The 288,358-nt window shown below is 38.9% G+C and overlaps 5 protein-coding genes across 18 annotated transcripts; 2 read left to right on the top strand and 3 right to left on the bottom strand.

Annotated features, from left to right (window-relative positions):
* The first annotated feature begins 26,345 nt into the window (after positions 1 to 26,345).
* Positions 26,346 to 86,899, top strand: ESRP2 (epithelial splicing regulatory protein 2). Of its 7 annotated transcripts, none has more exons than XM_067302626.1 (17): positions 26,346 to 26,369; positions 40,116 to 40,268; positions 41,178 to 41,306; positions 59,747 to 59,860; positions 61,187 to 61,301; positions 62,022 to 62,120; positions 62,250 to 62,304; positions 63,670 to 63,780; positions 65,292 to 65,424; positions 65,817 to 65,859; positions 66,368 to 66,669; positions 68,708 to 68,929; positions 70,235 to 70,421; positions 71,635 to 71,830; positions 72,862 to 73,039; positions 82,067 to 82,178; positions 85,544 to 85,625. In XM_067302626.1, exons 1-16 carry the CDS (start codon positions 26,367 to 26,369, stop codon positions 82,154 to 82,156), a joined length of 2,130 nt encoding a protein of 709 aa, XP_067158727.1. In that variant the 5' UTR covers positions 26,346 to 26,366; the 3' UTR covers positions 82,157 to 82,178; positions 85,544 to 85,625. The 7 variants fall into 7 exon arrangements, with proteins under 7 accessions (XP_067158727.1, XP_067158725.1, XP_013796499.1 ...); XM_013941045.2 differs by having other exon boundaries at positions 26,347 to 26,369; positions 70,235 to 70,433; XM_067302624.1 differs by lacking the exon at positions 82,067 to 82,178 and having other exon boundaries at positions 85,544 to 86,899.
* A 21,038-nt stretch (positions 86,900 to 107,937) lies between these two features.
* Positions 107,938 to 187,035, bottom strand: NFATC3 (nuclear factor of activated T cells 3). Of its 3 annotated transcripts, XM_067302620.1 has the most exons (11): positions 186,794 to 187,035; positions 168,540 to 169,671; positions 157,048 to 157,210; positions 140,559 to 140,758; positions 139,122 to 139,294; positions 138,279 to 138,419; positions 134,660 to 134,715; positions 133,921 to 134,047; positions 131,041 to 132,093; positions 121,350 to 121,451; positions 107,938 to 111,499 (listed from the first exon to the last, which is right to left on the bottom strand). In XM_067302620.1, exons 1-11 carry the CDS (start codon positions 186,891 to 186,893, stop codon positions 111,375 to 111,377), a joined length of 3,372 nt encoding a protein of 1,123 aa, XP_067158721.1. In that variant the 5' UTR covers positions 186,894 to 187,035; the 3' UTR covers positions 107,938 to 111,374. The 3 variants fall into 3 exon arrangements, with proteins under 3 accessions (XP_067158721.1, XP_067158723.1, XP_067158724.1); XM_067302622.1 differs by lacking the exon at positions 121,350 to 121,451; XM_067302623.1 differs by lacking the exons at positions 107,938 to 111,499; positions 121,350 to 121,451 and adding an exon at positions 125,516 to 125,835.
* Positions 187,036 to 188,351: 1,316 nt separating this feature from the next.
* On the bottom strand, positions 188,352 to 252,690 carry DUS2 (dihydrouridine synthase 2). Of its 6 annotated transcripts, none has more exons than XM_067302617.1 (16): positions 251,973 to 252,003; positions 251,312 to 251,451; positions 248,375 to 248,420; positions 243,202 to 243,293; positions 242,216 to 242,259; positions 241,301 to 241,361; positions 237,966 to 238,013; positions 234,274 to 234,339; positions 231,882 to 231,952; positions 231,264 to 231,350; positions 228,772 to 228,940; positions 227,706 to 227,827; positions 224,862 to 225,005; positions 223,535 to 223,622; positions 222,819 to 222,892; positions 188,352 to 188,599 (listed from the first exon to the last, which is right to left on the bottom strand). In XM_067302617.1, the coding sequence occupies exons 2-16, from the start codon at positions 251,432 to 251,434 to the stop codon at positions 188,575 to 188,577; spliced, it is 1,260 nt and encodes a 419-aa protein (XP_067158718.1). In that variant the 5' UTR covers positions 251,435 to 251,451; positions 251,973 to 252,003; the 3' UTR covers positions 188,352 to 188,574. The 6 variants fall into 6 exon arrangements, with proteins under 6 accessions (XP_067158718.1, XP_067158719.1, XP_067158716.1 ...); XM_067302618.1 differs by having other exon boundaries at positions 188,352 to 188,594; XM_067302615.1 differs by lacking the exons at positions 188,352 to 188,599; positions 251,973 to 252,003 and adding exons at positions 220,820 to 221,593; positions 252,634 to 252,690.
* On the top strand, positions 252,085 to 255,005 carry DDX28 (DEAD-box helicase 28). Its single transcript, XM_013941192.2, has one exon. It carries the CDS (start codon positions 252,085 to 252,087, stop codon positions 253,732 to 253,734), a length of 1,650 nt encoding a protein of 549 aa, XP_013796646.2. The 3' UTR covers positions 253,735 to 255,005.
* Positions 255,006 to 257,269: 2,264 nt separating this feature from the next.
* LOC106483360 (galanin receptor type 1-like) lies at positions 257,270 to 273,706 on the bottom strand. The gene is made up of 3 exons (XM_013941266.2): positions 272,981 to 273,706; positions 271,762 to 271,827; positions 257,270 to 257,587 (listed from the first exon to the last, which is right to left on the bottom strand). Exons 1-3 carry the CDS (start codon positions 273,686 to 273,688, stop codon positions 257,270 to 257,272), a joined length of 1,092 nt encoding a protein of 363 aa, XP_013796720.2. The 5' UTR covers positions 273,689 to 273,706.
* Positions 273,707 to 288,358: the final 14,652 nt, after the last annotated feature.

The raw sequence follows: 288,358 nt of genomic DNA, 5'->3' as shown, positions 1-288,358 counted from the left end.
GACAACTTCTAGGCTATGCTCTATCTCCATCATTCCCTCAAATAACTAGGCAAGCCCATAACTGCACCACTGGAGAGTGCGCAAGCTGCGCTTCCTATGTTTGTATCTGCCCCCTTTCACATTCTAACACAGGTCTGACCCATTCTGGTCCATAAGAAGTACTTTAGAAGGTGCATAATCAGAGACCATTACCAATGATTAATTTTTCTCTGGATTTATATGCTACAACTGTTGGATTACTCCCTCTCCATGTATAGGGAGAAGAAAAAAGGAAGAGTTAGGGACATTTATATTTGATTAGAGAAAGAGCAAGAGAGAAGTCAACTCTGATTATAAAGAAAAATATGGTCTCAGAATGAAAGTAGGAAGTTGAACTATGGAAGCTGAGTTCAAAGAACAGACAGGGAAGTGGATTCTATAGTCTGTTGCAGGACAAGCAGTTTCAGATTTTTATAAATGCATTTATGTCAGATCAGTTAATCACTGGAACTGCTCTTTATCTGAAGACTGCTCAGTTTGATCTTTACTATTCATTAGATCTATTACTATTCACTGTTAGGTTAAAGAAAAGAATCCCAATGAAATACATTGGGAGTCAACACTACCCCTGAGGGCCTGAGCAGCTTATGCTGCTCCTGTTAGCAGGAAGAGCTGGACATGATTAGGACTACGATGGGACAGTCCCTAAACTGTCAGAAACTTCACTGTTTACTGTACTAAGAATTTAATAAAAACAGCTACCTGAGTTGCATCTTGATTGCAAAAGTAATTGATTGCACTTGAACTTGGGCTGTGATCATGTAACTATTAACACCACATGCAACATAAGTACATCAGTATTTCCATTAGAGACTGACTGGAGAACTGTTTGATTGTATTGCAACATCTAGAAGTTAGTTGTTGTAGATACAGATGTCTGAAGTACATGCACAAATGGTCTTAGATCAGAGGATTAGTACTTTGGACTATTCTTAGATCTTAAAGTGAGAATTCTTTTTTTTGAATACCAGACCTGTTCATGATTGAACATATTAAAGAAAAATGAAGGGCTAAATATTTCATGTAACAGAATTATGATTTTGAAACACCATTTCTAACAACCTGGCAGGGTCACCATAGAAGTGACAAAATGGGAGAAAAACTTTCGGAAGAGCACTTAGTCTGTACTGCTGCACCTTACCATAATATCAGGTGTCAATGACTATCTATAGACATACTGCAGATTCCACATCCTAACTACACTACATAAACTTAAGCCATTATTGTACTATTAACATTCATTGCAGAGTTCCCTATTTGATTTAGCTGAGTGGCATTAGAAGCCTTAGCCATTTTTAAAACATTGTAATTAAGCAATTAAGCTTGCTTGCATACAATTCTAAGATCTAGCCATGAACCTTCAGCTACACTGTAGAAGGGAAAAGAATTATGTAGTTAAAACTGAAAAGAAGCCATTTAGCACAGTAATCTTTTTACATGCCTTGTCCTCTTCTGCCCCCATGTGGCTCTTTCATTTCAAGAATTAGGTCTAATTTTAATACTACTGAAGTCACTTAAAAAAAAATTGAGGTACTTTGACTATGGATTCAGTTATGATCCACATTTTAAGGCTTGGGTCATTGAGATAGAAAGCTTCACAAAAAACCCTAAAGGGTATTAAGCATCCAAGTACTATTCAGTTTAGAGTGATCTTGTTGTTTATTTTCTTAATTAACTTAAGCCTACATTATTTCAAACATTACACAAGTTAATCTGGCTGAGAGTTTAAGCAGAGTATACTTTCCTCAAAAAAAGTCAATTTTTCAAAAATTGATGTTGAAAACTACTCACTTTGACATAACCAGGAGATACGGACACTGATTTTTGAACCTAGGGAGCTCAGATCTCATCCCAGAGGATGGTATTGACTTCTAGGCTCTTGGTTGTTCTGAGGTGCTCTCAAACTATCAAAAGGTCTGATTTTATTGTGATAATAGGATATATATTGTGGTAATAGTCAACCTTGAAGATGCTCATAAGAAAATCATGAAAACTTCACCTGTAGCAAAAAAGAAGTGTTACAAGTAAAGCAGAAAATAGAATCAAAGATCTGATTTCAAATTCTTTCTTCTATTTTAGTGTTTAATTTCTGTAGGTAATGCTTTCAGATCTTGTGTCTATGAAGAAGGCTTAGGTTAATACTCTTACATTTGTCATGGTGAATACAATTACACTAATTGATTAATCCTTTAAAAGAAAAGGAAGTCAGAAGAAACAAATCCAGTTGAAGAAATTCTTCCAAGCACTTCTGGTAAGAATTTGGCCTTCACCCATGTCTTTCCCTAAATACCTCTTCTATCCCAAGAGTTGCATGGTATTGCATTGAAGAAAGAATAGCATTACTATTGTCTTGCATTACATGCCTTATTTTGCTCTTTAGAAAAATCACCATCGTAACATGAAAATCCAAGATTTCTGTCTCTTTGTGGGTTATCAATACTCCTCTTATTCACTGTTAGTGTGTAGATCCCATTAGGGCACAGGAAGGGCTGCCCACTCCCCATGGGGGGCTAGGAGCAGAGCATGGTAACAAGGCCAGGGCCTCACCAGGCAGTACCTCATCCCAGAGTCCCCAAGTGAAGCAAGGGGGACAGGCCAGCCACAGTCAACTGAGAGTCCAGATCATCAGCAAGCCCACGGTGACAAGGCAGGTCCAATGCAAAGCCAGGAAGTCAATCCGCAGATCAGGATCAGATCTAGCAAGGGTAAGCAGGCTCAGACATAGTCTAGCAATGGTCAGGCAGCTCCCTAGTGACAAGGCAGGACTGAGGCCAAACCAGGAGGCACAGGCATGCTGAAGACCAGCACTCCTATAGCACAGCTCAAGGAGGGCTTAGAGGCCCAGGCCTGAGCTTAAATAGAGCTCCTGGACCTATGGGCAGGGATGTAGCCCAGGTGAGGCTGCTCAGGGCTGTTAAAGCTTATTAGTGCCCCCAGGGCCCTGACAGATTCTCAGCATCAATGGAAACGCCAAAGCGCAAACACAGGAAATGCCAGCTAGTCATTCAGTAATGCCTATGCACCTCGGTTGCCATTTTATGCAGACATAGGCCTTTTACTGGGCAGCTTTGTATAAAGGGAGGATCCTCAAAGAAAAGCTATGTTATTTTTGCTTTTTCAAGATTTCAACATTACTGCTTTTTGACTGAAATTTGTGTTCCATATAAATTTAGTATTACATCTGAAAAAGAATAAAACAGCTTTCAAATGGGCATAAACATATGCAGGAAGAGAATAGCAGCACCTGTCATTACACATTTTATACAGAGTTCTTGCCTATACACAGTGAAACTCAGCTCAAAGTACTTGTTGGATCTTAGGTGAATAATCCTGCTGGCTAATATGGGATTACTGACGTGGCCAAGAGATTTCAGCTTTGAGCCCCCACTGCTTTGGAGCCTGCATTTTACACTTGTAAAGTATCATCTATAGCATGTGAATTGTATTTCTTTAAAAAATATATTAGAATTAGAAAATATTGCAAGTGTATTCATTTTTTTGATTCAAGAAAAAATGGCTCTCAGGAGTAAACTCCATGTTTGCAAAAAATTGAGCTAGTTTTCTCTGGCTGTGTTCAAACTGTATTTGTTAAAGGCAGTTGTGTAAATACATCTGATGCTCCACTGTTGTCAGAATGACAGCAAACCACACATTCAATGTTTGAAACTGCTTTTTATGTCAGGAATGGAATTATATCATACTTGATTTTCAGCACATGAAGAAGCAACTTGTTGTGCCTAATGATGTCAATACAGTGTACATAGCAGCAAATTCTCCTTACGGTTTTTACATCTATGCACAGTATGAACCAAACTTACAAATGCTTGGATGCTATTCACAGAAGTAAAGGCAAAATTGCTAAGAAAGCTCAACACTCAGCTGCCAGACATATCCAGATCAACATTTGTTCTATTTAGAATAACATCTGTAGTTACTTCTAAACATATAATTATCCACATGTGAATTTTCATAGGAACTTTGGAGTCTTTCTCCTACATCTGCCCTTTTTCTTTCCTTAAGTCTTTAATTTTTTGTCACAGTTTCTCTGTGTTTGAAACACAGAAAGATACTTTGCTTCCTCTGACATAAACATATAGAAAATTAAGTTTTACCTGTTTGGTATTGAAAATACGTGGAAATTCTAGAAGAGAAGGAGCTAGGAAAGTACCCTGTTCCGATCAGAATGAGGTTATCACAGGCCGCATTGTGAATTTCATGTGCTTTGGCTCACTGAACTTTCACTGGAGCTAACCAGAAGATTAAATAATGCAGCGTAGCTATCAGAAACGGGACAGGTGATATGATCTTTCGTTTCATTTAGTGGAATGCCGTTATCTGAATAAGGTTAAATATTTATTGTCCCGAGCGCAACAACAACAACAACAACAAAAATTCATGGTATGTGTTTGAAAGCATAATGATGCATTTCCCAAGCATCAAATTCACATTACATTGGTTAAAAAGTATGAGTTTTCTTGTTCCTGTATACTTCTTACATATACAAATAATTTTAGGCACACCGCCAGTTTCATAGGGAGATAATGGTGTTTTAATGCTTTAAGCAACTGGTATTATCCATATGTATTAAGCTATATCAAAGAGAATGAAACTGTTTAAGATCTCACAGAGCATTTTCCCACCTTTTTTACCAACAGGTGAGGGAGCTGCCTGGGGTGACCTGGTAGTGTGGTCTGTTTTACAGTTTCCTCTCACACACATTCCTCCTTACATTAGGGGAAATAACACAAAGGGTCTCCCTGTCTATGCTGTTATTGTCGCTTACTTCCTAAATATTTACGACATAGCGTGGAAACACCATTTCTGAAAGAGCTGGAACTCTGCCACCCCAGGCCAGGGAGCTGCCAGGGTGCCTTTGTCCTGGCCTGGACCTCCCTGCTCCGATGAGGTGCCTCATCTGGTAGGTCTGGTTTCAGGCCCCTTCATTTCTAGCTCTTTTTCAATATGACCGAGGATAGTGAGACAGTGGTGAATAGGTACACACCTGAATGTCTCAGATTGTCATTACTTTGTGCATGCCAGGGAAATCCCTTCTTTTCTACATTTACAGGCAAAATTAAACACACACAAATTGTGGATGAGCTTCAGAAGCGAAGTTTTCTACTTTCAGGCAAAGTATAAACATAGCCTTACTTTTCACCTTTGCTGCCTTAGCCAAAGCCACTTCCTCTTCTCGCTGTTTCTCCCATTTTCCACGTTCAGAATAGCTCACTCCTGTTGGAATAGTCATTCCTGTTTAAGGAGAAGTATGATGGTATCTCTGATCCCTGGTTATGGATTGTAATTGTGATAAGGAAACTCAAACATCATTATATTTTTGTAAAGTAGGCCACAAAGGAAAGGAAAACCCAATTTGGTTTGTCTTTGAATCAGAGGATAAATATTAGCCTCCTAAGCCAGCAACTTTCCATATTTTGATTAATATTGTAGTTTATTCATTCTTCAAAGAGCACTATTAAATGCATAGTAATTACAAAAAAAAAATACAGTGACAGGAAAACCTAAGGGTTTATTTCTTTTTCTTTAACACTCAAGAGCTGCTTTGAACAGTTAATTATCTGTCTCTGTCTAAAATCTGTTGTTTAAACACTAACTCAGGTTGTGTAATTAATGCTTACATGATAGCAAATAAATCAATACAACATAAATATACATCTTTTTTCTATAAGAAAGAAGGATTTTGACCTGTATAAAAAGAAGTTCAGGAAATGAAAAATGGCCTTTTTACAGTGGTAGCAGTTAGAGCTAAGAAGAATCCATTCTATCAACAAGAAAATAGGGGGAGAAAAAAAAATCAGTGAAAGTAAAGAAATATTTCTCTACTCGATTTATTATTGGCCTATGGAAACCAGGACTGCAGGTGTTCATGGAAACAAGAAGTGTGGCAGGAATTTTAAGAGGCTATATACAAGCTAAGGCAATGATATGAAGTAACCCAATCTACTGCCTCAGGGTATAAGCTGTGGGTCAGGAGGGCATTTCTTTTACCACTCCCAACATCACATGTATCTCAGAAGGAGATTTTTGTTTGTGTTTTTGTGGAGCAGAGGTCATGTTCCTAGAAACTTTAGATGGTTGATGGTTCTGGACAGAGTTCAATTTTGTATTTAATATAAAACATTTCTGTAGTAATTCCATCATTTCTCAAAATGCAAGCCAAAGTTAAGAATGGATTACAGATGCTGCCTTAGTGAGCTAAAAGCAGGCAGAAAACCATCCACCCAACCCACAAAGGCTCTGCTATCTGTGGTATTAGTCGGTGTTATTTTTCTCAGTTTACAGATAGGAAAGTGGAAGGTGAAGGGAGGTACCCAAGGCCACGCAGAAAGTGTCAGGGTAAGAGTTTAAAAAGAATAATAATGCATTACCAGTTCTAGGTCCCGGTTCTGTTAAGAAGATTGAAGCATATGTTAAGTATAACTCTAACACAAAATACCAACATACAGCACAGGTAGGCAAAATATTTGAAATTTTAATATTAAAAGACTTTGCTGTTTTTTTATGAAATTGGCATTTCAGGAAGGTAAACTTCTTAAACTAGTATGGAGGTAAACTTATTAGGTGTTGCATGTGGGCTCCTGGATTGAGTCCCTTATGTTAATAATGGAGAAAGAATAACAGAGAAAGTTACATTAAAATAATAAATTAAAATTTACAAATTAAAACTTTGTCAAGGTATAGTTAGAGTGAACAAAGAATTAAGTATATAAATAATTGACTTTACAGACAGTTTCCCACGTCTAAAACTAGAACTCCTAATGCAAAAATTTTAGTTTTTGTTTGCAAAATGTCTTAATAAGTTTTTAGCAATATCAAAGAATATATTATCACAAAACAATCCCAAACAAACAGCAATGAAACCTTAGTTAGCTTTGTAATGGGAAATATACTGCTGAGTGATAAATTGCATACATGCTGTAAGAATATATTTTATTTTTGTTTAGGTGGAGAAATCATCTTGAAAACTAAAAAATAACAGTCTTCAGAGTGAACAACTACTTTTTCTTCTCTTTCGGCATTTGATTTTAACATCTCTTGGAGCTCAGATTTGAATTCCATGCTATTACTTGTGACATTTACAGAGAAGATTATAAATAAATGGTTGTTTGTGTCCATCACTTATAATCCTCACTTTCAGAAATGAGCCCAGAGGCTCTTGTGATGCCTTAGAATCCCCCAGAACAAAAGGACTGGTTTGTGTTCTAGTTTCTCCCAATATTGTAGACTCAGACTTGTAACAAATTAGAAATGCACTTTGAAGTCTAACATTTTTTCATCTGTCATGAAAGCTTTAATTTTTAAAATTATTGATATCTTAAATACCTCTATTTTTTCATCCCTGATAGTTTGTTACTTTCTGAAAGAATATTATCTGGTCTGCTGTATCATGATTTGTTGTGTTAGCATCAGCACTCTAAATATATGTCAGGTTAGTTATGTATTTACCATTTAGAGGTAATGAGCAAGGTAGTGCAGGTCAGATTTTTGTAGATGAGTTTAATTTGGGGCAACTTCAGAGAAGCCAAAGAAGGTGAAGGCTAGCTACATCTCTTAAACATTCCACTGTAAATGGACTCCTTCTGAACTTAGTCTACAATGTCAGGTATTTATCGTGGACAGCTTTCTTCAGGAGTTTAAACATTGCCTCTGAGCTGGACTTTCCAATACGAATCATTACATTTAGAGAAAAAAAATCCATGGGAAACTAGTTTTGCTGACCTGTTCATGCTTTCACAGCTCTCCATCTTTCACCCTATTGCTCTGTGTGCTGAACTGGGCAGGTAATGCAGATGACACACAGCTTTCTCCCTTTGCTTTCAGTTTTATGTAACACACCTATCTCATTGCCTCTGGCATTTCTCTCTCGTATAAACTACATTATTCATTTATTCACTAGAATAATGTGAAGATCATACAAGTTTAGCAAAGATTTAATGAGCTAATGCATCGTCATTTCACCTTTTGCTCAATAAGTACAAGGAACCAGTCACTGTATGTTAACAGTTTATGTGCGTGTGTATATACACACATATACATGTATGCACATACACTGTCATATAGAGAGAGCACATATATTGTCATGTTTTACTTTCACAGGATAAATAAATTGCTTTTCATAGTCATTTGTCTATCAAATATGTATGTTACAAAACAAGGAAAATCCCTAACTGTGCAAGGACTTTGTTCCTACATAACTGCTGTGTACATTATTTACTCTCATTGACTTTAATGTGACCACTCCCAAGCTGAAAGCTAGGTATGTGCTGAATGTTTAGATTTTCAGAGGAACCAGAATGCAACAATCTGAGATTGTCCAGAAGAATGGATCCCTTCTGTTCCGAAACAGAAAACAGGTTCCAAGGATTTTTTTTTTTTGGAAGAATGTTCCAAAATGGATTTACTCTGCCGGATGTTATTTTTGCTGTTCACAAGATTTTTTTCACATGTGTAGTCTATTGCCATGTGCGTATGTATTTGAAATATGAGATGCTGTGTCAAGGACCAGTTTTGACTACCTTATCACTACAAAGATATTGACAATCAAGAGAAATGTAGAAGATAACTCCTTTCCCTAGGAAAAAAAATGGTTTTGAGACTAAGAGAGGGCAATTTTTTGAAGGAAAGATTAAAAAACAGAAATTTTCATAGGTTTACCACATGAAGGTTTTTTTTTAAAAAAAAGGTGCATCTACTATCTAAGAATATTTAAAAGTAGTAAATCCCGGAAAGAGAGTCTGAATGTGCAAGGGACATCTGAGTTCTGAATTCAGTCTGAATTTCTGTATATTTTACACAAGCTACTTTTGGCTAACGGTGTCATAAAATCAGTTTTCTGTAATAATGGCACGTAATAAACTTTAGAGAGAGAGCAAGTTGCAGACGGTTTCTGCAGAGCATGTGATGTGCTGCGTGTTCACACCCGAGCTCACCCTGTAGTAGCTTGTTTGTACATCTCTGCCTATTGGCAGTAGAATCCTTGTTTCACCTTTTGCTCAGACTTCATTTAATAGGCACAAGCAACCAGGATAGTAGAAATAGAAATAATTAAGAGTTAAATTAGGCTATGTTTAGTCTGAATACCATAAAAAGACTTCCCTGATGAAGATGTATCAAGAAGTGAAGTAGTCTACATGAGAAGCAGTGAAGTCTTTTATGTGTAAACAAAGTCTCTATAAACAAGAAAATGATGAATACCATTGAGAAATTTAGATTTGAAATTGAGATTCTAATCTATTTGTGTAATTTAAGGGTTTAGGGCTAAAAATAAAAGCCAAAAGCATAATGAAATTTGCAATAAAAATCATAAGTGTGCAAATCTAATGCTGGCTTCCTCTTGAAAAAGTATAGTGCTTAGGATGCTATAATATAAAAGGAGTGCTGTGGAACAAAGTAGAAAAGGTGAGCTGGGAGTTGAGGACATTATGAATTTACTTCAGTCAAACTTTTGGGGGGATGATTTGGATAACATGAATACAAAAGGCATGAAAATCTGAAGATAACAGTTTGCAAAGTGCAGAAGAAATCTAGTAGCCCCTCTTCTATATATATAAATTATGGCAGTGACACAGTTCTTACCATCTAACTTGAGGTATTTGTCTTAGATGGTTAGGTTAGAAGATGGGCTCTCCATCGCTTCAGGAGGTGTCATAAGCTAAATTAACGGCTTGATGCTGCCAAAAGGGGTTTCTCTCTTCTCGCCCATCCCCTTCTTTAACCGTCTCTCTGCTGTTGGCCATGTGATCCCACTGCTCACCTTGAGCCACCTCTGGAACTCATCTGACTACATGGCAAGTCTATTCGACCTCACAAAACAGCAGATAATTCCCCCTGCCCACCTCCCAGAGGTGAATATTTTTGCCAGGTTAGTGAGTTTAATTGCCTGACCTTGAGATCAGATAAGCACCAGAGGCAACACAAGAAAGGTGTGGGAGAAAGAAGTAAAAGAGGCTGGAAAGGTGGAACAGGACTGGATGTCCTCCCTCCAAGAGCCGTTAATTTGACTTGAGCCACCTGTCAGCCTCTGGACATCGTTAATCTTTTTTTGTTCCATTGTTAATCTTTTCTATGTGACATCTCTCTCGTCTTTCAGGTGACATGTTCTCCTCTCGGTACTCTCTTTGTTTACATTTCCAGGTTTTGGTGTGTTTTTTTTTTTTTTGTTTGGTATTGAATTTGTTCACTCTGTACTTATTTTGATGTTTTTCCAGTGTGTGACTTTGTTTATAATTCTTCCTACTCCATCATTTGTATTATCAATATCTCTTTTGTTCTCATTATTACTCCTCTGCTAACTGTATAATTGCTCAGTGTTTGCATTCTTCTGCAGTTGTTTTGGCTACATCCGTTTATGTTTTCCATTAGGAATACTGTTTGCTGTTTAACAACATTGTCCACTACATTTGCTTACTTTCTGTATAAAATGTTTAATTTGCATTTTCCTTTCAATAATTTTTTTTATTTCTCTTTCAGTCTTGTTTTTCCAGAAAAAAATGCAGGAAGTTGTAACAGAGCAAGACATTACTAGCAAATTGGAAGAAGCCTCAGGAAAAGTAAGAAACAACACTTTTTAACAAGCCAAACTTGTTCACTCATTTGTTTAGCCCCAGTCAGAAAGGATGAATCAGCAATTTGAGTTTTTCCTGGTGTTACCAGTCTAGCCAAATAGTTGATTCAGAAGATGCTTCCATCTGCCTAGGGTTTTTTCAAGCTCTTAGGCATCTGATCTTCCAGCTCAGACCTCTCAGCTCTTTTCTGTCAACATGAGACCCCCTCAAATGAGCATGTGGCATGTCCTCATGCCCCAGATCATGTAGCACAGGTGCTGTATCTCAGATGTTATAGGAAAGGTTTCAGGCCAGGAATGTAACGGAGGAGTCTACCTTCCAGTGAGACGAGGGAAGAAAAGGGAAGCTGCAGCATTGCATAGCAAATGTACACAGGCCTGGCTGTATGAGAATGTGTGTTTGCGAGCAGTTGTATGAATCTCATTTTCAGTGCATAGAACTTAATAGGTCTAAACTCCTTATAGATTTTTATATTCCCAACTCGCCTATCGCATAAGTATTCTTTCTGATTTTACAGGCAGAGAACGTAGTAGATTAAGTAACCTCTTCAGAATTTCTTACGGCAACAATAAATAATTTGGAAACAGGATCAAGACTTTCTCATTCTATGTCAGCTCCTTTCCCATTAGATTATCTTTCTCATGTACATCATGCTACTCTACAGATACTTTCAGTGTACTTTTTCTTTGTATCTACATGTTCTCTTTGCACATCTGTCCTGTCAGCTGTAACATATGTATTACTTTTAAACTTTTTTTCTCCCACATCTATCATCTTGTTTCCTCTCTCCCTTGTTTCCTTGCCACATCCTTTAAGTCATTCAAATTCCCACTATCAACTGTTTTACACCATCTTTACCATATCAGTGATAAAAGAAGGAAGCTCACAATATAAAATATTGGAAGAGAGATAAAAAAGATCAGTTTGAGCTATTGTATGGTTTTCTGTCTGTGATGGCATGACTTGCACTTGCAAATGAAAGCAGGTTCACATAATATTTGAAAACAGAGGCTACACTGTGACACAGAGCTGATTAATTCTGCTGCTTAGTATTTTACATGTTTATTTTCTTGCCTCTTGTCCTCATAAAAACATGACATCATGCAGAAATTGAAAAGAATTCTTTACTAAAATTGAATCTGCTTTGTGACGGGCTGTGAATCACCCCTTGACACTGTGTTGAAATCCAGAGTTACTACTGCAATAATAGTTTCTTAGCTGAAAACTATGGCTCTCCCTGGGTAGCTGACTAGACCATAACATAAGTGCTTTTCGGAAAAGGTTTTCGTGTGGATGTTTTCAAATCTATCGACTCTTAAGTATATGCCTTGTACATCTCTGACACAGTGAGGCAGGGATTCCAAAGAATCTCCCAATGACCTATTTATCAAGGGATTATTGACATAACAAACCATAAAGAACTATCCTGTTTTCTGGGCCAACATTTTCTGGGCCAATGCGTATGCAGGTAATGCTTGTTTGCATTGTCTTTACAATGCAATGTTGTTAATCATTAACATGATAATGCTAAAAGAACTATTTTGATCTACTGATGTTTAAAGAGTATTAATTTGTTAACATGTTTCACTGTGCAGGTCAATAGACTCCTCTGAAAATATGCAAAAATGGCATGTGTTCACAGGATGAGGTGCAGCCCTTTTCTGGGGTGTGGGTGTATATGTACGCACAAGAAAAGATATTAGAAGCTGAATTCCTACTTCTAAAACTCACAGACTGGTGATTACTTTATCTTCTTTTTTCTTTCCTGAACAGGCTAATATGGAATTAGATTAGTTTATTGTGGTGAAGCTTAGCTGATCTGATAGAATTTGCTCTATTACATTTCCTTTCCTGTTTAACAGATGACTGACATTTTCCCTTGGGATATGCAGTGAGGACTGATGCAAGAGAACTGGCTTGGGTCCCTCAGCTCCATTTCCAAAGTAAGATAGTGAGATAAAAGTAAAATTTATTATATCTCACTAACAGCTTTAAAGAGAGAACAAGTTTACTTCCAAATTTAATTAAAAATCAGTGTGGATTTAAAAAAAACAACAATGGTAAATTGTGCACAGAGCTACCATGAGTAGAAATGTAGATTAGGCAACTTTGCTCCTGACATAAGGACATTACTTAATACAACCACAGTATCAAACAAAAGAGGTACAGTAATAGACAGCTTTCTGTCTCATGTTACTAATATAGTGTACAGAGATCTCATTTAGTGTATTGCAGTAACGCAGGAAACTAATTTGATGGAGGAAATATGAAGGAACACAGAGCAACGAGTCTAGTTATTTGCCTAGTTAGTAGACATCCTGAGCCTGGAAATAAAGTGTTTATAGTATCAAAATACCCTGCCTGCAATCTTCATATGCACTATTAGCTGAAACTGAAAGCATATTGTAAGCATCAAAGTAAAAATGTATCTCGAGGGAGGATTTTAATTTGAATGCTAATTAATTTGGGCAGGGTTTTCTAGGTTTAAGGGATAGTGTGAAAGGCAGTTACTGGCACAAATAAACAAGCAGTGAAAGCTGGCATCTGACTGGAAATATTGGAATGACAGGTGAAAACCATTGTGGAGGACCAACCTGATTAAGGCCTTTAAATGCAAAGACAATGTAGGAGCAAAAAAGGAAGTTGTTAGCAGAACCACTGACCGATCTTTACCGCATTTTTGAAAGACTTAATTTAAAATGTAATATATAAATGGCTAGTGTACATACTTGTTTTGCACATGGTCTGTTTAGTGCTGGTAGTGGTCTAATTATTGCCAAAAGAAGAGCTGACTGTGCACAGTCAGTCCACAGAAATGTTTCATAAATCAGGAATTTGGGCTATGGATGCACAGCTTTTTCTCTCAGTAGCAAAGATAGTTTACGGCTTCCTGACTTTGCACCTCTATCCTTGTGCCTGGTCCTTGGTGGCAATAGCACAACTGTTTGTGGGCCCATACTGTTAAGCAGATCAGGGAAATGATCTGTATTAAAAATAACCCTTTTTTTAGGGTTGTTTTTAACTCTGATCAGTTCCTTGATGTGTTTCATTCTGCAGCCCCACAAATAGTTGTACGAACCATTATACCAAACCCCGGAACAACAGCAGGGAACCCCTTAGAGTATGCTATAGAGGAGAATGTTGGAATCAGAGTCTCAAGCAAATGTGCTCTCCAAAACCTCCATAAGGAGCTACTACTATCTTTTCTGCCTCAGAGAAGACTCACTGAGTTTACTGTTGCTTATGGCAGATGACTGTGAATCACACTCTTTATGGGCCGACAGGAATAATTGGTAAGCTGTTTTAATAAGTTGAGTTCTTAGATGACTGAATATTTTCATTTTTTTCCATTAATTGAGTGGAGAACAGGATGAGCTGTAAGGCATTGTACAAAAACAAAGTATGAAGACAGTCCCTTTCTTCAAGCCATTGAAAAATAAGTTTTCATTTTCAGGTTTTTTCAAAGTAGAAATGTGCCTTATTGTTTCTATGGATATATGGAAACCACTAGAGAGCAGCAAATACTTCAAGAGTGGTCAGTCATAAATGTGGCCGGAGAATTGACGTCAAGATGATCAGTCAGGTAATTCTAGTAAAAGAAGCAGAACTGTGATACTACTTGCCTGATATTCTTCCAGATATATTCTGTCTGTTTCTTTGGTATAATTGCAAATAGTACACATTTTCGGGAATAGTTCTACAGGTTTTTTCCTTTCAGTGACCTTCAAATTATATCTGCTCTACTAACAAGTTTAAGCAAGTGTTTAATTGTCATCACAAATAACAGTTCACCAGTCTGAAAGGTAAGAGGCATAAAACAAATCATCACTAGTGAGAAAGTTTCTCTAATTGGAAATTTGCCAGTTGGTCCTAAAATAGGAAGCAGATTACAATCTGGTTCATGTCTCCAAAGATTTTTGGTAGATATTCCTGCCATTAAGTGTTCTCACTACAAAAAATCTCTGTCTGAACTGGTCCCTTGATTTCAGCATCAGCAGAGAGATGGAGCTTAAAGGATGTGGAAGTTAAATCTAACTTGGACTATTATAGGCTATGTTTTATTTCCACATAGACAGATTCAGCCTTTAACACTGCAATTTTACATCTTTTAGACTAACTCTCTTATTTAGGTCTCCAGGGTAGGATCACATACATGTATATGAAAAAGCTAAGATGCCTGGTGTTCTTCCAGGGGTGAAGGTTACATGTATACATTGACAAAGCTTTTCCACAGCTGGGAGGGAGTAGTGTTATACTATAACACGAAAAACAGTAATAGTTGCAGGCACAGCATACATTGTCTTACCCCGTTGTTGTACCCCATCATCTTAGTGGAGAAAAAAGGGAGAAGAATGGAGACCACATGCAGTATTACTGGGGGGGGGGTAAAAGGCAAATTTAAAAAATGGCAAATTTAACATTACTAAATAAAAAAAGACACAAGCTCATCTGTTGGTGTTCCAGACCATGCATTTTAAGTGGATTAACTTTTGTATTGCCCACAGTAGGGCAAAACCTTCATTACACCCCTCTGTAGAAAGGTTCGTTGAACAGTTTTCCTCCATGATGCCATTTGCATTCCACATTTTCGTATGAGCCCAGATATTTAATCCTTTGGTTTCCCGGATGTTGTATGGCAGACTCTCCTAGCACTTCCTGCCTTGTGAGAGTTTTGCAGACTACCAGCCTGGGTTATCAAGAACTATGAAGAACACAGCAATAATGACAACAGAAATGTTCTTTAACTTAGCACAATAATGCATTTCAAATGACTTAATGGTTCTGGATTCATGAGGAATTATCTCAGAACATTATGAAATGATCTAAAAATATCAGGCTTGTGTTAATAGAATGCATTTTGCTTTTGGATGAGGATAAGGTTTTTTAATTGCAGCCTTAGGCTGCAATTGGGTTTCAGAAGGTCACAAAAGATAGTTTTCCTAGGGATTCCTTGTATCTTTCATAGAAGTGTAATATCTTACAAATTTAGTTTCCCAGTTTCAGAGTGTCTATTTGGCCCGCTGTTTTGATCTCTTGAACGTGTTAGTGTCTCAATGTAATGAGAAGCCTTCATCTGTTTGTTAGTGGGATCTCACTCACTCCTTCCAGTGAATGTGACTGAACATACCAAACATATTTGCATACTGACAGGTGGGGTAGCTATTCTGCCCTTGGGGCAGGGTTGGTGGATCTTCAGTTGAAAGTAAAAACATGTCTGTTGCAGTGAGTAATTGCTGCTGGGTAGAGCTTGCTTCAACAGTAGTTTTAGCCAGGCTAGCAGTGGAACTGGTTCTTCCTTTTATGTCTGTTTAGGATGAAAATTAAGAGAATCAACTGAAAAAAAATTTAGTCAGAATCCTAAAAAGAATGAACAAAGTGGTTAGAGCTTTTGAAAGTTTAAAGTTTCAGGTTGCCAGAGGAATTATTAAGTAGATACTTTAATGCAGCTTTCCTTTTTCACTGTCATGAACCTTAATCTTTACATGTGAACTAGTGTATATGGACATAAAATGAGAAGAAAACAACTAGATTGTATTCTTAGCTTTGCCTCAGGAGTTGGTTTGATGATCTGATCCAGCTTAGCTTGGGCTGGCTGGTGAGATCACCAGCCCTGTGTATCTGCTAGTACCTCTACTGTGAGAATGTCTGAGGGCTCTGACTCATGAGCAAGGACACTTTGCTTAGGGTGGCTGCAGTGGTTCACACCCATACTGTCCACCTTTCTGCTCTTCAGGGATGCTGCAGCCATTCATGCAGCAATTGCTAAATTTCTGCATATTTTACAGCCTAGCATGTTAAAGAACACCAAAATCTGTGATATTTATCTTCAGTATGTTGGCTTCTAGTTCAGCTACTGCTTCACAAGCAACTGTGCTGAAGCTCTAGAAAAAGCTGTAGGAGCAGGATGCTTGTCAAGCTTAGCTTCTTTGTTAGTCAGAACTGTAAAGCCGCTCTCAGATCAGTTCCTTCATTGCAGTTTATATATAGCAAGGTGTTTTAAGGCAATCTGAAGCTGATGACTCAGCATAAACTGTAGTAGTTCAGGGGCTGATCCATAGGCCCGTGAACCTCTGTGCAGCAGAAGCCAGGTAAATAGCTGGGGACAGTATTTTCATCAGCTTCCCAAGCTCACACATCCCTCTGACTAGTCAGCTGCCTTCTGGTAATTTAACATCAGTTCTGCATACATACATTAATTGGTATGCGGGTCCCAATATATTTAATAGTGGGTTTAAAGATACTAACATAAAGATTTTGAATAGTCATTTCTTCCAAAACCACAAAAGAAACAGATAAAGGATAAAGGATCCCTTTTTACATCAGTTGTTGTATTGCACAGATATAGAATACTACTTGACAGCAGCTTGTTAAGACCATGTCTCAGGCAGCTGGTCCATAGCCTCACAGCTGCCAGAGATTAGGTTCTTCCTCATCCCTACCTACAGAAAACTCCTGTTGGATTATCCAGGCTAACTGCCAGCAGACACCTGATTTCCAAGACTCTGTGTATGTAAATTCATATGAGAAGGCTATCACTGGTAGTTTGACAAAACTGAGTATCTTAACACTCGACACTGAGCTGCAGAAAATTTAGTGGCCTTGGTTGGCTGAATATGGCCTCATATGAACCTGTTACGCTGGCTGAAAGACGTTCATTTTATTGTTACGTAGTACAGAACCCATCTTTAGCCTAGTTTCCAAAGTGAGGCTTTACGTGGACATGGTCTGTGCGTATCTGTTGGTCTCTCTGTACCTCTTAACAATATTTGAACCCACTGGCAAATTTGAACCGTATTTGCCAGACAAATACAGCTCTCAAATTTAAATTCCTCAAAATTTAATTAAAACAGTCAGATAATTTGCAAATGGAGGGAATCTTACTGAGGAAAAGTATGAGTTTTAGTAGATCCTAGAGAGCTTATGTAGGAGAGGGATACAAATACTCCAACCACAGGAGAAGCTTCAATTTGAGCCTGCTGTCTTTCATATAACATGGTCAGCAACAGTGCTGGCCCGTTGGGAGGGGCAGGAATGAATGGCTAGGACTGCAGGGAAGAACAGGACGATGGCAGTCTTGGCTGGCCTTGGCTTTGACTGTCATTGACCTGTCCCTTGATGCTTTTTCTTCCTTAAAGCCTAAAGTTTATATTATTCCATTCATTTTCTCCTATCTGGAAAGCCTCATACAAAACAGACGTGGAAGTTGATCCTGATATGCTTTGCACTAGCTTTACAATGTTAACTATTATTTTCCCAGATAAGTATCTGCCCAAGGTAGCACAAGGCAATGGAGCCGAAGATGTATAAAAATGCATTTTCCTACATTTTTATCATTGATTTAGCTGTTCTTACTGTAAATACCCACATCATCTTTTTATACACTAATAGTTTTCTGGACAATGAAAAGTTTCAGTGGTTGATGTTGAAGCAGTTTTCAATCATGAAGCAATCTGATAATGAAGGGGAACTGTCAGGAGCTGTCCAGATGTTGTAGGGAGGGAGAATCCTGTAGGCGATCAGTCAGTGGCTCCTTTCTCTGTGAACCAACTTTAAATGTTGACCTGTGTTAAAGCCAATCAAAAACTCTTATAAGCTTGTTAAAAAAAAAATTAATGAAAATTAATGAAAATTAATTTTTTTACTCAAACATTTTTGTAGAACTTTTCTAAACTACTCTTTAGAAAATCTAAAGACTAGCACTTTAAAACTACACTTTGGCTTTACATAAAAGCAAAATAAAACTAAACAATAGAAGACTTCTGGATTTTTGACCAACAGCTTTGATAAAATTACCTATGCTTATTTTTCCAACTTGTATTTTAATGTAAAAAAATGAAATTGTTTTATTTTTCCATTTGCATGTAAATTTTATTTTGCAGAAAAAAACCCCTTTCTTACAATACTGGATTAGTCTGCTGCTGAAAGTGCCAGCTTTTTGAAAAAAAGGCAAAACAAAGATGCTTCTTGCCTGCAGTCATCAAAAATCCCTGATTCGCTTTGAAAGAAGAATGGCAATCCAGATGTTGTGGCCAAATTCCAGTATGATAATTACATTTTCTACCTAAATTCTCCCCTCTAATTTCAATTAGACAAGGTGTTCTCTGCTTTCTATCCTAAGATGTCTGTGCTACTGGTTCCCTCCCTTCAGGCACCTGACTTGCGCTTCAGGGGTGACTGCATTTCAGTGAGGCATAGGCAGATCCTGTAAACAGTGTCTGCCTTGTAATTGCTCTCTAAAACTTCCTCTGCATCTGGACTATATAAATGAAAAGCAACGGAAAGGTGAGGGTATGCTGTTGTGAACAGACAGCAGCATGTGAGTAGAGGCTAATACGACATCATTTCACATGATGAGTGCAGGATTCCCAATATGACAAAGTAACAGAACTACTCTCACTGGAAGCCAATACTCACATTATAAAACCTAATAAGGAGCAGCTAATAGGCAGACACCTCAACTTGCATTAGACTGACCGTCCAAAACTAAAAGTGAGTACAAACAAGTTTTGACTTGTGAACTATCTGGCTACAGTGGGGAGGAGATAATAAATAAATCAAATCCAGACAGCTTAGTCTTTTCTGCCTCTACCCAAGGGCTTGTCTGCTAATTGGAAGTGTCAGTAGTTGTGTTACAAAGCTGTTGCAATTCACAGTCCTCAGACGGAAAAAAGCTCATGAAATATACTCTGGAAAATTCAGGAAGTTTTACCACAGATCACTGATCTGTTTTGTCTGATAATCAGCTTTGGCTCTCGCATGAGGGTAGAACCAGTCTGAGCTCAGGCTTTGCCTCTGGATTTGTGTGCAGCTTTTCTCTCACTGCCCCAAAACCAAACCATTTAGCGGTGAAACCCTGTGATATAATGTTGATGAGGAAGGCTGCAGTCCTAGGTGGAGGAATAAAATAGAAATATTTTCAGTGTCCCTGAATTTTGATGTTGGGTGCCGTGAATAGCACAGCAGTTTCAAGGTGTTCTATGTCCTTTCCTCCTTATCTTCATTCCTTTGATATTCTTGCAGCCACTAGGAAAAGCTCTTAATGGCCAAGGGTGTTGGATCTGAGCATTTTCTGATTAGTACACTCCCGACAAGCTTGACATAGTTGACCTGTGTCAGTAACTTCTATGACACTGTCAGCATAGCCCATTAGTCAGTCATCTTGCACAGCAGAGTTGCAGTGGCCATCAGTTAGCTGTGCACAGAAACAGAATATTCTGCTTGCCTTTACAAGCTGAACCAAATCAGTGGAGAGCTGGAGGGCAGCTCGTATTGCTGCTGCCCAGAGAGTATTGTTTTTTTATGAATAAAAAAGATTTTATTATCCTAAGCAGGAATCTTTCACTAATAGGAAGTTTTATTTTGATTATTGTTTTTAGTGAAGACTTTTCAATGCCGAAAGAAATTCTGTGTTGAACTGGAGACGGCTGAAAAGGGCTCTCCAGTTTTTTCAGTATTCTAGACTAGATGCCAGTTTCAGCGCATTTCTCTGGGCTGCTGTTCTCTCTAGCCACGTGATGGCAAACTCTTCCTCTAGCATGAGTCCCTCAGTCTGGGTAGCACAGCATGCACTGCGCTCTGCGAGATGTTCAGCACAAATGTACGCCTCCCTGTGCAACTAAAAGTTGTCTGAGTCTTTATGGAATCATTTCACAGGATAGATTTGGCCTTCGGTCCACCAGCTCTTTTGACATAAGGGGTCCCAGTTCTCAGGCTTTTCCCCCTGCTTGCTGACTAACTCGCTGTTCTTTTTCCTGCAGAGAGACTCTTCCCTCTTACGGACTATCTTCCCTGCAGTTCCAATATCACTTGCTAGCACAAAGTGAGTCTGTTTATACAAAATATTGGTAGTGCCGTAGCTATTAACCATATTACTTCTTGCACTCCCAATGCCCATACTACTTCTTTGCCATTCCCTAATTACAATCCCACTATATATACTCACAAACCTGCCTTTCTGGCAACTGCTTTTCTGTGACACTTTTTTATCAGCTAAAAGGACTTCCATAGTGCTCTAATTTTCCTGTGAGCAATTGTTATATTTGCTAGAGTGATGTTATAGGATCACAAATTGTAGATTTTGCAGTTGTGAATGAAGGGGCAACTCCTAGAAGATTTCTGCATTAAAATGTGAGAAATTTTGGAAATCTTGCATCTATTCAGTATGCAAAATTTGTAGTGTCTTTGAAGAATGAATACATAAGGCCCACGATAAATCTTACTGGCAGAAGTTATCTTTTCTTCCTCTCACATTATGCACTTGGGATAAATCAAACAACCTGTGACTATTGATGCTTCTGCTGTGCATGTTTTTGTTTGCTTTGATATTGTGCATTTCCCGTAGTCATTGCCAGCATGTAAACTTTTCAGGAGTAAAGATCAACCCTTGTGACACTGAGCTCAATGTTGTTTACTATCTTTCTGCTGTCTTTCTTCAGCCTTGTTCATAGGTTCAGAGCATCCTGGGCAGCGCTGCGCACGGTGTGAAGGGGCAGCTGCAGCTGCGGCACATGCAGACGTAGCCTCGGGTTGCTCCTGTGCTGATCCGCTAGAGGCTGCTCAATAAACACGGCCCGCAGCCTCGCCACCCCCGGGAGGGTGGCTGAGATCCTGCGCACAGCTGAAGAAAACATTGCTAGGGCAGTTGCTTGAAAGCCAATACATTCTTCCTGGTTGACACAGTCTGGATTCCCAGTGCCGAGTTACAAGAGCAGATGCAAAAAAGGGGGCAATTTCCTTTTCTGATTTCTAGGTCATTTATATTGCTGGTTATAAGCATTAACAGTTGAAGACAAGATCGTGCTGACTAATGCTATTTCTGTTACATATAGGCCATTCTCTTGATTAAAAGAAAACAAACAAACAAAAAAAAAGGTACGCACAGGAAGAAGTTAAACTCCAGAAAAGCAAAGAATGAGAGATTTCATCTGCAGTCATGCCTTTTGAATAGCTGTTTGGAAAAATAAAACTGTTGAGGAAAGGGTTCCTAGCGAATCCCTTGATCTTTTTGTCCTCTTCCTGTTTCTGTCATCCACTGGAGTTTCCTGTTAAGCTCATATGAGAAAGAGAAGCTGTTCTCCATTCACTGGAACTGCTGTCTCTTCAGTGCTTCCACCAACAGAACACCTTATCACTCTAGTATTTTGATGCTTAGCAGAAGTCACACAGGGAAACATTGTAGGTGCTGTGCTAAAGCCTGAATCCCTGAATTTCAGAAATATTATCTAGGACCCTTCCAGCTAAGACAAATGAAATTTATTTAGAAGTCATCAGTTCTGATAACCAGAATGAACTACATCATAGAAATTAATTGCGTTTACCAGAATCTAGAGACAAATTTAAAGGATGAGACAAGAAATTACACCTCCCAAGACAGAGGGCATCTAAATCCTAAAATTTAGATGAAGTTTTAGTACTGTGGAGCTGAAAGAGCACCGGGGTCAGAAGCTTACTAGCAGCACAGTGCTGATTCATGTGGAGTGTTAAATGTTGCATTAGTTAAGCAACAACAATTGGGAAAGAAGCTGTTTCCTGGAGATTAGCGGGTGATGGGGAAGGGTTGATGGCCTGAGGCTGCTTTTGTTATTAAAAGGTAGGATGGTGAGGAAAAAAGCTGGCTGCATGGTATTTATTCATGAGCAAAACTGGTTAACAAATAAGGACAGGATGTTTCGTCACATTGTTGGGAGTCCCTTCTTGAAAACCTGAGTCACTTTGTAGCAGACTAAAATTATACTTAAAGCAATTGTTTGAAAAGGTTTGTCTGTGCACATTGCTATAAATATATCTGTTCAGAAGTACCTAAAGAGGACACTCAAATACATACAGCCATGCATCTGATCTGTTGAAAAGATCTGTCCATGCCATCAGGTTTTTGTGATATTCTGGGAAACAGACATTGGCATTCTCATCCAAGATCAGTTTATCTCCAATATTTTGCTGGTATAAAAAACTTAAGAATAGTGCTGTTCTGTTCTTCTTTCCCAGCTCTTACATCTGCCTTAGTTCTCACTTTAAAAAGATTTGAAAATGTAAAATTCCAAAAGTAATTTGAAAGACTACGCTGAGGCTAAAATAGTTGCTCTAAATATTTTAAAATAAAAATAAAGTAATGCTAAGTAGCAATGAGTGCGTAGCCCATTAGCTAATGAAGAGCTGGCTGCCTCCTGCTTAATCTCACCTTATTGCTTCGTCTCCTGGACATGCATACATGAAGCAAATAACTGATATATCTTTAGATCAGTATGGGGGCGTGGTCTGTATTGGACTGATTAGAACATGTGCCATATTTTAGTTATGAAATCTTACGGAAGTCTGCTCCTTCTGTCACCTCTTATGTTGATGTTATATTCACTGAGGGACCATACAGGGAATAACTTTGTGATCATTCTTTTTGGCAGCAGTACTGGTTAACACAGCTCATATGTAAAACAGCATTTCCAACCCCCATCTCCCTCCAAAAGAGAAAAAGGTTGTGAAACTGCAACTTTCAAAACTGCAACTAGCAGTTTTTCAACTGCAACTAGCAAAGGGATAGACTGGGGGCCCTGAGGCTTCTGAAAATTCCCAGAAAAAAATATTTACCAAAACTATTTTATACTCATGGTTACAAACACAAAATCAGCTTTTTGTGCTGGGGAAGTAATGAGACAGTTGATGCATCATGGCTTAAGCCAGTCTTATGGTTTGCTGAAAGGGAGAGATTCTTTACTCCCACTCCTGACTGTATGCCACTCTCTCTATGCAGGCTCTGGCAGTATCAGCTCTGCGTAGAACAAAGCCAACCTGGTAACTCAAAAAAAAAAAGGTATTTTTTTGGTGAATTAACAAATTTCATTGGCCCAGCTAGGGTCCGACCAGAAACAGAGGAGGTACAAAGAGAGATGGTATACATGAGGCTGGGAAAGAGAAAAGTGGGGAAAGGAGAAGGACCTCCCACTTTCAGCAGTGGCAAGCTGTCAAACTGGCTTAGCCATAGTATTTAATTTCAAAAATTCTGTTCAGAAGAGTTTTGCTTGAAAAGGCATATCTCAGATTAAAGGCTTTCTGAGCAGATTTTCAGATTTTTCTAACTTCAGAATTCAATAATTCAAATTCACAGATGTTCATATGGGCCTCTTCTTCGATACCTATTCAAACTATTGAAGTTTCAGGTTTAGATATGTTCTCAACCTTAAAAAGAAGTTAACATCCCTTTGTAATATCATGAAATGAAACAAAATATACAGAGACACAAATACCCTAAGCCACATTGCCAGTACTCTTACCATGCTGAGTAAGCAATGTATCAGTTTACTATGATCATAACAGTTTTTCTTAAGCTCTAGGCCATCATTCTCTCTGCAGTGCTGCTGAGACTATTGAATATGCCATCTGCCATAACCTGTTTTTTTACTTCTGATCATCTGGAGATTACTACTGAGCAGTTCTGCCAACAGAAAGGATCCTGTGAATGCTCCCTAGCCCTCCTCAGGCAAAATCATCCCAGTTGTCATAAAACACTTGTCATTGGCTGTTTAAAGTAAAACCAGATGACTTTGAAGGAAATTAGATAGCATGTACCTGCCCTGTGCTGGCAGCAGACCCAAGAAGGCTGTACTTTCTGCCATAAAAACTCTGAAAAGCAAATAGGATGTAGTAATGTTTTCAGCTAGCAAAAGTGTTTGCAAAGTAAACTTTATCCCTAACAGGTTTGGAAACCTGTTCCTTACTCTGAGGCTGCATAGATCTTTTAAATGCTTTTGGCAGCCAATATTTTTTGGTACATACTTCTGTGTTAACTGGTAACAATTCACACAAAATATGAAAAACCATGTGGCTGTGCGCCACAGGAGAATTGAATGAATTTGTGGATTGTATTCAACTTCTGGATCATAGCTTGACTACCCTGGTCTACATTATTAGAACATGTTCATGCAGAAGATGCTGTATTAGTCAGCTGGAAAGGTTATTAATATATTAATGATGAAAGTTAAACTGAGCAAATAAACATCCATATGAGATATATTGTTTCTGTTAGCAAACATTCCTACTGCTGAATGTTTCTATGGACTCTAATTTTTTCTCTTAGCTTCCCAGAGACACAACTCAAAACATAAAAGACATTCAGGTTTTCTCTAACAAGTTGAAATATCCCTTTTCTTCTCCCACCTCATGCCTCATTGAGACAAACTATACAACAATGCAGCTGCAACAGCAGTACATCTGTTCTCTTGCCTTAGGTGTATTGAGCATTTACTGCCTAAAAACACTTTTAAAGGTGGCCTAATTTTGGATAGGCTATAAACATAAATACCCATTGAAAAAGCAAAGGAAAGAAAAGGGAAAAAATTGCCTTGAATACCTCTGTGGACTCTTCAGGGTTTCTGTCTATCACCTTTGTATTATGAAAGTCTTGTATCTGATTCCCACATGTCATTATTTTATGTATATAAACATACATATTTTATATACTTAAAATTGCACGTCTATTATTCTGTGGCTTTCTTTGTAGTGCATATGAAGTGTAAGACTTACTACTGTTTGAACATGCCTCCTATATTTTTTAGATACATGTACTTGTTTTGATATACTTCTTCAGGGTAAAAAATTCAAATCAATTCAGAGAACACACAGACCTGGAGGAAAAAGTCTAATCATTGGGTGGAATTTGACCATCATCTTCCCAAGACATTAAGGAAAATTATTAGAATTAAGTTGACGGAAGCAAAGAGAAACAGAAAGCAAGAGACATTGTGCAACTGTTGAGTAGAGATTTATTCTGTAATGCTTTATAAAGCAAACAAGCAAAAAGCAACTACCTCCTCACTGTCAAATTAGTCATTTGAGGCTGGCATTGCAAATCTGAGTGATCTCTGATCAGCACAATGGATCAACTATAGAAGCAGTCTAGGTGCGGCTTCATGTTACATCCTTCTACTATTTCATGTAGGGTTCTTATTCACTGACAGTACACAGATTAATATGGATTGCTGTTTGAATGTGAAACCATAGAGGAAAATCCATGATGAGGTAGTTCAGCTGATAGCACCTACTATTTGATTTGAAGACACTAACTGTACCACTACCATCTTCCAATGCATTTCTTATAACAGGATCATAGCTTCATGGCCAAACACAAATACATGTTATTATGTCTACTTAAAGGCCTCCCACATTAATTTCAGCTTTTTATAGCATACTTCACATACTTCACTTGCAGTGATTAAATGACAGCTATGTTTCCCTTAATATAATTTTGCCCTATAGTAATGGGCACAGAACACAAAGTTTTGGAAGTTTCAAAATGAAAATGAAGGTAATCATTGAGAATAACCCTAAAACATGCATTCATTGCATATCTTATCATGGCAGAATAAAATACATCCAAATAGTGAAAAGGAAGAGTAAGCAGCAAGCATGACACTGTCAATATAATCTCTGTCCAGAGTGATAGAGAGGATCTAGCGCTAGAGTCCAGGAACTGTAATACAGCTAATGTATATATAAAGAATGGAAATAAAACTCTTCCTTTCCTGCTTTAAATTTCAACAGGAATTCACCCATGTACTATTCAGGACTATTAAATAATTTATTTCACAAGGCCCAATGGAGTCTTTTATCTTGGTCTGTCAACTTCTATTGAGTCTGCTCAGCAGGAAGCAATCGCTGGACTCCAGTGCTAACAAGCCAGCTCTGTGCAGAGTGCTGCCTTCACAGCTGACATCTACCATGTCACTCTGAACTTCTCCCTGAGAAACTGGGCAAATGGTAAGAAATATGAGATCTTTTGCAGGAATGTGGGTTACATCACATATCTGGGATCTTTGCGTGGCCTGGGAAAAATTCAGTCACAATCCAGCATTGGACTAGATCCTGCCATTGCATTTGACTTGATATACAGGGAGTTATTTTATACTTTCCTATTTAAGGGAAGCATATCCTCATCCCCTTCTAAAGGCTGTGTAAGCAGATGCCTTTTGAATCATGCATAAAATATAATTTTAGGCTATTTTAAAGTAGAAGCAGAAATCCTGAGCTTCTGAATCCTCACAGAGAAAATTCTGCCAGTCTCCCCTTTTGTTGTATCAAGGATACCAAACTCAGGCACACTGTTGACTGTGACTGTGGCAATATGGTGGGCATGTGTACACACAGATGAAGGAGAAATGAGAGAGAGAGAGAGAGAGATGATGAGAGATGTTATATCCATTCTACATAGTACTTTTTAGGTCATAACAAACATGTAAAAAATTCACTTTGAGACTTATGCAGTTCTGGAATGCTCCTTGCTGTACTGACACCAGCTTCATTTTATTAGCTATTAAGGTGCAGATGTGTAAATATGTATAGTACTTGACAAAAGCCTAATCTTGAAGGAGAACAATTATTAAGGGCTGGACAAGGAGCAGCTGTTGCATGGGTATAGTAACTTAAGAGTGAAGCTGCTTAAATATGGGGACATTGGTGGGAGGAGGGGAGGAGAGGTATCATAAAGAAGCACTTTAAATGGAAGAAGTGTTTCTCTTCTAGGCACTTGTTCTGAAAGAGGGTCCTAGCTACTGCTGGTAAAAGAGTCAAACTCAAATCAAATGTAAATATGTTAAATGTATAATGGCATAGCAGCAGGTGTTGAAGCATCATTTCCCTTCGTTAGGGGGGCCAGGGTGGACAGTAATGACTATCTGTCCTGAACTCCATTAAATAAAAAGTATTCAGTTTATACTAGTAATCTGATTTGCTCTGCTGTTGTGGGAAACTTGTGGTCTTTACATTTATTCTATACACTTAGCTTATATCCTGCATTTTCAGATACTTGAGAGGAAGTGAAGAAAAATACAAACTAAATGAATATTGTAGGAAGCCAGAAATGCTAACAACAAGACAGAAAAGTATCTATTTCAGGCCCAAACTGGAAAACTCTGAGAAAGCACAAAGGTGAGGAATGAAAATGGATATATAATAAAGACTCAATGTTCATGTAGATATACGTATCTATTTTATATAATATACGGTCATAGATTTTGGTGAGCTTGGTATCCAAATATGTTAACATTATTTTGGTTGAAGTAAGATATATTTTGATCTAAATGATAGCAGCAGTTAAGTTTTCTAACATATTTTGAGTCTTTGAATTTGATGTTGAAGCCATTGAAGTGGTTCAGACATGATTTAACTTAGTTTTGTATATATGTCTTTATCTTTTAAAGAGATAAAGAAATGAAAAAATTTAGATCCCTGTGCTCCAATTTTCCTCCATGCATAAATCACTCTTAAAATTACTGTTTGTTCTCTCTCCCTCGAGGACACTGGGTCAAATAAACTCTGCAATATTCACCCCCATGCTACACTTTCATGACACCTGCTCAAGTTTGGCATCACTTTAAAAATGAAGGCACCAAGTGAGGCTTTCTAAGTTTGAAAGTGTTCCATTACACATCCTTTGCCTCAGTACTCCTCATCCATTACACAAACCATCAAGCCCAATGTCAAGCAAAGTTCACTGTTGAAAGGTGACAAACTTTTTTCCTCTTGCCTCAAGTGTATTGTGGAAAGACAAATGAAAACTGAAAGGCAAATGTTATATTAAATAGCAGTTCTTGACAATGAATGTTTGTTGCCCAAGAATTAGAAACTATGGGTCTGTGGGGCTTACTTGCAGAACTGTTGGCATATCATTCCTTTTTCTGAAAGAGGTTGAATCTTTTTTGTTACTGATTGTATGAATTTCTTTCAGCTGAGACTCTATAATCCTGCCATTTTATGGTAATATGTGGATATTAACATTCCCATGGGATTCTTCTAAGAATGGGATTTTTTCTCTTCTACCACACAGTGAAAAACCTTTTCTCCTAGTCTTGTGCAGCATATTGTCCATACAACAATGAAGAATTTGCTTGATGACTCTGAGTGTGTGTATATAGTGGTTTTATAAGTCCCTTTCAGCCTGATCTTGGGAAAGGCAGCTAATCCCAGTAAAAGGTTATTGCTTCATTTGAAAACTTGCAGAGCTGTGGAATACATTCCTCCACCCCAACTGCCCAGGCTGTTTGCATACTGGGGCTTTGGTTGCTACTGCAGATAGACTGTGTAAATGAATGATACTAGCTGCTATTTTACACACACTAGTTTTGTTCCGGTATGTATATGCTCACAACACTTGTCCTTAATAGTATATTGTGACTATCTGTTATGGAGATTGCTGTTGCTGCTGTGAAGCATTGAAGATCCATCCGAAGAATCTGCCTCTACAGCTTTTATGCCTGTGCAACCAGGTTGTAACTCTTAAAAAGTATGAATCCTTCCCCATTACACTTGAGCCTCCATCATCATAATGTATCCCACACAATTCATTCTCAGTGTTGCAGGAGTAAAAATAATTACTTAACAAACTGATTCTCAGTTTTTAAATAATTTTCCATAGTAGTCAGCTTGTAAACATTTTGCTGTTTAAAGAAAACCTGAAGAAATCTTGCATAAAAATGCTGATGATTTTCTGTTTTTTTTTTCTTTTAACTTGTGATTACAAAATACTTTCGTGCCCATGAGCTGGAGGACGCTGATTAAGTTCCCACAGAACACAATTACTCACACCTACTCCACCTTACTGCTGTGCTAGTAAGTGTGTCTTATTAATCATCTTTACTATCCACCCAAGCCTTAAAAGCTACTGTAATTTGTAACATGTCACAAACCCCCTAAGAAATACTTATAGGTAACCTGAAGTCCAAGTCATTTATACAACAAGAATTTTTTCTTTGCTTTCACACATACTCTGCTCCTAGCCCATTTGCAGTATGTGGTGGCAATCAAGCAAAACATGATTTTATATCCTGATTCAGAGGGAAGGGTAAAGTGGGAATCTGTGAAACTACTGAAGTGATTCACCAGTAAGAGTAGCTTTCTGACATGAAAATTTAGTGTGCTTTAGGCATTTTTATACAGCTTAAGTCTCAGTCGTGAGTCCTGTGCTTCGACTTTTATAGTACTGAACATGTGTGTTTAGAAGTTATGTTTCTTTTTTAAGTGTACTGTGCAAAAAGCCCAGCAGTTCCTGAAATTCGTATAAATACCAAGCATCAGACAGGACTGACAAATAATTTGAGTTAATACTTTAAATTACAGATGAACCAGAAAGAAGAGGAGGCAAGCGATCTAGCAATTGTACCATGCTGCCCCACAAATAGAGCACTGAGAGAAGGAGGGTTGCTTACATGTAATGAACCCTCATCCTGTCTGCTGGAACTGGCAGTCAGCCTACCATTCCTGTAATGCAGAGCATGTGTCAGCCCAGAGGGGTTTCAGAGGAGCCCACCAATTCATTTTCTTCTAGTCACAAAGCAGCTACCAGTAGAAGAGCTGGATTCACACTGATGAAAGGGTAGGAAACATATTATCATTCTCCCAAGCATCAATTACTTTTGAAAGATACACCTCACAACAAACACTGACCAAAAACTCTGTGTGAACTACTTAACAAGAGCATCACAAGTGACAAGATGGGTGACACACATGGCCTTTGTCAGACAGCCAAGATCTTAAAATTTAGCTGTTTATGCCCCTTTACGTCCAGTTACCCCTTCTGAGTATAGGGCTTTTAAGGCTGCACTGTGCAGGAAATGCTAAGTGTGTTCAGAAAGGTGTGGCTTAGCTCCCTAGCAATTCCATGGTAACAGGGGCGTAGTAAACTAGCCTTAAGTAAAACAAACAGGCTTTGTGGAAATCAAAAGCAGAGAATGCAAGCTGTTCACATCTCTTTGATTAAAGCAGCTAATCTTTGATTGAAGGTGGTAGGCTCCACCTTGTTCCCCTACACCCAGGAGATTCACAAGGGTGGGATACATTAAGTCTTGTGCTTTCAATAGCAATGCAAGGGAATGTTTCTTTTTTTTTTAAGTGATTTTTTTTTTACAAGATGTGTTCTGAGGAAAGTGAGGTTAAAAAAAAGTAATGGTAAATAAGAGGAAAAGCGCTGTATCATTTCTTAAAAATCTCATCACCCTATACACAATGGCTCATCTTCCACTGAGAGGTACAGAGCAGAACCTTTAATATTAAGCAAAATCTCCACCCTTTTTTATGGAGTCCTCTGGCCTTGTCTTCCACTGGAGGAAGGATGTGTTCTTACCAGGAGCTGACCAGCACAAGGTTACATCTTACATAAGGCAAGGTGGACTGCTGGCACTTCCATCTGCTAGCAAGAGTTAAATTTACAGACAGCATTCCCTCTCTAGGAATTAACATGGCGAGAGCATGCTTTTTTCCTACTCTGGATACATCCTCAGACATGGATTCCTGCATAGATAGAAAGTACTCCAGAGATGTGAAGAGACGAGAGGACCTGATATTCACAGTCTTGCAACCTGAGTTACCATTTGTGTCTATGCAAAGTAGGTGTAAAATGCTGCCCGACATGACTCATCTGCACTAGTGATGGCCAGCCGGCTGCCCTCGGTGACAGCTGCAGGTGTTCGGCAGTAGGTGGCCACACAAAGGTTTGGGGTGCCCCCCGGCCATGCCTTCAGGATACTGTCAGGCCCCAGTACCCGTCCTGTTTTCCCACTCCCACGAGTCACTGTCTCAGTTTTGCCGGTATAATTGTAGGACGAACCAGCCAGGGAATGGATCCACCTTAAGGAATACCCTGCCAAAAAGAGTTTGTGAGCTATTCTGTTTGTTTTCAACTGAATCAGATCCAGCTTTCTAAGACTGGATCAGTATTTCTAAGCTGGTTCACAGTGTAGCCCTGCAAAAGGTAATGTTGAAGAATCAGAGGGGACAGTGAGCCAAGGGAGGGGTGAGAATGCGTAGCTGAGGCTGGATGAGTAAGGTGTACCTGAAGTTGGTATTTATGCCAAACATTTCTTATTACGAAACCCACAGTTTAAGGACACAGTTTGTCCTATATTTCTTATGGCAAACCCAACTAACTCCTGACTATCCCCACTTCCTCACTGGTGGTTTGTTTATAGTGTGTACTAGGATTTAAGCTATCTGAAAAATAATGAGGGGGTGGATCCGGCTCCTCTACCACCCTGTTCACACGGAGCAGGGCACTAGAGAAAGGAAAGCAGCAGTCACAGCATGGTACGATAATGTGCTGTCCCAGACCTCTACCTCTCCCAGCACGCTATCAGTGCATTCACTCTGCTCGCTACGTAGCCGCTGCCAGGATGTACCTGGCAATTTTCTCTTGTGGATGTCCCAAGGCTTTTTCCTTTTCCTTATCACCAGATATTTCTGTGTAGAAAAGGCAAAATCTTCTAATGTATGTTAACTGTTTCACACTGAGATTGAAATAGCTACTTGGGAAAACCGAGGAATGACTGACCACAAGGTGATAGTTCCTGTCAAACAAGGGTGCGCCGCACTAAGAGTGCTGTGCAAAGGAGGTGTGGTCATCCTGGCACTTATAAAACAGCTCTGTCATGGTACCTTATCACAGCTCCAACTTACTGCGAAAGGAAAGGGCAGTACTCATTCCACCTGCCTGCCATGTGTCAGCTATTATCTATGTTTATAAAGCAATTCTGTGGTTATTAAGTGATAAAATGCACTGAATTGCATCATATAGTGTCCTAAATTTAAAATTTCTGCAGTATACCAGAGGAAAGGATCTACGTAGAGCTGTCCTGTTTTGTTTGTTTTATTGTTGTTGTTTTAATGTGGATACATTTGCATACATTTACTGACTGTGCAATATGTTTCTTTGAAAATGTTTCCTCTCAGTAATTCACATCACTTGCTAATATCAGAGGTATCACTAAGGCACTACTTCTTTCTTACTTCCACTGTATATTCCACAGCATATAAAATCCATTATCAGGCCAAAGGAACAAGGGTGTTTGCTCAGCCATGCTCAGAGTTTAACCTGGAGAGAGGGCCTGCTGAAGAGAAGTAATGAAGTCTATCCGAGTGAGAATCAGATGGCTGAACTGACATGGCTATATGGTACTACGCAATACATAGCAATCACAGTACCCCCAGTTCAGTGTAAACTAGAGTCTTCATGCAAGCAAATTGCATACAGAGAAACTGTAGAAGAAGACCAGATATCTTTGCAAAAACTGCCTTATCAAGCTGCAAGTGGTAGAGTAGAAAATAGTCTTCTCTGTTCTTCCTAGAAGTTGACATATTATTTCTGCCAGACAAGTCAGACAAGACTAACTTTTTAAAGACCATATACTTTTAACACAAAGATAGTAGAAAAAAATGCAAATGTCAGAAGTCCAATCTTTGGGGAAAAATGTTCCTTATTTGCAGTTGTGTAGAATAGGACATGGAGCATGTTTGAAATCCAAGTGTCAGATCCTAAATATGTAATAATTGGTGGTGGAAGTGGAAGAGAGCAAGATAAACAGAATGAAGATGAAAGGCCAAAAAAACATTGAATGATAGGTCTCCTATCATGTTTGTTTGGGATGCACATAATCACGTTCATCAGTTTGTTATACAAAATACTTTGATTAAATGTTTCTAAGGCCTAAGCATTTTGACAGCTGGTTAAGTTTTGCTTAAGTTTTGCATTTATATTTTGCTTCTGTTTATACTATGGTGAGAAAGAGACATATATTAGCATATCTGTCTGTAGAATAAGTTTCATTAGATTATAAGGAAGAAAGAGGTTAAAGATTAGAGCAGCTAAATCAAATGGGAATGAAAGATTATAGGAATGCACCCCTCATTATTTATCATGTCTTAAGTCACCTGAGGGTTTGTGGTACAATCTGAATAAAAAGCCAAAACTATACACGTTGCTAATCTCTGCCAAGATACTCTCATGATGCCAGTATCAGCCACTTGTCAGTAAAGCCTGAGAAAATGTAGCTCACATAAAGTCGTTGTTAACTGCATAATTCAGACAGTTATTGTTCCTTGAGCAAACTGGACTTCCAGTATACAAACTTTTGTATTCACTTAATGATCAGTTCTTTCATCACTGTCATCTTGCAGAATTGATTATCAGCTCTCAGTAAGTGAGAGTAGTGTATAGCATGCAGATCTTTTGATGCAGATAGTAACATACAATTTTCTTATGTTGTCTGATTATTTTTTATGTTTGCATGTAAGGTATTTGGAATTGGATGCAAAGTTCCGGATAGCTTTGAATAGATCATTCTGAAACTTCAGTGATTTTGTGTTTCAGTGATCTCCTGAGACTTTTGCAAATCCCTTGCAAATCTGAATGTAGTTATGCAGGGCATATGATGGGCAGAACATCATCAATTCATAAAAGGGGTGAATATGGAAAATCTCTTGCAAAAAGTTAAAGGACTACTGAGCAAAATTCACATGTCCCCTCTTGCTGTTCCTGTGACTGGAAGTCTCTGAGCTGGCCCATCAAAAATGCCATATGAAATGGCCTGAACTAAATGCTTCACGGAGATATCAGGTCATTCTCATTTTCTGTTGAGAGGAGCTAGCCACTTGATCTTTTTACAGCAGGATATAGAAAGTTTATCCTGATGAAGTTTGAACATGTGAAGTCATTTTAAATGTTATTTTTTAAAGATAATGGGATGATTCTGTTTTGTTGCATTTGAATATTAGTGAACCAAAGCAAGTATTTTGGCCTTAAGCTATTGAAATGAATTTACGTTTCTCCAAAATGTTTGAAGAGGTGGAGTTTTGTTATCAATTTATGTAATTACTCTTTTCATTAAAGTGCGATGGTGATGGTAGCAGGGAAGGTGGCAGTGGAGTTCTTACCATTATGACTGATGTGACAAACAACTCATTATATTAAATCTAATCAATATACAGCAGATTCATTGCTGTTGAGTATGCTGCCACACTGACAGACCTGTAAGCTGATATATCCTTTCTGTGGACAAAGAGAGGACAGATTGGCAATATAAGTGTTTTACTCTAAGACTGAACTTCAGTTTGCTTAAAAACTGCTACAGAAATAGTATTTTCCAGTGAATTTTCCATTTTCATATTATTCCTGATACTATCAAAAAAGTTACCAATTGCATTGAAAATTTACTTAGGCAGATTTTAAGGTCGATAAAGCTTCACAGAAAGTGAATTTTCAATCACAGGCAAGGCAGACATTCAGGAAGTACTTGCATATTCATCTCATCAGGTAACAGAAATCATATCACATGCCTTGTCTGACTTACCACAGCTTAAAGATCCTGTCTCAACTAGTTTCAGTGAATTATTTGAAAGCATAGTAGAGTGTTCAGATTGGCCATGAGGAAAAACTTTTTCACTGACAGTGCAGTGCAGCACTGGAACAGGTCACCCACCAAAGTTTGGGATCTCCATCCATAGAGGTTTTCAAAACTCAGCTAGACAAAGCAGTGGCTGATTCAGTCTGGTGTTGGCAGTAGTCCAGCTCTCACCACAGTGCTGGGCAGGATGGCTTCCAGAGGTCCCTTCCAACTAACATTTCAAATGATTCTACAAGAATAAAATTACAGCAGAATATGCTTAATGAATTACTTGAAGTAAATCATGGCTTCTCACAAGAGAAGAGTTTAAATTCACTGGATATTTGCCATAAACTGTTAACTTTAATTCCAATCTGTAAGAATATTAATGAAAGACATTAATGTGATGCATGTTTGATCTGTCCATAAATTTGGTAGGAAGGACTTTGATCTTCAAAAGCTTGATACCTATAACCTGGACAAATTCAGATAAATGACATACTTCTGTACTCCAGTGGAAGTTAAGCATATGTAAAACTTCTGTAGGATTAAGGCACTGGATTGATTGTGATCCCATAAAGGAGAGGAGCTATGTAAAATAATAGGGGAAGTAATATCATCTTTATTTATCTAACCTAGTCACCAACTTTATATTTTAATTTATTTTTTGAGTCAATAGACAATGAATTCCAACTGATACAGGATAGTAAGTGAATACTTTCAGTACTGATTGATGGGGCTAGTATCTGCAATGTAACAATCCATTGGAAACCACCTTTCTGAAACACTTTTGCATATTGCCAGGCTTTTGCGAATATCACAGTGGAAATCATTTTGAGGTCTCTACACTGCATTATAATCATGACAGACCTACCTGGCAGACCAAATAATCTGATCTCTCAAAACATCTGGACAGCAATCAAAGAACACTGCTACAAGGTATTCCCATGCCCTTTCCCACTCATTCTCTGTTAAAGAAAGGATGCCAGAGAATTCTTTACATATGGGTTTATCTTTTAGGAGTTACAGTAAACTCCTCCTTCAGAAAACATTACCACAGTTGCTTTTAATCCCATTCAGGAACCAAGGACTGAATGGACATGAAACTTAAATGTCTTTTCACATTTACTTATAGAGCACATTTTATTTTTTCTATTAATTCAGTCTGAAGATGCTGAGGTGCACAGAAAATTTGCTACTATCCCTATTATGCAGATAAATAACAAGGTTCTGTACTTATGTAATTTGGAATCTCTGTTTCTCAGAACCATAGAATAATTTAGGCTAGAAGACACCTCTGGTGGTCATTTGGTCCAACTGCCCCCTCCAAAACCTGGCCAATTTTGAAGTTAGATCCAACTTCACATTGCTGAGAGCCTTTCAAAGCATTTTACAAGATTAATCATCATCATCGTCTTCCTTTTAACAGATGGTTAAAGTAGTCTTAAGAAAGACTAATAACTTCTCAATGTCATGCAAGTTTGGGACAGAGACTTTCAGTTTCACTGAGAGATGATTGAAGTTTTGCAGAAGATGTGAATGTGGCAAGGATTTCACTCCAGATCCCATGTCTCCCAGTTTCATACTCCTTTTACCAGACTGTAACTAAGGGACTTTGGTGATATGGACTTTCAGTCCACAGTGTTTTTTAATAATACTGTGGTTTTAAGTAAAAGAGGCTTTTGTTCTGACTTTTGTCTTTTTGTTTGCCTTGATTCATGGGACTGCAGAGTGTGTACAGTAAGAATGAAATTGTCACTTCGGATTTGTCTATTGCAATGCATTGGCCAATGCATTTAATGAGCTTCGTCAGCGTTCTCACATGCTCTAACTGTAAAACAGTTTTATTTCCCTGTTTTGCTTAATTTTGTTTGATAAAAAAATGAACAAATTAATCACAATACTAAACTTGAATAATATTGACTGTCCATATTTAAGCTTCTTTTTCTCCAGCCAGTTAAATTTATGAGACGTTATCCTTGTATGGAGCCTACAAAAAAGAACTTTTATAGATATGACTGCCAGGATTAAAGCTAAAGGTGAGCCATAACTCTTTATTTCGGCAAGATCTTGGTTACAAATTAACTTTGCTAATGCTTAGTGCACAAGGGCTTATCCCACATGTTGTTTCAGGAAATGGATCCTGTTGCTGTTCTCTGAAGACACGTTATATCATTCCTGTGCATTTTTTAAGTCAATAACATTGCAGAGACTGGTATAATTAAGAGTTGCATGCAGAAAGGTGGAGGTTGTGGGTGAAAGGGGAAGGAGAAGACAATTGCATAATCTGATACTTTAAAATGTCTGAAATCCCAGGAAGATCTGTGTTTTTTTAAATGCTTTTTTAAAACATTTTAAAATATGTTTGAGGTCAATTTATCTGGAATAATTTAGATAAGTTGGTAATAGTAGAAATATACCAGCCAAGGTAGTCTAAGGTATAAACCAGATGAGTTTAGTAGGAAGAGATACTATATTTTATTAGATGAGCTAATATATTTGGGGAAAGCATACAAGCTTTTAGGCTTACTAGCCGTTGATACCAGGCATAAGTTTCAAATAAGTTTTCAAGGATCTTTAGCACTGATATGAATAGGACTTCTTTAACTTGCCATGTTGCCGTAACTGAACCTTTTAACTTCTTCCTTTAACATTAGATCCCAAAAGACGGTTGCACAGGTATTGGCATTTTCTGTGCCAGTCCACTGAGGCCTGTCAGCATATGTGTGAAACTGGCCAAGGGTGTATTTTGTGTATGATCTGCTATACAAATCTGCTAATTATCCCATTTTGTAGGAAGTAGTTAAGTATTAGGGCTATGAAATGGCACAATCATGTAGGTAGCTAACATGTAACAGCCTGGTACTTGTAGTAACAGGTAGAATTCCTGTTTATGTTCATGTGTACAGACACCTCCCAATTACCCCTGTGATACATGAACATTTGAGAGGGGAGGAATAGTTTGGGATAGGAGGAACGGTTGTCCTCACATTTACAGTCAATGTATTTTTTATTGTGGACTTAAGGGATAAGAATCACTCTATACACAATCAACAGGCTATTTTTCACTAATGCCACATTCAACTAGCAGGAACATGAATGGGGTTTTATTGTACCAAGGAATTCTAGCCACGTATGGACGGAGGAAAATACAGCTATTGTGTAAATTCAGCAATGCTAAAAAATATGCTCTTGGTAACATTTTTAATATGTGAATATACATATATTGTAGATTCAAATTTTCATCTCTGAATGTTTGGGAACTTTCTGTTGCTACAACAGTGATGTATCTTAAGGACTGATACTCAAGCAGCAGCACATGTGGGCAGCAGAGCCAACAGCTGAGAGGCATTTAACTATTATCTTGTAACGTTCAGAGAGGTTCACCTGTGTATTGTGAAGTTCCTCTATATGGTTTCTGGCAGGTAAATACTTGCAATATATGAATTCTAAGATACGTCACATGAAATACCATCCTTGAAATGTAGTTTATTTTCATTGAAATAAACAGAAATAGTCTTGGCAGTGGTGTTAAATATGTGAATAAGTGTTTGCAGAACCAGGTCCATAATAACAGCTGCTTCATAAGACTTTCAAAACAGCATAAAAATTAACCAATTATAAAGTTAGCATGTTAAAAGAAGAAGAGAAAATGTGATGTTAATGTTTAAACCCATCAGATATTCATAGTTAAATGTCCAGCTCTGCATTTTCCCATGACAGAGATCAGTAGCTAAATAGCTGCACTATTTTTCATTCAGTGAAAACTATGTTTCAATCCAACACTAATATTGAAGTACAAATTGAAGGTCTAATTAAGCAAAGAAATTATCACTGTGACTGGACTAAACTGCAGTGTTTGCCAGTTACAAATCATTAGTAATTCATCAGTGGTGGCAACAGGAAAATTAATAACATGGTCAAAAGTTTGGGGTTTTTTTGTTTGTTTGTTATTTCTGCTTTGAAATACATTTGGGGTTGACGTTTGCAAAAATTTCCTGAGCCCCTAATGTTATGAATTTCGCAACTGCTGCCGTCCAGCAGAAATGCTAATGTAATAGCTAATGTAATAGCTAAAGCAGGTGGTGTTTTCCCATTGGTGAGTCTCACAGATACAGATATGTTGGGAAACACAAAAGGAAGGAGGTGTAGATACACCTACAGAAATGAAGAAAACTGCCAATCTTGGACTGCAGGTAATACCCCGGAAATAGTCCTTTTTGGAACAGAAAATTAAGGACTTTAGATCCCTGTTTTGCAAAGCAACCTAGGTGCACTCTTTCTCCAAAACAAAAATGACTGCGCTAGGATTTACCTTTGCCAAACCCTGTGCAGATTAGGGCCTAAAGTACAAAGTAGTTTCTGTCTGTTATGTCAATCCCTTAAAAAAACTTTCTGTATAATAGTACACCTTTTATTAGACATATATACCAGCAGTGATAGCACAACACATAAACAGTAACGTACACAAAGGCAGTTGACCAGAAGCAGGTAAGGACTTTTGTGGATTTCAAAGCTAAGTCATATATCGTGTTTTAGTAGCTGTACGTATATACCCTACAGATTTCCCCAAAGCGAGACTCAGTGAGTGGGCAGAGGCGCAGGTGAACCCTAAAATCCGCCGTGCGCGGCGCCGAGCGGAGCGGAGCCACGGCGCGGCGGGAGCGCATTGCCCGCGCCCTGCGCCGGCCCTCGATCCCGCAAAACTGAAAGCAGGTAGAGACACTTCCTGCAAGGCAGAATTAAAGAGAGAGAAAGGGAGTTTTCCTCTGATCCCTCTCAAAAACCAATCAGGCCAGATCAGCCAGGCGTTGATTCTCCCTCTGTCCCTCCTACACCTTTTGCGGAGGCCCAATGGCCTTGTCCCTTTGGGAGATTGACTAGAGTCACATGAGCTGCACCAAGGGCAGGTAACTCAGGAGAGGGGAAGGGGAAGGGAGGAAGAAAAAAAAAGAGAGAGAGAGAGGAAAAAAAAAAAAAGCCCAAGCCCAAGCCCAAGCCCAGGCTGGGCTTCTGCCATGATGTCAGAGGGAAAGAAACCCACAGCTTGCTAATTTCGCTCCCAATCAGCCCCGGGAAGGAGGAGATCACCGGGAACAGGTAGCGATGCGAGTTTTCTCCTTGTTTTGTTTTTTTGGTTGTTTTGTTGTTTTTTTGTTCTCAAACACCCTACCTCCGAAGTAGCTCTTTCTCTCCTCTTGATATCGTGAACTCCTCGTTCTCACCCTTTCCCCTTTGATCACTTGGAGGTAGGGGGCGAAGCTTTGTGGGATTTTTTTGTTCTTTTTTTTGTTCGTTTGTGTGTCTTTCTTTTTTCTTTTTTTTTCTCTCTTTTTTTGACCTCTGCTTTTGATTGTAGTTGTTTCCCCCTGTGGTCATGACGGCTTCGCACAGTGACTCTTTGGTGGTGTTGTTTGGGGCAACAGCTGGTGCATATGGGGCTAAACTGGGTTCGGATGAGAGGGAACTAATTCTCTTGGTGTGGCAAGTTGTGGATCTACCCAGCAAGAAGGTATGATGGCTTCGAGACCCGCGCCCAGGGCGGCCGGGGGCGCGGGGCAGCTCGCCGCCGCCGCCGCCCCTTCGTGCCCCGAGCGCCCCGCGGGGAGGCGGGCAGCGAGCGGGGCCCCGCGCCCGGGGCACTCGCGCATCGCGGTGGTCCCTTACGGGCGTTTTTTGTTCCCTTTCAAAGGAAGAAGGAACTTTGTAAAGAAAGTTAGGCCGCTTCCTTGCACCTCCCCCCCCACCCCCCCCCGCTTAAAACATCTGTAGCTTCAAATTCTAAGATGTCTCCGGACTTCTGAAGCTTTCAAACAAAAACCTGCCCGCAGTAGGCTCCAAACGTGCATGCTTTCGTGGGAGCCATCTCAGGGTAAATACCGCACCCTTTGCGGCCTGCTGCTGGAGTTGGGTTTACTTTTTCTTTAACCAATGTTTGGATTTCCTTTAAAAAAGTCTTAAAATTTTTTTGGTTTTAGGCTAATCTGAGAACATGCTTTAAAACAGTTTTTCAAAAAGGCCTATCATGACCAAGAACCCCCTAGAGATGGAAGACTTTGAAACAAACACTACTATCAAATTTGTGACTTAGCTTCACAAAATGGTTTTAACGTTATGCTGTCTTCCCTCCACAATTATCAACTCCAGCAAAAAAAAGCAGTGCTAACTGCAAAAAGCATTATATAAGAGCCAGCTCCGGTTGCTCTGAGCGGAGACCTTGGCCCTCCTGGGTGGGAGGGATGGAAAGTGGGTGCAACGTTTCGATTTGTGAAATCCACAACTGCGCTTTCTCCTCGTGAGCCTTGTCGCGGGGGTGATACTGCGCTTTTCGGGTTCTCCTGCCGGCTGAACTTAAACTGCTTAAAAAAGAGCCAGTTCGATTGTTCCTCACTTTTGTCCATCACTTCTTAAATGTTTTCAGGTAGGGACACTACACAAATCCCTGGTGAAAGCAGACAATTTGGAGTTAAGTGACCAATGTCGAGAAGTGAGTGGTTTAACACCAGAGGGACTGGGCAAAGCTGAGCCTCTGGACCGGGTTCTTCAACAGGTGAGGTGCTGCTCTTCAGAGCAGGGGCTATCCAGGGTGAAGTCTGGGAGCAGGAATTGGTAAAAGAAATAGACTTAATTTTGCCTTTGAATCACTAGCAAATTTTTGAATTCGGATGTATTTATGCTAAAATCGTTCCAAAAGAGAGACCTGAGCCGTTTGAAACGGGAACCCTGGAATTCTGAAACAACCGCATACAATGCAAAAGTATTTGAGCTGATGCTCTAGTTCTTGAAAGCTCTGCCTTCTGATTATTTTGATAGGTCTACTTTTATTCCAAATTTCTCTTTCTTGAGCCTTAAAAAATATACTTCTGTAATAGCACAACTGAATTTAGCAGTGCTAATCAAACTTTAAAAATTAAAGCAGTATTTTTAATCTACAGGTTCACTCCTGTAACGTGTGTTTAAAAAAATAAACTCTGTTTTCCAGATGAGCTTAATTTGTTTATTTTAGTGGATAGTAAAATGGTTGATTGTTATACTATCTGGTATTAGTGTGTTATTAAATGAGTGAAAGAGAGTAAAATACGGAAATTGTAGAAACAATCTGTAAACTTGTATGATTCTGGCAGTTCAAGAGGTATAAGTTACTGAAAAATTTTTAATAAGGGTACAATATACGTATGCAGCTCCTGAAGCTCTTGCTTTCTTTCATTGTCTTTTATATATACAAAATGTGCTTGAATGGAAAAATACAATAGCGCATTTTTGTGGAACATATAAAACTGGCTTTCCACACCTTGTCTGAATCATTCGTAGGTGTGTTTCAGCAAGAAACTTGCTTAGGCAGTAGAACAGGTTCATGTTGCTGTAACTTCTGGTGACACAGAGATAACTTGGCAGACTAGGTACTAACCCTCTTCGATACTGAATGGTTAACATTTCAATCTGGAGTGCATATCTTTAAAAATACAAATGTATTACTTTGACGTGTCTTAAGTTTTGTCAACATTAGCCGCAAATGTCATTTGTTCTACTTGCACGAGCTTTGCTAGAGTCTAAGACTAAGAGGTGATTTGTATAGCTTCAAAATAACCCCTGAGAAAATGTGCAGCTGCAGGTTTGATCTTGTCCCAGATCTTGCACTAAAGACATCTGGAACAGCTTAGCCTAGTACACTCTGTTTACAACAGACACACTTTAATTATACTCAATACTTTATGAGAGATTGTATCTTATTGCCGTAAATTGCACTGTAGGTGGGTCTGCTTCAGCAAATAAAGGGACATACTACCTTTGTGTGTAGGTGTGGTAAAGACTCTTGAAAAACAACATTTATTTTTATTTTTTTTGCTTTCTGTTTGGTATATCCATGCAACTAAAGAATGATTTTGCTGTTAATTGTCGGATGCTAGTTGTGATATGGCCAGTTCTGTCTAGGTCTTCTGGAGCACTGTTTGCCTAAGCTGGGCTTTCTTCCCCTCCATACTCCCTGGCTCCTTCCATGGGAGTTTGGGGAGAATTCATTCGTCCTCCCACTTGCAATGATGGCAAGAAATAGAATTCCATATACTTTAACAGTACATCCTTTTCTGAATTTTTCAAGATAAGTCCACTGAATGTTTTAATTGCATTGTGTATTTTAAGAATGAGTCAGGTATCAGTCAACGCATACAGATGTCCCCCCCCCCCCCCCCCCAGTTTAGATTGTTTTATATGTTTTGGTTAGCAAAAGCACAGGTGGGTAAAATAGTTATTTGAAAAGGAGGAGGAAAAGGAAGTAGACTTGTACCTTGATTTGAGATAATATTGCAGAGTATGTGAAATTAGCTTTCCACACCCTGCTTGGATTGTGGTAGAGAATCTGATGATGCAGCTGAAAATTGCTCGCTTTAGCACACATCTCAATCATGTAAATGAAAGTTTCGGTGCCTAGTTCTGGCTTTTGCCTTGGGTTCCCAGTCTCTACATGCAGAAGGAAGTGAGACTTTCCAAGCGTAAATCCATTATTATATTGTGCAACTCTTATTTTTGCTTCATAACTGGAAAATAATAGTTCAACTACTGCAGGCCTGGAGTTATTCCACTGACCACAGAAGATCTCCTTGTATTATTTAGTTCACTTTCCAACAATGATAGAGTCCGCCAAAAGCATCAGTGATTAAGTCTTTCACTCTGCTTCTAACAAAGCACTTCAGTAGATGATACATAATTTCAATTGTATGTCATGATCTCACAGTGTTACATCTTATACACGCTTGCTACTTAACTTTGTCTTAGGAAATATTCTAAAAAATTTTTTCCAGGATATCTTTGATGTATAATGTTGCAAAGTAAGCTTCTGATGCACAGTGCCCCCAAATAACCAAACTGTTTGTTGCAGGGTATGTTCTATACATTTGCTGTGGAATTTTAAATACTTTACTTGTCCAGAGTGACAAGGATTTGATTCTACAGATGCTAGTACAGCTATATTTTCTGCGATGATGTGCGGTGTCTTGATAGCTGTGTTTTGGGGGGAGGAGATCCTGTCTATATGCAGATATTGGGGAAATAGTCACCTGAAGTGGTAACTCTTGTGTCCTTGGAAGCAGTCTGCTTCATGTATTTAGTTCAGAATGGCAGAGATAACAAAACTTGTCTGTGGTGTTGGAACATTAATGGTGAACTGAAAAGTGAGATTTGTTGTAGCTGCAAAGTGATATTGAGGAGAAAAATGTGAGGCTTAACTTTTTTTATTATTATTATTTAACAAAGTAAGTAGGAGATCTTTACTTCAAGTGTGTGCTTAGAGCCGTCCTGACCCTGTGACGTAAGCCTCTGAACACGGCTGCCTGCCGTACTTCACCGAGGGAATAGTGTCCTCTGTGCCGTCCTGCATTGCTAGGAAATTCTGACTAGGTTTCGTTGGTCGGACCCCCAAATCATGGGACTGGCTTAGTTAGTATGTTGTTTAGATTTTCCTAAGTAACTGTTGGAGCCTTATAGTTTCCCAGTTTCCAAGATTTTTAAGGGGGAAAAAAGGTTTTCAAATTGTTCTCTGGAACCTGTCAGGAACGGAAACTTGCTTTAAAAGAGCAAAACCAAATGTACTTTGCCATTCTGTCATCCCCATTACTCTGTCATCAAAAGCTGACATCTTCATCTGCTGCTCTGATTCTAGCCAAAGGGGTTCTCGGTTAAAAACTGAATACTGAGTTGAAAGCGTTGTGGATTTATTAATCTTTCCCACACCATACCTAAAACGTGGCTGAATCAGCATGGTTTGCCTTAAAACATATGACTTCCCTTATGCAAGGCAATATTTGCATGTCTCCCTGACAAAGGATACAGTCTAAGAAGAGCTAATAATTTTGGAGAGCTGTCTGTAGTATTTAGCTGTAATTAGCATCTTTCTTTGAACAATAAACATAGAGAGAGGTTCTCATGGGAGCTGGGCATCTTTCTGACCTGTTCAAAACATCCAAATTTCAGCTATGGAGTGACATCTATTTAAGTCTTAACTTGCTCAGTAGACTCTCCTACTCTTGCTGATCTTTCATCACATTGTACCTTGAATCCAGTGCATCAGGGATAAATTTGATTCATATTTTTAACATATAAAGACCAAGCTGGGCTTTTTTTTTTTCCACTCAGCTAAATTATGTGCAAATGGGAGTAATACGGGGGGTCGCCGGGTGGCCCTTTCATCAGGTGATCATGATAGCAAATTGCCATTTTTCTAAAACATGTTTGAATGCTTATTGATCATCCTGTTGAGTCACGGGAGCAATTTATTTTCTCGCATATCAACAAATTCAGCAGGAAACAAGCTGGTTAGTTGAGCATTTGGATAAAAGGGGGGCAGGAGGGAGAGAGAAGGAAGAACCAGTGAATTCCTCTAACCTGATAAACCGGTTACAATTTTTTTTTTTTTTTTTTTTTTTTTTTTTTTTTTTTAAGAGAAACTCGTTCTGCAGCCTCCTCTTCAAAGTGCTAGCAGAAGATTTTCTTGGCTTGCTTGCCAACTGTCACACCTTCATTTTTGGATTTGGGCTAACTCTTTTCAATGCATCTCTGAACCTTCAGACTGCAGAAAAAAATCTGAAATTGCAGACTGATTTTTGTCTTGTAGAGCTGCTAATCAGAAGGCAAATAAATATAAATCCCAAAATGTATGATAACAAAAAAGATATTTAAATTCTTATTTAGTGATAATGCTGGGCTGTTTTCTAACAGTTTTTTCTACTTTTTTTTTTTTTTTTTAAACGCTGTAAGTAGAGGCTTAATACTGTTATTTTACTATGTGGCCACCTTGCCTGAAGTTTAGCTAACTCAAGAGAATAAGAAGCATGTAGATATCTTGAGTGGCTTCTGTGCTTGAAGCCATTTCTTGAGACTGATTACAACCTGGAAAATCTGTTTGTTTGTTTTAATTTTATTTATTTATTTGCTTGCTTGCTTGTTCGTTTTAAGTGAGACTTATGGTTGGTCTCCCAATTTCAGATTATTTGGTGGCAGCATCGCCCCAGTGTAACTGCCAACAGAGCCTGTGTGTTGGAATACTTGCTGAATCTGTAGCCTGAAGTTTTGGAGCGGTTGTTTGGCAAGCTGTTGGCAAGTGTTACTGGGCAGGCTGTTCTCTCCACAGCAAGTCATTAGGGTGCAGTTTCACAAGATTTGGCTTCAGCAGTGAAGCTAGCTTCTTTCTCACCCCTGCACCATGCTTTGCCACCCTTTTTGTTGTGTCAGTAAAACTCTTTGTGAAGCTATGCAGGGAACAGCATCACTGAGATGAGCAGGTGGGGTGGGAACTTCTAAGCTGCTTTGCTGTCCAAACCCACGTCCCATGAAACTACACCCTTTGGTTGTATTTTCATGATCCAACATGTTTGATGACAATACCAGCTTAAGGCATTTCTGCCCCCACATCATGCTCTCAAGCTGCAATTGCACAAAAACCGTAGTGCTGCTGCTCCACAGGCCACCCCCACCTGCGTTTTGCGAATGCAAAGGTTTCTGGGGCTGCACGTTGACCTAGAGCAGGGCACTGATTTGCGTTAAAGTAGCTCTGGTTTGGAGCACTTCTGTCTGATGTACAGTGTGGCAGATAGATTGGTCTGCAGAGGGCTGTCATAGCGCAGAGGTGTGAACAAGCAACGGGGGTGAAAGGACAGAAATGTTTTAAGGCAGGTTGGCGGCCAGTTTGTACTGTGAAACTGTGGCCTTAGTTTGGCGTCAGCAGTAACTGATGAGGATCCCCGGCAGCCACAAGGTGGCCTTCAGGGTGTCAGTGTCGGTGAGTGATATTTTCCTAGACAGCTGAACTATTCTTACAGGAGGGTTGAAATTGCTGTGTGTAGTCTTATGCAGAGCTCTTGCTCTCTGTTAGCCTCTAATAGCTTCCTATTCCCATTGATAAACTTAGATGAGCCTTGGTTAAATTACGTCCGGTACCTAATATTGGAATACCAGCGGTCTTCACTGTGGGGAAGTAAGGATGCGGTAATGCTTCCTGTAGCTGCAGGTTGTTGTGTTCTGGAGTTCTCTGTGTTTGGTAATGAAAATGGATGGTTAATGTTTCTGTTTCAGAACTCTAGGCCTAATTCTGTTATTGATGTTGTAGGTAAAGGTTGTTTTCCATTACAGATTCTCTGTACTACCCAGCTCCCCCTGGGTTATGATTAAAAAAACCACAAATATTTGCCATTCTCTAGAAAACAGAGAAGAGTTAATACCTGAAACAATTCCTTAAAAAAAAAAAAACAAAAAAAAAAACAAAAAACAGATGAATGCATTTGTTACTGACAGCATTTATGTTCTGTTAGGTTTTTGTGGAAAAGCAATAACCTTCATTTGTCAAAAAGCTGCAACACTTTCATCTGAATTCTTTCAGTGTTTTCCTTAGAACTTGCTTTGTTCCTGTATTTAGGTGCATTTCACCTGAATGAGCAGGGAATTAGATAAAGGGATTTGTCTAAAGCTGCATGTTGCTTTCTTTGCAAACATAAGAATGCAGTTGTCTTGGCTAGCTGGGCTTCATCCCCTCTTAAAACTGGGGAAATACCAATATTCATTAGAAGTGAATAACTGGGCCTGGTGGTTTGAGGATGAACATGAGTAGGCTTTATGATATTGGATGATATTGTCTGTTCCAGTGAAGCTGAACAGTAATGTTAAGTCTTTTACCAAGTCGGAGGGGATTAGCATATATGGAAAAATAAACTTTACTCTGACCTGTTGAGAATCACTTGAAGTAGCTGTCTTCACACAGGGTGATGTTGTCCAGGTTTTGGAAACTGTGTCACTAACACATCTCAGTGTTCTCACAGCGGTAATATTACATTTGAATATTTGAGTTTCTCTTCAATCTGTACTTCCAGCTTTTTTTTTTTTTTTTTTTCCTTTTTTAATATCACTGGAAAATGTTGTAAAGCACAGGGTTGATGTCTTTTAATACAGAGACTGCTGGTGGTGAATATGTGACCCTGAAAGACTTTGACTTCTTTCCATTAACTTGCTGTAGGTAGCTACTGGAAAATGCCCTGGAAATGAGTTAGTGTACTGTTGTTAGGGTTTTTACAAGTGACTGAGGGATAATAAACCAGGAATAAAGGTTCTGGATTCTACCATTGTAATAATAAAAATACATACAGTTTTCCCAGTTTTTACATGTGAACAGGGAAACAGCTTGGAAAACTTACTGTGGATATTCTGTGTTGTCTGTAAACCTCCGCTGTTTCCCTTTTTCACTCTTCCTCTGTTAGTGCTTGGTCTGATTCATGTCACAGCTTTTTAAAGGGCTGCAGTTCTTGCATCAGTGTATTGCTTTGCTTAGAACTTTTATTAATAAATAAAAAAATTATATGGAGAAGGTCTTGGTTGGTCAAGGAATGCCAGACAAAGGCAACACATTATCTTTGTCAACACATTGTAGCACTTTGCCGAACAGTTAGGTTTGAGGATAGATTCTGACGGGAGTTGATGTTATTAGCAAAACAGTGTTGTAGCCCAAACTATAAAAACACTGACTGGAGTATTTTTATTTTATTTTATTTTTTGAGTAACTACTTTCATAATGTCAGCCCTGTTTCATTTTATGCTTCTTAAAATGGGAGCTTGTATGCCTCTCAATTAGGAATGTAAATACTAATTCTCTCTCTTCCCCACATGTAACCACTTTCATATCTTTGGCATCTCCTTGGCAAACTCTTACCATCCAGAGTTTATAAACTTGAGTGTTTCCTCTATCTGTTTTTCAGTCATTCTGGAGATGAAAAGCAGGAAGCTGATATGGAAATACTGTATATAAATGAAATTGTCACAACATACAGGCAAGCAGATCATAACTATGAAAATGGAATTTAAAAGATCTTGAGATTTATTAGTAAAGTGTCATGGAATCTAAATGGTTGAGGATCTCTGAAGCTAACATGCTATCTTAAATTGCATCTTGAAATGCTGATTATAATGAGCAAGTCTAGAGCCATTTTGGCAACCCCAAAGGAGAAGAAAAAAGTTAACACCATGTACTTTTGTTCTCTGGAAGTAGTATGTGAAGGACCTATTTGCATGAATTTTTAATTCAACAGAATAATGAAAGCTTTCTGTCGGTATTACAGATCACTGGAAGAATTTGGGAATGATCACTTGAAGGCCTGCAGATACATTAGTTGTGTTGTTCTCAACTAGACTGCTTTCCTCTCTTTAAAGTTCCCTATCACATTACAACATTGATACAGAAAAATCCCAATATAAACCTTGGCAATTGTCCCCCTGCCCCCTGCCCCGTTGTAAATAATATTTCTTTTCCCTCTATCTGCTCTGGAAAAGTTTTCCCTTCATAATGGCTGTTGCTTTGCATAAAAACTGCAGAGCCATCCTGTTGTTAACTTCCTTCATCACTGATTTCTCTTAGCTACAACCTCACTTCAAGAAAGGGGGAAAATATCAGTACTTTGAAAGGCAAGTTCAGGTATCTATCCTCAGAAGATACTGGTTCAGAAATCGTGCTTCCTTTAGAAACCCTCTTCTGGCTCTTTGCTGCAACAAATCTGTGTTGATGTTTGCAGCTTGCTCCAGTATGCTTTTACAGGATAGCCTCTGTTCTTGCTTTATTTATAAACAGCTGCTTTACTAATCTGTCCCTCAACCATTGAAAACACATGCTGTGAAGGGAGATGAGGATTATAAAATAAATATTACACAAAATATTTGGAACTGAAATTTGAATGCTCTGTATTTGAGCACTTAATAACTTCTGAAAAGAAAAAAAAACAACCCACAACTTCTCCTAAACTTCATGGTTTAAAAAGTGAGAAAGGGATGTTGTGTTAGCACTGAAGAATTTGAAAGAAACTTAATATAAGATTAAGAAATGGTCTTATTCTCTTTAGTATTAACTTGGCTCCTGTGATGATTCTGGACACCTGCTAGCTTAAAGAAAAAGGTTCCATCACTGGAGCTCTAGGGTAGTCTCTGAGCTGTCTGTGTTACTGTTCTTCCTGAGCTGGGCCCAAAGCTAATCCATGGTGTTTCCATTCTCTGGTTCTAATTCTAGAGGAATTTGAGCATGTGCTTTAACATTGTAATCAGTTGTGGAGATGTTTGCAACGTGTGAAATTAAATAGGCTTACACAAGTGAAGGCAGAATCAGGATCCTGATAAGCAATTCTGTTGCAGTGAATTGTGCTAAAAGTAAAGTGGAGCTGTAATATGCAACTGGGGGAAAAAAAAGGTGTGTGACTTGCTTCATATTCTAGGCAATTCATAACAAGACTTCTCAATCATAATAAACTCACTTTGGCCACTTTGGAAACAAACCAGCTGGGGGAGAGGAGCTCTGTAACAGTAAGCAACGTCTAAATAATGTCACCATTAATGTCTTGTATTAAGCAGGTCTGGATCCTTTGGAAGGCCAAATGTAAATTCTGATCTCACTCAGTTAATGGACTGCTAAAGTCTTACAGGAGAACATTTTGCTCATCCTCATTTTTCCTTTTCTCAAACTTAATCTCTGATGTGTGGGGTTGCTGCCTTAATCTGTGACTTGAGAACTTCAGACTAAAGGCAAGGCCACTACCAGCTCTTCTTTTTGTTTTTTTTAAAAGCATGTTGAACAAGAAAGGGTAAGCTCCCCTGAATGGGAACCAGTTTATAAAAGTTTGATTTTTTGGTGATACTTGTAAGGGTTTAAGCAAGGAACACATGAATTTTTATAGAAGTAAAGATGCTTCATGGATCCCAAGGCTGTTATTCAAGACGGTCTGTGCTCTCAATATTCTTACTGTATAAGGTTAAAGCAGAGGAAGGACTATGAGAGAGTCTTGAAGGAAAGTGAAGTGTGGCTGATAGGTATGCCTTCTTTTTATGTCTCCTTTTTTTCTTTTCTTGGAAATTACTATAAAAACTGAAAAACAACCAAACAAAAAAAGCTTAAATTTTGCAGGTATTAGCTATTCTCCTCCAACTGGTTACGCTTGCACTACAAACAATGAGGTAGCATTGAGTAAACAGTGCGGTACCGTGCATTGCAGTCAATAGAGCCAGGGCTAAAGATCACATTGCTAATGAAAGTTTGTCCTTGAAAGAGAGGTAAGAGGGAGTGGGGGAGGTATAGAGCACTGTGAGAGAGCTTGTACTTATATCAAGACTTTAGGAAATATTGCAGTCGCTACATATTAATTAAAACCTTGAATTTGGAAAGTACGTTCAACCTTGTCTTTCAGTCTGCACTGACTTGCTCTGTGAGTCAAGCTGACAGTGAGCAGCCGATGAGGAGTGTGAGGCACCATTGTAATCCTGCTTGAAATGTGGGTAAAAGGTTGGCAAGAGGACGGATTTTCGCATTACTAATATTTAAAGTTTCCTGAAAGAGTTATCTGTTGTTTAAAGACAGACTTGTGAATAATCTGCACTAACAAATTTTAAGCTATTCTGCAAGATCTGCATCTTTTTTGCTTTTTTTTTTTTTTTTTTGGATATCCAGTGACCTCTTTCATATGGGTTAATTTAAAGGTGGAAACTAATGTTTTCTCAGTAAATGTCCTTATTTAGCAGTTTCCTGTCACATAATGTAGTAGTAAAGATAGTCCAGAAACTCTGAAATTCTTATGCTGCTGGAATGGGGTGTTTTATCTTATACAAGACTAACTTCAGCTAGCTTATTTGTGGAGTCCTCAATATTTCAACACTCTCTTATTAAAACAGATTGTGCTTTTGAAGATAAAAGCTGTGACCTGATTGCCATGACATTTAGATGGCCTGAACCATGGTCTTGCCTTTTGCGCTTAAGGCATTACCTGAATTAGATGCTGTAGATACCATAGGTGGAAGCATGCAAATAATCTGGTGTTGCAAACTTCCATCTAAGAAATAATTAATCAAAAATGATCATAAAATGCTCAGGTGGCCTGGCTTAGACAGATCTTTGTCTTGGTAGACAGTTGATTTTTACATTTCTTCTCTAGGAAGAATTAAAACTTACATAGTTTAACTACTGTTTGCTTTGTAGCACAAAGGCCCAGACCCAAATAAAATGAACCAAAGAAATAATGTAGAAGCTTCATGTTTAAGACAGGAGTTTATCACAGTCTTGAGTCACACAGTCTGTCTTCTACCTTCTATAAATTGTCACTGGACAGACAGACAACGCATGACAACTCTTGCATTTTTGTATCTTATTTTCTACCTTTTGCTGAACCACGCTGAACAAACCTATTTTTATGCAGAAAGTTAACTGTAGGTTAGCTTCATCTAAGCTCAGTTTCCAGCCCCACAACATAACTGTGAAGGAATATGGATTTTAAAGAACTCTTTTTTTTTTTTTTTTGTTGAAGGGAAGGATCTGACAAACTTGAATCTGGGCAAATACCTTCCTTTTTTTCCCCTTGAACTCTTACACAGCTTGCATGTGCCTCTTACAATGACAGTGCCTCCCTGACTTGAGTACTGCATGGTGACCTGTGTGATGACAATGAGGAGAAAAACAGGGTTCTTCCGAAAACTTCAACTTTCCAACACCAAAGAGACAGACAGAAGTGGATATCTTCAAAAACTTTTTAAAACTATATTCAGGAGTGAATACAAAAAGACAAGAAGATTCATAAGTAGTAAGAAGTGATTATAATATTCCTAAGGAGGGAAGAGTTCACAGTGTGTTCAAACTCAGTGCTGCATTTTGCAGCTCCTTGAGACTGATGAGACCAAACCTGCTCTTAAACTTGCAAATTCCAAAGTTGGACTGAAACTGTGACTAGATTTGGATAGTAGGAAAACCCATCTGGCTGGCTACCTTAGGTACATTTATGGTAGCCTTTGCAATTGATTACTCATTCAGGTATTTAATACAGCTTATAGTACCCTGAGAGGCATAAGGTGTTTAGGTGACTTGACTAGTCGTATTGAACACAGTTGTATTATCTGTAGCATGCTGGAAGTAAAATCTATGTCTTTGTGTCCAGGTTAGTCTTCAATACCTAAATAATCTCAGGCATTCGTACTCAGTAGAGCAATAAATTGCTTTTATCTTAATAGGAGAAATCAAACTGCTAATATTATTTTCTAAATGTTTTTAGTGAGGGGACCTGGGCTGTGCCTGTCATCTTCAGTGTTCCAAAACTATAGGAAAGTTTTTCCCTGCAAAGAAGTAAAACCAAGCAGTAATTTCTTTTTCATGTTTGTGTCTGAATAGTATCTAAATACAGCAGTTTTCCCTATGTTGTTAGGAAAAAAAAAAAAAAATAGCTGAAGCTTGTTGGCTTACACTTTTTTCCATATAACAATTTCAGTACAAGGTCACCGTGTATCCATTATCAGCCATGTGGAATAACAGTTAACAGATGAACAAAGGCAAGGGCTTACTATAGGATTCTCTGTTTAAAAAGTTACCTAGCACAATAAAGGGTTATCATACTTGTAAATACTGCTGAAATGCAGTCTGTGCACCTCCCAGTGGTATTGACATGCTTTAAATTCCTCCATTGCATGGATAAGGCTGACGTTATCGCCAGAGTCTGAAGAGTGAAGGAGGAGAAAGCTGCCCATTGGAGAGATTGTAAATAAGTGTGAAACCCTCATAGATGTAGGGTCTGAGGCACAAAGTCCAGGTGGAAATATTTTCCAAAGTTGACATGTCATGGTATGTTATGTGTGTTCAGGCCTTGTGTATCAAACCAATGATTTGTTACTCTTAAGATTTTTCATGCGTATAATGTATAAGGTCAAGGTATAAGAGCCTTTAAATCTTAAGGAAGACTTCAAGATTGCTGGATGTTTGTTTTTCAGTAGTGTTTCAGTCCTGTTTATGTTTTGGTGGCAGAAAAGTTCTGTCAGCCATTCTCAGCCACATCTCACCTGTTGATCTTTCCCTAAAAGAATGACACATCCTTCCCCAAACACATCCCACCCCACCCCACATGTATACATTATAGTGGCATCTACGTAATGATCTTTAGTGTAGCTATAGAGTAGGCAAAGCACAGACTGTCTAAGGAAATCACAGAATCGCAGAACAGGTGAGGCTGGATCTCTGGAGATGGTCTAGTCCAACCCCCCTGCTCAAAGCAGAATCAGCTGGAGCAGGTTGTCAAGGTCCGTGTCCAGTCAGGTTTTGAATATCTCTAAGGATGGAGACTCCACAACCTCTCTGGGCAACCTGTTCAGTGTTCAACCACTGGAGATCTCTTTTCAGGCACTGCACCTGCAACTATGCGATTGGTTTTGGATATTCTCTGACAATAAACTGTAGAGGACTGGAAAAATCAAGCTTTGAGGGAAGACCTGCAATATCATTGCCTGTTGAAACAGAACTTGTAGTAGAGCATCTTCAGAGGGGCTTTTCTGGGAAATCATTTGTCTCTTATGCTTCTCTTACTTGGAGAAAAAGATAGATCATTGTTATATTGTCCCTGCTACAAGCAAAGAATGACCAAAGGCCAGAAAGATGGTCTAAAAGTCTAATGTAGTGACTTACAATAATGTGTAATAAATAGTTGTGATTGTTTTGGGTTTTTTTTTTGTTGTTTGTTTTTTTGTTTACACAAATAAGACTGGAGATCATAGGTGGTTATATATATATATATGGCTTTAGTCAAGGTGTTTGTGGTGTTCATTGCAAAATGGTGGTATACATAGTGTTCGTGTGCAAAGTATGTGGTCTTATTGTTAGGGGACCTGCAATTAAGAGAAAAGTTAACATATGTTCTAGTTGATAATTCACATATGGGAAGGTGGGAGAGTATATATGAATGATATTTCTGGATTGAAAAAGAAATGCTTTGTGTGCTTGCTACTTAAGTTATTTCTACAACATTACTGTACGCTATACATATATGTGCAAGTCTATTTATCCCAGATCAAATATCGTCTGTCTGTCTGACAGCTGTAGTTTTAAGCTGGGCCAAGTGTGATTTGTCCTCCCGTAGTTAGTACAAAGATGGCATAGAAGTCAAAATGAGCACTCTTTAACATGCTGGTCTGGCAGAATCATGTATCCGTGTGTGATCAGCATCAGTTGATTATCTCTGGGTAACTGAGTGGCATGTTTATTGATATCACACATTCAAAAACACATTCTCACAATGTGAGGGCCATCTCTGTACAATAAATATTGATACATCTTCTTGTACCTTATCTTTCTACTGGGGGATAGATGCACATCCAGCTGAAGCATGAACTACAAGTTAAGTTTCTGGGTTTTTACGTTCTACTTCAGCTTATAGGTATTCCAAACTCAGTTCTATCCTGAGTTAAATTGCACGGATGCCTTTAACTTTGAGGCTTTGCAAATAATTTTGTGTCTAGTCTGATGGTGTTAGCTGTTATCAGTCAGGTGGGCTGACAGAGGCAAAACAGAGAAATTTTGTGCGTCACTAAAGGAAATTGCTCCAGCTTTGAAGGAGCACTAGGAGCAGGTCTGATGAGTAAGAAGCAGCCCGGTTTTATTATTATTATTTTATTTTATTTTTTTCCTCAGAGGTGAATGAAATAGAGAGACTTCCCCAGAGAGTATCTTGGCTTTAGATACGGTTCACCTGATAGCATGGATGGGTTCTGCAATCGAATTATGTCTCTTTCATTACCATGCCAGCCACAGACACAGTGCAGAAGCAGTGACCTTTCTCGAGGATGAAAGCTATTTTTAGTTAGGGGAATGAGAACATCCAAATAGCCAGAGCTTTATTTTAGTGCTTTGTGCATGGTAACTATAGAAAGAGCTTACCGAGGAATCTTCCTGCTTCTCTAAGATCCACAGCTTTGTTCAGTTATAGTTAAGGCAACGCAAAGGGGGCTATGTCATTTCAGCCACTTGGGATTCATTTGCAGAAAACACAGCAGCTTGTGCTGGCTTTCATCCAGCTTTGCTGCTGGCTAAACATGGCTCTTCCCTCTCTTTGTACTCTCAGCTCCATGACCAGAATCCTGTTTAGCCAGTTTTTCAATCTGGTGTTCAGACTCTCTCCCTCCCTCTTAACCATTTTTTTTCCTCCAAGAACTGTTTTAGGTTTTGCAGAGGTAAATGTCCAGAGCCACTTGTTTGCTTCTGAACTTTATCTTCTCTCTGTTCAGTGTTTAATCTCAGTATTGAATTATTGAAAATGTTCCTTTATGAAATGATTCATTAGACCTCTGGTAGAGAGACTGATCTTGTGGAACAGCAATAAAGGGTGCAGGGTGATGCCCATGCACCGTGGCTCTCACAGTCTAAACGGAGGCTGCTTGCAGGATACAAACAGTGGTAATTACCATGCTCTAATAAGCCGGCTAGATGAAATACCTGGCCTAACAGGGGAGGCCGAGAGTGGGTGAGCTCAGTGGAAGAAGTCTGAAGGTGGGGCAGCTTTGCATGCTAAGCAGGGGAGTGCTATGGAGGGCAGCATGAAGATGAATGACAGGAGGTAAATAGCTGAGATGGTTTTTATTAGTGGAGTGAAGGAGACATGGATGGAATTTACAAAATGACAGAGCTGCGGACAGGCCATTGAACACGCAAGCCAGAAAAATGTAATGTAAAGCTGGCACCAGTCTTAACTTGTCCTGAACATGCTACATTTGGGTGTGTGCTGTGTGCTAGGTTGTTTTTGAGATGCTGCCTGAAATTCTAAGTGTGAAAAAGAAGGCTGAAGATGGCTTTTTCAGCAGGAACTCTGAATTGCTTAACTTGTATTTCAACGCGACTTTATAACCGTATCTGCACTGGTTGATTTAATTCCTTCTGAGTATGTGTAATAGGCTCTTTCTACTGAAGGCTTTCAGCCTTAGGGCTCTGTGTAACCTATAGTAACAAGAGCTGGTCCCTAACTATGCTTTTCATACTTAACCTCTCCAGAGTTTGGAGACATCTCTTCTAGATGAAGGAAGCCAGTTCAGACCAATCTCCAGTATCTGTCATTCCTGTGTGGTGGCGTTATGCTCGCTGTTTTGTCCTGTGCTCTTCTCCTAGGTGAATTCTCCCACTCGTGCACCTCTCCCCTGTCCCATTCCTCTCTTCAGTTACCCCATGGGAGACAGCTAGGCTGTTTTGGAGAGGAAGGATTGCTTGTATCTCCTGTCCGTTTTCCCCACACTCCTTTTGCCCTCTGTTCTGGAGGGTTAAAGGCTGAATTTTGGAAAAGGCTATTTTAAAATAGAAGGTGTTGAATATGCATTTAGTAAAGCCTGGCAATACACCCCAAAGTTTGGGAAAGGCTGTTTTAAAAGAGAAGGTGCTAAATATGCATTTAGTAAAGCCTGCCAATCTGATGACCTTTTATCTAAGGCACTGTAAATTGTCAGCTTCTATTAATTAGGGTAGATGATTGTTTTGGCTAGTCGATTGTCCCATATGTCAAGTAATGGAAAGGAGTTTGCCATGTTAAGTATTATCACTAACATTTAATAAATACGAGCAAATACTTAGGCTCAGTCAAAAACAAAAATGTAAATACTGCCTCTTTTGCCTTCTTTAAACGTTAGTACACCTAGGATGTTGAGCTTATCTCTCACCTTATGTAATATTTCACTGTTCTTAGTGTCTTCTCGCCAGGAACTTCTGCCATCTGAAAACAGTTGTGCTCTGTACCTGCCTGTATTTTCAGCTGTATGTTGTGCAGGAAACGCAATCTGAAAACTAATGTGAATATTTCACTGCAGCATTCTTGATTTCACCAGCTTGGTTTACACCACTTAAGTCTGAGCATTTCGTCCCTTGTCCAAATATTTTTCTTCTTTTGTTTTCTAATTTGATGAAGACTTTGAGCTATGGTTCTTATGCTTTACAAATAAAAAAGGAGATTAGATACATTTGCTGCTTTCATCAAATTGTTTGGGGTTTTTCTTGTTATCAAAATAGCTCCGTCCTTGCACTCTTTCTGTATGAGCTCTGGTGCATCTGCAGAAACCCAGGGTGCAAAGTTGAAGGTTTGGGGAGTGTTTTATTACTGCTCATCAGTAAGGCTCTGCTTCCTTTTGGCAAGAATCACTGTACACCTTCTGGAGGCTAATTTTTATCACTGTTTCCAATCCCTTTTTGCAAATATTTGCTCTTTACTGTGCCCAGAAGTTAAAACAAAGTAATAAGATGCAGCATCTAGTAAGAGGGCAGTTCTCAAGTCTGTATTATGGTGAGAATCTTTGTTGCTGGCCTGTGACTCTGGCAGTCCCCAGACCTGCATTTCTCAAGTGGTTCCTTTGAATTCTCTGGAATTTTCTTCTCTTTTTCTGGTGTTTACACATCAGTTGAGGTATTTTGAGCACTCTTAGATCTCAATTTTCTGACTTTTAAATCATTCTTAAACAATGACTCACTTTTATATCCTCAGGTTCTTCAGACCTTCAGCTTGCAGTGCAAACGCAAAATCTGGACTAACAGTTGAGAGGAAACTGGCTTTCTGAATCTGCAAGGGCTGGGGTGTTTAGTAGTGTGCAGAGAATTGCATTTTAAAAAGGTTTTTTTTGGGGGGGAATATTTCACTGTTTTTAACCTTTCAAGTCTCTTCTGTTTGATTTTAAATAACTTCATTTTATATAGCTGTATCTGCAATTTAAGCAATTTGCACAAGGGGCTGATGTGCCTCTCCTTGCTCAGCTCTGCCCATCAGTTCTCCGTGTCTTGATATATGTAGTAGCCACTGCTAAAGCCTGTCTCTGCACTCAGAATGGTAGTGGAACTCAGGTTAGCTGCCCAAGCCTAGGAAAGGGCCGGAATTGAATTTGAGCTGTTACTTTGACTTAAAGCCTGGCTAATCTGTCTCCGCTGCTACTCTAATCCGTGTTCAATACATGATTTCTCCCTTGTGGAGCACTACCTTTGGGACACAACGCTGCAACATGTGTTCACAGAGTTAATTTTGGATAGCTCTGGGATCAGATCACTAGCATGTCATCTTTCCTAAGCAGAGACTCTAAGTGTGTAGTGTCACGTGGGCTGATGGTAACGCAAACCAACCCTCTTTCCCCCATAAACAGGTTAAAAGGCAGTATAAAGCTATTCTGAGAGTTACAAAGTCAACTTGTAATTTGCTTTTGGGGATGGTTGTTTTTTATTTGTAAGCTATTGCTGAGAGCAGTGGGTGGCTACTGCATCATGATGTTAATTATTGCTTTGTTTGTGATGTGATGCTTTCCTGGGAGGGAGCAGCATCAAGAGGGAAGCCTAGAATAATTACACTGGTCCCCTTGAAAGTTAACTAACAAGCTTCTATTTACTAATTTGATACATGTACTTTAATGCTTTAGTTAACTATTACGAGCAGGGAAGTTAATATTGGTATGGGCTAATATAAAGACTGGAAACTGTTGTATAAGGGTGGAAAATAAAATTGAACCAGACAGATGGAGCCTGCTGCCCTTTTCCCCTTGAGAATTAACTTATTGGGGGTTATCCATCCTTCAGGTAGGGAATAATTTTGTTTTAGCATGTGTTCATAATACCGTGTCTCTGCCAAGAACTTTCATTGACTTGACTTAAACTTGATTATAATATCACTTTTGAAGGTGTCAGACCACAATTTCTTTGGCTTTTCTTAGCACAGCTTTTTTAAACATTAATAAATCCTCATGGGTAGCTTTTTTTACGTTTTTGAAGTTCAAAATGAAAAGAAAAAAAGGGTGTAACTGAAGTCAAAGGTAGGATAGCTGAAGAAAGGCTATTGCAAAAATAGTATTGTAATTGATCTTGAAAGGCTTTTTACTCTTTAAGATGTTGCACAGCATTTTTTATAATTAGGAGGAGTTCAGATTTTGAACCTTATCGTTATAATAACACCAGCTTTCAAAGAACTCCAAATTCTGCCATATTGTCCTAATTGTGCTTTTCACCAGATTGTTGGTGTTCTTATTTCCTATTCTGCAAATGCATATTGTTTCTTTGCCTGTGTTTATCAGGAGCTCACATCTGTTCTCCATTGTGATTTTTCAAAAGCTAATACAAAGTGTTGACTTTTTTATCTTCTAATTTTTTTTTTTAATAAATAATAACCACTCATTTAATGGCATTACCTGTATCAGTGAGTAAAATGAAATTTATGATTTTATTTTCAGTTTAGTCAGCTGGTATCCAGTGATTTGAAAGTACTTGGAAGGAGCTCTTACACACTCTGCAGCGATGGCCAGTTACTCATTCGACAAGTCCTCCACCCAGAAACATCTAAGAAGGTATGAGATCAGACCTGATGCAGAAGGACAGTACTGTTTTTAAGGCCATCAAAGGAAATAGTTTACGTGAGTTTGAGGTGAATAACGCAACCCAACCTTGGGAGGTATGGTGTTCCAAGAATACTTATGGTGACCCGCTCCCTGTCGCATGGTGAGTAGCAGAGAAGTAGAGCTAGACGTTACTCTTGGAAGTCAGCTACAGTCTTTAAGACCTCACAGATGAGCATAAAGAAGAGGAAAATAAAGAAAGACGAGATAGAGAAAGGAACAATTCAAGTTGTTTCAATCCTATGTCATAGGAAGAGGGAAGAAAGGCAAGGGTACAGTTCCAGCCTCACAGGCAGGTACTGTTTTGTTTAGGCTTGAGTTAAACCATTGGTTCTGTGCAGAGCCATGGATTCCAACCAAGATCAGAAATTAATGGGAGTCAATATCCTATAGAGAGTACACGCAGGCAGTGACTTGCCCTGGAGAATGGCAAGGTTCCCCATCTGCATTTACTCAGCACGAGGCTGAATAGCTGTAACCCTACAGCTTATTTGCTACTCCAACACGAAGCAGCAGTTTCTGCTCCAAACTCCTGTGGGGGTGCAGAGCAGGCTGTCTTGCACAGGGATGAGAATCTTGCCGGTGTGCAGGGTGATGGTTCTTGAGCAAGCCTGTCTGCAGCAACCCCACAGGAATGGGAGATGCTGACATACAAAGAGTTGCCTGATCAGTAATATTTTTTCTCTATATAAGGGCATTGGTCCATGCTGAGTTTCTACAAATATTCATTTGGCATTTGTGTTATATTATTATTTATTCCTTGAAAAGAATAAGCCAATGACTGTGTGAAGGGCTGTCAAAAACATTTGTTTAATAATGTTGTATAAATGAAGTTCTTATCCAATATGGAACAGTAATGAATGAATATGTCTTTAAGTTGCTGAAAGATGTTTGTACACTGAAACAATATTTATTTTAAACTTTGTTGTGATGTTTTGGTACAGTACTGCTTTTTAGTGTAGACACAAAAGAGAAAATAGAGTGTCCTAAATAGGAATATTTATACAACAGCAAAACCTAGGGGTTTTTTTTCCTTTTTAAGCTGTCTCTAGCTGTTTTGCACAGGTCTGCCTTTCAAAAGATGCTTAGCTTTGCTCTTCTAATTCTGAAAAACTATGGGATTTGAACTGTGTTACAAAGGAACTGAACTGCTTGATCGTAGACAAACTGATGACATGCAACTACGTGATTCTTGAGACTGCCTTGTTCAGTGCAAAGATCCTAAACAGAGTTTAGAGGAATGGTGTGTACAAAACAAACTTTTTGCCTTCCTTGTAGAACTTCCTGCTGTCAGACTGCTTTTATTCCTTTTATGATCTTCGCAAAGAATTTCACACATGCTATCCTAGTTCAGCCGCCGTGAAAGACCAGACTATCAAGACTATGGCAGAATGTATCCTTTTGCTGCACTTTTTACACTAGAATCAATTATGCTTATTTAGGATTTATCTTTATGATCACTATAGGTTTTATACTCCTAAGCTAAGATGTGAGTTTTAAAATCTTGCTCATAAAATTGAAGGAACTTTCACTTAAGGATATAAGTGTGTTGTTATGGGTTCTGCTTGTAATATTTTTTCAATTTTCGGTCCAATAATGAGATCTAAACCATATTTGGTAATTCCATTGAAAAAAAGGCTTAGCTCTCAGTGGGCCTTTTCAGGACCAGATGGGCTTCTACTGTTAGCAGATAGTAATAGTTCTCTGTCTGATCCTGGCTGAAATGAGCTGAAAACAAAAACTAGCACCCCCCCCCCCCCCCAATCTAAATCTTAGGAGGAGTGCTGTGGCCCCACTGAATGTGGTTAAAGTTCAGCTATGTTTGAAGTGATGGAATCTTATTCCACCTTATTCCTCTTCCCCCTCCCCCCCCCTTTTTTTTTTTGAACTGTTAACACTGAAATGATGTAAGCTGTCAATAGTTTTCAGACTGTTGACTGTTAAAGTGAATATTAACCAGTTTATGAGCAGAGTAACAAATGCCTAATGGTCACGTGTCCCAGCTAGGACCAATACAGTTTGGTTACCAATTCTGTGTCAGTAACAGGAAAGCCTTACGACTTGTTTACAAGAGATTGTGCAAGTCTGTTATTTTCTATAATCACCTGTTTAGATCTAGGCTTAGGGACAGATGAAACAGAGGAGGACTTTGGCGTGTGGCAAGTGAAAACCATGGTGGCTATCATTTTCAGCATGCTGTCTGAAAGCTGCAGTAAGTGACCTGTTTATACAGAATGCTGAAATCTCCCTCCCCACCTCATACAAATTGGCAGTGGTACTGTCATTCCTACTTAAGTAATCTCTGACCCTGATTATATTTAAACTTCCTGTCTTGTTGCAGATCACATATTTACTGAGCCTGAAACTGTGAAATACAAGTATGAAACAGGTCCTTGGTAAGTGCCGTTGTCACAGCTGTTTACAACCAAAGATGAGCCTTGTCCGCAGCAAGGAAAGCGTATTGATATTTCCCCATTGTCATTGTGAAAGTAGGTTGTTTCCTGAAAGCAATAACAGTGTACTCAGTAATACAGTAAAGACAGACTGCAGCTGGTATTTTGAATGCTGTACTTTAGTCCTTCTCTTTAAAGGCACTGTGCGTAAAATGCTCTTTGTTCACTGGCTTCTGTTTTGAATGGCAGCAAAGCTGACTTATCTTACCCAATGGTGAAGAAATATTTGTGAACTTTCCCTAAGTTGATAGGGGTAATGGCTAGTGCACCCTATGTGGAACTGAACTTTTGAAGAGATGTCTAATATGTTGTATTGCAGACTGTCTTACAAGACTAGCTAGGCCAAAGAGGAAAAAAGAAATTGTTTCAAGAGACTGCTTGAGGGATAGACTGCTTGTCTAACAAAAGTGGATCCCTCGTGCTTTCGTGAAAGCACTGAGGACTGCCCAGCATTGATGTAAAGTGTTCATTGTCTAGTCAAAATGCACTTGGACATCCTTTTATACCAATTTCTGGGTTTCTGCTTTAGTCAAATGATAAACTGGAAGCTATTGATTATCAAACAAGTTCTTTATCCCATTGTAGGAGTTCTTTCTGTCCTGTTTCTTCAGAATGCTCATTAAAATGAGGATGCCTCTGTGTCATAAGAGCTTGAGAAGTTCTGATTTTTACAGATCTCCTTGCTGAGAACTTGAGCTTTCTATGCAGACAGAAACTACTCCTCCAGGAAAATAGGTCCTTTATCCATTGCAAAGATGAGCGCAGCTTTTCTGTTTTTTGTGCTAATCTGAAGTTGACTTTGGGTTAGGGGAGAGGAGAAACAGAGTATTTCTCTGTTTTCAAAGAAATTTCAGTAACTGGTTGAATTCTTCATCTTAAACACAAGTGATCTATACTTCTATTTAGGATTGCAATGTAACCATCTATGTGGATTGTTAAATCTACATTTTTTCCAAATAAAATTAATCTAATCCATTACTACTTTGCCATGAGAGAAAGTTCTTTAAACAAAGAACTGCAAAGTGGTGACAACATAGTGCATCTTGCGCATTGTGTATATAAGGGTATTACCCCAGTCATTTTCTCTTTCTGTACTGAAATGAGTAGCAGAATTTGCTTTGTTAATCTACTCAAATGGGTTCTGTAGTATAATTGTGTTTCATCAAAATAAAGTTAAACTGCGGATAGTAGCAACAGCAGATATACTCCTGATTTACATATTTAATAAGTGGTAAAGTGAAATTTATTAAGATAATGGAAAACCTGGATTAAAGGTTACTTTAGCTTCTTTTTTTCCTCTCTGTGCAGTAGTAAATCTGAAACAGTGGACAGTGAGACAGTAATACGTGCCAGAGGTTTGCCATGGCAGTCTTCAGACCAAGATATTGCCCGTTTTTTCAAAGGACTCAACATTGCCAAGTAAGAGAATCAGAATTTTTCTCACTGTATAACTTTGTCTTTAACATCAAGTATTTTAGAAATCTGTTTGAAAAAACACCCACCGCAAACCATTACACTCCTCCCTTCTACTCTTTTCTCCCTCTTCTCCCCCTGCCACCGCGTGGTCATGATAACTGAGCAGGTTTGCCAGCCTTAGCTGTGCAACAATGAATTTAGAACCAAGACTCTTAGGCTTTTAGCTGTGCAAGTTTTAACTCCTGTGTAATTTATAGAGATGCAATGGCCTTGTTTTATAGAAAGGTCATGCTGACGATAACAGTTAGACAGGGATGTGCTGTGGAAAGACAATTAAAACTTTCAGACTATTGTCTGTCACATATTACCTTTCTAAAGCTGTGCATGCAAAATATTTTACTATTTAGACTTTGCTCTATTGTATGTATAGTCATGATTTACAACAGCATCAAAACTTATCAAAATGCTTTTGTTTTATAAAGCCTGAACTATTACATGTGTTTCAGATTTAGCTTATTTTCCTTCAAATGTCTAACCTGCCCGTGCAAGAAAAAGATTTTTGCCCTATTTCTTTTGCATGTTATTTCTAGGATGCTAATGTTGCATTTCAGGACAACAACACAACTGTCAGTTCTTAGAACCCTGAATGGAAAGTTCCACAGAAAAGTCCATTTTTTATCTTGGAGGTAGTAGATGATGATTTACAGATGAAAAAAATGGGGAGGGGGGGTGGTTCAGAAGCCTATTCTAGATCCTTTTTTTAATGTGTGTTTCTTTTGGGTTATCCTTTCTGTAGTAATGCTGTTCCCCATCTCTAAGACTTAAAAGACAATTAAATGTTTCTTGAAACGTATGAAGAAGCAAGGAGATTTTTCTTTTGAAGACCAACATATATTCATTTCTTGCTAATACAGGGAGAAACTCCTAGTGCATTAGTCAAGACAGCATCCAAGACATAATAGAAGCTTTAATCTTGCACTGACACTTTAGTATTCTGCTATAGCTCCTACACAGGCTAGACTCAGAATCCTCCAAGTGTTGTTGTTCTTGTGGAAGAAACTTTCATATGAATCGTGTGTGTGTGTGTGTGTGTGGTCTGAAGTAGCATACCTGTCGCTTGAGATATAATCGAGATACTCAATGCTGAGTAGGTATGGTTCTTTATTTAGGGCTATGAGGAAATTCAAATCTGACTCCCTGAGATGAAAGGAGGGGTTACAAACTTGCATCTGAGATCCAAAAGTTAGCTCCTTGCCACCCAAAAAAGGAAATTGGAATCAATGTGCATTAATTATGGTACATAACAGTAAAAGATTTTACTTTGTTAATCTACTCAAAAGGATTCTGTAGTATAATTGTGTTGCATCAAAATAAAGTTAAACTGCAGGTAGTAGTAATTTTTTTTCAATTAGAAACTCCTTGTTTTCTCTGTTGTGCTAATGGGAAATTATTGGATTGGTCCATTAGACGCATTAAAGATTCAAACTCGCATTTTTCTTTGGCTTACCTTCCAGAGGTGGTGTGGCCCTTTGTCTGAATGCTCAAGGAAGAAGAAATGGGGAGGCATTAGTTCGGTTTGTAAATTCTGAACAGAGAGACCTGGCTTTGGAAAGACATAAGCACCACATGGGTAGCAGATACATTGAGGTAAAAAAGCAGTTACTTGAAACAAATCTTTGGAGAGCAACTTGACTATATTAGTGTACAGTTTTAAATGAGAACAAACTGTACTCCTATGTTGCTTAAAATAAGCAAAGTATAATTCTGCCATGTGCAGAAGTGTTTTATGAAGCCTGGGCATCTGACACTCATTGGAAACAGTGAGAACTGAATCTCTCCCCTTACTGGATGCATGGGGATTTTTTGTTTGGTTGGTTTTTGTTTTTGAAAATCCCATCCTAATTTAAGCCTTATGTCTTAGCTTCATTACGCAGTAAATCTGAGTATCTGCGAAACAACTAATATATTTAAAGTTATCTGGAAAATGTTACTTTATAGTTGAACGTTGTGATTTTCATGTGTGCATTTTTGTCTTCAAGGTTTACAAAGCAACTGGGGAAGAATTCTTAAAAATTGCAGGAGGTAAGTGATGCTGGTGTTCAGTGTAGTTACTCAAGTTCATAGGAGTGTGTTCCAGTTCTGCTTTCTCTTGGCTGAGGACACAAATGGATAATGAAGTGGCTTTTCCTGTTTTGCCCTCAAAGATGATACTTGACTCTGTCATGTTCTGGTCCCAGGCAGTTGATTGGAGCTGTGAGCCTTTGGGCTGTGATGCTCACAGGCTGGGCTTGCTGTTTGAGAGGAAGATGAGCTTTTGCAGTGAAAGCATCTGTGTACCTTGTATAAGCTCACACTAACTATGCTTCTCCCAATTTCATTAAAGTAGGAAAAACTTTAAGGGTGAGGAGGCTTATTTTTATAAGACGCTTTAGAATAGATTACTGCGGGTTAGTAGTGTCTCAGGTTTTCTGTAGGTTTGTTGGTTACTGCTTTTACCTCCTGTATCGTTCCTTAATGCATCATTGCTTCTGAGTCCTGCGGAACTGGCTGCCCAGCACCAAATGACCATCTGTTGTTATCTTTTTGCCAGGCACCTCCAATGAAGTGGCCCAGTTCTTATCTAAGGAGAATCAAGTTATCATCCGGATGAGAGGTCTTCCTTTCACTGCTACGCAGGAGGACGTCTTGGGGTTCCTGGGGCCGGAGTGCCCAGTCACAGGAGGAAAAGAGGGACTTCTCTTTGTCAAGTACCCAGATGGGAGGCCCACAGGAGATGCATTTGTGTTGTTTTCCTGTGAAGAATATGCACAGAATGCACTTAAAAAGCACAAAGAAATACTTGGAAAACGTTACATTGAACTCTTCAGAAGCACAGCAGCAGAAGTCCAACAGGTTGTAACTATTGGCTGTGAGACTCAAAACTTAGCAGTTACAGATTTCTTCCAATACTTGCATACGCATATATCTTGTAGACAGCCATGGAAGTCTTTTATATTAAAGATGTCAGGTACTAGAAAGGGCAATATGGGCTTGTTGATTGGCATGGAAAATTATGCAGCGTTGTTTTTTTACTGGCAGTTTTTTTATAACATCCCCCAGATCATGAAGTAAAAATCATTGCATAATTTTTTTCCACATCTTAAAGGTTGACTGAAATCTCAAAAATAATTCTAAACGTGTGCTAGATTGCTAGTATTGTAGTAAGGCTTCTTGAAAATCTGAAGTATTGTCTTAAAACTCTGTTGCCCATGCATAGAATTTCTAACATGAAATCCAAATCTGAATGCATTGAAAGGGCTTTTCTTATAACTGTTTTGTTGGGCACTGAGGATTATAAGAAAGTGTCTGATTTTTGATGAAAGGAAGTGAAATCTTTGTTTTCCTAAGAAAATATATTTCACTTTTTTTCTTCCTATCCTTCACCAGTTTCTATTATCACGTTCTCAAACTATTAAAACACCATTTTATTTTGGCACCAGCAACTCAAGCTTTGGAAAACATCACAGATTAAGTTTTTCTGCCTGACATGGAATATTTCTAGACTGATAATGCCAAAGGGAACCATTATGAGATTTGATCCGGCTTTAACACAAGCAGTGGCTGTAAAACCTAATACAATTACTGTTTCAACCTATGTGAAATGAGAAGTCTTTTCCAATGAAGTGATGGGGCAAGGGGAAGAATACCTACACTTGCAGATCTGTCATTTACCTGTAATACTGTGATATGGAGATTAGAACAGTCAAGAATCTGATACATATATTATGAAGCCTAAGTAAATGGCACTGGTGAGTTGTTTTTTTTTTGTTGTTGTCTTTTTTTTTTTTCCTCCCACTCAGAGGATGAGGCTAAGTCCTCTAAGGACCAAGCACTCATGTCACAGTGACCAAGTTTTTACTCTTGTTTTTGTTAAGGAGCTCTGGATAAGACTTGATTCGTATTTCATAAATATGTCATTACTTCTTTCTCTGGGACAAGTGTCTAAGGTGACACCTGAATATTTTGCTGCTTGAGCAAGAGCTGATTTGGGGGGAATTACAGGCTGCTTGTTTGAGTAATTATGAGAGGTCAAGCCAGCTCTCAGCTACTTAGTTGTTAATATAAAGGAATTGCAATATTTCATACAATAACCAACTGAAGAAAACTTCTGGCTTGAAACGTGCAACATATAAATTCTTGAAAAAAGGCTTCTACTGAGACAACCTCTCTAGGTTGAATCGTTGACAAAATTAAAACTTTGTAATCTCTTTTTTTTGGTACCTCTTTCAATGGAGAGTGTTTCTTTATTTCTGACAATCACTGTAAAATATATTTTTCAGCAGTAGGCCCCAATAGTAAGTTGTGCTCCTTTAGTCACTTGGGAGTGAGTGAAGAGGAAATAAAATGTGGAAATCAAGGTCTCCTGTAGTTCTTACCCTTGTACTCAGGAACCCAGTACTTGGAGATGACAGCCCTGGTAAAATGAGTGGGTTTTTTCTATTTCTTTTTTCTTTCTTTTTAAATTTATCAATCTTAAAAGGGCTTTATGAAGGAATTAGAGTTAGGGTTTTTTCCTTATTTGTTACTTAAAGCATCTTTTTTAGTTGACTGTTTTTAATTTGCCCCAATTTAAGTAAGAACTGTAAGTTACAACACTGGTTTATCAGCACAACTGTTGTTTTCAGCAGTTCCATTTCGGGATGTGCTAAAATGAACTATAATTAATTAATTAAATTAAATTTTTCAGACTGAGTCTGAAACTGTAAAATGCCCAACAAACAATCCCCAATTATTCTGTTTAAGAAAGTTATTCTTATCTTATATTTGAAATGGATTTATTTAAATGCATGAAATAGTATTGTGAAGATTTGATTTCTGTGCTCAGCCAGATGATTTGTAAGCCTTTATCAGTGTGGGTCTTTTTTTTTTTCTTTTTTTCTTTTGCCAACAGGTGCTTAATCGATACATGTCAACACCTCTTATTCCCACCCTCCCAACTCCCATCATTCCTGTCATACCCCCACCGTATACCATTGCCACGGGTAGCGCACGTGACTGTGTCCGGCTCAGAGGTCTTCCTTACACTGCTGGTATTGATGACATCCTGGAATTTATGGGAGATGCCACGGGTGATATCAAGCCCCATGGAGTTCACATGGTCCTTAATCAACAGGTAACAGCACTTTGCAAGGGAGAGCTAACAGAGGATGAGAGGTCAGGCTGGCTTCCCTGTTCTTGGCTGTGCTTTGGACCTTCTGTAACCCTGAGAAAATGTTATCTTCATCCGTCTTTTCCTTCCCTTCCTCCCTTTCTCCCTCCCTTTCACATATACATTTGCTTTTCTCTTTGTGTCTGCATGTGAGGTATTGGGGAGGATGAAGCTTGTGGCCTGTTCTTTTACAGATGCCTGTCCTAGCGGCTGCATTAAACGGTTCGTCATGTTTCAGTCCAGTGCTGGAAATGCACAGGATGGAAGCGTCTTCCATTATATAGGTTGCCATATCTGCTCAGTCAGCTTCAGGATTTGTGCTCGATGGTAGCCATGCTGTTTGAGTGGCATTTGTGAAACATAGCTTTTCTTTTTTGATTGGAGACTTCTCAGGATTTAAAGGGAGTTGATAATTAAAAAGTATGCTTTGGATATATTTTAATGTTATAATTATGGGGATATTTTTTCCTTGTTGTCTTCCATTAAAAACAAAGTCTACTGGACACACAAATATTGAGGTATTATCCTTAAAGAAAATGGATGAGAAAGATCTTCTGTTCTGCTTTTGTTGTTAAGAAGGAAGCTTTTTGATATTTTATAGCTAAAGTGATTCCTGTCAGGCTGCAGAAAATGAGACCTCAGAAATCAATTTCTGTTGTAGCTATGGCCTGTCTGAAGCTTTATACTGTTGTTTTTCTATCTAAAGAGTAAAGAAAAGACAAAGCCAGACTTTTCCCAGAACTTCACAGCAAAAGGATAAGGGGCAATGTTCATAGTTGCAGCAGAGGAAATTCAATCAGATATAAAAGGAAAAAAAAAATCACAATGATAAATGAGTTAAGCACCAGAACAGGTTGCCCAGAGGGGCTGTGAAATCTTCATCCTTGGAGATGCTCAAAAATTCAGATGGATAAGGCCATAAGTGGCCTGATCTGACTTTGAAATTAGCCCTGCTTTGAACAGGGGGTGGATTAGAGACCTTCAAAGTTTGTTTTTATACTAAATTATTCTGTGTTTCCCTCTGCAGAAGAGCAAGTAGTTTTGTGTTAACCAGGTGCTGTCTGCTTGAGTCTTGTGTCTCTGCTTCTGAGATATATATATATATATAAAAATCATTGAATAATTATGATTCATTGGTTGAATTATTAGTCATTCATACCAGATGGGAAAGAACAATACAGACTTTCACTAGACATTTCATTTTGACACCTATGCTTCTCACGTTTTGGATGTTTTAATAACAGATTGACTTATGACTGATTTTTCTAGGGACGACCATCAGGTGATGCTTTTATCCAAATGAAATCTGCTGACAAAGCCTTTATGGTGGCTCAAAAATGTCACAAAAAAATGATGAAGGACCGTTATGTGGAAGTATTCCAGTGTTCAGGAGAGGAGATGAACTTTGTTTTAATGGGTGGCACTTTAAATCGTAGTGGCTTATCCCCACCGCCATGTAAGTTACCATGTAAGTCTGCAATTGTTCTGCTCTCTGCTGCTAAAGGCTGATATGTGGTAGGTGCTGAAGCTTTGTGGCCTTTCACCTTTTGACTTGGGTTTTGCCATGATCAGTAATCATCCGTCTGTATACATGCTGAGATTGGAATTGTTCCCTTGGGGCAATAATGGGACTGATTTGAGGCGTTTTTATTATATTTTCGGTGGTGAGTAGAGGGCAGCAAGGCCTTGCCAGTGAAATTGTTGCACACTTTGCTTTTGATGGGTGTACTGTTCTTCTGAGCTCTGCAGTAGACTTGCCTGTAGTGAAACCTACTTGGAATTAGAGGGTTTTTTAAAAGGGGGAAAAATTCTGTACTCCAGCTGTCGATGAGTGCTCTTGCTATCTTGCCTTTGAGCATTGAGAAGGTACTCTTTGGGCTTATTTTTGAAGGAAAACACCCACTGAGGTGATGTGCTAATGGACCATAGAACGGTGAAGTTGGATGGCTTTTTTTTATTAAGAATGTGAAAAAAACTATTATGGAACTAGAATGGAACTTTATTGTACCATTCTAATCAATGCAACTACCAAATTACAAAGCAGATACCAATGTGTATTTGCAAAATAGTAAAAAGCTGCCAAATATAGTACTTAAAAACCGTTTGACTGCACACCAAGCTTAATGTTCATATGGAAATCAGGTATTTGTGCATGAAAATGCATCAGACTAGTGTTTCCCCCCCACCTCATTTGTAATATCCTAAGAATACCTTTTGCAGCTGCAGGAGACTTGTATATGAAGACTCATGGCCAGCAGTTGCAGATGCCCGTGTGTAGCTAACACTACGGTACTTTTGTCCCACAGAGTACAACTTCTGTTAGAAAGAACAATGGGTGTGTTGGTGTGCACGCCTGCTTTCTCTATGCACATGGCTTAATGCTTTCTTCAAATAACTCTGCAGTTCCCTACTTTCCATTTACATATGGACAAGGCTGCTCACCTCTAGGGCTTGCGAACTCCTAGGAATTGCTCACTTCAAATGCTCAGTAGTCATTCATGGTGATGCAGCAGGGGTCTCCAGGAGAGAGGCTAGAGAGCAGTCTTTGCACAAGTGTTCAGTAATCATGCCCACATGGTATTAATCACATTGGAATGAATAATTCCTTTCTTATAGCAGAGATCTCCATTCTGATTTTAGTTGTTGTTGTTTTCCGGTTTGTTTTTTAGGTCTTTCTCCACCAGCTTATGCTGCTTTCCAAACAGCAGCAGCTGTGATCCCAGCAGAAGCAGCGCTTTACCAGCCCCAAGCCCTCTTGCCAGCCACCAGGACTCCCCAGGCCACAGCTGCTGCTCCTCCAGCTGTTACCTACTACCCAGCTCAGGCTGCTCAGCTTTATATGAATTACACGGCTTACTATCCCAGGTATCCCCTGGACTTAGCTGCCTCTCTTGCCATCACAAGTGTGGTCACTTGTGATTACTTCTTAAATTTGTACTTCTGATCCAAGTAATCCAGAGAATTTGTTGACATTAATCAGCAAAGACAGTAGCTATTTTAACCGCGTCTTTGTGGCCTTGTAAGAAAGTTCAGCTTTCTTGTAGCTTTTTTTTTTTTTTTTTTTTTTTTTGCTTTTTTAGCTTTGTCTCATGACAAAGGTGGTCTAATGTTTAACAGTGTTTTTGACATTTGGCAAATGTCATTGATAAGGTTACATTTCTTGGCCTGTGTCAATACATCCCTCTACCCTGATCCCGTAGTTATTGAAAGACTCTTCATAGGTGTGCACCAAGTTAGATTTCCCATATCAGGGCAGTCAAAAAAACCACTTTAACACATGTAAGCAAAGCAGAGGATCTCCACTTCTCCCCTTTTCACTGATGGTGTCAACATGACTCACCAAAGTCTGATGGTTGGATCCACAGGGAAAATTGGTTGTTCATTTTGTAATTCCTAGGCTTGCAACACTTACTAGCCTGAGCATCTGGTAAATTGCTAGGCCGGCCTTGACCTGAGATGCTACTTTGCTCGCTGTCTTGTGGTTAAGAAGCCTGCAATTTGGGCCCTTGCCTGCCTTTCATACTATGATTGTTTTTTTTCCTTCTTTGTGGTTTTATTAAATATCTTAGGAGCTGCAGATGACCTATTCTAGCTTTCTCCTCTTCCAGTGGAAACAAGTACCAATTTTTACCTCTTCAGCTACAATTGTTACCTATTTTCCTCTCTATCCCCCCTCTAAAATCAAATTATCAAGTGGTGAAGGGAGAAATGAAGAAAGTTCCCAAAGCAGTCCACACCAGGGCTGCTCGTTTTCTTGGTTTCTGTGGACTTTTTTTCTGTGGGTTTTTTTTTTTTTTGGGGGGGGGGTGTTAAATTTTTTGTTTCATCTTTGCATGCTCTAAGTACTAAACCATGTATTGGCTTTCCTAACAATTTTGCCCCTCTTTTTCTTTCAGCCCTCCGGTATCCCCTACCACAGTGGGGTATATTGCAGCTCCTCCAGGAGCTGTAGCGGCTGCTGCCACTGCCACCCACACTCCAATTCTGCCCCAGCCTGGAGCTTTAGTCCGTATGCAGGGCTTGCCATATAACACAGGAATGAAGGAGATTCTCAGTTTCTTCCAGGGATACCAGGTTAGTGTGCAGTCTCTCTCCTTATAATGTATTTGGACCTCTGAGTAGTGATCATTGGGTTTCAGGCTGAGCAAGTATGTGCTTTTGGAGAATGCTGAACAAGAATGCAAGCTGCGTGTTCTTTATTTAATTGGCAGACAGCCAATGTGTAGTATAAAATTTGCTTTATTTATTGTATAATAAACATATTCTAATTTAAAAGCAATAATCTAGGGTTCAGATGCAAGACTTAAGTGTTGAAGACTGCTGAGAGCAAATTTCTAGTACAAAAGGCTCTTTCTGTGACCTGGCTGTGGTGACTTGCATTGCAAAAGGAGATGGAGAGAGACACCTATGTCAGACACTCATGCAAGACCTAATTATTTTGATTACAGGCAGGAACATTTTACATTAAAACTGCATTATATGGCAATCTAAAGGAAAACTATTCTCCAGCCCAGGTTGTACTGATAGCAAATGTAACTTCAGCTGGTATCTAATGACCCAGTACTCTATCAATGGGCAAATGCATACAAATTTATCTTGAGGAAAATATGAAAAAGGTGTCATGTACAAACTTTTTTTTTCAGCAGCATATATTTGAATATGTGAAATGGGGATCTTTCCATGTATTTTGCCTTTTCTCTCAAAGGATATGATATCCATATTTTGTCATCAGATATTTGCTAAAAAGGGAAAATAATTGAATATGTGGTGAGTATTTAGCATCTGTGGATAACAGCACTCATACAAATATGAAATATGTCCTTTTGGTCGTACTCAAGCCCTGACCTAGAATTCTTTTGGTGGATCTCAAACCACTGTTCAAGTGATACGTGTGAAAAGAAGATAATTTCTACATGAGTTTGTCCTTCAAAATTCTGTAAGTTGAGTAGCAGTCATATTGCAGGCTTTTATTCTTAAAGGCTGAGATGCAAATGATGTGTTTTAATGGGTAGCAGCAGTTAACACACAACTTTTTGGCATAATATATTTTCCTTTTTTATTATTTATTTTTTTATTTAAAGGACAGTGGGTTTTATTTTGTAAAGCCAGATGTCTGCTACGTAAATGAGTGCAGACCAAGAACAGATGCTTAACTATATATATTCAGCATTTTGAATATTCGGCAGATATTGTGCTGTACCTGTTGTGACTTCTCTTAAAATGCTAAATCTGTGTTGGAAAATAATTTCACATGTTTGTTTTTTCAGTGTAAAAAATTTGAAAATCAGCTTATAAAAAGTGTGATGAATTTTACAATCAGATTAAAAACATACTAAACTTAATGAGTTTTTATTTTATTTTATTTTTTTCCCCTTCAGCAGAATATTTTCAGAGTTCAAACCAAATTCAGTTGTGTGTGGACTTTTTCTGTTTTTTTTTCCCTGCAGACATACAATAGCAATCATTCATCTGTTGCTTAGCCATTGATATCTTACCTTTTTTTTTCAACTTACTGGGGGTTTTGGTGGATGGATGGTGGTTGTATTAGAGCATTGGTGGGGAAAGCCTATTTTCTAGATTGAAATTCAGATAGAAGTGCAAGTATGCCATTGAAAAATGCAACCTGTCCCTGTCTGTGCATGGAAAGGGTCAGTGACTTTTAACTTGTAGGAGCTCTGTCATCTACTAAATCTTCAATTTAGTGAAACTGGACTTTGGTCTTGGTGCTGAATTTGCCCTTTTCCTCGTTTCTGCATTTGGAAAGTAACTTACAGTGTTTGTATTGCATAATCCAATGTTTCCAATTAATAAAAATTTTGCTGTAAGGTGAAAACTATATTCTTCTGCTGCAACCTCCTGTCATCATCAATTACTGTTATTAAATTGGTCACCTCTTTGATTTCTTTAGAAGATGTTGTCCAAATGAGATCGGGTTCAATATCTTATAAAGGAGCCAAGGAATTATTTTGAATTGTTCTTGGATCCCGCATGTGGTAATGCTAGTTTTATACTCACTCATTCCTTTAGGGGAAAAAGAGGTGGTGACTTACTGTTCTGGGACAATATTGTGTCTCTAGAAGAATAACTAATCTTTTTTTTTTCCTTTTTCCCCCTCCCCCTTCCTCTCTCCTCACATCACTTTTTTCACTTTCTGCTGCTACCCAAGGATGTATTGCACGATGCTTCTGGTTGTTTATAAAGTGAGCCCTTATTAATCATTAGTGGTTTGGGCATGGTTTTGATCTCTGTATAACTAATTGATGTTGGTATTCAATGGGCTTGGGAACCAGATCTGAGATGCTGAGATTGAAGGGTGATTTTTGTCTTCATGTGTCCTCATCTGAAAGGAATAAGTTTTAAGTTTTAGTTCTTGCTTTATTCTCTTCTGTTTCCTTCCTTCAGTCTTCGTGGGCTCCATATATTGCATGTAAGCACATGTTGCTACTTAAGTGAAAGCATCTTTCATACCAGACCTGCCTCTTAAGAGACAGACTTTGCTTATCATCAGCTTCAGCAAGCTGGTCTCAACATCAGTACATGCTTCTAATAGTAAATAATGTAAAATTCTGCAGATCAGCATTTTAACTTATTTTATCAGCACTAGCCTCTTGTTTAGTGGTCCAGCAGCTTGATTTCTTCTTCTAGCTCTGCTTTCTTGAATTTATTACTGCAAATTCCCTCAAGTTTGCATGTGTTTAATGAATCTTACGATTCAAACAGGACAACAGGGTGACGGTGGTTGCTCTGACAGGGCTTAAAATACCAGCTGCTCAGCATGGGCTGGTCTTTGGGTGGTGGTTTTAGGTGAAGTCGTTTGTGCATATCAGAACAAAACTTTCTGAAAAGAAAGTATCTTTGCTTAAAATACTGGCTAAATCCTCTATGTATTTTTCTCTTAGCCACTAACTGAATCAATGAGGAATACTTTTGGTCTCCAAAAGATGACTTAACTTTTTTATGCTTCTCATAAGCATACAGATGTATTGCTACCATTGATGGAGCTGGTATTCCGACAAGGACTGTTAGGTTTATTTACAAATAAATGCGAGTTCACTGTGCCTGTGGTCTTAGCTGACCAAAAGCTAATTCACAACTGTTTTATTAGCTAGGATTTGGCATGCATTTAGTAGTAGTTGCCCAGTTTCTGGGAGGCTGGCACGAATGGAAAGCAAACTCATGTCCGCCTGTAAAAGACCATGCGGACTAGTTCTTAGAAAGCAGACTTGCCATTTCATTAGCTTGCGTATTAGTCTAGTAGTATGTTTCATTCAGAAGTAGTCATACATTAAACTAGAAGAAGTCTAAGGTTTAAGGGATCATGGTCACCATCTGAGATTTACTTAAAGCCCACTGAATTTGCTGAAAAAGGCTAGGATGGAAACTTAGTGACTCTTTTGTATATGTGTTTTTATGTAGGGCAAGCGTAAAATGAATTAATAACCTTTAAACCTGTTCTGGGCTTAGGTGCCTTTTATCTGCAGCTAAAAAGAGCTTTTGCAGTATATTAATCCTCCGAGTCTTCAGAGGCGCAGAATTCAAGGCTTATTGTTTGGGTTGTTGTGTTTAAAACAGTAATGAGGAGGTGGAGGGAAATGGATGGCTAAATTCCAAGGGCATTAACAGCCTCTCTCTCTTTCTATTTTATATCAGGACAGCAGGCTTCATTGTTGCTGACTTTTTAGGGATTAGGTTTTTTTTCTCCAAAATGCATGCTTGAACAAAGAAGTATTCTCTGCTTCCTTTGGGTTCCTTTTGAAATCTGATGCTTCATAGTCTGAGAGGGATACCCCATCGTCTGCCTGCCAGTTCTAGGCACAGCGCCTCTGACTGGGGAAGGGGACGGAGAGAAGATACGGCAGAGGGAGAATACCCAGTTACTGTGGTATTCAAAGTCAGTAGGCAATATGGATAGAATATGCCCACCCCCATGCCCCGGGATACAGCATGCTGTTTGTTTTGCTGTGTTCCTAAATCTAGCTCCATCTGGAAGTGCTGCATGTATGGGCAGAGCATCTACAGTAATGGGATTAGTAAATGAGTGATTATTGTTTCTGTCAGACGCCGCCATGCTTGAAGTAACACACTTAAGCGGCAACACCTCTGAGCTGTGGTTTTGTGAATGACGAGGCAATGCAAGCTTCATTTTCTGTTCCACAAAACACTAGCGTGGTTGCCATTGCTTGTATCAGCATTCAAAAAGTATAATTGATATACTTTAGTGGCAAAGCTTTTTAAAGATATTTCTGCCTACCCTTGTGCTAAGGGTTACAATCACCTGAGTTTAGCTTATGCAATTGTTTGTGGGCCTGGATGACCAAAGCCCTGAGAACAAAAGTGAGGAATAGTGTACTGTACTTCAAGCCAGAAGGAAATAGGTGCAAGCAGAAATGTTTCATGTTTTCTGCAACAGCAAAGCTAGTCATCATCAAATTGGACTTTATATTCCAGGCTTATTTTATCTGGATTTCTTCCAAAGTCCCGGAGAGCTGGCTTTCTTCCCTTGGGAGCTGTTCTGTGATAAGAGTTTAGCATCTTAGGGGAGCCTGATGACAGATTATCAATAGCTAGGCTAGAATTGCAGCTGCAGTCCTGCAGTGGCCATTTTGCCCTTGCAGTTTGCTTTCTCTTTTCAGGTGAGAACTATTTTTGCATTTCGCTTTCTCTTGTTTTTTCCGCACTTCAATTGGGGCTTGTCTAAATAGACTTCATATACTAATTAAATTATATTGTTTCTGAGAGATGGACTTTTTCCCTTGAATCCCTTTGCATGTGCCGTTTTCGGCTGCAGCATTTTTGTGTACACAGTAGGAGTTGCAAAAATGAAATAAACATCAGTGTCTGGCTGGTTAGTGACCTGGTGAAATCTGTGCACAGCCTGTGAGGGTACAAGGACAGGCCTGTGTTCCTCTTAAGGTAGCAGGTATTTCTGAAAGCAATAAAACAATCTGAAGAAAAAGCACTCATGCAATGGCAGTCGTAAGGAGTGAGAGAGATATACCACCTCTTTATTACCCAGTGTGTCTCTGGTTTCCTATCACCTTAAAAAGCTTTGCACTGCAGTCAGCAGAGCAGATAGCCTTTCTGGGAGGTGCTACCATACTGGAGGTAACCGTTGGTCAGAAATGATTGCTTCTTTTAGGAGAGAGGAGTCAGTGTTGTTATTCTTTAATATACACGAGTTGATATATAACATTTCAAATGTTAAACTAATACCTTAGAAAGGTAGCTAAGCTTGTAAGGTAAACAGCTGGCGCTGTGAAGAAGCAGCGAGTCCTTCAGAAAACATAGTTTTTCTTTAGTCTTGTCACTGACAAGTCTGACTGTCTGTCAATGATAGTCTTGTCGCTGACTGTTTTAAGCTATAAAAGTTCCCACTTCCACTGCAAGAGAAAGAGTGTGGGGAACAGGAAAGTGTAAAAAATGTATTTGAATTTGGATTATATGATTCTGTAATGTATAGCAGGAAAAATAAATACAGACATCTTTGTTTTATGAGACTTGAGAGAGAATTTGCCATCTTTTCTGACTGAAAGAGAATTGCTGGATTTAAGATTGGTTGTGTGCATGTGTGTGTACATGTGTACATGAATATAGGTATAAAAGTTTAGAGCTTTGCAGGTTAAAGTTAGAAGGCTGGAAAATATGCCACAGAAGAATGCTTCCTAGAATCTGTAAATTCTCTTCATTCGGTTAAATGAAACTATTATGAAGTTTACTGCTTTTACAAACCATGTCCCTGAAGGGATTTTACCACACAGATGTTCTCATGGTTTTCCAGTAAATCCTGAAAGCAGTGATCTATTCTGATGTTACTACCAGAGTGACAAAAAACTTTGTTGCCAGTGAATCTGAATGACAATAATAGCCATTTTTTAAACAAAAATTAAAAAGCCTGTCAGTACTTGCAGAAATGCTTGTGTAGCTTTCCAGTCCAAACGGATTTTGTTCTTCAGGATCATCTTCAGCATTCAGTATCATCTCTTTCTTCCCATCAGCTGCATTTTTTTTTTTTCTGTGTATATGCATCTTCTTTGTTTGCCATCTTGCAGCCTACAGTAGAACTAATTATTGCCCCAGATTTAGTCACCACTTGCAAAAGATCTATTTTGCTTCCTTCTCCTACGTTAGGTTCTAAATGCAGACCTTATCCCATACCTAGTTCCTGTCTTTCTTGGTCCTTGATCACTGGAAAAGGTCAGTATATAGCACAAGAGGGTGCGCTCACAGTGGTACCTTGATGACCTTAACACCTGAGGTTGAATTTTCCAATGGAGCTCTTAAATTAACAGTGGTATTCTGTGTGCTCTTCCTTACAAGATTAAGCTAGACTTCTTGGTGGCTGCTTCAAGGGGCAAAGAGAAATTGCTTTATTGTCTGAACTTGTTCTTGCATTTTCCTTCGGTCATTCTAGGAAATAGGTCTCTCCTCTTCATCTTCTATGAGCATGTCAGAGTATCCAATCTAATAGGATGAGATGATGGAAAATTTCAGCAGAAATGTATTTCATAGATAACTAATGGCAGGGCAAGTAACCAGCAAGACCTGCTGCAGCATTGTTCCAGTAGACCTCTATATTTTAATGCCCTAGTTGACATACTGAGAGTAAGTGGGAGCCACTGTGTGAGAAAGAGTTGTGAGCTCAGAGCTCTCAGACGAGAGAAGGCAGCAGGTCTGAGGAAAGAGGCTGAGTCTCAATTCAGAAATGCAAGGAAAGTGGGAATGAGATGATAAGGAGATAAGAAGGTAGTGGAGGCAGTAACACTGAGGTCTCTCTTTAATTTTATTTATTTAAAATTAAATGGGAATTACTGCAGTACATAGTAACTTCTTACCAGCCACCTGAGTGTGTTAGAATGGATATTGAAGGGCCGAACTTTATGTGGTATTTTCAAATAATTTATACAAGGAAATAAGTAACAAAAATCTAGCTAGGTGAACTTGCAACTGGTCATATGGGGGAGTTAAATCAGTAGGTGGTGTTTTTTCAAATCTAAACGGAAGCAGAATTAGGCCCACTGCGTTGCAGGCAAAGATAGCAGAGCTGTATTCCATTTTGAGCAATGGGAGTACAGTTTCATCCTTGGTTTTACACTGTCTGTTCTGTGGTAGATTAGCCTGGGTGGCTTGGTGTTTTTGTTTTGTTCTTAGGGGTTTTTGAAATGCACACAGAATCTGAAATATTTGTGATGATGAATTTCCTCAGGCAAGTTAGAATAGTTTCCATTTCCTTCACAGGGAGTAATGTTTCCCCTATTTTATTATTTCCTAGCTTGGTTTGCAATACTACTTTTTGAAATCTGTAAATTTGAAGAATTTGTTATTCTACAACTTCTGTTTTAATTTTATGAAGTCTTTCACCTATCTTTCTTGTGATTAGAAGTTGCTTCTATCAGTAGGTATTCTGAGGGTTTTTTTTTTTTTTTTTTTTCATAGGCCTAAGCTTCAACCACTTTGACAATTCTGTGCTGGATAACTTTCCCACTTTCACATTTTCCTTGTGGCTTATGTGTTTCAGGTGTAACATTTTTAAACATTGTCCCTCACTAAAGGCTATATGGCTTTACCTACTGTACATCTACTGATAATCTAAAGTATGTACTATCTTGAGACATTCCTTCCAAAGAGTAAACTTACATTTTGTAGATTTGTTTCAAGGGCAGGTCTGGGAACTGATAATTCTACTATTTGCACGGTCTGGTTGCCCTGGCAGAGACTATCTAGAAAACACTTCTTGTATTTGTCTTTTACTTAATGGCATGGGTCTAGATGTGAAGGTGGCTAGAATTCAGTAGTAAAAATTCTAGGGGGTTCTTTTCTTTTATGTTTTCTGGGCTCTTGGTTTTTGTTTTTTGTGGAAGGTGTATAATGTGATGGTTTGGGGTTTTTTTTTTTTTTTTTAACTTTACTTTGGATAGATACAATGTCCTGTGTTCCCAAATATAATGTCTTTCTCTCCCTAAGCTGGCAGGAGACTTTTTTTTGTATCATAGGAATATCAAAAGAAGGCAGCATAGTATGTGTATCTTGTGTGCATTTGGCAATCCTCTAAAATGTTAGTGCAAGAAAGCCATTGTGGGGAAGACAGAAAACTCTTCCTCTTGCCACTGAAAGGATGTAGTATAACTTGAGTTATGCTAAACATTTTGCTTTCTGGATTACAGAAACCACTTCAGCAGTCTCTATAGTATGTGCAAGAAGGCTCATGCAATTTTGGAGAGATTGTGAGATACAGAATGTTTCATTCTCCCCAAGATCTACTTTCTGACTATAGATTTCATGTTTGTACCAGGCATTCCAGGAGTAGGCCCTCTGGATTGCGTGATTACTGTTCAGATTCAGAATCGCAAATATTTCTTAGATCTGATCCACATGTGGTTTTTTTTTTTAATTGGTGTGACTATACTGTATAGTCACTATACATTTATTTGAAATATTCTGCTACTACTAATCTAGGAGAATGCAGTTATACTGTGTAGTTTATTCTTTTTTTCCCTATATGGAAATAAGCTATACTAGTCTAAATGCTTTCACCCCAGGACATTGTATTTCTTTAACTGCACTGGTATAGTGTATGTAATGCAAGTATTATATGCAGCTGAAGTGTTTATCACTCTGCCTCTGCGAAGCTGCAGTTTATTTCCATGACCGCATGCAAGATCTGAGTGAGATCTGTATGCTTCTGCTAATCCCCCACTTCAGTATGCACATGCTGGAAGATGCTCAGCTGTCCCAGTGAGAGTCATTACTGGAAGCCTGGTTAGGCAGACTTCAGAGTTTTGTTACCTGACGCTGCTGCCTCATGAGTATAAGGAAAAAAGGAGTACTTGGTGGTCTAAATTGTTTCCCTGCCTTATTAAGGAGTAATTCAAATATACAGTTCAGAATATTCCCCATGCGCTTTACTTTAAATCCATTTCTACAAATGGTAATTCAGTTGATGTATTTCATATCTTGCATAAAAGTAGTGTCTGTCAAATTCACTGTCTCCTGCCAGTTATTATGGCTGATGCTCTTAATTATGGTTGCAAATGATCTGTGTGGCTTGCTGTACCAGAACTGTTCCTCTCTTGCTGATTATCATGTATCGCACTTGTACTGTAGTATGCACCTGATGACTACAATGGCCTTATTCAGCTGAGCGATCAAGCAAGGAGTGTGTTACAAGCACCGAAAGAGTGGGTCTGTTTGTAACTCTTTGTAACTTCTGAAGAAGGTAAGATGCGTCTGGCAGAACCTGGTTCTCCAGTGGTGAATGGGAAGGGAAAGAAGGGCTTGGTGATATGGAGATTTTATTTCCCCCCCTTTCTTAGCTTGTGTTGGGATCCTTGCTTTAATCTTTCTGCTTTTGTCCTATTAAAAAATCAACTAACCTAAGGAAACAGGCTGCTTGTGATCTGTAGTTGATGTGATAGCAATGGTGGAAGTAGTGTGATTGCCTGGTTTTGTGCAGAGTGTATACAACTTCCATAAGGATTTATTAGTATCTGTTTTTGTGTGAAGTTCCCAGTCCAGTAACTTTTAATGTAGCGTAGAAGATGGATTTGTCTTGATATGGCTACAGTACATGCACACAAATGCATGTGCAAAAACTCCCAAACCCTTGGCTTTCTCACTCCTGTATTATACAGCTACCTAGAGATTAATTTCTCTGTTTCTTGATCTCACTCAGTGTGAACTATTAAATTCTTCTTTAGGAGGTTTCTTTGGCATGGTGGCTTTTTAATGCAACTGGCTAAACTTGCTAATGGTAAATTTGCTTGCTTTCCAAGCATTTTTTAGCACTAATGAATGATTCTTAAAGAAATTTCATTGTAACCCAGATGGAGTTTACGACTTCCAAATACTATTGTATTCCCTTCAAAATGCTACTGATTAGTTACTCAGTTCCTCATGATTATCATTATTTATTTATTTATTAGAGAAAATATAGTAACTTGAAAATGACTGAGTTAATGGCAATTACATTAGAATAGCTTTTCTTCTATCAAGTCTTCTTCTATCAAGTCTTCTTCTATCAAGTCTTCTTCTATCAAGTCTTCTTCTATCAAGTCTTCTTCTATCAAGTCTTCTTCTATCAAGTCTTCTTCTATCAAGTCTTCTTCTATCAAGTCTTCTTCTATCAAGTCTTCTTCTATCAAGTCTTCTTCTATCAAGTCTTCTTCTATCAAGTCTTCTTCTATCAAGTCTTCTTCTATCAAGTCTTCTTCTATCAAGTCTTCTTCTATCAAGTCTTCTTCTATCAAGTCTTCTTCTATCAAGTCTTCTTCTATCAAGTCTTCTTCTATCAAGTCTTCTTCTATCAAGTCTTCTTCTATCAAGTCTTCTTCTATCAAGTCTTCTTCTATCAAGTCTTCTTCTATCAAGTCTTCTTCTATCAAGTCTTCTTCTATCAAGTCTTCTTCTATCAAGTCTTCTTCTATCAAGGCACAGTATTTGATTGCCATTTTTTGTACTAAAACTAATAGATCTGCTAGGGAGCAAATCGAGTCTGCTCTGGTGCAGAAAAGAATACCCTTTATTACTCTGAGCATGTCCACACACTTAGGCAAACTTGGACAATATGTTTGGCTCCCTTGTTTCACCCAGATCATCTGGAAAACCAGGTCAGCAATAGGCTCCTACTACATATGAGATGGAAGCAGTCTTTGACTAGAAAATGATACATGGAGTAGCTCACCCTAAACTCTAAGCAGTCCAAAATACTATCATACAAATGCCACTCTCTCAAGAACAAACTATCCAGAAAGATCTGTACTGATTTGAATCTAATCCTATTAAAAATATATATACAAATACATAAAATCTATTTCTATCTATAAATCTATATAAATAAAACTATAACAATAGTGTGCATAGTGTGTCTTAAAATGAAACTGAAAAGTTTTATTTAACCCTTTTAATTCTGTTGCCTGCAGAATGGGTAGACTTGTCTACTAACTTTCTATACAACTCTCTCTTACAGAATGGAATTCCAGATCCTGACTTTGGAGTTCCTTAAACTACTCTTTAAAGCTCTCTCTTGTGCTCAGTGGTCTAACTGTACACCATGTGTATTTTCAACTGACTGTGTTCTGCAATATTAAACTTGTGTTCAGGACTGACACTAAATAACTTGATCTCATTATTAACAGAAAGAGCTATTTCAGAGCAGATCATCTCTTAGCTCAGGCCAGTGGCCTAACCCAAATTGTGTACAACTCTCTTTGAGCACAGTATTGTTCTGAAGTAAACCAAGATTATTTCCAAACCTGAACTGGGCTTCTGACATGATGTTTTATTTATATCTTTGAATTTTTTTCTGCATGCTGTTTCCTGACTAATTTTACTTCTGTAAGAAATACTGTATTGCTTAATGGATATGAAGTTGTCTGTGCTAACTGTCTGTATATGCACTTTTAGTTACTAATAGGTACTGTTGCTTACAGCTTAAGAATACTTTTACTGCCTGCTAAGTGTTTGGGTGAGTGAAGTTCTGGCATATACTTGCTTTATGTTCAAATATAAAGTTGATCAGAAACTGGTACTGGTAATAACTGAGAAGTCTAATATTTCTCACAGTATACCAGGCATGCATAAGATTCATTAAAAAATTAAACTCTTAAGTATTTTACCCTTTTGTAAACTCACGAGGACATATGCCACACAAAGTTAACTTGCATCAATTCAGTACTCATAAAACTGGTTGGTCTTCCAGCATAGCTCATTTGTGTTTTGTCTGGCACTGATTTCTCCAGCAAACTAATCTGGTGTGCTGATCTTTTGGTCCTTCAGCCTTTCGTTTCTAAACTTCACTCGGATCCATTTCTATCCAACATACAAACAGACTTCCAAGCTTAGCCTGGAAGGACTACCAGCATGTCATAAGAAATGGCTGGGGTGCCACAGGGGAGACAGATGTGTCTGACTGATAGACAACTCAGCACTTTGAAACTGTCTTTAAAGACTTCATCAGGGCAAACCCTCTCCAAAGGGAATTAACTGCAAGGACAGAAGGGTCTCTTTTGTTATCCTGCCTTTTTCTTAGCTTTATTTAAATTACAATAAAATTTGATTCAGTTGAAGTACTGTACAAAATGTTACTTTGTTTCACAGAACAATCTTTCTTGGGCTGTGTATGTGTGAGAGTTCAGCTAATCCTCCCAACATCACTCTCTTATTGCTCTATCCATCTCTGTCACTTGGTCAGTATTCCACATAATACAAGAATTTATTCACTGAATGCCTGGACTTTCTTCCTCAGTTTACCTTTTATTGACATTTAAGTCTTTCTTTCCTTGTCAACCTTTAATCTGAATTACTTCTGTAGCAAACTCTTTGCATGGAATTATTTCTCCATCGTTCTGTCCAGCACACCAACAGAATAAAAGCTGCTGCTATTCTCCAAGCAAAACTAAAAGCTGAATTCTGTTCCATCTTCAGTCCCTTCTCCTGTTTCCCATTCTTGCATCCGAAATCTTTTGCTGGAAACACAGGAATGGAATAAACCGGCAAGAACGCACAGCATTGAAAACTTAAGGTTCCAGGTGTGGTCTCTGGTCTTAACAGTTTGTTTCCTTTTGTGTTCTTGTACCCTTGCAGCTCCACACAGATTCCATCCTCGTGCTTTACAACTTTAGTGGCCAGCCCAGTGGAGAGGCATTGGTGACTTTTCCAAGCCTGGATCTAGCTAAGAAAGCAGTGGCTGAGAAAAACGGACAGCTCTTGGGAAGCCGCTATGTAGAACTGTACCTGGTCTAACTAAACACTCTTTGGGGGGGTGGGGAAAGAAAGTTGCGCTGAACACCATGCCTTTTACAAAATACCGAGTCTTCCCCTGCCACCCAGGCAGCAGCACATGTGCCTTTTCAGCATGATATGTTGGAATATAGAGTGGTGTCCTGTATTTAATTTCCAAAATGGTATATCCTATGCCAAAGATAAAGAAAAAAAATCATACAATTAATTTACTTAATTTCTACTGTACTTATTTAAAAACAAACAAAAAACCCTCCTGCTGTCTGGTTACTTCTGAAGACAATCTAATAGCACTTCAGCTATCACAGCCATGGGAGAAACCTATTGCCTGTTCAGTAGCATTTGAAGTGGAAAGCAAAGCTCGAGTCATTCGGATTCTGTGTTTAATTCTTAAGAGTTTACACTTGGCAAAGTGTCTGTTTTTTGTAGAGTTTAAATGCCTTTAGAAAGGGCTTTTGGAATGTGCAGCTTTCCCAATTCAAAGCATGAATGCTATTGATTTTGTTGTTGTTGTTCTTGACTGAAAGATACCAGGATGCTGGACTCAGATGCAATAGCGCTTTCTCATGTTGTCGTTCTGTTGTTTTGCAAAAGCCATATTTGTCTTTCCTACCAGTGTACTGCTGCCAATGTGTAAAGCAAAAAAAACAAAAAACAAAAACCCAGAAAAAAATCCTTCCCCAAACTTTTAATCTCTACAGGACAAAAATGGCACATAAACCTGAGTACTAATAAGTTATATTTTTTTATTTAAGCATAATAGCTTTCAGATACTGTATTAAAGATTTTTGCTCTAGTTTATGTGCATGCAATTTGTTTACATCTTTAAACTACTTTATTTGTATATTATGAAGCAACAAGATATGTTGAAATCTAAATTCTCTAGTGCATGCTTTTTTCCTTTTCCCTGTGTGTGTATATACATAAGCTAGAAGAAGTACTTTTACGTCATGTAGCATGTGTTTAAAAAAAGACATCTGCTGTAGAAGCACTAAGTGACTTTGTTTTTACTGTGCCTTACTTCAAATCTATTCCAAGTGCAATACCAGCAGAGCAAAATGTAATGAATCCTTTTGTGACAGGTTCATGGATGTCTGGATTGATCCTTTTTGTTAGTGTACAATTTGAGTTGTACTTAAAAGAACTGAATGATGTATGCTTCTTTATATTACAACAAATAAAAGAAATGCTTACAATGCGTATTGGCTTTTTAAAGTAAATTATACCTTGTTTAAATGTACTTTCATGGGTCATCATTCTCTGATAAATAACTTTTTATCCATTTCTTATTCCCTAGATCCTGGATTAGGTAAGCCTACATACCGTGAGTTAGGGTGGCGCTTTCTTGCACATGCTCTCTTGTGCGCTTGCTCTCTTTTTTTTTTTTTTTCTTTCCTTTTTGTGTAAGCTGGTAAGCAAGATATATACATGATAAATATTTTTCTTGTAGTGGAATGCTTTTTAGGCATGTGATATAACTGCTGATGTGCTTAGCTCTCTTGTTCCGGTGCCAGGGGAATCTAACAATTGAACTTGAAATTGTTTTCATGTTTGGATTTAATCGGCTAATGGGTCATCACCCTGTTCTGCACAACCCAAAATGTTAGATTTTCGGTCATGACTGAGCCAGACAACCTTTGTGTAGTAAAAATGGGGTGTGTGGGGGGGAAAAAACCAAAGGTCAAGATTATCAGCTTCATTTCTCTCTAATCCAACTGTCACATGCCAGATGCCATTTCATCATTAAAACCTCTCAACTGAAGTTTTAGCACCATCAGGTGTGCCTGGGGATGAAGCCTGCCCCGTAATACTGAAGTGGCACTGTTCTTATGAATCTGTTCCCAAGAGTTTGTCTTGAAGTCTATCAAAAATACACTCTCAAGGAATTTGAATGCTAGATAGGACTGCACAACTATGATTCTCCTTTTGACTTTGAGAATGTTTCTCCCTTTCAAAATTTTCAGCAATATAGAGCCTGAGCAATACAGAGGCTATGGGATGTAGCTACTGGCCCATCTGTTATACTATTGCACGCTCCAGTTGGTCAGGTCTTGGTTAGGGCTTTGCAACTTGTGGAAGCATCTTCTCTTAACAGCCTGATGGAAGTTGTGGCTGTGCGGTAGCTAAACTGATCTACCTAACAGCACCCAGCCTTTCCACAGCTCCTTCCACTGTTGTTTATATGCTCTCAGCTCCTTGCCAGGCTGGGATATCCAAGCCAGGGCTGAAATACAAAACCTGAAGGTAACTCACCAACCTTGTTTTAGATGTATGCGTTCTCCTTACTGTTTAACTCCTTTGTGACTTTCAAATTACTCAGTAGTGGTTATAGTTTAAAATTTACAGTGCATATTAGTGTGGAACATGCTCCACCATGTGTGAAGGCTGGGCCAGCTACATCTCTTTTAAGTCTTAACTATCATCAAATGTTGTTTTAATCCCTCTTTAGAATCTGAGACACTGGAAACTGGTTGCAGAAATTGAACTCAGATGTTTCAAGCTCTGTTTTGTGCGTGTATAAACCTTAACATGTGGGATTTGCAAGCCATGTAAATTTTTAGGAGACACCTTTACAAAACAAATGCAATAATAGTATTAACATTTTTGGTACAACTGCAGAACCCCACATCAGGGGCCTCAGACCAGACCTGGAGTACTCGGTCTTAGCTTTCTTGGTTGTAGAGAAAACTGCCTGGTCTTGCCTAAAAGGAAATAATGGTAAAAGAATAAACAACTAACTAGTGTTTTGAATATGTATTTTAAAAAAAAGTGTGGAAAAATAAGTTCATTAAACTTCTTCATAGAGATCAGGGAGCTCTGGGTTAAGTTTCAGGGCGTCTCTAGGTGTAGGATAGGCAGAGCTGTGGCAGGGAAGGCTGCAGCAGGTAGGGAGCCTTGCTGGGGGCTGTAAGGGTTGCTGCTAATGCTCGCTCCGCTTTTGAGCGATTTCTGCCTCAATCTGTCTTCCCAGATAATTACAGCGTATTTCCTAGGGCTTAAGAGAATTTTATTTCTTTGAATACGTGCCTCCTACCCTTACCTCTCTCTTCCCCTTGGTTCCTGCACGTCTATGTTTGACCCAGCTCCCCTGCAGCGCTGCTCTGCCGGTGCCAGGGTGGGGCAAGGTGGTAACGGGAGGTGGGGGAAGGACCCTTTAGTACCGCGCAGTCCCCAGCGCGGTTTCCCGGTTTGTTTCATTGCACTGCTGCGGGCCCTCTCCTCTCTCGAGCCTCGCGCACCGCCCGCCCTTGGCGTCCCCTGTCCGGCTCCTGCGGGCGCAGCCACGGCCCGCCGCGTGCGGCGCCTCGCGCGGCCGTTACCGCCCTGCGCCGCGGCCGTTACCCCGCGCGGCCGTTACTGCCCTGCGCCTCGCCGGTGGTCGGTGCGCAGCACACCCCTGGTGGCTGCGGCTGGTGTCACGGGGAGCGGCCCCTGCCCGCGCTGGGCCAGGCTACCGAGCCGGTACCAAAATGAGATTAAAAGGGAAGAAATCCATTACGTGCTGGCCCTTTTCCACGATAAAAAGGGAGAGGGGCCACGCCAGAGCATTTTCCGTGGGGGGTCTGCTCCACGGCTGGAGGAGCCAGACAAGCGGCAAGCGAGTGCGGGCGGCCGTGGCCCTGGAGAGCCCCTTCCCCACTGCAGCCTCCCTCTGGCCACGTCGAAGGGCGTGTTGGCCTCCCTCTGCCGCGCTGGTCCTCCCCCGTCACATCTGTCTCCCTCCACCACGTCCCTAACACCTGACGTGTGCTTGCAAGTGAGTTTTTCTCCTGCCTTTTGCCTGACAGAGGCACATTTGCATTTGGTATTTGAAGATTTCTTGCGATACTCCAAGGAATAAATGCCACGCGACTAAGCACACCCCTTCTGGCGTGGTGGATGTGACACCGAGCAGGCCGGCCCAGGAGGGCTTATGTGGCTCAGCTGTGTAGGCTGCCGTGAAGGGGGGAGTCTGCTCTGGGGCAAGGAGGAGGGGTTTAGCTGAGGCAGGTGTAGTTTGAATGTGGAGACCTCGGGCAAAGCAGATCACTTCTGGAAGTTCAGGTGTGCTTACATTTATCCTTTAGCTAAACTTCTGGCAGCAGTGTATGCTGGAAGTAATGCCAGGACTGTATGAAAAATGCCTGTATCTTCTCAGTTCAGACTTGCTTACCAAGTACGGTACCTGACCTGCTGCTTAACTGCAATTTAGCATGGGGGCTTTATAGGTGATGATCCAACAGTTCTGCTTTACAAAGGGAACATGGACGCTCTCACCATGCATCCTTGAATGATAGTTTACATCGCTGGAGAGGCCTGGGAGCTTGAGGTAAGGCCTAAATACTTTTTTCTTCTCTTTGAAGTATGCATTTATTCTTTGCAATTGAATTTCTAGACTTGCTGTTTTGCAGAAGCCTTTATAAGGGGATAGCTGTCTTTTACATGTATGTAATTTGATAGAATAAGACTATTACATGAAAAATGAATATAGAAAATGTCCGGGTTTAAGTGTTTCACCAGAAAGAAAGATGAAATGTACGGGAAGAAACTGTGATTTGATGGTTGTTATTTAAGACATAGTCCTCACCCTCTGTCATCACCCACAAAGCTTGTTTCTCAAAAATAAGCTTATTCTGGCCTCACAATGTGTAAAATGGCTTAAGTGCACTTGTGTTGCTATATTATGTAATTGGAGAACAATTAAAGTTGTTTGTATTTCTTTGTTTCTTAGTTTTATGGGTCTGATAGTTTTGGTTTTGAGATGGTATCTTTGCTTGTGTATTCCTGCTCCTGTTCTCTTGACACTGTGGTAATTTTACCTAGAAATTGTTTTTATGTTGATCATCCTATGGGCTGCATTACAGTTTAGAGGGAGGATAGCATGTTCTTACTCCTTTAGGTGAGATGAGACTGAGAAGTGTGAAATGCTCATTCCCTATTTGAATAGTTGTGGCTGTGCTTCCAGATCAGGTGTTTTGCGTTGGAAGTGCTTAATCCGCAGAGCAGAGTATCACACTAGACTGGCTTCCAAGTTTTGCTTTTTACATGAACTAACATATTTTCAACAAACTTTTGTCAGTGAAACTCAGTTCTTGGAGAGAGATATAAATATTATGTGTGTGTGTGTGTATATATATATATGTATTTTTTTAAACAAAAATCTTCAACACCTTCATTTTTGAAATAGTGTTTGTTTCATTTCAGTCTCTCTATTCAGTTAAAAGTGAATCACAAAACCTGCTGTTTATCCAGTTGCATTGTATTTTGTATAAACCTATATTTTACAAAGTCCATGATAGCAGACTCAAAACTTGTTATGTATGGTATCTTCTAAAAGTTGATTGCACGTAAAGATAGCTTGGAACATTCAAAGCAGAAAACTGCTGAGGTCTGCCTGAGGTCATATTAATACTGTTTAGATCCACTTATTATATTGATTTTTAAAAAACAAAAAATAAAACTATAGGCCTGAATTTCTTATAGGATCAGGTAAGGGGCGCTATATTACTTTGATACCTAAGTAGACAATATAAATATTCAAGTACAAATGGTAAGTTATTCTTGACTTGCTTTGAATAAACCAGACAATTGCTCTTTTCTTATATTTGTATATTAGTATGTACCTCTTTTTCATGTTACTTTATTTACTTGTTTTTTTAAAAAGTATCTAGTTACTTGAAGCTGCTTTCTGTGTGCTTGCTAAGCATAAAAAGCTTAATTCTGTAAACATTACTACAGTATTATTACAATCCTGTGTCTTTAATGTTAGCTGTGGCTTTGAGAGAATATCTTTTATCTTTTTAGTAACCTTTCCTTTGTGGCATGAGTAGGAGTTTTTAGATTTCTCAGGAGAATCAGTAGATCTTTATTTTGGTAATATAATTTTAATGAACTATGCTAATTTAGTGTTTTACTGATTACACTAATCTTTGCTGCCAGTAGATGTCCCCCTTAGACCAGGATTTACAAGTAGTGTAGTTGAAATAAAAATGAAACTCAGAATCCTGAAGTATCTGTAACAACTGCAGCAAAAGGAATGACTTCTCTAAGCTTATTTCAGTAAATAATCTTGAATCTATTAGTCTTAAAAGCAGAGGTCATTACGCTTCCCATAAAACTGTTGACTTATTTTTTATTTTGTCCTTGTTTTTCTATTTTAAATGCAACAGATATCTTTGCTTTCTGCTCACAGTGGTGCATTCACTGATATTTGACAGGGCTGCTTTGAAACGTGCCAGTTTATTTCAAACTGTGAAAAATCCCCAAGGGGAATACTCTCTGATTCTGTTCTGTTGGAGGCAGGCAGAGGGGACTTTAAGGATTTATTTTTATAGAGCAATTTTTAAAAATGTTTTAATAGATATCCAGTGGGAATGGTGGGACAAAAGAAATGCTCTAAGTATGACCCACATGTAGCCATATTGTGCTAGTACATTTTAAAAAAAAGTTAAGGGACAGAAATGAAAGCAAAATGGCTCTTTGGTTTTCTGCTTTAAGAAATAAATCTATACAAATAGCATAAAGTTAAAGGTTTATTACAAATTAAATTTGTTACCAGCAACACATGGTTACAGCCTACGCTGGACATGGGTTTGATTGTGATGGCTCTCTGCTCCCAACTGGTAGACTTCAGTGTGTTGGTTAATCTTGGCTGCTTTCCTGGCTCTTGGCCTTCTGGTTCTTGGTTTCCTTATGCAGTGTGATGGCATTGATATTGGCAGGGTTTTTCTTTGAGAGGTGGTGACTTTCTCCAGCTGCTTGTTCAGCTTCTCATTGCTGAGGTTTGTGAGCTACCGTTGGCAGAGAGCAAATCTGTTTTTGTTGTTCCGAGTCCTGTTTCCAGCATACTTCAGACTTGCTGGGTATCTTGGCATGGTGGCCAGATCCACAGGGATGCTGGTACTCGCCTGCTTCCTGAAGCTGCTTTCACAGAGCAGGCCATACATACAGCTTATAGAGAACTGGAGCTCAGCATGAGAAGAACCACACTTGTCCTCAGCTTTGTCCCTCCATCCTTATGTCCTTGCCTGATGTTCGGAGTCACCTTGTATGTGTTAATCTCCCCTTGTAAAGAAAAAGCCAAGGTGATGTTTTGGGCATGTTTCCATTTTCAGTCCCCCCTGCTCCCACTGGTTGTTTCCTTTGGTTGTGTTGAGCACCATGAACTAACAGTCTTCCAAAACTCTCTTCACAGAGAATCTCTTGCATGTTAATCACTCAGACTGTAGTGTGCACATAGTATAGAAGAGGTATCCTAATAAAAATGGGGAGGGAGTTTTACGTGTTTAAGGCTGGATCTTCTGTTGCACTAGCACTATGCTTTATTTGAGGACTGCCTCATTTCTTCCAAAGAGAATCCTGTGAAATTAGAAATGTTTGGGGAGGGGGAGAAAGGGAAGTTGCAGTAGTTCTGCTAATCAGTAGTTCTGCTATTTTAAAAATTAAAAAAACAAACCCCAAAAAAACCTCTCTCCCAAGCCCTTAACCTTCAAACCACATGGGTCATTTTTGTAGACTTTTGTTGCTTTGACGCATTCCCTGTATTGAGTGTCATGATGGAAGCATTGTTCCCAGCTGCACAGTTCAGGAATAAGCAAAGTATTTCTAACTCATTTAAATTGTGACTTTAGTAATAGAAATATAAGGAGAAAAAACATTAGATCTTGAAGTTCAGGGATTATAAAAGAATCTCATGTTTCATTTAAAAAAAAAATTACAATAAGCTTCTAGCTTGTTTGCAAGGCATGTTATAAGTGATAGCATATAAACCCCTGTTTTTTGACATTAGACATTCTAGTTTTAAAATGCTGATTTCCTTTTCTTTTTTTTTCTCTTTTTTTCTTCTTTTCTGTAAGTGTAATGAGTGTTTATTTTACTCAAATTTCTCACCCTGGGCTAAGAATGGTGAGGTAGCAGAAAATACAAAGGAATGGTTAATAACAGGGATAATCGAGAGGAGAACTAGCAAGGTTGAGTGTAAACCAATAGAATAAAAAATTTAGAGTTGTGAGAATGTTACTCATCTTGTGTCAAAAACCCAGGACCATTCAGTAGCTGTTTTTGCCACTTGTACACATTCAAGGAAATTCTTCCCTTGTTGAGTAATAAACAAAAATGTGAACAATAACATGTTGTATTGCTTCTATTTTTGGAGAGCACCTCTTAAAATAGACCCAACGGATTTTGAATTTGCAGTTATTGTTTATATCAGTTTGTTGTACTGGCCCCTGACTTCTGGCTTGGCTGTTAGAGCACTCTAATTTTTGAGAGAGAGAGCGCGTTTGTGTGTGTGTTAATCTCCACCTGTTATTAGAGCTTAATTTTCTGTTTCTAGGGGGAAGGAAAAGCTGCTGTGGGTCAGTTGTACAGGTATATTCTGTTTGAAAATAACTTAGGATGTTTGAAATTCACATAACTGTAGCTTTTGTTTGAGGCTGTGGACTACTGAGATGAAGACTGGTTTTAAAAAGAAAGAAGTGTGTCTGTGCAAAAAGCTTCAAAATCTTCACTGTGAATGTTTTTAAAAGAATAATATTAAAAAATATGCAAGAGCAAAATGGAGAAAATATTATTGAACTTCTTACCACTACCCACAACAACAGGACTGAAGGTGATACAGCATCATGTTAGCATGAGGAGGGGAAAGAGTGAAATATATCATGGCATTTCGGGGAGGGGGAAAACCACAGGATTTTTCTTTCAGAAAAATCTGTCGATCAGTTTGTTGGAAAATCTCTCTGATGTGTGCAATGGAGAAGCAGTAGACTTTACGGTGTTCTTTGCTGAATTAAAACCTAGCATAATGGGCTTGTTAGGAAGGTAAGATCTTTTCCTAATGTTTTCTGTGCTATTTTGTCATTAGGTATCTGTCTTCCTAAGTCTGGGTATGTGCTACCTTCATCATGGATGGCAGATACACAGTGACCTCGTGTGGGAGAAAAGACGGGTGTAGTGTGATGGAACAGAAGGAAGAGGCTTGCCACAGGTGCCTCCTCCGCTCCAGCCAGGGAATGAGAGGTGAAATGATGACAGTTGGAGGCTCACCTTGAGTGTAACATTCGTTTGTTGTTAAAACTTAATTCAGTAAATTCTTGTTGAAAAATCCTCTGAAAACTTGAATCTGGTCTCTGTTGGATTTGGTGCATCTTTCTTCTGTTTGATAGGGTGCAGTTCCTACGTAATCATGAATTTTACTGTGAAAATCCATATGAACTACAGTTAATATTAATTGTAGCAATAGCATTATTTAAAAATGCACTTGAAAAGGTCACAAGCTTTTGAGAAGCAATGCAGAAACGTTAAGCAAAATTAATTGTATTCTTGTGGATACTGATGTAGTCTGTGCCAGATACGTATAAAGTCACACGTTCACTTCCAGTGCCGTATGTTTTGTATGTGATATTTACCTCTTAAATCCCTCTAACGTGACTCATCAAAAGTGAAGTACGTCATACTGCTGATGGGATCTGGAGGGTAAGTTAGGTGATGACCTGCAGTCTATAAATAAACGTGTCCTAAATGAGCAGTGAAAAATTGTGATTATACCTTTTTATGCTCATGCGAATAATAGACCGTTTCTCTTGCTGGTAAGGAGGAAAGATGAAGAGTAGGCTTGCAGTGATGGCAGCATTGAAATGTGACTTCTGCTTATCTCTGAATTTAATCTCTCCTTTTGTTCAGTTAAAAAGTATTGGTGACTGAGAGATTACAGCATGTCAAGGTTTTCATTAGAGTAAACTGGTCTTCCCTGCAATAAGTAAGCTCCGGGAAAATAAAGGAATCTGAATTTGCAGATTATGAGGACAGTTTCAGAGCTGGTTTGGAAAAGAACATGGTCTCATTATGTAGGCCTAGACACTGACAACAGTATCACACAAAGTCAGTAAGCTGACAGGGGAAATTCAGAATGCAGCGAAGGTGATACCGAGTGGATTTTTCCTAAGTGGTGTGGTGGATTTTTTTTTTTTCTTCCCCTCCCCTTCCTGTTCCTTTCATTGGAGCCAGGAGATCACCCAGCTGTGTTGGGGTGTATGTGTTTATACATACATATATACATACCTTTTATAAATAAACCTCAAGTATGGGGGACTGGTGTGGTGATGTTGTAGTGTAGTTAACTCATAACTGAAGACCCCAAAACCTTCCGTCTATAGGGAAAGTTCAGTTCCGGATGTTGTAGCTTTCAAAGGGTTTCTAAAGACTAGACTGGTTTGGCTAGCAGTGTGGAGATTAACATCACTCTTCTAAGGCTTTAGAAAGTGGTAAGCTTTTCTGACCTGTTTTGGACAGGAAAAGTAGGTTGGAAATATGCTGAGGAGGCAGTCCGCAGTATTAGCCAATACCTGGATAGTAGGGGGTGAGATGGAGGAAAATGACCATACTGCTGAGAGGCTATTCTTGGGATAATTCTGGATGGGCCAGCAATGAGGCAGTGAAGGTGAGGAGAGAAATCAGTTAAAGGACTTTGTAGAATTAACTAGACTAGATTTGAGCTAGCGCGCTCTGGAACAGCTAGCAGTGAAGCTAGCACACAGCACTGCGTGTAGTTATGCCGAAAAGCTGGACAAGTGGGGATGCAGTTAATGGCACAAAAGTCGTGCTCGTGTCAGTCTCATTAGTTGCAGTCACAACTGACTAAATGATTCACTCTGCATGTTTTGAGGCCACTAAGATAAACCAAAGTGCGGGATGGTTGCTGGGTATGATGATGGTTTGTTAGCTGCACCTCTGTCAATGAGCATAGATGAAGGGTAGCCTCTAGAGACAGCATACGGAATTGTATGGAATCAGAAGGACAAAGGCACAGGAACAGCTTTTCTTATGCCTGCGCCTCAGTTTTCTTCCCTGTAAAACGGGGCTTATTTAGCAAGAAGAAATGTGTAATATTTGCATTGATGTCACTGTAAAAGCGTATTGCTTTGCTTCAGGTATAATTATGGCACTGGTAACGAACCAAGCACCCTTGAATTTAAGCACCCTCGAATTTGTAACTATGGCATTTGAGTCAGAAACTCCTTAGAAAAGCAATTACTGAATTAATGAATAACTTTTGAATTCTATTTAGCAAGCACGGCATGTCTCTTCAGAAATTCTTCTCATTCCTATGTATTGTTACTAATACTGATTTCAGAAATATTCAGCCTCATATTAGCTACAGATAGAAAATTTGTGAAGCTTACAGAAGAAATATGGTTGCTATTTAACAGACTATGCCACTAAAGATTGAGCACTACAAACTCTTTGTGTAAGAGGACTTGCATTTTTTCCTGAGTGTTAAAACCACTGCATTCCCCCCCACCCCCCAACACTTGAATGTTTTTCTCTATTGTTCAGTGTACACAGGAAGAATAAGACTCTGTGGTTTGTCATTCATTTTTCTTTTTTACCCACATAAACCATAGGGTGTTTTTGAATTTTCTTATTAAAAACACTCTATCCTTAGCCCCCCAAATTTGGAGGCATTGATATCTAGGGGATTAGTTTTTCAGTAACTTTCTTGATGTAAGTAAGAAACAGTGCTGCACAGATCCATACTGTTTAGATGCTGATAGCGTTGTGAGTGCATAGCCATGCTGCCTTGAGCAGTAACTAGTGTGGGAACCTGCTTCAGTGGAATATATTAGAATACCAGTTATCCCCTCTTCTCTCTTAAATGTTTTCTGCTGATGCGCTTTAGAAATTGTCGAAAGCTTCATGCTTGCTGTCCTTGAGTCACTCCAAATTTCATACATATGCAACAAGATTTATTTTTCATGAATGACAAAAAAATCCTACAATCTGAAAGTCAACCTCTCTTCTTCCTGTTTAATTCTTCCTCACCAATGATAAGGTTGGCAAATAGAAGTTGATGATGAATGACATGCAAAATAATCCAAACTGCTTCCTGTCTCTGTGGTGGTTTTGCAGTGCTAAAAGGAGTAAAGCATGGTATTTATTTATTTATTTTAATATGAAAATGGGCATGGCAGTTTATACCAAGGGTAGTACAATAAAATTAGTGTGAAAGGAAAGCTTTTGTCCTGTGATGCTCATGAGTAGCTCCTCAAACTGTGTTTGCAGAACTTCTCTGTGGCACAGCTTAGACTGCATTTCAGATCTGTGTCTCGCGCTTCTCTGGCCTGTTCTTTGGATATTCCCTTTTCAGAATAGATCCTGCTTCTGTGTGTTAGACATTTGTAATCTCTGAATAGCAAGCAGTTTTATATCAAGCTGTCTACAGCCTGATTTTCTTGAAACTTTCTCCGAATGTATTGCACACATAGGCTAGGCCAGCAACCTGTCCAAACCAAGTCATCACTGCCTAGGTTTCCTATGATAATCCCTGAATCTAAGCTTCATTGTGAAAATAGAGTAGCTCATTTTGGCTTTAGAAGTCAAGTACATTTGAGGCATGATATTAACATTTACTTCAAGATTACCAGTGTTCACACGCTCTGTTTTCACACAGTATCTCAGCACGGAATAGGATCAGTAACTTGTGATTTTTTTTTTTTTCTCTCTCTCTTTTTTTTTCTTCCTGGTCTCCCCCCTCCGCTGCCCCCCAATTGTTCAGACTTTCATTTACAAGCATAAGAAAATTGCTTTTTTAAAAAAATTGTTGTTTTCTAGGTGAGTACAGTAAATGGAGTCCATTTCAGAACACCCAAACCGCACATATAGCCCTTTGACTCAAATGTATTGAAGATAATGTTCTGTTGATAATGCTTCATGATGGGAAAACATTACTCTCTCTCTCTCTCTCTCTCTCTCAAAAAAAAAAAAAAAGCCTTTGCATTTATCATGCTGTAGTGTTCACTAAAATATTGCTAATGTGGAGCTTTATAAATAATCCTTTCTGCATTGCTGTAAGAGTAATTTAATGGACATTTCTGGGAGGCCATGCTGATGGGAAGATATTTATAGGGAGTATCAAGGGATGCCTTGGACAGACTGAGGTGCGTGGTTTGGCTTTTAAGTATTTTCTTCCCAACTCGCAGCAGAGAGTAGGGTGTTGATGTCGGAGAATGTACAGTTTGCTGCTGTGCAGCGTGAGCACGCTTTGTGCCTACTGTTCCCAGCCCACCCACCATGTTCTGAGAAGTGCTCTGCTCTTCAGCTGCTGTAAACATTGCTCCAGCTGCGTGAAACCAGTGGAGTGACTACAGTAGTTGCTGGAAGGCCAACCAAGGCCAGCCTTAATTATGCAGACTTCTTAGAGAAAATAATTTAAACGTTCCCAACACTGAGCAAACAAAGATTTTCTCTTAACTCTACTATAGCAGGAAGCCCACTTCCTGAAGGGTAAGAGTTTTTTCCTTTCCGAATGGCTTCTTTTCCTGAAAGTCCTCACTGAAGCATGAGCCTTACCTGAGTCTGCCTCTGAATCAGCCCCTTTCGCTGAAAATCTTGTTTCTTACAAAGGGAGATTTCTCCATGCAAAATTCTGCACTACTTTTTAGACAAATAAGGCTGTAGTGGTTCTGTTGGCTCATCTTATTTTTGACACATGCACTGTGGTAAATTTTGCGATACCGGGAACCTGTTCTGAAAGGTTTAACACTGCCATTCATGCACCTTCATGTGTTCTTTTCTCTAATTACGTGTTTGTTTTGCGGAAACAAGAAATTGTGTGATATTATCTTTCAGGGAGTGCCGTTTCTGGCTGGGGGAAACTGAAGACTTTCTGAGCAGTTATTTAGCATGCCCAATGTTTGAGGCAGTTGTTTCATGTGCATGGATGGTTCTGTACTGTTGTAGGAACAAAAGGAGGGACATTGAATTAATTGCTTACATATAAATTATTGATTAGTTTTAGATTAATGAAGCTGACTAGAGAAGCATGTATTACAAATTTCTAGGGTTCCACCATCTGTTACTTAAGTGAATCTGATGGGGCACAAGGCGTTAGATCAACCTGAATATTCTCCAGTAATAGCAAAATTCTTGGGCTGAAAAGGAAGACTGCATATAGGAAATAATAGCAACAGAGTGGAATGAGATTATACATATACAATGGCAATAATGCCTCTGCCTACTGTTAAAGCTGTTTGCATGTTGCATGTAATATAATGATCCTTCTATCAGCACCTTAAATTTCCAGTGGTTTGGGATTGACTTTAAATGGTAAATACATGTCTGAGGGTAGGAAGGGAAATCATTGCTAATGCTGTGAATGGTTAAAAGTTTGAGTGAGGGGAAAAACTAGTGGACTGTGACTTGAAAGGTCAACTGAAAAGTATTGAGTTCTTGGAACTGGGGATCACTGTACTGAACAGAGATTTCATGTTATCTCTGTGGGACATAGTGGAAAATAACTTGATGGAATTCAAGTGATGATTGCCTGATACTACTTCAGAAAAACATATTTACCTTAGTGGCCTGCACAAACTTTAGATCATTATGTAATAACTACTTGAAAGTCATCTGTATTTCAGCTAGCTATGATATTTCTTCATTTCTTGACCTCCTAAGGTTAATATTAAACAATTTCTGCATGCCAGCTGAGTGGTGGCTGTCTCCTTGGTGGCTAACATGAAATTTTTGCATTTATTTGAGATATTTCATCATGGAAAGTGGTTAAAAATCAGAATCCTAGCATAAATTGTCTAAGATAACTGTGATATTAAAGATGAGCACACCCTCAGACATCTCTGCCCATTTTACCAAAGCTTATTCAATATTGTGATGTTCTGCCCCCTGTGATCCTTGGGGTTTAAGTGTATACCCGATAACCCAACAGAGAGCCTCCAATATTGGCAATAATTACTATAAATTATTTTTGGCTTTCTGGCCCATGTGTCAGACTTCCACTGAACAGTGTTTGTTGAATAGGAACCCACTCTCTTACTGTTTTAATTGAGTGACTGAAGTATGGAGGAGCTGGGTCACTTGTTAAGGTGTCCTGAGGCCCCAGTTTATGGATTTACCACCTATTTGGAAGAGGAATACCTTGCTGTTACCTAGATTATTTAAGGTAGTTTGAGCTAAATTGGGTTGCAAATACAGCATTTAATCATAATGCTCAAAGCAAACAGTTTATTTTTCTATAAAAAACATAGGTGTAGAAGTAAACAGACCCCTGTGTTTAGTCTCATTAATCTAGTTAAATTTATAGTATGTCAGCAAGCTCTCCTTTTGTGCATTCAGCAGCTTTGCTCTTTCCCCTTTGGACAAGAGGTACCTAAGGTTTCAGCTTTAGTGTTTTCTGCCTTTTTGGTGGGGTATCTTTAGCTTTTACAGCCAGTATTCCCGTTCAAGGCTTCTAAAGGGTTTATACCATTTTAATCTCTCCTGTGGTCTCCCTGCTTCCAGACCCTATTCTTTTCTTGAATAGGAGATTGTTCGCCTGTGTTCTTGTAATTAGAAAAAAGTCTGTTTCCCTTACATGTGTATGTAAATGTCTCCACATATTAAGCATCAGCTCTTGTACTAAACTGCTTGCTTTTTGCCTCAATGAGGCGTGAAAATCTCTCCTCTCCCTGTGACAGATACCCACCTCTCTGGGGCAGCAAATTTCCAACCTTCTCCTCTTGGTAGGCTTCCTAGTATTTTCTCTTTTTGAAAGCAAGTCTACTGACTGAACTATTCCACTTTGTTCTGCTCAGCCCGACAGTGAAGCATAGGTGACTGCCGTTCAAGTAGCGGCACCAGAAATTCAGACTTTGCTTTGAGTTGGAGACATTGTAACTTGGTTAGCTATCACTCCATTAGGGTATTATGGGAAAGGTGATTTTTCTCTTACTCTTTTTATCCAGGAAAAGGTATGAGATGGTCCAGTCTTTATTTTACTGGAAGTAGAGAACTGAAAAGGAACAGAATAAGCAGCAGTGACTTTACTGCAGCTTGGTATAGAGGAGCACTGAAGAAGTTGTGGATCTCCTGATTACCTCTGGTTCGGTGCAGGCAGGTCAAAGCTGTTTTCCTCAGTGACCTTTCTGCATGTGACATTTCATCATCTGTTCCTGCTGTTCATGTTTTGTGGGGGTCATACTGAGAATAAAGTGACTCAGAATATACAAACTGGGAGAAATCATTCGAACTGTAAGTGACCCTAAGCATCCCTCATGGTTGCACATAGAAAGCTAAAGTTGGTATACCATTCAGTTATCGCTTCATGTCTGATGTCTGTGCCTTTAGAAAGATCACAAAGTAGAAGTGGGATTCAGGCATGTGTTTCATGAGCACTCCTCATTTGCTAGACAAAAGGCGCTCCACAGAAGCATCCTGAAAATTCCATGAAAAGAGGAGTTGTCTAATGTTTGTAAGCTTTTTTTCATGACCTTGACTTTTCTTGGAGGTAATTGGAACAGCAACAGTAAAGATGGGATCTCTAAGTTGATTAAATGTTGTAGTTTTTTTCCCAAAGCTGTAATTGCCTTTATTTGAAAAACAAGCTAATCCTAAAAAGGTCAGTATGCTGTTGAGAGTAGAAATCTGTTGTACTTGATTGTATCCATCTTACTCGGCAGAATACCTGCAGTACCGTAAGAAAATGTGAAGGTGTTTGCTCATTCTAAACAAACGTGGGAGTTTGAGAAACACTTTCAGAACAGCTCAACAAGCTGAGCTCCACACCTCCAACAAGGTGACACTCTCTTTCTCTCTTTTCTGAAGGGAAAAAAAAAAAAAGCAACAACAACAAAACCTGAATATTTTTCATGATGCATATGATATCAAGTTCTGATTCTGGTTGTTTGGGCACACCTGCAGTAGATCTGTACTGTTTGCGTAAGGGCCTTCTATGGTGCATAAGCTACCCAAGTGTGTTTTAAGATGAAAGAAAAGAGACAATGTAGTTTAAAAACCTTATCTCATAAGCTGAATGGAAAGACAGAGCGTATTTGCCATTTTAATTTAATTCTTAGCACTTTGTTTATGAAAGACTTAGTCACTACTTAAATATTCAGTGTCACTCAGCGTTGTACTGTATTGACTGTCCTTCCAACTGAAAGGGATTTTGTTGCACTGACAGAACCCTGCTTTTTCCAGCTAGTCCTAATGTTGTTTGAACTGTTAAAAGTTCATGTGCTGTGGGAAAAAAATCTTGAGCATAGTATAATACATGTGCAAGTGATGCATAGTGATAAAGGAAGAGTCCTTCTGTAGGGAACCAGAATGTAGGGCAAAAATGGCAAAGAAAATTGAACAATAAACATTAGAACATGTCCAGCTTGGCCAGTGACATGTTTAGCTCTTACTTATCTAAGGGTTGTTTTACACAGCTTAACTGCTATCTTGAAAAAGTATTGCTAAAGTCTTTGTGAGAGATTTTTCTGCTTTCTTCTATAATTTAGGAGTTGAGGTTACCCTTTTGTAGTAATAGAAGACTGCAATTGCACACAGACCTGTTCAGTAACCAAAATCTCCGCTCTTGTGCGTTGTATGCCTCTTCCTAGCCAAGGAAACCTCACTGGATTCAGTGTCATTTTAGCACCTGGATTAGTTCCAAAGAGTTTAAGCTCAGTCAATCAGCATTTTAGATTCTCAGTGAAACTCTGCTGACAGCCACAAAATGCATGTCTCTCACTCTGTCTCTCCAAACCACGATGTCATTCAGCCCAGTATTTGGCCAGTGTTGGATCGCTTGTTTCCTTCATTGTTCACGCAGCTCTTCCATTATAACTTCTGTCAGTGGTGAGATCAGATGGCAATGATGACATTCTTGGCATAGCTCCTTTTTTCATATCCTTAAAAAAATAATCCCATAGTAGCACTTAATTCAGTTTCAGCATTGCCTTATTTGTCCTATTGGCCTGATGACTTGTACTCCTCATCCAGCTACTGTGACTTCAGCCAGGCAAATGCCACAAGGCAGTATTTGCAGTTACTTGAACAAATGTTATCCTCAACCTCTCATATTTGCAGTCTCTTGAAGACTTTATAAGCAAATTTTTCTTCCTGGGAAGGGAAGAAGTGGTGGGAATAGGGAGTTGCACAAATGCATACATCTGACAGCAAAACAGTCAAGTGCACCAATTAGTGCAACAAGAGACAGAAACAATTACTACAAGAACTTAAAGATGATCACACAGCACAGATCTGAATAGCAACTGTTTTAAGTAACAGGCAATTTAAGAATGGCTTGTGAGCAACTAGTGCACTCATACAATGTGCCTTATGTCAGAGCATTTATGTGCTGAATTAATGTCAGTTATACTGGAAGTCTGCGCATCTTCTATGAACTGAAACTACATCTCAGATTCATAAATGGTTGCACCCTTATTATGATGTATTTCTTATAATGCCAGACCTTAAAACTAAAACATAACTCATGAAATCATAGGAAACTAGTGCTCTGGAGCAGACTGGTGCAGCAGGTTTTAAGACATTTATTCAAATGACAGAAGACTGGAGAAGTCTATTCTTACATCATACTCACAGAATTTCTTACTTGAAAAGAGTGACATACTGACTTTTGGAAGTGTCTTGTCCTTGTCCAATGCATTGTAAGAAAGACTTGGCTGGTGGATAAACCCGGGAGTTCACGGAGTATTTACAAACACTCCCTTTATTGGAGTGAGGACAAATTTATGATGCATGTAAGAGAACTGGGAAAACACTCAGCTATTGTGTTGTGAGTATTTCTTACAGTGTTGTTGCCAGCTTGGCAGAGAGAATCCCTCATGGCTTTTGTACTAAGCTATATTAATTTAGAAAGGCGACCCTGAGCTTTCATGCCATGTCTTAAAGGATGCTCAATACCAGATTAAATCCTGAAATCTGTTAAAGCCAGCACTATGCTAGCTTTACTCTTGCTAGTGTCAGCCATGGCTGCAGAAGCACCGGTATGTTAAGAAGTTTGGCTTAGGAACTTGTATGTTTGGTACTAGCTGCTGCAGTTAAGGTGTAGTGTGCTTATTGTTCATTTAAAACTACTTGCTTTCTTAGAAATGATGGCTTTTCCAACTGACAGGATTTCCCACAGGGTGTTTCCTTGTCTTCTCTAGTTTGTATTGAAAGGACCTTCCCAAGTAATCAGTATTGCTCCTTTTCCCCTCCTGCTTATTTGAGGTGATACCACTGATTATCCACCACTGCATTCCCAAACTATTTTTTTGGAATTGCTGAGTACTCTTCAGGTGCTGAGTACTCTTGAGGTGCATACACTCCATCACTTTTCAAAGAAAAGTATGGTCAAAAGTTACGGAAAAGAAAAAGCTGACAGCTTTTCTTGTATGCTAGAGGTGATAGGAAGAAGTAGGAGTGAGTGGGAGGATGGAACTGCATTTATACAACTCTAAACAAAACTGGAGTCTGGTTACTGAGATTGAAAAAAAACAGTACCAGGGTACAAATACTCTGTCAATTAGTTGTAATTTGAACTACTGTCAGAGAAGAGAGTTATTTGTTGGCCTTGAACTTCTTGATGCAAGGGCAGGACCTTGCTGATCAGAACTACTTTGTATTGTTATCAGTAAGAGTTGTTTAAATCATTTCAGATAGTCTCTGTCTTCTTTGCATCTAGAGAATCAGTCTACCCACCCTTCAGCAATTTTTCATACTGTACATCTTTTTGATTTCTTCCAGACTGTGCTTTATATCCCTTTCATTGATTCCATCTTTATGGATAACATAGCTCCTGCATTCAGAAGTGTTTATCGTCAATATATTTGCCTTTTTGATTTGCTTTGTCATGCTGAATCTTTTTATAAGAAGAAAACCTTAATGGCAAGAGTCTCTTGAAATGAATCTGCAAGTACTGAGGCCCTCAGGGCTCAAATCACTGCTTTGAGAAGGATCTAGACATTTACTAACTGTAGTGAAAACTATTTTTAACAAGATTGGGTTGGTTAACTATTCTAATGATCTTCCATCAAAACATGGTCTTGCTGAACAAATGATGACTCTTAAGATTGTTGCTCTTATTTGCCCACCAGGGCTTTATCATTCTCCCCTTAAAGGCTTGAGTTTTATAATTGCAGTTTTATATATATATAAAAAAATAAATGCAATTGTATTTCTGAGAGATGTTCAAACTGTTTGTGTATGGAAGGCTTAACTGTCTCTGAAGTGTATTAAGAGGTGAGGACTAAATTAACTGAAGTCAGCAAGAAAAAATGGTGGATTAGGTCCACTTAAGTGGGATTTTTGTTTTTCAGTATTTGTTCTTCATTCAATTTTACTGTCTCCTCAGGAGATACTTGACTGAAAGCTGAAAAGGCAAGAAAGCAAACATAGCTTGCCAATAAGTCAAGGTATGCACAGGAAGCTTGATACGACTTCTCTGACTTTTGGAAGTGTGAGCTATTAAGGTTTTCTTGTATATCTGACTGTATGCATGTCCTTGTGAGTGGAAGAATTTTGGATAGGCGTACATCAAATGCACCAACACTTAACTAGGTATCTTTTATGAATAAAGGTGTCTAACAAGAAATGTCATAACATGACTTTTCAAGAGGGAAGTCTTTGTAACAGGAGCAAGCACAGATTACAGTCAGTCTTCCAGCTGTTATCAGCAGATGCCACAACTATGACAGCAGGGAAGAGATGAGCACTTCTATTTTAAGTTCCCAGATAGTATTTAAAGATAGTAAACTGACATAAAAAAAATCCCTACTCAAAATCTGCTGAAGCAGCTGGGAGAACTTTGCTTTAGTCACAAGACAATTGTGTAAAGCTAGACTCTTCTAGCAGAGCAGTCTTTTGTAAAACAAAATTCATGGTGCATACAAGTGTTTGTAAAGCAAGTATCCTATTTTTCTTACTCCTGTGTCACTTAGGATCCTATCTTATAGGCTGGTTAATTTTTCCTTCTATTCTCTTTTATATATAGCAGATACTATTGGTAACAAAGGTAACAGTAGGTTATTATAAAATAATTCCTTATTTTTTTTAGAGAATCTTGACAAATGACAATGCTTTTTGTGTGATGAGAATGACTGATAAACCTCTTTTTTTAGTAGGCAGAATAAGGTTCAGAGCTACCAGACAAGCCTATACACAAAACTATCCAAGAATTTAAATATAGAAGAAATTCTTTTTCTTTTCCATGTTGATGTATTTGATTGGACTCTTCCATGGTCTTTCAGATAGATAGCTTAATACTTTAATTACTACAAGAGTGGCTAGTTTCTCAGTATTATTCCTGTTACTGAATTAAAGCTAAGGAAGGGAAAGGGGGGGGGAAGTATGTGGAGAAGAATTCCATTGTAATGAATTAGGTGAGGCTTGAGAAAGATATCCTATCTGTCCTATCCTTTCAACCTTACTCAATCAGACTTCAGCCTATTTGCATTTGAAAGAAGACTTGAATTGACCGTAAAGTATATGCAGTCAATCCATGGATTATTACTAGTGTTGTTATATGCTAATTACATAGCTGCTAATTATACTAGAAAACATGTGGAATAGCTTTCAGACTCCTAGTGCTATATTTAGTAAACCTCAGATATAATTACTTTGCATTCAGTTATTGGCACTGTAGCTGCCCCTTTCTGTTATAGTTACAGCTGGAAACCATCAGTGAAGGTAATCTTGTCAGGACATATGTTCTGTGTAAGGCACTAATCCTAAACTGGCCCATGGTCTCCCTGTGCAGGGTGAGTAGGAGATCGCTGTGATCTGTGCCTCTTCCCTCTGGGCAGTTGCAGCATTGCCAGAGCTTTCACCTAAACTTAGAATTTGGAGCACTTGTAGCTCTTAATACACCTAGAGATTTCACAGATAGTTTGATTACAGAGTCATCTACCTACAAGGGAGATAAAAATCTTTTCAGTATCCCCAGTATCACCCAGATGGGATTTAGATTTAAAGGCCTGAATCCACAATGCTGTTCCTGAAGGCATTTCCCTCAGTACTGCTTGATTAGCCAAGCTTTGGTAAATAATTTGGATTTTGGCTATAGGAATTCTACATCTATTTCTGAAACAGTTTAATTGCGTTATGTCTGTGATTATACCCTTTCAAGAATGATGATTACTGTTTATAAGGCTGCCCTGTGTAATAATAATAATTCCTGAAATAATTTTGTGACAGTTCAATTGAAACAATATCATTTGCAAATGAAAAATCACCAGTAATTATGCAGACTGATACTCTGTCAGCACTGCTGATCACTCATTAAATATGTATGTATCGGCTCACAGTTGTTGGCTCACAGTTGTGCCCCAATCTCTTCTAATATTGCTTCAAAAGCACCACTCTTCTAGGGAGAATCTTAAGCGTCCTACATTTCATAACGTTATGTCATACCTCAGCATAGCTCTTTACCACTGCATCACAAATACAGAATTTCTTCCCACTCTACATTTGAGGCTGTATGTTGAATAAATGACAACAAATTTGCATTCTTTTTATTTATTTCAACACTATGATTTTAAGAGCCTAAAAATGCAAGTTCTTCCCTTTATTTCTGCAAGTAGCACTGCAATCATAACTTACAAAAAAAGTTTAAAATACAAAATGTACATGAAATTACAATACAAGGCTCTGTAAACATCTAGAACTTAATCTTTATTGTCCCATATTTTTAAATATAAAACTTCAATTTGAATGATTTCCAAACCTCAAGGAATGACATCCATTGTGAGTATCAAAAATAGACTTTCAAAGCTTTGTTTGCATCAGAACAAAACGGTCATGTTCTTTTCATTCTTTGGTTTAAAAAAGATGGCAGTTCCACTGATAACATATGAAAGCTTTACTATGGAAATTCAGATTGCTAGTTTATGGTAATTTCAGAAATTAAAACTTTTTTTGCTCCATGGATTACTATACTACCCCTTAATTTTTGTTTTAATGTTGATCTTCGACCCCGCCTTATAGAGAAGCTACCTCATCATTAAGGCTTTCCTTCAGGTTTATAATCTAAGTTAGCAGTAAGTTTTGGAAGAGGGCTCAGGGAGGAGAAGGGACTTAAGGGCAAGAAAGTGGATGCCAACAAAATATCAACAGTTGCAGGGTTCTGTTGTTTAATTAAATTTGCATAGTCCAATAGAGATTGTGTGCTTTTTATACCACTAAAATTATACAAGATTAACAGTCTTTCACCTACATTACCACACAAGCTAAAATAAAATTAAGACCCTTGTACTGAAGCTTTTACAAGGCAAATACAAAACTGCTTTAGTATCCAAAGCTATATTTTTTTTTAATTTCATTTTTAAATAGGAAAGCATCTCTATGTCTACAGGCATCAAGGTATTTAAAGGCATCAGAAAATTTAGTGCATAGCAACTCTGGATTGTTTGGGCTCCTATATTTTAGGTACAGTATGAATTCCAGCTACTTACTTGGAGAACTTGCAAGGAGAAGTCTGTACCAGTAGGATAAAGGAGCATAAATCCCATACAGTATGAAAAGCTTTGAAGTTAGAATTCTCCTACAAACAATGGTTAATGCAAAAGACCTGGTACATGAATGAAAACTGGGACATACCTTGCCACCAGCACACAGTCTGAAAACAATTACATATCTTACAGTGTTTTTTGCTTTTTTTTTGTTTTGCTTTTTTTAAAAAGTGTTTTAAAAACATAAGTAGATGTATTTCTGAACATGTCAACCCTTTTCTAGGATCATTAACGTAAATGAGTAGAGGACAGAGTAAAGCACCATCACTGAGGGACAGTTACAATATCACACTTTTCAGGTTACAGCCCTGCCAATTTTTTTTTTTTCCTTTCAAATTTAAAGATTTGCACCATCGAACAATACATTCACAAAAAGGATGCTTAGATTCCCAGCACATACATAGTGGCCTAGCATTAAGTTGTTTGAAATAACTATGAATTGCCTATATAGTAGGCTTAGGTTGCACTCTTAAAAGGAAGTAATTTATGAAAAGTTCTAATTTCACCTGCTTAATGTATGGCCTTTTTAAAAGTCAATGATTCAACTATTACAGAAGTGTGGTTATAGCTACTTTAATGGTATTGCTTGGACTCTGACTTAAGTTTAGGTGTAATGTTTTGTCTGCGAGAGGCTCAATGTAAAGCTTCCCCCTGATTGTCTGCCAAAATGCATCATTAGAAATCCATATTTACTCTTACAGGTTTTTTCATTAATGGAGTCCACTTTAAGATGTTCTACTGTAATTTTAAGAGTCTATAACATTTTTCTACAGAACAGGCACGTCCTCCATATGTGTTCAGCCATTAAAATGTCCACAATGGTCTGAGCTAGTTTTAATGCAACTACCCTTTCTATATTTTGATAATTTTGAATGTTGGCTCTATATTTTCATTGGAACATCATGACTTGCCCAAATGAGGAGCTAAAAAAAAAAAAACCTTAAATATTTGAGGTTCAGTGTATTTCTGATCTTACTTTGCTGTGATTGTTATTGTACCCTGTATGAACCACATCAGAAAGCTTCGTAAACTACAGTTACTTTGGGGGGACAAGGGGGCATTGGGGTGGTGGGTGTTTCTGGCCTAAACAGGCAGTTTCAGATCCTCTCCTAGGTTTCTGATCATAGAGGCCTGAGATTTTTTGATAACTATGTAAACATTATCAGATTATATGGGTAAGGGAAATGCATCCTTTGAACACAGCACAAAGTATACTGCTGCCATGAATCTTGTGCATTTCTTTGGTAACTTCTGCTTCACGCATTTACAATTCAACATGGGCAAATTATACTACTTAATCACTAATTCACAGTAAATTATGTTTTATCAGACTAAAGCTTATAAACAGTTTAAATTTAAGGAACTGTAATTGTCATCTCCTTAGGACTTCAAAGTGGCATGGTTCAGGCATACAGCACATAAAAGATACAGATGTGACCAAATGATTTATTGCATGGAAAATTTGAATGCCACTGAGCTGGTAATTTCAAAACAGTATTCTGTAGTGATAACAGGAACACTCAGATCCTCAGCAAATATTAAGTTTCTTCTGTATCTAACATGGCTTTGAAGTTGCAGTTCTTTACTCTAAAATCCTAGTTCTCAAATTGGATTACAAATGTAACTTTCTAAGAAAAGCTATTTCAAGAAGGAGCCTGTGCTAATAAAGTACAGGAAGATTATCCACAAAGTTATAAAAGTTAAATTTTGGAATGTCATTTCTATCCCAACACTTCCATGATGGAATGGTCTTTTTGCAGCCTATCAAGTAACATTTTCAGTTTATAAACAAGTGCAGATCTACATTTGGCTTTGCTTCCTATGAATCTAAGAGAGAAAACACTAAAGTATTTGTATACACAATGACTTCCATGGCATTGGCTTCAGATGACAGGTATGATTTGCCTCTGGAAGATCTTATTAAAAAAATTTTAAACAATATAAGCTTAAAGGCTTTCCAAAATGACCAAAAGGTGTTACAAATCATCAGTTACAACTATACTATCTCTAAGGGAAAGCAGCACACTGAAGATGTGTATTAAATCTTTCTCCACGTTCAGTACTGTGACTATTATAAGAGCAAACTAACATCTTCACACATTTGAAGCACTTACAATATAAAAGTATTCTATTTAAATGCAAAAAAGCAAAGCTTGTTTGTAACTTTTGAACAGTTAAAATATCTGGTGTAGATTCTGTGTGTCCATTTTTAAGAAGTCACTTTACAGCATCTGAGGAACTATCATTATAAATGCTCTGTCTCTACATCAAAAATGTAACCCACTAAAAGGGCTATGCAAGGATCCACTGTTCCAGTTCATAAAGGCCACAGAGTTGGAAGCACAGTAAGAGTCTAAAGAGGAAGAGGATGAAGTAATATTCAGAGAAACTGTGAAGCTTTCATGGATGCTTAGCTGTAAGCTTATCTGTTACTGGATTTCATCGGATATTCCTGTCTCCAGCGATCCAGGGCATGTACGTGGAGACTGGCTGGCCACTGTTGTTCCATGTGACACTGAGATCTGTGACATATCTCTTCCTATGATCTCATTCACTACAAAAAAAAAAAGTGGCTGTGTTTATGCATTCCAAAATGCAGCACTCATCAATAAGCCCCCTTTAAAAAAGTATTTTGGTGCTAAGCCTTAATGCAGTTAAGGAACAAAGGATGAAAAAAACCTAATTTCAGTAAGAGTTATTCAAGAAAAAAAAAAATGTTCTAGCTTTTCTTAGTATTGCACTATGTACTTACCGTAATCCATGTTGGAGGATCCCCAAAACACTTAAAGCAAGTAAATGTATATTCATGAAAAACGGGTAACTGAAAGGCACAGCATAGGCAGGTTCAATACAGATTTCCCCACAGACCCCCTTCTGCTTGAGAATGTAACAGGGACAAGCAGCTCTGCTCTGGGAATCTTGGCCATATCAAGCTACTTACAGAACTTCCTCAGAACTTGGATTTGGGTTAATACAGTATCTTTAGTACTACATATCTATTTAATTAGCCAGTCTTCTGAAAACTTGCATTTCTGAAACTGCAGGAACTTTCTTAGCTTTATGAGTCAACTTCTTCTATCACAAAGAATTGAGACTGACTAATATGCAGGTCAAATCACGTGTGTGTGTGTGATGAATTCAGCAGACAATAGTCAATTATTACTATTTACAAGTGAGGGACACCACTATAAATACAAGAAATTAGTGTAGAAGTTATCAACAAATGAAAGTTTCAGTGTTACTCTAAAGCCTAGACAAAAGTGCAAGTATCATTTAATTTGAGAGATGACAGGAATAATTTTAATGGTTGAGCTTAAATGCACTGATGTGAATGCCCATTTTATAAAGGGGGCAATGGTAAGTTTAACTGAGAAAAGGGAATCTGTAATATTCTAAGCAGAAAAGAAAAATACCACATTTAATATAGAAAAATTTTAGATAAATATAAGACATGAACAAAAATATACAGTATCACATAATACTTAGAGGAGGCAATTATGGTAACTCTTTTCCACAGAGTGGCAGTAGATGTTGAACCTTTTAATTGTAAGACATTTGAATATGCCCAATTATAATAATAAAAGAAACCCTCTAACACAGATTTGTTGGACCTTTTATAAATTGACTTATTATAGGATCCTTTTGTTGAATGGGGCCTTTCCTAGTAAGAGAAGTTTGTTTTCCTAGTAAGCTGCTTCTACTGAAAGGCTTAACAGATTTTGAAACCAGGCTTTTGCTCCTTTATACTCCACTGGGTAACTTTGCCTTTCACTTTACAGAATAGTGGTCATATCCTTCACCACCCTTGTTAATGCTTCCTTAATTTTCCCATAGGAGGATTTAGCTTCTTTCCAGTCTTTAAGATTAGGACAAAATTGGAATGTGCCGTGTCCTAACAGAATCAATGTACAGGGAGGGTAAATTGTGCTTTATGTTTATAAAGTACTCAACAGTCTGAACATTGCCGTTTGTGGCAGCAGTAGCATCATAAGGGGACCTGAAAGAAAATGCACTAATGTCGTGAATGTTTTCTAGTATCTGTAACAGTAGCCAATGCATCACCTTCTATATTTGAATAGAAAACCACCAAAGAATTTTGTATCGGGTTTCTACATAAAGTAACTGCTTAACGATTTTGCTAATTATTAGCCACATTTTACAATACAAATTCATTGTGATTAAACTGTAAGAATAACATATATTATTGCCTTTACTTTCTCTCTCTCTCTCTCTCACTCTCCATATATATATATGTATATATATATGCATGCATACATATACGTTATATAGCCTACTCTGAAAACAGGTTCTGTCTGTATTTTAGTAGTTTATTTAGGAAAGCTTTAAAATCACCTTATGTCACATAACCATATTCAGTTGTGGAGGAGGTATTTGTTATCTAAAAGTCAGTCAATGGTAATGGTATTCTCTTGCGTGAACGTTAGGACAGATCTGTTTGTTAGAAATGCACATTATGGCAGCCCAAAGGTTAAAACAGTTCAGGTGAGCTATATGTACAAAGCAATTCCCTTGAACATTACAAGACTGCACATTATTAGGCTTCAAAAAACCTGTTTCATTCAATGAATTTAACTGGTACTATACCAGTGAAAATTGTGACTGTAGGTAGGATCCTTACAAAATATTTTTATTTATCAACATAGTACCTAAGTAAGCAGCTGTTACAAAACAAGGTGCTTTTTACTGAATTTAGAAGTTCACGTATAAGTAGCACACTCCAGTTCCTCTCAGGACACTCAGAACTTGCTCTAACTACAGGACCCTAGTAACTAACACCTATTGTATACCGCTGAACAGCTGTTTTGTGAAAACCAAATATTGCAGCTGTTCAGCACTACACATGACTAAATCCCTTTTATACATTAAAATTATTTAATTGTCACTTTCTTTAAGTTTTGATAGATTTTATATATATTATATACATGTATATATAGACACACACACATATGGCATGTGGGGGTTTTGGGGGGCAACATCAAAACAAACTGATCTATACTGTTACACCATTCTGTAGTCCCACAGGCAAAGGCGTTTGCTTACTGAACAGCACTGTAGCCATGTGGCATTAAATTTACCTAAATAATTCATAATTCATTTCATGGAGTATTACATTCAAGTTACAGGTTAGTGTGTGTGGCTTGTGTGTGTTCTTTTAATAATTATCTACTTGTTTACAAAGAAGTTGTATACCTCAGTGTAATAGCACTGTCATGCTTTGCATTTTGCTGTAAGAGAATTGGTTGGGGGTGGGGTGGGGGGTGGGGTAACACTTTTAGTCTGTGGCCAATACAGATTTATGTGGTTTATATGGATTTACATTAGAAACATCTACAGTTTCTAATTGGAATGCAGTACCAGTAGTTCATCCTCTTCTCTCCTTCTTTGTAACAGAAAATTCTAGTGGAATAGTTGTACTTGCGCTAGTGGTTTTGCTAGGACTGCTAAATTTTAAACCGAACCAGTATTCAGGTGCGCCCCTTTTTTATTTATTTATTTTTTATTATAAACAGTGTCTAAATTGGAGTTCTGTCCGACAGCCATGCAAGCCTGAATCCTTCTGCCATTTGTCTCTGGCAAAGGTGGTTTTTCACTTTTCCATAGCCCATAGCGTCCTGCCTAGCACATCTTATTTTATGCTTTCCAAGAGTGCCCATTTTGCACTGCAGCTGTCTAAATCTGTAAGCAACAAATGTACAAGGGGAAGCCTGCAGACTCTGGAAGACTGTACGCACTGACTTAATTTGTTTAAAAAAAAAAACCCCAAACAACTGCAGATGATAGTAAACTGCTTCAAAGGAAGCACAAAATCTAGTAGCTGAGATCAAAGAAGTGCCCTCACCTTCTGTACTGCAGCAGGCTGGCTGCCAGGCTTGAGACAGCTGAGCGGGGCTGTGTCGGGAGCCATGTGGTCATGGGCTAAGCAAGATTACCAGCTTGCTCCTGTCTGGCCATGCCCAACGCTTGCAGGCAGTGGAACGGCTGAGCGGCACAGAGGGGTGTACAGATCCAACATGCAGGCTACCAGCTGCAGCAGTGGCCTCTTAAACCAAGAAAGCAGCTTTTCTAGTGAAACCTGGTCTTTTAAAGCCTGAAGAACATTGTTAAGAAGCCATATTGAATATTTACCAAAATTAGGTAGCCTGGAAATCCTTTGAAATAGTTCACTGAAGAGATGCACAACTCAGCTTTAAGGCAGCAAATGATGAGATGCCTGGATATGTCTAAATTGGGAAGCATTTGGCTTTATATGAAGGACATCCTGTGTTTACCAGCAGTATAATTAACTTGTCTGACAGTGGGATGGTACAAATTGATGAAGGATTAATTTTAAAATATAAATAATAGTAAATAAGAAAAGTAAAATCTTACATTGAAATGTACAGGATTGAAGGTAAAATCATATGGTGGTTTCCCTTTTTGTATTCCTTTCTGATGGAGTAAATACTATTAGCTTAAAGACTGAATTAGAAATCTAAAGGGTAGTATTTGAATGTATGACACATTACCTTCCTCCACACAGGGTCATTATTACCGTAGAACGTGCAGTGGTCTGTGATTAAAACTCAAGGCCTAACTCATGAACATAAACACAGATTTTTCATGAATGTTGCTCAGCAAAATCTAAGTTCTTAGATGAGCAGATTGGGAGAGGAAGTCTACTTCAACAGGCCTGAGAAAGGACAGAGCTCGGGCAACACTGATGATATTTTATATAACAAAAGAAAACTTGTTTGCTATACATGCAGAAGAAAGCTTTATCCCTACTTTCCTATTTTCAACTATGGTGGGGGCAGGGGGAACACTGTTCTTGAAATATAGCTAGATAAAATTTCATATGCCCTTTCACTTAACCTTAAATGACATCCAGTTAGCAATTAGATGCCAGGAAACCAAGATGTGACTTAGCCAATTTAATACATGCACTTGTATTTTATAAAATTTCCTTTTGCCCTTCAGCCCATGTTTTTTGGTGTTACAGTGGTCTAGCTAATATTTAGTACTGATTTTTTACCTACTGATCACCTGAAAACTGTTTTGAGCAATCAGTGTCAATTGAGCTGATAACATCAAAAGTGCTAGCAAATGTTTTATGTGCTAATAATCAAGGCTGCTAATCTTGAAATAATGACTGGATCAGAAGCAGGATTTATGACGTGATCAGTACTGGACAAGAATAAGATCAAAATAAGAGAAGGCTGGCATATGCTACAATCTCTACAGAAATATGGTGCATCCCTCCACTACAAAGATGATCATAGCATTTTGAAAACTTGATTGTCAGGTATGGCATGGATCAAAATGCAATACAAGTTTGTTTCCCCCTCTCCCCCCCCTCACTGTGAAATGAAAATAACTTTTAATAACTATCCTGTGTCTATTTAATTGACCTCTTTGGCAGTTATCCCAGATTTCAGAATTTCAACTGTTACTTTATTTGCAATAGTTTCACCTTTTTCTTCCCCAGTATTTATACAAAACGTAAGCTGGCTGGTAGATTTATACTATTAGTTAAAAATAGATTGTGCAGAACAGAATTTAGATCAGTGGGAAAAAACATTCTGCTGCAGACTTAGATGGACCTCTCAATACTGACAGTAGTACAGTGTACTGCAAATTTTTTTTTTTCTCTGTGCTGCATCTAACAAAACATGAAAGTGATCTGGAGGCTCAAACCCCTTGTTTGTTTGTTTGCTTTTTGTTTTTGTTTTTTAAAGGCATACTAACACCAATACCAGTAAGACAGAGATGAAGTTAACCAGCTCTTTTGCTGTCAAGCTTGTAAAATGAGCAACCACATATTTGCTCTATTCATGGTCTGTTCCCACTGTTTTGACTTCACATAGTGTTCTGTTTGCTTTTGTAAGTCCCTACTGACTGCACACATGAAAGACAGTGAGCCGCTGAGATTGATACAAAAACTGGGCCACAACTCCTTGGAGGCCTGTTTTTTTTTTTTTTTTTTCCTCCTTTTTTCCTTTTAACTTTTAGGCTAAGGGCTTTGCCTCCTGATCACTGAAGACTTGCACTGGGACAGCTGATAAAGCTATTGCTCCAGCTGTTTGCTGCATGAACAACCAGACTGTTCATGAAAATCTTCTAAACTGCTGTAATTTGCAATCCAGCGTTTTAAGATGAACTAAAATTAGGTTGAACAGCTCAGCCATCTGTGCAGTGAGAGAGACATACAGCTAGGCGTAATAATCTCATCAGCTGTTCCAATAAATGCATCACTGCTTTGGAGTCAGAACCTCAAACCATGGCCCTGTTAGCAGTACTGACCAACCCCTCAGGAGATATCCTCACTTAAACAAAGTTATCCACATCAGCTGATTCCAATAGAACCAAGCTCTTGCATTATGAAACATGCCAATGTCACAAAAGCTGGTGCTTTTAATAACAGGTTGTTTGGTGGGGGGGGTGTTAGATAAATAAAAAGCTTTAAAAATTTACAGTAACAAGTTCTTAAAAATAGAGAGGAATTGGTGCTTTGACACATTTGTAAGGTCTATTTTTTCCTCCCATTGCTTTGTTTCATCAGGTCTACAATGCCACCTTAAGCTATTCTCTCAGTGAGACCAATCCATATGATTTGTCTGTCAACTTGTATACTTGTAGCATCTTAACAAATATTAGACTAAAAAAGCATTCAGATATAGTGTGAGATAGGTGTCTGAAGTTACAACAAGAAAGGTAAGTACGTTATCTTTTTCAATCAAATGCCAGCCAAATACTACCATGTTCCTATACTAGTCTGTACTTCAATTCCCATGAATCTCTGTGACTGCTGAGAGAGAAATACTACGTACTGGAGCATGAAGAAAAATAAAAGCCATTCCTGAACCCTAAAGACCTTTCTGGAAATAGCGTAAATGACATTTTCCCCACACAGGAAGCTGGTAATCTGTAATCGGCACCTATACTTTCTACAGGATAAGACAATCTCTCTAATAAGCAGTTACTGAGCATTTTAGGGTTTCATAGGTAAAAAACACTACTTCCATGGAGGACTACAAGCAAACCAGTTTGTATTACATTCCATTTGGTATATAATGGTCAGCAGAGACACAGGCAAGCACACAATGATCCTTCCCCAGCATGTTCTGTCAGTCTCCAAAATGTCTTTGGCATAGGGAATTCCTGAGCCAGAGACAGTATCTTTTGTGCTGAACAGTCCTATATGGATTATTTTTTCCCATCAGTCTTTTTGATCTGTGTAAAATTCTGGCATCCACAACACTCTGCCAGTAAGTTCCAAAGCTTAACTACATAAAGTTGTAACAGCCCTTTTCATTTGTGTTGAGCTTGCTACATAATTATTTCATTTGTCAGACACTGGTTGTTGTCTCTCCTAAGAAGTACTTTCCATCACCTCTTCCCTGCTACCCATTAGTTTTATTGATCTTTAGTATATTCCTCTCATGCATTTTCTTTTCTAGATGGAAGAGTCCTATCTCATTCAACATAATTTCCTTTCCAAATCTTTGGTCATGCTAGTTACCCTAAAAAAAAAAAAAAAAAAAAAAAGGCAAGCAAACAAACAAAACCTTGACAGCAATAACTTGTATGCATCTAATTCTAGTTTGACATCAGTGAAGAGAGAAGGAAACCATCATCAAGATGTGGGCGTATTTGTTTTGTTCTGTACTGCTTTCCTAATTGATCCTAACATTTTATTTGCCCCTTTTTTGAACACTACTGAGCTCAAGCTTTCAAAAAATTGTCCATTCAAATTCAAGATTGCTTCAAATGGTAACAGTCCAGACAGCTTGTTCACTGTATGTATGGAATCAGGGTAGGTTTTTTTCCTTGCTTTACCCTCATTTCCACTCCTTTACTGACTCTTTTTTTTAATCATGAGGTCTTTCCTCTAGATGTTTGCAGGCAATTTTTGTTATTTATTACTCTGAATAGCTGAGCAGCAGCAGTATCATATTTACCAACTTAGAGTCCTCTGGCTCCAAATCAGATTTAAGCAAGAGGTTATACTTTGCAGTTAATAGTTCAACTGTTTCTTATTCTTTTGGAATTGTTGTCTGGCATGTCATCCAGTTGTGAATTGTCACTGTTTCATCTATTTGTTCTAAAAACTTTTTACTGACGCTTAAACTTGCAACATGTCCCTTTTAAAAAGGACTTTGGCATGGGAATCTCAAGTTCCTTGACTGTGAACATCAATGCAAAAAATTTTCTAGGGTCACTTGGTCTTTTGCGTTTCTTTTAGTAGTTACTTGAATTCCTGTTTTGTTATCTACTGGTCCTAGTGGTATTCTGACAGGTCTCAAGCCTCTTGCTTTTTTAGGACTAAGAACTCATTCTTAGGAACTTCTTGATCTAGAACTTCTTGCTCTGTCTCACCAGATTTCACATTTAACCTAATTATTTTCATGTTCTTTTCAGTTTTCTGCATTTGGAAGCAAATTCTAGTCTCTCACTGTGAAATTTAATTATATGTTTAGTCTGAACCTTCATTGAGAGTCTGCAGACTGCTTGCAATCATTTTACCCTTTTTTTGACTTTTGGGGGGGAGTAAATTACATTATTTTCATGTAGTTCCCCTTCTGAAGTATTACTGAAATTTGTCACAACCTGCAATACTGAAACCGATACAGAAGAACTCTTTAAAAGTAAGATTTCTGAACCAGTTCCTGTGCGTTTCTTGGGACCAAATAAAGTGATGTTTCCCCTTGTGGGTTCTTCTCATGACTTAGTGCTCCATGAAGCAGTCATGACACTTACCCATTCTACAAAGGATGACTCAAATATTCCATCCTTGTGCTTCCTGCCTTTGCAGCTTGTCTGATCTCCCCCAGCACACCACAGTTACAGTTGCTGTCCTGTTCAGTATTATAATCCAGACATTCTACTTTTCCTATTTTAAGCCTGGAAGTTAAATCTATAACCATTCTGTACTACTGGTTGATAAAGTTAACTTGTCTGATTTGACACTAAGCATTCTTTAAGGTATAGAATTCTCTGCCTTTCCTGTGTAAACATGTGCCTTGCATTAGTATCTCACTGATTATCCTTCTTACACCAAATACCTGAAACACTTTTATTTTAAATATTTTTTTCCATGTTTCCCAATCCTATTTCTTAGATATTAGCATCTGTGCATAAGCATGTTTCTATCTGGATATGGTGTTCTTTGTGTGCCCTTGTTATATAGGTTCTGTCTGTTGGCTTGCATTTCATAATTTAAAATTTAGGTTTTGCAAAAATCTGTCCAACCTTCTACCTGAGGATACTGGTGTTTGGGAGGGAGGGTTTATTATTAAAATGACTCCATCATTCAAGGACCCATGCTCTTCAACAATGATCTAAGCCATAGCCGGTATTTTACTAATCCATTTGCAGTTTCAACATACAAAAATGTCATGTTAGTGTAAAAAGTCCTTTTCCTAGTTCTGCCATTCTGAATTGTAGCTACTTACCTTACTGACAATATTTTGTTATGTAAGCAAAGCAGAACTAACTCAATTTTTTTGAAAGATGGTAAAAGACCAACTTTGCAATTTCTTTTTAAATAGTTTTGTGAGCAAACTTTAATATTGGTCTACACACTAATTGTGTAAACGTTTTATTAAGGCTTTAACAAAGCCAGGTCACTTTACTTTGAACAATCCCAAATTCATTGTACACTTACAGGAATTCCTGTTTAAAAATCTACATGGAAAGTAATTGTGCTGTATAAAAAAAGGGACAGGATAGTTCTTTCGCATTTTAGGGATGTTTGTAAAAGTGAAAAAACACTTAAGAAGAACGAGTATAAACACAACCAATACACCGTTTGTCAACTTCTAATATAGTTACTACTTAAGAGAGAGTTGTAGTGCATAATTATCTTTATATGTGAAATAAAGAAGCCAAAAGCATCTTAAAGCAAATCCAGATGATTTTTCCCCAATTGTAGAGCACATTCAACTAGAAATCTATTTATGAAATCCATATTCCTGATACTTAAGATTGGTATTGCATGCCACTGTGTTCCACCTAGTTAAATTAACATTGCCTCATCATTTTAAAAGAAGGAGAACCATCCTAAATTTCTCACAGTTAACTCCTCTGGCCACTCCACAACCTTGGCTGTACTTGGCTCAAGATTTTCATAGCCTCTTCTATTATTTTACTAGATCCTGCAGCACTCGGGAAGTTCTGTGGCAGCTATATATACTTTAAGTGGAGGTTTTTACTGAATGAGCTTACACCTGGCTCACAACTTCTGAATTTTCCAACTATTACAGAGTAGGCAGGTGTCCAATTATAGCAATACGTGAGTATTATATACCACTTTTCACTTGTAGATGTTATGACTGTTAAAACACTTTCCCCTTTTCTTTGTGCTCCAATTTCAAACATTGAAGCATTTCAGTAAGCAGACTCACCCTCTAGATTTTCCACATAGGAGTTGGACATGAGTGCTGAATGTTGAGTCCATTTCTCTGTTGAACCTGATGGCTGGTATTCCAGGTCAGAGATAAAACTGTCTGTGTCAGAGAAGAAGACAGACATAACTACTGACTGGACTAAACCAAGAAGTTACAGTTCACTCAACCAGGAAGTGACTTTCAGTTTTCTTTTAATAGCACTGACTTCAAGTACCCGGTTTCATTCATGATTACTACATATTTTGATATAAGTAACTATTTATAGATTGTCAGAGTGTTTCTAAAAAACAGTATTACTTAGTTTGTTATATTTAATTACTTTTCAGTTAGCATCCAGAGCCATAAAAGGGTTAAAATTTTCAGATGTGTATCTAGTCATCTTATCATGAATTTTATGCTACATAAATTTCACTTTAGTAGTTGTGTTAGTTTAGAACATTCATTCTTACAATTTTCTCAAATCTGCTTTACTTAATAAGGTCAAATTATAAGTGCTCATGCCACTTGATACCACCTCCACAGAACAAGGTAGGCAAGAGTGCTAGTAAATAAAACTTCTATTTTTAGTCTTCTGTCCTTTAAACAAAGCAAACTGTTGCTGTAAACAGCTGTTAACTTCCCCTTTACTTGTCAAACTATCTAAATATTTCCCCAACTGCTGATCTGCAGCAAGTCAGGCCACAGTTTAAAGCATCAGAAAACTGAGTATTATCATGGTATAGGCAGCTCTATCAGACAAAGACAATGTGAGACTACCAAGGAGGAATTGGAAAAACGGTACTCCATTGAACTGTTTCCTGGAAGGAAAAATGAATGTGGAATATTGTATTTATTACATTAACTAACAAAAGTATGTTTATTCAGTTGTGATTAGCGAGTATGCAGAAGTTATACAAATCTACTTTTTTTTTTTTCCCTCCTCCTTTTCTTTTTGCCCAGGAGAAAGCTGCAAGTTTAGTAAACTGGGCTTTAATACAGTTAGCAGAATTACTCTGGAAACTGGCTTTGTTCCTTCTGGATAGAGCCGCACATCTGCTTTGCCAGCATGATTTGCAAGCCCAGGTTAGGGATGACTCCTGGGAGCATGAAGAAATCTATTCTGACTTCCTCCTGAAATTCAGATAGTTCATATTACTTCTTTGGATGACCTCTTAAGATTGCTTAAAGTGTAAAATTAAATGTATTTATTTAAACTGGATGTGGAAGGCAGTATCTTGGTTTTGATAAAACATCCACTGCCATTTTGAAGGAACAGAGTAGACAAAGGGCAAATCTGGTCAAATAATAGGAGATTAAGAAAAGAACACTTCTCCAACCACCACAATAGGCAGGAATGACCAGCAGGAAAGTCATATTTGAAGAAAGATCTAAGGAATCCAGAGAGATACACAGGAAACTACCTTGAGATTAAATGAATTAACCTTTGTGGACAATCCTCTTTCAAGCTCAGACTTTCAAAGGAGTAGACAACATACTGACAAAAGTCAGTGGAGTTAATTCACCCTTTTAAGCAGGAGTCTCTGCACCATGAAGTCTACATAGCTTATACAATAAGGATTATTTGTCACTCTAGCAGAGAAATATGATTCTGAATAACTTTTTAAAATTAATTTCATACATGGAGGGATTCTGAGTTACTTGCAATATCCTAACAAAGCTGATGACAGTAGTATGCTTTTACTTTTATAAACTTATGACAAAGTATGTTGTATTTAACACATGTAACACGTCTCCTGTCACCAGCCTCTGGAATAAAGTGTGCAGTTGGTTAGGACACACAGTGTTTGTCATTTGAAAAACATAGTAAATAAAGCAACAGCCTATTAAAGCGTGTAGTATAGCATAAGGATTTTGTACAATACATACTGAGGTTAAATAGAACTTCCAATACCAGATAAAAAAAAAAATTCCTTTATGTGATCATTTCAAATATATCTGAGAAATGCTTTTTTTTTTAACTTCCCTAAGCAATACTAAAATGTGGTTTGTATCCAAAGAATAAAACACTAAAATTAAAAACTACTCTATTTAATTAGAAATCAAGAAAACTGACATCCTGTAGATCTACCTATTTAAATGTTCAAAAATTCATACTCTTAAGAAGTCTACCTCTTTGGCCTCCTCCCTTTAAAAAAAAATTTTTTTTTTTTAACTTCAATTTTCTGCACCAAATTTGGGTCAAATGAGTCAGTCAGCTGAAAATTAGAGTGCTATTAAGAATATAGACAGAACAAAGAGCTACTGGAGTTCTACCACTTGGTTTTCAGGATCTCGTCTTACATGAGTCAAGCAACTTACTCTTTTGTAGCATAAGCTGCCTAAAAATTTAGTGTGCATATCCTCTAGTACTTAGACACAGAAGATACTAACTAAAAAAGATGTGTGGGCAACTTGCCTTATACCAGAAAGTGTGCTGTTTCATGAACAGTGGTTCCTATACTGGAATGCATAATTGTTTGCAAGTACCCCTACAGTAAGTAGTATGGAGGAGGTTTTGTGGGGTGGGGTTGTTTGTTTTAGTTCTTTACAATAGGCTGCCAAACAACTGCGTGAACTTTCCTGTTTGTGCTGTCTAGGTTTGGTAGTATTGCTGTACCCATCTAGGCAGTGTTGTTTTTTAGAGGACAGCTGACTGAATTGCTGTATTTTGCAGATGCAATTAAGATTGGTAAACCTCAAAGAACCTTGTGAGTAGACTGCAGCACAGGCTTCCTTGGATATATGCCTTCTTTTGTCAATAACAAATAGAGCTTTATCAGCTGTATTTATATTAAGAATCCCTGTGCAGCTACATCACATTTGTTACTGCAGTATATTTAGCTTGGTTTTTGACTCCACACAACCAGCAAGTGATGTAGTATCAACTTTCACTACAAAAAGGAGGCCAGGCTATAATTAACCCTTAGGCTTCTCTGCTGTGGAGCAGCTGGCTGTAATTCTGTTGGTTTGTGATCAACAGGCATATGGCAGCGCATGTTTGCAATGGCAAACTATCAAGGACATGGCTGGTTGCCTTGCAAGTTACCTTAGACCGCTGCTGAAGCCATAAGACAGGCTTACTTTTAGCAATTTCAGGTTTAATGCCAACTAAAGTACCTTTAAAAAAAAAAAAAAATTAAAATAAGAATGTATGAGACTTGTTAGGAGTATAGTTTAACTTGCACGTAATGTCTATAGGTATATAAACATGAGTGACTGTGCCTTGGGCCTGACAAATCACAGCACAAGTTCTGCAGTTATTCGGTACAGTAACAAAAGTCCCTGTTCATGTCATGGCTACAGTGTATATCCTGTACTTATATATCATAGTGGAACCAATTCATTGCAAGTCATATGCCTGTCTCTTTCTCTCATACAAGGAGAGCCTAACATAGTAAGTAATAAGCCTGAACCCTGAAGATACAGGACACATGCCGTGCAGTGGGAAGCAGCGCAAAAGTGTCTAAGCGTATTTTGGCCAAAGTGTTGCAATGACATGCCTAACTCCTTCCAGTTCTGCTACTACTGCAAGCATCTTCACCATGGCTTAAGCATGCCACCTGCATTCCAAGAGTACATTTCTAACCTCTTCTCATTTTTAAATTTGAATCTTTTGGGGGTGATGCAACTAGGTGTGCTTATTTTGAATTAGTTAAGAGGTGTTCTGAGATGAAATCCTCAGAGAGGCAAATAGTAGGATTCATACATTAGCTGGCCATAGATACCTGCAGATTTATCCAAAGTTCTTAACACATCAAAAATCTGTAACTGGTCTTCTCAACAGTTGTTTTCCCAGCATAGGTTTTATGAACACGATGAATGAACCCACTAGAAGATATGGTCATAAGATCCATTAACTGCTGACAACCCAGGATAGATAACAGCCTTTTCACCCCTCACTGTTCCAGCCTTTTCCCATTAACCTACTGTGCAGTGTCTGGACCTTTCTTTATCTTGCTCATAACTAATATCAATCCATTTCTAAAAGCAGACTCCCATTATCTTTCAATACATTTTAGGTTCTGCCTCATCACTTTACTCAACCTTAAGCTCTCACTGCAGGAACCCACAAGCTTATGAGAAGAATTAGAATTGTATACTGCTTTTTTATTGCAGTGTTGTACTGCTTGATATATATATTTCAAAACACTGAATACGATGAAAGAAGGAGTTTGAACACAGTCTTATTAAACAATTTAGTATTATTTTCTGAATACTTTTAGCAGTAGGAATATTCTGAGAGTTCAGCGTACAATGTTGGCTCAAGTTCTTGCCACAAAATCTAGGTCCAGTGTGCTGCAAGGTATGACATTTTGTCCTATGCTTAGGAGCAAAGTCAGAAAACAGTTTGAGATGTCCTGGCAAGAAGACAGGTTTTTGAGCCACTCCCCTCCGTACTAAGCTAGATTCTAGCATTCAGTATAGTTTGTGTTCCTGTAGACCTTCAATGCTTCATTTGGCAGGAGGCTGCGTTTCTTAAGAATGATTTGGTAATGCAGAAATTCTATATATGTAGAGAGAATACAAGGTATAGTCACTCACAATACATTCTCATTATTTACTACTATGATTCTGCAGAAGTTAAGCTGAAGCTTAAAAAATAAAAATAAAAAAATCCACAAGTCTTCTAGTAAAGATCAGAATCATCTCTAAGCTTTCAAGCAAGAGAATTTGTCCCCTAAAGAGAGCTGATCACAGAACTATTAAAAATGACTGAATACAAATGGCTCCGAATTCTACACAGAATGTGTCTGACAAAGCAGACTTATTGCTTTATGTATACAAAACAGTTAAAGGATTTCTAGTTGTGATTTATAATAAATCCACATACTGGATTTTCTAATCTCCAGCTTTATGTAATGGAGATGCAATGAGTAACAAAATAAAAGAGGATTAGCAGGTCATCCTGATTTGCTGAATACAACCCAAGGTTCATATAATGCCTTAAAAATGGTTAAATACAGTTGTATTGTTAGAAGTCTCACCACTGTAGAAAGCCATGAGTGCCAAGGTAAACTCACTCCTAAATGGCAAAATTCATGAGCTTAAGTTTTAGAACAGATTTAAATCTAAAACTTGACAGTGGAACAGGCAAACCACCATACTAGGATCACTTTTTAAAAACAGAATGGAGGAAAAAAAAATAAACAGATCCTCATCTCTCAAACAACTAGATCTAGTCTAACTGACTAGCTCTTTTTCAAGTGGGGAAAAATGGAACCCCTTTTTGGATGAGTATACAAGAAAGCATGGTATGGGTGATGAATATGGGAAAGGACACAAATGACCAGCTGCCTGTTTCTGGCCATTTCAGGCTTCTTGTTTGCTCCTGCTCACAGCCCTAAATGTTCCATTGTCTATACAGGGAAATGTTGGCCTGGGGAGCTGGAGAGAGGACAGACTTGCTGGAAGGCTGTGAAGGAAAAAGAAGGTCCAACATATGAGACACCGGGGAGGATGATGAAGGGAGGGGACAAATGAAAAATAAGAGCCTGCTTTTATGCAGTTGCAATCCAAATGTTCACCAGCTTGTGCAGATTACCAAGAAGTCCTAAGCGGAAAAAGTACTGGTTTTTTTTCAGAACACCTTTTAAGGGCTATTTATTATACAACTTGCTTTGAAATTGTGTCACATTTCAGTAGTTTTCTGTAATATTATTCTAATTTCATATCTATGTGCTCTCATGCATTTTGATTCCTTGTTTCTTCAAGTGAATTAGAAAATGTTTTTGTAGGAAGCAAGGATCATGGCGAGTAGGGAAGAGCCAAAGAAAAGGGCACATCCAAGGCAGAGCTTAGAGAAGCCTAAAGAAAACTGTATCAGATCCTGTTAAACAAGAAAACAAAAAGCCACACAAACTTCAGCAGAAAAAAAAAAGACGCTAAGTGTGCTTTATAGGCTCTGCAGATACCTAGATAGAGGGTCTGCCTTTAAATTATGTAATCGTTTTTCACTCATAGTCTGCTCATAGTCTGAACAGAGCCTAAATTGCTCTACCTGGTAAAGGGCAAACATAAAAATTAGGAAAAAATAATGATATTCTGGTCAGTGGCAAGCATATTTGATTTTGTAGAGAAGAGGTAGCTGTAAATGGTGAATCTAGGTGTGTTGCACCTTCCAGGAAATGCTGGAACAAGGGCTAGTCCAGATGGTCTTGGCTTGAGCCAAGATGAAGCAGCTTTGTATTTCTGTATTAAATGGTGGGTTTGGGAATTGGGGGTTTTTTGGTATGTTTTGAAGAAAGTCTGAATGTTGGCTGAAGAGACACTGAAATTAGCTTTTAAGGGCCTTGCTTAAAGGAATGTATGCCATTTAAAAACATTTCCTTCGCAGAAACAGCAGTAAGCACTCTGCAAACTACATTCAGAAAGTAGTAAGGTTCCATGCTTTAACAAAATAACTATTTATATATACACGTTATCTTTACTATTTGCACTTTTTGTTCTACCCAAAACTATTAATGAATTCTACAGATGGCACCCATGCCAGTGAGGAACTGTCCTTGTGATTTTACAGCTTAGGAGTAGCTTTCAGTACTGGGGGCTTGTCTTAAATGCATGGCTGAGACAGTATGTATTGAAAAATGAGACTTATCACAGCTAAGGGCAATTAAGATAGCTGCTGAATACTACTTAATAAAAATAGATCACTACTCAGTGCAAGAAATATCACCTAAATTTACACAGATTTAGAAAATACAAACCTAAAAAACCCAAACGCCCTCCCCCAACAATTCAGTTACTTTATATGGACTAGATAGCATCAGGCAACACTGTAACCCAAAGCTAACCATCTGGTTAGCAAATAATAATTCTGATTAATTTACAGTGCTTTTCTTTGGGAGTGTGTAAATATATTGGAGGGGGGGAGGGGGCAAAAAGTTATTCTAGTCCCTTGCTTATATTGTTTTATAACACCTTACAGGCTTACTGAACACAAATGTTAAGTCACAATTTGCAAATTTTCCCACCCTTTTAAAAACATCATTTATATAATTATTTTTGGCAGTTTCAGTTTCTAGAAAGTACTGATTTGAGTACTAGACTGACACTTTCTTAATTTTTAGAAAAGGTTAAATCACACTCTGGCAGGCTAAACAACTTAATCATTCCAGGACTTAAATTTTGTCATGAGGTAGCACTTCAGTATTATGGTCAAATTTTGCTCAAAGATTTTATTTTCTTGGGAAAGAGAATGTCTATTAAGCTGATTTTGAAACAGTGCACTTTAAAGTTTTGATACTGTCAGAGTTTCTTGTTTTTTAACTACTGACTTAAATATTTAAAGTCAGTAATTGGGATATGATTTATAAAATTTTTAATTGGCTTTGCCTTTGTATTATTTTGAGAGGACTGTTTTCCTTAATTGGTAACCTTTAAACTACTTTGCAACTAAATATAGCTTTCACGCTTTGATATATTAGCTGGGAGAATATACTGTATCAATATGCATTTAGGCATGCAATTATATTTGGATGTTTTGATGATTTTTTTTTATTTTAATGTAGAGTAATAGATTCACAATTTGTGTCTAGTTCTGTTTATATGGAAACTGAAATTCAATTATATACAAAAGCTATTTTTCAAATTATTTTTTAAACCACAATAATATGCTAGATACCTAAGAGAAAAGTATTGCTGTCTAACCATGTTTGTATTAAGCAGAGGAAGTATTTATTCACAGTGAGAGGATTGAACAGTTTGTTTCTGGTCACTATGCCCTTCAAGATTTTTGGAACAGTAGATTTCAGCCTAGACACCTAATTTGGATTTGCAGATTGGAAAAGCAGAAACAAGGTTTCCTGTTCTCAGATTCCAAGTTTTGAATGAATCAATCATTGAATGATGGTAATATTAAACTGTAATTGAGATGATCTCTGTGCTCGCAAACGTACAGCTGCTTGCCAAGTGCTTGTTTATTGTTATCAGACTTTCTTTAAACTACTTTAGCAAGCATTATTTAAAAGAATTCATTATTAATAAAGCCTTGAGCAAGTGCTCTGAATATTGATTATACTTCACTAAATTATTAGCAAGTGGCCACCCTTTAAGTTTTCCAGTGTGGCTGTTGCAGCTTTTCCTGTGATTTGAGGCATAATGTATGTTTTTGTCAGCACAGAAGCAGCTCAGTAATTTCATTACGTTAAAAAATGAAAAGAGTTTCTAAAAACAACTAATATTTGTGATATAGAAGAAAAAGTTGGCTTTCCTTACATTGCGCATTCATCTTAACTTCTGAACAAGCACAAGCAAACTGCTGAACATTGCAAAAGTTCTGCTACAGTGCTTAGTTGTATTTCCTTATTTCTATGGCTTGTTTGTAGGTGTGGAGGAAAACAGAATGAAAAAAGCTAGGGTCTAACACAACTCTTTCTTGAAAGATTAGATTTCTTTCTCACTCACTTAGATGGAAGTGGAAAATTTTGTTGCCGTTGCACTGTTTCATAAAGCCTTCTCTTCTCCCCTCATCCCCAGTCCCTTGATGGAATCAGTTTCTTTCCCCCTTTCTAGATTAAGTTATTTGGGTTATACACAATGTTTCCAAAACAGAATATTATTCAGCTAGGCTGGCCATTTTATTGAAAAACCAACCATAATATCATTTTCTCTCATTTTCATCCTAGTATTCTGTGTATCTAAAGGCATTTCTTTCCCTAAGTTTTCTTACTACTGACAGGAGGTAATAACAGCACAGCTTCATTTATATAAGGAACTGGGACTGATGTGGATATCTAACAGATGGGCTACACTTAAGTCTTTACAATACCACTATTGCTGATGCAATTAAATAACTACTAGGGATGATTAAAAAAAAAAAAAAAGACGACAGTTAAGGTTATTGTAGAAAATAAATGCTAGTAAGCTCCCCGTCATCACTACCACCCACCTTTGACAGACCTTTTATGGCTAGACCCTCTGTTCTTTCAGTCTTATTAACTTGACATGTTCCTTGAATTGCTTCTCATCTATGCCTCCAATACACTGACCTTTAAATTCTGGTATCTCTTGCTTTTCACTTAGTTAGAAGAAGCTTTATAAACTAACACTTTCCTAGTATTTAAAGTAGAGAATGTTACAGCCTGGCCCTTAGCACTAGAATTTCATCCACCATTATCCTTGTTTTGTTTTTGTTAAACAAGTGGATTTCTCAAAAAGCTAGCCAGAGTGGTAAGAGGAAAGCGAGCAATTGCTGTGAGCAGAGGTGTTGAATGATGGCAGCATTTCTACAGAATGTCTGAGAGAAGAGACATAGACCATGCCAAATACAGGTGATTGGGGGAGGGAGTGTTGTTTTTGAAAACAAGACTAGCTTGCCCTTCGAAAGTGGGACAGCTCCAGGAAAAAGACTCCAAACTACATTTATACAACTCAGCTATATTCTTATGACTTTCATTGAAACATACCAAGACAATTGGAAGAGGCTTCAAACTAATTCCTTGTATAGAAATAAGGTGTCAAGATGAAGGAGTTAATCCTCAAGCCCTGTTCTATGACTAAAAACAAAGTGTATAAACAAATCAGATTGAAGTAACTGTGTAACTATTGATTTACACCTGATATTATTCATTTTTAAGTAATTCCCTTTGGACACAAATATGACTTCTGTAAAGAGGAGGGTGTTTTAAAAATAAATAAATAAATAAATAAAATCAACCTTGTGGCTAACTGTAGCTTTTATCCCAGTACTAAAAATGTTATATGCACTTACCATCATCTAGTGTGATGTCTTGTAGTCCTATCGTTTGAAAATTCAATTCTCGATCTTCAGGTTCTGGTTTAATGTTAATAGCTGCCCCATCTGGTGAAAATGGAGATGAATCGCATATGCTGTGGTGTACTAAGGATGAAGCTGCGTTACGACCTCCCAATGCTGGACTATGTGCTTGAGGGGAGTGCTGTCCCGAGTGACTTACAGCGGTCGGTGGGGGAGATGAAGCAGGTCCTGAGCTAGGAGACTGATAAGGCATAGGTTGTAGCTGGGGTGAAGATGGTCCAGACAGTGGTGAATGGACCAAAGGATGGGAAGCTGTTGGGGATGGGGAAGAAGTAGATGCTGGGTTTGAAGAATGGTATGGGACTTGCTGCAGCTGGGGAGAAGACTGCCCAAGGGATCGACTCATTGCAGAAGAGATGGAGCCCTGCCCAGAGCTTGGGCAGTGGTATCCAATCGACGGTAGGTGAGACGACGACTGTCCTGAATGAGCTGGGTGTGCTAGCGGGTGCCCTGCTGTACTCGATGTTGACACAGAACCTGGATTTGAAGAATGGAACTGCATCGGTGGGAGAGCTTGGCAGCTAAGATTTATCAAATGAGGTACAGGCGCATCTTGCTGAAATGAAATAGCATCAAATCCTTGGCTGGAGGCAGAGTTCATAGGAAGACCAGACTGTCCATTGTATACATCATTAGACTGCATAGACTGGTAGGAAGGCCTCACAGGAGGTGCTGATGTTACCTGAAAAGACTGAACCACAGCAGGAGGCAAAACATGACACTCTTCACTTGGACTAAGGTTTCTACCTTGCATATGTGACAGGTGGGATACTGCTGAGGTCACCATTGCTGTGTAAGGTGGTTGAACTGGACAAACAAGGCTCCTAGGTGATGTAGACAGTAAACCATCATGTGGATGCCCTTGATCTGGTGAAGGTAATGGAGTTCGGATAGAATGTAGGCCCTGAACATTGCCTGTGTGAGGCAGGGTCAAAGATGGAACAGCAGATAAATCCACCTCATCTCTGTGCTCTTGCTTCATTATAACTAGAAAAAAGAAAATAATGTATTACAATTCCAGCTTATTTGGATCCTGTGATAAATACACACAAATTGCTGTTGAACAGCCACAACAGTATTGTTAACATACTTGCTCTAATTTCCCTTTCCTTTTCACTCTGCCTTCATTTTCTTTGCCTTTATGCCTGCCATGATAACCCTTAAAATCCAGAAGAATCTTCCTTCAAAGACAGTTATTTTCCCTTCTAAATTACCCTCCTAATGCACTCTTGTTTTTAAAAGACATTAGCCACCCAGCCCGACAAAGTCCAGTACACCTCTAAAGGATATAGCTTATTAAATGTAAGGGGGATGTTCACTGCTGCTGGGCTCCACTGAAAATAGTCAGGTAAGAGTTCAGCACCCCACACTAGCAGAAGGTAAATGAAATTCTTAGTAGACTTTAAACTTTCATGCCCCTGATCAAGATGACAACCAACGGCACCACAGTTATGCTGGTTTGAGGAGTGCATGATGTTTTAATTACAGCAGCTCTTTGTTACCATCATTTCAGTGATAGTAACAACTGTTCTTGTAATGTGAAGAATTATGAATTGGCACATTTGGCAGTTACAGAAATTTTAGCAACAGTTAATCTTATGAAAAGGTGCTGATTTTTAAGCACAAATATTAGAAAAATACTAACATTTTTAACTGAATGCTAACATCTTTACTACTTTAACATCCTTACACTATACATGTTAAAATGTTGTAAATATGCTATAAATAAAATGGATGTTAAAGGTTTGTTTAATACAGCTGCAGTTGCAATTAAACTTGCTTCTTATTTAAGCACTGTGCTTCTTTACTACATTTCACCATTTAAATAATTTAAAAATGTTACCCATACAAAAGTATCAAGTTTAAAATATGTCCTTTAACCATCTTAGGAGCTGATATTCTAAAGAACTGTTAAAAAACTCAGGGAAATCTGACAAAATTAATTCACACTTAGTTTACAACAGATAACTAGATACCTCTGTGTGTCATTTAAGCAATGTTATACAGTGTGTTATTTTAGAGTACAATAAGCAAGCAAAACTTATTTTTAAATATTGCAGACTAATGGAAGTTGGTTTTGTCAGTATACAAACTAGCTTTAAGAGGTATGTATTAATATTCATATCTGGCTTTAAATGTCAAGTTCTCCGAACGGTACCAAAGGGTCTAGCTCCATCATTAATGCTTCATGAAGTGTGACTACTCTAAATGGGTATGCATTTCTTAATAGGAAGTAGGTGGCAGGCAAAGTAGTGGGCACTGGATATCTCATAGTATCAGTTTCCTCATACCAAATGGAAGGAATTCAAACTTTTTAATTTAAAATATGTACAGTATGCCTTTCTGGCTAAATTCCAAGATATACTCTCTCAACATGCTGCAGTGTGTCCAGAGAAAGATACTTTTTTGTTGTCCTCAACAAAAACCCTACAGTTTTAGATATTTGGTTTTTTGGTTTTTTTGGGTGGTGGGGGAAAAAATCCATAATAACGATTCTATGATCTCGCTATCCTCCATATCCTCACTTGAGTTGTTTAGAAGAACAACAACTGCGATTCACCATCATTCTCAAAGGAAGGCAAATTATTTTGTAAAACATGTAGCCAAAGAATACCTGGCTTTATTCATAACACTGCATCTTATTACTGTAAATTTTAGGGTTTTTTTAATTTAAAGACGTTTCACTAAGTGATTTACAGAATATTCAAAGTTAGTCTTATCTGCCTGTCAAAGGTACCAGACTGTCTGAATTACTTTCAAATGTCTATTTTAAAAAACAAAATAAAATGCAGGAATGTCATATTAATTTAATACCTGGTGTATAAGTAAAACGTTGAGACTGGCTTTTTTTCCTCTTGCCATTGCAGAGATAAAACTGCACCTGAACTGCAGCTGTAATAGTTTTGTTATGGTACGGAGGAACTTCAAGAACGATGTTTGCCTATATGAAGGTTGAAACAAAAAAGCTTTACATATTAAATATAAATGAAACTACTATTAATTACAGGAGAACTAAAACACTTCCTGCAAGACTAAGGCAAACTGATATTTTGAAAAGGATAAGCTTCAAGTTTATGCATATATTACATAGTAAAATAGTACTACAACAAACATCTATTTGGAGACTTTTTTTTTTTTTTTTTAAACACAAGTGTTCTAAGAGTAATATTTTAATTAAATAGATGCATCTAAAAGATTTGTTTATCTCCCACAGCATACATAAACTCTAGGAGTCAAAGAATTGCATTTCAAGTCATTAATCTTGTAAGAACAATTCTAATGCACTGGAAATTATTTCTCATCTTAGCAAAATTATCTTCAGTTTTCTGTTTTCAGTTTTTCAAACAAGCATACTATTTGCAGTTCCTTCAAAGCATCATTTTAATGGCTGCTTTATAGTATTAAGTAAGTCCATTTAGAAGTCTCCAGTTGTCTGTCTGTATTTGCCAATGATCTGCTTTACTAAATGCAGTCTAAGCTTCAGAACAAAGATGACAAGTTTCTCACTTTAAAATATAAAGCTTTCTAAAGAAAGAAAAATTAAGTTTCTCACCCCTTGACACTTTTCCCTAATTATTTTCCCTTCTACCTCCCACTGAGGTCGTCCATCTGTTGAGAGAAATTTACAAATAATTCAAGCAAAAAATATCTTCTAAAATATTTAAATATCTAAAACTGCATTTATTTTCAGTCATAAAGAGACAGTTTGGGGAAGGGGATACTACTGAGAAAGAGTTATACTGTAAACAGATTCTGAAGTTTAAGGATGCTCTAAGAGTTTCAATACTGTTGTCCGAAGTTGACTGTTTTGCAGAATTCTGCATTTTAACAGAACCTACCAATTACATACGGTTAGATTTAATTCCAAAGGAGACACTATGTACTACAAAATATTTGGGTGGATTTTTTTTCCTTTTCTCTAATACATTTTTTAAAAGGAAGTTAAATGACTACTAATACTTGTTTATTGAAACAAACATGCTGAAGATTTACAAGTCACCATGCAAAAGAGAACACATACCATATCTTCATGTACATAAGCATACGTTATAGATTTAAACAAACAACACCCTCCCCCTTGAATCCTGAGCCAAAACTACAGTGCAAGTTGTCTATGTTGTGAGGGGAGCAAGCTCCCCGTGGTGAACCTCTCCAGCTCTGACCTAGCACGACCTGTAATCCTGAATCCAGCACTGCAGGCTCTCACTGCTGTCGGGTTTGGTGCAAGTCACCAGGGAACATATTGTCTAGCCACAGCACTTCTTTAAAAGATGGTCACGTTGTGTATCAAAATACATTATATAAAAACAAATAAGCATTTGTTAGGAATAATGTTCCAGTACATCTGCTCTACTTCAGCCACACCATGTACAGCACAGCACACTTCATTATAACATGGGAAAGGCTTGTCAACATACAGACAGCCAAGTTGCCTCTACTATCTAAGTAGCACCTATAATGATGCTATTTATATCAATTCACTTATTCATGTATGCAGAGAAGAGCCTCAATTTCTCACATCATCCTTTTTTTTTTTAAAAACATATCCTGCATTAGGGTCTGTCTCATCTATGAAGCTTTTTGTTAAACATTTTAAAATCTGTTTTGTTTCATTTTAAAAAAGAAAAAAAGTTATTCAGTTCTCTTCACAGGCAGTAAATGTTTTGGAAAATGTTGCAAAGGTTCTTCAGAACTATTTTCATAGTTGCTACTGTTTTTCATATATAGGTTTGACTTCCTGTTACTTAGATACAGATGTTACTTTTCAAATATAAGATTTTCACTCTTAAGAGATGTAGTTGATATATGTTGAAATATCAGCTAATTCAAGCTAATTCAAAATTTTCAAGCTGAATTTCATGAAAAATAGTTACGGTAGAAATAAGTGTTAAGTATTAATCAAGATACTTTTCCAAAAGAGCTACAGAACCAGGAAGGAGTGCTGAATAACTGGATAGCTTTAAATAACAGATAAAGGGGTGTCGGGGGGGGGGGGGTGCGCGCGTGTATTACAAAACCATGACAAAAACATATGTGCAAAACACTTGATTATATCCAGTTATAATACACAAAAAAGGAAAAACATTTTTTGGCTATTAAATTCTCCAGGGTATGTAGTTGCATTATAATGCAGAAGTAAGTTGTTACGCAAATGGCGGTTGTCGGTTCTAGAACACTCAGCTGTTTATAGCTCATCTACTTAACCAGCCCTTTCCTCTCCCCAGTATTCTTTTGGGGGGGAAGCACTACCAAGTAAGTTTTAAATTCATGATTCAAAGGTTATTATTAGCTGCTGCTGTGGTTGACCCCTTCTCTGCGCACCCCACTTTCTGTGTCGACGGCAGCAAGCAGCCAGATCAGCTCAGGGGTGCGTAGGAGCCTCACTCTCCCTCCCTGCCCCTTCCTTGCCCCAGCCCTGGCACTGTGGCTCTTCTGAGAGCCTGTTCAACCCTTGAAGCAAGAAAAAACCCTATCCCTTAGCTACGGGTTGTGGGCAGACAGTGAGGGGGGAAAAGGAGATGATGTTTCTTCTCATTTGGACCCTCTCCTTTGACATTCCACCCTCTGCTTCTCTCTCCCCCAAGTCTAGCTCTGCTCTTTCCTCAAGACTTGCCAAGCTATGCCCTAAAAGCCTTATTACTGACAGCTTTCAAAAGAAATTTTTAGCTAGGAAAGAGTATCACATAACAGACAACCCACCAGAACAAAATTAAGCATTGTGTTGTGATAAAGTTTATGGGTGAACTACTAAAAACATATTCACAATCTTCCTATGCTACCTATTCAAGTTTTAGCCTATCTGTTGGAGCTTTCTGTAATGTGAAGTCTAAATTTATGGCCAGGCAGATCCATACCTGCCTGGTCAATACTTTGCACCTGAAGAACACGCAATTTTAGTATTTTAAGCAAAAAAAAAATTCTCCAGGGACAAATGCAAGCTGTGTTCTCCCCTGGAGTCCACTGATAACAAATTAATCCACAACCATTTCAAAAATGACAGAAGAGAACAAAAACACAGGGTAGGAAAAACAAACAAAAAACTAAGAAAACCAAACCCTTCAAACTGCACTTACATTTAAAGAAAGATGTTTTAAAAATATTCAGCCAAAATCTGCAAAGTGCTTGAGTACTTGGAGATTCTACTTCCTACATTAGGCTGAAAATTTCATCTACTACCCTCCCAGAAAGTAATGTTTTTCACTTCATGAGATCAGTAGGAAGCAGTCAGATTTTTCTGAAAATATGAATGCATGAAGGAAACAAAATGTCTTCTGTATACCTTAAGTGAAATGCATGTCTGCAATATAATTTTTTTTTAAAAAAACTTTGCTGATATAAAAGTGTGAGCCTGCTGCAATTCTCACCTGTCACTGAATGTCATCTAAAATACTGAAGCTGGATTCTTGAAAATGAGAATCAGTACAACTGACTACAACATTTCTGATTTCTTAGCATTTAAATACGTAATTGGCTCATAAAGCACATGTTTAATACACAGGCAAAAGGTCGCTTTTGTGCATACCACCACTTATTGCCAACACTTCACCTACATGCAAACTTGCCTTTTTACAGGTGCAAATGAGGCATAGACACATCTGAAGCATATACTGCACAACAAGATTGAGGCTTTTTTTAAACAAAACAAAACATATTCTTTAAAGAACAGTATCTGCTACAGAAAATCTTATGCCAATATCCTGAAAAAAAACTAATCAGTAAGATTTTCTAACTAAAATGTATTTCATTAGCTTAGGAATAAGTCAGTTCTTTTGCAATGATTAAGCCATAAGTAACATGACTTAAATGACAATAGTACATTTCCATTAGTTCACATGTTAATTTTCCACACTTGTTTTTTAGTAAGGAGAAAATACATGGTATGATCTGTCAATAGCATTTTTTTAATATACACAATTCAAAGTTTTCCACAAGATACTGGTTAGTCTCTAGCTGTCTTCCTAATTCAGGAGTACTAATCTCATTAATAACCACCAACTAGTACATATTCTCATTAATAACAAACAACCAGTACACAGATCAATGCTCAAACTGAATTTTCAGATCACTACTTGTGATATTTTTATTTTTTTAAACATCCTCAAGCTCATGTAGGGCTTTAAAAAAAGAAAAGAAAAGAAAGAAAAAAAGAACGAAAAAAGTAAAGTATTTACCTTGCCCTTTTTCAAAGAATATAATTTTTGATTCTGGAAGAAAGTTGGATCCTGTCACCACCATTTCATGGCCTCCATTTACTGAGCAACCGTTGATGCTGTACTTCTCAATCTGAGGAAGTTCTTGAGCAGATCGCTGAGCTTTAAGAAAAAAGTTTGAAGGAAAATTAATTATGCACAATTTTAACCCATAGTAACATTTCTTTTATGATTTTAACTAGAAAAATCAGGTGTAAAACTAAAAAATTCATCTATTTATATATATAAACCATATTTGTACATTAGTCATCTTTATTTTTGGAGTTACATTGAAATTACTGAATTTTAGAAAAGAATACCAAGAAGCCATGAAACCCAACATCCTGTTGTTTCAGGGGGAGGGGGGAAAAAAAAAAGAAGAGAAAAGAAAGGAATCTTGATTTAAAAGTCACTGTATTATTTCAAAGACAAAACAAGTTCTAGGAGAAATTATTTAAGACTGCTTAAGACCATGTTTTTATTCTTTACTGCCAGCATTTAATGAATCTTTTAAATGAAATAGTATTAAGCCTTCCTAAAATGAAGATTTATTTTCACTAGAATATATCAGCTTCCTCTCTTCATATACAGAAAAATACAGAAGTGTTAGGTATTAGGCTTTTTAGTATTAGGTTTACAGTCTAAAGCATTACATGGTTCCTCCAAACTTGCAGGTTGTCACTTGGCAAGTACAATCTTTAATTTTTTGGTAATTTAACTCTTAGCTTTTTACATACAAAAATACTTTTACTGAAACACAGAGAAAACGTTAAAATACTGCAAGTATAGATTAATTATGTATAGTATTAGTTAAAGCAATCTTACAGCATTCAACAGGTATGGAAGCAGTCTGAAGAGATAAGACTTTTCCACTAGGCTGTGGGATGTGAACACGAAACACAAGTCGCACTCGAGTATTCTTTCTTCCAATATCTGTCTCTCCTTTACGGAGCTCTATATCCGAATTGCGAAGTTTCAAAATACCTGCACAATCGATACTGGAGATAGGTGAGGAAGGATGGATTAGAAGAGGGATGGAAAAAAACAAGTTAAATTATTGCCAAAGGATGTTCTATAAGCCTCTCCTTTGTTAAACGATGAAGAGCATTCCATTCCCCCCCCATATATTGCTATTTTAAATGTCTGAGGCCAGAAGAGCTGTTAACATCAAAAATGGCAGCAAGTTTTCTGCTGAAACATCGTCTTGTAAACTTCTAGGTACTGTGTTTTTGAACCTTGAAAAGATTATGTATTACTGCACTTATTCCAGATGTTTAACATCAGGTAATTAAGTTAGTTAATGTAGTAAATATAATGTACAAGGAGCAAGAGACCTATGTTCTGTTCTGCTTAGGATGGACTACAGAATGAAAAAGCTGTAGCTGTCAAATCCTGCCCATCATTCTGGTATGCCAGAACCATGTGTTTATTGATGATTTGTATGATCCACGCATACTTTAATGAATTAACACATGTAAGCTTCTGAGGAGTGTTACCCTGCACACCACTGTCAGTTCATACATTCAATGGAACTAGCACGAAGTCCGTAACTTTTGGAAAGTCTAAACTGGCTTCATCAGAAGATTGCATTAGAAATAAGTAAGCTCAGTCAACTTCATAGTTATGCTTTACATGGTTCACCAATCCCCCAAGTAGAACAGAGCAGTTTAATTGTTTCTGTAGGGTCCATTATATTATTTTTTAGAGTATTCTATCTGGCAAGACCTCCAAAGTCAGAATAATCCAACTACTAAAAATAAAAAAAATTCAAACAAAACAAGAAAAAGGCTTCCTGTCAGGATACAAGAAGCTAAGACGACCACATTCAATTAACAATTAAGCAACAAGCAATTAAATTACATGACTATATTTCTATACATTCAAGTCATATGTCATTGTTAAAAAGACCCAAACCCTACCCTCAACCAGCCTGTAATAACCCCCATGCAGTTCCACAACTGTGGTGTCATATGCGTGTACAGACAGTGTAGGAAAGTTTAATTCCAGCAGCACTCATCCATCTCCCCCTCAATCATACGAGCTCCCCTATGTCTCTACCCAAGCACTCCTTCACTTCTGACTGCCCGAGGACTTACTTTGGGACACCGGCACATTTAAAGAGATGAGTCTAACCTCATCATGAGTTATACTTGTGGAAAATCTGAAAGAAAAGTCTTATAAAATTATCATCTTAGTACAAATGGGGAAAAGAAAGACATAGGGCAACTAAATAGCTAATTTAAGTCTTATGTTGCAATGTACCTGGCCGACATATTATTTTCAGGAAGAAGTGGAATTTCCAAAACTTTTGTGCTGGCAATTATTATCTCTTGACTAGCTGTAGCAACTGTTTTTCCAGTGATTCGGTGCACCTGGTAGAATGCATGAGGTCTTAAGTAGCGATCATCTGCTGTTCCGATGAACATTTGTAGGTTTACTGGTTTTTCATTGTAGCCTAGGAGCTGATGAAAAAGTAGATAAAACATTAAAATATTAGCTGATTTTTACTGCATTTATGTGGGCATAATGTAAATACACAACTAGTGCAAACACTGAAGAGTGAAAGAGTAATATTTAATTACATCAGACTTCTCTAATTTCTTATGTTTTCTTCAATGCTGAAGAAAACCGAGCACAGACATCTATCGTCCAAGACAGATTATCAGCAACAGCATTTATCCGAACAAATGAGTGTCAAGGCATCTTTACTCCTTTTGAATTTTTCGTAGAGAAAAGAATCATTCTCTCCACAGAATTTCTAGGTTAAGGCTATGCTGTGCTTTGGCTGCATTTTTATTTTGTTTTGATTCAAAGCAGAGTTACCGATTTTAGTAAGAAGTACCTAGTTTTCAGAAATATTTTAAAGTTTAGCTTTTCTATTATAGAATGCATAAGTAAGCTTGTTAAACTTGAGGGGTTTTATGAATGCAAAAGTATTTTGTTAGGACAAGAAAAATGTAATCTGTATCTAGAAAATCAAGTACAGTTTATTTCTGACAAAGAAAACATTTTAAGAAACAAAATGTGATGGCTGTAAAGTTAATGTGCAGGTCTTTCCTTTTCTCAAGTATATGACTAACCAATCCAATATACTCAGTTTGTCTCAAAACCACCCCAAACCCTGTTGTTATGCTTGAGCTAACACTGAGTAATTCTAGGCATGAAATAAATTGATACATCGGAAAAAGATAAGTTTAAATAAACTCTAAAGGAACTGGCAAGTTTTATTATTTTGTGTTACATTGGTAACATAATTATCAAAAAGATTTAAGGAAACAAATTTAACCAATACTAACATACACATTTCCCTTATCCACTGTTATTTTAAATCTGAGACCTATAAAACATGAAGTATTACTTCCCCTTCCTGACATTTATAGACTGATGCACATCACAAGGTATATAATTTCTAAAAAGCGATGCAGCAAATCTACAGGTCACCTGCTTCAGCATCAACTTATGTTAAAACTGTAGGAAGGGCCAGAAAGTCATTCCTTAAACACATTTTTGTCTTGTCTTGTTTTCAATATTTCTCTCTCTCTTGAGTTATTTGGTCACACAGCAATATTATCCAAGCTCTTCACAGAACTAACACTTAAGAAAAAAATAAACAAAAAACACATCAAGTTTAACGATGTTACAAGAACAACATAACTGGTCAAAAAGTCAACAGTCAGCTGTACAAAAAACTCCAAAGCACACCCACACACAGAAATCAGAAGCACCACTCTAGATTCCTTTTATCCTGATGCACCACAATTGGCAGTAAGTTTTATATCCACCAAAAGAATACCTCTTCCCTATTTCCAAGTTATGGCCCCAACAGCAGCTACCAGTCCCGTCAGTTTTGTTAGAACTTTCTCAACCAAGAACAGAAGTTTGGGTTCTGCCTGAAGTCTGGAACTTTAAAGAGCCGGGGCACTCCCTAAGCTTTCAGCCTTAGCTCTACAATAATGTTTTTGCCGAAGATGCAATACTCATGAATTAATCCATCTAGCTACAACAGGGTGGTTGTGTTTGTTTCCTTTCCGTTCTTTTCAGTTAGACTATTCTTCCTGTTTACCCACTGCTGTTAAATGTGATTGAGAAGCAGAAGAGCAAAATCAAAATCACCCAAGACAATCAAAATTGAACTTGCTCCAAAGAAAAAAAAATTATTCCTTTCATTCCTCCATATCCAATGCATGCACAACCTAAAACAATTCCTCAAAGGGATGTATTGCAGATAAAACCTCCAGAGGAGCGACAGGTGCACACATATAACTGTTATTGAGCAACAACATACATATCTTGAACAGCTGAGACAAAACCATGCTAGATCTAATATATTATTTGTTACAATTACAGCATTGGAATCCACCCTGAAATAAAATCTTAAAGATTAAAATTAATCTTAGATTAAAATCTTAGATAAAATTCTTAGAGTAGGACGCTCCTCAAAGCCGCCCAAACAGGACCATCATCTTCTTGAAGTTCTTTACAGTAGTGGACTGAAGGGCAAGAAAGGAAATTGGTTCTAAATTCCTGCTGCTATTGCTTTGCTGGGCTGGGCAGTCTCTAGGCCACTGCTGCAGTGAAGAGATTCTGTTGCTTTTCATGCTGAAGACAAAGAATCCTGAATTCTGCTGTCCTCAAAACTGGGAATTCCTTGTACCTCTCCCTTCTTGTGCCTTTAAGATGTCAGTCCAGTTCAACCTTTACCATAGAAGGTAGGCTACAAATGCGGGTAGGCTGAAGTAGACTAGCATCTGTCCTTATATTCAATGAATTCTCTGTCTCTGTATACCTTGGTGCCCCCCCCCCCACTGTTTCCAGCTACCATCAGGAATTCACTCTTGCAAAGGCAAGCAGAACTGACTTAATGTTAATCAAAAAGTCACATCTCCCCAGGACTTAAACAATCCTCACCCCTTCAAACAATAGTTATAATGAAGGAAAAATACATACCACAAAAAGCCATGCATTCTTTAAAAGTTGCAGCAGCTTTTATCGAATACAATATCCTGTCCTATAATTGATGATTTTCCAATCTAGTTCCTTACCTGATCTCACTTATTTCCGTTTATTATATATATATGTTTCTATTATTTGCCAGCTTATGTTCTGTCATATATATACAATCTTTTTGTATTTGGAGTTCTCAGTACAGACGAAGAACTAAATCGGGGGAGGTGTGGGAATTAATCAGCCATTGAGTGGAGACAGTCTAAATTACCAGAGTTGTCTCCAGTGTAAATAAATGTATTATTCAAGCATTTATGAATGCTGCTGTGGAGACAAAGATTCTTCTATGACCATCTGCATTCTGACAGATTTCCCTCACTTCATCTCTCAGAAGCCACCTGTAAACTACAGTAACTTAACTGGATCATAACAACAAAGTTTGGTCTTAATTATTGTCCTATTGATAGTGGAGCACAGGGATGCAAAAGTCTTAGCTCTTACGACAATTAAGGCTAAATTCCTTTTTATACTTGATGAAGGAATCCAATATCTTGCCAGAAGATTTTTTTTTTAAATTAATTTTAATGAACCTTCTGAGAATTTCTACGAGTCTGAATTATTTTAGGAGTTTAAAGAAAACTTAAGGACATATATTAATTTATCATTTACAAGTCTTCTTATCCCAAGTTCTCATACTATGATTCCATTTTCCTCAGAGTTAAAATTAAATCTTAACAAAATGGAATACAGCCTGAATGTGAAGTTTATTAAGTATGTTCAACCTAGTACTGAGAATAATATAAGTTACAAGCATGTTTTATTCAAAAAGTTGAATGACTTTCAAATGAGGTCACTGTGACAAAGCTGGTTTCCAGTTAAACCTTGCTCCCCCTTCCTTTGCACTGGGTATGTACACAACAATTGTAGCGATAATAATGGTGTGGAAGAGAAGGATATTTATAAAACTAAGCTAGTTTGTCTATCGGTAGTGGAGAAGCTGTCCTCTACAGAGGCCTCTGCAGAGCAGGCGCTTAGTTCAGTGACGCCGTCCCCCCGTCAGGGGTGCGGACTGCATTGCCGGTCGGGATCTGTGCCCATACGCAGCACTTGCATTGCTCAAAGCGTTCCAACACCGCTATTTTGCTTCTGTTATTCTTGATGAAAGATTCACCCCCTACGCTTGCGCAGATATACTATGGAAGAGACCCAGGGCCTGGTTTCCCAACATTACTCTACAAAGTGTGTTGGGGGGAGAGGGAGGGGGCAGCAGAAAGACAGCCCCCTGCCCCCATCAAAGAGATTAGTTATTTATCAACAGATTATACAGTGCATTTTCTGCTTCTGTATGATGCTCTTGTGATACAAATTTAAGTGTGTCCTTGCTTGTTGACCATTTCACATCACTCTATCGTTAACTTTACCTAAGTACAGAATTGAAGATACTTTATCTTCAAAAAAATCAAGATGCCGCATAGTAGCAATTTGCAATGTCCCAAGGAATCTCCAGTGAAAAAAGTTGTAATGAAACAGAATACACCCATATCTTCCATAATTAAGAATAAACCTAAGCATGTTACAATACTAAAACAAATACATAAAGAACCTCGCACTAAAAAATGTTCTGTAGTAATATTAAAACAACAAAACCCTGAAAATTTAACGTGTACTTAAAAGCCATGCTAGTTTAAAACCATCATCAAAACAAAAACCAAACAAGCCAACCCCTCCCTCCTCCCAGGCCATACATTCAAGCATGTTAATCTGATGCTTATAATAAGTCTTTGTCACAAATGAATCGCTGTAAAGGAACTGTGATGAAGCTCTGTTAAAGGTGCTAAAATATATATATGGTTAGGCAGAGTAATAACTTATTAGCAAACTAGAAGAGACTGCATGAAGTCATACATTTCATTACAAGTGATTTATTGTGTTTATTCAGGGTTTAAAAGAAAGAGAGAACAGTGTAAAAGAAAAAGAGAACAGTGTAAAAGAAAAAACAATGTAAAGCCATAAATGTAACTGATGTGTGGCAATTAAATAAGCTGGGGGGCGGGGGGGAAGGGGGAAATCATTATACAGGATAATTCAGTGCCTGATCACAGGAACAGGGGCCATATAAAAAGGAAACACATCACAATCTTAAGCAATGAGCAGGTTGTTCGGAGTGTCCTGGTGTTTCCAACAGCCATATTTGTAACAAAAATGACATCAGCCCTAAGAGGCTGTAGAAGCTAATGACACAGCCTTATGAGCTAGCAAAAACTTTTGGGCGGCTAGAGAGATTGTAGTCAAAAACAGTGTTGAACCTTAAAAAAAAAAAACTTTACTACACAAATATGTATTTAGAGTTAACATTTCCCCATTAAATCTTGCCCAGTAAGTGAGCTGACAGCTCTAGGCATGGCACATTCTGCAAGGATAAACTAGCAAATTTACATAGTGTCAGTTACCCGGGAACAAGGGTCTGGGGGGACCAGTGAGCCTAGGAGTAAATAGGAAACAAGACAGTGGCTTGGGGAGAGGCTGCCTGTGCTTCTTTAGCAAGTAAGAGGCTAGTTAGCCCCAAATTCAGGGGCTAAGATAAACTGTCCCTTATGGGGACCGTAATCTTCAGAACTTGCTATTCCTCCCATTCTGCTCAGCAATACTCATTTGCCCTGCCGTGGCGCCCTGCTGAGCAAGCTTTCCCAGAGTGCCTTGGAGCATTCTTGATCTTTTCAAAAAGTCACAGTGTAATGTAGGAGAGGGATGGCATAGTCACAAAGAGCATAGTTAGGTTTTAATTACATGTCTAGATTATTGGTGACCGTGGTTTAACATTCAGATTATGAAGATCAGCTACAGATCTACAATTATGGCTGAGATCTGTTTTGCATTTAAAGCATAAGTTTCCTTTTATTATGCACTAAAAATATGATTTATCTTTCTTATTTTTAGGCTTACAGTATGGTTCCGGAAAACGTACCGACAATCTGCATGCACACTGAAGGGCAGGGTTCCTCACCCTGTTACCCTTTTCACACAGCTTTGGTTTTACGAAAGACAGCCTTCTGAATCAAGAGTCAGATGCAAGTAAGGACCAGATTCACGCACATGAGCTGCTTTTCCTCACCCAAGAGCTGTTATAGACTAAGTTTGAAGATTCTTGGTTTAACACCACCAGCCTTTCAAAGGAGTTTTCTGATTTGAAGCCACAAACAATAGACAGTCTTAATGATAAACTCCATTGTTACTGCTTCTCATAAACGAAAGGATGGAGTTAAGGTCATTGAGAAGTCCAAACAGGGTAGGATTAGAAGTGCATGGCTTAAGAAATAAAACATCCCACTAATTATTCAAACCAAAACCAAAAACATCATTTGAACTCCACTTGAAATTAATTTTGGATTGAGGGTATTCAACAACACTCCAAGGCTTTGTCTCTAAATTAAAGGTTGAGCTGCAAATTGAAGCACTGGAATATCAGGTAGTGGTACAGTTAAGGCCTCTCTTCAATGGTTGGGACTGCAACAGTAGTTTTCAGTGAGAATATACATTAGAGTTGTTTCTATTACATAATCCTTCAAGGTCCTCCTTCAGTGAAACTAGCATACTGTGCCCAGCACCATATGATCAGATAATTAAAGAGAGCCCATCACATATTATTCCTAAAAACAGAAGACAGTGGTGGATTGGCTTGTTAATTGACCCTGACGTACTCCTACCTTATTTAACTGCAGTTGCATTCAACAGTTTGCTGCAGAGCATGAAAGCAGTGTAGTCCATAATATGTATAATCCTGGTGACATTAAACCTTGTACGTCTCTCCCTACACAAAACCTGTAAACGGTGAGCAAGGCAGAACCCTTCGCTACCCACCACACTCAGCCCCTACTGGAGACTGAACTAGCAAGGAATCTGAACTACCTTCCGTCTCCTAGGGATGGTGTCATCTCTCTCCCAAAAGATGATATTTGGAGCCTGAACTGCCCTTATTCATGCAATACCTGTCTTGTGGATAACGAAGGAGACTAGCTATTCAGAATCAAATTCAAATAAGCAAAAATGGCATAGTCAGGAATTTAAAATAAATTCATTTTAAAAATACTTTTTGTTCTCATTAGAAAAATGCCAATTCTTCTCAGTTTCACTGACGGCTGAGTGACATTTTCTTACTACTTCATCTGTTTTATGTACAGTATTGTATGTTGAACAGCCCAAACATTTTAAGTCAGTTTAACTGAAAAATTTGCTAGCTGTTCTATAAGGGAAATATCTACATAATTAACTAGAACAACAGATACTGTGTTTAGTTCAAATACCTGCTGAAGCCATGGTATCTGTACTTTTAGTTCATCTTAGTAAAGAACCCACACATATACAAATAAAAGCATATTGTCTCTCTGCAGACCATAGTTATTTAATTTAACAAACCCTTATACAATCTACTAGTGAGTGCAGCAAAATCACCATGATAAAGTCTCATTGCAATAAACTGCTACAGTATCAGCCTGCCCAAGATCCAGGCATTGGCCGCTTACAGAAAACACTAACTTAAACTACTGCTTGAGTACAAGGTCTGTTTTCACATATACCTGTCAACATTATTCTATTAATATGCATCTTAGAGCTGCACACAACAAAAAAAATTTTTTTTAAATTTTTTTCCTTCGGAGACATACCACTTTCCCAAGGGGGGCAAGCAGCATGCTGTAGACAACTAATAAGTTACTGCACACTGTCACTACTGACCTCTAGAAACCCTCCTCTGTAACAGAATACTGATACACCACCCACTGCTTTGCAGAGGAAACTCAGCCAAGTTGCTTTTGTGTTTCTATATCGTTTCCATAGCAAAGGTCAGTGCATGCGTAAGTTAAACTAAAGCTGGAAGGCTAAAGACTGAAGGTCACTACAGGATAAGCTAGAAGAGCTTCGCTCCAAAGCGGTTCCAGCATTATTACTGTACTGCACACAGTAAACTCATGAACTCATGCATGGCAATACTGAGTTTACAATTTTTACCAAGTAACTAACAAAGACAGTAAGTTAATATGAGAGAATCTTGTATCAGCAAGAAGGTAATTTATATTACAGAAACTTCATTCCTAATGACCATATGGAAAATCCTTAAACAACGTTTAACACTAGAGACTATATGGATTAATTCGACTACTGAAGAGAGCAGCATTTGAACTTGGAAGTCAGTGGTAGCAGTGAGAAACTTCTCCTTTCTGAGAAAAGGAAGTAGGTCACATTAAATAAGAGACTTCAACCTGGAAAAAAAAAAGTTACCATTTTTCCACAGATTGCATGCAGATTTTACTGGGGCTGTATCTTGCTCACATGTCATCATTTCCACACTCTGATCTCTGATAAAGGAAAGCTTGCAACACTCGACAAGCCTGTCAGAAGACTTTTTTTAGTCACTCGTATTTAGAAGTTTTACTTCCTATTTCTTTTTTTAAACTGAGAAGGTTCATCTATGTTGCTGTATGCTAAATATTACCAATTTCTTTTCAAATTTAGATATGTTATTTATCCACAAGATGTGATTTCATAAGAGCTATGACTTCAGATAAATATACAAGAGAAAAAATACATTTCACAGAAAATATGTGAAATACTTAGCAGAGAATAAATAGTATACTTTGAAGTAGCCTATTTTTCTGAAAATACAAACAAAACTCCTTTGTTTATTTACCATAAACCAATCCCCAATCATTAAATCCCGAAGTGATGTCAAGCTTTAACATGCCTATTCTTTCAGATTAAAAATTCAACCAAGAAAAAAAAGGGGATAGAACACCTTAAATTCCATGTACTTCTGAACTAAAGCTCATCAAAAAAAAAAAAAAAGTTATAATCATTCTTTAACTACATGTTATGCTTAGCAATCAAGCAATACTAGATACCAATGACAATTCTGACAGCGCCAAAAAACATGTGATTGCTTTTGAAAAGCAATTTTCCTGAAAGCTTTCCAGCAATCATTAAGAAATTGCCATTTTTTAAACCAAACTTTCACTTGTTTTAACATTTGTGTTTTATCTTCCATACGCATTTCCTTTGCTGCTAATTGAAGACAAAGATTCTATTGACACTGAAGTGCTCCTTCTCCTTTTCCCCAATTAATTCACTGCTTATAGCATTACTGGATTGGTAAAGCAGGCTGATTGGAAAGCAAGCTTTTTACGTACAAATAGACTCCCTAAAAAAAGGGCTCTGCTTTGAAATAAAAGACATGTCAGGGGAAAAATCTGTGATAACTTAAATGAACAAAAGACCAAATTAACAACTTGTAGATTCACCAAATGCATCAGTATCCCTGTTAAAAAAATCCACCTCAGTTCAGGCACAGAAAGGGAGGAAAGAAATACACAACTGTGTAGAGAAGTATAAGCACTTAGTATAACCACTTCAAATGGAGTTTTCCTAGGTTTTTCAACACCTTGATCGGAAAAGCATGTTGTAACCAATTCTCTCCATGACGGTCTCACGGCAGCTGGCCGCAGCTAAGTGGCTTCTCTGTTCCTCAGAGCACCCCCAAAGTTACACAACAAGGAAGGCAAAAGCGGAGAATGAAGGCCCAGTTATATGAAGGTGAAAAGAAAGATATAGCTGTTCTTTTGAATTAGAAATTTTTACTTTGGAAGATTATGAGTAAGGATATGATATAATTCACCACAAAATCTAAACTTTCCTACAGGAAAAGAATTTTCACTGCTTAGTTTTCAGTCCACTTTTAAACAGGCCTTTACCAAACCCAATCTGTTAGACCTCACTAAAGTAATATGATAAAGGGAAGAAAAAATTAAAGAAAAAAACCATTTGAGATGTTTTGCCCACTGAAACAACGCAGATTCAGCCCACAAACTTGGAATCTTTTGGCCAACGATACCCAAGAGGAGCCTGTGCCTGGTTTTGAAGAACCAGAATTCTTTCTTCAGACATTTCTCCAGAAATATTTCATTTTTGAGTGGTTTGCAGCTACTTTCCTAACATGCTGCAAACAGTGTTATTTAAAAAACTGAAGGATTACTCTGCCAAACTGAACCGCATGCCTAGTGGCAGTGCCTTGGGAATAAAAGCAAGCAATAAGCAAGATGTAAAGGCCTGAAGATGAACATAAGCTGAAACAAGGGAAGACACACAGTGACTAATGCTAGTGGTGCAATTTACCATAAATTTATCAGCAGTGGCAGTTTGGAAAGTCAAGCTTGAACTAAACCAAGAAATTAGAATTCAGGGAAGTTATAGAAAGGCAGATTGACCACAGTCATCCCGTGTGGCTTTACGGAAGTGCAACAAGTGCTGGCCTATGATCCCCTATGAATTGTTCCAAAAGAGACCGAAGAAATTAATGGAAGAAAACTCCATTCAGGCCTACTGGGCAATCCCCCAGCACCCCTGCGTCAGAAAGTCTTAACAGTGCATGGGATTTATTTTATTTTATTCTGATTCCACAAAAGTTTTAACATTACAAAAAGTTTAAAAAGTCTAATTTTAAAGTGAAGATGTTAAACAAAACATCTATTGCCCCATCCTGAAGTGTGGTACTGTTTTCAGTCTCTCTTGATTATCTGATGTAGCTTTTCATCTTGAACTGAGAAGAGAAAGCATCTACATTAAAAAAGTATCCTTTCTCTTTTGCTGTTAAGCTTATTGAGTAAACTATCTTGAAGACTATAAAATAATATAGGCCTTTGTAAATCTGAAATAGAAATAAAAGTAGTGAAACATAAGAGGAACAAATGTTAATGAACTATCAGGCACAGTGGCACAAGTCCAATTTTAAAATCCTTTTAAAGGTCATCATGAAGACAAACAGATCCTGAAAAGGACCAAAGCAAACAAAAAATTGCTAATATCAGTGCATCACTGGTCACGATTCCATATGATTATGCAACTTACTGAATATCATTCAAGGTTTAAAAACTTGGATTTCTATTTCTGAAATCTCTCTTACACACACACTCACTTCTTGCAGACAAGGTTGAAAGTTAATGCTAATTTCAGGCATATTTTGAAGAGTGCTTTAGCTTAGAGTCCATCCCATTCTATCCTACCCAAAAACATCAACACGTACCTAAAATAGTGTTATACTAGTATTGTAACTTCGCACTAGTGCAGTATTGCTGGTTACATATCTAACTAACCATCAACATACAGTATCCATTGGCAGCTTGCTCCACACTATCCAAAAAAAGTGTTACTCTTGAAATCCCAACTCCTGATGCCAAATTATGCTGTGGACAATTTTCAGGTGACTGCTTCTGAGATAACCTGTATAAATTACAGAAAATCTATAAACTAATTTTACTTTGGAAGAAAATCCCAGTTTTCTGCAATCTGGTAACCACATGATGATACAAAAAGCAACTCGCTGTGTCACTACAGACCCAGTGTGCTGTTTTTCATTTTTTTCACATTAGTTACTGCATTTTTTAGATTCCATATTTTACATGATTACATTTAATATGAGCTTTGCCATCCATTTTTGGCATTCTAGAACAGATGTCCATATAATCAAATTGTTTTTAAAAAGATGTATTTTTAGAATCTCGTTCAAAAGTCAACATTTTGTCCCATACAGCCCACCACCTAGCTCACATAGGCCAAGACTTACTTTCTGCCTTCTACATTTATTTATGAATTGCTATCACCAAGCAACAGTAGGCAATTGGAGGTGACTCTGCCTGCTTTCTGCTGATGTGTGAGAAGATGGACAAATTCAATAAAAAGATAAAACTTGAAAAGTAGAAGGCAGAAAGAGGAAGAATGGAAAGAGTCACGAAACACAACAGACATGCTGGTCACTGGATTTAGAGAAGAACAGGGAGAACCCAGATGTTTTATGCCTGTTAAGTAGTTACATGAATTGGTCACAGATTCCTTGGAAAAAGGTGACAGCCACGGTATTACAGGCCAGGAAACAGACACCCATTTAAATAAAAACTTTCATTCATTCATTTTTCTTGGACCATCTCTGACATTGCTCGGTTAGATCCTCTCTTGTAGGTTATAGCTTCTTGTGCCAGAACTCAAGCAGAATTTGTCAGGTTGTTTGAAGACATGTTCCCTTTTCAGAATTTGCTAAGTAGCTCAAAATTAGTTTACTTTAAGCTCAAAATTAATTTTCTTTTTCATCCATTGCCATCATCTTCAGTCATGGCTTCAAGCTCCGTGACCAATTTCAACAGAGCTGCCATTCAATCCCTCTTTCACAGGCCTCCAGAAAACCTTCCCACGCAGGTGGTTACTGCTTGCTTGTAAGTGACTAGAAGTGCATAAGCTCTCAAAGAAAGTAGCTTTTCTTTATTTTTATTTTTCAACTGTACACCTTTCCTCATGTGCAGTGCTTACAAGTTGTCCATATGATTCCATGATGCTTCCTCTTCTCTGTTATTCCAAAATCAACTACTGTAATAATTTTGCATATGGCAAAGGCACTGATGAATGAATCTATCCTTAAACCCTTCACAGTATGACAAAAAGACACTTAGGGTACAGGCGAATTCTTAATACACACCACTGTCCAAAATGTGTCTTACATGCATGGGACATGTCTTTCACAAGTGGAATCTATACAGTGTCCTTTGTAGACACAATTTCAAAATAAATTACCCTTATTGTAGTTCATATCTAGAACTGATTCCCATTGTGGTAGGTGGCCACAGGACAGATGCTCCTTCGCACATACGAGAACACACATACAGAACAGTGCTAACAAGTAGCTGTTAGTTTAACAGTCCCTCAGTGCATCTAATAGCAAGGTTATCACAAGAATATTAGCATATAGATCAACTTCCTCACAACAGTAAGAGAGCAAGAGATAAAAAAGGAAATATATGTGTTGTGCATCACACAATTAGCTTGTAGAATTAACTACTGAAAGATATCATTAAATTTAGAATATTTAAGAAAATTCAGAAAATTGATAAGGTTAACATGAACAGCAGGAACATCACAGTATACAAAACAATGTTTTTTAAGGCAAAGTCCACCTTCCTGCATCATAAAGTGAAAATATGAGAGTAAAAAAAACTTTTCCTGAGAAAACTTTACAGTGTGGTGTGCCTGCCTGCTCTAAAATGCTTATGTTTTTGGTCATAAATATTATCCAGTGAAAGTCTCATGAAAAAACCTTAACCACTTTAGATAACAGTAAAATCTCATTCTAACAAATTATAAATGTAAACATTACTTTACTTATGATGTATGATTTTACCTGGGGGGAAGGGAGGAAATTCAAGTAATTATGATCATTCATTTAGAGTCAGATGCAATGTTGCAGCCATTTGTTAAGAAGGTTTCTCAGATGGGTAAAATAAGTACTTTAACCTACTGAAATAGAAAGGTAATGGCAGACAAATTTCAGAGGCTTTCTATGTCTCCTGACTACTAAATACAGAATATCCATAGGGTTCGGATGGCAAAAATTCAAAATGCTTCCTCCCCACATGCTAACCATGCTGTCAAGTTATTTATTCCTTCCCTGTGAAAACACCATCAGTGTTATCTTGTAGATTTTCTACCAAGGTAAAATAAAATCATTTTAGATAATGCAAATTAGCTGGAACATACCTCAAAGCCAGCAGAGATTAAAAAGGCCGATATCTGCTATTTAAAACATTTTGCCATTAAAACAGCTGAAGAAGATAATTTCATTAAATAATTTGCTTCCTTAGAGTCTGTGGACTTATAAAACAAAGCATGATGATCAACTCATTTCATTTCCTCACATTGGGAAATAAGCTGATTAAACATACTCACAACAGATCATGCCAAATTTGTCAGAAGCTTAGTTTCCTAGCAACAGGTACAGTACAGTATTAGTAATAGATTAATGATTTGCACTAATAGATTAATGGCTTGAAGCTATATACTATCTTACAATCTTTAAAGATGACATCAATTGCATACTGAAACTACAGAGGTTTCATAGTTCAGAAATTTATTATAAATATTCTAACTTTCTATAAAATACTGTTCAAGAGCAACACACATTTTATAGCAGGAAAAAGCGCACAGGCTCTCAGGCACCCACATCCTTTCTTCTCTCTGACACTTGTTGCCATACAGTTATTTTACACAAGAAAACGTTAAGCATGCTTTATTGCAATGATCACACACATGGAAGCGACTGGCATAAAGCTAAGAATACCAAAAAGAAAAGCTTAGGACATGTACAAATAATAATGCATATCCTCAACTGGATTTGTGTAATAAGCCTCAGGAAGTGCTGGGAAAGAGTGCACCTTTGTGTTTAAATTAAGTGATTTACATCTGCTTGCAGCTATTTAGTATTTACTTTTCACCAAATTTGACTTATAGCATTCTATTTCCCCTTGCAGCAAGTAAAAAGTTAATACAAATCAATGTTTTGTTTCATAACAACTTCCTCTCTCCCATCAAGCACAACAATTAAATTCTAATCCAGCTGGAAGAGACCAAATTACAAAATAGAATATTGATTTGCATTTCTATTCATTTTAATTTAGTGAGGCAGAGTTTAAACATGAGACTGGGAAACAGACATAAATTCTATCCCCCATTTTACAAAAAGAGCAATTTTTGTCATAGCAAAATATTTCACAATTCTAATGTAAATATTCAGCTCTTAAAATCATCAGTATAATTCAGATAGAGATCTGTTGTTTCTAACCTGCAACTAGTACTACACTTCAGAAGCATCTTGTTCTTTAAGTAGAAGAAGCCCTAAATTTATTTGCAAATCTTATAAACATCAGCAAAACAAGCTCCCTTAACGCAAGTATTAGTGCAATACACAAGGGCCCAGGGCAAAAAACCCCCACATAAACAAATGCAATTAACAAATGTTCAGCAGAGACTTATTTTTGTCAGCTAAAATCTCCCAGTATTCTACCTCATTAATGATGTGTTAAATTCCAATGCCAGCACCTAGGCACGTGCAAGTTGCGTCTACTTGTTCACCCCCTGGCCCAAGCAACACAGTATTCCACATGAAGAAATCTGCTCCGCTGACTACTTTCAGTTTCCAGCCTAGCTCAGGCATCCTCACTTTTCTCTCGTATGCAGCACAGGCTTCCCTGACAAGCATCAAGTCCTGTCCCTGTTATGCTAAGAAATCCAGTAGATCTGACAGTAGGAGAAAGCTGGAGCTGGTCAGGCCATGGAATTGTGACAATGAAGAGAACACTAAGGAACTCTGTAAAGAAAACCAAGGCTGGATAAAGAGCTCAGGTTAAGAACAGAAATGGAAAAAGGAGGAAAGACATTCAAGGAAGAGAAGATGGGATGCAGAGAACCAGCACTTCTTTGGAGGGAGAGAAAGGAAAAAAACAGACAAAGAGTCATAAAAGGAAAAGAGAAGAAACGTTTTGATAAATAGCCCAAAGAATGCAACTAGGAGACCGTAGGTTGGGAGAAGAAATGGCTCAGATGAAGAGCTTGGAGGGAGGAGTCTGCTTAGACAAGGCAAAAGGAACAGACAGGCCAAGACATTTTATTCTCCTGGTGCATCTTTTTTTGTATTTGTAGTCCAAAGATGATATTTGCATATCTTGGTAACCAGAACAGCCATTATATCTGTTAAGAAAGTGGACTGGGCTGTCTCCTGGATATGGAAGGAATATAATAAGTTTTCAGGTGCAAGATTCTGTATCTGAACCCCTAGAAAGTTCTGCAGGGGAAAGTAGCCGTAAGAGCCACCACTTCACCAAAAGGCTGATCCTTGAACTCTGACAGTCACAGGGGAGCACATCACAGCTTCTGTACATTAAATTTTACCCACAATAGCTACTTACCAAACCTAAGCTGCTTCTCCTTCAAAAAGAATATCATGACAAAGCTTTCAAATGAAAGCCAAGCCTAATTTACTAGGACATTACATCTAACTCTGAGTGCAACAATAATTGGATAGCATTTGCAAAGTATTTAAATAATACACTTTAGAGGTATTTGCCTTAATAAAAGAATGCAGCAAGAGCAGGTGTTAATGGCAGTTACCAGAAATCAAAACAGGTAGTACTACCACCCACAGTTAGTCAGATGAGATGCACTGCGGCATTTTCTTCAGTCCCGAAACTGATCTAAATGTTCTGAGAGACAAAATAAAGCTTGACTGATCTTGTTAATGCAACTGAAATGATGACAAAAAAAGAGAGCAAGGAATGAGTCTTACTTTCCCTTACAGATTACCAGCCCACATCTAAAGAAACTAGGTGATGCCTTACTTTTTAAGGAGACAGCTACAAATAAACTGTCAGTAATGACCTTTGGTTCTTGCTGAAGAAAGAGACAAGTCAAGTTTAATCTACTCCAAATATTTTAGTGAAGTTTAACAGAGTCTATGGGGAACATTTTGCAGAAATAACCAAATAAAAAAAATGAACAAGAGCTAACAAACTGTTTCAGCTGAGCTCCTATAGTGTTCAGCAGCTTACTCTTCGTTCCAAAAGAAAGATGATACTTGATTCAAGTGAATCTATATCATATTCAAGTACACCTACAAGTAATCTGTTATTGTTAATTTTCTCCCCTCCACCACCACTCTTTCCTGTCTAAAGTTCATTTTGAGTACATAATTAACATATTATTGAACAGTGAATCCCTTGGTAAGCATAAAATGAATTGTTACATGTTCTGTAATTGTAGCAAACGGTAAATTCTTAAACATACAAAACTAAACTGCTGTACTGAACAAGATGTATTTAAGAGAGAAATTTTACAGACGGAGGAACGCAAGCTACACAGAATGTAACAATTTACAGTACTGTAAATACCAGTGAGCATAGTTAATAGTAAAAAATTATCTTCTATTCAAGAAAACCAGACTTCCTACCTTCACTACAGGGTGTCCTCCAGTAGATGCTTTTACTGCTCCTCTGCTTCCTTCGGTTTCATAGTGAGCTCTATGATGAGTTTTAGGCTGGACTTCTATTTTCAGTTCACACTGCCCATAATGGCTTGGTAAAGGCCAGTCAAGAGGTGGCAATGAAGATGTGCTGCAATCAGGATATGCACACTATGGTTAAATGAACTATGCCATTCAGCCAGAGAACAATGAAAATAACTTCACTGTAAAATATGCACAAATTATATCGCTTGCCTAACAAATGATTATCGAATAAGAATAGCTATTAGCTTAACACAGTTACTTGAAAAATCCAAAATTTTGCTGATGCATTAAAATCTTTAATTGAAACATTTCTTCTGGAGTTGTTAGTGCTGTATTTCTTCCTTACATTACCTGATTAAAAGAAAGGCATGACTCCATGCCCCACATTACCAGTGCTATTCCATAACTGCTTTTACATTAATTTAACCTCAAGTAGACTAGCAAGCAAGTTTAAATTGCATTAAAGGGAACAGTCTAACTTCAGTATGACTCTAAAGCAAGCTTGACTGGTCTGTAAGTCATTAAGTTTTAACAGTCTGCATTACTATCTTAAAGTTTTTTTTTTTGTTTTTTTTTGTTTTTTTTTTCTTTTAAGATTGGTAAGTGCTACACTTTTCTAAATATCATTGAATTAAACACTATATGATGATCCAAGTTTTTAAAAGACTAGTAGCCCAATCTGAGCATAAAGACTTTGTGCAACAGACAACAAGCAAAGATGAAGATATCTGAAGTACACACTTAGCTTAACCATAGATTATACCCTAACACACAGCTGTAAAGCCTCTCCACAGAAGGAGGAAAAAAAAACGTAGTAATAATAGTAACATGGAAGCACCTCAGAGGGAAATAAGCCACATTATCACCATTTTTTTTATACCTACCCTTTTACCTGCATAGATTCACAGACTTATGATTCTAGTAAGATGAACAGTCAGATTCAAGTCAGTAATTACCTGGTAGAGCAAATTAATGCAATTTAAAAATGAAGCATTTATCCTGAATGTTTATAGCACTGTGTACAGCACAAGAACATTTGCATTAAAAATAAGCTTCTAGTAAAATAGCTTCATAACACCATACTCTGACCAATTGGAAAAACAGTCAGACCTTAAAGAGACAGCCAAGTAGTGGTTTGTATCATCTTTGGCAAATGCTCAATTCCATTTCTTTCCTCTTTACAGGAAGTGGGGAAAAAACCCACCACCTATCCAAAACCATGCAAATTTCCATAAACATTAACAGCTATAGACCCATGAAAGATAAATTATACCTGCCGGAGAATTCAACCAAGGCCTATAAAACATACGCACCATTGGGAAAGAATGTTTGAACTGAACAGAAAAGAAAAGTTCTGTCTTTAGTAAGTATCTGGACGGACTTGGGCTCAGCCTGCAGCACCATACATCTGCCTTTTACCACAAACATCACTGTCACTAAGCATGGAAAAGAGAGAGAAGAGGCACCACTCGCTAGCCTTCTCCTGCAGGAGCACAACCTACGAACCTGCTGACCTACTGCTTCAGGGAGCACCTCCACTGCACATTGCTTCAGGAGAGGGTAAACGTCGTACGATAAACCTTTATCTCCTGAAGCCCCTTGCTGGGAGTGAAGGGGAACAAGAGTGCTTCCCTTTCTTCTTACTGAAAGGGAGAAACGTGAGCAATAAATCATCTCTACAAGCGTTCAACATAGCAAAGACTCTTCTTCCCCCATAAGGAGGTCTGATGACTGGTCCTTCTTCCACAACCATAGAATTTACTGGGTAGGAGAGGACTGGATGTCAGGAATCAAAGAGGAAACTCATAGGAACGCAGCATAAGCCCAATCCTTCCAGATACTTACCACAGGCCAAGATGTACTGCCTAAATGCTACTATTTGGCTATCAACTAGACTTTGCCATTCACTTTTATAGCTATTGAAGGAGAAGAGGACTCAAGTCTTCAGTCTGAAAAAGGAAAGAAAAGGTCAGGATTAGAAGATACTAAAAAGAGTTTAAAAAGAAATGTATCAAACAAGAAATTTGTCTTTACTATGTCTGAAAACTTTTTTTTCAAATATGTCAAAATAGTTTGTGTGGTATAACATGTGGACCACAGACTATGTATCAGGTACTAAGAGGTATTACTGAATATTATATATTAAAATCATTCAAGAAAAAAAATATATTTGTTGATTATGATCACTCTCCATCCAGCCTCACAGAGAGGTTTCCTCGTTCTGCAATCAACCATTAAAAACATGGCATAAGCTGTATCAGACAGCTCTATCAATTCCCATTATCTCCTAAAATAATATTTGCAATACTAGAACAAACATGGAGACAGGAAAGAAACCAAGTCTCAAGATTTTGTTATTCTTTGAAAACAAATAGAAAATATCAGCATGAGAGCAAGCACACACGCATATGCAGATGCCTAAAATATCAAAAATTTGGAAAGATTTCAAAATGCAGTTTTCCAAGCAAATTCTGCAGTATTAAGATTTTCAGGCTGTGCTGCATTAAACTGTTATTTTCTAGATGCAGCAGGCTAGAAGTTTTCAGCTGCTTCCATTTAGAGAACAAAAAAATCGCTGGATACCCAAGCTGTAATTGTTTCTCTTTTAATGTTTTTCTTGCTATCTCTATCACCCTCAACTTTTCTTTTGGGCAGCAGTGCAATCTTAAAACATTTTAGGGTACAGTTCCATGTACCTTTTTGTTCTATGAGGATATCAATTTAATGTATTTAATGTGTCAGGTTTAATACAGAGTATTCAGAAAAATGTAATATATGATGCTTCCACATCACCCTTCCACTTGTTTTGTGCCAAATGTTTTGGGACTACACATTAAACTGAATCAGTGATCTGTGGGGTTTCATTTGGTTTTGAAAGGTAAATTTTTGACTCCGATTAATTTACCAGAGCCCCAATTGCCTATACAGCTTCTTCCAACAGAACCGAGGAGGACAGCTATGGAGTGGCTTCCTCAGCCAGCACTGTCATGTTCCAAAAGTCACAATGAACCCACACCCCAGACACTAAATAAATACAATCTACAAACTATTTTTCTACTTCATGCAGAAACCAACATCGAAAACAGAAGAATCATGTCAGTGTTTTGGGGGCAAGAGGGAACAAGTTTGCACACATTTTGAACACTTTTCAATGTGAAGCCACACAATACCTGACGTTGAAATGGGAAAAATAGATCTGAAGCCTTTATAGCCTTATTGCATTTATGTACAAGCTTTGTTCCGACTGCACTATTAGGTGAGGATCGGCATTAAATTGAAGTCTTTCCCCTAGACTTTTGACTCATCACAGGTTTATCAGTTGTAAAGTGTGTATTAAACTAAGGTAAGTTTTAGACTACACATACATCATTAGAGTTTAAGTTTTAGTGCTGTATTGCTCTTAGAATACCTAGAATATGTTTAAGATTAGGAAAATCAGCTGCTTCAGAAACATGCCAGTGTTGTAGAAAGATTTCAGCCTCTTCACTTTACACGGCAAGATGACACTTACATTATTTTGATAAAGCCATTTTACTTTCCATTCAGAACACAGAATCTAGATCAGCTGCTGGCTGTGGGTTTTTTCAAGTCATTTCAGATGAAAATAATAAAAGAAATAAGGGCTTATGTTGTTAAAAATCACTCACTTCTGGACTTTGATGAGAGGAGGAACACATTTGTAGCCACTTCCACATGTTTCATTAAGAAAACTCTACCTGGTTCATTACCAAATTACAGTTACAATAGCCTGTGGCTTACTCTTCTACAGAACTTTCTCTAAGTTTTGGTTCTCTTTAAATGAAAAAAAAAAAGCCTTATTAATAGTACAGTAGCCTACCAGTAAAGCCCCAAATGCTAGAGCAGGAAACAGAAACAATGAGTGACAGTCATCCTAAAAGATTCATTAAATCAAGTTTTAGCATGTTGGTGAGACAGCACCAATCTATAAACCTACAAATGTTCTTCCAGTAATACCAAGAGAGTTTTATAATCTGATTAATGCAAGCCTCCAAAAGTTCCTATCACATCAAGATTAAAGGCTTTGGAGAACAGCTGCTATTAAAGGAAACTCAGAAGTAAGGCAGGAAGCTCTCAGTAGCGCTCTCAACAGAAGACACCATATTTAAAATTATCACTTTAGTGTTCACAAAATTCATCTAACCCATATTGTCTTCACCTGCAACTGTCATCTCTAAACCAGAACTGATTCAGGTTGCACAAAACTGATGAGGAGATATCTGACGTTCAGCGTAAGGGTAGTCAAATGAGTCCATATGGATTTCATTTTTCAGACCTGTGGATACTGGGACTGACTCCGCCCCTCTTGCACAGCAAGAAACAAACCCTAGAAACAAGATTGCTTTGGAGCATCCTACAGGTCAGCATCTGATACTAGACTGCAGCTGTCGTTCTGCATTGGACTTAGGCTTTACTCTTTCTTCTGCCCCACACGCACTGTTGTGGGGCCAATGACAGCCACTAAAAATAATCAGTTAAAACCTCCAAATGGTTATTTTCCATTTGGAGCACTCTTGCTGTGTAGTTCATTGGACAAACAGCTGTGGCCTAAGAGAGGGGCTTTGTGCAGGCAGAAACTGCTTATGCTGGTGCCTCAACTGTAGTGCGTGTGTGATTAGCTCAGTTTTAGTTCAACGCTCTCCTGGATTCTTTGCTTAGAAAGTTTTTGAATGCAAGTGAAACTGATACGAGAACTCATTTTAGCCACTCTGCATGAACATGCTTCTACCTCCTTGTAGTCACTAGTTCTAATAATGACTTTTGAAGATACCCACTAGGATTTCAAAATGCTAGTGAAAGTTATTCTCAATTTCCTTTGCCGGTTAAGATTCACAGGTCTTCTAGAATGACCTGTTGATTATTTCTCAGTTGCAGCAGAAATAACACTTTCCACCTACACCTCTCCCAGTACATCAAAATCTGTGACTGCAGGAAAGGCCTTGTTGACCATACAATGGATATTTCACATCTTTTTCTCATCCTGAGTTTTAGCAGGGAATAACCAACAGCCACAGTTATCCTGTGACAAGTGAACGTCATGACACAGCAAACCCTTGAGAGTCTCACATCATAACTATGTGCCAATACTACGGTCCTTTTCAAGAATGCTTGTAGAGCCAGAATACTGCTGTGATCATTTTTCACTACATAGAGTAAGATTTTCTCAGGTGGAGTAATTTTGGAGTTAATAATTTTGGGGACATTCCACCTGCCACAGTGGCTTATCAATTGATTTTTTTTATACTATTTACATCCAAAATATCACTGTTCTACTAGCAAACCCACAGTTAAATACGCTTTCAGAGTACTGATAAAGCATACTGCCAAGTCAAATCTGTATTCTATCATGTCAGAACAAAGTAGAGAGCCTAATCACACCTATAGCACTGAGATCCTGTATTAAAACACTATCTGAATTTCTTTAGATTCATTAACAGTGCATCAACATTACAGTAATAGCCTAGCTTATTAAAAACCCTAAGAGGTTCAAAGTTCTCGTGCTTGTCTCACTTAAGTGGGTACTTACCTTCAAAGCCAGTGATTTGCAAATATTTTCACTTGAAAGCTTTGCTAACATTGCATAACTGCTGTTACTTCTATTTAACAGAAAACAGATGGATAATTGCTTAGCAGAATAAGCTTGTCTATAGTCCACTCACATTGAATGGTTTGCTCTTCTTAAAATTAAGACCAAAGTTCCAAAAGTTATGTTAAAAAACAGAACATAATTCTGTTCTCCTCTCTGCTCCCCAAACTTCTAAAATAAGGATTCAGACAAGAAAGAACTAGCTATTCCAAGTATTTGCCTATCTAACACTATTTTCTCCTGAAAGGTTAAGCAACATTGTCAGCAATCCTAGTTTTCAGGAGCAACTGCCAGACAATAGCAAGGAAGATGCTCTCAGATTGCCATGAATCATCCATCATTAAAGAGATTCCTGAACTGTAAATACAACAACCAAAGCCCGTTTGTTCTTCACCACCATGGCACAAAAATTCCTTGATATCCTGTCACTTCCCAGTGTTTTAGAATTAAATTTGCAACACAGCACTCTTAAGGCAAACATCGGTTTATATAGTAGTTTTAGTAGTAACTCTTTCCAAAATTGAGAATACTATTATGTAAAGTCAACTTACAACGAAGAATTCCATGAAAGAAGAAGCAGTAAAAGAAACCAATTTTTATTTCAAGATTTTTGCCCATTAATGAATACTGTCACAGTTATCTAGTGGACAGGAAAGCACAATTTGCTCCTGTCAAAGACTTGCTCCAAGGGTTAAAGAAACCAAACACACCAAACCCCTGAATCACTCCTTAAGTGTACTAACCTACAAAATGCCTATTTGATGCATTAATTAGACTGTCAAGATCTAATATGCAAAACTTAAAGGCTGCTGTCCCCCTACCCATTCATATTATAAGCCATAAACTAAAAATAAAACCAACAAACCCCCCCAAAGCACCAATAACAGAACCCCCACCATTTTCAATTTCACCATCACCGTCCACCCATCTAATACAACTGCACAATGTCGCCTGTATCAGCGCTGTCCATATGTCTGTGATAGGTGTTAACTCTCCCACAAATGGTGCTGATCTCATACGAATTTTACTTCTGGTGATATGTCTCCACCATAAGTATTATTATATTTTTTCTTCAGAGGTTTCAGGGTCATCCCCATACTGTTCCCCCCCCCCGCCACTGAAGCTCAAAAAAAGTATTGTAAAGCAGACTTTTTTTTTTGCACTTCCTAGAAATTTTGCAACTGTAAACCTGTATCAGAGAGGCAGATCAGACAGAGAAGAGCCATAAGCACTGTAACTAAGAGCATCAATTTCTGTAAAGCAAGTGTATATATATCACTTCAAAATACCATTAACTACTCATCTTTCTAATACAGCAGCTTTGTACTCATGAGAGGCTGACTGGAGCCTAAGCAAGAAAATTTTAATAAAAGGGATCATCAGTCTTGATTCTTAGTAGTACATGGTTTCTTAAGTATTTGCTGAATTGCTATTCCCATAATAATGGGTATATCCACTAAACAGGGATTCCACAAAGTTCCAAAGACAAGGATAGAATTAAGAGAATTCACATGAGCATACTGACCTCTTTTAGATGGCGCCTCAACATGAGCAGGAGGATCAAATTTAGCTCTTTGAATATGAATAGCCTCTAGAAGAAATACTTTTCTCTGGTATTCTTCTGGACTATTCATAGCCTATACTGATACAGGCTATCTAAATAAGAAAGTGAACTTGAATCATCTTTTTTTCTTTTCAAATAGATTATACAAAATTTGGGAAAGGAATGAAAGAAAAAATCCAATTAATGAAAGAGTCTGAAATCACTTTATGCAAAAGCCTAGAAACATGGCTTTTAAAGAGACTGAGTGAAAAAATTTTGAGTTTTTTCAAGTGGGGGTAAAATTCAAGCTCTGATAGGTCAGATTAATAAACAGTCCTAAAATCAGCATCCTTCATGAAACAATGGGGTAATGAGCAAACGGGGAAGTCAGATATACTCCCACTACTTTAGGAGGGAAACATGAGACACGAATAAACCCAATTCTTATCCCTCACCTTGATGGGGTGGGGGGAGGGGAAGCATCGTAAACAAGAGTAACAAGAATAAAAATGTAATAAACAAAAGGATCAGATAACTTCATTGCTGAGTATTCTGCAAATGACCAAGTCAATCTGCAATCGAAAGAATTACCTGCAAATGATTTGGTTAATGACAGCACTGGCAGATACCCTGTGGCTAATATACTACTCAGGCCTTCACTATTCCTAGATGTAGAAGGAACTATCTAGTTCCTCAATGCTTATTTTATAGGAATTGTTGCATTGGTTCTGTCCCTCACCACTCATCTACACTCATCTTTGACTAGGAAGCAGGAATGTGACTCAGGGCAGATAATACACATATATTTTTCATATACTACAGACTGGCAAATTATGTATTTCTGTCTTAGATGACAACTTGTTATTTGTTCAAAATTATGTGCAAGGAATCAGATATGACTAAAATGCACAAAAGTGTGTTATACATTATTATATTTAGTTACATAAAAGCATCCTATGCTTACTGAACACAGAAGAAAGGAAGTGTGGTCAGGACTTCATAGATAAACTAGAGTATTGATTCCAAGTGAACGAAACTACTCTGACCTGTGTTCACACTTCACCACAGTAAACCGCCCCTCGGCATAAATGGGAGGAATTTACCTTACATCTGACATGGTATGAGGTGTGCAGATAGCACCTTCTTCTCTGATGACTATTTAATGTTCTGTAAATCTGTAATCTGGTTTACTTCATGCACTAAATCGTACTCGATAACACAATCGAGACATTTAAAAAGATGAGTAATTGTATTTATATATATTTACATATATAAATAAATACACACACACACATATATATATGAGAGAAAAAGAAGAGAGAGAAATATTTTAAAAATCAAGAGTTCCTATCTTTTATGTTTATTAAATCTAACTCTAAAACATGATAACTGCAGTGCTTGTTTTTGGTCACTGTCACAAAGTGTTTAAGAAATAGTGGACCTTCTTGCAATTCATTATTAAAGCATAAGAGTGAGCTTAGCTTCTCTGCTTCATAAACATTAAAATCAAAATATTAGATGAGAATGAAACGTCTGAACATAATGAATAGGCAGGCTCTCACTGAATCTATAGGACAGGCTACAAGTGCTGAGTAGTTCAATGTTATGCTAAGAATACAGTTGCTAATGCAGCCATTTCCACCAACTCAATTAGTCAGACTTTTTGTCAGCAAATGTATATTGCTTAATAATTTAGTTTACTTGTGAATAGGTATAGTCTTAATTGCCTTCTGCTTTCTTCTCACTTTTGCAATTAGAGAAACACATCTACTAACTACAATCAGTACCTTTCTGAGAAGAAATTAAAATCTGTGATTTTACAATTATGCAAAACTGACAAAATGATTGAAGGAGTGCTGTTTAAATAATATTTAGAGACAAATAACCTAATCTTTTAAAGAACAACTTCTAAAGAATTTCTAAAAAACCCTTAGTTTTAAAATTAAAAGAGCAGATTTGGTATTAAGAAAAAATGAGCCTTCTGTGCAACACTGATCTAATCAACACAAATGTCAAGCAGTGAAACTCAAAAATTCAGTGTTAGAACTCAGATGAATGATGAAGCCTGTTTGACAGTACCGTTAAAAGTTAACCCTTCCGGAAGCTCTTAAAGCTACAATTCACTTCTCTCTCATTTGTTTCAGGAATGTTTCACTGTATCCTGGAAGTATTGGTTAGTATTTCATTCATCTTTCTTTGTAAGCATACTTCTCCATAGTAAGAGTCACAGATGAGCTCTCTCCATTAGTTCCCCAACTAAATAAATCACACGCAGAAAGTGTCAGTTACAGCAGTTTTCAAAAGATGAGCGAGTGCTTTTATATTCCACAAGACCCACACCCCTGAGAACTGTCATGTGCTCAACCGAGAAGCAGAAAAGGTATTCTAAAACATTTCTTCAACAGGTTTGTTCATCTGACAAGTCATCAGGAAATGATGCATCAAGATGTTAAAACGATGCAAGACTGATATCTAAATTTGGAAAAAGCCACTAGAAAGGGGAATTACTGATGATAAACTAGCATGTTCTCAGAAAAGCCCACTTCCACTTTTCAACAAGTTGTGCTTTTGAGGGAGGTCCCTGGGAAGAATACCCCTTCAGAAACCTTGGGTTAGTAGGCAGTTCTAAAATTTTTGCTAAGAAGTTCAAAATCCCTGAGAACAGAAAAGGTGCCATATAGGTGTCCTGCAGAACACCTCTGAAGATTTGACAGAAATATTTCCTTTTTTATTTTGCTTCAGTTACTTCAAGGAAGGAAAAAAAAAAAGAAAAAAAAAGTTAAAACCATGAAGAATTTCCAAGTCATTCTTTTTAAATAAAAAATACAGAATGTGCTTTATAAAAAAAACAAGTTCTTTGCAAAGATGACTTCACCATGGCAGTAATATTATATTTTGCCACTAACTTTTAGGATTTATGATTTGCCTTTTTCAAAGTAAAGCATGTATCTGGAGAATCCTACCCTTCTTACCACTCAGTATCAAGACAGTCATTTGCTCATGCCTGTAGAGGTGTTTTTTTGTTTTTTTTAAAGAAATACTCTAAGAAAGTAAATGTTGAGACACTCATTTGCTTTGACCACTACATCCTTGATGAGCAAATCTTAAGCATTGCCTGTGGACAGAATGATACTATTTTAAATATAAACCCACAATACAGCTTATCACATGGATAATTGTTTTACAGATATTAACCTAATACACCCTTCCTTTTACAAAATGTCTACACAAAACTCTTCAAGTGACGGCCATTTACTTCTTCCTGCTACCAACATGCCTCGTAGGTTCAGAAGCAAGCATACTTAACCAGCTCAAAGCATTTCTTCTCATCTGTAGAGAGAAAGGACACTCAAGTCCCTCCCTGCTCTTCTCCTATCCTGAAGCTTTCTTCTCCCCCCCTGCCCTTTACCTACTAGAAAAAGGTTAAGGAACCAAATGGATAGTCTGAGCTGAGTAATTGCAGTAGTTGTCCATTCAGCAGCAATGCTACCTAAAGCATTTCTACTCCACCAATTGCACTGTCCTGGCAAAGTGGTCCTTGTAGCTATACGGTCAGCCAGATCAAAGACCTGCTCCAACTAAAAGGTAACAGAATGGGAAGGAGGGTGAATTCCCCCCCACACACACACACACCTGAATCAGGTCCCTATTCTGGGTCTCCTCAAATCATCCTAGCACACGACAGGACTACAAAAGGGCAAGAGCCATTTAAATCGCCACCACAATGGTAGAGATACCCTTGGAACCACAGCCCACAAATCACTTTGTTCTACATGGATTTCAGTATGACATGCAAATTTATTTTCTCTCTAGATTTAGAATCTGGAATCAGACCAAAGATGCAAGTGAAAACAAAAACATATAAATCCACCTCTTTTGAGTTTTCTCAGTTTTATAAAATCACATAAGTCAAGTTTCTTTAGCTGTATTAAAATTTTTTACTACTTAGATTAAATGCAACAGCTTAAAATGCAAACATGCATAAAGCTGCACACATTTGATTCAGTACGACTCTGTGCATTAATAGAAGCAAACTTTATTAGTAAGTCAATTGCCTGTGTTACAATGTGGCTACTGTAGTTTAAAAAGAAGAAACAGATGGGCATTTGCTGTATCAACTTGTTTTCCTCTAATTATATCATTTAGTTGGCTACAATAACTTTTCTTTTTAAAGTCTTACTGCATCACTGAAATATAAGCACCTTAATACATCTATGTAAGATGCACAGAACGGGAAAAAAGGGAGGGAAACCTTCTGAACAACTTACAAATTTTCTAACAACTTACCGAAATATAGGGGTATGGCCAGGCTTTGGTTTGTTCCAAGTAAAGTGCGAAGGAACAGAAAGGAATTGGTCTCCAGGCAAATCTTTTTTCAAGCTGTGTTGAGATCCAGAGCAATCATCTACCGCAGTTTCAAGGGATGATGATAAGTTTCCCTGTTCTTCAGGGCAGAGATCAATTTTTCCAGATAAAGTGGCAGTTTGATCCTCTGAGGTCTTTCTTGTTTTTAGAGGGATGTCAGTCTCTGTACAACACTGAAATGGTGAAAGGCCAGAATTAAGACCTTGTACGTTATGAATAGAAGCGTTTAACCATGTGTCTTCTGTTATGCTTCCTCTGGGGGAATGGCCAGGTGACGGAGTTGGAGAATGGTGAGGAGAGAGAGAACCAGCGTAGCAAATCTCAGCACTGGAGTGTCGTCGTTTCCCACAGGGGGATGTAGGTCTTGATGAGGGCCTTGATGTTGGTCTAGGGCTTAGCCAATTTTCATCTGTAATACTAGTTCTAGGAGAATGACAGGGAGACTGTCTAGGTGACAAGGCATGCCCAAATCCATAAGGTTGTTGCCAGGATTCATCACTGGGACCTCTTGGAGAACCACCAGGAGATGCCAAAGGAGAGCCAAGGGTAAATCGAGCAGCTGCTTCATTTAGCTCCGAGTCTACATCATCATAAACGTGGGAAATGGATTCACAGGAGGAAGCATCTGAAAACCAGCTTCTGGAGGAAATGCTGCTGGCAGGACTTGGACTAAGGGATGATTCCCTATATGATGGCTCAAGAGGAAGATAGAGATGGTCCCGCGACGGCCTTTCCATATACTCATTTTCTGTGCCATTTGTGTGCAATTCATCTTCATTGGCTTCAATCCCTTGATGACAGTTAGGTGAAATAGATGTAATTTGAATACTAGGGCACTCAAAGGGTTTGGGTCCACCTAGTGGACTATATTTGGATTCCGGTACCTCACAAGTCCCTTCATAGTTCTTATGACTCTGAAGTCTTGTAGGTGGTGACAGGGGAGAGGAGTGAGACTGCAGTCCATGGCGAGGAATACAAATTGGCTGATTTACAGATGATGATGGTTGGTCTACATTAAAGATGTATATGGATGCACAGTCATCTGACTCAAGATCTGAAAAAGGAATAAGAATAAAAATAAATAAACAAAGGAGAAACAGGGAGTCAGAGTGCAATGCTAAAAATGCCCCAAACAAATCTTTTGTTTCCTAGGTGTGTCTCATTTTCAACATCCCAGACTTCTTACATGGCTCTTTGGACTAGAAACACAACATAAAACTCACCTCTATTTTAGATTTTTTGAAAAGATCTACATATTTACAGCTGCCCAAGATTATGGCTTAGTTTTCTATCGTAAACCTTGTTTTCAACCAGATTCAGCAGTTTACACACATCTTTAGTGGATGAAAACATAACATACATAGAAAATGGGTTTAAAATCTTGAAAGGATCTAAATTGGAGCACTCAAATCAAAATATACCTTTCATAACTACAGTCCATTCTAGGTAGTTCATAAATTAAACTTTATTTATCATAATTCATTAAAAATGTAATTTCCTAGATAGACACATGAACAAATACAATACTTTCTGCAATCCCACTAGTCAATACGTTTAAGCACTAGGATATCATATGCATAATAATTACATCCTTTAAAAACAGAAAGCATCTTATGGTGACCCAGCCTTTGATGAAGATTATAAACAACTAAAAACATTCAATCACAAGAGGCCTAACAAGAAACATTATTAAAGACATCATGAAGAATCTTATACCAAAGAGTGCTTTTTAGTTGCTTATAAAACTCTCAAGCACCCATCCCACAGAACTGCATTTTTCAAGGCTAGTCTCACCACATTTGAGTGCAGGTTGTTTATCCAGCATAAGAAAAGGCAAAACAAAACATTCTCACATCTCTCAAACTTACGCAAAATACAGCAAGTATTTCAAAGAAAAACAAACAATCAAGAGAGCACAACAAAGTCAGCAGCTTCATCTTGTAGAACTGAAGCAAATTTTCTTGCCTTGCTTCTCAATATTGAATTAACTGCCATTAAGAGACATTTGTCTCTTAAACAAGATTAAAAAACACAGCCTTTTCCTTATTTTGTAACCACTACGCTTCCACTCTTATTTCTTTTCCCTTGTAGAACAGATCCTTCCCTCTGTCATCATAGAAGGTAAGTTTGACGGAGACCTCAGGTGGTTCACTAGTCCATCCTCTTCTAGTAGCTGAAATCAAATATATTTGGAGCATCCCCACCAGACCCTGAATCTAGCCTGTTAATGATAACATGCCATGTAATGATAACAAGGACTGTTAATGATATTGTTTCAATAATCTGAGTAATACATTTTAATGCTAAATTGCTTTGAGAGCTTTCAGCCTGTCACTAACATTCAACACAATCTTTGTTAAAATTATTCTATTTCTAAAATTTATGTGTGTTTTTTGTTTAAACAGGCTTTTTTCCAGTAGTAGGGGAACATTGTGCAGAAGCATATGTAATGTTATGAGAACTGAACTGTTCCTGTATCAAAGATAATGATGAAACATCATGTTCATATGATTATTTTCCAGAAATTCAGACTGAATAAGATTAATTGCATCTCATGTATTAGCTGATTTTGATGGTTTTTGTCCCCAAGAACATGAAACTGTCTAGGCAATTACTGCCCACACCATACTGCTTACCTTGTCTTGAGTATCAGTGGGATATTGATATTTTTCCAGTCTTTTCAGATTTCAAGATTCATTAAAAGTTATCATTAGCCTGAAGACTTTTTAACCAACTCTTTTTGCACTGCTAGCTAGAAGTTACTTTACCTTGATCATTTAAAAAAAATATACGTATTTACTCTAGTAGATGTTTTAATACTGTCCTCTAATTGCTGCCTTGCTATTGAAATATTGTTTAAAATATTGTATTGAAATAAAGTCGGCTTTTAAAATAAATCTATTCTCTCTCACAATCAGATGAAATATCCACACAGGAAAACATATATTTTAGGCCTTTCCATGATCAAAAAAATTAGGATGTCAATCAAACTGACTTTTCTATTAGCAATCACCTTAAATCCATTATTCTTAAAAATCTCCTCAGAGACAACAAAAAAGCATTTTCAAATACAGAGAAAGTGTACTATTATCAAGGAACAGGTTATGTTCCTCAGACCCTTAAAAAAAAAAAAAAAAAAAAAAGGCTGAAGTTTCATGGGCAGAGCGCCGTGTGTATGTCATTCATTAAAGGAGACAAAAATGCATTTCAGACTAGTATTAAGTAGTTTTGTAAGTATTATATAACTTCATATATTATATGTATTTATCTGTATTACCTAATTACATCATTAACTAGTATTACATGCATTAAGAGCACAGGACACTGTCACAGATTGATTTCTAAATATGCATACACTAATAGGATCAGGTTACTCAGGAAGGACTGTTCTACGTATCATACAAATAATTAACACAAGCTCGCTATATTAAACACTGTGTCAAAACTGTACTCCCCCATCTTTTTCTTTTTGCTGTTTGCAGACAGTAGCTAGTTACAGATTTTCTATATCTACTGGTATATTCATAAGATCTCAGATATTTTTGCTTTCTAATTTATTACCAGTATTAGGACTGCAGGTCAAGAAAGAAAAAAGGCAATCCTAACACAAGGATGATGTAAAAAACAGCAACTAAACAATTACCCAGCTACTCAAATACTTAGAAATAAAAAGTAATAGGTAAAGAAAATTTGAAATAATAATAAAAATGTTATAGGAAAACCAAAGTCAGAAAACTTTGAGTCCTTTGTAAAACCCATTTACTGTCATGAAAGGCTTTAGGAACAGTGGCAGCACATTCCTTGGGTTAAAACTCTCACCATAGCAGAGTCTTATTTTCTTGCAGCAATAACCAAGAAATCTTTAAATACTTAAGACAGTTTGTCAACTTTCAGTGTCACTGGGGTTTACAAAAAAGCAGATGTGCATTCAAACTTTTAAGTTTTGCGGAGCTGAGATGGAGAGATCAGACTAGCGCAAAACCATAACAACTGGGAGGAGAGAGGGAGAAGACGGGCGGAGGCGGAAGAACGTCCTTCCAGCTCGGGCTCCTTTGGCCTCTCTCCACGACAAACACGTTCTAATGAGCCTGGCACCACTTTCTCCCCTTACCCCTTCCCAGCAGCATCCACCCACGCACTCAAAACCAGGAAGTTACAAACCCAGAGTAAGGACTATGCATCTAATGAACCTCAAATCCCAAAAGCATCCTCAAGACTGCAGAAACAATGTATTTTGAAATCTAATTCACCAAAACATTGGGTACAATTACACTGATCACAATCTGTTAGTTGCTGATATAAAGAGCAACACTAACTAGTAAGATCTTTACTGTCTCATTAATTCTACTATATACAGACTGCCTAACAAGTTACAAAATATTCACCAATAATCATTTTTGTCATAACAAAGAATGTAGAGATAATCCAACGTGGAATATATCCCTCTAATTTGAAGTAACTAGTAAAGCATATAAAGTTGGAATACAATTTCGGTAAAAGCAGCCATGAAACAATATGGCTGACAATCCCTAAAATGATAAGGAGTGAGAACAGCTCTAAAAGAATCCAGCACAGGACTTCAAGATAGCAGACACTGAACAAATTCAAGAAAGTCTCACAGAAGGCAACTGCAAGGCAAAAAAGAGATATGGAGAAGCCCAAGGCAAAAAAAAAAAAACCCAAAACAACAAAAAAAAAAACCCAACAAAATAACAGTTATGGAAATCTGATAACTTAAAAGGAGAGCTATTGTATCCAAGTAATCCTATTGTGAGAAGGAAAGGAGTATTGTAAGAAGTCTAGTTGACCAAATCATGAGGCCTTCATTGACCTCAAAGTATAAAGAGACAACATTCAAGAAACAGAAACTAGGTCAGATTACTAAGGTAGGGCATAAAAACCACCATAAGCACATGGAGGCAAGATCTGAAAAGCAAAATGTTAGGTAGAACACACATAGCAAAAGACAAAGACCAAGAAAATCACCGCCATTCACATCAAAAGCCTGACATGACCCTGAAAAGACAGATGTGTTAAATGCTTGTTCTTCAGTAAAGTCAACTGAGTATACTGGTAACAAAATTAATAGCAATGCAGAATGAAAAAAAAAATAGACTGAATAAAAAGTTAATAAGTACTGAAGAATTATGGATCAATCAGTTTAAGTTCAGTTTTAGGAGTAATATTAATAGTTTATTTGGCCCAGTAAGTATTTAAAAAGAATACAGAGAAACAAAACAAGCCAATATTAAAGAACAAAACCGTATCAAACACATTTTGTTTTATGACTGATTAAGAACGTCTTGTGTATAGCACAGAAAGAAACCCAGCTTTGTTTCAACTTACTAAGGCATCTAACACTACCTTGCATGGAGAGGACGCTGAGTCTTTAGAAATTTGGTGAGGTCCTCTCTGCTTCCTGCTGCAATCAGGTCTACTACTGAGCGGTCACAAAAGTTAGAAAATGCCCTATACTCACACAGTGTACGTTAGCTATTTAAAGCTGCAGACTTCTATTTAAATTCTGCATCAGCTGTCGGCATCATCCTTTACCAATGAGGGCCAAAAGGTCAGTCATTTTGAATGTACATTTGCCACCATTTGGAAAACAGACTAGTTTATAGGAGCTCCTGTGCAGCACTAAAACAATGCTGTCTCATCTCTCACTAAGCTGCTAACTACCCTTCAACACAAGTTGTCTAACTGGGGAATATAGTTAAATAATAGCCAGAACAACTGTTCCCAGTGTACATTTTGCTTGCTATTTGCTGCATCAGGCTGCACATTCAGGACTAGTAATGCTTGCACCAGTTGTTCACTCCCCAGCAATGCACTGGCACACGCGTATGTGCAGCTGTGCAGTGAGCCAGATTTCTCCACAGAAGGAAGGTCAATTACTATCAAATGTCTGAACACAAAACCTGTGCCAAAATTATCCAAATCTCTTTATTCTTCTAGGTTTGTAATCTCATAAACAAACAGGTTCTGACAATAGGAGTTGTTATAAGGTACTAAGAAAGCGCAACATGACCTAGGTCTCATAAAAATACTACTGTGAAAACAGTATCAGTAATCAAGTCCTTTAAATAACATGAGGAAAGACTTCAGCATTGCCACAGACATCATGTGTGTTCTCAGACAAGTCATATAATCTGTCTCCATTCCCAAACTGTAAAAAGAGAATGACAACCTCTTCTATTTTTCAGGTCTCTTGTGACAGTTACTATTAGCTCTTTCCAATCACGATGCTACTATAAAGACAGCCAAAGAAATTCCTGTAAATAAGAACAAAAAGCAAAACCAGCTCCATTTTTAATTGGTTATTCTACTGATTTGCTACAAACCATATTCATACTTCTTGAGATGGAAGAGGAGTCTTAAGCCTCACAAAGAACCAAAATATCCAATAGGGGTAGTTTTCTTTTTGTGCAGTTAAAAAGCCAATTAATTGATCAGCCTTCTTTTTAGCACTCTGTCAAGCTAAAGCTCTATAATGAGATATTTACCTCAAATTTCCAATGCAATCTGAGTTTTCCAGAGAAGCTTCCTACTTTCCAGAGCAGTGGGCAACTTAAAAACAATCAACCCCCCAAAACAGAAAAGCACAGCGATGCATTAGTTCATATGGACTATATCCAACTAGCATAACCCACCAAACACAGTATTAAAAATATAAACTGTGAAAACAATTAGGGTAGGAATTTGGAAGGATTTTAGGGGGGAAAACACATCCTTATAGTCCAAGCTTAGCAGCACACAAAACAGCACTACAAGTTCAGGTTCCAGGAAAGGATGATTTACAACAAACATCATTTTATGAAGGAGTTCTCCTTGCTCAATGGTTTTGTGCTCTGTTTCATGCTCATATCAGATTACTTAAAAGGATAAAAATAAGTTGCACTCCTGTCAGTCATGCATGCTAGAGGCAGCTCTGCTGTGCCCATGAGAATTTCACTCATTTTCTTGTGTTCGGCAAGGATTCCGGAAACGTACAAGAAAAACAATCTTCTCTACAGTGAAAAGTGAATCTTTTCCAAATTCTAGTCTGGATGAGAATTAATTATCCTCAGTACAAACTGCAGAGAAGTAACGAAGCTGCACTAGTTTAAGCAGTTTAAGCAAGAGAATAATACAGCATGCCAAATGTTTACAACTGACAGTGTATAAAATAAGAACAGACTGGCACCCAGGGTGTAACTACATATTATGTTTTTTTCAGCAGCAACTACCCTCCCACACACACTGACACACAGAGGGGGAGGGGGAAAACCCAAGATCCTCACAAGCTACCCAGCCCATTTTGGCAGTATGATTTACAGTGCAGTAGCGTAAACACCTGCCTGTATACACAAGTGACAGGATGACAAACTTTAGGACACGGAGAGAAACAAGCAACCAGGAACTCCAGGTGGTTTCACTACCAAATAAAAAAAAAGTAACATGCGACTAAACCCTTAGGCCATAGCCTGGTATGCATTTAAACTAGAATGGCTGTCTTAGTGTGCATCAAGTTTCAGCTCGAAGTAGCAGAATTAAGTTTCAAACAGGGAAATTACAGTTATAAAATTTTATTTGACATATAAGAAAAATAGACTAAACAAATATGAAAAGCAAATGCATCTGCTTAAGCCATAAGCACATTTTAGAATATGATATACTTCAGTTGTTGCAAATGGAGTTGATCTCGGTTGAGAAGTTTTTCTCCTATTTAATATACATTTTCATGAACTTTTGTAGCAGTGTGCTTTGAGATGTGCTGATAAACAGTAATATACAAAGCAGGTAAAGAATTGAGCTTGTAACAGTAAGTTTCAACAAGAATTAGTCATTCCAAGTTCAGTTACAAGAACAGAAAATAGCAACCGGAAGTGCTAGGCAATGTTTATACCTATGTCTTCTCAAACTCTCTCAGTACTTCTGGTTGATTACGGAGGGTGACTTGAAATAAAAACTTCTCAGAGCTTGTGGTTCAGTATTTAAGAATTATTCATTAACATTCACAATGGGTTAAAAAAAGAAAAATAAGACTTTTACCTGTTGCTTTAAAAATCTGTATATTCTACAGGCTCTTCTAGATTCTTTTTTGGTTTGTGGGTACCTCATTCAAGAAGGTATACTACTTTACTGTATGATACCCTCGCAGCAAAAATGGAAGCCGTTGCCCTCCAGTTTGATGAAGCCCCATTAGATATTCAGTGTGAGAAAGAGAGGCAGCTTAACACCACCCAACAGTTCAGAGGTATTCAAAGCTACATTAAGGCCTTTGGGGATATTCTTACCAAATCTGACAGGGCAGTACCTCCACGCAACAGTTAATACATAGTTTTAACAGTCTTATTTGCTACTGTATATCCTGAAGGTAAAGTACATTATAGTACATGATCAGTTAGTAGTATTTGTGAAAGGACTGCAGCCCCGCAATCCCAGAGTAAATCTGGTATGTGTAGACACGCTAACTGAGAAAAGATTGAGTACTCTGAAACTGGTCTGTTATGCCTCAAGCATAGGAAGAAGACTGATTGTAAAGATGAGTGAGGATGTCAGGCAGCAACTGATTGAAGTGAATAAGGGAATTAATTATGTGCTGTAATTGCCAGCCTAAGGTTTGTATAGTTTTCTTGGTACTGCAGGCCAATTTCTCCTCCACAACCCAACTCCTCCCTTTGTGGAAGGAAAACTAATGGACTCCATAAAGGGTTCTCTAGCTACTCAAAGTTCTGGTTTATGCTGTATCTATGAACTGAAATCCTCACCTACCTGCCCACACAGATGCCCTTACCACTGATCAGCTTCTAAAGCCAATGAGCTTACCGATAGCCACTGCCTGCTCCGTACAGAGACACTTCCAGGTCTTCAGTCTGCTCCAGTCTTCCTGAACCAAGCACTGAGCAGAAACCGAGCTTCCAAGATAAGAGTGCTGATGTAGGGCCACAGCAGACAAAACAAGATAGGAACATGCAAGAAAATGGATAACCTATTTACAGGAGAGCATGGTGGCATGGGCTGGGGTCTTTGTGGATATTGGTAGAAAAAGAGTGCAAAGGCAAAAAGGGTGAGTGGGGAGAGGTTAAGCTGTACAGTGAGAGGAAGAGAGACTGAAATGGGGGCATGCCTCTTACTGTTTATCAAACACAGCACGACATAGAGGCTGAGAACTAGTAATGGTAGTATCTGAGCAAACTAGTCTGGGAACCCTTCACCTTGACAAAATGACACTGTATTTCTGCAGCTGCCATACAACAGGACAGAGGGCGTACCTCTCCATCCCACAGCAGGCAATTCTACTCTACTCAGTTGAGCTGGAAATCAAGTAAATGATTTGACAAGGTAATAAAGGTACCATATAGTTAACTCAGTATCTCATACAAGTACTATTACAGACTTTGGTCAATATATTTTATAATACAGATTTAATTTAGACTTCATGTGAACAAAATTCAAAGGCTGCCTAAGTTAAGGGACTGACATGAGCCAGAATGATATTCTGAAACTTTCCTGTTTCCTCAGCTGCTCACGTCAATATAGAATTAGCAACACTTTGAATTCACTTTGCTAACTGATTGACATAGTAAGCATAACAGACAGAAAGAGGAATCAAACAGCCAAGCAAAAAAGGGGAGGCTGAAGTAGACAAGAAACTCTACAATGTTTCACACATTAAGAGTCAAACAGAGCAAGAATGCAGGTCTTTCAGCTACTTTCAGAACATTCCTCAAAAATACTACAAATGAGACCTTATTAGCATGCCTCATGGCTGCACCACAGGCTAACATTGAAACTTTGCTTCCCTTTATAGAGTCCTAAATAACTTGTATTTATCCCAATGGGAGTGGAGGCTCCACGAGATACTGCACTAAATCAGCTTAGAACAAACAAAACCTGCTCCAAGAAACAAAAAAGCTAAGCAATTTGAAAAATAGTTGTATTTGCTGCTCTAAAGCCTAAACCTGACAAGTTACACTGATGAAATATAGAAACTCTGACCTAATTTAAAGTAGCTATGCAAAATACAAAAAAAGTTGACAGATTTTCTTAGTGCTTCTTTGCATTAAACTGTACACGCTCTCTTGTGGCCTTGTCACTGGAGAAGTTATCCCAAATGACACCGCTGAAACCTTTTGTAATCATACTGTTACTTCATCTCCTCAGCTTGTTTTTGTCTTAGGTTAAGGAACTACTAATAGAAAGCATTTCATTTAAGATACATCTAAGTAGCTACAAATTATTGTAGATTGTTATTATAGTCCATTTTCCAGTCACCAAAAGCAGTGAATCATTGTCACTAACAGCTAATAAATGCAACCTGGATTTGTTATCAACTTGTAATTCTGGTTTGGGATTTTGTGTTCTTTTCCAGTATAAAGACACAAAAGGTTACCTTGCAAAACAAGTTTTGTTGGCAGTTAACACTTTTGGTTGACATCCCAGCTAGGACCACTCACAATGAGCATTTCCTCTCCAGCACAGTACAAATGCTGGTTATCACTGATTCACATTTAAGCGGTCTCCCCATTTTTCCATTAACCCAAACAACATAAAACAGTTAAAAATCAGGGATTAGAAAACCATTACTCACAGCATTGGTTCCAGAAAAAAGGAAAATTTACAGCTCCTAAAACATGAAGATTCTTGCTAAATTAGTGAATTCAAAGTTACCTGCCTCCTGCAATCCTGAAGAAGTTCATATTAAAAAAATACAAAGATCTAAGTCTGAACGCAAAAGTGATTCCAAAGAGGAATACTTACAAGCTTTCATATATAACCCCCACAACCTGTTAAAAACAAAAAAAACCCCAGCTCCATCCATCAATTATTTTGCTATATTAAAAATATCTCATTTTTAGAAGTGTTGACTAATCTTCAAAGTGCAGTCCAAAACACCATTCTTTCAACAAATATTTGCTATTAATCTACATGTTAATATGAACAATATGATTATACATTTTGGGGGTGATAAATTTGTACTGGCTCACCTTTCCACCTACAAAATGTTTTGTATGCAGCCTCATATGAAATTTTTTTTTCCTCCTCATTTAAAAAAAATAAAATAAAACCCAAAAATCAGACTTCACTTTTATGAACATATTGTTGACAGATCATTAGTCTGTAGCCAGATTCCCAGAAAGCTTATTCTTCTTCCCTTCCCCCAAATACATAAAAAAGGAGACTGGACCTTCCAAATAAAACCGACAAAAATATCTTCTCTTCTATCACACCTATCCTTCCTTGTCTGAAAAGTAACCAGAAACATTCAATGCCACGGAGACATTTAATCAGAACAGCCACGTAAATGATTAAGTTCAGCTGTTCTGTTAACTCATGAGATGTGTAGTTCACAACACAGACCAAAAGCCCACTTACTGATCACTTCTGCAGGTCTTCACACTTAAACTGACCTTACCTGAATGACTTTAACAATTCTATAGAATTTTGTATGTCCTATTTTGCCAGTACTTCACAAAAATACTTATACAGATTGATGTTCTGAAGGCAGAATAGCACGTTGACTTGTCCATAAGCTTGCTCCTGCTTTGCAATTTTACTTAGCCTTACTGATCATTTCACTCATCTTAAATTCCACTGTCATTTGAACCCCACATGGCATGCCTGGACAAATGCAAGGACTTGGATGTTGTTTTACAGGCTGGGCTTACTGCCAAGTCTGCTCCATGTACTTCCCTGGCCCACTAGGGCAGCTTTAGGCAACAGCTCCCTTATTTACGTTATTGCTGTGTGTGAACAGCCAAACTGCTGCTTACTATTGAACGAGGCACAATCTACTCTCATTTCTCACTTGTTCAACAACAACATTATTTATTTGGCTAATCCTTTGGTGGGATACAAACACCCATTTGCACCTGTAGAACACAAACAAAATGAAAATGACCATGTTTTAAGCAGAGAATTTCTTTTTCTTCTAAAGAAAGACACACTTTATTTCTAATTTTCAGAAATCCATAGGAGAGAAGCATTTGCATAAATATCTTGTACCCTTCCCATCTCCCTCATCCCAACACTCAGCATGTGCTTTCATGCTACAGTGTGCCCATCATTCAGATTGGGGGAGGGGGGCAGAGGGTGAGATGTGTGTATGAATGGACAAAATAAGTGATATTCTGTCAAACAAGTGCTCTTTTTCAAATCTCTGTATTAGTACAAGTCTCAATGTGCTATGTGATGACCCAGGAACCATATGCCAAACCACAGAATTTATGAAATTAGATAAGGTGCAACCACAACTGCCTTGCAACAGCATATAAGACAGTTTGAATTCTGCCAAACGATTTCATCCTGGTCAAGCTTTATCCAAACAGGGAAAACTTCATTTAGCCAGCATAATGTGAAAGAACTTAACACATTTGAACATGTCATCTTTCCAGGATTATCAACTTCAGCTTCAGTCATAGCCATGTTACCTTCTAGGAGCCAGGCAACTCCAACTTCATTGATAACAGATTTACTTTAGCACACATTTTCCTTTGGTTCTTCCTCAGCAGCTCTGTAAGTTTTCTTGAAGTCACAAGGTTCTTGTCACAGACCCTCTATTTTTGGCCAGATGCAGCTGCTTGGTTTTCCCCCCTCCCCTCCATCAGCAGATAATATAACCACAGCTTATGACTGATTTGCATTGTCTCCCTGTGTGTCATTCTTTAATGTGCAATGATACCAGCATCCTTCTACTAGGCCGTAAAATAAAATAACGATGGCAACTAAGTTTGCTCAGGTGGTGGTTCCTATTATATTTAGTGCTTAATACAAAAAAAAAAAAAGAAAAAGAAAAAGAAAAAACTGTTTAAGTATCATTTATTTCTAGAGTAAGAAACAGATTCAAGCAACTTGTTCATTCATTACTTATAACGGTACCAGTTGATTCTAGTCTTAATGTGCATGAGCTCTCATTTGTATAGCAAATGTTTACAGACCAGCAAGGACAGCTATATTTATATGGATGGCTCAAATATAGATATTAACCACAAAGTTATCATCTTGCGCAAGTGCCTCTCCCCTATGCATTTATATAGACAATCAAATCCAGACAGAATAAGACGACCTTAAAAAGGAAAAAATTCAGGCAAACTGTACAGGTGTGCAGATTGGTCTCTTAAAAAGACATCAAAAGATCATGTGTCAGAGTTGCTCTTACTTGGCTAAGAAAAGCAAACTCTGCAGCAGTTATGGATCAGAAGTACACGATAACAATGATTTTCAGTGAGAGCAACCCTCAGTCAGCTCACGCCTTGTGTACACCAGTTATTGTCAGTATCCAGCCCTAAATTTCCAGTCAGTCTAAATATGAGACTGCTTTCTTCCCTACCATAACTTGACTTACTTATTATTGCCTACCTCATTCACCATCTTAGAAAAGAACAGAAAGTTCAAGCATTCACTGCAGACTTCTGTGAATAGTTTGGCCCATTTTCTACTCTCTACCCACAAACCTGACAGCAAAGATCTTATGAATACAAATTTAAGAAGTGAAGAGGAATACTTCAGATATTAATGATCAAGGCAAGGCTATGAACACTAATATTATGGTGGCATTTCAGTACAAGCCATCAACTTTAAAGACTCTTAGTATACATCTAAATTAAATGACACACATACAGTGCAAATTTTTGCTACCGAGAACTCTGCCTAGTCACCGAGGAAAAATTCAGTGCTAGTCATCTCTTCAAAGCACTTAACACATGGGCAGGAGGTAACTGCTGAGCAGTCCGAGTATCTTATAGATACTAATAGAGAAAGAAGGCCAGATACTTAAACCTTCAAAAGAAAAGCTCAGATATTACTTTGATGGTCACAAGTAAAATGCATATTTTAATCTAGAAATTGAGCAATGACCTTGTAACAGTAAGCTAACGAATTGAAGCAAGAGGAAAAAAACCTCAAAAGAGAAAAAAATTTTTTCCAAATAAACTGTAATTCCAAATCCAGACATATAGTCCTTATTCAGAATGAGGCTCTAGCTCACAAAGATGTTTTGAATCATCACTAAATTCATCACAAAACCTGGATATAAAGACCTGTTTTCTTTTCGTGAGGTAAGAAAGATTGTGAGAAATAATTCTCCAGCAACAAAGTTGCTAAATAGTATTACTTAACCAGATATTAAGTTGCAGGAAATATCAAAAACCTCTTTTCACTTTAAGTTTCATAGTTTCTAAGTAAATAAAACAGACATTATGAACAAGAACTCCATGGAGGATAATTTTACACTTTCCAAAGTAAAAATTTTTCCTGTACTTTTAAAGCACTAATATTTTGGGAAAACAACCCCCCCCCCCCCCAAACTCAACTAAGATGATTACTTAAGTTGAAAGCACATATGTAATAAGATCTTTTCCTTCCCTAGTTCATAATCAAAGAATAAAGATTGATGGGGGGGGGGGGGAATTCCAGATATTGTGCTATTCTACTGGTTTACAAGACATCATCCTGTGTCTCTCTTTTAGAAGACTTTGTCAGAAACAACAGAAAAGCTTTAGACAAGACTCTGAACCGCACCATCAACAACTTGTCCATCAAACTTTCCTAAGTAATTAAAGAATTCATTTGCTGGATACCAAACCGCTTGCAGCCTCTGATTTTAAGTCAGTCCCCGTTCCACACACCAACAACCAATAATTTGGGATGTTAGGAGCTCTGCAAGACCCTGATTTCCCAGCTCTGCACTGCATACCCTGAATTCTTTAAAGGCCCTTACTTTGTAGAAGTGCATCCCTAATAACAGAAGGTAAACCCTTAAAAAAAAAATTCAGCTAAAGGAACACTCACAGCACTTTATATTTGCTCCATTTTTGCAGAGCTTGGCATGTAAACAGTATGCCTCATCCTCAGCAGGGTTTTTAACAGTTGTGAAGACCATATGACAATTTCCTTGCTTAATTTTCCCAAAATTACACTGAAGAGTACTGCAAAATGGTGGGGGGGGGGAAAGGGGGAAGTACAGTAAGGGGGGGTGGCAGAGGAAAGAATAGTATTCAATTATTCGAGTGTCACATATTGTATCTCAAAAATTCCTTCATTAAAATATCCAAACATGGTAGAACCTCAAATGCATTAATTTCTGAAGTTAGTTACATGACAGTCTATTTTACTACAGTGTACTGGAACTCAACAATACTGTGATCACAATACTGTGATTCAAATGCCTATTTTGGCATTTCAGATGCAACCGGTATAATGCGCCAAGATGCAATCAGATGCTACTTTCATGCTAAACAAAACAGTTTAGCAAGAAAGAATGCATCAGACATTTGTTTGACTTCAGAGTGCTCTATAACTTTACCTTAGAGCACTGAAGGCCTGGATCATTTTGTCAGAGAAAGATGAAGCTCAGCAGTATGTAGAACTGAACCACCAGTTTTGAGCAGTGAAGGACAAGGACAAGAACACAAAATTATCAGAGCACAAGAGATCTTTGGCCCATTTCTTCACAGATATTTTAAATGCTAAGCCAGATATTTTCAAAAGGTGCTTAGTGCCTAACTTCCTTTTAAAAGTATCCGAAGAGCTTTGGACAATTTCATATTTAGAGACCAACCGAGCAAATTCTGATTTCATTTGACAAGCTATATTAAATGGTCAAGCCCTTTGATTTTAAGTGAAGTATGCTGCAAAGACTGTAGTATTAGACTATGGACTTCTAACCATCTTTCACATGTACCCCTCCTCAGCAGAAACTACATTGTTTGGATCAAGCACACAAGCACTGCTGTAGAACATTAGTCTCAATCCCTGCCACTTAGACAAAACTAATGAGTGCATTAGTTCTAGTATCTTATAAACAACAGAGAAAGTGTTCTGTGTAATAAAAGTTGGTTTAATTTCTCTGATCCCCTTTTTTATGTCACAAAAAAGAGGATCTACTGACTTGGATTAGCATTTTCTTAGTACTTCAGAAAACAAAAGTATGCTAGACTAAATGAAGAAACAGCTCACTTTTGGTTTTGATTAAAAATACATTTAAAAATAAAAATACATATATTTATATAGGTATATTCATAATAGAATAAAATCCTCACAACATTACAGTAGTCTTGGCCAGGTAAAATAAAATGTTAATGTAGATTTCCATGTTATTTCCATGATAAATTAGTATTGGACACTTCTTTCACACAGACTGTGATCTTCATCCCAAACATCTATAGAGATATAGCACAAAGCATATGAGCTTGTCTTCAATGATCATGGAAAACTTGGTAATTTAAATATTATTTACTTCAAATTAAGTAACTTCCCCTATTACCTATATGTTTTACTATCAGAGTACATAAGAAAAACAAAAACAAAACAACCCCCCCCCCAAACTCCTGCATTTATTTTGCTGCACAACTGACAACAGCAACAAGTTATATGGGATTATGAAATTTGCTTTAGGGAGATGTAATAACTTTTGCTCATCTAACTAATACATTTGAATGAGGGGAAAATGCAACATTTCCAGCATGAGTCCTCTCTTATATAGAGTCTAGGTCTAAACAGGTAAAATACACAGGCAGAATTAACAGCTAAACTGTGGCACACCTTTTAAGAGAATACTTGGAAGCAGAGACCTGTTCTAACCTTTCCACCTCAAGACCACACCTTTGCACAGCAGGCCAGATCATCTCAAGTACGTTACAAAATAGTGAAATTACTGAGTTATGCACGTGAATGCAGGATTTAGTTCTTATTCAAAGCTACGGCAAATGGATCAGTTCATGATCCGAATATCACATTTACAAATGTACATGTAAAAAAATTTTAACTTATCAAGCATGAAAATTTCTCTCTAGTCAGAGTAATATCTGAACTATTTAAGGAATGCTACCAAAATACAAATGTTACGAATGTGAGTTGAGTAGTATTTCTAGTTTTCTGAGCAACTTGTTTTCTCATTCTTATCTATCGCTGACTCAGTAGCCTGGTTTAAATTATTAGCTTTATGTTAAAAGAATCACAAATAGAAGTTGAGTGACTGCCATTATTTTTGTTGTAATTTGTTAACATTCCCCAGTGTTTCTCCTTTGACTTGTATGCATCCTGTTCATATGGCACCACAATACATTTATTTTGGCTAGCAGAAGTCAGGTCCCCTTCCGAAAAGCATGATCTGTTTTTTTAATTCTCCTGTCTATTCCACTAAGTTGGAAAAATCAGAAAGGAAAATCTCCCTTTCTTCAAAGGAATCTGCAAGCTAAATCTTAGGATCACAAAAGTTAAAGGTGTTTTTAGAAATTAATCAGAGTGTCCACACTGGATTATATACTGACTGCATCAATGTTTTTTTCTAATCCACTTACGCACACAACCAAGTAAGAGAACAAAACAACATGGCTGCATCTTTTAGCCTAGATACAGTCATGTTTCAGACCTATCTTGTCACCTAGCCAGTTAACCTTAAGACAGTGTGCATATCCAATTAAAACTTGTTTCAAGTAGGTCAGAACAGCAGCATGCTGCCATCAAACTCCGGTATAGCCACACACCAAACAGCTGGATCTTATTCATTCCGCACACGATAATTTGCAGGGAATAGTTTTATTTTCTGCTGTTTGAAGGAATACAATTTTTTCCCCAACACGACAAAACAGAATAAAACCGAAACGCTAAAGAGCGTTAGCATATATACCACGGGAACCAAACCGTCGTCGCGTCCCGCCGGGCAAGACTGCGCACAGACACATACACGCGTATACGTGCGCGCAAGAGTTCAGAAAAACACGCCGGCGTAACCACGACGCCTCACAGAGGGACAGAGCTGGGTCAACTCTTCTGCTCTCGGCCGCCCCAAATAAGTCTCTGCTCCAGGTCCCGCGTTAGTGACCTTGTTATGTCAAGCGCCTAATTTAACAGCGGCGCCGTTCCGCGGGCGGGGCGGGCCCCCCCCCCGGGCCCCCGGCGCGGCGGGACCCCCCACCCCCCCGGTCACGGAGCCCCGCGGCGGCTCCGCCCGCGCCCTCGGGCCGGGGGCAGCGGCGCCGCGCGGCGGCCGCGGCCTCGCGGGGGGGGAGGGAGGGAGGGGGGAAGGGGGGAAGGGACGGCGCCTCCCCCCCCCCCCCCCCGCGGCTCCGCGGGCGGCGGCAGCGCCCCCCCCCCCCGCGCGCCTTACTCGGAGGAAAACAGGAAGCCGAGCCCCCCCGCGGCGGCCCGGCGGCGGGAGGGGAAGCGCCGCGACCGGCGGGGAAACGCACCTGCAGGCCCCAGCGGCGGCCCGGGGCCCGGCTGCCCGTCCTCCCCGAAGATCAGCCTGAAGTCGAACTCGTCGGTGGCGCCGCAGTTTGCCGTAGTCATGGGTTTGGCCGGCGAAGCCCAGCGAGACCCCGCGTCGCGTCGCGGCGCCGCCGCCCCTCAGGGCCGCCTCATAACACCGGGGGCGCCGCGGCGGGAGGGGGAGGGGGCGCGAGCGGCGCGCGGGGGAGGCGGCGCGAGCGGCGGCGGCCCCGGCGCGAGCTCCCCTGCCCAGGCGCCTTCTGTCAGTCAGGGGGGAGGGCGCCTACTACGGGCCCCGCCGCGCGCCGCCCCGCGCGCCCCGCCCCGCCCCGCCCCGCCGCCGCGCCCCCGCGCGGCCTCCCCCCGCCGCCGAGGCCCCGCCCCCGCGCCGCCCCGCCCCCGCCGCCGTTTCCCACACTTGGTCTCTCTCACGCGGCGTTCGGTGGGTGACGTCGGCGGCACCAACGGCTCCTCGTGACCCGCGCCCATGCCGCTGCGGGAGGAGCGACGCCTCGCGGCCGATCACGTGGCGCGGCGTGCCCGTCTCGCGCGCTCTCCCACCTCCCATCGCCGCAAGGGCTGCCGGGAGTTGTAGTTGGCCGCTCGGCTCGGCTCGGCGGGCCCGGCGCGAGCGCCCAATAGGACGGAGCCAGCTGGGCACAAAAGGGCGGGGCAGCGGCGCCGCGCCGCGCGGGTGCCACGTGTCGCCCGCCCGCGGCCGGGCGGGGGGTGCGCGCGCGCGCGGGGCTCGGCCGTTGCGCTCCGCGGCCCTGCGCGGCTCGGCCGTTGCGCTCCGCGGCCCTGCGCTCCGCTCCGCGAGGGCGCGCGGGGAAATGGCTGTTGCAGGCGTCTGCAGCAGTCCGCGTGTGGAACCGCGCTGTCAGGCGCAAATAAGAATCGCAGATTTCCACCTGTGAGGAGATAAAGGAGTAAAATCCTTTGGGGCAGGGGGGTGAGGGTTTTGTATTAGAGTCTTAAAAAATTGCGTGCAAGCAAATGGTATTTTGTTATAGGTTGTTATTTGGTATAGGTTAAGTTGGTATAGTACCAGTTAATGACTAAAGTAATTAGGTAGGCTGGTATCAGCTGAGGAATATAACTTGGATAACAAATGCTGGCCACAGTGTTTTAAACTGTTAGCTGTTTACCTTCCAGACTCCTTGGAAACAGCAGAGATGAAGCAACTGTAATGAGACTAATTAAAATATTTTTTGCAATGTGCACCCATCAGTAAGGGGACCCACGCAGTCATTAAGAGCAGCGTAGGAATTTCAGAATGCTCTGCCCAATAATGCACTTTCTTGTGTAATTTTACCTCATGCTGAGGTTAAAAGGAAAATAAAAGGGCAAAAGAAAATTCCCAGCTTAACTTGCTCTCATAGCAGGAACACCCATTCCCAGCATGGGCAGCATTATAGAAACTAATTGCAGAGACCTACTGTGTTTGGAACTTGCAGTGTAAGAAGTCCCACAGCAACCTCATGAATCCCTCACCACGTGCTGTGCAGCTAGGAAAAGCAAGCTGTTTCTTTGCACAGAGTCTTTTATTGCCATTATTTATTTGCCATGTTTATTGCTATTGAGGCAGATCCAGACGGGCATGGGACAATCCCTCGCATGTTTTTGTAGCTAGATGTTCTCTTTACAGCCCTGGGAATGAAAGTGAGGAAAGAAGGCCAGCAAGAAGATCAGTTGGCTACAGTGTGAAATTCTCAGTCCAGGGGGCTCTTCAGAGTCCAGTTAATTCCATCAGTCCCTGTGCTCAGAAGGAAGATCGGTAATCTATACTGAAGAAAGCAAGCGTAAGTGAAAGCTACTTTATGCCCTCACAATTCTGATGGAAACAAAGCATAATATTAAAAAAGCATTACTCTAGCACTCAGGGCAGGAGGAGTTTGTCCAAGTGAAAACAGGAAGCTGCTTCTAGGGCACTGAACAGAGAGCAGCCGTGCTTTTACAGTTTGCTTAATATCATAACACACCATCCTCTTTATTGTCATTTCCCACACATGACTAGCTATTTCTTTACATAAACATACATGAGCAACTACACGTACTGTTTCTGCAGTACTTAAATCAGAAGGTTGATGCTCTTGCTAGGGTAGCCAATTCCCTCCTTTTCTGAAAGAAGCCCAAATCTTTAAAATAAGCTCACACCCAGCTGGCCTGTAACCTCTTTTTGCCTTTAAATCCAAGGTCATGTAGCCAGACAAGCTGGAAAAGAGTGTGTAATTGGATTAACCAAGGTTAAAGAAAAACCCTCATGTATTCTTGAATGAAAACAAGTCTATGATGAACATTTCATTATAATATGCTATATAGAGTGTGGTTCTTAACAGCTAATTTTTGTCTGAAATCTTTCAGGCAATCTTTTAAGTTTTCAAAGTAGAAATATTAGATTGGTCTTATTGTTAGATAATTGTGTCAAATTACAGCACGTGGAGTAACCATAGCAGTTTCCCGTTCTGCTATACCAGTAGATTATTCATTATGTATGTCTCTGGAGAAAAATACAGGCTCGTTCTGTTTATAAGTGGACAATGAAACAGAAACAAGCGTTTCATCCAGGTCCTTTGGTAAGGTGCTCAGAGTATATTTCTAATCAGTGTGCTGAATTAAAAATTTGTACCTCGTTGTCTCATTCCTTCCCCTTGTAAGACAAATCTTTTCTCCCCTGCTTGAGCCAGGTATTCATTCACAAATCTATGATACATACAGGCCATTAGGCAGTGCTTTAAGTCCTACCTAAATTTCAACAGCTGTCAGTTAAAAGGGAAAAAGACTGTATAGCCTAACACAGAGCAATTGGTTATGTCATGGCCTTCTAGCTAACAATATAAGAATTTACAGAATATGTAGAAGTTAAGGCAGAATTGTAAGCAATTTATGGTTGTTTACAGTAAACTTTAGGATTTTTTTCTTTATTTCAAAATCAGTATATCCAACAGTCTTTGAGTCCAGAACTCCTGTTTCTTGTCAGTGATATCCTTTGCCTTCACTATATTTTCATTTTATTGTCTCTGTCCTACTGCACCAAAATGTACATGCTTTCTGCATTTAAATTTTGTAAGAGGAAAAACACCTTCAAAGCCTTTCCAGAAAGCTAAAGAGTAATTGGGGCGTGACTGGGAGCGAGTTGGCAGAAGCCCTGAAAAGACTGACGTGGGCTTACATCAATTTCCAGGGGCTTAGGTCAACCTCTGCGCTTGAAGTCCACCGCATGGATGGCTGATTTGGCTTTCACTTGCTGCTGAATGATGAAATAGTGGCAGCAACAGAGGCAACTTTATTTCACTGGCGTTTTTGTCAGGAGAGGTGCTTTTATTTATTTATTTTATATGCATAGATGGTTGCTGTCCTTGCTGCTTTTAGGCAGTGTTATTACATCCAGATGGGGATACACCTTGATCCGGTCAGAAGCTGGAGTTACTGCTGTGCCTTGAGAAGGAAAGAACACTCTTCCTGTGGTATTTGAATCCTTTCCAAACTGGGGCTATTTTCTAGGCGTGTTGTGACGTTTGGTTCCAAAAACCTGAGGGCTACGTTGTGCTGTGTTTTATTTTCCACACATCATCCTATGCTGGATAGCTAGGAATTCTGGATCTGCAGCCACATCCCAGATCTGTATTTGTCTTGGAGTAATAGGGATTCCTCCCCCCTTCCTAGGGGCAGCAAATCAAACCCAGCTGTGCAAGTGGAGCCAGAATAGGCTTTGGAAGAAGCATGGTCAGGCATTCGTTCTGCATGATTCAATAAACCAAACAGCCCCAAATTAAGAATATAATGCACAAGGTTGTATTTCACATGCTTGATCTCGTTCCCTTTTGTGGTTGAGTCTGGACCTGTTTAGAAGCCACACACCAGCATGCCACAGAAAGGGCAGATGAGAAAGCACAGAGAAAGACTCCTGGAATCAGCAGATAGTATTCTTTGGCTGCATCCATGGTTACGCTTTTTACAGCTACTATTGAAAAAAGCATGAGTACAACAAGTTTGTTTGTTTGTTTGTTTGTTTTTTTAAGTAAGGAAACACAGCAAGCTGCATACCTAAAGCATGTTTATTTTCCAATCTGAATATATGCAATGTCCTCAAACACATTTTAAGATGGCATACAAACCAAGTATCACAGCAGTTATTTCTCACAGCTACCAAGGCAAATCCACTTTTTAAGTATGCAGAATGATGTTAAGTAGGAGAAAGATACTATTTCAGTATAGAGTGTAATATGCTATGTTCAAGAAAGTTAAATTCAGCAGTCATATAGGAAAGGAGCTTGCATTCTGCACACAAGGTCATAGGTTATTTATATTTAATATGTGACATCTGGCATTTTAAATAATTTCCTTGGCTAATTACCAGTGCCTGAGTGAAATGTGAAACTTTTGTCATTGGGGAATTAAAAAGAAAACAAAAACAAAAGTAGATTGCATAGGAAAGTTTTATAGGAAACTTAGGAGTTGTCCTCTTTCAGACATTAGAATACATGGTAACAAGATAAAGTAAAAAGGAGTGATTTGAGTGGACTTAGATAAATGTTAAGTTTTCAGGGAAAATTTGCAGTCATCCTTTTAAGGCTCCCTATATCATGACTGATAATTACAACGCTCCTACCTAGATAGCGCATTCAGCATTTCATCAATGGGGCATTTGTAATAACAAGATTACAAAATAAAAAAGAAAAGCTTGCCTACAAGGTGTGTGTTGACAAACACATACTCTACATAAAAACTTAATGAGGTCACAGAGTGTCATTTAACCATTTTACAGTTTTCCCCAGGAAGTTTCCTTGTTCCCCTAAACATACTGAAGTTGTATTAGTACACATTACTATATTTTTCTTCAATTTTTTTTTGCATTAAACAATTACTGCTTTACTTTATTGTTTGTTTAACATTCTTCCATGTAAAGCAGACATTACTTCATAAAGTTTTCTGCTACTTTATATTTCTATAGTTTTAAGGAGCAGATTGGAATTGTCCCATTTGAAGGTTACCATCACAAATACATTAGAAAGACTAAAGGGTCTAGATATCTGTCACTTCTTAACTGTGTGTCCGTCTCCACAGCATTTCTATTCATAATATTTTGCTCTCAAATCATCAAGTGAAAGCAAAGTAGAATTATCAGCTGCATTATTATTGATGCAAATATAAAGACACTCTAGGCACAGGTATTTGCTTCTGAAGTGATTACTTTTACAGATACCTTGGAATCTTGGTTATTACAAAACCTAAAGTGGTTTATGAGTGAAATCAGATGACAATGGAGATTGCAACCTGAAAAAGAACAAATTCCTTTAATACACAGTGATGTCTGTATAAGGTATATATTTGCCGGAACTTGAATGAAGTTTCATAAAAACTCTTAGGCTTGATACAAAGACTAAGGTGGCAATTTAAGACTTATTTTTCCACAGTTGAATTTTTCACTTAAGCCAGGAGACAGTCCTCCTCTTAAGGTACAGGACTGGGACATAGAAAATATGGGTTCTGCTCCAAGCCCAAATTTCTTGTAGTCTGTTTTTCAGACTTTCTTAAAGTGGCATAGGTAAAGTCATGTAAAACACTGCCTTAGTTTCCCTCGCACCGGAGGATAGTACAATGTCTGTTGTCCCTCTTTTTACTTAGATTGCAAATGCCTCTGAGAAAGAACTCTGAAGTCTGGAACACTTATTATGCACTCTGTTCCAAAAGTTGAGCAGCCTGGCTAGGTGATTTGGGCTAATGTTTCTCTTTGTACTGGAAAAGGAAGAGCATCACACAAATATTATAGCAAAATGGAACTGCAATGTCTGATCATCTAGCTATTACTATAGGATCTACACATGCAACAGTTACTCGTCTGATCTGGTTCTGTTTTGTTCAAGTGTAATTATGTGCAGTTTAAGATGTGCCAGTTCTTCTGTATTACAGATATACATTTGATTTCCTTTGCTTAGCTCAGACATAACCAATTTCATGTGCTTACAGCATTCTTTACATTATTGTATACTGTAACTTAATAAACGATAAACAGCATTCACTTATCGGTAAATTAAGATTTCTTTAGGTTTCTTTATCAGTAAATTAATTGTCTTAAAAGGTAGTAGGAGAACATTTTTTCCTCCATTACAACTTTTCACCATAATTCATAATAAGCAACAGGAGTAAGGGTATTACTAAGGCTTTTTTGATATGTATGTTCCCTTGTGAAGCCTGATGGGCTCACTCTTTAGGCTGTTAGCCTTGTGCAAATCACTCCTTTGTCCTTGTCTCAGGTTAGACTAAGCCAACATGAAACAAAAGGCTCTGTGGTGGCACAACCCTTTAAAGGCTCCCTGCTAGTTTGGAGTTTGGACTCTACCTTTTCTCTTCATGGAACTGGATCCCTTTTGCAGTCATTAGATCATGTACACTGACACCAAATGCTTACTCTGCACCTAAAGAGCTTTCTGACCCATCTTAATTTGGGCACAAGAGGTTTCAGCTGAGAGGCAACAGGTGTTGGACACGACTGCCATGTCCCAGCTGTGGCAGGTGCTTGTGTGTCTTTTTTGCTGTGCTCCATTTTGGTACAAAGTCAAACAGGCTGCCCAGGTGGTTTACATTTTTTTTTTTCCCCTTGCAGTGGAAGAGAAGCAGCACTGACATAGTCAGCAGTAGTTTTCATTAACAGCTCTGCCCCTCAGCTTTCAGTTGATTGCGTTTCTGCCTCGCTTGCTCTCCAGATTGCATGCAAGAGAGTTGATTCTTCTTTGACAGAGCAAGGGCCGGGAGGTTTAACTATTTGATTTGGTCACAGAATCAATCCTCGCTACAGGCAGTTATCTGGTACTATGCTGCTAGCCCTGGTACCTTTCTGCCCCAGCCTGTTACCAGGAATAGGGTTCGTGGGCCCTCTGGCTCCTTACACATCAGACTGGATTGTGTGATAAAGGTACTGCTATATATTAAAGATTTATGGAAAGCAGAAAAGACCAAACACAGAAAGAAACAACTGATAAAATACCGACTATCTTAGTACTGTTCCAAGCTGGAGAATGAGCTATTCATTTAACAAAGAGATCCCAGGAAGTGCTGGCAGAATACTACTCAGTAAAGGTTCATTCTTCTAAAATTAATTTACTTCTGCAGTATTTGCAGATCCAATGTATTCATTTCTCAGATATGTATAAAGATTGGTTTAGCTGTTAGTTTATATTGACCAAAGCAGGTGAGTTTCAGTGAATGCTCACATAAAACTAATTTTTAACACATATTCAGACTAGAAATCTTATCCTGAGGATTCTTGTCATTTAGTTAGTGAGCAAAAACAAATCATATGATCAGTATTTGTGCCTTCATTATCAAAAAGGCCGTAAGTGTCTATTCGTGCAGTGTGATCTCACCGTGCATGTCACAAATGATCTGTCTGCAAATGCAAAATAAATCTAATGTCTCTTGTATTTGATGTAATGCATACTCCTCTGGTGGCCGTGGCCCAGTGATCCCATATGTTAAGAAAGATTAGTATCAATAAGCCACAAAGAGGTAACTAATGATAAGCTACAGAATAAATATTTTCAGATTAAGAAAACTGGCAAGAAAAATGGTTGAATTTGTTAAACTCAACATTATTACATTATTTGAGCAGTCTTATCTCCAATAATTCTACAAGGTTCTTACCAAACTTAAATAAGTTACCTGCCCATTAAGAAATTAAATGTGTCTGATGCAATTTTATAAACAATGGCATTCACAATGAATCATGTTAAAATAAAGGATGCTTCCATTCTAAAGCACGATACGGACTTTTCAGTGGCCTAAATCTTTTCCTCATGTACATCACTGAATAACGCTCTTAAAATTGCTTGGGTTTGACAGACTGCAGATCTGATTAGGAACAGAATATACGGCTTTATCACTTAAAATGTTATCTAGTTTACATTTTAAAGGAATCAAGACTGCATGAGTTACTGGTGCAAAACTGAATTCTATTAATTTTTCTTCTTATTTAATTTGTTCTTTTATAAAGCACTTGCTGATACCAAGGTTCACAATCTGTTGATTGATCAGAAAGTAGCCAACAATTGCAAAAATGAATCATTAGAAAATTGCTCAGCATGCAGGCTACTCTCTGTAATGTTGAAAATAACATCTAGTTACTGTCATAATAGTTCAAGTCCAGAATGGTAGTAACAATTGGGAGACAGAGAATATAAGTCAGTGGAAACTGGTCGTCTCTATTAAAAGACCAAGTGATTGGTAATAAGGAGTTTAAGATCAGTAATTGAAAGGCACTATACCAAAGTTAAAAGCTATTATGGGATAATGAAGAGTGGAAGATTAAAAAAAGGTATTAAAAAAACCCTACATACTGTAGCTATAACATCCAGGAGAAAAGAGACCAAGTATATTTGACCAGTAAGGTCTAGAGCCCGAAAGCTGAAGACAAACAAATGGAATTTTAAAACATTTTAATATGAGGGAGCAAAAACACAGCAAAATTATGTTTTGTCCTTGAAAAATGAAGTTTCTTATTACAAAACCAATAGGAAGAAAGGTTTGTGAAAGACGCTGGGTTGAAAACAGTGAAGAAAAGTACTTAGCACAAAAGCACAGTTTAGGCAGCAACCTACAAAAGATTGTGTGCCCTACATTTTGAACTCCACTGAGCACACTCCAGTGATCTTCGCTCTATAGTAGGAAAGCTGACATTTGCAATAACGATACCAGATATGGAAATGTTTTGGTTATATTGATGCCTGCTGACTAACGCTGCCAAACTCTTGGTTGGGAACAGGTTCTGGTCAGAACTGATCTGGTATGGCTTCAACCAATACCCTGAAGATGAACAGATGCCATACGCTTCTGCAAACCATCTTCAAGGCCTTATCACGGATGGAAGGCTAAAAGAAACCTGAGTTTTAGCAATGACTGCTATGAAACAAACATATCTGGAGGAAAAAAATTTAACCCTCTACCCAAACCCCCCAAGATGTAAAGAAGCTCAGAACTATTGCATGGCATAGAGTAATGTGTTCTTTGATAGGGACATAATGAAGTTTTAAAGATACAGTTCTTCATAAACATAATACAATGGGGGAAAAGTCAGGAAAAGAGAGAGAGTTTAAAATGACCATTTGAGAAGAAAATCAAGAAAACAGGAAGAAAGATATTCCAACTGGGAATTCATCTAATTACAAGGGAAAAAAAGCTTGAAGATTATTGTTTTGCCTATTTTGTCTCCCTTTACTCTATTTTTATAGACTAAAAGCCAAGCAAAACATTATTAAAAAGACGGATCATTTTTCCAGCTCAAATATCTACTGCTGATGTGGGATCTAACTTTTATCCTATTGTAAACAAAGAAAATGGGCAAACAGTAGAAATAAGGGTTTTAATGTAAAGTCAGAAAGTTATGAATAAAGAGTCTAGAAGAGGAAGATGTTACAAGAGAAGAATAAGGCAGAGAGATGAGTGAACACGCTTGTGTTTAGGTGCCACAGACAGTGTCCTGCACACAACTAGGACAAATAAACTAATGAAAAATAGGAGCCATATAGACAGACTCCATTTTGTCAGCCATTGATACAGCAGGAATAGAGAGTACCAAAATGAAATCCAAGCTAGGACAACAAAGGACATGTTTTCAAAAGATTACAGTAGTATGGCTGCAATCCTGTTACCGTAAATATAGATGTTCATGGCACACCAGCTGGTGATAACAGATATCAAGATGATATCAGCCTATTTCCTATTTAAATAAAAACAGACATGTCTTTTTTCCAGTCTTGCTCAGTCTGCACCCAAATAGTCCAAAACGTTTTCTGAATCATGTAAAAAGAATAATATTTTAATCAAGGGGAGAATCCTGAGGAATAATTTGTATTTTAGCAACAGTGTGTGTAGTAGCAGTATGCATTTGGTTAAGTTCCTCTCAGAACAGGAGCTTATGGGTTGAAGCAGTTAAAGGGAAAATATTCTATAAATACAGTTGAAAAAAGGAATTAATTAACCCATAAAGTCACCAGAATGACAGGTTTCTAAACAAAAGGATGGGAATAAGTTATTTTGGGAAAAGTTATTTTAATATTTATAAACTAATATATAAAATTATGAAATACAGGGAGGTGCCAGTACTTTCATGAGCATTTCTTCATTAACTTAAAATAAATCCTTCTGCTGAACTAAATGTACTCACAGACAAGAAAAGGCAAAGTCTCTGGAATCTGCTAGTTAGTTTTCTATTTGAATTAAAACATATACATCTTCTCCAGTTTTGCTCAATTAAAAGACAAGAAACAATCAATCAGCTATGAAGTGGTTTCTGCTGGGCAAGGATTCAGCAGGAAGTAGTCAGCAGGACTGTATGTACCCACAATCACTCTAATGCATGACTTTTTTAGCATGTAGTAGCATTAAGCTGTCCTGATGGTTTTGACATGCTTTTGCTCAGCAAAAAATGCTGAAGAGAGCAACAGCTGCCCTTCTTGGTGCTCTCCTGCAGGCAGACTCTAATCCTCTGGGTTTATACAGTTGCTCAAGAAACAGATTAAAAGGAAAAGTCTTCTGAAACACCAGAGGCACCAAATGGGAAACTGCCTGAGCAATATCTTACCTATATTAAGAAATTTTACAGTAGCACCCTCCAAAAATGGTCTATAGATCTAAAGATCCTTATCACAGAACACTGCTTCATATTTATTATCACAAAGGGAGGGGTGTGTCTGCTATAGTATGACCATAAACTGTAAATGAGTCTTTTCCAGTCAAGACGGTACATGAAAGTTATCCGCCTAGCAGCTTCCAAAGTTGTAAACCCAGTTCAACTGGCTGCCAGGCTCTGACTGTGCTTGGTGCAAAACAATTGGTATGTAGCAGTGAATCAGACAAAAGATCAAACTAAAAATAGTTTCAAAGTTGATATTTATATACCTTCAGAGTATTAAAAACAGTCTTACTGGATTTCTTGGGTTTCTTGTGATTAGAAATTCCCTAACAAATTAAACTGAGGTTGTTGTAAAATTGACAGTAAAAGTTTCAAATTAAGCTTCAATATGATTTAGAGTAGAAAACAATTCTAAACCAAAAAATGATACTGTTATAGTAAAACTTGAAGGAAATCCAAATTTGTTACAGCAGAGAACCTCATATAGTGTATCTAAGGAATGTTAACTCTTTCCTGTAGCAATCCTTTAGTAGGAAAATAAGTTTGATGAATCTTTCAATATGAATTTAACATGGGATTACAAACTCTATTACAGTAAATCACCTCAAACATTTAATATTAATGTACAGTGTTTCCAGTGTCAGTAACTTTGTGAGATATCTAAAACTCTTCTGTTAATTAAATGTCAATATCATTTTACCATTTGACACTTCAAATTAGGAAATAAAAGCTATACATGGTTTATATTTCTAGGAGAATCACAAATAGGAAGGACCCTAAAAGGAAAGGAATGGTTGCCAGTAAACTGTACAAGATCAAAGGTTAAGTAACTCTCAGAACATGAGGTTATGGGTCGAACTAGTTAAAGGGAAAATATCCCATAAATATAGTTGAGAAAATGAACTAATTAACCCATAAAATCATCAGAGTGACAGGTCTTTAAACAAAAGGGTGGGAATAATTTCTTTTTGGGAAATCAACTTCAATATTTATAAAATAACTTGCCCAAATATGGCTTGATATTAAAAACTAAATTAAGATTTTATAGGATTTAAACTTCGTTGTACTTAATATTTCTCCATTTCCCAGTAGTGGTTGTACTGAGAAATGCAAGGCTTGAATACTCAAACAGTGTTCTTAAATAGAAACTATTATATTTTTTCTGCTTCAGTTTAGGATGTGGTTCTACAGTACCTTAAACCGACCTAATTCACAGTTGCCATGGTCTGGCCCTCCACCCTACCCTCAGCTGCCCAGTGTTGATGTGAGCACTGTGCAGTAAGTCAGGCCAGGGATTAGAGCCAGTTAAAAAACAGCTCTCCAAAAAAAGCAATTTTTTTTGTGTCAGTTCCCTGATTTGGCTCATTATATGGTAGTATATGGCACAATGGAGGGACCTCAGCTACCTCAGTTTAGTGCAAGTTCGATATAAGGTACTACCGAACCATCCTTAGGACCATCAGCTGTCCAACCGTCAGTGGCTAACCATCTTTATACGAGCACCATAGTTCATGGCCTAAATAGTGACTATAATTTACTTTAAAACTGTAATTCAGGCTACACTAATATGGCAGCTAGTAAATTAAACAAGTGAAACTTCACTAAATCTGATACCTCTGACAAGGGAATGGTAACATTTTTCAGCTGGTAAGTCGCAAATCACCCAGCTTGGCTTGTTAAAGATCGTTAGAACCAACAGAGTAAAGGTGTAGTGAGATAGGTGCACCAATCTAACACTTCCCTGCCACGCAAAGGCGGGTTTCTGCATGTTCCTTCCCTCATATAGCCCTTGGAGAGCTGACCTAACTCACTAAACCAGAAGAAAATGACAAATGTTTCACTTATTTTTGCTGTGTTAATTTTCAGCCAGAGGCAGCATAAGGGAAGTGGTGGGAATGGATTCACTCTCCTCTGGAAGCAGAGGTTTGTTGTCCTGCTTTCTCTGCCTCTGAGGCTATGGGTATGTGTCCGATTGCTAAAGAGATTACCTCTCACAGCCACCTGCACAGCTTGCAGGAGCGAAACAGTGATCACTCCCTTGTCAGTTACAGTTAAAATAAGCCATGTTAGCCCAAACAGCTTAAATAGCAAGTCTTTCTTAACTCACTTTGAATGCGTATCTACACGGAAAATCAGGAAGGAACCTGTATCTTGCTTAGTGACTTCATCACCTTAGTCGTCTTCACCAGCAACGCACGTGCCCACATCGCAGAGCCAGTCCCCTGAGGTAGCCTTTGTGTATGTACCGGAGCTCTCTCACTATGCGCCTAATTTGCAATGAAGCCATGGCAGACTTGTGAAGGACGGGGCTTTGACTATAGCCCCTCTGTTCCTCTGTTGTTGCACCTTCTGCACACCTTCTCCATAAAAACTGTGATTTGTACCAACTGAGCTTACCCAGCTTAAAAAAGAAACAGAGATAAGGCTGAATCTGCCGCTGCAACTGGAATTTTCAATTGCTTATCTTGCTTCGAAGTGTAGAGAGATTAAAAAAAAACGCTTTTAAAACATGTGGTATCTGCAGGTTGGATCAAAGAACAATCTATGGAGAATGAATGCAAGGCAGCAAATGCACAATCACAGGTTTCTGACCTACACACCTTGCAGGAAAAGCCAGCACAAGTCAGACAGTACAGAAATCACTGGAACTGGTTCAGTTTGAATGAATGCCAGAACATACACTAATCTAGGGAACAGAGCCAGACCTGACCCCATTTGCAGGACCTTTGATACTGTTTTAAACATGTATCTTTACTGAGCCAGATAACAAGCCAAAGATTATATTAATTTAGCAATTAAAGAATAATTAACAAAAGAGGCAACCCTTTGATCAGCACCAGCTAGTCAGATGGCCGTTAATGCCAGCTGAATACTTTAAGTATAGAGCTTTCTCCAACACCATTTTAATCAATTTGAATAAATAAAGGCATTTAGACTACATGATAAATTATAACATCCACCATCTGAAAACAACTTTCTTTATTCTTTTATACCTAATATCAGCAATTTAGTTATTGAGGTTATTAGGAGGAACAACAAGTACTAGGAAATAAATTTAATATGTACATCTGTTTGTACTTTGAGACTAATAAGAATATGGTGTTAGGCAATACCAGCTTAATGGTTTCTTCCTTCCCTCTGTACCATAGGAGCATGCCATCTGCTGAGCTGTTTTGGCACAACCGTTTGTGAGACCACCCTGAGAGCCAGATCAGGGAACTGACCCAGCTTAATTCCTTATTTTTGCAGGGTTTTTTTGTTGTTGTTTTTAAGGTCAGATAAGTTCCCTGATCTGATTCACAGCATGGCCCCGCAAAGAGCTATGTCAGCGCAACTGTTGGGGGGTGGCGTAGTGATGGGAATAAGCAATGCAGACCAAGGATATCTTAAGTTAGTACTGCTGCCAAATGCTTTGTGTCATGAAACAAAAGCTCAAGAGCAGGACTAGTAACAGTGCATGCCCACAAGGGGCAATAGCTCAAGAGAAACACTTTAGTGCGGTTGTATCAATGTTCTTTACAAATGCTAGTAAAAGGAACAGTGAACAAGTTTTTAAATGAACTGATGGTATCTCAAGGATAAATGCTGTGATTACATTGTTGTAGAGTAACTTTAGAAGAAAACCTTTGATAAGCCTGATCAATAGTGAAACTAGGAGAAAGCAAGTCTGAAAAGTAAATAATGAGGTTTCTTGCAAGTGATAAAGATAGGGCAACTGAATTATTTGCTATAGGATTTTCTCTTGTTAAGCTTACTTAGTTTTAGAGTGACATTCTGCATTCAGCAAACAGAAAGATAATCTCTTCAAAGGATCATTGTCAGAAATAAGCGATATGCAATAGTAAATCATCAGGAAAAATGTACTGAAGCTTAGGTGATCTTTCATGAACAAAATTTTTATTCCCTTTGAGAGAATCTTTAAAGCACTTAGCCAGCAATACATCGATTTATCCCCCTCCCCACAATTCACACCAGTAACTCTGAAAACAAACAGCCTATCCTCAAGGGATGATTGTTGTTCCAAGTCGTAGCCCTGATGAGTATTTTCTGGTCTCACATATAAATAAGAGCCACAAAAGGTTAAAAAATATGGGTACAGTTCAGATAAACATCTAAAAGTTTGGATATTCATCTGAACGCTTTCTGTCAGAAAAAAATATGCTGCAAGTCTCGTGAGAAAAAGGTTTATTTGTGATGTTGCTGAAACTTTTCTTTCTGTTCTCAGCTGGAATATGAATAGAGTAGTCAACTGCTCACATAGTGTTTTGTCTTTTAAAGTTGGGGGGAAAAGTTCAGTTCTAAAAATACAAGATTATGGTGAGATTATTATCCTATGTAAACTGACTTTGCCTCTTGTTACTGAAAGAGACAATGGAATGGTAAAGTAAAATTTGGTGAAAACTGAGAAGCTATATGAAGTTCAGAACGCTTACCAGGAGCTGTCATTATTTAAAAAGGCAAAGGGAATTTATTTTAAAATAATATGACTTAATTTACAGCTGAGTCAATGATTTTATAATCTTTCCTCAGACATGGCAAAACTGGCAGGCAGCAGCTAAAGAAAAATTGTTTTCATTTTACAAGTTAAAAAAAAAGTTCCACATCAAAGACAACTTCTGAGTTTTAGTTACAAAGCTGTAACTCCAAAATGCTCTTCCTAATTAACCCAAATGATAACCCTGACAACCACACACATTGCCTTGAAATTAAGCTTGACTATTTACAGCTCATTGTAGGATTAGGGCCTTAGCTACAGACAAAGTAAAATTGTCTAAAGTATATAAATTACTTCAAAAATAAATTTCCATTCCAAAATGCCTTATATATTTATCAGTCTTTCATTATAAGTCAGTGGGATTTAGTCTGCAATATTACTATTGAAAATGGAACTTGAATTCTCAAATTGTTTAGGCTTGTTGAAATTTTTTTACCAACAGCTTTGCCTTACAAATATACGTATTCACATGGACAGGCCATGGTGTCTGTGCACACATAAGTTTTCATGATGCAGCTCCAACAGACCGCTCCTATCTCACCAAGGCCGGCTACAGAAACACCACATCACTTCCATAATGGCACATCTCCCCTTTGACAGATGAGGTATTTATTGCTGGAACAAGTGGGCATGGTTTACACTTCCTTGGTCTAGCTGTACTGGCAAGTCTTTACTAGAGTTCTACTAGCAAAGACATCCAAGTCAACCAGGTAGTAAATATCTACAGGATGTAGTCTGGTGAATACTTCTTTTGTCAGCAAAGCTGATTAACCCCCCTGCCCCTGGCTGCTTGTTCCCTTCCTGTTCTTTCTCTTCCTCCCTCATCCCTCCAAAACAACTGTTTGTATGGTTAGGGGTGGGATGTGTGACAGCAAGGTTGTTTTTAACCTATATCAATTCTGTAATCTGTTTTACCGCAAAATCCCAGGAACAATTGTACTGCCACAACTGAGCTAGTGACACAGATGTGGGGAATGAATGGTTGGGGATTAAGGAGCACTGACACCAAAAGATGTGTTCATCAAACTACAGCAGCCATCACTGTCTGAGCATAGTGATGTGTCTGCTACTTTTCTAGGAAGGCAGTTAAAGGATAATTCTTGGAAAGTGGTTAAAGAAGCAGTTAACGATGGCAACAAAACTTGTCTTTAAATAAAACTCTATTAAACTGAAACCATGGGGATTCCATTTAAATAGTCTGAGTAGAACTCAGTGACTTGCTTGCAAATATATACTTCTGGCTTCTTGTTTGCAAATTCATATATATTAAATGTGCAAAACTGGGCTTCTTTACACAGGGCTTGTGTGGTACAGACAGTTCTTATTAAAATTCCAATTTTTTTAAAAGGTCAAAATTCTCTGTGATAGGTATTCAGAACTCCTAGTGAAATCAGTTAGAATTCTGCCTGTGCACACACGACATGATGTTGTCCTTTTTTTCCAAAAAGAACATCCACCTATAATTCAGACGTGTGTTATGAAGGTTATGGGGACCAAGGAGTCATCCACTTAAAAAGGTTCATGCATAGTCGAGATCGCATTACAATAAACTCATTCTGCTTAGTCTGCAAGGGGGGTCTCTCCTCCTCCCTCCCACCCCAGATGCTGCTGCAGTTGCATACTGGTTTTGTATGAACAAACTTGTTGTTACTGACTCTTACAGTTTATTGGAAAATTAAAAATTAAAATATGCAGACTATTTTATAAGCACACATAAATTTACAAACTTCCAAGATCCAGTATGCTTGCCTATTCCCAAACCAGATTACACAATACAAGCATTTGAAGGAAAAAATTCATAGACAGATTTTTAAAGGCTCTATAACACTCAGAAAAGAACTGTTAAGCAGCTGCTCATTCTCCACTTTTATGAATGCTGAGCTAAGTTATTACTCCATATAATATAGTACTTGTATTGGCATAAGGTAGGAGGTAATCCCTAACTCCCAGTCTGTTTACAGGTCACATTTGCCTCCCCAGTGATACTGCCAGAGCCTGGTAAATTTTCTGAAGGGCAGCAGGACTCTGGAGTGAATACCTTTCACATACTAAACAACTATATGCAGTTAAAGAGATTCCAAAGAATATGCTTTTGTTTTAGGAAACAGAGAGGCATTTTTGTTTTATTCCTCCCTCCCACATCTTTCCCTTTAGAAATGACTCTTGGCAATCCTTTGTGTTTGGGTTTTTTTATTCTATAGACAGAAGTATGGAGCCAGGAGTCAAATAAAGACTAAAACGCATAAATTAGAAGTTATTTAAAATAACTTCTATCTTATCAAGACTTATTTAGATGTGGTAGGAACACAGAGACTGCAGCCGACTGTAGTTTTTTTGCCAAACTGCCTTAGAGGTTAGAGTGAATAATGTCAAAAAGTTAATATGCTTTCCCAGATATGTTATAGGCTCCACAGATAGCAATGTCTAATTTGTCTACCACCTATCCCTGCAGCTCTAAGAAGGGCTTAGATTCATTAGAAAGACATGCTGGAGAAGTTATCATCACCTGCTTTAGTCTGGGAAATAACAGATCCTCAGGAGGATGATCGAAGAGGATTGAAAAGAGGCTAGTGCAGATTCTGGAATAAGTTTTCTTTCAAATCTTTCCCCTGAACCTTTGCCTTCTCTCTACATTTTGGCGTCCATCATGCTCTTTGGGACCAGTCCAGGGTGGAGGATCTCTCTGCAAGCCTTGGCTTCACTCACAGCCAAGTAAATCAAAGGATCAACTCATTTTCCTGTTTAGAGCAATCAGAACTTCAAGCTTATTGTTCAGAAATCATATCGGCCATCAATTCAATATTTCTTTGGCCTCTTCTTTTTGGAAAGGAGAACTGGTATCGCAAGTCATCTTCAGAACGGAACTTCTGTTTTCCTTGCTTTGAAGTGAGAGGGAACAGAGAAGGAGCATGACTGAACTTCAGGACATGGTCAGATGTTTGCAGCTGATCCATATTAAGAGGTGAACTCCTTCACATGGCCTAGAGCTGCCAGGTCCCCTCAGATGGGCCAGTCTGACTGTACATGGAGCCACTCCCTAACCTGGTTCTGTCAAAATAATCTGATTTCTGTGGCAAGTGATCAGACAACCATAGGAAAGGAATGAAAGAAAAGTATTTCTTTTTGTTGGCTCCTGTTGCTTTAGAGACTGGACAAGGTTTTCACTGACAGTTGGTTACCATGGCAATTAATACCCTGAAACAAAATGAATGAATACCATGATTTAGCTAAAGAAGAAAGGAGTAAAATTTCACTAGGAGCCCCTAAGAATAGGGGATAGGCATCTATATGACAGATTCTTTAAAGAGAGAAACTGATGACCATTTGGAAAAAGTCTTCATGTTTTAATGATCTGTAAAGTTTAGCCTCTGGCAGATATATTGTAAAATAATATTTTACAATTAAAAACAGTTAACTCAGAAACTGCTGCATGATTAAATATATTTGATCTTTGTCCATGTTTTGAGTTGCCATAACTTTAGTTTGTTGCAGACTAACCCCCTCCAAAAATAGTAAATCTGGTTATCTTATGTGTTTACAGAATAGGCAAAGCATCTGAGTTATATAGTCAAGAAACAACTCTGACTGCCATACTGCCAGGAAAGACAACTCACTTTGTACAAGAATGGTATTTGTCTGTTAGCCACGCAAGTATCTACTTAGCTTCCATTTCAGCTCATTTGTAGTTGCCAATATCTACTCTTTAAATACTTACAGCTGCCACTTCTGTACTGAAAAGAATGTCTATTTTCGTTTCATTTAAGAGTAAGATACTGTCCAAAGCATCTGGTAATGTGAGCCGTGGGGCCTTGGATAGCCCAGGAACTGTTCATTCTGCGCACAGCCTGGTTCAGTCATCCAAGATGAGAATAAGAGCACAGTTTCATGACCATTTCTTCTGGTGGCAGTGGCCCTTAATCATCAGAAAAATCCCCCCAACAAAAACACCATATTTTGCTGTGTTAATTTTAACCTGCATCAGTTCCTCAGTCTAGTTAGCCAAATAGTTGTACACACAGTTGCACATGAAGAACTGAGAAGGCGATGCAGGGTCAGGAAGAGATGTCAGGGTTACCTGTCTAGAATTGACTCCATAAAACACACTTGTAAAACAATGGCTGCATTGTATCTGAATCATAAGCAGAGGACTTCAGCCTACAGAGATACTAATCCGAACCTTTTCCACAGGACTAAATTCCCTAAACAAACATTTACAAATGTGCTGTGGATTCAATAATTATTTCAAAATATTCTTCCTTTTCAGGATGCAATAGGTGGAGGACAAAAGAGAAAAAACATGGTATTTATTTTGGATTCTACACTTAACTGAACTGTTTATCAGTTCCCATGATCCCTATTGTGGACTAGCAAGAGGCAATAAAATGTCTAACTTTTAAATGATAGTATTTCCTAAAATCACAATCTACCCTCAGGAACAGAGATTTCCATCATAAACTCGGATTGCTGTTATATGTATCAAAATGGATGGGTACTCTGTCAGCATTACAGCTATTTTACAGTCAAATAATGCAGATACCTTCCCAACAATTTTTCCCACCATGATTGAGAGTGTATGTACACTATAGGCATTTTCAGAGGTTCAGCTCATGCAGGAATAGCCAGCATGGTTTTAAAGCAGCTACATTAGTTATTGCTAGCAGAACCCTTGCAGCACAGATTTCCTTGCAGGGGTGCATGACGTCCTATAAAACTGAATAAATACTTGAGCAGTTTAGCCAGCTCTGAGATCTGTTTTGGCCTGGCTGTTCTACCAGTAGCCAGTCATTTTAACTGGTATTTTAACAATACAACTTCAATTACATGGAAACAACATTTGTCCTAGTTGCTTTCAGAAATCACAGTACTTGCAGAGCAAACTGTTTCCCAATGAACCGTGGTCTTTATTCTAGAGGGCTCTGTTTCCAAGATTCTCAACATTTGTAGAGATAATTTGATGCAGAATCACAACTCTGATTTTACTAATATGAACCCTGCATATAAACAAGATCTACAAATGCAAAGGTTAGGTGTGAAGAGAGATTTTTGCAGGCTTGAAGCTAGTGAGGCTGTGGCTGTATTGACCTTTCCTAGGTGACGAATGTTGACTTTAGCAGTCCATGTTTCCCTTCCATAGGCACTCTCCATTCCTACGTACCCATTCTTGCCTAGGTTCCATGCTTGCTGTTGTGCCACCACTGTTACTTGTGTAGCCCAGAGTGAATCAGATCAGGGAAAGGATTCTTCCGAAAAATAAGAACAACCACAACCAAGCAGCTGCGCTGGCACAGTGGAGGAGATAATGAGCAATGGAGATTGCACTGAGAAGCAGGAGGCAAGGACAGCGTAAGCCAAACTGATTTGAACCACAGTCTATTAGTGAGCCTTGATAACATACCACATGTCTATGCTACTGATGTGGGAACAAGAGAGAATTCAGGGAGAAAGATAAGGGGGCACACGGGAAAAACAGTACGTGGCAGCCAAAGCACACCACCCTTTTGCAACATGAGTAACGAACTAGCTGGTGAAGGCCAGACAGTTTGTTCCAGCTGCACGGCGGAGGAGGGAGCGATACGGAGGTATCACGGTCCTCCCCTGACCACAAAGGGTTGCATCCCAAAAAATAATTGCTGCTCACAGACTAACTGTTGACCTATAGTACCCCCAGCCTCATTTTCCCTGCTTACCATATTAAAAATCACGCCCTTTGCTGCATAACGATATGTAAATAAGGGGGGGCATACCCCCAACAACCGCGCAAATGGCAATCTAGCCAATGAAGTATGTCTGCCGCACTTCCACATCCCACCTTCAGCAACTATAAAACAGAGGATAGCTCACTAAAGTTTTTGGAAGGGAAGAAAATTGAACCGCCGACCTGTTCACTGGAGATTGCTGACGAGCGAGCCTCCTTCTCCCCTCCCCCAAACAGGGACGCCTCTTTGGTAAGACTTGCGCCTCCGACAAACGTCGGACGTTACCCGGGAAAATATATTATTATTGAAAGCGCTTAATTGTTAGTTTGAGCTCATAGAAAGAACATTTGTAGCAGCAAGTGCATTTATCAACGGCAATTCCGAACCTGTTGTATCTGTCGCTTTAATAAAATCTTATTCTTTTTTACTTTGCGAAACTGTCTCAGGGAAAGTCCTCAAACAGGGGGGCTCTGGCAGGCAAACGTAAATTATAAAGATAAGGAAGGGCCTTCCGTCCCTCCCTTTCACGCGACAGCTACCAAAGGAACTGGAACTGTAAAGAGATGAAATTACTGGTGAGTTTCAGGAAGTTAATGAAAGTGCTCAGAATAGATGCTATACCGCCATCCTTTTCTTTTTTAGAAAGAAATTGTTGACATGTTTATTTGAATTAAATGCTACAGTGGTTTAGTTGGCAGCTTTGAGAATGTCTGAGAAGTGTGTGTTATTTGTTTCATGAATAATTAGTCCCAAGTATATACTGGCAGCATAGGTAATGTCATTCTAGTACACCTATGAGAATCAAGGACAGATCGCATCTTCCTTAGTTGATGGTCATTCAATACCTCTTTTTGGAATCCTTTGGTTCATCTCCATCTCAGCAGAAGTATAATATGTTTCATGAACAATCCCATGCAGTCCCCGTGGAGTACTGAATACCAGTTCCTTCCTTTTAAGTACACAATTTTAAAATTTCAAGCAGAAAAAGGCTTGAGCCAAAATTCCAAGCCTAAATGACTTCTAAGTTTGTGAGAACTTAGATCCAAAATACGTTACTTTAATCCATCTGATTTATCCAGCATTTCATACTGTATATGTAATTCACTCTGAAGCTTTACAATCAGCTAGCAAAAACTTAAAACAATGCTTATCTCCATTTTAAATAATCTGTTGTTAGGAATCAAATATAAGAAACTGCGTCACTGTTTCCCATATGTGAAGTGGGTGATCCTAACTAGAAGACTATTGTACATCGAGGAGTTAGTGATCCACATAACAGTCAACTTGAGTAGGCACAGGCCTTTGCTGTGCTGTGCTGCATGTATAGCTCAGTCTTCAAGCCTGTGCTGTGCTGCACCTATCCCTTGGCTGCAGGATAAGCTTAACCAGATAACTATAATGGAGGAGCCTGTAGACAGTTCCCACTTGGTACTAATGATTTTACCATCTGCGTGTCCTTATCTTAAAGTGAAGCAGCAAGTTCTCATATGGACATCCTCTTGTTTGACAGTAGAAATGATAAATAGAATTGTTTTCTTCTAAGAAAATCCTGAAAGAGCTCTAAAGACCAAAATGCTGGCGAACCTCTCCACAGACAGGATGTACACTGATCATCAGTGTAAGCACTTAGGGAGATGGTAAATAATCCTTCTTACCTCCTGACATTGGCTTTATGTAACCCCATTTCCAGATCCCTGACTATTTTAACTTCTCTCCAGTTCACCCAACAACACATTCTTTAAGCTGCTATATGTAAAATTTGTCTTTCTCCCATGTCATGATTATGACCTGAGTCCACTCTTTGAATCTATCCTCCTCCTTTGCCACACCCATCTTGTTGTGTCACAGGGAGCACAAAAAGCCTACTAGATGCCCTCCAGCTTCTCCTCCACTCTTGTGAAAAATGGGTCAGTCAGCTTTGTGCTCCTCCCCACCTTCCCACACTTTGTATATTGTATATCCTGTTGCCCTAGCTTTCACGTTTGTTCTCTTAGACAACAAATTCTTCATAGCAGTTGCTCCATATACCCTTACCACTTCGCTTATTTTGGGTGTTGCTATAATACAGATAATAAAACTGTATTTCACACAGACCTGAACTTCATCTCACAACAAAAACAAACCCTGTGCATAATTGCTAATGCTTTTAAGCCATAAAAATAATGCTAGAGTCTATTTTTAGACACTGGTATTAAGTTTCACTCACTTTTGATAATCTATATTTTCCTTTTGTGGACTTTTGTTTTGTTTATAGTTTAGAAACTGTGTGTTAGATCTCATATGATGACCTTTAAAATAAACCAAGCTTAACATCTTGATATCCACAATGGCGTGGGAGTCTAAAGATGTGGTTGAAGATACTTGTTTCTCGTTAGGAGGAAACTAATGACAGATCATGCCACTTCCTCACTCATCAAGGAAGATCCTCTTGGTACTAGTTTTTTGTAAAACTACAAGAGTTGACGATAACAGAATAAATTTGATAGCTTTTACCTACTATGCAAGGGTTATGAATTTGACCACAAAATACTGAGCAGTCATTAGATAGGATGTATATTAGATAGAAGTATGCTAGACATTTCCCAGTTCCATTTCTAGAATCACAGGGAAGCATATCAGACAACTACACATCCAGTTAGTTTGTACCTTCTCTTCTCACTAATGATTGTGCTAAGTTGCATAAAAGAGTCAAAGAATGAAAATGCTTAAATTCTTTGGGGAGATCAACTACATAATAGACAGCAATAGCATAAACTCCACAGAAGCACATATCGCTAACCCTGAGTCCTGAACTGAAGATACTACACTTGAAAGGACTAAAAAATACTCTAATTGTTCTTTTCATTTTCTACCACTGATGTTTCTGCTGAGGTTGTCAACAGGATGTTTCACGCTAAGAACTGGACTGTAACCAGCAGTTCATTCCGCTTTAGTTAAAACATCCTTAACTCTGCAATGTATTATCATGAGTGCAGGTGTTAGAGCAAAAGGCTCCCTATCCAGTTGTGGTTTTCCATTTTCATAATTCATCTGATGTATTCTTGCTACATTGCTGTTATAGCCAATCTTTACAAATCAGTCAAGGCACTTTAGACCTTGACTAACATTTTGTGGCAGATTTTGTTGGGACCAACAAGGGCGGTGGCCGCTCTCAGCTCTGTCCTTCCGCTAGATGCCTCTGTTGAAGGGAGATGCGCTTGCTCTTGAGCACCCCAATTATAGCATGATGCAGTAATATAACAAAAAACAGCACTGACACCACTGGAATGCTACAGACTGTACACTACAGAAGTTGAGGAGGAGATATTTGTGCTGTTTATTGATCCCTATTATGGAAGCAGTCATTACCAAGAAAAGATAGGAAAACAACAGATAGCTGTACTTACTTACTCTTTCATTATCCCCTTCTTGAATGGAAGTCAACACGTGCACAATACTGTTCTGGTAACTCAGGCATGAGAGTTCAATACAACATATATGACCTAGGGATGCAAGAAAGTCTTGTAACAGAAGTTTGGGGAATAACAAGAAGACTGTTAATTTATGTTCAGATATAAGGATTGTTCAGCTCGAGATGCCTGCTCTGAATACTGAGGTAGAACAAAAGGATGGTATTTGCAAAAGCTAACTTTATCTTAGTGAGGCTACTTCTCTAAGAATCCCTCAAGAAAGCAACTCAGAGCAGAAGCTATTCTGACATACCCTTTGAAGACCCTCTTTTCCCACCCCCAGACTGACCTGAGGGAAAAGTAGCCTCAATAAGCTAAGATTAGCCTTTTTCAATATCCCAAAGTCTGTTAAAAAGGTACAGAAGATTTCTTCTCTAAATACTGAGCTGTATTCAATCAAAATCAATTAAGTCACAGTTGTAAAAAAGCAAACTAAACTTCTTAATGTAAGATGGAATACAGTTAGCAACTGTCTGTGAGTCTGGAAGAGGATCTCATAACTGTGAAAAATGGAGTATGATTGCATACTAAACTGAGGGATATTCCTCCTGTTTTCTTAAAGGTATTTTTATCATGGGCTTGCCTGGGAATACATATCACAGAGAGGAGAGTAAGAGTAGACCACATACGTGTTACAGAAAAAAAATTGCAACTAGCAGTAATAAACTACAGACCTAGGTGCAAGTTCTGGCCTTGGAACAGAAGCATTTTCCACTGGCCCCAGGTATCTAGTTTGCAAGAATATAATTAGGGGATTAGAATGTCCTAAAACAAGAAAGCTACTATGTTACCTCTCTCATTTCGCCAGAGGGGAAGATTTCATGGCTTGAGGATCAGGTTTGGCTCTCATAAAACCTGTGAAATTTATTAAGGAGAGTGTTCACTTTTTGTACATACATTCATACAGAAAAATCATTATTGTCTGTCTTGTTGGGCCAAATAGGATGTCAGCATGTGGGGTTTTAAAGCACAGGGGAAGTGAGAAGAGTGTGAACTGTGTGGGCGAAACGTTCTCTCCAACCAGATGATCTGCTGAATTTACAGGCTGGGCTGAGAGGGAAATGGTAAGCCTAATGGTAGTCTAGCAGTAATAGGTGAAGATGCAAGATGTTTTTTAACAGGATGAGGTTAGCTCTTCCTTTCATGGAAATACATCAACCCTTTCTGGAAAACCTCCTTTTCATCTATATCACCTTCTTTTTTATTAAGATATATGAAAAAAATGAACAAGGTGGGTGTGGAGTATATCTGTTTGTCTTCAGCATATCTATCTCCACAAGAAGAAATGAAATGGAAACTCTGTCCATCAAACTTTGAGCTGCCTTTGCTTCTGTTGTACAATGGCATAGGGCATCATTTGAAATAAATGGTGTTTTACACAGCATGTCTCTAACAAAGAACGGAGAATCCTTGCACTATCCTCACAACAGTTTAAATACTGAGTATGAACATTAGGAAAAAGGCTTACCATGACTTTGAAGTCAGAATCTACAGGTAAATGCTGACCAGTACTACTGTGTGATAAGAAGTAAGTCAGTGGTTAGTTCTCACTTTTCTTGCTCTACTCAACCCTTGACCCCAGCCTCACTGCCATTATAGGATACACACACATCTCAGGTCACACTGCATAGTCTTCACTCGTAAATCTTCACCTGTACTGTTAGCAAACTACCACTGATTTTACAATTTACATTGTAGCATTTTGCCTGATGAGAAAATAAATGATTAAATCTCTATTAACTTAGTATTCATAATGCACTATTTATACAGCCTACGGGCTATAATCACTGCAAGTACTACAACTGTTTTCCATGCTCAGCCAGTGCTAAATAAGAAAGCTGGTATTAGTAGTAATAAGAGAATGTCACAGGGCAGTAAGACAGTAAAGTAGAATTACCATGCCATTGATCTGGCAGGTAGGCATCACGGTCTAACTGTACAGTGATTTACTTGCTTAATCCCACGGTCTCAATATTTCAGCTCTCCAAAATCCTGTCGTTCTGATGGCCCAATGGAACATTCCATCTGCCACTCCCTCTCACCCAAAGATCATAACATTTAACGTTCAACTAATTTTCAAAAAAAACAAACAACCCCCAAAAAATAAGCATTGTATGACATACAGGGGAAATAAATGTATGCTTTTGCTGAAGTGAAACTGTCCCACATTGTTTTTAACACTCTCAAGATCTCATGGGTTTTGCGGTTCATATAGGTACCTCTACCCAGACATGTTTACTTGTGTTCTGTCTGGTGTCCAGTATTTGGCTCTATTTCAGCACAGCGAGAAGAAAACAATGACAATGGTTTCAACTTTTTAATTTGTTTGTTGCCTGGAATGTGTACGAATAAGTAATTAGAGAAGATACACAGATGGCCAAGAAATTTGCTTTAAATCTTGTAATGATTCAGAGAGCTAGTGAAACAGTAAAGTACTAAATGGCATTCATTTCTTTGCTACCTGAGAAACTTTAAGAAAATTGCAGTGGTTCATTTCCTAAGTATATAAGCATGCACTGAATCAAACCACAAAGTCACTGAGAAGCTTCCCAATGAAGTTTGATCAGATACTACTTTTTTTTTCTAACTCAAAAGGAGAAAGTTTTCCAACACTTAAAAAAAAAAAAAGGTAATAAATTATTGGCTTTTATTTCAGTACTTTCATAACTCTCTCTTTTCTTAGGCCCCAATGTGGGAAAACATTTTATCAGTTTCCCTTTAAGAAGTTTCACATACTGACCAAATGCTAACAATCCTTGCTGACACATGTACAAAGAATACATGGTGGCAAGTATTCAGGCATGCACAGGCAGCATCCTAACATTGCATAGGTAATTTTACACATTGACAAAATCCCTTTAAAGGAAAGGTAAAATGTTTATATGGTTCTAAAACGGGACTTAAAAGCACAGATTGAAGATCTGTACTCAAATCCAGTTCTGTCAGCTCTACCCATCAGAATACCAATCAAATATCCATGCTCAAAATTATAGAAAGATATAGAAACTTTTACTTACAATGACCAAGCAAGCAAGAATTTTTACAGGCAGTTAAACAAGAAGCTCATTTTTCATATCAAACACAATGTCAAGCTGAAGTATTAAAAAATGCATGGAGACTAACAAGGAAAATTAAGTCAAAACGAGTAAAATGTCAAATTTGCACTACAGTGCTTTATAAACTGTCACAAGAGGATATCTGTCAGACAAGAACATTCTAAAAAAGGAAAACAGAGACTCTCCCACCAAGCCAGGGCAAGAGAGAAGTATTTATTTATTTATCTAATAGATATTTAACATGGCAGATTCACATTAACTCCTACGACTCAGACATTTTCATTTTGGAGCTAAGTGAACACCACAAATGCCATATATTTTTTCAGCCTCCTCTCATAAAGACAGTGAGGTTAATATTCGTTTGAGTAAGGATGACTGGACTAGGCTCCCTCTGGAGCTCATCAATTCTTCTCCTTACCTGACCTAGGCAACTGCTGTTTAACAATACACAAGGCGCTCCCTCCTCACCAAAGGCTTTGCATGTTGCTTTTAATGTTTTTCATCAGCTTTGTCATCAGAGACTCTGAATAAAAGCCTCAAACATGAGCCTCCTGCACTGTGGTACAGATGGAAACTTAAGCCTTACAGGCCATCTCATCAACATTGCTTCTGTTTCTGAGTCCCAATATAAGCAGACCCCAGTTTAATAAGGTAACGGCTCTCTCAAGTATGTTGAGCTTGTAGGTTTGATTAAAGAAGTGGTGATAAAATGCTTTTGTGAATGAAGGCTTCTTTCAAGCTAGCACCTGTTTGGGGCCTCTTGCAATCTTGCTAGTTAAAGTCTTTGAAAAGTATGCCCTTCTGCAGGTCATAACGGGTAAGTAAAAACCCAACCAAAACAAAAAACATCCTCCCTCCGCCCCCAGCAACCCAAGGCATGCTTACTCTTTGAATTGGAGAGCAGCTGAGCTGACATGTGGTTCACTTGCCAGCTTTCTAAAATTGCAGTACTAGGGAACTCTTATGATTTTGATATTCAAACTCTGTATTTGTACCGCCAACATTTAACCTCGCGTTCCAGGGCGGGGTTGGGCTTGGAGCCTGGGACATTCCAAAAAGCATTCCAACCAGCAAGGCCCCAGAGGTAGTCCCCACAGTGAGCGCATCCCTGCTAAAAGGCTAGTAAAAATATCTTTGCATTCCCATTCACATTTCTAATAAGCAGAGTATATGAAGGCTGCATGGAGGAGGAGTTACAGTGCTCCCTATAAACAGAGATCGCACTTTGGCAGGTATTGTTATGAACGGTTTCTGTGGCATCAATATCAAGAATCAAACACAACTGCTTTGTTGTTTGTTCATTTTAGCCTTGTGACAGAAAAGAACAGTTGCTCCACTGAATTCCATAGGATTAATACTGAAACACTTTCACCAAACAAATACTTAAAATAGAGCATGGCTTTGGTTAGTATTGACCAAGTATCATATTCACACCACATTAAAATAAAATTAAAAAAAGATTTCTGAAGAGTGAGGCTAAATTTCCTCCAGACCAACTGTGGTCTCAGTTGCCACCCTATGCAAGAATGCAGAAGTGCAATGGCTGTACTGTTAAATACAGCAGAAGTCAGCATATTTGTATGCAAATAAATCTGCCACCTTCTGTTTATGAAAGGTACAGCAGAAAACAGAAGCAGAGGAGAAACTGTAACACACATGAGTCACCAGTATAGTCTGCTGTTTTTAAACCAATGTGCATAAAACAATTTCTAGAAGGAAAGTGCTGTGTTCACCAAATAATTGCTTTAGAACAAGTGGTGGTGAGGGAACATACATAGTAAATACAAATTCTCCTAACTGTAGAACTAGTTAGGATGAACTGAATGGCGGAAGCAGTATAAATCACATACGAGTTGTAATAGGGTTAAGAGGAATGAAGGCATGTTACAGAAAATGCCACTAAGCCAAAACATTGACACATGCACACAGAAACACGATTGCGACTTTTCCTTAGTTCTTTTAGACACCAGTCAAGGGTGTCAAACGTATGCTATGCTTTCTGGCCATTTACCAGCATTTACAGCACTTCTATATTTAACAGCAAATGCTCATTCCAACAGAGTGACTCTCCACTCTCATTTTCAGATGCTGTAACTATTTGGACTAGCTATACCCATCCGTAATTACAGCACGGACAACCTCATTAAGGTATACAACTATTATAATAAGTTAAGAGGAATAAATTGGTGACCAGGTAACAATTTAAATAATGATTTGAAAACATGCACTTATTAGAAAACAGAAACAACCCCCCAAAACTTTAAGCACACATTTGATTTAACATAAATACAATACATACACTTTTCAGTCATGCATTAATATAGTACTGTTTCAGCTCATAGAGGAATATATATTCAGTATTACCCAATACTCTCCATCAACCAAACTGAGGCACACACATTGTTACAGAAGATGATTAATAAAACATCTATATGCTAGAGTATTCACACAACCTATATTTAGACATCTATCTTCAACTGCAGTTCCAAGTGATTTTTTTGACAGCAGTGCTACAGAAGTCTGCTCATTTTTTCAATGTAAAACCAAACCTTACACATTCTGAACTGCCACTGGAGGCACATATCTCTGTCTATAAACTACAGAGGGGACAAAGATGCTCTGAACTGCATTTTAAGATAAATGTTGAAAAGAGACAGCATGAAAGGTCTACACAGAATTTTCTTCCAAATCCTAAGCTTCATTAAGGAGGCAAGAAGGATGCATACTCATGTCACACCGGTCAAAGTGTGAGGAGGGAAAAAAAGGAATAAATACTGTTATGTAGGCCTTGGCTCCTAAACTGAATGATTCTATACTTTTTTCTGAAAGAGGTCCATTTCTGCAGTGGCAAAACTTCTCCTGAGTGGTTTTTCTTCGGGCTTTTCTACGAGCCAAGGCAGAAATTCCATGCACCCCAGGGTTGGCTTATCTAGAATTTGGCCCCAATATTCCACCAATCCATAGTAATTATTGCCATACAAGCGTGCACTGTATTTGAGCACCACCACCTTTAATTATTGGGATATGTCCAAAGATTCAATTTTAATTTTAGATAGACTTTCAGACAAAATGAGGTCACTTGAAATTTAAAACTAACCTTCACAAGAACAAAAGAGATTTTTAAGGGTAATTTATGAAGCAGCACATACTATAAAGGTCAGGAAACAAAATGAAAAATAGCAAAAAACAACAACTATTCTAGGACTGCTCCTTTCTTTGAAAGGATGTTCTTTGGATTTCCATCTCCACAGCTACAGTAAGAGGAATACCACATGGTAAAAATATCATCAGCTGGCTGTGAATAGGGGATACAGATTTGTGGCTGGTTGAAAGCTACTGGTCAGTACAGGCAAATCACACTACAACTACAATTAACATCAATCCATTTCCCATCAGAAAAGTTAATGGCTTGTATGGTAAAAGTTAATGGTAAAGTATGGTTTAATAATATGGCACCTGACTTCTTGTCAGGAAACTGATGTTATACCCAGGAAAGCAAAGTGGTAGAAGGTGTCCAAAGGATGCACTCAATCAACGATCTAACTAGTCGTCCAAGTTACACTTCTCCCTCAGCTAAGCTCCTCAGTACAGCCCTATTCAGGGATGAATTGCATACTGCAGTGCTTCATACTGATGCACTGATGATAATTTCCTAACACAAACGATCAAGGAACCAACAAGGGGAGATGCTCTGCTGAACCTCATATTCACAAGCAAGGAAGAACAGGTTGGGGATATGAAGGGCAGGGGCAGCCTTGGCTGCAGCAACCATGAGATGATGGAACTCAGAATCTTGAGATGAGGGAGCAAGGCAGAAAGCAGAATCGCAAGCCTGGATTTCAGGATAGCAGACTGGCCTGTTCAGGGATCTGCTTGGAAGAATCCCATGCAATATGGTCCTGGAGAGAATAAAGGTCAAGGAGAGCTGGTTGATTTTCAAGGATCACTTCCTCCAAGCTCAATAATGATCCATCCCAATGAACAGAAAATCAAGCAAAGGCTGCAGGAGCCCTGTATAGATGAACAAGGAGGTCCTGACAAAACTCAAATACAAAAAAATCATACAACAGGTGGCAGCAGGGTCAGGTAACCCAGGAGGAATGTAGAGACACTGTCCAAGCATGCAGGGAAGGGGTTAGAAAAGGCAAAGCCTACCTGGAGTTGAATCTGGCAAGGGACATGACAGGCAACAAGAAAGGTTTCTACAGGTGTATCAGGAGCAAAAGAATGAAGAGGGAAAGTATGACCCCACTGCTGAATGGGGCAGGGAAACTGGTGACAAAGTATATGGAAAAGGCTGAGATCCTCATTGCCTTCTTCACCTCAGTCTTTATCAGTAAGATTTGCCTTCAAGAATCCCAGGCCCCAGAGACCAGTGGGAAAGTCCAGAGCAAAGAAGACTTATCCATGATTGAGAAGGATCAGATTAGGGAATATTTAAACAAACTGGGACCTGATGGGATACACCCAGAAGTGCTGAGGGAGCTGGCCAGTGTCATTGCAAGGCCATTCTCAATTGCCTGTGAAAGGCTGTGGCAATCAGGAGAGGTTCATGAGGACTGGAAGAAAGTAAACATCACTCCTATCTTCAAGAAGAGCAAGGAGGAGGATCCAGAGAACTGCAGGCAAGTCAGCCTCACCTCAATCCCTGGGAAGGTGATGGAGCAAATCATGCTGGAAACCATTTCAGCAAGTTTGCAGATGATATAAGACTGGAAGGAGTGGTTGATACACCAGACTGTTGTGCTGCCATTCAGAGGGACCTCAGCAGGCTGGAGAAATGAGCCAACAGGAATCTTATGAAGTTCAGCGAAGGGAAATGCCAAGTTCTCCACCTGGGAAGGAATAACCCCATGCACCAGTACAGCTGGAAAGCAGCCCTGCAGCAAAGGACCTGGCAGTAGGGTCCTGGTGGACAACACATTGACCATGAGCCAGCAATGTGCCCTTGTGACAAAGAAGACCAGCAGCCTCCTGGGTTGCATAAGGAAGAGCATTGCCAGCAGGTTGAGGGAGGTGATCCTTCCCCTCTACTTAGTACTGGTGAGATCACACCTGGAGTGCTGCATCCAGCTCTGGGCTTCCCAGTACAAGAAAAACATGGACATTCTGCAGCAAGTCCAGCAAAGGGCCACAAAGATGATTACGGGATTGGAGCATATGACATAGGAGGAGAGGCTGAGAGAGCTGGGACTGTTTAGTCTTGAGAAGAGAATGCTCAGGGGGCCTTATCAATGTCTATAAATACCTGGTGGAGGAAAGTAAAGAAGATGGAGCCAGACTCTTCTCAGTGACAGGAGGCAATGAGCACAAATTGAAACACAATAAATTCTGTTTAAACATAAGAAGAAACTTTTTTACTGCAAGGGTAATTGAACACTTAAACAGGTTGCCCAGAGAGGTTGTGGAGTCTCCACCCTTGGAGATGTTCAAAACCCAACACGACATGGTCCTGGACAACTTGCTCTAGGCGACACTGCTTTGAGCAGGCGGCATGGACTAGACAATGTCCAGAGCTCCCTTCCAATCTCAACCCTTCTATGATTCTATGATATTATTAGACCTTCCAATCCTCTGCTAACAGGAACTAAAGAATGACTTTTTCTTGATTATTCCATGGTGGTCCCAAATGGTCCTGACAAAAACAACATACCCAGATAGTATTCTCAATAGGGAAATGGCTACTTAATTCTTTTGCTGCTTAGGAGGAAAAATTCTAACAGTACAGTTATATCAAACTTAAGTATATTTAACTGTATTTACTACAGCCTGCAGAATAAGCAAGAAATAAAGTTTTTTCTTCTTAGACTACATAGATTTATTATGAATTACTTGGTGATCTAAATAGCTATCATTTTAAATATGCATACATATCTATTTAGTTTTAAAAGTCTGAACATCATCTGGTGGGATACTGCTCTTCCATTACAAAAAAATGGTTTAATGCTGAAACTGTCATTTGAAATAAAGATTCAAAGTTTTAAGTAGGAAGACTATTGATGAACTATATCCAAATGAATTATACTTTGTATGTTCTTTATACAAAATACTTCAGAGATCACGGCTTGATATCCCTGTCATTTTATTTTCAGACCAGAGCTAATAATATGAAGATCCATCATCCTGTTGAGGTAAACTATGCCATCACTTCAATAAATTGTAAATAATTTAAATCTCTGAATTTTCTCTTAATAGATGAAGATTCTCTTTTGGGGATTCAAAACTCTAATTTAAATCAGACAAGCTCAGCTGGATTGCCATGAAATCTGACTGGATTTGTATCCTCTCTTGGTAGATAGCCTGTAGGAAGCTATAATGGCAAATTAAGAAGAGAACATGTGTCTTTGATTAAGACCACCAATATCACTAACAGCTAAATACTGAGGCAAACTAGATCACATTTCAAGAACAAATACATAGGGCCACACTTGGATGCCTACTATTGCAAGTAATAGATGTAGACATTTACTAGAACTTTCAAGTTCAAAAGAACAAAACTTAACTCAAAATGCCTTCATTCAAAATATTCAGGGCTGCCAGGCCTGGCTCCAATTTGTTATTAGAAAGAGATAAATGTAATACCTAAGACCAGGGAAAGATGGTTAATTCTGTTCTTGTCATATTTTTGGAAGGTAACATGTAATAAATATTATGAAAGAAGAAATTTTATTTTCATGCTTACTATTATATTTTCCAACTCCTTCTCTCTTCAAAACCCTTTTTCGTTGATGTATGCTTGGTGTAAATAAAGCCTGCAAGTCATACATGAAACTCACTTGACAAAACCGTGTCCACTTAGCTGCTTATATTTTCTTATGTGAATTTTTCTGATTAAGTTAAATACATAATTCCAAAGTGAATCCAGCTGCTTATGGATGATATATTCAGGCATCTGTTACCAGGATACCATAGACTTCTTAAAATAAGTAAGTAATAAAACCGATGATGAAATTGCTTTGAAAATACTTGATATTAAAAAAAACTTTATTATTTGGGATAATCTTCTCAATGTTCTTTAAAATCAAGTTGCTAATTTATCCTGTCCGAAAGGCACCATGGGGATAGTGAGCGGTGAATAGTAAACATTTCTCATTGGCAGTTTGCACAGCTGGGGAATTTGTCTGTCTCTGAGAGAATCCAAATGAAATATGAACAGCAAAATATACAAATAAGAGCTAATTTGTAGCTGCATAGTTGTGAAACCTCTAACTTTCATGCTATCGTGGCATCTCAGGCACATTCATGTCAGAAGCTCCTTCAATAAAATTAGCCTTTTTATGGGAAGGCTCAGCAAGATCATCTCCGTGGTCTCTGTTATTCGAGCACTCCCGGTCTTCCCTCTTGCGTTTGGCAATCAGGGGGTTTTCTCCCTCACACAACTTCCCCTCTGGGACACCCAGTGTTCTCAGACAGACAATAGCTGCAGCCTGTTCTGCTAGTTTCTTTGACTTGTCCCTGAAGAGCAAGCAGACAGAGCACAGGTAAAAGTAGAAACTGAAGTCTCTGCACTGCCAACAAAATACAATCTATTTCCTGTCTCTGATGCAACATCATGAAATAAATAGCATTTGTAGTCAGATGACAGCAGAAGAACAAAAGAGGCCAATTCCAGAGGTGATTTGAATCTTGCTAGGTGTCAATGTTGATATGTCACTGCTGACAGAAAAAGGGTTTCTGGGAATATTAGGTCAAGTCTTGTGTTTCAGTCTTCATTTCAAAGGTATGAAGTCAATATGTGTTTGGGCCAAATGGCTGCAATCCTCAGGTAAGTTAACATTTACAAATATGATTACTAAACAAAGCTAACTAAGCTTTGAAGGACCATTTTCTGGAAGGACACTCAGGCCCAAATATCTCTGGTAGGAATACAAATTCACTGAAGCTGACATAAGCAGGAATAGTTCCACAATAACTAAAACTTCATCAATTCTGAGAAGGACTGCAGATTACAAATTTGTGAAATTCAATGTTTGAAAATGTTTTCTTCTCAAAATTTCTTATCAGCTGAGCTTGAGATTAACTTCCTAATGTCTCTAAATAGGAGTGCTGGAAACACCAGTACTTGTTGCCTTTATTTATCCTCTTTAAAATGTCCAATGCTGAGCTTTAGCTTTGCAATTTAATCAAGTTCAGCTTGGGTGCAAATGCCTGAAGTCAACTCCAGTATTAATAGATGATTGTATAGAACACTGCCATAAAACTTTAGAGCTGCACTACATGTAGCTATTGATTAACTCTGTGATCTCTGAGAAGCCACTGAACTGTCCTCTGTTTCTCTGCTTCACTGTATATAGACACCTAATCTCTGACTTGTTCTTGAGAAAGGATCTGCTGTGGTGGTTGAAGAGACGACCTCCTCCAACTCTCCATTCTGCCTCTGGTTAGTTACTGCACTCTTCAGAGGCACAAACGAGCAAGGCCACATATCTGCTCCCCTTCCACTGCAATTTGCAGACTAATGTACTAAATGAATTAAAATCTGTAACTGTTTACTTGATTATGCTAGAACTTAGTCCCTCTTGTCACATTCAGTTTCTCAGAAATTTTTAACACTTTCTTCCTCCCAGAGGTAGCTTTATTAAAGTCAACTGGAGTAGACTGGAGCACCCTGTCATTGTGAGTTTTAAGCAACATTTCAGAAAATTTAGTATAGCTGCAAAAGACATTAAGAATGACTTACCACAGAGTTGATTTGTACTTTTGCTCAGCTACTGTCACTACCGAACAGAATAATCTATCTAGTGGTCTTTGAACCTAGAGATAAGAAAGAGTTAAAGGGAAGGGGGAAGAAATAAAGAACAAACAACCACATAATTTATAGAACAAACAACACTTGTGAAGGTGCCTTGTTACTCGTCTTTATACTGCTGTCAGAGAGCACCTATAAATTACTGTAATTCAGACTGCAAATTTCATTTTGCACATTTAAGATTAAAAACCAATAAGAAATTGTCCAAACTGCAAAGATTTTTGCTTTGAAAAAAACAACCAACCAATGTCCCCACCCAACCAAGCAGTTTCTCCTGTCCAGTCCAGTTCCTTCCTATAACAGTACCCAGCAACACAGAAAATATTCTGGCTCCAAATTCTTTACTTCATAGAAGGAAAAAAAAGAGAAACTCAGTCATGGACTACTACCGTATGTAGTGACCTGTGATTAAGGCAACTTCTTTCACACCTAAATCAAAACCAGACTGAAAGTCTAACTTCCATGTTTTTATCTTGTAATAAAATAAGCTGCTATTTTCATACATATGTGTATTACCATTTCTGAAGCAGCTTACTCAATAGCTATGCCAGACTGGGAAGCTGAATTTCTCACTACCCTGAGTCCTAAAATAACTTAATTTTACAGATGGGAAAGAGAGGTTTGAGAAGGTTTCTTGCTTGACTCACAGTTTCATAGATGGGCTGGGGGTGCTTCTCTTTCCTACACCACTCCAAGAGATACATTTTTGGAGTAATCTGTGGTGGATATTCTCGCCTAGAAAGAAAAATTTGTGATCAGCAACTCTGCATAGAGTTTACCTACTAAAGGGATCTATATTAAAACAGGCAGGTCAGTGTCTCAACAAAAGAAGTGCTGCTCATTATGTTACTTCTACTACTTACTCTTTATAGTCTAATTTAACAGCTCAAATCACGAGACAAATACCACTTTCTTATTAGATGGTTCAAATAATGCATGTCTGAACTGACATCTAAAATAAAGTCTAAATATAAACTTTTCTATTAACCATTCTTTCCCAAACATACGATAGTAATACAGCTAGAGAAAAGACACTAGAAAGGAGATTCTAACTAAATATATGGTACAGAATAAAGATACACTTTGGCACTGTGTATGATAACAACAGCACAAGATTAAACATTAAAAGAAAAAACAGAAGCTGCTTTGTTATGAGACAGTAGAGTTACCTAATACACAAGGGTAGGAAAAGTGGGCATTAATTCAACTACTGAAGTGGAAGTATAACTCCTTATACTTGGCAGAAAATAGAAATACTGAAGAGACACTGCATTCAATCATCAGGAAGCCAGGTAATATGCCCTGTAAGTATTAAAGCATTATCACTGGATTTAAGAAGCATTTTATATAATGATCTTTTTGAGCTGTTTGATAGAGGTATCAGCAAGGTGGGTACAACATGGAATGTAAAAGCAATTCTATAGGCTTCAGAGACTATAACCAAAGGTGACTTAAAATAATATTGTGCATAATTCCACAAATTAGTTTTTAAGGAATATCTGATGATGGAGATGTATTTAGAGGACTGCAGATAAGCAGGTATGTTATCTGCATGGAACTGTGTATTATGAAATGTGTTCGGGGACATTTTTAATAGAAAAATATGGTGTGGTTTAATTAAATGTCACCAAAAGAACTGAACTCCATAGCTGTGTTTATACACTCGCATTCTTTTATGTACAGATGCTTGAAATGTTTTAAAAATCACACAGCAGATTTAGTAAAATAACTGAGAGAACTGAGCAATCTCAGGATGCCTGGTACTAAAGAACTTCTTATAATATCCAAATAGCACAGGAAGAATAATGATGCTAACAATTATGGAATGATGTACACAAATAGCTTCATAAAAATTCACTCAGTAAGTACTGTTACTATGTGAACTGGTATTATCCAAAAAGTGTAAGGCATTGTCATAGTCTCAGCTTTTATTTACAGTTGCAAGATAGTGAGAAACTAAATTTGTATGCTTACTTGTCAAATCTAACAGCCATTTTTATTACATCTGGATCTTCCATCTGGTCATCTTCATCTTGTATCTTAGTTTCTAAAGATGTTTTCTTAGCTGTGAAAATCGTTGTTGTTTCTTCATAGAAGTCAGCCATTTCAAAGACCTCACTATTCAAACAGAATTTCTTTGTATTAGAGATCAGCTTATAAATTTTTGTATTCTATTATGACAGAGAAAAGTAAGCACAGAAATCAATTTTGTTTAAATAGAGTATATATCTACAGAGAACCACATGGAAGCATGGCTATATTCTGTACAGTGACATTGCATTGTTTCTCCTTCACTGCTTATCTGACATACTTGAGTTACAAGTTGAGAAAGAACATACTCATTTCCAGCACTATATATTCTATTTGCAATCTGAAAGTCCAGTCAGAATCCATCAGAGATACAGGTCCTGCAACGTTCATTTAAGTTATTAACTCAGTTAACAACTTGCAGGTGGATGAATCGGCAGAGAACTTCTCTGAGTGACCTACTGCTGCATCAACTCCACAAGGGCAATATGAGCAAAAACTGGGAAATAATTACTAAAAAAGAGTAAGCCAAAAGGATTGTGAATACAAACACGGAACAGATTTATAGAGCAATTGGTTCTCTTTCTGATTTTAGTATTTAAAATACTGTAAGCAGTAAACACTATCATTACTAGATCATCCAAATACTTCAAAATCTGTGACCTTTTGATTTCAGAGTATTATTCTCAAAGCCCAACATGAGGGACAAAGCAACTAGGATTTGGGTCAGAGGCAAATGCCCCAAAATATTTCAAACTTTGGATCCATGGCAGGCTGCATCTACCTTGAAAAACTGAGACTATTCATTTTCCATGGGTGAGAACAACAATAAAACCTACAGCATAGGAAAAATGTTCACTTGCTGAATGTTATGGGAGTGCTCACTGGTATGAGGCCATTCAATAACAAAATGAATTCTGGGCACAACATCATCTCCAGTGCTCTAAGTGGAAAAGCATTGAATCTGAATAATGCTTTAAGTGATGCTTACAAAGGAAGACAAAACCACTAACTATGTACTGCATTATGTAAATTCTTTCATCTGAAATGCAGCAGCCTATTCTCTTGCATTCTGTACTGAGGTTAAAACCTCAAATGGCTGTAACATGCCATCACCACCACGAGGCAGCAGTATTAAGTAACATTTTTGTCTGAGGATGTGTTGGCTTGCTTTAAATAACTGAATGTTATTCAGTTATTTGGAGATTAAACAGACTATTTCCAACAGTGGTTAGAAGGCTTTGAGTTTGCAGATTCAAATTTACAAAACTGCTTCCTAAGTTGCTCTTTCTCCCACTCTCATGCACACACTCTGCTTAGGCCAAATTTCAAAGTGGTATTGCATCACACTTACAAAAACTGAATGTGTTCAATTTTGGAAGCCCCTAAAGAATTGCCAGGCATAGTACATAAAACCAAAAAATTTACACCAGACCTCCATCCACTGTTTACGTGCATAAACTGGGTCTCTTCTAATTTAATGTTTAAAGGCTTGACTCTAACTTTAGAATTTTTTCTTTACTTTACATAATACACAATACATTCAGTATAGAACACCAGGACTCTTTTGGCTAAGATTTATTTTAAGGTGTAAAAAATGTTTTCGCTTCAATCAATACTACATCTCTTCTAATCAAATTAGAAAAATATGAGCAAAAAATGTAGTAAGTTACTACACTAAAAATCATTCAGCTACTTACATTCCAAATTGAAAAGTAACTTGCAAAATGTAAATGTTGTTTATATGCTTGCTTATTGTAATGTAATAATTGTGGGCAGCAACATTTAGAGAGCCAAGACTGGTAAATCACAATAAACTGACAGAAGGATTGCAGGCATTTGCATTCATTTTGAACATGAACAGAATGTTGATTAGGGCTTGCTAGAATACAGTAATTCCATCTGCAAAATATTTCAAGCTTTCGACATTTCTTTCCATTCCCATACATGTAAGATAACAAATGGCTTCAGACTGCATATTTTATAAAAACAGAGAGGGTCTTTCTCTTCCCCTCCATCCCAGAGAAATAAACACAGCACTCAACATGAATATGAAACATGCAAGCTTAGACCTCTATTTTGATCAGTTTGGGGTGGGTTCAAACCTGAATTCCCCTCCATTCTGAGTGAATTCCTTAATCATATGTATATTTTATGGTTTCTCTAAACTTTTCCTTCTTCCTTTTCTCTCTCCCCATTCCAGAAATTTCATTTTAGATTGTTTTTGAGGTCCAGGATGAAGTCATTCATTAAAGCTAATATATCTCCCCCAAAAGGTTGTTATATTTAGTTAGGATATTTCAGGTATGAAAAACAGCACCAAAAAAACCCCATCTAAGTATCATACAGGCTACCTTCATACTTCGAGTTCATCTCTAAGTGCTCATTTAAAACAAGCATCTTGTCATAAAAATCCACGTAACAACCCCCCCCCCAAAAGTTAAAAAAACTCAGAAAACAAATTCTATGCTGTTAACCGCCAGAGTACCGCTAGAGAATGCTGAAACTTTTCTTAGAACAACTCAGATCATACAAACATTGGATCAGTGCCTGTCACTCAGTGAGGTAAGCACCACTCAAATTAGTATGCTGAATATACAGACATTTTCAGGGTTAAAGCTTTAACTCCTGAGCTTGGAGGAAACTTGGAAAGGTTACTATAATATTCCACACCTAAACGGATATTTTTTGCAACTTCTTCTGAAGGTCTGAAATGCCAGACAGTGCCACGGAGTACTGGTTTACAGTTTGATACAGGGTATAATTCTCATTTCTGAAACAGATGCTTACCAGATTTCCTGTGTAGACTGCGCAGCGTGCAGCTTCTTACCCTGAGTAGTTTCCAACTGTTCTCTTAACATCTGACACAAACAGTATTTCGTATTGGTATAGTGATTATCGTATCTCACTGCCTGAAGGAGAGAGACAAAATACATAAAAATATACCAAAGGAATGCATATGTAATCATCACATGTTTCTTGATGAATTTCAGAACTATTTTGGAAGTGCAAAGCACAACCTATGGATTTCTCAAAAACATATTCAAGACCACTCAGGAACGGGAGCATAATCTGACTGTTTGGGCACATTTTCAGGAGAAGAAGTTTAACTTATTTATATACTTATAAAGAAAGAGTTGGCCAATTCACAGAATTGACTAGTGATGAAGTGCTGTTTCAGAAAGTAACTAGTTTATGTCTGTCCAAACTTTCAAAAACAAATCTGAATTGATGCCATGATCAAAGTCACAAAAGACCAATTCATTTCCTATTATTTCATTTAACATATTATATTCTGAATAATCCAGCAATAATAGATGACTCAATCAATGGAGCTATTACCACAATACAACATTATGTGACTGACAAATCCTTCCCTTTGTTTCCCTGCTGTTTAAAATTCTTGATAATTTTTGTGATAAGCAATTAGTTGCTAAAAATGAATCTAGCAAGATATCAAATATGTAATATTCCTTCACTTTTCTGTTACTTTCACTGACACAGCATCAATAGGATGGCCTATGGATCATTAGCTTTGAAAATTCTTACACATTTTTAGATAACCCTGTAAGCCTCCTAAATGTTTCCAAAAAGCTAGCTTTAAAAGGTAGGGTACATAAGAAAGAACGATCAGGAAAAACTGTTTTCCAAATATGGATTTCTGAAAACTGTTTGGTGAACAAAATAAAATAAGGAAAGTGGAGACAATCTGCAAGACTTGCATCTTATGCAGTATGTTAAAACATCACCAGAGTCTATGCCTTTGAAATTAGGAGGATTTAAGATACTGTAGTAAGATTTGGATTAACATTTCTAAACAGTGTTAACTTTGAGTAAAATCTTCCAATAAACATACGTATTTGATGTAATCTTGCATGACTTTCCTCAAGGGGAAAAGACCCTCTTTTCTGAAGATAGATGGGTTCCACATGGCAGCACGAGCTATCATTACCGATGAGGCAGCTGTTGCTTTCTGGAAGGTCTCAATGTCCATATATTCCCTGATGAAGTCATGAGATCCTCCACTGCAAATGAACATCACCGTTATGATCAAGGAAGTCTTATTTGATATGACTTGTACTTTAACAGAGCCTTGTATTTTCAAATGTGATGTTACATTATTAATGGTGGTCCAATTTATTTAGGAGATTATCTCCCATCTAACCAAATGAATAAGGCTGAGCGTTATTAGCAACGGCTGATTAAAATATTGATTATGTATAAATTTTTTCATTATCTGCATACTTCTCTTAAAAATAGCCCTCTATTTTTAAGAGGAAAGAATATAGCTTGTGTAAAATGAGCCTTTATACCATTTTTAGTGGATTGGTCCCAGAATGAATCACTTCCATGCTGTTTGAAAATGACGCTTTGTAGTTATTTCCAGTGCTGTAACCTTCAATTGCATGCTAATGCTATTGGCACAAGTGATACTGAAAACAGGTTTAATCTGGATAGCATCATTCCATTTTTGCTCTGGCACTAACATATGGAGAGTAACTACAGATCAGTCATAAAGCACTTCAAAGTTAAAATAAGTTTGTACTGCCTCTGCTTTCAAGTCAGCAAATCAGGTGCTTTTGTGAGCAAAAAGAACATTTAAAACACATTTTCTTTCTCCCAAAGTTTCCCTTTATAATTCTTTTTAAAAGTAAAATAAAACTAGGACTGCAAGCTTTGACTGTATCCCTTTAAAAGTAAAATCACTGCTAAATTCAAAACAAAAGAAAGCTACATAATTTAGAAATAGTAAATTACTTTAAAACTGGACATTTAGATTGTGAAGACAGCACAAGAAAGCTTCCTGCAGTTCTGAGAGATGATTCCAGGAGCACAGTACCATTTTAGAAATCACAGCATGAAAGTATGAATTCAAATTTTGTTTCCCCCACTTTTTTTTTTTTTTGGCACATCTACTTTTTATTCTTCATTCTTGTGTATTTGCTGACCAAGCTTGAGGTACGGTGGTTAAAATTCTAAGGAACAACTCAAGATTTAGGCAAAAAAGTTACACTGTGGATCAACTACATTTAATAAGCACAACTCTAAGCTGCACCTCTAAATTTCTATAGGGAGGCAAAAGTCCCACAAAGTGGTTTTAAACAATCAATCATATCCTTTCTTTAGAGAGGAACTGGGATTTAGGATTGAAAAAATAGTACCGAAGAGGTTATTTCAGCACATGGGGAGACTTGCAAAGAAGTAAACTGATATACTGATTAATTACAAGCAATTTATCAAAAATAAATTTCTCATATTTTTGTATTTTAATTGCATACTTCTCCTACATCATGGAAAATAGTTAGCTTCATCTTTTATCCAGGAAAACACAGGATTCATTGCAATGTATAAACACTAAATCTTGCTTGATTTTTGAATTTCATGTTGTTTAAAAATTTATTTTGAAAAGTGGATAAACCACTGAAAAGTGGGTGAGCAAAGGTTATCAGCATGAAATACACCTTTTGTCCAGTAGAAAAACAGGTTTTCTAAGATCAAAACTTCGACTTTCAATGTATTTTCTGCACAGAAGTGTGAGGAGGAAGGTGGCTCTTAAATTCTTGATTCAAGCATATGGTTTGCTGAGATTCAGCTTTTCCATTGAAATTCAAGATCAGTGAGGAGAAAACTTTATTTAAGGACACTGCTTCTCTGGACAAGAGGCGATTCTCCACCAATAAACAGTTTAAGCATCTAAAGGTGCTGATCAGAAAGATACAGAAAATATATATTTCAGGACAGTTTCTTGTTTTCATTACATCTACTTCTGAAATTGTTCTTTAAAATAAATTGTTTGTGGTTACATTCTTCTGAGTTCTTTGTTCTACTATCACAGTTATTGAAGGATACAAGCTGACAGACTCAGTGGAAGCATGTCCGTATGCCTGGAGGCTAAGGAAGTCTTAGTGAAAAGCTCCGGCAACAGTACATGACACTGTTTTTGAGCAGTGGCACAGGTGATCTCTAATGTGCAAGTGACCAAGATACACAGTGGTAGGGTCACCTGTCACTGCACATGGCTTAAAAACACAGAGAATTCTGCTGTTAGATGAGGTCTGAAACAACTTGCCTAGGATAGATTGTGACACACAAAAAGCAACAGTTTTTGAACATTTATGGAATTTTTAAATTAAAATTGAGACACAGTGATATTTCATAAGACCAACTTCTATCACTACTACCTCCATTTAGATTTGATCTTCAGTAATAGGTAACATTGCATTTGCCCTACACGAAGGACCTTCTTTTTCCTGCACTTGCATATTTTTGCTCTAGTTGGATTTCATAGGCCTGTCTGCTGTAAGGTATACGCATCTTGCAATAAACAGCTTAACCAGTCCAACTTACTTTGCTATTACTGGAATGGAGACTGCTTCAGATATGGCTTTGATCACATCACAGTGGACAGGGTGCTGAGGCCTCTCCTCCTTCTTCCTTTCCAACAAAGATAAAGACAAGATCAAAGATTTCCTATGGAATTTGTACACATCTAGGTCACAGCAGCCATCATTCAAGGATTATTTTGACATATGTATTTTCCCTCAATTACGTTATATGCTTGATATAAATTTTTTTTTACAATAGAATTATTTCATATCAAATACATTTAAAAAAAACATTGTTACTGTAATTCCATATCCAGATAAAGCAGTGTTTTTTAGATATGGAAGGTGAAGTTTTACACATCACACAATTCAGATTGAACTTTGTCACTATACTATCTAGTGCAAGGTAGATTTAGTTTTATTTCATCTTTACTGAGACTACAGTTTTGGAAAAATAGCAGCACAAAAGTTTAATTCCCTAATTACTGGCCTGATTTTCTAAAACACTGTTTTAGCCAGCAGTTGAAATCAGAACCACATGTTAACAGTAGAGCATACCCTAGTCATATCTTACTGTGCTTCGTTTGTCAGAAAACTATAATAAAAATGCAACAGTCTTTCTTTCCTGAAATACATTTACCTTCCATGGACTGCAATGGCAGCGATACCAGTTTTCTCTATTCTCTTTACCAGATTCACAGTGTCCTCAACCTAAGGGATAAAAGAGAATGACCTGATTTTAGTTCAAAGGAAAAAAAAAAAAATACCACATGATCACTGCACAAACAAATGAAAGAAGCCTTTTCCTTCATCAAGAGGCATACAATTCCTGTATTTCAACAGTAATTTCCAACATACATACCTCTTCAATATATACTTCAATGAAAGAACTACATATTGTGGCAAAAATAGCATATAAAATTCCAAACAATCCATTTTCAATACTTTCCCCTAAGAAATCATAGATTAAGAACTTTCTTGAGCCAGGGAATATAATACTTTCTAGTAGGAGAATATTTTCCAACAAGTTTTTAGATTGCCTTTTGAAAGTGATAGATAACACTTGTTTTGCATGTCCTCTCTAATGCCTACTCCATAAACTGTAATTAAAATGCATCTTGGATAGATGATTAAGAGGATGCCTTCTGAAGTCAACCTCACATGTAATCATGCATCCATAAATACTCCTCTCAGATATGTCTTTAAAAAGTTCACTAGTGTCTAAAGAATTTGAATGGTATTCATACATGACCAATTGATCAAAAGATACAGTGGGAAAGGAAAAGCTCCCAATATTTCTTCAGGAAGTAAAACGCTGTTAACAAAAGGCAGAAAGAAATTTTGTACTCTGCAGGATTAGCCTGCTATATGTAGCTCTGCAGCTTTTGGCAGGGGAATAAAAAAATGAAAAAAGAAAAAAAAAAAAAAGAGGCCAATTTTCAAAGCTGGAGAGTGATCTGTGGCTCATCAGAAAATAGCACATTCAGTCTTTGAAAAAATGTAACATCTACCAGCTTGCCTGGACAGAGAGATAAAGCTCACCTGCTGTTCTGATGGAAGACATGCTATGCAAAAGCAGCTTGAAACAAAAAGGAAGAGACTCTAGGATAGTTGTAGAAAATAGAAAGGAGAGGTGCCAGTTCTTTGATTTAATGGTATTAGGCACCACTTTGAAAACAAAATGATCTTTTCACACAGACTTCATTTGTTCATACAATAGTTTTAAGTGGATGGATAAGTGATTTTTGAACAATAGCTAGTTACAGTTCATCCACCTACAGAAGCAGTTCATTCACAATCACAGTAACTATGCAGGTAATTAAATACACATTCGCAAAATAATCAGTGATTAAAAGAGAAGACAAAACAACTTCTGGAGCTTTAAAAGATATGTAGAGAATTCAACTGAAAAGAAAATCTGATAAGAAACTACAGCAGCTATAACAAATGAATTCATATATTTTTATTATATTCTTAATAGTTACATTTTAGAAAAATATTGACAATACAAAATACAACCACTTGGGCAAAACAACAGTCCTACCACAATTTTGTTTAAACGCTATTTTTCCAAAACAAACTTTTAAATTAAGAAAAAAAAGGTTTGTTTTTACTATTCCCAAGTTTTCTCCCTATTCATAGAAATATTTTCTTTGCATATAAAGAATATGTCAAAAAAGTCACTCTGTTGCACATTTCAGAGAAGTAGAGATGAAATGAAGGACTATAACAAACTATCCAGAAGAGTCATTCTAAAATTGTGATGAAGAGGTTGCTCTTGAGAATGAAAATGATGAATCTCATTGCATAAGCTAGCAACTGTACTGCTGCAATCTATCAAAAGCTTTCCAAAAAGGCTGCAAAAGTTGTTTTACATGTGTAATATTATTGCTGTCTTTGCACATACAGTAAATAAGGAGTCAAGTAAAGCAAAATCTGCTAGATCTGTAGAATACAAGTAGTTTATACAGCACAGGTAGTTTCTTTCATAAACACAATTTCATCTGTGAAATCTTTATTGTTACCATGAACCTCGGAAGTTGGAGAAGTAATTTTAGGGCTTGGTCTTCTCCTCTTGGTTAAACTTCCAGAGGACTGTCCAAAAATTCAAAGTTCATCACATTGTGCTTATCTACACATGATATTACTCACAATCAATTCTACATGTAGCAGTCTTATTCTAGAATAAGAGTGCCTTTTTTCCTTTTTATTTTCATTTAGTGCTTGTCCACTTTGGGATTAGCTCAGCAGGTTAGGATAAACAGAACTAGGATACTTTTACTACAGAACTCCACATTTGGAGTTCATCAGACACGTGCAGACATTTAATGTTTTGTTTTTTCTTAAGCTTTTAAATTAGAGCGAAGAATCTAAGTTTGGCATACCAAACAGAAATTATAATTCCAAATACTATTCCAAAATAACAGGTCTAAAATGTCGCTAAATTAGGATGCCATATATACTAACTGATTTTAAATTACAAAAGTAAACTTAAAAATAAAATACTTTAGCATAATGATTTATGTTCTTACTGAGGGCAAAATGCGGATTTTGCAGGTTACTGGTTTACAAATTCCTTTAACAAGAGTAGTCAGTATCTGAAAAAAACAAAAGAAAATTGTCATCACAAAAGTGACATGAATAAAGCTGTCCTTCCTTCTCTCTTGAATACACAAAGAAATTAGAATAATATAATGCTAATTATTGTACCTCTATAAAGTATCTTACATGCTAGAGGAACACACACAGTCTATAATTGAGTACATAATTCATTTTATCTGAGAGATATGAACCTGTTTCTAGTCTAAGCTATTTTTATTTCCACTCCTTTTTTGATTTTAACTGGATTTTTGTAGAGCAATTAACTGCTGAAGTTTTAACACTGCTTTTACAATTTGCTGAGGTGACTAGTAAATTTTGTCCTTTCCAAAAAGAAGGGCAAAAATTTTTCATTTTCATACAACTGTCTTCCTAGTTTTCTCGTATTTGAGTTCCAAGTTGCTTACGAAAACTAAATGTAATTACTCATTAAAAAGAGCTTTTTTTAAAGAGAAGAAAGCCTTCAAAATGGAAAAAACGACAGAGGAAAAAATCAAGCATCAATGCCAGTGAATCTTCTAAAAGAAAGCAAAAACTGTAAACTGAATTCCATGCTTAACACAAAGCACATTTTATTCATTAAAACAAACTCCGAATAAGCAGAGAAAGAGGCAGTTGTCAGTTTAACCATTTAAAAACTGAACTAGGGAAAGAATCTCCTTTTCACAGGATGAATTTAAACCCAAGAGACCATATTTAAACCAAAGAGGCATGTAATGGATCTAAATCAATATAGGACTACAAACTGACTAACCATAGCTTATTGGAAAATGATACCAGAAATCCAATAGCTCTCTAAACAAGAGAGTGGAAACCAGCTGATCCTGACTATTATTAGAAAAATACTGTGTTTTTCAACTGTTTCTTTGAGATATTATCATGCATGTGTTTTCATTCTAAGTCCACTTCCTTTGTATAATATAGCTGGAACTGCAAGTAAATTGTTTCATTCAGACTTGTGTATACTAAGAAACTTAAATTTTGTTTAACATTACTGTACTTATTAGGTTACCAATACAGAAATGAGCTTTTATAGACAGCATTCTCAAGTGCTTATACTTAGGACAATCGACAAGTAAATGAGTGTTGCCTTGCACTGCCAGACTACTCAAATCATTTCTCAGTGGTGTTTTTTTTTAAATAAAATAGTAACATCCAAGAAAATTATCTCAAAAACTAATACTTCTCTTCAGTATTTTTAATTTTAATTAATTCATTTTTGCATATAAAACAGATTGAAATGACTTCATTTTCCACCAAACACCTCCACTGTAATATTTTTCTGGTAATACCATCATAAACAAACCTTATTATAGGTTCTAAGTATCAGCCTCATTAAGGATTCCAATGTGAGAACCAAGTCTTACACTTTACCATGTGAAAAGCTTGTAGCTATAATTTTGGGTGTTTTCTCAGGCTCTAAGTTAGTTACCTCCCTTGCAGTGGCTAAAAGTAATTTTTGTGCCTATGATTTCCTGCCTATTAACACTTGGAGTTGAAAAGAGTGATTGTAAGTTTTTGAACCATCAAGTTCCCTGCTCTTCTGAAGAACATCAAAGCAAAATGCAATGGTGGTAGGGGAGAAGAGAAATTATTAACAATCATCTTTCCAACTGCCTCTCATTCCTACAAGAGGTATTTTTGCTGGATTTACTTCCAGCCTGCTAAATATTTTCCTCTCAATTTGCATTCCTAAAATTTTTCTTTCAGCCTTCATCACCTCATGCATCATCCATTACAATTCAATTCCTGCTAGTATCCTTCACCTCACCTACTGGATGTACCACCATATAGGCCTCAAAAGATTGGGTTCTGGTTCCAGTTCTGTTGCCTGTATTGCTAACTGACTTTATGCAGATAACACTTATCTGATCCTGCTTTCTCTTTTGGAAAATAGAGATAATGATACAGACCTTCTCTAAAAATGTTTTAAGATAGAGACTTTCCCTTTGGCTGATGAGAGTAATAAATAGGTCTGGTCTATTCCATTTAAACTCTTGCCTGGCATGAGTGGATACTATCCACTTGCTTGACAGATGTTCCTTCCAGCCTGTTTCTTGACTTTTGAAGATTGTCTTCAAAAGGGAGATGAAATGGAGAACTTAATTTTCAGAAAGAATCCCAGCAACTCTTTCTTTACCCCATCATCACATTTTGTTCAGCATTACTCTGGAGATCTACATGCAACATACTTCTCCTGACATTAAGGAAAAGAGAAGCCCACCATCCAGACATCAACCAAGTAAGAATTACATACATATGCTTTGAAGACCTACATGGCATTCAAAAGTCATTGAATGACACTGGTTTTCACATGGAACACTAATGTAAAACACATCAGCCAGGACTGGTAAGCTGTCACATAATTAAGGGAGAACTGTGGTTGAGATTGACAGCAGTTACACTAAGGCTACACAGCAGCTCTCTCAGAGCTCTAACATGTATGCCATTAAAAACCGCAAAACTACTTGAAGGCTGTACCATGTTTATCACAAATTATCCTTTGGTATGATTAATAACGCTTCAAGTTGAAGAATGGTCAGTTCATACAGTTGGTTGACACTGCGGCTCTTGGTGTCAGGAGATTCTTACATTTGGCAAAAGGTTAACACAGGGTGATGGCTTTAACTGTGATGACATGCCGTTCTAATGGCATATCCCCAGAGAATGATGAATGACACAGAACAATCTGTTTTCCTGTTTGAGCTTACGATGAAGGGTAACTAAGCAATGGATCAGCTTGTGGGAACTAGAGAAGTCTGATTATCCTGCAAAGCTGAATGGCATTATCACAGTAAGAAGAAGGTTTTACAGAAGAAAGGCTGTCTCATCATCTTAGAAGGGAAAGGTGTGAACTGCAGAGGTCAAAAGTGACAAGCTGTCATTCAGAAAAAGTGTCATGTAGAGGAGTGCAGAAATTCTAGTCTCTTCAAAAGACTGACCTATACCAAAGAACCCTTAATACAAAGCACACTCAAAAGTGATCTAGAAATAGGGAGAGAAATGCATATGGTATGTAGTGTTTAGTCCAGATCTGCATACATTGGATAGTGCATGAAATAAAGAATGACTGCCTTGAAACATTTGCCATTGTGCACCACGATTCAGTTACTACTGAGAGGTGAACTCTTAACTAGAATTGCCCTCAAGAACTCTGAAAAAGGATACAGCAAGTGACTAAAAGCTGAGAGGAAGCAAGACTAAGTTCACAATCTACTATCTGAACTATGAAGTCTCACCTCTTAAAAAAGAGAGAAAATAAAAGAATTATATGCTGAGAATGTGCCTGGATACCCAGAGCAATGTCTGGATTCTGTTTAATCTCTGGAGGCTTATAAGCCTTTAGGAATATATATATAACTCCTCCCTCTGCAAATATAGCACCACATTGTGAAAGTTTTAAAACTGAAAAGGACGACAGTAGCAATTTCATAGTCCAGGCAATGACAAGAACTACTAAATCAGGAATATAATTTGTGCTTAATTTTAACATTCAAAACTGATTATTCCACTCTTTTACAAATCTGTCCTCTATGCATTCATTCCTGCTTCTAATAGAGCCACTACTTGAGCCCTGTACATTATATTTTCCAAGGCACTTTAAGACCCACAAGGTGATACTTACAGACTCTATTTTGTCAGGATCAGATAGCAGTGCTGCTCCCATACCTCCCTGGGAAAATATAAAGAAACTGTTACACTCTAGAAACATGAAAAATGCAAACACATTCGGCAACTAATAGCAGACCACAGCAAAAGTACAGTCTTAAGAAAAAAAAAATTAATGTAGGAAAAAGGCAGAATCTGAAATGCAGGAATGTAAGTCAACACTTTGGTGAAATAACACTTTTCCTAGAATTATATCAGAATAATTAAGCAGTAACTCAGGACATCAACTTGCTACTGCTATTTTCAGGATCAGACAGAATTTCAAAAAGCTGTTTTTAGCAACTATAATCATCTGTTTTCTACTCATTAAGTGACAGCAGAACGGATGTGTTGTTTTAGCATTACACACTGTGTTTGAGAGGTCTTGATGTCAGTAGTTTCTGTCATTACACTATAAACCTAGAAAAACAGTCTAATGCAAATTAAGTGGCTATATAAAACAGGAATTCTGAATACTGTAATAATTTTATTTAATAATCTGGCTGTTCTTTCTGTGCTATCTCATCTACACGCGTAGATCTTGAGGCCAACAGGCAACCATAAGAAATAAGTTCAGATAAGTATGAACTTGTTTGACCCAATATTACTGTCAGAAATTAACTATACACCAGCATTTGAATTTTTGATATTTCATCCCAGTACAGAATGAATCTTTTGGTGTTCTGTTCTTAATTATGATTTCTGTGGAAAGATAAAATCATTTTTCATGTAATTAGCTACAGTACAAAATAAAATAGTAAAGGCTAAAGAAAACATCACTGGAAATATCACTAAACCATTATGAATTTAATGACATGTCCTCTGCATGACTACAGTTTCTAGTTAATACCACTTTATCTCAAAAGTTATCTGGAAAAAAAAGAGAGCAAGTCCAGAAACAGCTGAACTTAACTATGTAGAAACATTTATATGACACAAAAAGGCTTCGGAACAAGGGGAAATTAAAATTTGAGTTTAAAAAGAACACCAACGATCTGTTTTCACCATATGCCATTTACTTTGTCATTTTCAGAAGTTATCATTGAAACAAAAAAGTTAATGGATTAAAACAGAAAAACCCTAGAAATGTATGTGGTAATACTATTCACAAGTCACATCAGATAAAATACATTAGAAGAAATTTAAGTCATTGTTTTCCAGAGTGCAAGCCAACCTACAAAACTAAAAGTGGTGAAATAAGAAATGTCCCCTATAAATTGATCCAGGCTATGCCTTTCTTGCGCCATCTCCTGGAACATTCTGTATTGCCAGATCCAGGCTGATCCTAGACCATTAAAGTGAAAATACTAGATATCTAAAAGGTGTCCAACATTCTTATTCTCATCACATGCTCCAAAGAAAACGCAATCTTTGTGATGGGAAAACAACAGTTATTAGGACCCTTTGGTTCTTCTGTTCCAAAACTCCAAGATGCAAATCTGTCCTCCTTCTATCTCATTACAGCATCATGGCCTAAAATAAACCCTTTTCCTTTTCAAGTAGTTTTATCATGAGAAATGTTCCATTACTGGAAGATACAATCCATTTAGACACAAGCATTCTTCTCCCTTGGCTGAAAAAGGAGGATGAGATGCTCTGTGGAGTAGGGTCTGGACAGTGTCGTGGTATCGTGCAAGGTACGGGCTTGTTCAGCAGTGTCAGCTTCGGCCTTTACTATTCCCTGTTTCAACAACATTGCTTTCAAACACCAAATATCTCATTTCAATTGGCTATGTCTATTCATGCACCAGTTACAATAAACTGCCACAAAAATTCTGTGTTTTTTCTACTGCCAAAGGGGAAGGAAGAAAAAGATTCACTTAGTCCACAGGCCATCTGGATTGATGCTTGGAAGCAGGGCAGATCTCAAGCTACCATTTACATTTGCCCCTGTGCTTTAGTAAGAGGACAGTAAAAAGCTTCCAAATATAACAGAAGGCCTAAGACACAACTAGGAAGTTGAAAGTATTGCCTATATGGATATATTAGTTTTTCTGTTTAAAGGGTGAAGTTATATCACAGTTATTTATGACAGAACTTGTTCCAAAGCTAGAAATGCCAATACTACAAAGAGATGAGGACAGAAAGTTTACAGGCAACAACCAGGCTTCTCCACTGGAATGAAGTTTTGAGTCTTCTGAGCTGAACGATGAGACACAATGGGCACAAACTGAAACACGGGAAATTCCGCTTGAATATAAGAAAACACTTCTTTACTGTAAGAGTGGTTGAACACTGGAACAGGCTGCCCAGAGAGACTGGGGAGTCTCCACCCTTGCAGATCTTCAAAACCAGCTGAACATGCTCCTGGGCAACTAGGCTCTAGCTGACCCTGCTTGAGGAGGGGGGTTGGACCAGACATCTCCAGATATCCCTTCCAACCTCAACTACTCCCTTATTCTTTGAAGTTCTTTTCCTTTGACAATAACCACAAATTTTCTCTAGCTATTTCTGCACAAACATCTGATATAAAGATGAAGCAACATGGCCTAATTTATTTATTTATACTTTATTTATACACTAATTGGCTTAACAGGGCTAACAGTCAGTTGGACTAATCTGTTTTAGCCATAAATGATACAGGACTAGCTTAGTTTGCATATGCTTGCCTAAAGATAGAGTTTTAACTGATCCACTCTCCTCCTAGTTAAAACTGATCCATACTTGAACTCAGCATTGTAAAGTTGTTGTGAATATTTACTTGCTCAGACACTGAACTGAAATACCTATTTTTTCTAAGACTAAGCAGAACGTATTTCACTCATCCAACAAATTAGCAACCTCAAGAAAAACATAAAACTAAATTCTGTAAGGCAGGATAAAATGAAGTTTTGAGTGCAGCATACAACACAGCCTGTCAGAATTTTCAGAATTCTAAATAAGTTTAGTTTTAACTTTGTACAATAATACAATTTAACAACCTTACTAAGGTGCATTCTTACTAAGGTGTCTTCTCAGTATTCAGCAATTGTCTTGAAAGAAAATCCAATCACCGCTTGCTCAGTGCTAAATGTCCACACTAACCTTTGCTTACAAACATCATAGATGCCTACCCACTGAAGGATATGATAGGTTTAATTACATGATCGGCCCTATTCTTAAGTGAGATTTCTATCATACTAGGTTATTTTACTGGACTAGGGCCATGACACCTTCAAGACACTGCTGTTTATCACAAAGACGAACAGAAGTATAGCCACATAAAGTTTCACTACTTCAGTTTGTTCAACCCAGAAAAGCAGAACATGTATTTTGCACTCCATGCCTCTAAGGAAGAAAAAGTTTATATAAGAGTAATTGAAATCCACTTACCTTAGTAGAATATTCTTTTGGGCAGCCCATGTTAATATCAATACCAGCTACATCACTCTCCCTGAAAGAAACAAAATGAACAACAAAAATGTATTTCATCATGTTAGAACAAGAAGCATGAAATACTCGTCTTGCCAGGAAGCCTGTTTCATTGTCATGGGGCTTAAATGACAATTTAAGGTTAAATTTCTATCTGAACTTCCAAATTTTTAGCTTCTCACTTATTTAAGTTAGGTACCTGTTTTAATGGTGGTCTGAACACCTGTCTGTCCACAAGTTTCAACTGCCAGTGCTGTGTGAAGGCTGCCATCACTGATCTAAAATATATTTGTACGGGATTAAGTCATATTCACCATATGTGAATATATCCACCACAGTAAATTCACCACTGTCACTAAAGCTAGTCATCTTAGTTTTCATCTATTTAAAATGGCAACTTTTTAAATTAAAAAAACACCTTTCAAAAGGTTTGAGAAGCACTTTTCATTTTTGCACAATACTTTATTGAGGGCTTCAAATCACAAAGAATAAAAGAGATTTTTAGGCATATTGGTCTTATTTCCAGGTATTGCAATACCCAGAGAAATTACAGATTGGAGAGATCAAGGACACACTGACTGCTCTAGTGAACAGCCAGCAATCCCAGCAAAGAAATTGTGCAGCAGCTGCTTTGAGAAAAAATTACTTTAAATAGAAGTTGCAGTACAGACAGTTTACATCATTATACCATTGGCTTTCTGCTGTGCAGCTCCTGCAACACTTTGACATACAGAATTTTTCTTGACTCTGTTAAAGGTCCTATCAAGACCTGTCTTGACCCTCTCCTAATCATTATATTTTGTCTTCCAGGATAATTCCTTTGTACAAAAAACTCAAACGCAGGGTAGAAAAGGGTGGGGGGAGGAGACGACTTACACAAGCTTAGCTACTGCCAACGCTCTTTCAGCATCTGCTGAACCCTGTTAGTGAAAGAAGAGTATATAGTTACAAAATAGTATCAAGTGAATAAAAACTGTGTTCACTTGCAGGTGTGTGTAACTGTATTTGCTCTAAACACTTAGTACACATAATTACAAAGTGACAGAGACCCATTCACAGCACAACAGATAGCAAAAACATTTAGCTAAAGCATGTATTAAGTTAACCACTGAATGACAATATGTGAGGCAGAAATGGACCTTGAGAGGTCAGTCCACCTTCTTACCCTAGAGCAGTATCAAATGTTCTTAGCCCCTTAGATATTTATTTATCCTGTTCTTAAGAAGCTCCACTGACAAGGACTCTACAGCCTCTACAAGAAACCTCTTCTGGTATTGTTATTACTATTGAAAAGGGTCCTTTCCAGTGTCTAATGCAGTCTGCACCGCTTTTCCCCTCATTATCTCATCCTACAGCCAGTGGACTGAAAGAACATATTATCACCCCTTTCTCTCTAGCAGCCTTTAATTATTTGTGCAATGTTAATACGCACACAGATCCTCTCTTATCTAGACTAAAGAATGCCATTGCTTTTAGTCTTTCGAGTGAGACTGTTCACAGTGCAAGATTTAAGAGTATGACCAAACATCAGTGTAATTTAGTTTTGGTACCTGTATATTTGGAATTTTAGCAAAGATATCTGTTAAGAAAACAAGGGGCTTTCATAGAGCACATGATTGATTCTAATCACCTCTTCTGAAAACAGCTGTATAGAGAATTTTTAATTTAGCTTGCCAGCTACATGCATACAAATAGACTAGAATTTCTGCAACACACTTGGTGTGAAATTATATCTCCACCTGAAACATCTGAGAATGGCTAATCTGCAATACAGACAGCTATTTAGACTTCGTTAAACCATGTAGTGCTGGCAACATTAATCTATGTTATTATCAGAAGAGTACCTCCTGTTGGTTTCTTACCATCTGAAAGACAACGCAGTGTCTCTCCCTTTCACAAGTTCTGAAAACAACTCTTTCATTAGGTGCAACAAAGTCCACTGTTTCGAGTACTTCTATATGAAATGAGAAACAGATAAAACAGAAAAAATAACATACAAATGTAATCATAAAGGAAGCCACATGATTATATAACTTGCATATAAATAAAATGCTAGAAATAACAAGACCCTACCTGCTACATGTCCTTTCTTGAACATCGCTGCTTCCCTCCCATAGTACCCCTTAAGCATCCCCCAGCCTGTTTGGTGGACAAGCAATACCACCAGAACAAGTCTGAAGATTAATCACCTGGTCCATCTTTGGGAAGGGAGAGGAGCGGAAAGTGGATTTGTAGTTGACTTCTCTTTCCCCATAGGGAAGAGAAGTCTCATCCCACTCAGCTGTTGTAAGCTTTGTGGAGGTCTCGAAGACACCCTTGTAAGAACTAGTCTGTGAAAAATCAAGTTAGGCCAGATATAGTCAATGGACCTCAAGTTAAGGAAAGAATGGCAAAACTGCAGATATCTTGTTTCCTTATCACAGTAGACTAAAAAGTGTGTATATTATGACCTCACAAACATTTTGAAGACTCATGTTTGAAAACTGTCTCCACTGCAGTGAAATTAATTGATTTCTTGGACATCATCAAACTTTTCTGGAAAAACTGCAAGGCTTTAAAGCTAATACTAGTAGCTCAGTTGAGGAAATTAGATTTTATATTAGCACATATACCTGCAAAAACCCTTCTTCTGCAAAAACAAGGGGTTTTTTGGTTTGTTTATTCGTCATTATGATGGCATACAAAGACATCAGAGAAGGAGAAGCTGGAGCTTGTATAAAGATACAGAGTTTGAGGAGAGTTATCTGTTAATCACAATTTCCTTGCTTGTCTTTGTAACCACATAAAACAAAAAGCTTTAACATTTTAAGCAATATACTGTAATTTTAATGTCCTGTCTATTCCACTTACTATTTTCTTTCACCTACTGTCAATAAGCATGATGTTGAAACATTAGTAATATTTTCCAACACTGATCCCATTTTTCTTAATAAAATGAGAAACAGATAATTCTACGAGCTAGAACTATAAAGTCTTTCACTTTACAAGGCCTATATTTGCCCATTCAGTGACCTGACTGACCTCTGTCAAAGAGTTAAAAATGAAACTCATTGAATCCTTGTAATTCAACTAATTCAGCAGCATATTTTTTCTGTCCTGTGCAAGTATTTTAATAGGTTACAATATATCACATACATTAGCAAATCTTAGTTTTCTGGGTTTTATATTCCTTTGAGCTAGATTATATTCCTCTAATTTGCTTCTTTCTAATTCAGGGAGAACAGCCTAATTCAACTACACTTTTTCTTAGAGCAGATCCATTTTGCTTTCAGTAGGCTGAATGTGACCTGGACAAAGGGACAGAGTGCACCCTCAGCAAGTTTGCTCATGATACAAAACTGGGAGGAGTGATTGATACACCAGACTGTTGTGCTGCCATTCAGAGGGACCTCAACAGGCTGGAGAAATGAGCCAAAAGGAATCTTATGAAGTTTAGCAAAGGGAATTGCCAAGTTCTCCACCTGGGGAGGAATAACGCAATGCACCAGTACAGGTTGGGGGTTGACCTGCTGGAAAGCAGCTCTGCAGAGAAGGACCTGGGAGTCCTGGTGGACAAGTTGACCATGAGCCAGCAATATGCCCTTGTGGCCAAGAAGGCCAATGGTATCCTGGGGTGCATTAGGAAGAGCATTGCCAGCAGGTCAAGGGGGGTGATCCTGCCCCTCTACTCAGCCCTGGTGAGGCCACACTTGGAGTGCTGTGTCCAGTTCTGGGCTCTCTAACTCAAGAGAGACATGGAGCTACTGGAGCAAGTCCAGCAAAGGGCTACTAAAATGATTAAGGGACTGGAGCATCCCTTTTACAAGAAAAGGCTGAGAGAGCTGAGACTCTTCAGCCTGGAGAAGGCTGAGGGGGGATATTATCAAATGTGCGTATATACCTGAAGGGAGGGTGTCAAGAGGATGGGGCCAGGCTCTTTTCAGTGATGCCCAATGGTATGCTGAGAGGCAAAGGGCACAAACTGAAACGCAGGAAGGTCTGTCTGAATGTAAGGAAAAGGTTTTTTTTACTGTGAGGGTTACAGAGCACTGGAACAGGTTGCCCAGAGAGGTTATGGAGTCTCCATCCTTGGAGATATTCAAAAGCCATCTGGACATGGTCCTGGGCAACGTGCTCTAGGTGACCCTGCTTGACCAGGGGGGTTGGACAAGCCGCTCTCCAGAGGTCCCTTCCAACCTCAACCATTCTGTGATTCTGTGAACAGCATAAGCTTCAAGCAAAGAATTCCCCTTCTTCTGTCTTCACCTTGCTTTGCAAAATGCCCTTAGATACTAAAAGAATGCCAGAGTAATCAACAAAACACTGTGCCAGTTGCCACAGGAACTGACCCAGAGAGTTTGGAGTTGCAACTGAAGGTTAGTGGACAATACTGAGAGGTTTAAGTGGCTTAGTAAGAATTTACTACAGCCTGAAAGCTTGAAAACAATTGTGCATCTAAAAGGAACATTTTGACTATTACTGTTTGCTGCAAAATGTAATGTAAACTTCCAGCCAATAATTTGTTAATACAAAGACCAGCAAATTTCAAAGTTAAGTTGGAATGTCAATAAATTTGGTTATGCAGGAGTCACTATCATGCAGTCAGCTAGCAGATACCACTTACACCATCCAAATGTTCCTTTTTATAAATACAACTAGAACAGACTGGCAGCTGGTGTTAACAATCAAAGAAATCTAACATATTAGTTTCCAGGAAAAGCAATGGGGTCCATATTTTAAAAAGAAAAAAAAGAGACTCAATGTTAACCAAAGCACACTAATGCATCACAAGAATATCTAACCTCTGTGCCACTGTAATCACCATTTTTATCTGATATCTGATGAAACTACCAATATCCCTATACTATTTTGGGGCAGATGAAGGGTCAAATGGTGCTCTGCACCCTTCACACTTCAGTTAAATTTCAGTCCTCTGTGGATAAAAATTTTTTAGATTCAAACCACATCTGCTTTTAGAATGCTCAATAAGCCCTTCCACTCTAACTTAATAGAGGCCAAGGCAATCGTCCATAGGATTATCTTAATTATAACAAAGAATAGATATCTCTGTGGGTTCTTTACATCTTTCCTTATGTCTGGCTCCCGCTTTGCTTCCTCAAACTTTCTCTGCATGTTCTTTAACACTTATGTGGATAAAATCTGAAAGCCAGATAAATCAGAGCCAAAATGCATGAGGTACTGGTAAGGACTAGATATCACTACTTTGGTTATAGATGCTGGAACTAAAAATGGATCTACCTCATGTCAGCCATCTTATTTTACTCAGACTATTCAGTAAGAAACACTAAGAAAATTCCAACTATTCTGCTGTGTGATTCCTCCACACATCAAAAAATGATAAAACATGCTTTCTTGGTCATGCTATATCACTGTTTTCTATGAATCACAGGCCCTTCAAACAACATAGAGATGGCAATTTTTAACTTTCAAAAGTACTATTCTGAAGATTACTGTTAAGAGTCCCCTTAAATTATTTCATTGATAGAATCAACCAGTTAGTGCAACCTCCAGTGGATGATCAAGCACGTATTTCAAGATGGATTCTAGCTACTTGTTTCTGAAGAAAATCAAACTAATCCCTGAATAAAACTTCTGCTTAAATACTTGTAAATCAGAAGATTAAGAACATAAGCAGTACAGCTTATCAGACCACTCAAAAAACCACAGTGAGGGGAAAGCTCATTTAACACTAAAGAATTTTAATAAGTAGCAATAAAACATATAACAGGTATTTAACATAATTATATGAATCAAGTAGTAGAGAATGGAAACATCCATTAAGTTTTTAAATTTTAAGTGCAAATAAAACACATCTTAGTTTGAAACTTCTGCTTGACACAGCTGCCTATCCTTAGCAGAACATGTTCAACAAAATGAAAGAACTACAAGGCCAATGCTGTCTATAGAATTTAATGAGTGATCTTAATCCAACAGGTTTTCAAAAGAAACTTTCCCTTTAACAGAAATCTTTTCTGAAAGAGTTCTGATATTTTTTGACCTAATATTGCCAACCTAATTTGTTCCCACAACCTTAGTCTGATGTTCCCCATTTCCCTCTTCAAACTCTTGTCTTTCTATTCCCCCTTTCTTCTATTTTGTCACTGAAAGGGGGAAATTAGGTCTTAATATTTCAGTCTGAATCAGTTAAATAATTGTGTGTGACACATAAGAAAATAATTTTGGGATAAAAATCTTATCAGTCAAGTTTCAGATGGGTGGGCTTGTTTTAAGACTATGGGATGAGTTGCCAATCAGTACTGCATAACTACCAAGTCCTATCCACCAATGGGCAGTGCCCTCAAGGAGAACAAACGGAGGATGTCTGACTCTATGAAAAGCAATGTTAGAACCAACTCAGGGCAGACTAGAATTAATGAAGGAAAAAACTCCAGAAAAAAAGGAAATATATACTCATCTGTGTGTGTGTGGGGGGGGGGGGGAGAGCTCCTAAGAAGGAAGCCTGTATGAAGATGGATTTATAAATGACTAGCCCTACACAAAGAAAAAACAGCAGATAAAACACAGTGGGTATATATGATTCTTAGTAGACAAAGACACTTTGTTTTAGACCTCTGAATTTTTACTACAGAAATCTAGAAATAGGTCAGAAACCTGTTGCTTTAGAAGACAAGCTAGAGTGAGGGAAAAGTTAGAGCAGCAAGTATGCGAAAATTCTAGATATGGTGGGGAAGGAAGGAAGACCATGTGTTAGGATCCAAAGAAGAATACCAAGCTGTCAGTTACTAATCTATTAGCCCTATCCTCCAAAAAGGTTTGTGGTTTTCCTGAGGGACATTGGCTAAACTATTGAAATCCCTTAAGAAGGGAAACTGAAGGTGGGAAACTGCAGAGCAGCAAACAGGTGTAAGGTAGGTCTTAAAAAACTTACTCTAGCATCTAGTTGCTGTTCAAGGAGGTTATATGTACTGACACCTCATTGTAATCACTATAAAATTATTTCAGAAAATTAATTATTTTTCTTTTTACTAGAATAAGAGAATGCTTAAAGATATTAACAAAAAGTGCTATACTTGCCATTTACAACCCTCTTACACTGCAGCATCTTTATGTCAATCAGCTCCTGAGAATAAAGAATAAAAATAGCTGAGTAAGTTGAAGTATGTAAGCTACCCAGTTCTTGATAATTGTCCCATTTTATTTAACAAAAATAACCATCTAGAGATACCAAATATCAGCTATAGAAAAAGAATGCAAATGAAGAGTTTAATTACACAACAATGCTCAACTAAAGCTTCAAAACATGAACAGAAAGATGAAGCGTTTATACAGTTCTAGAAGAAAAGTTTTGTTCAAACACCTGTCTAACAAGCTGGAAACTAAAAGCAGGATGAATTATCAAGAGTGGAAAGGGAAGACAACTCAATGTTACAGTGACAGGACTTCCTCAAGAATTGATCTGGATTTGTACTGGCCAAATACATAAGGGAACAAAACAATAAGATTAGGTTTTAAGATGTCATTACCTTTATCCTAAGATCTTAAGGGTTCTCTGTATTTGTTAAAAGACAAAATGAAACTTTGTGTAGAAGTTTACTGAAGAACTTAACACATATTCATAATTCTTCTAGAATTTATGGGTTTCCTTTAGAAGAAACCCAAATACCAATCTGCATATATTAGCTTAACTTCAGAGTTAAGAGGACAACATTTGAGTCCTTTTCTCAAACGTTATCTCCTTGAGTACAGGTGAGCTTTAAGTCAAACTTACTCCCCTTATTTGGCAGAGGGATACATCTTGAGCTAATATAATAGTTAGCTGCTGAAATAAGTACACAGTTGTAAATTCAACTGTTACAAAAACTGAGAAATAACTTGCCACAGTGTTAACTAACTGAAGAAATTCAGGTTACTGCAGACTCTCTATTTTGGCAAATAAGACAAGACTCAGTCTAATCTCAATCTGCTTGCATTATACTACAGATCTTACTGGAAGTGCTTTTAATTTAACTTAAAATTTTAACTAACACTCCTCATCTGGTACTGTTCATGGTAAGTTCTGAAACAGCTCTGAATTCTGAAATGTTACAGGGATAAGAGGATAAATCAGAAAATGAAGTTTAACCACACAGAACTGAAGCTATGAAACGTATTTATCTATGCTGCTCTGTTGCCAAGTAACCACAGTGTAATTGCCTAAAATATGTTTTGATTTTATATTATCTAGTCGGTTCTTAAAAATAAACACATAGTAAAGTTTCCCTGATAAAATGTATTAAGACAGAGACCTAACTGCTCTCTAACTACAAAAATTAATCCATGACAAAGGTGTCTTAGATTTCCTGTATCTTTATAACACTAGCAATGTGAAAAAGAGAAAGACAACGTAGGAGACTTTATTTTTGGTGACACAATAAAAACTGCACCAAGTTTTTGGCTAAAGGAATAACTGGCACACTAAGAGTTTTGTTACATTCTGCAACTTGTTAAGTTAATTTGAGAGCCTCTTCTTTTGAGATACTGTTTTTCTGGGATCATGGCAAGAAACGTGTGTGCAGCAAGGGGGAACGTATATGGATATACAGTTTACAGTGCTGGATTAAGCACCTTCACACACGCCATGACTTCAGTCATAAGCATAAGGTCTTTGTGGGTTGTTGTTTTTTTGTTTGTTTTTTCAAAAAAAAAAAAAAAACAATAATTCCTACATGACTCTCTTCACTTAATTTCCTACACAATGGTCTTGTCAAATTTGTGGTTAGTGAAACCCAGTAGCTGCTCAGTAATGAGGGTCTTGGTTACTGGCAAGAAGGATGTCTTATCCATAGACTTGGTATAAGAGATACTGGAAGCTCTCTCCATAATTTTATGTTTGTGGTTCCTCTATATATGATTTACAGTTGGCCTCTTAGAGGATTAAAATATATATATTCTGACTTAATCCAATGTAAAGGAAAGAAAAGTTCAGTATGAAAGTGGAAAACTGTCAAAAAAACTTCCCACCTTATTACCTCCAATTTTCATGACACCCAGTGATAACTGTTCTATTGGATTTTGAGATTTCTGAATCAATCAGCAATAGCCACTCTTTCAAATGGAGCAGATCAGTGATTCAACTAATTAAACTACATTTGTAATTCTAGAAGCTAGAGACAAAAGCTGACCTGTGGCCAAGAACTAGATAAAAACAGAATGTTGTCTCTCTAAGAGCTAATCTAAGATCCTCTCTTTTCCCCGAAAAGAGAAGTGAGCATGAGAGAAATGACATCTAGATTCCTAAAGAATACCTGAAATGCCAGATTCTGACTGACAGTTCCTTTCAGCCCATTCTAGTGCTGCAGATCAAACATTTTCCAGAAAGGTTAGTATTTAAGTCATTAGAAAGGTCAGTATTTAAGCCACATTTACATTATATCTAATTTCACACTGAAAATTTGGCCAAGTTATATAATCACTACCAGCATCTGCATTTGAGAAAACCTAATAATATAATTGATGGGAAAACAGGAATACTGATGCACTGCAACAATAAGAACAGTAAAGACAAAGCACCTCGAGTCAGAGTCCTACCAATAATAGCTGCAGCAAACAGTAATCTCGTCTTCAAATGGTTTAAGAAAAGTGGTCAAACAGCAATGAAAGCTGCACTGCAAGATGTATGGATGCTCTGGGGTAGCACAGAAGAACTACATGGGTGACAGGGTAGGTCAGTCAAAGACTACCTTCAATGCTAGGATTCTGCTTCAAAAAGCAACAGTAGAATTTAAAGAAATTGTTATGGTGAGTGCTTTGGCTAAGTGAATGGAAATCATGAAGTAGTCTTAAAATACAGGTCTGCCATAATTTGAGCAGTGCTCAAAGGGAGATATCTCAAGTTGCAGAGATTCTCCTTTCCCTGTTTTTCTAGTGAAAGGTATACGTAAAAAGGAAAAAGTGTTACAATAAACAAATCCTTTGAATTTTTTATTAATCATGTCCTCAGATGAGATTGCTTCATCTGCTCATTCTTCATACCTCACAGTACACTATATCAGCACCATAATCCAGAGCAAGAAGACGCATTGGTAACGTTCCAACTCGCACCATTGGAGCCAGGATGCTCTTTCCTCTGAAACACAGAGGTGTGTTCACAGTCATTCCTGTTGCAGAACTATCTGAAACAGAAAATCAAAAAAAAAGGGGGGGAGTGGGGGGGGAAGAAGTTACGAAACACCGTTTCCTCACGCTAAACGTACAGAACTTTCTTCCACGGGTGGGCGACGCTGCGTCCCGAGCAGAGCCCCCTCAGTCTGCCCGCGGTGATTCATTAGCTCGCACGCCGGCGACTCGGCCGATGCTCCCCCAGCTCTCGCGGCCCTTGGTGCCGGCTCCGCGGGTCCCGAGGGCGGCTGTGCCCCTTTCCCGGCTCAGGGACACCCCCCGCCGCACTGCCTTCCCCCGCAACGGGCGAGGAGCGCCGGGCGCGCCCTGCCAAAGCCCTTCGGGGCCGTTTTAGCTCCCTCCGCACCCGGAACAGGGGGGCGCGCAGCCGCCAGCTGAGGGGCTGCCGGCGGGGAGAGGCGGCCGCGGCGGGGAGGGGCCGCGCGCCTCAGGTAACGGCCGCGCGCGCCCCGAGGTGACGGCTCCGCGCCCCGAGGTGACGGCCGCGCGCGCGCCCCCCGCCCTCGGCGCTCACCCTCCTCGCGTGACTACGCCGCGGCTCCGGCTGGGGGGGCGGACGGACACGGCGCCGCCGCCGCTGGTCGCGTCATCAGGCGGCGCCGCCGCCGCCACGTGAGTGGGGCGCCATGGCGCTGGGCCGCGGCCTCCCGCGGCTGCCGCCGGGGCCGCGACCGGGGCGGCGGCCGTACTGCGCGCAGCCCCCCCCCGGCGGCGGCGGCGGCGACAGCGTCGTGCGCATCCCCTGGGCCATGCGACTGCGCCTGCAGCGGGGCCGCCAGCGCAGGCGGGAGGCGGCGGCGCCGCCGCCGCCGCGTGCCGGGCAGCTACTGCTGCGGAGCCGGCGGCCGGAGCTGAGCCAGCCGCGCTCGGTGACGGTGGGGCGGTGGGAGCAGCCGCGCCTGGTGTCGGCGGGCTGGAAGCACCGCAAAGCTTTCGGCGACTACTTCCAGCTGGAGCCCTCGCAGGAGGCGGCCCCGGCGCTGCCGCCGCCCGCCGCCGCGGGGCCGCGCGCCTCCTTCGCGGAGCTGGGGCTGCAGCCGGCGCTGCTCTCCGCCCTGCCGGGGCTCGCCGTGGGCCGCCCCACGGCCGTGCAGCGCCTGGCCATCCCCGCGCTGCTGCGCGGCCGCAGCGCGCTCTGCGCCGCCGAGACGGGCAGCGGCAAGACGCTGGCCTACCTGCTGCCGCTGCTGGACGGGCTGCTCTCGCGGCCGGAGCCCGAGCCGGCGCCCGAGCCGGGGCCGGGGCCGGGGCCGGGCCGGGGGGTGCCGGCGCGGCCCCGCGGGCTCGTGGTGCTGCCGTCGCGGGAGCTGGCGGCGCAGGTGCGCGGCGTGGCGGCGGCGCTGTGCCGGCCGGCGGGGCTGTGGGTGCGCGCGCTGGAGGGCGGCGGCGCGGCGGGCGGGCTGCGGCGGCAGCTGCGGGCGCCGCCGCCGGGCGCCGCCGTGCTGCTGGGCACCCCCGGGGCGCTGCGGGCGGCGCTGCGGCGGCGCCTGCTGGCCCTGGGGCGGCTGCGCTGGCTGGTGCTGGACGAGGCCGACGCGCTGCTGGACGCCTCCTTCGCGGCGCTGCTGGAGGAGATCCTGGCCCAGGCGCCGCCGGCCGTGGGCGCCCCGGGCCCCGCCGGCCCTGGGGAGGTGAGGACCCAGGTGGTGGTGGTGGGCGCCACCTTCCCCGCCGGGCTGAGCCAGCTGCTGGGGAAGTTCACCGACGTGGGCCGCTTCGTCACCCTGGCCACCCGGAGCCTGCACAGCCTGCCGCCCCACGTTCAGCAGAAGTTCGTCCGCCTCAAGTGCCGGGACAAGCTGACCGAGTTGCTGCAGCTCATCAAGGACCGCCGGCCGTCTGCCGGGGCCGTCCTGGTCTTCTGCAACAATGCTAGCACCGTCAACTGGCTGGGCTACATCCTGGATGACCACAAAATCAAGCACCTGAGGCTGCAGGGACAGATGTCGGCAGCCAGCAGAGCCGGCATCTTTGCCACCTTCCAGAAGGGCGAAGTGGACATCCTGGTCTGCACTGACCTGGCCGCCCGGGGCCTGGACACCAGCAGTGTGCAGCTGGTGGTCAACTACGACTTCCCAGCCACCCTGCAGGACTACCTGCACCGCGCGGGGCGGGTCGGACGGGTCAGCAGCAAGGTGCCTGGGGCCGTGGTTAGTTTTGTCACCTATCGGTGGGATGTTGACCTTGTGCGGAAAATAGAGACTGCGGCCCGGAAAAGGACTGATCTCCCAGGCATGGAGTCCTCTATTAAGGAGCCTCTGCCTAAAGTGACTTGAGTCAAGGTGCTCAAGAGTAATAAATGGCCCTGTGGGGACTAAGTCTGGAGCCACTGAGGCAGAGGCAGTGAGCTTAAGCCCGTGAGCTAGGCTGAAGGAATAAAGAAGTGAGTTTCATAACAGGTGGTCAGGTTAGCTTTGTGCACTGTTCTGGAAGCTGCAGCAGTCATTTTCACAGACACTACGACCCACAGTTTTCTGAAAGGAAAATGATAGACAAGTAATAAAATGCCCGTGGAGAAGACCCAAGAATGGTCTCTTCTTATCTGTTGCTTTTGTTTGATTTTGCTGGGATGTTTAACTTAAATTCAAATCAGAGGGAAGTATGCCTGTATGGTGTGCTGCTCTGTTGTATTTCACTGCTTTCCATCAACAGCAACTAAGCATCATTATTAAAAAACAACTGCTGTGACAGAAAAAAAGATGAAATTATTTTTCTAACTTTTTTATAACTTATTCTTTCTGGCCCTGCCATAGCTATCTGTGGAAAGACTAAAGGACAAATTGTATTTGATCCTCTTGTGGCATAGCAGTTCATTCAGAGAATTCTAGACCAGATACTTTGAAAACTGGGTGGGAATGCAATAAAATTCAAGGCTTTTTCAAGCATTTATTTGCCACTTTATGGTTACCTTTCACCTGAGAAAGGGTGTCTGTGCTGCTTTATGTTGTATAAAAACAACAGCAAAAAAGCCTGAAAATGTTTTCTGCTTGTTGTGTTAAAAATTTAAATTTTCTAATTGTGTTTTCACTACAGTAGCTGTTGATACTGTGGTATTTTAGCAATCTACCTCATGCACAGTGTCTTGGAGGAAGGAGATCACTGTGATTATCCTCACTTATCAGTTGGAGAAACTGAGATATAGGTGATCCAAAGTAACTGTTTGGGCCAGTGGCAGAGCTGGGAATGGAGCTAATGTCTTGATTGCAATTTTTTCTATTGTAGACCATAGTGTAGTCTATAGCTTAGGGAGAGCACTTACTTCCTCCCAAGTACTAGGTGCCACCTTTTTAATGCATTGTTCTGCAAAGAGAGAGAAATATGGTGGCCACCATGATGCTGTCTAAAACATGCTTTAATGACATATCTATTCTATGAGTTGATTTTAAAAAAAATATCTGAGAGATGTCTCCTGTGACAGAAAAAAAAACCCAGTATGTAGACTCACAGGTTCTACTGTAATGGAGTGAGTTCATAAGGTTTCTTCTGAATGTCATGTCGTTGTTCTCTTCTGCTTTAAACCAAAAGGATTAAAATGGGGCTGAGGTTATTTCATGTCTAGCTGCTAGTTTGTATCCATGGTAAATAATCATGCAAGAATAATGTTTTAGCTCTGATTTATGTTACAGTGATTTATCACAGCTTTTTCTTTCAGTGGCTGTTTTTTCCATGCTATCCACTTTTACCTTTTCTAAAACTCAGTATGTAGAAATACTAAGCTGGTGAGTGCAAAGGTCAGAAAAGGGCATCTCTGAATCATTGGTTTCGAAGGAAATAAGCCATTGGAGCTGCTCTCATTCTTAATGTGAGAGTAAAATCTGAACAAATAGAAAACTTGCATAGATAATCAATTAAGGATAAGGCTCTAATGAGGCTAGAAATAGTACATGTGCTCTTTTTCACATTGGATGGTAAGGGACGCTTAGGAGAAGTTACAAGCTGTAGTAAAATTCTTCTATACAGTACAAAGCTTTCAACTTCTGTATACATACAGTGGAATAGCAACCCACGGGGAGACTGGAAACTTATATTTTGGACCCATTCATTACACAGGCTACTTGCCTCTCATCTGAAGTTCATTAAACTGCCCATCATTTGATTTATGTGTTCACAAGCAGAAACATCCTCTTCATGAATAGGAGTAGGGTAAATCCCTAAAAAAAGAAATTTGGGGGCAGTCTGTAGTATTTGTATCTGTACAAGTTATAATAATTTGTATAATTTACACAGTCCTATTTCCATTTGTTATATGCATCGTATGTTGTACCACATCTTGTGATCTGCTGAGACATACATCCCTTTAACAATAGTCAAACAAATTATTTTAAATGAAGTGAATTGCATTAAAGAAACTCCAGGTTAGAAATTCTAGTTTTTGCTCGTGTGCTTTGCCTAAGCAATTTCAGGCTGACTCCATCTCAAGAGTCTAATACAAGGCAATTTTCAAAGTTGTACTTCACTGTATTAGCATAAATACTCAGTTGCTGCCTGCCTCCCAGAGAATGTGCAGTGTTAAATATGTTATAGAAATGAATTGTATGTGTTCTGATGGCCGTAACAAGTTGAAGATGTTTCTATGAAGTTCTATTTGGATGTTTTTGATATGCTTTTTCAACATATAATTTGTAGTTTAACTTCTATAACTCTTAAAAACTTCGAAATATTGATGATTGTGTATGAATCTGGAACCGTGTTATGGTTAGGGCCATAACAGCTTAGTCTGAATTGCTGCGCACCAGGTTTTAATACAACATGCACAAGTTACACAACACAGTGGAAAAATAAAGTTCTTTCAGCCATATGCTTCTTAAATTTTGAAGCAATATGCACTTTATGTATTCACAAACAGTAACCTTAAATTCAGTACAAATGCTCTAAACTGATTGTTGCTAGGACACTGTTGATTAAACTACTTCTCTCTAAAAAAAATTGGACCTTTTGGCATTTATATACTAAAGTGGCCAATAAAAAGCTTTGGGTAGATATGCTCAGAGAACATTACATTTACCAGTAAAACCTTTTGTAAACATTGCTTTCAAACAGAAAAATCACAGTTCTCTTAAGCATACTGAGAAATCTCACTTTCCTACGGATGTCCACAAACAAGCAGTTATTAGAGATAGTGATTAACAGTAGCAATAACATTCAGGAGCACAAAGACATTCAAACCCTGAAGTACATAAGCTGATACAGAACCATCAAATGCAGACATCCACATCACTGACAGGTATGTCACGTGAAAGCTTTTACTACCCGATGGGTGAACACTATAGCGAAGCCCTAAAAAAGGTTAGGGACCCCATCAAAGGTATTGAGCTAAAAGTAAATGTAGATCACATGCGGTAAAACTCCGAGCACTTTTAAGAAACAAAGACATATTCAAAGACTTGGTGAATAGACTTTTCCCAAACTGCTGTATCTGTGCTCTCTAAATGTTGTGCCACTCATAGTCCACATCCTAATGAGTGTTTAAACATAATGAGCTGCCGTCTTCTTGTCTGTCCATACTCTACCTGCTGTGTGAGCCCATAGCTCAGCCTGCATGGGCATAACTACAGCTGTGTAAGAGCTTGTCCTCATGTGCACTGCAGGACATTCAGGTATTTCTGATGTTTGTAGCCTGGTGCCATCAGACAAGCTGTGTGAAGTGTCCTAACAGCCAGCTGGAGAAATGCCTCCTACGACTCTGGAAACCTGACAGCGTCCATGTTCTTGCAGACACTGCTCCATGAAGCGCACCTGTATAACTTTTCTACAGATATCCCCCTTTCCCCCTACTTCTTCCTCAAATGTATTTCCACTTGTGAGCCTGCTTTACACATTAGTTGTCGAGTGCGTGGTGGAGAAGTTCTCCATGCGTATTCTCACCAGCTTCTCAGCGGGAACTGGCGGCAAGAAGAATTTGCAGGCGAAGACTTGCCGGCAGGCCTTGCGGAAGTTTTCCGAGAGGAAGGCGTAAATGATCGGGTTGATGCAAGAGTTCCCGTAGGCCAAGCAATGAGAGATGATGCGAAAGGTGAAGGAGATGTTGTTTAGGGGAAACTGCCCAAACTCTGCCCACATAGTGATGATGTGGTGGGGCAGCCAGGAGAGCAGGAACACAGCAACCACAAGCAGCACCGTCTGGGCTGTCTGTAAAAGACAAGATTATGCGTTAAATGGCTGCAGCACTTAAATGAGTCTGCGGTAAGAAGGAATTTGGCTTCCTCTTTTGGTAATGAAGGCAACATGACCTGGGCAACACTGGCCACTGCCAGGTGGACAAATTATGACCATATGAAAAAGGACACTAAAAAACTACTCTCCTCCCTGGAAAACCAGGCTTTCCTGGTTTTGGCTCAGACAACTAATTCTACAGGTGATGGAGTTAGTGCCCATAAAACCTCAAACAGTACAGAGGATATAGCAATAATGCTAACCACGTTATATAGAAGAGCAGAAACAACATGAGGAGGCTGAGGAACATTAGGGCTATTGGAAATAACTGCAGGGAAAAACAATCTTTGGCTTTGTGGAAAGAGCAGTAATGAAGACTGGCCTCCGTGTATGTCTGAGGAGAGAGATTTCTCCAGGAGTTTCCCTTTTTGGAAGAGACCAAGCAAACAATGCACAGAGGGCTTTTTTTTAAATATTAAATGCTCTTCCTTAGAAATTTCCACAGAATATATTCCTAGTCAGGCAATTACTGCAGAGAGGTTGGCCTTGCCTCTAAGACGGCAGGCGCTTTGCAGGGCCGTGCGCTCATGGTGGGCTGCCCCAGCAGCGAGGCTGGCCGCTATGGGACACTGAAATTCGCCCTCCCCCTGCCGCATCCCCACGCTTGGGAGCCCCGGAGCACTATGTGGATGGGGAACTGAGGTGATGTTTTCTCAGAACAGCAGTGTTTAAAGTCACCTGTTAAGTTTAACGCGAGGGGCCTGGAAGCAGCCCTGGCAAGCGGCCAGCTGGCCCCAGGCGTGATGCCCCACACAGCTGCAGCCAGGGAGGTTAATGAGGGCTGAGGGGCCTCCTCATTAAGCCGGTGGTGGTGGGCTGTGTGGAGAGATGCAGTCTGGAAGAAAGTTGGGTAGTATGAGCTGTTTTACTTATTTTAATGTGAAGTTTAGTAGGGTGTTTCTTTGGTTTTTGCTGTTCTTGCTGGTGTAGTTGGAGGAGAAGGGCTGGGGCTGAGGAATCTGGACAGGCAGGGCCTCCCCGTGAAGCTGGGGTGCTGGTGTTTCTGTGTATTGAGCCCAGGCTGCCTGTTGTTCCTCAAGAGGGAAACACTGACCAATGTGGATAAAGCCTTTTGCTGTGAGTATTGCTGTAAAGCTTGTGTTCTGGGGATTGGAAGGGTGTATGTCAAGAAATAACTTGTCCCTTCTTGAAAAGGTGTTTTCTTTCTTGAGTAAAAAATTCCTCAACCTGATATAGTTATGGGACTGTCTAGCAACAAAAGTGTGTCTTTATTTTTCTTTCCCTGGTAGCCTTTGGAGAGGATGAAGGATAACTTTTATTGACCACAAGTTACAGTGAGATGAATCAAACTGTAAGTCACTTCAGCTTCCCTTCTATAAGACCCTGAGGCCCTCAAGAAAGGGACCTCACCTTTCAAGTTTAAGCAGCATAGGGGTGTTGCTTTTCTCTTGTTTTCTACCTAGCAGGACTCTGAAGTTGCTGAGCCCTGCTGGCAGGCCCAGCCTGGCCCCCGAGGGGCTGTAGGGCTGGGGCCCTGTGGTGCTCTTCCCCATGTTTTTGCAGGGCTACTTCCACCTGGCTTTGGGAGCTCTCAAAAACAGTGAGAAGGAAGGTGAGCATCTTCTCGCCTCTTTAATCCCTCCTTCTTGGGATGCAGTAGCTGATGCACAGGAAAGGCATGACTTCCCTCCCCTCATTCACAGCAAGATGTGTGTTTTTCACACGCATCCCTTCAGCTTAAGGTGAAGGAGCGGTAAGTGTTTAGTATTTCTATTTTGTCATTTGAATGAATATAACAATTTGTGAATATGCAGCCATCCTTCTTATAAGGAGAATGTGAACTGCTGTACAAGCAGCAGAAAAGCAATGAAGTCAAAGTCTGATCGATGAAGCCTTAGATTTTATTTCAGCTGAAGGTTTACAGCTTTACTAGTCTAGCTCAGCACTTATCAATAATTCGCTTCCCTGATGTCACGTGAATGACACATAATTACTTTCCTAGAGGAGAGGTAATTTTCTAGTGAACAAAAACTCATTTAATCACTGGTTATAATGGCTGCATCTAGCAGTTGTTTTGCCTGCTAGAGAAATGCCACAGGATTTAATCTCTAGTATTTTAAATCACTCTCTAGCCCTCCATACCTGTTATGTTAAAATATATAAATAGAAATTACAAAGAGTCAAGCTTGCATACATCTTTCAACAAACCAAAGCTACTTAATTTGGAACCTTTTTAAGGAGAAGGGAAAACTTTTTTCTTTTTTCTTTTTTTCTCCCCCCCTTCCCCCCCCCCCCCAGCTAAAATACAACTAATATAACAGCCACTGCAAAACCTCCGTGTTCTGCGGCTTTTCTGCAGCATTGCACGGTTGGCACGACTTGCCAAGTTGAGCATGACTCCCAGTCAGTATTTCCGTAGGGCTCAGGTGGCTCGATAGAGCTGGGCTGAGGCCGGGCACCTGTGGGCTCCCATTAAACCGGGAGGGCAGTTCATCAGGCTTTGCTGCTCCCTGGTGCTCTTGTTGGCTTTGGGCGCAATAGAAACTGCACCATGTTTTAGTAAGTTTGCCCCTCTATCACATGTGCTTGGTCTTGTTTGAAATGTAATATGGGGAAAATACGGAAGTTATTCTTTGAGTAGCAGAACTAATGTGAAGCCTGGTTTCCTAAGGGACTGTGTCTTAGATGGATTCTGTGGTGTCTCAAAAGACAGTAGTAAAATTAAAATATTTTCTCCTCAGAACATTCTCAATTTGTCCCTTGTCAGTGGCTCTTCCGGTATCTTATAAAGTTTCACTCACATGGAGTCTTTACTTCAGTGAGGGCTTTTCCCATCTTCCCATATCAATGAAACAGGTCTAGTGTTTGTGAATGTACACTGACTAATGGGAGGCATTTGTGGTGCAGGCTAGCTACCGAGGTCATGTTCTGGAAATAATGACGGCGTGCTCCAGGGAGAAGCAGAGCTGCGTCACTTCAGAGCAGAAAGAATACAAGGTAGTTAGATCTTGGTGCAGAGCATCTGAGATCATATCCAAAACCTGTTTGCATTCACATACATGAGCACCTGTGGGAGATGCTGCTTAAATTCTTACAAATATGTCTGAAACATTCGTAAACTGGCTTGTTCCAGGAGATTGGGGGGGGGGGGGGGCTTTGAGATACAGGGTGAAAAGGCAGGAAATCCATTTGTCTTCCAGGTTCTTCTGTTTCACTTCAGTAATAGCTCTATGATGCTCTTGAAGTTTTCTACAATTGTTTAGAACTTTAAAACTCTCTTGTGTTTGTGTGTGTGTGGTGGTTTTTTTTTTTTTAATTATAAAATACTCTAAAAGCCACTTGCAGCTCCATGAAGCTGTTACATTTGTGTTCAGAAATAGCTCTTTATTAAATCTCTGACTAGGGCCTACTTCATCTAGACAACTGCAGTTAGATCAGGTCCTTTGTATTGTTGTGACCTTCCCAAGTATGGTTATTAAAACCTGCTGAACATGAGGGCACAGTAGAATTATAATTATTGTTTGAAATAAACATTTTGTCTGGTCTTTTTTCAGAATGAATTGCACTAAAATGCTTAAAGTGTATTCTGCTTGCTATGACAGTAGTAGTGTGGGCTAAAGGTGCTTTACCTGGAAACTGTTTTATCTTCCTGGTGTTTAACCACACAGAAAAATCAATGGCATTATGAAGAGGGGTTTTCCCTCTGTGGGATGGGCACCATCTTTACTATGCTTGCATATGGCCTACACCAATGATCTCTTGTAATAAGATAATTATTGAGCTAGAAGTACCACCTTAGTTTGTTTTAAGTGTGCATTAAGAACTAAACGGGCCGGCAGAAGCTGCAGGAGCTGTCTGTTAACACCTTGAGAAAGATGCTATTGCATCAGATCAAGATTTCTGTGCGGATAAGAGAAAGCATCTGTCTACAATACAAGAAAAATAAACACACAGGGATTTCTGTCAAATAAGCCTCTTGAGTAAGCTTGTATTAATTTTGAAAGGCAATAACCTGTGTGTTCATCCTGTACCTGGCATACTCCGAGTGCATCCCACGTATGGTTCACAGACCAGAAGACCTGCCTGATGCAAGGTGACTAAGCATGTTACTGTGTGAGTGAACAACCTCTTCTCCCCAACTTCCTAAAACTGACTCCACTGGGAATCGGGTGATATCCTTAATAATGTACTGGTATGGTCAGAAATTGATGGGACTGAAAGACAGAAGTAGTGGTGTTGTGGGGACTAGCTTCCCTACTGTGCTATGATGGGTACTAAAGAAATACTAATAAACAGGTTCCATTCTTATCTCTCACCAGCAATAATAGTGCCACTTTTTTCCTCCTCTGCCAGTGTTAGGTAGCTTAGGCTTGTTACCAAGGCAACCTTTCATAGCATCCTTCTGCTTAAATTAGGGGGCTACAAGCACTGAAGGCTTCTTTTGAATAAGGGATATATACCCAGGGTCTTTTTTTCTTTTATTGTGAAATAACGAACCACACATTCGGCATAGAGCTGGTATTAAAAAGTGGATTTGCAGTTGCTATGTATTAGCACAAAGCTGTTCCTGAGGTCCAGCTATCTGGGATTTTACAGGTGGAAACATAGGTAATACTAGAGCAATAATATATGGGATTTGTGACACAAGTTCCATTTCCAAAACATGTTTCTTCAGTCTATTCTTTCCAAGTTCAGAAATATCTAGTTAAGATAGAAGAAACTGAAACAAAATATTGCTTCTGGCTTTTAACATGGAAGTTTTTCTGAAGCTGAAACTAATGCTAATGTAGCCTCTGACTAGTGGTTGGGGAGTGATCCGAATAGCTTGTGTGCTGCTCGAGTTCGTTAGTGGACTGTGACAACTTGCACAGTTAACAGATTGACTGGGCACAGCTAAACCAACAGTAACGCTAGACTTCTGGTTCATCTCTGAAGTTTCAGTGGGGGTGTAATAGAAGTGTGTAACAGGCATTAGTGAATTATCTGACTGTCTCTTATTCTAAAGGGAGGCAATTAATATTTTGCACACCTAGAAATCTCCCAAGCAGCACCACAAAAGGAGCTAGCAGCGCATTATTTGTTGTGCAGACAAAGCAGGCATGCTTGGAAGGTATACAGTGAATCAATGGCAGAGCAGGGAATAGACTAGCAGTCATAAATAAATATATATTTATCTTTTTTTATCTTTGTTTGTCAGATAAATAGATGAGCTTCTCCCTTATTGTTTCTTCCATGCACAGGCTGCCTAGCATTTACTTGCACATTCCTTTGGCATCTTTCCAGGTGATTTGGCTGTCACCTCTAGCTCTTCTGCTTTTCTATGTCTGTTTTCTCCTTTGATCTTCAGCCCTGGACAAACTATTTCTTGCTTTCAGTCTTCACCTGCCCTGCAATAAGCAATGGGGAAGATGTTTAAAGATGCTTTTTATGGGAGATACCTCATTCTCAAGGATGATGAAGTCTTTAGCATTTAATTAAATGTGTTTGGAGCTGTTACTCTTGATAAATTTCTAATGAAGTTGCCTCAACTTGTCAGGCAACTTGTCAAGGGCAGAATGAGGGTTGTCCCCTAATGAATCAAGCCCTCTGAATATTCCATTGGTTTGTTTATTATTAGCATACCTTTTCTTGGAGCTGATCAGACCATCTGTTTGTACTGCATGCCTCAGTCAAACAGAAATGGGAAGGAATATTCAGTAAGGCTTTTATTAAAACAAAACCTTCTCACTAGTTTGCAGAAAAACTGGGCTTATTAGTGCAACAACTGCTTTTTGTTTTTTCTTTCTTCTTCTTCTTCCCTTCCCTTTCCTTCCACTGAAGGAAGAAGTACAAAGAAGCCTGTACCTGCTCTTCTGCACTGTCTTATTAGTAAATAACAACGGACCCTTCCTTTATTACTACTGTTTGGGAGGACAGGAGATGCAATGAATTTGTTTTGGACTTTGAGTCTTTGTTGCCCTCACTCCCCTAAGTTAGTTTCTATAAATGTACTGCTGTGACTCCAAAGACAAAATTATTGCTGCTGCTTCACACCGTACCATGCTTCCTCAGCAACTGTGTGTCAGCCATGGCTTTTCTCTTGACTTTTAATATGAAGGCTATCTGATCAGGTGATTTATTGGTGAATTTATTTCTCCTGTTACATTTGTCTCTAACTTGCATCTCCTTTTCCTTAAAGTTTGAGAGACAGTTGGTATGTGTTTTGATTGCCGCAGACTTGGATTTGTAGAAACTACAGAGCTTCTGCCTTGGCTGTATAATGGACTTCTACAGCAGCGAAGTTGTGGCAAAAATATAATGAGCAATGCTGCTCTAAACTTTCGGTTTTAGATGTTGCAGGTACACTGTGTCAGTGCCCAGGGAGGACGTGTGGCTCGGCATGCTGCAGCACTGCACTGCTGGAGGCTCTTACCAGCTTCTCCGAAGGAAAACGGTGTTTGTGGCCCTTGATTCTGGGAGCCTCTGTTTTCTGAGCACAGAAATCGGTCAATAGCATTCCTTTGCTCAGAGTTTCTCTTTAAGCCAATGTGCAGTGCAGAAGCTGTCAGCTTCTTATTTCTTTCATGGTGTCATGTTCTTCTCTCCCTTACTCACAAATCTGACTCCCACTGTCGGATTTGACTGACTCCCACAGTCAAATCTGACTCTCGCATTTGTGAAAATCCTCTTCCTTTTTGTCCATAAAGCTCTAACATCTGAAAGGTCCCAAAGTGTGTTCTGGACTCCTTACACATTTAGCACTGAACTATAAGCATGTTTCTGGTTTTGAACAGCTGATTCCAAAAAGACTGTGCCTATCCTTAACCAACTTAAATATAGGGAAGTAGTTTCTTTTGCTTCAACTGAGCCCATAATGAAATGATCTTTCTTTCTTAAGAAGCACTTTGGTACCCTTTGGTCTTTCCTCCCCTTGTTATTACACATGGGCACATATTGGAATGAGCTGCTCTTTAGCAATCTGAAAGCCACACTGGTGAGAGGAGGAGGTGGCAGTGGAGGTGGCGGCGGGGGGGAAATGACTTCCTTTCCTGCCATCAGAGATGGCTGTCATGAAAAAGACGAGGGATAAAAACAAATAAATTTGCAGTGGGTTGTCTGTTCATCTTGTCTACTTGCACTGCATGCTGAGATGGACTCTTCCTTTCCTGGGAGCTTGCTGGTGGTGTTCTGACTGCTGCTCTGCACACTTCTCCAATTCTGTGATTATGCCTCTAATCTCCTCTGCTGATGCTCTTAATATTCATCCACTTTGTATTCATAAATGCTTACAAGCATTATGACACTTCTATTATCTACTAATTGGTAATGATGCTCTCTAATCCTGCTACTCTAGGTTATTGTTAGCAAAACAACTTGCAGGGTTTCACTTCTGATTAATATTTGTTGCTAGAAGGATCCCAGGACCTCCCATGCTCCTTTGCTGTATTTATTGCTGTTCAAGTGCTGAAGCCTTGAATATCGCAATACATACTTAAGGCTGTACAGAAACCTTCCACTTGTGTGAAGTCAAAGTAGTTCAGCATAAAAGGAAGCAAATACAGTTGCAGCTTTCAAGTTGCATACAGTTGCTGGGACTCCTCAGTCTAGAAAAGACACTCGGGGTGGGAGGGAAGGAGACCTACAGAGCTGCGAGATGGAAAGAGTGACCATGGGTTGACTGTCCACTGTCTCTTTTCATATAAGAAGTGATGCTAGTAGGAAGCAGGTTCGAATCTACTAAAGCAGTGCTTAACCCGCAGAACCTCTCACCTACAAAAGCTTTGACTGTCTCCTCGCAATCCATGGGCAGACACTTGAAAGAGAAATCCAATGAAAGTTACTTAAAAACAAACTCGGAAAATAGTTGCTAGCTGGGAGAATACTTGGGAGAAGTATGGCATGTCCTTGCCCTGTTTCCTTGGTTATTCCTCTGTAAGGATCTAATGACAGCCACTGAAAATGGGGTGCTGAGCTAGCTGGGCATCCTGTCTGAACCAGTGTATTTCTTATCTTTTTTAACTGATACCATGTGAGTTAAAGGAGACTGGAAGAGCAGATCATAAGCTTTGCAACAGAATCTAGATGTAACACCAAAACAGAACAAAAGCACTTATTGTACCTAAACTGAATATGAAATAAATAATAGCTGCAGCATCCTGATATGTGGGGTAAAGATGCAGGGTGGGGGTGCAAGTCTGACTTTTTGAGCAAAAGGAGGTCAGTAGGTATGCAGAGACCAGGACAGTTCAAGCAAGTCACATTGAGAAAGCTGGTGCAAAATAGCTGTGAAATTTGCATTCTCGGACCCTTTTTTAAACTTAAAAAGGCATTTTGGTTTGTTAGGTTTGCGATGCTTGTTTGTCCTTTAAAAATGTACAGGGCAAAACTAAGTAAACAGTGAAGAACCCTGGTGTGTTCCAGAGGCCAGCAAGACACCACAGGACCATTTCATGATCAGAATAGACCTTGGTTTGCATTCATTTCCATTATTAGAGTGTCTTATTTATTGCAAATGTATGTTCAGAGTTCCTAGGGCTTGGCTTTTATGAAACACTTTTCAACACTGTCAGGTAGGAAGTTGTTAGATTTTCCTTGGAGTCAAATTACAGACTTACTGTATTCTGCCTAATGCAGAAAAGAAATAACTGAAATAAGGTATGTTTGGGGTAGAGAGGTGCATGGGATTTCTTATTGCGTGGTCTTGCTGGCCTGCCTCAACAAACAATTATCCAAAATTGCAAAGGGTAGTCTTCAGCATCACGCCATCTCCATTTTAAGGCTGGCGAGCTTGTGCAGCTGGCATGGAATTAAATGGGCAGGCTGACACTTATGCCTCTTTTCTGCTGCTGCAAGCACAATCTAGATTGGTTCTTCATGTGTATTTTCAGTCTAAACTTGTAAAAGTATTAAACTTCTGCCTTGATCTAATGCATAGATATTACATATAACTAGAAAAGCATATTAAATTGAAGATGTCCAGCACTGACATTATAAATTGCAAGCATATATAAAATATGTGCCAAGTAGGAATCTGAATTAAAGGTGAAACTCTTTTGATAGCAGAATATGAAGTCGGGACGTATCAACCTTCGTGCAAGTGAAATTTTTGAAAGCTTTCAAGTATACACAAATTGAAAAAGGTGCAGTAGTTTGAACATAATCTTGCTGTAATTTAAAAGCTTACAAACAGCATCCCAAGCACAAACCTGTTTGTTTTCTTTGTGATGTACAGAAGCCTGGAGGGTTGTACATCATCCCTAGGACTATTAAAGACAAACTTGTTCTACTTAGCATGTATTTGGGCACTGACTCTCAGGGGTTGTAGGGGAGGGCTGTCTGAGCTCTCTGGGTCCTCGCAGATGACTGTTATGATGTGACCTTTAAAGGGAGAGGTTGAACTACAGTACCAAGGATCTGGGCTCTGTTAATATACTCCATGTGTTCAGAGGGAATTAAATCCAGTATTATGTGTCTGTCTTCTAATCTGCTGCAGCAATGCAACTAGGAAAGTCTGGTGTATGCTGGCACAGTACTGGGACTGTTAACATGGCCATGCTATTATTATCTCTTCAGAAGCAACCCTAGGTCTACATCTAGCGGTGTCTCTCTCTTCTGTAAATGCTGGCCTTATCCAGATTTGCATACGGATCTGAGTTTCATAGGATGCCTCTATAGCAGACCAAATATCAGGTCTTCTCTGACCTTTCAGGTGGCTTCACTTCGGACTTGTCCCTGTAATACTTTCCTACACATGCATTTCTGTGTTCAGTGACTCTAACCATGTGAATTAGGTTGATGCCTTTTCAGTCTACTATCAGTGCTTCCAGGATTTGGGGGTAGAAGGGCTGGTAACATATCAAGACTCCAACAAGGTCAATGAAAGCTATAGATCCCAGATCCCTAATCATGCCATTCCTCAAAATCTTATGCAATCCTGAGGGTGCTGGGTGGATGTGTTGTGTGTGTGTGGGGGGGGGGGATGTTTTTGTTTTTTTTTAAGCAGTCTGTAATGGACAGTAACAATGATGCTGGGTTTTCAGCCACCATCTGGAATGCTGTCCCAAGAAGTCTTTCCTAAACCCTGCTTTTTCTATAAACTGTGTTTTTAATTTTGAAGTCTTCTGACCTTGAAGAGGCTGTATAGCGCAAAACAGGCCAAGTGTTGTATTTTCTGGAATTCTGATCGGCAAACCCATGGAAGCTCATGGCAAGACAAATCATTTGCAGTGGTGATGCAGGTGACCATTTCACTGGCAACTCTTGATCAACAAGGACCCTAGGCTTGAAATTTTATTCTTTTGAAACTTTTACTCATATATTTAGCCCAGCCATAGGTAGCAAGATCTGTGCAAATAGCTGTTCGCAAAACTTACTGCTTGATCTTAAAAACAAAACAGAAGGCATTCTGTTTTGGATGGGAGGAGGAGAACAGCTCGTGTCCTACTTTCTTGAAATTATAGGAATGAAGTAGGATGAATCTGCGTAGTCATAGTTCCCACCTGAACTCTTTAGTACCAGTATAGTGCTGTTTTCCATCTTGGTGTGGTCAAGATGCACATTGTGAATTAGCAGATGCGAATCGGGTAACTTTATCACCTCACGTTAAAAGATCTTGCTTCTATGTTATGCTTTCTTTTGACTGATCAAGACAATTAGGGTTTGGCCACGGAAATCACAAATATTTCATAAAGCTAAATATTCTGTATATGCTAAATTAACCTTTCAAACATGGAGCAAGATTCACTTGTCAGACATCTTGGAGCAAAATAAGCAAAAGCTGTTCACTGTGTCTCTGAACTTTATGAATTAAAAACAAACAGAAGTACTTGTCACTAATAAACCAATTAGGCACAGATGAAGGAAGCTAATTTAACAAAACTGACACACACATACAAATCTCCTATTAGGCTGTAGCGTGAAGTGTTCTTAAGAAGATCTGCTCTAAATGATTGACATGATGTCTTTCAAGTATACTTGGAAAGCACACGCAGAAATTGAGTGTGTTTGCAGCCTACCTAATAAACACTCCTTATAAAGTGCTGAAAGAAGTGGTCAAATCAAAAAATAGTTGGAGGAGGGACACTAAAGAGACTGCCTGGCTTGCCAAAAGGTTAGATGGGCAGTTTCTGAACAGAGTGCTGAATGGGACAAACTATGGAAGATGACATGTGCATATACATATATGCATACAGGTGTATGTGTGTATAAGGAAGGATGTATTTGAATTTGCTTTCATCTGAACAGACTACCTGTTTAACCAGCCCTAACTCTGCCAGAAGGAACAATAATTGCTACTGAGGGCTCTAGAATTACAGCCAGGTAAATACTTGGGGTGGGGGGAGAAGTGCTCTGCCATTAACTTATTTGAACAGGCTGAGTCAAAGATACCTTTTAAGATTAGTTTTCTCAGTCATACCTAATTGGGAAACCCAAAGCTGAAGAAACCAGAGAGCTGTTTTTCATCTAACTACAGGTCATGTCTGAAAATAATGCAGAGGTACATTCTAAAAAAAGACCATCGTAAATGATATTCTGTAACTTACTGCTTTACAGGTAAGATGTCACTAGCAATTTTTGACAACTGGTAGCATTCCATTCATATATAGGTAAGGAAAGGGGAGGGGGGGGATTTAAAGCATGCAGATTGTTTAGGGATTCGTAGATTTTTTTGGCCCCTAAAGCAACTTGGCAAACTTGTGAAGTCTTGAAATTGTCCTAAGCAAAGGATAGTGCTTTTTAGCCCTTTATTTGCTATAGTTTAAATGAACAAAATCATCGACAGGTCTCTGGCCACCTCTTGTGGCAGCTGCTGGAGTCAAGGCAGGCTGTGTCAGTGTCTCTTAGGCACATCAGCTTCTGACTGTGCTTTCCGCTTGTAGTCTGTGCTGTCTGCCCAGAAATTAAACCCTTGTTGCTCAAGTTTTAACTCTCAGTATATCTGTTGCAGTACCAGATTTCAGCAGAAATTCAGTAGGCAAGATAAAACATGGCATCCTTCAGTGTAATTTGTTTCACCTAGGTTTGGTGGTGGTGCTCCTGTAGCAGGCAGCACATAGCAGCTAATTGTTGTGTAATTTTTTTACCTTAGAAAAGGCAATTTGATTCAAATCGATTCCAATAAACATTGGAAGCTATTTGAAATTAGATGAGCTGGATTAATAACATTAATCTCAATAAGGTTCAGGAACAAGCAGATAAGCGAAGTGATATTGTGAGGCTTTGTTTACTATGGGAACTCAGCAACTTAGCACAGAAAACATGATCGAAAGCCCTCCAAGGAGGAGGAGAAAGTAACTCATATGTCAGTGAAATATTGTGTGTGTGTGTATAGTGTATTATTGGTAACTTCTGTAGCCTTTCTGCATTGCAAGGTAATATTGCAAATTCCAGTTGACTTCTATCCTTACAGGCAGTGTAGGTGCGTGACCAGTTAAGGAGCGATGCATGCCTCCCGTAAGTATTGTACCGACAAAATTGAGTGTATGTGAGTGAATGTAATCTAGTAGCAGAAACTAAATATGATCTGTAGTTAAATCTATTTGGGATTCACTGGCATAAAAGACTGGCAATACTCTCTGTAATAGCTCTAAATTAGCTAAAAGCAGCACATCTTGCAGACAAGACCATAAAAGTGTAGAGCAATGTTACAGAGGATATACCTGAAAGATAGTAGTATTTTAGTATTAAAAAAAACATGACTTTTGTTTGAAATATTACCATAGCATCTGAATTGCAAAGTTAATCTTTCTAAAATACATGTGCTTTTTCCTAAATAGGTTGATCATGAAGATGTCTATGTTGATAAGCGCTGTAAATTCTTCTGTGGTACCATAGCTGCATATGAAATGTTAAGTTACTAAGACTGGTTGCTCTCTGAGGCAAACAACAGGTGGTTCTGATTTGTTTAGGAGTATAATCTTTCTGCCTCTGTTACCCAGCTCTCTTTGGAGACCTGGGAATCACTAGAAGTGCAGGATTAGGTTGTTAGGCAGGATAGCTGCAGCATGCTGAAATCTAGGGTCTTGAACCCTGCGTCTCATGAGTGACTTGGCTCCGCAGGGGAGTCCTCGGCCGCCGGTGGATAATCCCTGGCTGCAGCCTGTCGTGCCCAGAGATGGGTAAGGGTTTGACGCCTCCACAGCTCACTGCAACTGTGGGGCCCATGTCTGGCTTTGCAGGAGCCAAACCAAAGCCTTGCGATGCTTTCCACGTCTTGCGTCCTTTTTCAATCGAATAGCCACATTTGCTGTAATGATCCTCGTTTTGCTCATAGGAAGGATCACAGCAATGCACGCTTGGGGTGTGCGGTCGCTGCGCCGCCAGCGTGCTGTGACCAGGCTGCGCTATCAGCAACTAATGATAGTGCCCCATTGCCTGCTGTCTTTGGCTAGCCAGATAATTTATGGCTTTGCTCATTGCTGTGCACACAATAATTAAAACGTGACTGGCTGGAATAACAGTTTCTGCTTTCATGTCAGGTAAATCTGGTATAGTGTCACTGAAGTTGGTGAGTTTTGCTACTTGAAAACTTCTATTAACTGTGGCTTAATTACTCAAAAGTAAATTATTCTAAATTTTTATTTATTTATTCTGAATTTCTATTCTATTCTTAAAAGGAAAAAAAAAATCTATGCGTAATGTTTTCCTCAGCAAATACTTCCAGTTCTGCTGATTTCAGAGAGCTTGAGCAGGGATAACTGTGAGGTTTGGCTGGCAAAGGAATCAAAAATGCTGAGCAGGTCCTGAATCCACCACGCACTTGGAACAAAATCTTAGTAAAGATCTTAAATGCAAACTGCAGCAAAACCAAGTTACTTCAGTTCCAGGGTTCTTCACATTTTGCTTTTTTGCTTGCTGAGGTGTACTAAAAAACTTAGATCTTTTTGCAGTCTATTATAGCGCAATAAGTCAAAAGGCAGTCCAGCAAGCATGTATATAGGGATGAATATAGCAATTAAGTAATGGTGTTGTTTTGTACTGTGTCTATAAAGGTATAACAAACTCAACCTCAGTCTGAAACTTGAGCTGAAAAACTAGTACATGAATGACACTTTCAGTATGTGAATGAAGCTTGAATAGCTATTAGTTATTTTGGAGACCTGCTGTGCCTATTACATTGTAGTCAATATACAGATGAAACAGACATTTACCTTCTTCTTTGATCTCTCTGACTTCTTGGAAATGTTCTTTACTTTTGTATGGAGATGATATAAAACCTTAAAAAGAAAAAAGAACAATATGTTGAATGGGAAATTGAATGGTATGTGTTAGTATTTGAACTTCTCAATGCATCCAGAGAGTCATAAGAAACTTATGAGTTTCTGCTGGGAAATTCTCCGTTAACTACACTTACATTAAACCTTTCAGAACCGGGTTGTGGCATGGCTGTAACTTGGCAATGATTATACTTTGGCCTTTGGAGCTAAAAGTCTAAATTACCTAATTAATTACCCCTAATTGATTAACAAAAATGCCTCTATTAAATGTGGCTCCCCTTCTGGTTGCCAGTGTGCTCACCAAGGGCAGGAAGGGCACAAAACCAGCTGGAGCTACTGTGATGGGAGTTATGCCCTCCAATGCAGGGTACTTGGTTTTATCCTCCTGTGACAAGCAAGACCTGAGGCTTAGAGATTTTTAGCTTAAATATAAGTGCCTTGTCCTGGAAGTCTGCTTCCTGGCAGTTCCAAGCTAATGCACAACACGGGATTAATTGAAAATTCACCGAAAACTTACTCTGTATGCCAATACAACTTATACTCTTACTGTCAGTCTCAAACGCACTTGAGATTGGTAAGGCAAGACCAAAAACTTCAGTGACGGCAATCCACAAGAAGAAAGAAAGAGATCCCTTGCCAAATAGAACTCTGATGCTGAGACCTTTTTGCAAGTTTTCTGAGGTTTGTATCAAAAAAAAAAACAAACCCAACACCAGGGCGAGCTGTTTTTAATGCAATTTCTGTACATACTGCACAGTTTCTCCCAGCACTGGCTTCTTAACCTAACAGGAACAAACATTTGTTATCAAGAGAGGACAAACTGACAGGAAAAACAAGAGTCTTTAGGGGACTCAGGTGGCAGGCTGGGGGTGAGCTTGCAGCAGTTCAGTCATTTGTGCCTGAATAGAAATATTTGCAATCCTTTGGGGGAGCTGGGTAGGTGGGTTGATTTGGTTCCCCCCCCTTCTCTCCTTTTTTTCATTTGCTTCTCTCCCCCTGCCCCAGAGAAGGAGTTCCTCCCAAGAGGGGATATGAGAAGGATTGGATCTATTATTTGCTGGTTGGGTAGCCTCAGTGTGTAAATCCGAGCCACCAAGAGTCTGAGGATACCCTTTTCATCTGTTTGAACTCTACTCACAGCCCTTTCACCCACCTTGGCGTAGCAGCAAGTGATGAGTGCCAGGGGCAGGAGGTATCCCACCACCAAGATAGTAACCTTGTATGTCTGCTTGGCTGTTGAACCATCTGTCCAGTGCTCCCAGCAGAAGGAGCTGTTGGGTGCTTGCTGATGGCCACTCACAAGGGCCTGGTGCTGAGCCACAGGGATGGCAATGAGGAGAGACAGCAGCCAAATGACGCCCACACCGAGGGCAGCATTGCGTTTGCTGCGGATGCAGGATGAACGCTTGGCGTGAACCACAGCGATGTACCTGTCCACGGACATAGCCACCAGAGTAAAGATGCTGACCAGCATTGTCGCCATGGCCAAGTAGTGCACCCACTTGCAAAAGAAGGCACCAAAGATCCACTCTGGCAGGGAGTAGATGGTGGCCTGGAAAGGGACGCAGAAGAGCAGAAAGGAAAAGTCTGCAATGCTCAAGTTCAGGATGAAGATATTGGTGGCGCTGCGTGATGGGCGTCCCCCAGGCCGGAGGCGCCCTAAAACAACCAACACCAGTGTGTTCCCCACCATTCCCAGGAGGAAGATCAGCCCAAAAAGCACTGGTACAATCACCACCTCGGGGCCGCTGCTCATTGCTCCTGACCAGCATGGCGTGGACTCCGTTTGGTTAGTCTTAAGGCTGCACTTGTGGGTGTTGGCTCCGAGGGAAAGCACCAAGTCGTTGTCTTGCTGCTCCATGGAGCCGGGCTGCCCGGAAGGCAGGGACCGGTTACTGTAGCCCTGACCCCTGTGGGACGGGTCTGTGTTGGTGGTGGCCAGAGGCTGAATGCTTGGGTTTTCTGATGCTCTGTGCCTTTGCTTTGGGGAGCTCTTTCTTTCGGATAATCCTTCCAAGCTCTCGCAGGTGCTGTTTGTCCCTTGCAGGATGACTTGCGCAGGTTCTTCCAGGAGCCAGGAAAAAGGGTTCCGGGGAATTTGTCTCGTCCAGGACGTAACTGCAGGTTTGGCAGCTGCGGTCGCCGTTGGAGGAGCTCTTGTGGCAGAAGAGAGTCTGTGCCACAAAGGCTGAGGATGAAGCTGCACTGGGAGCTTGGAGCAGAGGCAAAGCGGCTGCAGCCCAGCTTCTGACGCCCCTCCTCTCCGACTGCCCTCCCACGTCGGTCCCTGGAGCTGTGGCTCTCGCCCCTGCTTTCCCAGCTCTGCCCGGAGCGGCGGCGGTGGGAGCGGGCGCTCTCTGAGACCCGAGCCCTTTGGACGAGAAGCCCTGACGAGCTCTGTCCCAGCCCGGCGCCCGCCAGGAGGGGAGGAGGAGAGCGAAAGCAAGTTCTCATCTAAGGGCATGAACTGAACAGCAGCTGCTGGAGTGGGAGCCTGTGCAGCACTAGGGGGAAAAGTGTTGGAACCAGCTGTGTGGAGAGGGAAAAAGCTAAAATCCAGCTTTTATCTGAAGAGCAGGATTTCCCCCCCCCCCCATAGTCTTTAATGTGCTCACATTAGAGCACAAAAGAGTCTGGATGTGTTGTTTTCAGCACAAGAGCCTGGGAAAGCCCTCAGTTCAGCAGCTGGCTCCTGCCAATTCTTGGATATATTCCCAAATTCCTTAGTGCCTGAGTAGCTCATGGTTCTCATTGATGCAGCCCTAAAGAAGCTCCGGGTTCAGCCCAGCAGTGCCAAGAGCATCTGGGCTGGAAAAGAAAAGGTTCAGTCTTGGTATCTTGGTGAGCAGCTGCAATCTTCCCCGCCTGGGGATAGGGATATAGATTTAGAAAGGCTTTTGTTTTTTATTAAGTGTTAATGGCTCAGTTACTGCTTTTGATACTTGCTTGTATAGAGAGTATGTATGTTTTAGAAAGCACTAAGCAACTTGCTTTTAATGGTCTGTTTCCTCATATTTGTTAAGGAATTCTGTGAACTCTGCAAGCAGTAAGAGGAAACAAAGTTTAGGCAAATATTAACTGTACCTGCACGCAGTGGTCTGTGCATGCAGGACAGTCCCCCGCACAGATGAGTGCCTACCTGCATTTCCAGTGGTCACGCAGGTCAGAGTCACCCCGGCTCCTGCGGATGTTGGAGGGAGACTGGAGGTTTTTCGAACAGAGTGCAGTAACTGAGATTTGCTCTGCCTTGCAATTTCTCTCTAAGCTCTTGCTTAAAATTTGCACTGAAGCTAGTCTCTGTATTCTCTCCACCTCCCCCCCCCCCCATTTTGAGGCTGCTTATGGGGCGAGGTGGAAGGTGGACAGGGAGTGAAAGATAGTAGGTTGCGCTGGATGCCCCTCCGCTCCTCTCCTGGTCTGCTGCGGCGTGGCTGCCCGCACGCTGTGCCGCAGCGCTTGGGCACTCTGAAATGCTGCAGCCTCGCAAATCTCTCGTCTGTGCCGGAGAGGAGAGCTGCTGGGCTTGCAGACAGCTGTTTGCAGCGCAGCAGCCTGCAGGCCCTGGAGTCGTGCTGCAGATCCGAGTGCCATCTGCTGGCATCTCCCCCCTTGCTGCTGGATGGCTCCTGTGCTGGTCCTGCCCTTCCTTTCCCTCAAGCATACAATCCCACTAGGCAGTAATCGACTCCATCTGCTGCTCTTTCCTCCCCACCCCTGTGCACACGCCCCCTTAAATCATGAAACTTAAATACGGTTTTCTTTTTCTGATAGTACTGGACCATTGTAAGGTTACTTTTGCAATACTACTCATGTAACTTCATACAGCATTTTAGAGAACGCTGCTGAGGCTTGGCTTCAGCAGCCACATCTGCATTTTATGTCTCTCTTCTTGTTTTGTTTTTTTTCTTTAGTAGGCCATTGTGCCAGAAAGTATTATTTAAGAAGAACCCACAGCAATCTCCTGTGTCAAAATGAAAGCATGTATTTCTTATAATAGTGGATTTGGACAGCAAATAAACTGCATCACAAGTATTTTCCACTGCAGGAGTTTTGAGGCAATGACTGATTGCATGTGTGTGTCACCTGCAGAACAAACAGCCTCGCAGACCTGAAAGCTTGCATGTCACATGAAACCCAGAAAATAGGCAGAGGGCAGTAAAACTCTGGTGAGGGGTGAGAGGGGTTTTACATTTCTGAAGTGTATCTTTTTTTTTTCAAACCTGAACAACTCCATCTCCTAAATCCCTTGAGGAAGGGGCATTCCCAGCTCTTCAGTCTGTCTTCAGAGTTTTACTGCAATAACATCAAACCAGACTGCTCCAATATTTTCAGATTTCAGTAATAGTGTTTTGACTGGAGGAATAGGAGGAAGAATGAATATTCTGGGTGTGAAGTGGTGCTGACCTGTTCTATTAAATATCCAGTAGGTTAGGTGCAAAAATTCAGCTTGTTTTCACTAGAGACCTGTGATGCTGCAAGTCTGACTGCAGATGGAAGCTGGCTGATTTTACTTGAGAAGAAATCATTTCCAGTGCTAGCTGCATGTTTGTTGAAAACTCACCCTGAAACCAGGCTTACTGTGGCATTCAAAAGCTAAAAAATATCCTCCTATTTCCTCCCTTTCTGCAACTTCTCAACTGCTTTAAATGGTGTGTTTTTGACAAAGATTCTGTCCTTGTGAATTCACAGCCCGAACGCAGTGGGGAGGGAACTGCCATACTGGCATGAAGCACTTCTCATGAGCAATATTGCTGTTCAGTAGCCCAGGTAGGATGAGAATTTCAGAGAGCATCCCATCACACCCTGCTACCTCCCCAGCATTTTAGAAAACCTCAAAATAAGATTTGATTCCTGCAACCGCTTTTCTCCAGAAAGCCTGGATGCAGGAGTTGGGCACTTTATTTTTCTTTTAGGAAGAGAAGGTGTAATGTCTGATTTGCTGGGAGAACCCACATGGCGTGTGGTACTGTGAAATCCTGCACGTTTAACCTGAAATCCAGAAACAGCTAATGCAATATGGATTGAGCTATGTAAAGTATTTCAGCTCTAAAAATACTGTTATTCTTTAGAACTTCTGTGTTGCTTGCTGGGTAAAGACAACAAACATTTAAACCTAAGTGAAAGGATGAGGACAAGGAAACTGCATACTCTCCCTAGGAGAAAGAAATATAGAAATCATAGAAATGTCACCTAGATGGAGACTGAACTGGAAGCCAGTGGTAGTTGCCTTTGTCTGGGTTGCTGCCGGGCTAAATGAAAGTGTTGGGCTCACATGGGGAGTACCTGGCTGAACAGCCATCAGAAGTGTCTTGTTGAGGGAGGACAGCGCTGGGCCTCTCTAGATAAATTAGTATTCCCACAGCAAGGAGAGCAGAGGGAGAAGGTCAGCCCTAGAAATAAAGGTGGGGGGAAAAAACCCAAAATGTTAGATGGTAATATTTAAATGGTAACATTTTTAGCCTGTTAGGTGCAAGCTATTTTGTCCATTTTCTGATTGCTAATGGATGCTTCAGTTCCTAATTACACTGAATATCAGGAATGTTGCAAATCACTCTTGCTGTTCTGATCATCATGGTTCACCTTTTTGATACTTGTGCATTAGCTCTCTAAGCCTCTTGACTTTTGAGTGGAAGGACGGTACTCAAGCATAGCAGTGAGCAATAGTCTTGCGCCTCTGTCACACTTCTCTTCCTTTCTCCGGTGAAGGCAGGTTACATCTTGGACCAGGTTCGTTTAAAAGAAAGCAAAGAGGTATCTGGCCCCCAAAATCCAGTCCACAGCTCTGAGTTTGGCATTTGTCTCCTTATACTGTGCATGGAGAGATGATTGTGGGAGGAAAAACCCTTGAGGCTGAGTAGTGAGCTACCTAGAGGGAGCTAATAGGGAACAAGCGATGGCAGGTCTGAAATATCTGGGCTTGGATCATGACAGCCCCTCTCTGCTTGTGATCCAGGGCCTGGCTATGCCCTGGTGAGAGAAGTCATAGTGCCCATCCTCTTGAAGTATGACCCCGAGAGAGAGAGGCAGGAGGTCCTGCTGCCCGCTTTGCGTGTTTTACTAAGAAATGAGACCCCAGATCTGATTCCTTTTCCCTCCATAACCTGTTCTTAAGGGATCTGAAACCTTCACCCCCTGCTCACTAAGTTACCTGGCCATCAGGCCATAGGCCAAGCTGTATGGAGGAGTCTTGCTCATGTGGGAGCTATGCTTAAGTGCTGCAAGTAGAAACATCCATTCTAGGGCCTGAAGAAGAAAATACCTGACTGGTCAGACTATGGCACTTGGTGGAGGAAAGGGGGGGGTCCTGGAGTGTGGCTTCTTCTCTGCTTCAGGAATTTTATGGTTCAAAAGTCAATATCACTTAAAAAAACAAAAACAAGAAGAAAAACTGTCAACTTTTATGAGAGGTAAAGTTTGAGTCTTTCAGGTGGAGACTGGAATTTAAGCCATATATCTCACTGACCACAAAAATGTCAAACATCATATGATATGAAAAGATATGACTATCTTTTACGAAGACTCTGAAACTGTTAATGTGCAAAGCGTGTGAGCTAAACTGGAAGCTCAGCGGTAATAAAGATCCATTCTCCCTCACTTGTGGGTCTTGGAGGGCTGTCAGGAGTTTGGTATATCGCTGCCCAGGAGGCAGCTACCCGCATACGTGTGCAGCGGGAGCCTTGGGGACGGGGAGGGGAAGGGCTGGCTGAGATGGCATCCGGCTGAACACGGGCAACTCAAGCCACAGTTACCTGAGATCAATCACTTGGTCCCTTTTGAAGGGAAGTTTCAACTTGACCTCAACAAATTATTATGCTGTAAAACTCTTTTCCCATGGAAGGGGTTTAGATTGCAAACAGTTGAGAAGATAGTTCTTTTATTTTAGTTGATGATAGTTTGCAGGGCAGCTGCTCCAAGCACTGTAATGTTGCCATGGAAACAGTACAGCTAGAGTTAGAGCAGCAGATGGAGGTCTATTGATTTTTATTTTTATTTATCTATTTAATCTATTAGATCAATTTGTACTATATTCCTCTTTATAAGACTTAAGGATGGCACTGTTTGAATGGGCTTATTGGCTGCCTCTGCAGATCTGCTTTGTTTGTGTTGCTTAAGGGTCAGATAAGATAAGAGCTCATGGAAAAGAGAGTCATGTAACAAAGGCAAAACGGCGTAACCTTGCACGTAAATATAGATTAAATACGGAAACTGTGACAAATCAAGGAAGTGTTCTGCACTCTCCATCCCCAGCGGGGAGGACAGGAAGGGTGTAAGGGCGTGTCTGCCCCAAATTTGCATTGGCAGCGCGCTTCTGAAGTGAAACTGCTAATTGTCCCTGCTTGTCATGGTGTGGCTCACACTGCACAGCTTGCACACTGGGTTCCTGTGCATTGAAACCAAAGCAGATGACATCTTCCAGGTGAGTGTCTAACGTGCTCCAGCTGCTAGCAGGCATTTGGACCATGGGGCTAGCCTAGGGCTGGTCTGGAGTACAACTCCCGGGCATACAGGGTGCTTGCTGGGTCCTCATGCCAACTGCTTTGCTCTCTAGGTCTGCTTTTCTTGGCCTGCACTACTTGCTAACATAGACATAACCTAAAACAGGCTAAGCAGACTTCTGGAGATGTTCTGATGCGGCAGAATGGTACATTATGCTTCACTCTGTAAAATTTGCATGGATCTGCTCTGACGTTAACTTTCTTCCTTCCAACTGATTTAGACCAGTGCTCTGTTCCCACAGATTAAATAATTTTAGATAAAATTCTAACAACTGATTTTGATTGTTAATCAAGGTAATGGAAGGTGCTTTGAACTATAAAATGTTCTTTTGGTTCCAGGTCCTTCAGTGCTGTATCTGGACTGCTCTCAGGAGTACATGCCTTCCTAGAAGTGCCACAAGAGTGAAGTCCAGCTTCCTCCCATCCATTTCAATGATTAAGGAGCTGAAGTATAACTTCAGTTTACTTTCAAATAGGCCTTTGAAACAGCCTTAGTCTTTCAGACAAACTAACCATTTTTGTTTCCCTCAGTACCTGACTGAAGGCGCTGCTGAGCTGTTCTGACATCTGCAGATTGTTCTCCAGCAAAGACCTGTGGGTAGTTTATCTCATTTGCAGCTAACTTGGCACATACAGTGCACTAAGGAGCTCAGTCTTTTTTCCATGTGGGAAAGACCCTAAGATAAGCAATTTTTGGAAACACTTCCTAGGGGGCTCTTTAGGAGATTCAGACCACAGGACTGGATATACAGTCCTGTGACTGGGACTCTATGCTGACTGCCCCACTTGCTTACATGTGATCATCAGGCGCAGGCAGTGTATTTCATGAGTAAAAACCACCCAGTTCCTAAATAACGTGGGCTGTGTGAAAATAGCTTCTTTTAGTGGTGAAGAAACAAATCCAATACTACAGAGCTTTCCTGGATCTATGAAAACAACTAAGGAAATTATTCAGAAACCTATGGAACAGCTGCCCTTTTTTTTTTTTTTAAGCTTCTAAGTAGTTACTCCTTTAGTGTGTATGTAATACAGCGTCACCTACACCGTCATCATATGTGGCTTGTGTTCAGTTGCCTTTAAGAACGTGTCTGTGGAAGGCTTCAAAACGAATCAGAGCTGTGCCTCTCCTCGTTGCAGAGCTGTTTATAATGACTTGTGAAGTCGGCCTCCAAGGCAGAAAATGATGTTGGTAATAAACAGATCACATTCAACCTGGTGCAGATCAAGGGAGTAGGAACATTTTTTCCGATCGTCTTCCGAGCAGTCTGCCATATAGTTACTAAAACAACTGATAATAATCTCATTATTGAGCTCTTTTATCTTGTGAGGTGTTGCTTCTTATTGTACACTAAGATAAAGCATTTTCTTTCAAAGTGCCAAAACCTATGGTCTACTAAAGAAGAAAATATAAATATATGTTCTGGTAAATGGCTTAAGGCTTTCAAGAATTTGCACGCTGAATGTGCTCTGTTTAAAAAAAGTTTATCTTCTAATCTTTTTAAAACTCTGTTTACTCTACAGGGGGCTAACACTGTTTTTTTGAAAAGCAGAATGTTGTCTCCCTGTCTGCTGTGACTGAATATTTGGTGTTCAAAATGGTTTGTGTGGTGTGTGTGGTTTTTTGTTTTGTTTTTTAGCTTAATGTTGTGTTCAGATTATTCTGCTTCAAGCTCTTCACTGGGAAGAGGAAGTAGATGATGTAAAATTTGCAGTGATGTATTGTATAGGTTTTAGATTCACTGAGCAGTATATGTTTATGTCAGGGAAGGTTGAGCAATAATTATAATGCCAAAACTGATTCAGTCTCTTGTAATTGTATATTCTGTAAAGCTATGCTTTTATTTAAGCAATCATGCTTAAATGGGAGAATGTTTTTATTTAAGCAATCATGTAATTTAAAACTATTGTTCAATAACACAAATCCTGCATCCTTCTCTCCATACTGCAGGAGATCTAGGTAATACAAAAGGTAATTTCTCACAATGAGTCTTAACTTGTATTTGGAATCTTTCAGCTTCCACAGTGAATGACCCATAATCTAATTTTTTGGTTTAGGTTTCTTTGAGATTACCCAGGTTAGTTATACTTCCATGACATGAACTCTGAGCACTTCTTTTTTTGAGTGTGTGTGTGTGAACTCCAGTGAGAGTCAGAGCCAGGTACAACTCGGCTCTGCTGGCAGAAATATACCCAGGCCAAATAACTGATTAGGAAGGCTAAAGTGAAACTGTTCAGCTGTCTTTGAGTTGTTAGGCTGAAGCCTTTAATAGCCCTTTCTTTTTGGTAAGGAATCATTGACAATACTTCACAATTACTTGAGATTAAGCTGCTGCTAGAAATATCTGTGCCAATCTTTTGCCACAGTGATGAATTACTTGCAGTAAGAAATGAAATTTGTGTTTCAGTGGAAATTTTCCACTTCAGCTGGACACTCAGTGCGCAGCCCAAGTCTGGTGGGCTCCACTTCTGAAGACATGGCAATAAATTGTAGCAATTCAAATTTCAGAATTCAAAAGGTGACTTGAAAATGCTGTTGGAAAGAGTTCTGTGTGCTGATGGTGACTTTTTTTCCTCCGCATAAAATAGGCATCACGGTTGCACATATGATTAGGAAGAGCAGTGTACAAATGCTGGGCTCCCTTCCCTATGCAAACCAGTGTGCATGGTGCTGTTGTCTTTGCTTTAGGCACTTTGGTAGCCTCTTCTGAAGCAGTTGTCTAGAGTGAGGACTGGTGACTCCCTTCCTGCTGGGGCTGGCTCTGAGCACAGGTGTGATGAGGCAGGGCTGGATAAGCAGGCAGCAATTTTATGTACTCCTTGATGAGTTGGGGGGGTAAATCCTTCACATGACTTTTTCATAGCTTCCTTGCTGGATAGATAAATGCATGGTAGCTATTGCTGATTACAAATTCTCTACAAATTACATTTGCCTTACCTAACATTTATAGTAAAAGACAAGTCAACTCTGCCTGAGCAGTCAAAAGCAGCTGCCCATGCTGTATTTGCAGCCTTTCTTCTGCAGGTTAATTTTTGCTAACTCCTAGGGCAGATAGGTTTGTCTAATGCAGCTTGTTGTTCACTTATGCCTGATCAACTCAGTAATGAATTAAGACCTTGGCTGTCATAGAAATCCTCTTGGAATAATGCTAAGGAAAGAGAAGCTTATTGGGCATAAGAGAGTTGGCAGACATGCGTAAAAGTAGGACAGAGAAGATGCCAAAACCATGACAAACTTCAGAACAGGATGCTTGTTGATACTTGTTGCTTACCAATAGAGAACAGAGAACGTGTCCTGGCCCATGTGACCGGATTCAAGACAGTGTGTCTCTTCCTGTGTGCTGCTGTGGTTTTGTGCACAGCTTTTGTGGACTGGGTTTAGTCAGACTGATGTGGATGATATCTCACAAGGATCCCTTGTCCTCGCAAGGAAGAACAAGATGCCTTGATTTAAGGTCCTCAAATGTGAAATATTTGTATGACTCCATGCACAGGGGAGTCAAATTCCAGCACAGAGCCTGAGGAGCAGCATCTGTGTGGTGGGAGCCAGAAAAGATCCTCACCCTGGAGGAGCAATTCTCCCCTTGTTCAGTGCCCTTCTTGCCAGTGCTGAGACGAAGGAAGGTGAGGAGCTGTCACAGCTTCACTAGGCTTCTTTCTCACCCCCTTCTGACTGTGGCCTCTGTGGCGGCTTTACTGCGTGCCAGATCCAAATTGACATCACTGAAGTCTACGTAACAACCCTTAGGTCTACGTAGCAGTCCTTCTGCTCCATATGAGCACCAGCTTGGGCCATCCTGACTCAAAAAGCAGCAATACCCTTAATTAGCCTCCTGTGGTGATAATCTCAGCTAAGGCCAATTCACAAACCTTTTTCTTCCCATGTGTGTACTAACCTGCTGACTCTGTTTTAGTTATTAAAGTAATTTCTGTTTCAGCAAAGCTGATGCTGGTTTGTTGTTGTTGTTTGCCCCGTGGTCCTAGAAAGCACAAAACTGTGTCTCTTATGAATGGGGCACTGGCATGGAAGTTTGCTGGGTGGAAGAGCAACGCCTGCCCTGTTCATCTCCTAACATTTCCCCTGCTGTAACAAGATACAGGCTACCACTTGGCCAGCTCTGAGACGTGACAAAATTCTGCAATAATTCTCCCAAGTAAGCTCTGGTCTCTTACTGTGCAAATAGCCCTTTCATTCAGTCCCTCCAGACTGTACCGCAAAACACTGTTTGTTACAGAAAGAGATGTAAGTGGCCATGCTGTGCTTTAATGTCACCTTAGCAGAAATGTTTCCATGGTGACTTTCTCTGATAGCTGCAAGGGAACTGTTTCCAGCAGAACCACTGCAATTTACTGTCTACTGCCTTATTCAGATTATGGCCAAATTCCTCAAAGAAACTTGTTCTTAAACATCACAATATATTGCATAGATGATAAAGTACCTCAGAAACAACGGATTCTAAGTCGACAAATTTTGTTGATCTGATGACTTTGATCTGACAAACTGCTTTGAAGTCTCTTAAACTGAAGGCTGTAACCAAACCTTAACAACACTACTGTAAAAATTTTAATATTACATGTATAAGATCTCTTATTTACAGCTCTCAGTGTTTAAGACCACATGCTTATGCTTCATGTCAGATTTTGAGGCTGCTGACTTGTATTTTAAATACTTGCAGTGAATTTCAGCCCTTTTTGATTTGAGTTGGTCCTGACTTCTCTGAAAGCATTTGACAGGCTTCAAATGACTAATTTTGCTGAGTTTGTAGTTTGTTCACTGCAGGCTGGACAAGATAGCACAACCAGTCAATTTATCTCCCACTGCACTTAGATTCATAAAACTTCTTAAGCAGAGAAATAACTATTTTGTGTGTGCGCGCGCACAGCCGGTACACTCAGTTGCAGACGTAGCAAAGAGCCTTTGCACAAGCCTTTAGGAATTGCTAATGAAGTGACAAATACACAACTGTTGCTTTAGAAACTTGTTATCAGAACATGAATGTGTTTCATAATGATAATACAAATATAGTAGAAATCTACCATCTAACAGATGTTTTTGGTATTTGTAGCTATTCTCTGGTATAGTGAGCAATCAATTTTAGACCTTCTGTAACTGTGTCCTCATTTAGTCTACAGTTCTTCTTCTTTGTCTTTTGCACTTAAGCACGTGTCTTGGCAGATATCTTACTGCAGAATCCAAAGGAAACATCTCCTGCATATTAAAGAAAATGGCTTGTTACTTTTTGTCTATATCCGTTGCTGATACTTTGCTCTCATAAAACCTCAGTCTTGCCAAGAGAGAGACAGGTGAGACCTCCTTGATGGCTCTCAAAAGTTGGTGCTGATTCTGGTCCATTCTCAGCTTCAGGGACCACAGTTGGTTTGAGGGTGGTTCTTGCTTTCCCCCTGCATGAGAGCAATCACAGTCTGAGCTGAAGTGGTTTGGAGTGTGGGTGGGATGGAGGGACAGAGCAGCGGGACGGAGCGTGCTTCCTCCCAGGAAGTGTGGACCGCATTCAAGTTTGAGCGCTATAATAGCCAACAGAGGCAGACCTTTTTAATACAAGAATAATGGTTTGGGTGGAAGTCACACATGGAGGCTAAAGCTGGTATTTTAGCAATTAAAATGTTTTTGTTTCCTAAACTGAAATTGCTCTATCAGCTGTATAAACATTTCTGCATTGCAGAACCCTTGTTATCAGAGGGTTTCACTACTTTCCTTACTTCAGAAATTTAAAGGTGAAAAATACTGGTTATTTTTAAATCTTAGAATTAACCTTGCTTCAAGCCAATGTAAAAGCAGTGAGTGAGAGTCATCTGCTATTAGGAATCACAGACGTTGAACACGTCTGGAGGGTTGGTAACTGAGACACATGCCTTGGGAGATGAGGAAAGAGCAGAGGCAAGGGAGAAAGTCTGCGAAGACAGCAAACAAGCAAGATGTGGCATGGAACTGCTCTTTGGTGAAAGAGTTAATTGGTTATCTTAGCTGGAGTTTTGGGGGCTGGAAGGGGCTAAAACAGCACTACTTTTGCTGCTAAATTGTGCATCTCCTGTAAATTACTGGGTAAAAAGCTGTCACCGATTTCTTCCTAATAGTAAGCTAGCGTATTTCAAGGCTTACAAATTTGGCTGTGCCTCTTTCAGTTGTCACAGAGCTCTATAACAAAGTTTCCTTAATGCTTTCAATAGCCAAACTGCAGGAAGAGAAAGTCTAGTAAGCTAAAGTATTCAATTAAAAAAACCCTAAGTATCCAAGTTGTTATGAAGATCAACTGTGTTGTGACAAAGGTCATTTTTAATTCAATCTGTTAACCTTCAGGTACTACAGGTTTTAAAGTTACTGCCCATTGCCCCTGCTAAATTACTGCTCAAAATGGGTAATGTCAAGCAGAACTACTCATTTTGAAAGCCATAATGTACTATGCTATTTTATATAAGGAAATCCTAACCTGTCAAACCTGTGCTACCTTCAGACTTTCCCGTGTTGCGTTGCACAGAGCGCTCAGGACTGACCGTAGATCAGTGACGGCAAAACTAACTTGTTTGAGAGTTTACCCGCGACCTGAGAGCTGCCGAGGCCCTCGCTGGCTCGGGGGGTCTCCTGCCTTTCGCTAGTGACGCACCCCGGCAAAACGCGAGGCAGCTGCCGTGGGATCGGGTGAAAGCAGTGAGGGAACAGGGCTATCGCTGGAATTTTGGGGGAAGATGTACAGCTGGCTTATATGGTTTATGTGAAGTGCTCTGCAGGTGTTTGGTTTTTTGTACTTTAGAAAGTCCTCATTTCTGTCTTATGGGATGGTTTATACAAGCGGGAGGGAACAGATGCAGCCTTTCCTTTTGTGAATTTGTACCGAGTTTGATGGAGGCATAACTTCATCGTTGGTCCGTGGAATCCGAAATGCAGTCTGAAAATAAAGACGGTGTGGTGTGTGCCTGTGGGCACCAGGCATTTGGAAGAGGAGCACCATACAATACCAGCATAAGTCACCATTTCTAAATTAAATAAAAGCTTTTTTGGTTTGTATTAAGCCGTAATCTGCTATTGTTATCAGTAAAGAGCCGTATGCTGAAATGTCATTTAACGTATAACCATCTTCCTGTCAGTTTTCCGTGAATTTCTACCAAAGATACTTGGATTATTCTACCAGCTTCATCTTTGTCTCCAGTACTATTAGCAGCACAATGTCACAGTTTTGTTACAAAGTGCGCTTATGAGAATTATTTTTAGACTTTACTGTGTGTGTGTATTTATAAATACAAAACCTATTATTTTATTATTTTTGTTGGTAATACTAATGTCAAGATTGACACTTGGAACTGAAAAGATACTGCTGCTTTAACGTGTTATGTTTAACTGAATAAACGAGCTTCTTGACTTCCTGTCGTGCTCACCAGCATCTTACAGAAAAACTGACTTGGATTTCTCCATGGAATTGATTTTTACACTGACAGTTAATGAAGCAAAAAGGAAAGAGTAAGTGTTATATAGAGGACAGAATCATAAAAGCAAAATCAATATAGCCTGGACTCTTCCAGCATCATGGTGTACGCTGACTAGCTTGCAGTTAAAGGTGGCTGGACGCTTTTACTCATAAAGATTTTCTGGTGGAGATGCCTGTTTTCCAAAACAGAAATATCATTCTGAAAACAACTGGTGGGCTGCTTGGGATGCAAGGGGAAAGAGAAGGGCAATGTCCTCAGCTTTAGCTTAAAATGGAATTTGCCAGGAAATAGCATAATTCTTCTCTTAATAGTTTTGTTTGTAGATTACAACATTTTGTGTACTGCTACAATGATGATTAGGCAGAAGCATCTTTGTGATTTTGTTACATCTTGAAAGCACAATTATAACAATTACATTTTAGCAGAACAGGTAGCAAACAATAAGAAGCGCTATAGCAAAGATGTAAGAAAAAGATTAAAAAGTCAGTGGAAGACAGAGGACTGGAAACTTTTTTTAAACTCTTCTATATTAAAAAAAAATGCAGAAGCTGCTAATCCTCTCTGTCCTTGTAATCCAGCTGTGGCCACGTGATGACAGATGTCGGGTGCACTGGAGACGGCTGCGTGGGCCAGCGAACGCTCTCCCTGCGGCTCACACTGTAACTTTCTCGCTGCTGATGGCATGGAGCGATGTTCCGGAGCACGAGCCCCTGGGAGAGGAGGAAGGCGAGGACTCGCCGGGGGCAAGGCCGACCCGAATGTCGGACGGTGACCGGCACTTCTGGGCGTCCCCCAAAACTCAAAGCACAGACTTCGAAACTCAAACAGCCCAAGCCGATCGGGTGGCAGAAATGAAGCAGACTAAATAGACTCGCGCTAAACTGTTTTTTCTCCTTGATAGTGAGATGACTGGTTTGTCTCCAAAACCTGTGCTGAGCTGGACGTGGCACGACTGGGGCAGCTCACAGCCCTGCACGGCCCCTGGTGCCTCGTGTCACGAGGGGGTGCTACTATTTTAAGTGAACACGGATGGCTTTCCTCTTGATGAAAAAGGGGAGTGAAAAGTGGCAGAAATAGAGCTGTGAGTATCCTGCTTTTGAACTGGAGAAGAGTGCCTGTATAGGAATCTATCTGGACTGGAAAACAATTTTTCTAAATACTCTTCTTGAAGTGTTTCTGCAGCTGTCTTTAGTTTTCCAGCTGAATAGCCAATAACTTTCTCTTGTGTCCACAAAGCTTTTATCACCTCTTCTAATGCCTTTTTTTTTTTCCAAAGTGTTTTTTTTTCTTGTTATGTGAGGAAAAAGGTCTAAAGCAAGCTAGTTTGCATGCTGGCTCACAGAAATGGCCTCTAGTCTTGAAAACCAGCGATCTGAACCAAGGCAAGCCAGGGTCTTGCAACCTAGAAGCCACCTTGGTTGGTGCAACCCTGGTCATGCCCCGAAAACCCAGTTGTGCAAGGAGCTGTGCGACTCATGCTTGATCCTCTCTCTGCCAGAAATGCAGTGGCAGGTCGAGGAGAAATTAACTGCTGTGATTTTACGATGTGAATTTTTTTTTTTTTGATTGCTCACCAGGAAGCTGATTTACAAAAA

The sequence above is a fragment of the Apteryx mantelli genome, chromosome 10, assembly GCF_036417845.1.
Source record: "Apteryx mantelli isolate bAptMan1 chromosome 10, bAptMan1.hap1, whole genome shotgun sequence".
Taxonomy (NCBI): Eukaryota; Metazoa; Chordata; class Aves; order Apterygiformes; family Apterygidae; genus Apteryx; species Apteryx mantelli.
Note: the sequence above shows the minus strand (reverse complement) of the source record. Positions and strands in the feature narration are given on the sequence as shown.

Coding starts and splice junctions, on each gene's coding strand:
- LOC106483360 (XM_013941266.2), bottom strand. CDS start 273,688: ATGGAGCAGCAAGACAACGACTTGGTGCTTTCCCTCGGAGCCAACACC. Junction 271,828..272,980: donor TCACTTGCTGCTACGCCAAG/GTGGGTGAAAGG, acceptor TTTCTTTTTAAG/GTTTTATATCATCTCCATAC. Junction 257,588..271,761: donor CAGAGAGATCAAAGAAGAAG/GTAAATGTCTGT, acceptor TGTCTTTTACAG/ACAGCCCAGACGGTGCTGCT.
- NFATC3 (XM_067302620.1), bottom strand. CDS start 186,893: ATGACTACGGCAAACTGCGGCGCCACCGACGAGTTCGACTTCAGGCTG. Junction 157,211..168,539: donor GGCCATACCCCTATATTTCG/GTAAGTTGTTAG, acceptor TCCTGATTGCAG/CACATCTTCATTGCCACCTC. Junction 139,295..140,558: donor GAAAATAATATGTCGGCCAG/GTACATTGCAAC, acceptor ACCTATCTCCAG/TATCGATTGTGCAGGTATTT.
- ESRP2 (XM_013941042.2), top strand. Junction 40,269..41,177: donor TGGATCTACCCAGCAAGAAG/GTATGATGGCTT, acceptor AAATGTTTTCAG/GTAGGGACACTACACAAATC. Junction 61,302..62,021: donor TATCAAGACTATGGCAGAAT/GTATCCTTTTGC, acceptor TCACCTGTTTAG/ATCTAGGCTTAGGGACAGAT.
- DDX28 (XM_013941192.2), top strand. CDS start 252,085: ATGGCGCTGGGCCGCGGCCTCCCGCGGCTGCCGCCGGGGCCGCGACCG.
- DUS2 (XM_067302615.1), bottom strand. CDS start 251,434: ATGACTGTGAACACACCTCTGTGTTTCAGAGGAAAGAGCATCCTGGCT. Junction 243,294..248,374: donor GTGTAAGAGGGTTGTAAATG/GCAAGTATAGCA, acceptor CATTTCATATAG/AAGTACTCGAAACAGTGGAC. Junction 241,362..242,215: donor TTGGCAGTAGCTAAGCTTGT/GTAAGTCGTCTC, acceptor TGTTTCTTTCAG/GGAGAGTGATGTAGCTGGTA.